This window comes from Erpetoichthys calabaricus, chromosome 7 (genome assembly GCF_900747795.2).
Source record: "Erpetoichthys calabaricus chromosome 7, fErpCal1.3, whole genome shotgun sequence".
NCBI lineage: Eukaryota > Metazoa > Chordata > Cladistia > Polypteriformes > Polypteridae > Erpetoichthys > Erpetoichthys calabaricus.
The window spans coordinates 96,249,278-96,537,635 of NC_041400.2; the positions used below are offsets into that span (position 1 = coordinate 96,249,278).

Here is a 288,358-nt window from a genome sequence, read left to right on the forward strand (position 1 = left end):
TGTCCACATCCAGAAAGATTTATCCCTTGCCTGTGACATGGTCAACAATCAGATTTATCTTGCCACAATTTCTGACTTTCACATCACTTAGGTGGTTTGATTCCTACGTTTTGGGCAGAACCTATTGTGTGCCCTGGTTAGGAGAGATATTAAGGGTGCACCAGGGAAGAAATGGGAGTCCCATAAGTGCTGGACCCTCTCCTTTTATCTCTGTACACTTTCTCAGTTGCCCTTTCATTGTGTCCCATGGTTTCTTTTATCAGTGCTATAGTGATGATAAGCAGCTGTACCAGTCATCCTCCAGAGCTCCACGCGGTATCTGCTAGAATCTTTGAATGTCTCACTGCTATTGCAACCTAGATGAAGGAACACCATCTCTGGCCTAACCGGGCAAAGACAAGCCTTTTCGTCATCCCAGTTTATCCGTCTATACAACACACCATCGCTGTTCAACTCAGATCATATCACTAACATCTGCCCAGTCTGATCACCTGTCCTTCACTATGTTCATTGCAATGGTCTCTCGGTCTTGTAGATTCACTTTATACAACATCTGCAAGATCAGACCATATCTGAATGAATATTAAACACAACTCCTTTGGTCTTGTAACATATGACTCCCTAAATATATTTAAGAAGTGTTTATAACGATTATCTTGCTTGGTAAATTTCTAATTGATATTAGCGGTTTTTGTAACTAAGGGATTATAGCTAAGCCGCATTTTGTTCTGAACTCTTCACTTGTGGTGATCAGTTTTGTAACTCTGCCCTGTAACATTTGTTCCCAGTATCCAAGGCTGATGTTTACTCAATTATGTTGACGTCTTTTGGAAGCTGCTTTGGATAAAGTGTCTGCCAGGCAAATAAACATAAATGTTCCTCATTTTATACAATTATACTATTTTATTTGTCTTGCAAAGAAAAATCAATCTTTTTGGAAAACAAATTTCTAATAAACTTAATAGAAGAAGGCTTATTTAATAACAGGAAATATAAAAAGATAAGTACAGTATATAGAACATTTGTGGGTACACCAATTTCCATATTGTAACATGCTTTTTTCCTTTAAAAAATGAAAACTACACTGTTTACTAAAAAGTCAAAGTTTTTTCACTTGACAGCAGAAAATAATGTGTTTGTAATTAATATGACATCTGCTTTGGGTTAACTTAACATCAAGTCCAGCAGGCATAAAATTATATAGATTAAAAAAGGTCACACACACACACTTGACTTCCAAACTAAAAACAAAATAAATACAATACAGTAAATGTTACATAAAATTATGAATTTTAACTCTGCTCTTTATTGTGTTTTCTCTTCCCTAAATCAGTTATAAAACAATATTGAAAAAATGTTAGAAGACTTCTGCTGCCTGTTTGTTCCATTTTGTGAATTCTGCATAATATAATATAAAGCAAGTATTCTCAACATTTTGAGGTTTATGGTTATCCCAATAACCAGAAATGTTGGTCTGAGCTCTTTGTTCATCTGACTACTAAAGTGAATAATACAGTAGGGGAAATAAGTATTTGATACCCTGCTGAATTTGTAAGTTTGCTCACTTAAAGAAATGGACCATCTCTAATTTTTATGGTAGTTTCATTTTAATGGAGAGAGATAGAATATCAACCAAATATCCAGAAGAAATACATTACATAAAAAAGTTACAAACTGATTTGCATGTCATTGAGAGAAATAAGCATTTGATCCCCTACAACCCATCCAGAATTCTGGCTCCCACAAATTGACAGATTAACACTTTATCATAAAGGCAACGCAGCAAGTGTTCCTTTAGTTCTAATCTTGGTTATGAGTTTCATTAATTGTTCATTTTCAGTTAGAAATTCTTCAGTAAAACATTTGTTCTTTGCAATAAAGCACTATTAAGGAATTAAGTCTATTTAGAAATTATCCTAAAGATGTTTAGCCAGTAAATCAAACAGGGAAAGTGTTCCTTCATAAAAAAGACCTTATTATAAATTAAAAATGATACAAAAACTGCTGTAAACACTTTAACTTTTTTTTACCTTAATTTTATTTATATTAAGAGAGGTTAAATATACTTGTGGAAAGTGTAAGCACAACCTATCAATCATTGATTTTCAAAAAAAAAAAAAAAAAATAGATAACAATTAGTAATGTTTTAGATATCCACTATTACCTCACAGGCTCCCTCTGTTTGAGCAGATCCTCAAGGCAGTTTTCATAATGTTCAGCAACAACCACTAGTCTTTCTGAAAGAAGGAAAGTTAGCAAAATAAGCAAAATTGCATTATGAAAACAAATGAGAAAATTGCCAGACTGACATGGCGAGCATTGCAAGTTATGTGAAAAATTAAATGCACCCTCTTATAAATTCTGCGGTTTAAGATAATTAAGATAGAAATAAATCTTAGAAGTGGTGACCAGTACAAAATGAGAGAAGTGATAGTGGGTATTACCCTATTAAGGTTTATCATTTAAGGGTTCTCATTTACTTATTTGACTGACGCCTTTATCCAAGACAACTTACATTTATGATACAGTTGGTTAGATTTCTTTTTGGTTTTCCAGCTGGAGCACAGGCAGGTCAAGTGATTTGTTCCTGGTCACACAGTGTCAGTAGCAGGATTTGAACCCACAACCTCAGGGTTTGAAGTCCAATGCCTTAACTACCACACTACACTGCCTGCAAGATACATTTATGTATTTTACTCCGATATGTTGCTCTCTCCCTTTGTTTCACCTTCTCTAGTGTGTTTTTATTGTGAAATAAAATCCATCCATCCATCCATTTTCCAACCCGCTGAATCCGAACATAGGGTCATGGGGGTCTGCTGGAGCCAAACCCAGCCAACACAGGGCACAAGGCAGGGAACCAATCCTGGGCAGGGTGCCAACCCACCGCAGTGAAATAAAATCATGTAGTGCAAATTTTCTTCGGGGACAGCTCTTCAATCAAATGTCACTGATTCACACGCTATACCACACCACCATTCACAGTTTCATAAGGGAATCTTTGATCAAATGTCACTGTTCCACTCTACTATTTCTGAGTATGCCAGTTTTTGACTTGCATGCCAAAACTATGCTGTTTACGTTAACTGGACACAGTGTTTTCTTTAGGAGTATGTGTGTGCCCTGTTCAAGGCTGTTTCCTGCCCTGCACCCAAGGCTACCAGGAAAGGCTTTACCCACAGCACTGGAAGAAGATATGAAAATGCATTTATGTACTGGTTTATTCCAGATGTGAAATGCAAGAAAAAAGAAACAATAACAACATTTTAAAAATAAACAAACACCCTAATCCTTTGTGGGGCAAATGCAACAAAAGGCAGAAGAAGATGTGTGAACAGGAGAACAAAAACCCTAATATATGGTATAAAAATGTAAGTATACTCTGTGTCTAGCAGTAAACAGAAATTGTTTCAGGGGCTGGGACCAAAGGAACAAAGGCTACCATCAGTAACACACTACGCCGCCAGGGACTCAAATCCTGCAGTGCCAGACGTGTCCCCCTGCTTAAGCCAGTACAAGTGCAGGCCCGTCTGAAGTTTGCTAGAGAGCATTTGGATGATCCAGAAGAGGATTGGGAGAATGTCATATGGTCAGATGAAAAAAACTCTACTCGTCGTGTTTGGAGGAGAAAGAATGCTGAGTTGCATCCAAAGAACACCATACCTACTGTAAAGCATGGGGGTGGAAACATCATGCTTTGGGGCTGTTTTTCTGCAAAGGGACCAGGACGACTGATCCGTGTAAAGGAAAGAATGAATGGGGCCATGTATCGTCAGATTTTGAGTGAAAACCTCCTTCCATCAGCAAGGGCATTGAAGATGAAACGTGGCTGGGTCTTTCAGCATGACAATAATCCCAAGCACACTGCCCGGGTAACGAAGGAGTGGCTTCGTAAGAAGCATTTCAAGGTCCTGGAGTGGCCTAGCCAGTCTCCAGATCTCAACCCCATAGAAAATCTTTGGAGGGAGTTGAAAGTCCGTGTTGCCCAGCGACAGCCCCATAACATCACTGCTCTAGAGGAGATCTGCATGGAGGAATGGGCCAAAATACCAGCAACAGTGTGTGAAAACCTTGTGAAGACTTACAGAAAATGTTTGACCTCTGTCATTGCCAACAAAGGGTATATAACAAAGTATTGAGATGAACTTTTGTTATTGACCAAATACTTATTTTCCACCATAATTTGCAAATAAATTCTTCAAAAATCAGACAATGTGATTTTCAGGATTTTTTTTTTCTCATTTTGTCTCTCATAGTTGAGGTATACCTATGATGAAAATTACAGGCCTCTCTCATCTTTTTAAGTGGGAGAACTTGCACAATTGGTGGCTGACTAAATACTTTTTTGCCCCACTGTAACTGGTTTAAAGCTCCTTGGACTACTGTGTGCAGATAAAAAGAATACTTCCTATGTTAAAAACATCAGTTGGCTGCCAGTCCAGAATGAAGCAGCAAGAATCCTAGCCAGAAAAAGAAAATATGAGCACATCTCATCAGTTTTTAGTGTCATTACATTTGTTACTTTTGTTCTTTAGAATTTACTTAAAAAAACAACTAATAGTATATAAAGCCTTTAATAAACTTGCTCCTTCCTATATTTTGGATCCTTTGCTGTTATGTACCATCCATCCATTATCCAACCCGCTATATCCTAACTACAGGGTCACGGGGGTGAGCTGGCGCTAATCCCAGCCAACACAGGGCGCAAGGCAGGAAACAAACCCCGGGCAGGGCGCCAACCCACTACAGCTGTTATGTACCAAAAATCTTCAATACAGTGAAACCTCGGTTCACGACCATAATTCGTTCAAAAACTCTGGTCGTAAACCGATTTGGTCGTGAACTGAAGCAATTTCCCCCATAGGATTTTATGTAAATACAATTAATCTGTTCCAGACCATACGAACTGTATGTAAATATATTTTTTTTTAAGTTTTTAAGCACAAATATAGTTAATTAAACCATAGAATGCACAGCATAATAGTAAACTAAACGTAAAAACATTGAATAACACTGAGAAAACCTTGAACAACAGAGAAAACTAACACTGCAATAGTTTGCGCTATAGCGCTACCAACCGCTGGCTAAAAACACTTTTTTTTAATGAGTTTTAAGCACAGGGAAAAAAATGAACATTTGAAAAAATCCGTAATTTAATAAACCACCAAGAAAAGTAACATTGCAACAATGCACACTACAAACCGATCGTTGTAAACAGAAGTGAAAACAAAATCAAGCCCAGTGCATTCTTTAACTGCCTCCTCTACCTTATGAGTCCAGCCCTCTCTCTCTCGCGCTGCCTGTGTGTGTGCGTCTGTCTCTCTCTCGCGCTGCCTGTGTGTGTGCGTCTGTCTCTCTCTCGCGCTGCCTGTGTGTGTGCACGTCTGTCTCTCTCTCTGCCTGTGTGTGTGCACGTCTGTCTCTCTCTGGCGCTATCTGTGTGTGTGCGCAGCTCTTTCTCTCACACTGCCTCTGTGTGTGTGTGTGTTGCACGCTCTCTCACTCTCTCTCTTGCTCGCTGCACAGGAAATGCACAGGGAGAGACTGAACATGTACAAACCGAAACGGAAAATGGCTTGTTCGTAAACCGAGTGTGTGGTCGTGAACAGAGGCAAAAATTTGGCAAACTTTTTGGTCGTAAAACCGATTTGTACGTGTACCAAGACGTTCGTGAACCAAGGTTCCACTGTACTTTACCAAAAGAGATGTGCCAGGCTAACACCATCACAATACTTTACCAAAAGAGATGTGCCAGGCTAACACCATCAATCATTTAAAAAAAAAAAAAAATACTAAAAACCCAATTTTAATTTGGCTATTTTACAGCTACATTTTAGTTCTACCCTTAAAAAACTACATATGCAAAGAATTAACATAGTCTTCAATGAATCTGCAGTCATTATTAATCTTTACTCTTCTCAGTTTTGTTTATGGTTCTTCCAATAGTTTTTGGTCTGGAACCCCTAAAGATTTACTTTTTTTCTCCCCCTTAACAGGACTCACGTTTAGAGACTTAAAAAAATAATGCTATATTTAATGACAATACTTCTTTTAACTACAGTATATATCTATCTTATGTAAGTGTGCATTATTTTTATATACTGTTTATTATTCTTATCTTAATTTGCTTTTTCTTTGCTTACAACTATTTCTTTGATATCTTGCAAAGCACCTTGAGCTACATTTACTGAAAGAAAATGTGCTACAGAAATAAATGTTATTCTTGTTAAGTATTCAGTCAAGTCCATGGACTGAGGCCAGTATAAGGTGATATGACTTGGCACTGCTGTCACAACTAAGAATCCAACTAGTGTAAATATTTTCTGATATTTGTTCTACAGTATAGCTGGTGTGACTTCAGTGCATTTTCCTTTGTGCCTTCATGTCAAGAAAACTAATAGAGCACCTATGCCAGTTATTGAAAGAAGTGTGAGTGTGAGACACAAGAGTAGGAGTTAAGGCACAGAGGTTCACTGAGAGTTGCCTTTAAAGACAGAAAGGATAAATGTGCCTTGAAATGACAAAGTCCGAGAAGCATGTTTTACAGGAACATGATCGACAGAGGAAGCACCACTCAACACAGGTTCAGACACACAAGGATCGTGTAGAAAGTTTTTGAAAGGTACACATAGGGCAAGAGATAGCAAATATCTTAAAATTAATTTTATTACTTGTCTTTGAAAGGTAATGTGGCTAGTGTTGTATTAAATTCAAGTCTTGTAACATGTGCAAAATGTACACCTTACCGTGTTTTCCTCTAGATATGTCAACATATTGGCAGAGCCTGGGGTGAATAACAGTCTTTAGGATCTGGAAACGACCAAGTATCCTGATAGAGTTTGGAGTGAGAGGAAGCCCATTGCTTCCACATACATCATGTGGCAGAGCTGAAGCAAAGAAAGTGTGTGCTCCAAGGTGGGCATCCTTCAAGGGAAACATTACGTTGGTAAAGCTCAATCAGAGTCTGCTGCAAGAAAAAAAGGTAATAATTAAACTTTCTCTATAATGACAAGACTTGCAAAATAGAAAGCTGAAAAATACACTCCGTGCAAACAATAACAGCAATGAAAAACAGATATCATATCCAAATATGCTTTAAAAATGACACTGTTATTATGAATCATTTATTATTATTACTATCATTGTCCTACAGTAGCTCCTCAGCCACTTAAAAATTGCATTAAAGCAGGTCAGGAAAAGCATTTGCTCTGCAATGAACCGGCATCTCACCCAGGGCTGGTTCACTATTTTTGGCTGGAGTGGACTGACCATAGAAACCTACCCCCTTAAATCTTGTTGAAAATTTTTGGGAAATTCTGATCAAGTACCATGCATAACTTCCAAAAGAAATAAAGGCTGGTCTAGATAGATTTGAACAAAAATTTGCAAACATCACAGCATGTGTTCAGCCAGGCTCAAGTTTTCAATTAGTCAGCTATACCAGATAAGTAGCCCACCAAACCGCACATTTTTGGGGCATTATTAAGACATTGTTATTAATATTTGCTGTGTCCTTCTACTTGTTTGATTACACAAGCCTTATTTTGGCGGTACTATTATATGTCAGTCATCAATATACACTATTATTTTAGCACAGCTTAGTGTTAGTAAAGCCAAGTAAGTATTTGATATTAAGCATATTAAAAGTGTTTAGGCAAAACAATGCAAAATATTTTTCAGCTTTTATTTAGTCACAATGACTGACTAAGCATCACAGTCTGAATGTCCAACTGCTGAGGATGCTGGCTTTGGTAACAATCCCATTGAAACTGGCTGATCAGTCTGATCCTCACTCTCAACAGAAGTGAAAATTTATAAACTTCTCCATTTTTTTCACAATAACTGTTAATAAGGTGTTACAGACACTTAAAATATTTTCCTTCCCACATTTTCAATAAAAATGGCTGAAAAAAGAGTATAGTGCAAATAAATTAAATTAATAAATAAACATTCCATAAGAATGAAAGAGACAGAGAGAAATTATACTTGACAGGCTATATATAATCTCATGCATGTAGTGGCATAGCCTAATATTTCACATGCTACATGTGCAATTTGACGCTGACTGATAACACGATGGGGGCGGCACGGTGGCGCAGTGGGTAGCGCTGCTGCCTCGCAGTTGGGAGACCTGGGGACCCGGGTTCGCTTCCCGGGCCCTCCCTGCGTGGAGTTTGCATGTTCTCCCCGTGTCTGCGTGGGTTTCCTCCGGGCACTCCGGTTTCCTCCCACAGTCCAAAGACGTGCTGGTTAGGTGGATTGGCGATTCTAAATTGGCCCTAGTGTATGCATGGTGTGTGGGTGTGTTTGTGTGTGTCCTGCGGTGGGTTGGCACCCTGCCCAGGATTGGTTCCCTGCCTTGTGCCCTGTGTTGGCTGGGATTGGCTCCAGCAGACCCCCCGTGACCCTGTGTTCGGATTCAGCGGGTTGGAAAATGGATGGATGGATGGATGGATGATAACACGATCAACATAACCATAAGTGCAAAACAATCCTGTTACTTTTTTTATTTTAAACAAAGCCAGTTATTGTCTGCCTTGGGTGGCCCTACCAGGGGCATAAAGCCCCGGACAAGAGAGCTCCTAGGATCATTGGGACACGCAAACCCCTCCACCACAATAACGTGGCGGTTCGAGGAGGGGGTCCTAGGTGAGGGATGAGACCCCGGACAAGAGAGCTCCTAGGATCATTGGGACACGCAAACCCCTCCACCACAATAACGTGGCGGTTCGAGGAGGGGGTCCTAGGTGAGGGATGAGACAAAGAGCGATTCAAAGAAACCTCCTATGAAGAATAAAAAATTTGAACAGTGTTTTCCCTCGCCCGGTCGCGGGTCACCGGGGCCCCACTCTGGAGCCAGGCCTGGAGGTGGGGCTCGATGGCGAGCGCCTGGTGGCCGGGCCTACACCCATGGGGCTCGGCCGGACACAGCCCGAAAACGTAACGTGGGTCTCCCTTCCCATGGGCTCACCACCTATGGGAGGGGCCAAGGAGGTCGGGTGCAGTGTGAGTTGGGTGGTGGCCGAAGGTCCGAAGGGGATGGAGCCTGAGCTAATGCGCAAGGTCGAGAGGTTCCGGCTAGATATAGTCGGGCTCACCTTGACACACAGCTTGGACTCTGGAACCAATCTCCTTGAGAGGGGCTGGACTCTCTACCACTCTGGAGTTGCCCCCGGTGAGAGGCGCCGAGCGGGTGTGGGCATACTTATTGCCCCCCAACTTGGAGCCTGTTCATTGGGGTTTACCCCGGTGGACAAGAGGGTAGCTACCCTCCACCTTCAGGTGGGGGGACAGGTCCTAACTGTTGTTTGTGCGTATGCGCCAAACAGCAGTCTGGAGTACCCACCATTTTTGGAGTCCCTGGAGGGGGTGCTAGAGGGCATACCTTCTGGGGACTCCCTCATTCTGCTGGGAGACTTCAATGCTCACATGGGCAATGACAGTGAGACCTGGAAGGACATGATTGGGAGGAATGGCCCCCCCAGTCTGAACCCAAGCAGTGTTTTGTTATTGGACTTCTGTGCTCGTCACGGATTGTTCATAACGAACACCATGTTCAAGCATAGGGGTGTTCATATGTGCACTTGGCACCAGGACACCCTAGGCCTCAGTTCGATGATCGACTTTGTGGTCGTGTCATCGGACTTGCGGCCACATGTCTTGGACACTCAGGTGAAGAGAGGGGTGGAGCTGTCAACTGATCACCACCTGGTGGTGAGTAGACTTCGATGGTGGGGGAGGATGCTGGTCAGGCCTGGTAGGCCCAAACGTATTGTGAGGGTCTGCTGGGAACGTCTGACAGAGTCCCCTGTAAGAAGTAGTTTCAACTCCCACCTCCGGCAGAACTTTGACCACGTTCCAAGGGAGGTGGGGGACATTGAGTCCGAATGGGCCATGTTCCGTGCCTCTATTGTTGAGGCAGATGACTGGAGCTGTGGCCGTAAGGTGGTCGGTGCCTGTTGTGGCGGCAATCCCCAAACCCGTTGGTGGACACCGGTGGTGAGGGATTTTGTCAAGCTGAAGAAGGAGTCCTACAGGACCCTTTTGTCCTGTGAGACTCTGGAGGCAGCTAATAGGTACTGGCAGGCCAAGCGGAATGCGGCTTCAGTGGTTGCTGAGGCAAAAACTCGGGCGTGGGAGGAGTTTGGGGAGGCCATGGAGAACGACTCTCGGATTGGCTTCAAGTAGATTCTGGTCTACCATCCGGAGTCTCAGGAGGGGGAAGCAGTGCAGTGTCAACACTGTATATGGTGGGGATGGTGCGCTGCTGACCTCGACTCGGGACGTTGTGGGTCGGCGGGCGGAGTACTTTGAAGACCTCCTCAATCCCATTAACATGCCTTCCAATGAGGAAGCAGAGCCTGGGGACTCGGAGGTGGGCTCCCCCATTTCTGGGACTGAGGTCATCGAGGTGGTCAAAAAACTCCTTGGTGGCAGGGCCCCGGGGGTGGATGAGATATGCCCGGAGTTCCTCAAGGCTCTGGATGTTGTAGGACTGTCTTGGTTGACACGCCTCTGCAACATCGCGTGGACATCAGGGACAGTGCCTCTGGATTGGCAGACCGGGGTGGTGGTCCCCGTCTTTAAGAAGGGGGACCGGAGGGTGTGTTCCAACTACAGAGGGATCACACTCCTCAGCCTCCCTGGAAAAGTCTATTCGGGGGTCCTAGACAAGAGGGTCCGTCAGATAGTCGAACCTCGGATTCAGGAGGAACAGTGTGTTTATCGTCCTGGTCGTGGAACAGTGGACCAGCTCTACACCCTTAGCAGGGTCGTGGAGTGTGCATGGGAGTTTGCCCAACCAGTCTACATGTGTTTTGTGGACTTGGAAAAGGCATTCGACCGTGTCCCTCTGGGAATCCTGTGGGGGGTACTCCGAGAGTATGGGGTACCAGACCCCCTGATAAGGGCTGTTCAGTCCCTGTACAACCAGTGTCAGAGCTTGGTCTGCATTGCCGGCAGTAAGTCAAACCCGTTTCCAGTGAGAGTTGGACTTCGCCAAGGCTGCCCTTTGTCACCGATTCTGTTCATAACTATTATGGACAGAATTTCTAGGCGCAGCCAGGGCACTGAGGGGGTCCGGTTTGGTGGGCTCAGGATTGGGTCACTGCTTTTTGCAGATGATGTTGTCCTGTTTGCTTCATCAGGCCGTGATCTTCAGCTCTCTCTGGATTGGTTCGTAGCTGAGTGTGAAGCGGCTGGGATGGGAATCAGCACCTCCAAATCCGAGACCATGGTCCTCAGCCGGAAAAGGGTGGAGTGCCCTCTCAGGGTTGGCAGCGAGATCCTGCCCCAAGTGGAAAAGTTCAAGTATCTCGGGTCTTGTTCATGAGTGAGGGAAGAATGGAGTGTGAGATCGACAGGCGGATCGGTGCAGCATCTGCAGTGATGAGGGCTCTGCATCGGTCTGTCATGGTGAAAAAGGAGCTGAGCCGTAAGGCAAAGCTCTCAATTTACCAGTCGATCTATGCTCCTACCCTCACCTATGGTCATGAGTTATGGGTAGTGACCGAAAGAACGAGATTGCAAATACAAGCGGCTGAAATGAGTTTCCTCCGCAGGGTGTCTGGGCTTTCCCTTAAAGATAGGGTGAGAAGCTCGGTCATCTGGGAGGGGCACAGAGTAGAGCCGCTGCTCCTCCGCATCGAGAGGAGTCAGATGAGGTGGCTCGAGCATCTGATCAGGATGCCTCCTGGACGCCTCCCTGGTGAGGTGTTCCAGGCTCGTCTAACCCGGGAGGAGGCCCCGGGGAAGACCCAGGACACGTTGGAGGGACTATGTCTCCCGGCTGGCCTGGGAATGCCTCAGTATTCTCCCGGAAGACCTAGAAGAAGTGGCCGGGGAGAGGGAAGTCTGGGCATCTCAAGCTGCTGCCCCTGCGACCCAATCTCGGATAAGCGGAAGAGGATGGATGGATGGATGGATGGATGGACAGTTATTGTCTATTGTCCATCATGTCATGCTCACTAAAATGAGCAGAACAAATGCATGCAGGAAAAATGCACCAAGTAATGTTAAAACTGTTAAATACTGCTTTCTCCATTACATACTGTATAAAATACATATACACTTACATATAATTTCAATTATGATGTCTCCTGTAAAGTCTCTTGTAAAATGCTATTTTTAACCAATGGAAAACTGTTAAGTATCAGTTCCTTTAAAGATATGGCAAAACAAAACATACCACATAAGGAGAAACACTATAATAAAAAGTAGAGAAACACAACACCATATAAATAAAAGGCAAAGTGAAATTTATAGCAACACATTATGTTCTATTCCTCGCAAAAAGTCTAAAAGCAGAACCTGTTCATACGTCAGTATTAAAAGTTGCAGGGAGTCATAAAGCTAGACATTTCTTGATTTGGGAATCTCTAGCCCCGGAGAGGAAGTATCCATGAGCTCCTCAAAAGCAGGCATGTCATCACAAGGCAGAAATCTTAAAGCTAGTAAAATTTTAACATGCAGGATAATTTTTTCCTTATTAGTAAGGGTGTACTAAATTAAATTTCTGAACCATTCTCCACAGCAACACTCTGAGATGGCAAGAAGATAAAGTAATACCTTGAATGTGAATTAATTTGTCTAATTTATTTACCACTTCTCCTGCATGTATGTGTCACTGTGCATTTTAGTCATTGTGACCACCCAGCATTTGGTTGTTTTTTCTTTCAGGAGCAATGAAGAACTTGGGGAAAGAAAACTGGAAAACACGCACATCTGACTCATCTGAATAATTTATTTATTTATTTCTGTGTACCAATAGTCTATTGCTTATATAATTGTATAGATAGCTAAAGGGCCACTGTTGGTAACAAAAACTGTAGTACTAAAAGGCCAAATGTAAGCTCATGACCCGTTTGATGCAGTACTCTTTTGGCTAATTGTTCAGAGAGCAGTAAAATTTAAACAACATAAAACGAAAAGCAATGTGTAAATAGCTAGCAGTTTGTTTAGTCATCATTTTGTCACACTGAATGAAGGCAAAATGCAATTTGATTCATGATCGGTTTTAACCTACATTACATTGGGATTAGGCAGAAGACACATAGTTCTTTGCAAGAAAACAAAATCATATTTACCATCTTGTGGTGAGCACGATGAACCAAACTGTGATAAGCAGTTCTGTTCAGTTGAGTGGAGTATTCCTTTAATATATGTTCATTTATTTTAGTGATACTTTGCAAATGGGAATTGGCTGAGTCATGCCTGTACTAATTCTAGTTATATTTTAAATAAGTATAACTCAAAATGTTCTTCAATTGATGCTTTAAAGTAGTCCTAATATTAATGTAAATATTGACTAGAGGTGCAGTTTCAAGCTGTGCAACACATAAGCAGTTCTCAAGTGACATGTGAGAGAAATGCACAAAAAAAAAAAAATTCAGAAAAAATTGTCTCTCTACACTCGACTTTAATGCAGTTCCATCACATTGCTCCATTCCATGCTGTGAAACGTCACTCCCATCTGTCCCACCCCACCACAATCGTCCAGTACCCGCCTGCGACATTCTCGAAGTCTCCCTCTGCTTACTTGGTGTCCAAGGTAGCCCCACTCTCTCGCAACCCACCTCTAGGCAACTCCTCCAAAATTAATACTGTCTAAAAACCATACTTCAAATCCGAGGGATTTTTGAGATAAAGATCATTTTAATAGGTGAATGCCATCTTTGTCAACCCCTCCCATCCCCAGTAAGAAGTTTGCACAATGCGTCTCTCTCTCAAGAGTCTAATCTGCCAACATTACAATATTTTCAGTTTTGGTAAATGTTTTTAGAGTACAATAACCTTTGTAACATTTGTAGAATTTGTCAGATTAATGCAGAAGAATATATAACAAGGAACAAAGATGAAGGTTAACAATTATTAAAAAAATAAAACATATCTAAGTTTACATTTTAGTGTTCACAAAACTTTTGCTTTGGACAGATTTGTCAACATTCAGGGGCCTTTGTCATTCTTTTAAAAAATAAATACAGGAATAGGGAAAACCTAAAGGTTGCAGCCAAGAAGCAGACTCGGCCTGCACATTGACTTGGAGCTATTTTTGACCTGAAGTAGTATGCAAATTGTGAATACTGTGCTTCTTTTGATCTGAATTCATGTGTATAAATTTTCACTTCACTGTATAAATTTTGCAAAAACTAAAAAGCATATACCCATGCCTAAACAAAAACTATCAGTAATCATTTGATTTAAGAAACATGAACTTTAGTTGTTTGTACCTAATCAGAGATTAGTACTTAAAAATATAAGACCAAACAAATTGTGTTATTTCAAAACATTCAATTCCTGGAGGGGTTATGCCAAGAAAAGAGGTTGAGAACCCCTTGCCCACAGACATTAAACAACATTTGATCAAAAGTGTCTCAGTAATTTACTGTAGTTAAGCATTCATTTTGATTTTGTCAGGTATACTGTTATTCCAAATCATGATGTGTTACTACTGTTACGAAAATCATGCTCTACTTCATAGCATTGGGTATATTAGCTGGGCACCATGATCAAATGGTATAATGCTTTGGGGAACCTTGGCTTAAAAAAACTTTGGGAACCCCTGCAGTAGCCTGTTTACATTTAGTCAAGTGATAGTTATATCAAAATGTTACGCAGTAAACTAAGACAACAGACTGCTGTCACTGTCCTGCTCCACTGACAGACTGAGGAGATTGTTCCTCCCCCAAACTATGCGACTCTTCAATTCCACCCGGGGGGGTAAACGTTAAAATTATTCAAAGTTATTGTCTGTTTTTACCTGCATTTTTATTACTCTTTAATTTAATATTGTTTTTTGTATCAGCATGCTGCTGCTGGAGTATGTGAATTTCCCCTTGGAATTAATAAAGTATCTATCTATCTATCAATATTTAGAAAGAAAATGTATTTTCTTAGTCTGAAACATTTCACTTAGAAGTTTTTAGTTATAATTATTTAAAAGCTACACCAGATAATTTAAGAACAATGTTTAAAATATGGCTTAATTTTTTAAGAACATCAATCTCCACAGGGCTTCTGCTACAACCAACAAAAATCCCATCCCCCTTCCTGTTTTACATGCCATGATTCAATTCTGGCTATTGAGGATTACGGAGGCAGACTTGTTAACTTTAGGTCTCACCCTATGCCACCTGACCCCAAATTCCACAAGAAGGCTTCAGCCTCCTGTGACAAATGGGGAACTGACTTTTAAGTTCAAATAATGCCTTAAACATTCCAAAAATACACAACAATGCCCTTCAAGGGAGAGGAAAATCATAAAACCTCTGGATTGGCAGGCAAGTCCAATACACAATCTTTATAAATGAGGGAATAAAATGGCAAAAACAACTTACCCCACAGCTAACAAGTCCTAAATCATATTCCAAAAGTCAAATCTAAAGATTGCTGTAATTAGATTCTGGTTATTACACTTTACTCCATTTTGGAGGCAAGTTCCTAGTAATTAATGAAGTATAATGATTTTGGGACACTGAATTTGACTCCATCTTGGTTTTTTTTACAGGCACTCACCTTTCTGATACTATTGTTACTCGATTACCATGGCAATCAGGTTGGAGTTTATGACACATGATTTCAGAACTATGACAGTATAAAGGGTGTACTGTTCGCTTCATCTTTTGACTATTAAGAGTCTATTTTTCTATGTTAGTTTTCAGCTCTTTTGCAACATTATTCTGACTGCAATTTAGGGTTTTGATTTATTGAAAGATCAGCTTGAATTCCTGGTTCAAGAACTAGTGTGTTTCCTGACTTAAGTTTCATCTTCTGTTCCTCAATTCAAATTATTTCTGCTATTTTCAGAAGAACAAGTACTCAAGCATAAAATCCAAAAACAGAATTATACAATGCTTAAAGATAAATGTACTTTTTGTCAGACAATGAACCACTTAAGTACCTACTACCTTGCCTGAAATATAAAAGTCAGTCTCTCAGTGGAAACATCAGGGTGTACCCACCTGGGGTTCCACACAACAAAACAAAAGGTATGAATGGAAAGAACATAAAAATATAATACCTATACATTAAATAATTAAACAAAACATTAAAAGAAAAACATGAATTCACATTAAAGCAAAAAAAAAAAAAGATGGGAAGTTATAACAAAAATATCAAACAAACAAGAGCTAAACTTAAGCCAGGGCAATAACCCTGGATAAACTGTAACAGTATGATTGTGAGTAGGACTGCCTTTTTGACATAATGTTCCCAATTTTGCAAATTTATCTGCAATTATATTGTTTATGTATTTACTAAATTTTAACATTGTCAAAGTTAAGTCACCTCAACATCATTTTGTGTTGGTGATCTTTTACAGCCACCAGCATCATGCATTGTTTTTCCTTTGGTCATAAGTTGGTCACATGACATATGAAGTCATCTTGTACCTTCTGTAAAAGATGTGACACATAAGACTGGGCATCCTCGCTTTGTATCAAAAATAAACAAAAAAAAAACTTATGTCAGTTGTAGTTAGAGGTAAGAACCCCAAGACAGCATTAGAATATGTTGCTTAGGAACTTTTTTTGTGACTTTTCGGTTGATGATATCTGCTCTTTAGTCCTTCTAGTACTCTGATGCTTTGCCTGTCCTCCAACCATGCAACGTGTGTATTTTTTCATTTCCTGCTTTTTTTTTCTTTTCTTTTCCTTTACCTCAGTCATGAGTATACTCCTTATTAGCTTTTTGTAGAACTTCTGTTCTTGTTTTTTATGGAGGTTTTGAAATCAATTTTGAGATTTAGTGCTTATATTTAAAGTTATGGAAAATATATTGAGCTGTGTTTGATTCCATTTTGTTTTGAAATGGGACGTGGCCATTTTTGGAGTCCTGTTGTCAGGTTGCCGCTACTGGTTGCTGGGGTGTGGTCTCCAAGGTCATTACTTCTTACATCATTAACATGATGTATTTAAAGGTCAGCAGTGATGGCCTATAACTACTCAAGATTGTTTTTTGATAACACAACTCTTTGCTAAGAAATTTTTTAAAAGTATTTTTGGGTTTTGATCTTTTCACTCTAATTTTTCTGGCTTTTGTTTTGGTCTTGGCAACAACAGTTTTTGACTCTAGCCTTTTTATCATACTTCTCTTCTTCTGGTCATCTCCTTTAATTTTGATAGCAATTTGTTTCTCGCATATCAGCCTCTATATACCTACCATCCTATAGTGTCCTTTATTGTTATTTCAAATGAAGACTGATTGGTTTTCACTTTAATTCAGAAAACTAGCCGGTGTAAAATTAAAAATGAGCTTCTTTTTTAGAACTGAACTTCTTTTCACTGGTAATATGTATGTAAAAATGGAACCAGCAATAACATCTGTTTACCTTTGCATAGTAAGAATTTCTGCCTCAATGTTCTCTGCAAATTTGAGAGAATTAATACTATATTACACTTCTAAACAAAACACCATTACAATCATACATTTCCAACAAATATTGTATGCACTATAAAGAGGTGGTGTTTAGCATCTACGGTGATCACAACTCCTTCTAAAAGATTTCATGCAAAACACGTATAATAAAGTTAGTTTTACAGAAAAGTTTTCACATACTAAGGGTCAGTATACATATAGCTGAGAAGAAATTTAGGAAAAAGGACAACTGTCAAAGATGCACCTTAAATTTATAAAATTCTAAAATACTAGTTTAACGTTCATATTTATTTAAATACTGTGGTCAGTTTACACTATTAATCTATATTTTTATTGTCATCACTGACACAAGGCAGAAAGTTAGGATTCCAAAAGAATTCAGCACACGTGGACGATATACTTAAAACTGAATAACAAACTGCGGTACAAATGAATGAATATAGAAGGAAAGAATACTGATATATTGGTTTTTAATTATTTTTCATGACCGTCGTTAACGTATAACCGCACGTTGCTGTTATTTTAACATCATAAAATTTTTAGCAAGCAATAAACTACATTTCAAATTGTTAGGCAAATAAAGAGCACGGATATTAAAGTAAAATACTGAAGTCAATAAAACGTTAAGAAAAACAAAATGATAATAATATTTGAACTATCGGAGCTCACATTTGGGCTTCAATTGCAAACTGCTTCACAGAAATTCAAAGGTAACATAGCACATCCCTGCAAAACTGCAATCCACGGCAATGTCAAACACCGGCAGATCTGTATTTTATTTTAGATACAATACAAGCACATTCGTCTTTGTTGAAGTTTGGACAAATATGCTTAGCATTCTTATTCTGTGGCGCAAACAATTTACCTTTAGCAGAACCCAATCAGAACTTAAACGTTGGTTCCTTCATTCATAGGCTTGGTGTTGTATCTTTTTTATCCCTGTAGCTGACATTAGACGTCATTAACGTCATCACTAAACGACACAATCGTCCACCTAGTAAAAGCCCAGAGAATGGCGTTGTCGCTGATTCGCTGAAGTGCAATTTGTTTGATATTAATCTCGCCCCAGGATCCGCCCATTTTACTCTGGGCTGCAGTAATATCTACTTAAAAGCCCAGCGCGGCTCATTTGAAAAGGTTCGTATTTCTACGTCATTAACTTTGTTTTGAACATTTCACTTTCGTGTTATTTAAAGTGTGTGCATGCATAATTTGGTGGGCTCAGGATTGGGTCACTGCTTTTTGCAGATGATGTTGTCCTGTTTGCTTCATCAGGCCGTGATCTTCAGCTCTCTCTGGATCGGTTCGCAGCCGAGTGTGAAGCGGCTGGGATGAGAATCAGCACCTCCAAATCCGAGACCATGGTCCTCAGCCGGAAAAGGGTGGAGTGCCCTCTCAGGGTTGGTCAATACTGGGTTGGTAGCGAGATCCTGCCCCAAGTGGAGGAGTTCAAGTATCTCGGGGTCTTGTTCACGAGTGAGGGAAGAATGGAGCGTGAGATCGACAGGCGGATCGGTGCGGCATCCGCAGTAATGCGGGCGTTGCATCGGTCTGTCGTGGTGAAAAAGGAGCTGAGCCGCAAGGCGAAGCTCTCAATTTACCAGTCGATCTATGTTCCTACCCTCACCTATGGTCATGAGCTATGGGTAGTGACCGAAAGAACGAGATCGCGAATACAAGCGGCTGAAATGAGTTTTCTCCGCAGGGTGTCTGGGCTCTCCCTTAAAGATAGGGTGAGAAGCTCAATCATCCGGGAGGGGCTCAGAGTAGAGCCGCTGCTCCTCCGCATCGAGAGGAGTCAGATGAGGTGGCTCGGGCATCTGATCAGGATGCCTCCTGGACGCCTCCCTGGTGAGGTGTTCCGGGCACGTCCAACCGGGAGGAGGCCCCGGAGAAGACCCAGGACACGCTGGAGGGACTATGTCTCTCGAATGGCCTGGGAACGCCTTGGGATTCTCCCGGAAGAGCTAGAAGAAGTGGCCGGGGAGAGGGAAATCTGGGCATCTCTGCTCAAGCTGCTGCCCCCGCGACCCGACCTCGGATAAGCGGGAGACAATGGATGGATGGAATGGATGGCATGCATAATTGTAATTAAACTGAGTAACGGTAACAGCTTTGAGAATGTCACTGATGACGACCGACTGTTTAGCTACCTAAACTGCAGTAATGTCTTAACCCAACAGAATTGCATGTTATTGAATGCTTACGGCCTCGCAGTTAGGAGACCCGGGTTCGGTTCCTGGGTACACCGTGCGTGGAGTTTGCATGTTCTCCCCGTGTCTGCATGGGTTTCCTCCCACAGTCCAAAGACATGCAGGTTTGGAGCACTGGTGATCCTAAATTGTCCCTAGTGTGTGTTTGGTGTGTGGGTGTGTGTGTGTGCGCGCCCTGCGTTGGGCTGTCACCCTGCCCAGGGTTTGTTTCCTGCCTTGCGCGCTGGGATTGGCTCCAGCAGACCCCCGTGACCCCGTAGTTAGGATATAGCGGGTTGGATAATGGATGGATGGATGGATGGATGAATGCTTACGTTATTGAAAAAGGGTATGCTATTCAAGCTTATAAATATCGGGATTAAAAGGCCGTATGTATAATGAGATTTTTTTAATCGGACAATGTAAATTCAGGTAAGAGAAGCGTGATCTAAAAACTACAAAATGAAAATGTTTAAAATCGTATATATGTGTGTGTGCATGACAATATATAAAATAAAAAAATATTTAGACTTTAAAGAAGGTTGACCTTTATGCGAACGATGCCGCAGTTTGGAATAGTGGTAGGAATAAAACGTATTGTTTTCCGGAGAAAGTCTTCAAGGTGCCGACTGGCTTTTTATTTGGTGTTACGAGATATAATGGGTGCCCTACCACTCCAGTTGTCCGGGTCGCGGGGACGTCTCCACAATAATAAAAATTGATCGCCTTCGTCCCTGTCTGCCTCTTGCCTGCAATTTAACTATTCGCTCCCTTCTTACCCTAATGTCTTCCTACCTCTTCCTCCAATGCTTTTTCTCGCCAAACATACACCCCTTTATGCCCGTATACACTATTAATTAACCCTGAGCCCTGTCACTCAGCAATCACTAGGGAAGTGCCCCAAGCCCTCCCTAAGTGCTTTCCCCCAAGATGTCACCCCACTCCCCATAGTCCATGCAGAAGCAAGACAAGTCACAGCATGTCTTCTTCTTTTTTCTGCAGCTCCCATTAGGGATCATATGATTCTATATCTTAATGTCCTCTGCATCTTGCTCTGTCACACCCACCACCTGAATGTTCTCTCACCACATCCATAAATCCCCTCTCAGACATCCCTCTTTTCCTCTTGCTTGGCAGCTCCATCCTTAGTATCCTTCTCCCAATTATACCCAGCATCTCTCCTCTGCACATGTCAAAGCCAATGCAATATCAAACCTGTCCAACCTGTCCTGAGCTGATCCTCTAATGTTCATCCTTGTCACACCTAATGCAAACCGTAACATCTTTAACTCTGCCACCTCCAGCTTTGTCTCCTGTCTTTTTGTCAGTGCCACTGTCTCCAACCATATCATATTATGTGATTTCTAGTGTTAAATTCTGCTCTGTACTTGTAATATCTTTATTTTACTGTTGTACTGTATGGAGGATTACTTGTGTTTTGTTCTGTGTATTGTATTGTATTGACCCCCTTCTCTTTAACACCCACTGCATGCCCAACCTATTCCAAGTATTTAAACTCATCGACCTTTGCCAACTCTACTCCCTGTGTCCTCACCATTCCTCTGACCTCCCTCTCATTCAGACACATGTATCTGCCTTGGTCCTACTGACCTTCATTCCTCTCCTCTCTGGAACATATCTCCACCTCTCCAGGATCTCCTCAACTCGCTCCCTACTCTTGTTATAGATCACAATGTCATCTACAAACATCATATCCAAGGGGACTCCTGTCTAATCTTGTCAGCCAACCTCTCCATCACCATTGCAAATAAGAAAGGGCTCAGAGCCAATCCCTGATGTAATCCCACATCAACTTTAAATGCATCTGTCACTCCTATAATGCAGACCTCACCACTGTCAAACTTCCTTTGTACTTATCCTGTACAGCTCTTACATACTTCTCTGCCACTCCTGACTTCCTTATCAAATACCACAACCAGCCTCTAGGCATCCTGTCATATACTTTATCTAGGTCCACAAAGACACAATGCAGCTCCTTTTGGCCTTCTCTATACTTCTCCATCAATACCCTCAGAGCAAACATTGCATCTGTAGTGCTCCTTCCTGGCAAGAAACCATACTGCTGCTCGCTAATCATCACCTCAATTCTTAGCCTAGCTTCCACTACTCTTTCCCATAACTTCATGCTATGTCTGAACAATTTTAAACCTCTGTAGCAACTACAGTTCTGCACATCACCCTTATCTTTAAAAATTAGAACCAGTACACTTTTTCTCCACTCCTCAGGTATCCTCTCACTTTCCAAGATTGCATTAAACAATCTGGTTGAAAACTCTGCTGCCATCTCTCCTAAACATGTCCCTGCATCCACAGGTGTGTCATCTGGACGAACAGCCTTGCTAATCTCTTGCACTTCCTGGTTCACTATTTCCACATCATCAAACTATCTCTCTCTCTCAGCCTGTTTCTCTCTCTCTCTTTCTCTTCATTCATCAACTTCACAAAGTACTCTTTTAATGTGCTCAACATACTCTCCTCGCTTGTGAGTATGTTTCTATCACCCTAACCTGTTGATCATCTTCCCCAGCACGGTCCCTCTGTCTAGCCAATTGATACAGGTCCTTTTCTCCCTTCTTAGTGTCCAACTTCTCATACATCTCATCATATGCCTTATCTTTAGCCTTCGCCTCCTCTTTCTTCAAACTATGCCTAATGTCCTTGTACTCCTGTCTACTGTCTTCATTTGCGTGACTATCCCACCACTTCTTCGCCAACCTCTTCCTCTGTATACTCTCTTGTACTTCCCCATTACACCACCAGGTTTCGTTGTCCTCCTTCCTCTGTCAAGATGTTACACCAAGCACCCTTCTAGCTGTCTTCTTTACCACTTCAGCTGTAAGTTATCCAGCTATCTGGTAACTCTTTATTGCCAACTAGTACCTGTTTTACTTCCTCCCTAAACTCGACCTTACAGTCTTCCGTTTTCAACTTCCACCATTTGATCCTTGGTTCTGCCCACTCTCTCATCCTTTTCTTGATCTCCAACGTTATCCTACAGACCACCATCCTATGCTGCCTAACTATGCCTTCCTCTGTCACCACTTTGCAGTCTGCAATCTCCTTCGCACTGACACTCCTGCATAGGATATAATCCACTTATGTGCATCTTCCCCAACTCTTGTATGTCACCTTATGTTTCTTCCTCTTCTTAAAATATGTATTCACCACATCCATCCTTTTTGCAAAATCCACCATCTGACCTTCTGCATTCCTCTCCTTGACACCATACCTACCTGTCACCTACTCATCCCCTTTGTTCCCCTCACCAACATGTCCACTGAAATCTGTTCTAATCACCAGTCTCTTTCCCTTGGGTACACTCTCCTTCACATCATGCAACTCACTCCAGAAATTTTCTTACTCTTCCACCACACACCTAATTTGTGGGGCATATACACTAATAACATTCACCATCACACCTTCAATTTAAGCTTCATAGTCAACTTCGTCCAAAACTCTTTTCACCTCCAAAACTCTAGACATACTGTTCCTTCAGGATAACCCCTACCCAATTTCTCTTCCCATCCACACCATGGTAGAACAATTTAAACTTGCCTCAGATACACATGGCCTTACTCCCCTTCCATCTCATCTCTTGCACGCACAATATATCAACCTTCCTTCTCTACATCATATCAGATAACTCTCTCCCTTTACCAGTCATACTGCCAACATTCAAAGCTCTTACCTTCTCTTCCACTCTCCTAACCTTCCTCCTCTCTTCGTGCCTCCAGACATGCCTTCCCCCTCTTCTTCACATTCAGCAAACAGTAGCCCAGTTTCCCCCAGCACCTTGTTGGTTGACAGTATTGGTGAGAGCCGTATGGAAATCTGTATTGCTGTCCACATATTGATCTGGCAAAAGTTTACATCACATGCTCTTCCTACTGTAATGGTCCCCAGTTATGCGGGCTTGGGACTGACATGAAGAAGCACATTGACTTGTGCATGCCCTGTGGTTTTGTTAGACACCTCACAGTATGTAAAGAAAGCAATTCAGAGGGCATTAGAAGTTCTGCATTAGAGGAAGGGTCCTTAACACGAAGTTTTAGATTCTCAATCTCTAAACTTGTCGTTTTTTCAAAAAAGAAAATTCAGGTTATTTTAAAAAATGTAAAGAATTTATAGAATGTTTACATAACACTTGAGTAGAAACTGAGGATAGCTTTAAGTAGTTAGGTATTTGGTTTGAGGAAAAAGCTAATGTCAAAAATAAATCTCAAAAGTATAGAAAATAAATGTATTTGGTTTGATGAGAAAGCTAACGTGGAAAATGCATATCAATAGTATGGAAAATAGATATAAAGATTTAATAAATTTTATCAGATATCTGTCAGAATATATTTGGGATGCAAATATATTAAATAGATGGATAAACTTTATTTGTCCCCTGTTACGGCAGTATGGCCATGTAGCGAGATTCCCTGAGGGTAATCTGGCTCACAGGACTCTCATTGTTGAGGACCAAAGTGGCTGGACCAGGCCAAGAAGACACCCACGTGGCACCTGGCTGCAGGAGATAGATAGTCATATCTGGGGGTTGGGACTGGACTGCATGTCTGCCCGTGGGGTTGCCAACTAGGTTCCCAAGTTATTTTGTCATGTGGTGGGTGCGGCAACGTGCTGTACTAGTGCGGGCTTCCTAACCTGACCTGACCTTACCTGTCCCCAAGGGGAAATTAAAACTTTACAGAAGCTCAACAAAAGAAAAAAATATGTAAATTATAATAAACAACAAAACAGACACACATAAGGATATCTAGGTTGGATTCTGGAGATCTGCTGCTGTCAATAACAGGCTTGTAGGTAAGAGCAAGATAGTTAAACCTGTACAGATGTACCACAGGTTTATTTTTAAAGACATTAACATCTGAATAGAGCAGGTTCAGCTTGCTGTATCCACAAAAGGTACATGCTGTTAGAAATCTGTTCCATCCAAAGTTTCCTTCAGAATGAATTTGAGTGTTAATAATGGAGTAAATCATTTTTTTTGCAGAGTTTAAAAATAAGGATCAACAAGCTGACATAACTCCTTCGTGGTCGATAACATTAACAAAGTCAGATTGTATTTCAAACTCTGGATCACACATTTCAGCTTTAATTGTAATGTACTCACTTTTACAGTATAACTTATTCACTTAAGTCTCCAGGCCCTCCTGCTTTTCCACTCTGACTGACTGTATCAGATATAACCCATCTAGCATTAAATAGCACCTAAAATAGAAGGTTTAAGCCAGTTCTTTGCAGTACTTAGTGTTATGAACAAGGAGACCCAAACTACGTAAGTATCAAAAAAGACTTTGAATAAATAGGACAGAGGACGGTTTCTGGTGGTGATTTGTAGGTGGCACTGCCTCTTGTGGGGGCTATCCACAAAACAGATACAATAGATAACTAACAAAAGCAACATTAAGATAAATAAATAGCTTACCAAAGAAAAAAGGACATTAAAGAACAAGGCTGAAAATTTTCAATCATTTCCATATTACTTTTGTCCTTGCTTCGGATCTTTACTCTATAAATAAATCAACACATTTACTGTACTATCATAAGATCAGTTTTTGATTTCGGTTGTCAAGTATGTGGGTCAGCAGCTAAATATTTATTTCACAGGTAAAGTTTAATAAAAGCTCAAGCTTTCTGTTTGTGTTTGGGAACATTCCTATCAACTCCAGTTACATTTTTACAGATGGAGGCAGAAGAGATGCATTTAGAAAATAGAAGAATTCAATTAGCACTCAATTTATTGGTATCATTAAAGAGATAGGGAATATTTATTTCAAATACTAGTGTATTGAAGTACAGTTGGGAATATGAATCTCGGAGAAGCTTTAAGGGATTTGGCAAATGATTTGTTGTGTTTTGTAAATATTTTAAAGAAAGGTTTGATGAAGATAGTTTCTCCTGATAATAAAGCAATAAACTTTCCATAGTTCCTTTTAAGACCTATTACAGATGATACTCTATTGATCCTGAAGCTGATGAAGAAACTTATTATTAATATAAAATAGGTAGTGCAGGATTATTTGTAAAGTGGTGGGATTTTTTCAAATCTTCCAAGATAGCTGAAAAGATCAATTCTCAAGTTAAAATGGGAGCTGATTTTTATGCTGTAGATTTTGGAATAGGCAAAGGGAAAATTATAAGATTACTTAACACTACTTAAGATTACTTACTTAATTGTATAGTATTGATGACGTTAGTTTTGGCAATAGAATGGACAGATGACATTAAACCACAAAGTATAATTATTTGTTCTGACTCCCACTCAGCACTATTGACAATTGAAGCTGATGAATGTTTGTCTAGGCAAGATATACTTCTGGAAATTTTACATTTATGTAACAGTATAAGACAGATGGGAATTTTTATGGATTTTCTTTGGGTAAATGCAGAAGTTGGGGTGAAGGGAAATGAAATTGTTGACAAGTTTGCTAAAAATACTGTGAAAAAGAATAAAACTGAAATAGAGTTGAAACAGGATGTTATAAAACTAAAAACTGTATAAAAACAGGTTATGCAATTATGGCAAAAAATGGGAAGGTGAAACTAAAGACAGACATTATTCAAGGCCAATAATAGTATTACCCCAATTAAATATATGTACAAGTAGGAATAGAAGGGAAGTAATACTAAGCAGACTAAGACTAGGTCACTACGCCTTCAATCAGTGTTTGCATCTAGTAGGTCTACACTGAAATGGAAAATGTGCAAAATGTGGTTAAGTTGAACATGTCTTGCTTCATTGTATTATAAACCATAGTCAAAGATAATTACTAATTGATGGTCTCCACAAAAATAAAAGTTAATGCAATTTCTAATGAGGGACCTTCTGCAATAAAAAGTTTATAGTGCTGACATTTATAATCTATTGGTGAAAATTCTTCAAAACTGTGGACTGGGGAAAAGAATTTAGCTCTTAAAACAGAATGATGAATTCTCCCTCTGCACAGCAGATGGCAGTACTATACCAAGAGTATCTAATCTGCCATTTAATAGAAGAAGAGCCTAGCAGAATAATGTGTTGTTTTCTTTAGGTATGTGTGAGGCTGTAGGTTCACCTGAGCCTAGGAGGGAAATTGACCTTGAGGACAATGTGAAACTCTTTTAACAATAATAAAAACTTAGTGTGTTTTTCATGTCTTTAACAGCACAGTAAAAATATGTTTTTTTCTATGCCATTTCCAGATAATTTTTATTTCTTACCCCTAAACTTAAACAAGTTATTTAGCTCAGTCAGTTTTGGAATTTTTACACTTTTGCACCAAAGCACCAAAGTAACAAACACAAGCACAGAGCAGTAGTTGTAAAATTTTCTATATTTTTTGTGATGAGGTTCAGCTCAAAAAAAGTTGTCTACCCCTGTCCTACGTAACATTTGAGGCCAGTCTGGTTGAAGTAAGATACATGGTGGAATTTCTAACAGCTCATCTCAGGAGTAAAGAAGGTCTCCCATGAAGGAAGAAACCCAGTAGGTGGAGACGCATGAAAGAGTTTAAGCACTGCATGTGCAAAAAGAATAAGTAATCTTTTCTTACCAATATTTTTTTAAATGGATGCATGTTTCTTCTTTTTGCTTTATATTGAAACACAGTTCCGATTTTTTTCTTTTGCTTTCAATATAATTCGATAAGCTCTTAAATGTCGCCATTAAAATGCTTATTTGCATTAAACATGTACTTAATGCACCTAAGACCACGTCATATTATTATTTGATCATTTTTTCAATATGTTCCTGTCTTTGCCAATAATACTTGATTAGCAGAACTATGAAGCACCTAAATAATATTAGCACTTAAAGATTTATTGATTTTCCGAGAGCCACCAACCTAAGCTAAGAGACACAGTTTTCACAGTATAAACAAACGCATTTCAAAAACAGGCATCATTTTGCACCTGTACGAAAAGCCTGGAAACTCGAAGTCCACATTAAACTTACTACAGTTTCCCTTTGTATGATTTGCATCAGAACACAATTAGACATGTACTGCAAGAAAGTCTGATCCTGTCATTATTGATGCTATTAATTTAGACCATCCCAGGCAAAGTCTCTGGACTTTAGCTACATTAATCAATTACTTCATCAACCAAGCATTAAACAAATTCACTGAAACCTCTTTCATCCTTGCAATCACAAGTCCAACCTCAGTAAACTTGAACTGTAGATACCCTGGAAACTCTTCCACTGAGACAATATTTTAATCAATTCAGCGGAAAAGTGGTGGCCTATAAAAAGAACCTTTATATTATTGAGGCTTCCTAGCAACTGTCCAGTGCAGCGGCCCATCACCCCTCACACAGGACCCGATTGAAGATTACCGAAAGCAGTCTGTATCAAAAAATTCTCTCTTTATTTAGCCATTTTATTGTTGAAAACCCTCACATATCCTTATTTTGTATTCTTCACCAAATTAAAAAGGTAGACAATCATGGATACTGTGATCTGTAAGCATCACAATAGCATTTATTTCAGCTTTACTTAGTAGCCTGATAAAGACACTAAACATCATTTGCATTTGTTTGACAACTTTTTGATTTCAGGATCTTAACTGATTCATGTTCACCCTAAACATCTGACTTAAAAACGCCATTTTCCACCCTGAACGCTGATTACCTGACTCAAGCAATTCTTTACTAGGTGTCTAGTTACTAGTTATGGACAATCCCAAGATCTTCTCCCTCCTCAAACTGGCAGATTTAATTCTCAACCTCAACAATTTAACTTTTGACAGCAATACTACCAGGTCAACTGAGTCATCATGGCTACTAGGATGGCATCTAGCTAGGCCAAAGTCTTTGTCTATGGGCTGATATCGTTCGTTCTTTCTTTCTTTCTTTCTTTCTTTCTTTCTTTCTTTCTTTCTTTCTTTCTTTCTTTCTGCCTATGCTTTACCCTTGACCTATTGAAAAAGTGTATTTACCTGTACAATTGTATTAGTGTATTAAATTAATTTATTCACTACTTTAGAAGTCTCCATTTAATGTTTAGTATTTTATTTATCAACATACTGTACATCCACTAACTTATCTGGAGTTAAAACTTCATCTTATTACACACCAACTGATCCATACAATTATCTTCCCTCAACAACTGCCCTTACTAGAAACACTATAAAATCTCCTCTATTTTCAGTTTCTAAGACAGTGTAGCACGTTCAGAGATTAAATTGATTTAGTAGTCTCAGTCAAGGCAGGATAGAATCTACAAAGTTACCCAAAACAAACTAAGAGTTCAAATCAAATTCCACTGATATGCATTTTTTATTTTAACACACCTTCTGACCACAATTTTCACCCCTAATCTTTGATTACTGACAATGGGTCCACTTATAGTCCTTTTTTGCAGGTCTTCTTGACAATCCAGAACCACTTTCCTGACCAGGTACTGTTCTGTTACTTTCTAAGCTACTGCATCACTTTAACCACATTCATTTCTCCTAATGTTATCTCTCCTTCTGCTCCACCTGTATAGACTACTTGCTTACTCCTTTTTAAATACACACCTTACTTTTTTGCAGCATTGAAACAGGAGCAACTGTTTTGCAAAACAAATTAATTAAATTAAAAGTGATTCCCCATGATTACCTAATACAACATCCTATGGTTAAATTATATTTAAAGATTCCTTTCATTTTTGGAAACTTATTCAGTATATTTGTTTTCCGTGTGCACAAATGCTTTCAACTTTAAGGCAAATTTACCCTTAAACAACTTCCATATATGCCACCATGATCTTGTTGAACAACTAATTTTAAAGAAACAGCTGTCATCTACAATACCAATTCCCTTCATAATTTTCAACTAACCTTAAACTTAAAATTTTAAAGTCATTCAGTCTCTCCTCATATATATATTCTGCAGTCCTGCAATCAGGAAGTGTCTTTTTTTCTAGACTTTCTCAAGCAGTTCTTGTAAATCTTTTTTGCAGTTCTGCAAAATTCTTAATTGTTTCTGTGTGGTGTCTGGCTATGGACAGTACCAGTCCATGAGGTACACTTTCAAGGTTTAGATCCCCCATTGTGTAATTATTGTATATCAGCCTCAATCACTTTTTCCAAATAATGGTGGATAATATTTACCTCCTCCTATGCATAGTGAGAAGGCATACAATATATGCCCCAATAACCCTTAGAGCTATGTTGTGTTGTAAGGTAGGGCCAGACATATAATAAAAAAGCATGAATAATTTTCATGATAGTTCTAATTATATCACAAAGAGTCTTGCCAAAAGCACTGATACCATGACCCAGTCCTGGAGTCAACTTTGAAAGAAGTTTTTTCCAGAACTTACCTGAGTGGTCAGGTGATCAACCCATACATGTTTAATATGAAAAATCCATTTGGATTCACCATCCAGAAGATGAAGGATGAGGGTCATGTGGAATGCCATTTGGGCATTGGACAGTTCCAAGAATACAAGACCTTGGCAATAAAAACTGGCTCATGGAAACGTGAAATGTATGTTCTTTGTTGGGGAAGAAGCCAAATCTCATGCAGGAGGTTGGAAAATACCAGATTAATAATTTAGTGAGACTAAGTTAACAAAATTGGCTGTGGAACCAATTTGTTTTGATCAAGGGAGGTCTCTGTGTTACTCTGGAGTTGCCCCATGGCAAACATGCAAGGCAGGTGAAAACTGGCTGCAGTACAGTTTCGAGTTTGTTCTGATGGATAAGAGAGTCATTTCAATGCAACTTTGACTTTCAGAGAGAAAAACCCTGAATGTTGTTTGCATATATGCACCAAACAACTATTCTGGGTATTTGACTCTTCTAGAGACATATGGATTTGGAGCCTTTTACTGACTCTGTAGTCTGACTGGGAGAATTCAATACTCACATGGGGGTAAATGGAGATTCCTGGAGCAGTGTGATTAGGAGGAACATACTACATCATTTAAATAAGAATAGTGAACGTCTGTGTTTGTCATAGACTACAATGGAAGAATGGAGTTTTATTCCTAATTTAGGTAAAACAATGCCTAGTTTTTGTTTTTCAAAATAATAGCAATAAAGGCAGAGGTATTCACACACTATGAACACATGAATCCCATTTTGTGAATGTCACAAGATGCTTTTTACAGTTAAACCCAAGTTGGCCAGTGACATGGCCTGGACTAATGCTGTGCTCCATTTGAACTGGTTGGATTATCTGCTTGGGAACTTGAGGCTGGTTTGTCAAGTCCGAGTTTGTCCAAAAACAGCTAGAATAAGCATGTAAATTACACAATGCAAAATGTTTTTACCCAGTGCACACAATATCATCCTTAAGTCAGTAATGTCTGACATATTCTTCCACAAGGGCGGCACGGTGGCGCAGTGGTAGCCCTGCTGCCTCGCAGTAAGGAGACCCGGGTTCGCTTCCGGGGTCCTCCCTGCGTGGAGTTTGCATGTTCTCCCCGCGTCTGCGTGGGTTTCCTCCGGGTGCTCCGGTTTCCTCCCACAGTCCAAAGACATGCAGGTTAGGTCGATTGGCAATTCTAAATTGGCCCTAGTGTGTGCTTGGTGTGTGGGTGTGTGTGTGTCCTGCAGTGGGTTGGTGCCCAGCCTGGGATTGGTTCCATGCTTTGTGCCCTGTGTTGGCTGGGATTGGCAGACCCCCGTGACCCTGTGTTTGGATTCAGCGGGTTGGGAAATGGATGGATGGATATTCTTTCACAATACACAAGGAGAGCACTATATTCAAACACAAAAATGTTCTAAGTATATTTGAAACCAGAGTACCTTGTACCAAAAGTCATCGATTGACTTTATAGCTGTGTCATTTGATCAGAGGCTAGATTCTATGTTCACTCAGGTAAAGAAAGGTGTTGAGCTGTCAACTGGCCACCAGTTAGTAGTGAGCCAAATGGAACACCTTTGGGATACATTCATATGAAAAAGATTGGGAACCCCTCTTAATTCTTTGGATGTTTGTTTATCATTGGCTGAGCTTTCAAAGTAGCAACTTCCTTTTAATATATGACATGCCTTATGGAAACAGTAGTATTTCAGCAGTGACATTACGTTTATTGGATTAACAGAAAATATGCAATATGCATCATGACAAAATTAGACAGGTGCATAAATTTGGGCACCCCAACATAGATATTACATGAATACTTAATTGAGCCTCCTTTTGCAAATATAACAGCCTCTAAACACCTCCTATAACCTTTGATGAGTGTCTGGATTCTGGATGGAGGTATTTTTGACCATTCTTCCATACAAAATCTCTCCAGTTCTGTTAAATTTGATGGCTGCCGAGCATGGACAGCCTGCTTCAAATCATCCCATAGATTTTCGATCATATTCGAGTCAAGGGACTGTGACGACCATTCCAGAACATTGTACTTCTCCCTCTGCATGAATGCCTTTGTAGATTTCAAACTGTGTTTTGGGTCATTGTCTTGTTGGAGATTCCAATCCCTGCATAACTTCAATTTTGTGACTGATGCTTGAACATTATCCTGAAGAATGTGTTGATATTGGGTTGATTTCATTCGACCTTCGACTTTAACAAGGGCCCCAGTCCCTGAACTAGCCACACAGCCCCACAGCATGATGGAACCGCCGCCAAATTTGACAGTAGGTAGCAGGTGTTTTTCCTGGAATGCGGTGTTCTTCTTCCGCCATGCAAAGGACTTTTTGTTATGACCAAATAACTCAATTTTTGTCTCATCAGTCCAAAGCACTTTTTTCCAAAATAAATCTGGCTTGTCTAAATGAGCATTTGCATACAACAAGCGACTCTGTTTGTGGCGTGAGTGAAGACAGGGCTTCTTTCTCATCACCGTGCCATACAGATGTTCTTTGTGTAAATTACACTGAATTGTAGAACAATTTACAGATACATCTGCAGCAAGATGTTCTTGCGGTCTTTGGAGGTGATCTGTGGGTTGTCTGTAACCATTTTCACAATCCTGTGCATATGCCGCTCCTGTATTTTTCTTAGCCTGCCAGACCTGAGTTTAACAGCCTGTGTCTGTGGCCTTCCATTTCCTGATTCCAATCCTTACAGTTGAAACTGACAGTTGAAACCTCTGAAATAGCTTTTTGTAGCCTTCTCCTGAACCATTATACTGAACAATCCTTGTTTTCAGAACTTTTGAGAGTTGCTTTGAGGATCCCATGCTGTCACACTTCAGAGGAGAGTCAAAGGGAAGCACAACTTCCAATTGACCACCTTAAATACCTTTTCTCATGATTGGACACACCTGTCTATGAAGTTCAAGGCTTAATGAGCTAGTCCAACCAAATTGGTGTTGCAAGTAATTTGGATTGAGCAGTTACATGCATTCAAATCAGCAAAATTACAAGGGTACCAAAATTTTTGCACAGCCAGTTTTTCACATTTGATTTAATTTCATACAACTAAATACTGCTTCGCTAAAAATCTTTGTTTGGAAATCACCCCAGTACTCAGAAGTTCCTAGGAAATAAAAGACATACCACTGTTATCTTTTTTGTTGAAGGTAGAGTAAATTATTATGCAGGCTGAAAACACATAGAAAACCAAAACATGCAGTAAATCTTTACTGGGAAGGACAATATGATTCCTCTGTTTAGTATGTGTTAAAGAATTGCTCTGTGCAGGATGTTTTAAACTCTTATCTCCAAGAGCTTCTCGTGTGGAGTGGTTGGCGACATAGAACATGAATGGACTATCCCCTTTGATGAACACCATATGTAAGAGAAGCCGACTAGTTGAACAAGGAGACCATGCATACAGTATTAGCTGGAACAACTGTAGATTTGCATGAGAAGTACCTGCACACAAAAAAGGAGGCAACTACAGCAGTGGCTGAAGCGAAAGTCTGAGTGTTAGTGGAGCTTGATGAGACCATGTATAATAACTATTACACAGCCAAAAAGCTTCTGGCAAACCATGTGATTACTCGGAACGTATAGAGTGAAGGGGAGGAAACAATGACCTCATTTGTGGAAATTTTTGAAAGGTGGAAAGAACACAATGAAGATCTTATAAACCTGGTGGATACACCCTTCTCAGAAGAGGCACATCATCATCTAAGCTGAGGCAACAGCATCATTAAGTCTGAAGATGACACCACCTTGATTGGCCTCAGCAGCAGTGATGATGAAGTCTGCAGGAGGGAATTAAAAAGCCTGAATGTACGGCGCTAGTACAGCACTTAATGCAAGCAAAACAATGGAGTTAATTATTGATTTCAGAAGGAACAAAGTCAATCATGCTCCAATCCACATCAATGGCTACCCAGTCCAGATAGTGGCTTCAGGTTCCTGGATGTCCTGATCTCTGACTACCTTTCATGGTCTGTGAAAAACACCTGAATCCTTAAAAAAGCTTGGCAAAGGCTCCTTTTTAGGAGGAGGCTAAAGAGCTTTAGCGTGGGAACCAAAATACTGGTGAACTGCTATAAGGGCACCAAAATACTGGTGAACTTCTATAAGGGCACCACAGAAAGTATCTTGACTTGAAGCACCACAGTGTGGTAAGGTAGGTAACCTGTCTTGACAGGATCACAAGCTCCTTCTAAGGGCTGTCCATACTGCTTCTAAAATCATTGAGGCTGACCTTCCATAGCTTCATACCATGTACTCGACAAGCTGTCTGAGGAGAGCTTAATTCATCATCTCGGATATTAACCAACCAGATTATGCCCTGTTTTCACTTAGCCTTCTGGCAAACGCTACTGGAGCCTCCCCAAATGCTCCACCCACTTTAAAGAGTTTCTTCCCCAAGGCTATAAGGTCACTGAACTCTCAGTAACCTAATCTTGCCCGCTTTCCACTGTACCTACCAGTTGGTTTATGTCTAGCTCTAATGTATGTTACATGTGTACTGCGATCTGTACTTTTCCCGCTCTACTCTTTAATACAATATATATTTATGTGGAGTTCAGTTTTGCCCATTATATGTACAGTTTGGCACATTAGGTGAATCTTCTCCTATTGCTATTTACTGTATTTACTTACACATCATCTTATTGCCTGTATACTTCGTTGCCCCCGACCCACAGCTATTACACAGAATTTCACTATGTCCTCGCAGTGTACAGTATGTGACAATAATTATTTAATCTAACGACGCAAATGAATCTCTTCGTTGTATACTGTGATTAAGTAGCTAACTTCATCCTCACTACCAAGCGCAGATATTAAACTTCCTGAAATGTGCAATTGTACAGTATCGAACAGTCCGAATCCATTTCACAATTTAACTGTGTACCGTGCCTGTGATACCAAATACAGTATACTGTAGATCTGATCTGCGCTGCTACCACTTGATATGCCTGTTTAAGATGTTATGCTGTTTTTGTAGACTCAGGAGAAATCGCGTTGTTTCACAGTTAATTTTCACATTTAATCTGAAAACTCGATTGAAACAGGATAGACCACTGTGAAAAAAAAAGAAAGTCTTTAACTTAATTTTAACATAAACTATGCTTTTAAACAGGCATTTGGGTAGACAGACATTGGTTGGCGAGGTCCTAAAGGCCGGGTTTGCTGATCACGTCACGTAGTGCTATATTCCCTGGATGCTACATGTGAGTATGTTGGTAACACGAACAAGTTTTGAGATTAAATTATTACGTTGGTTGTTTCTATAAATAAATAAATAAAGGTTTATGCCTGCGACACTATTATATGGTGAAATTCAGCTTTTCATGGTTGACCACGTCATGTTACTTTTAGGTAGTTTAATGAGGTCTCGATGTACGGAAACGGGCATGCACAGCTCCTTAAACTATTTATTCCAAGCGTTCACTTATAAGGGATCTATATTTTATTCTGGATAAGATTTGTTTTTTTGCACAAGGATGATTTAAGGGTTTCTTTTAAAACGAGATCATGTCTTTCAGATTTGTTCAATAAAAGTGGGAAGGGATCCGTTTGTACATTTCTTTAAGAAATGTGTTTTTGATGGTTTAATGCGCGTATTTTTTACAAAGAACGCACGAACCATTTGTAGAACTGTTGGTTGCATTTGTTTATTGTGTTTATTGTTGCCTTGCTGCAGTTATGAAACAATTTAGGCAAAACCGCAAATCGCGTACTGGTACGGTTAAGCATGGCGAGTTAAAAAATACAACTTTTATTTGTCTGCAGAGCGTGGACTTGGTTTTTTACAGAAGCTATTTAAATAAGTACATAAATAGATACCGCCTCACCCGGCCCCTGAATACACCAGAATGACTATAAAGAAATAAACCTTTTCACTTAGCAGTCACCGTCACAGGGAGACTAACTTCATTGCAGGGCTATTATTGATGGTATAAAGGAGCATTTCTTAAGAGTATTACGTTATCTGAAAGTACTGTACACTGTCTTAGTGTCAGATAAAGGATGTGTAGCATTGTTCATGATGGCACTCGGTTTTGTTCTAATTATTTCCTTTGGTACTACCTCCAGGGGGTCCAGAGTGTGACCTATAACTAAGCCTGCCCAATTAATTTGCCTTTTTATTTGGTGTGCCTCTATTAAAGTGATGTTACCAGCCCAGCACATCACAACGTAGAATATCTCACTGGTCATTACAGAGTTATAGAAGAAGTACTAAAAGAGTATGATGCGTTTTATAAGAAATTAAATAGCGCTGTATGTTTGTATTGTCGCAGACTGTAGAATATTGGCTGAAGATGTAGTTAACTGTAAGATTTGGTGCGAAACGATGACCATTACCTCATTTCGAAATCTCTCTTACCCTACAGCTGATGCTTCAGGCGTTGGCTGTGGTGAATCTGGAATGGTATGTTTGTAAAATGGATGCAGAAATAGATGACAACACTTGGTTGGACAGCATTTTACTTTCCAAGTCAACGTTATACAGTAGACATGTCAGCTTGTTGAATTTAACTGATACTAGAGGAAATTCAACAGAATGGTAAATTGGGTAGTACTATGGTTTGGGTGGAAGCATCCAGGGACAAACTTTATATGTTGCTAGTTTCAGGGAAGGTAGGATGTGCATATTTTATTTTAACCATTCTCTCAAAATCCGATTCAACCTGTTTATGTAAGAAATAACCAAATTTACAGTTACAAGACAACGTTCTTTTTCTAATTTAAGTATGCAAGTCTAGTATTTTATTCATAAATGATTTTCATTTCAATTATTTCCTTATTTAACAATGAGAAAATGGCTTAAGGAAAGTTTTTCGTAAGTAACTTTTTGGAGCATGAGTGGAAGAAAAACTGCTCTAATGAAAACTACTAGTGGTTTTAGAGCTTTCAGGACTTGCGTGAAGGAGTCAGTTTCTTTCTATTAAAATATTATAATAATAATAATAATAATAATTCATTACATTTATATATCGCTTTTCTCAGTACTCAAAGCGCTAAATAGGAGACTGATCCTTATCAAAGCAGTTATTTAAGTTTTAATATTATTGCTGAATAGTTTAAGTGTATGTGAATAATTTTGTTACTAAGGTCGTTTTTAGCAAATTAATTGTTCCTCCCAATTTCCCAACTTTAATTAAATGGGATACATTAAAGCCCTACAGATATCTAGGGGCAATAATTGAAAACAGGCAAAACTTTGATCCTAACACAGAATGAATTCATAAGAAGGAGCTTTTCTTTCATAGGAGACTCTAATTTAAAAGTGGACAAACAAACAATGACACTTTTATATCCATTATTGTCCAATATTGAAACCGTTATTACATTTGCTTTTATGTGTTGGTTCGGAAACCTCAGCATAAAGAATATAAAACAACTTAACAAAACTGTAAAAAACTAGCAGTAAAATTACTGCTTTGCAGCATACCTGTGTAACTGAACTGTAATACAAAGAGTTAGAAAGAAAGCCCACCCAACTCTTGTCAGACAGTAGCCATCCCTTTTTCTCTAAACTTCAGCTGTTACCCTCAGGTTGCAGATTTAGGTTTCTGAGGGTAAACAGCAATGTATTTAAGAAATCTTTTTATTCCCAGGTCTATAAGCATTTTTTAATTAGTTTTTTTTTTATATTTTTTATTTTTATTGTAATCATTCCATACAAATAGATCAATTTATAACCAAACAAAATTGAAGACAAATCAAACCCCACCCCTGAGAAGGAGAGCTTAGCCAAAGGAGAATTGCTTAGGGCTTTTTAATGAGGCAGCAATAAACAAAAGAAAGGGAGAAATTAATATATATGTAAATAAGAGATGGAGAAGGGTATTAAATGCGGTAATAGTTATTTCTCTTATTCCAAAATGTTATTGATTAGATCCTGCCAGATTTTGAAAAAAGTTTGTACAGATCCTCTAACTGAGAATTTGATTTTTTCCAATTTCAAATAATATAAAACATCGGTTTCCCATTGACTTATCAGAGGAGAGTTAGGATTCTTCCAATTTAACAGAATAAGTCAGCGTGCCAAAAGTGTAGTGAATGCAATCACCGTTTGCTTGTCCTTCTCCACTTCAAGTCCGTCTGGAAGAACACCGAACACACCTGTTAATGGGTTAGGAGGGATTGTGATACCAAGGCTGTCTGAAAAGCACTTAAATATTTTGGTCCAAAATGATGTTAGTTTGGTGCAGGCCCAGAACATGTGACCCAGTGAGGCAGAAGCTTGCTTGCAGCGTTTGCAGGTTGGATCTTGCGCTGGAAACATTTTGGACAGTTTTAAGTGAGACAGATGAGCTCAATATATAATTTTTAGCTGAATAATTCTATGCTTTGCGCATATGGAGCTCGAGTGAATTCTCTGCTTTGCTACCTTCCACTCCTTTTCTGATATATTGATTAAGAGATCTTCTTCCCAATGTCCTCTTGGATCTTTGAAAGGTACGGACTCTAATAGAATTTTATATAATGCGGAAATGGTGTTTAATTCCTTGAAATTGCGCAGTATTTTTTCCAGCATTGTGGGGGGTGCGAGTTGGGGGAAATCGGGCAATTTCTGTTTAACAAAATTTCTAATTTGAAGATAGTGAAAGAAATGTGTAGCTGGGAGGTTGAATTTGGAACGTAATTGTTTTAAATAATTCTCTAAGTGAGAATTTTTTTTTTCCAATTTCAAATAGTATATAACATTAATTACCCACTGACTTAAAAGAGGTAGGCTAGGATTCTTTCATTTGAGCAAAGTTAGTCTACATGCTAATAGTGAAGTAAAGGCAGTTACAGTTTGTTTATCCATCCTCCACTTTAAGCCCATCTTGAGAGTACACCAAACACAGCTAATAATGGATTAGGAGTGATTGTGACACCAAGGTTGTCTAATAGGCATTTAAAGATTTTGGCCCAAAATGATGTTAATTTGGTGCACACCCAAAACATATGGCCCAGTGAGGCTGGAGCTTGATTATAATGCTTCGCAGGTTTGATCTTGCTGTGGAAGCATTTTGGACATTTTTAAATGTGATAGATGTGCTTGACAAAAGATTTTAATTTGAATAATTGTATGCTTTGCACATATGGAGATAGTGTGAATTCTGTGCATGGCTGCCTTCCTCTCCTTTTCTGAAATGTTGCGTAAGAGATCCTTTTCCCACAATACTCTGGGATCTTTGAAAGGAAGGGACTTTAAAATGATTGTATATATTATAGAAGTATCTGAGTTCTCAAGACTGATCAATATTTCTTCTTGAATAGAAGCAGGTGGATGGTGAGGAAAATTGGGCAGATTTTGTTTAGCAAAGTTTCTAATTTGCAAATAGTGGAAAAGTTATGTTGATGGGAAGTTAAATTTGGAGTGTAATTGTTCGTAGGATGCAAAGATCTTTGTACAAATCACTTGAGTGATTTAATTCCATACGTTTTCCAAAAATATGCACTAACAACATTCATCATCACATCTTCAATTTCCAGCTTCATAATCATTATTGTCTGACAGTCTTTTCACCTCCAAAACACTCTTGACATAGGGTAGGGGTTATTCTGAAGGAACATTATTTCTCCGTTCTACCTGGCCTTACTCCCCTTCCATTTAGTCTCTTGCACGTGCAATATATCAACCTTTCTTCTCTCCATCATATCGACTGACTCTCCCCTTACCAGTCATACTGCCAACATTCACAGTTCCTACCCTCAGTTCCACTCTCCTTACCTTCCTCCTCCTCCTCTTTCCTCCGAGCACGTCTCCCCCACCCCAACCCCTCCTCCTTCTTTTTCTTCTTCGGCCAACAGTAGCCCAATTTCCGCCATCACCCTGTTGGCTAACGGTACTGGTAGCGGCCATTGTTAACCCGGGCCTCGTCCGATCCAGTATGGAAATTGGTATTGTTGTCCGCATATTGATCTGGCAAAATTTTACACCGGATGCCATTCCTGACGTTACCCTCCCCATTTATCCGTGCTTGGAACTGGCACTAAGAAACACACTGGTTTGTGCATCCCCTGTGGCTGGGTTAGTGTTTTTTTTTTGTGATATATGTTCAGCTTTTGTTGCTTTTTTCTCTTACTTTAATCATTGTCACTATAAAGCACATTTTTACTGGTCTGTATATTGTTTTTTGTTTTAAAACAAGGTATCTTTAAGCAATCCAATCTGTAATTATTGCTAATATATTCAAGACTTGCAGTGCTTCTACTTTTGCATGTAACTATGCCGCACCCAACTCCATAAGTCACTACCCCCACCCCAATATTTCATATTTTGAGCTTATTTTATAGAATTAATTTAGAAATATTAACCACTAGAGAGCATAGTGTATCGAGGAGTAGTGGGCAAGAGTTCATCAACGAGATGTAATCTATTTACAGGAAAATAAAGTGAAAATTATTTTCACAGCTTTTTGTGCATAACGGGCAACATTTTACTTTAATTTGATAAGACTATTTGTATTATTTTACCATGTCTTCTGCCTGACAGTAAAGGCATAGAGCATAATTTCAGATTTGATTATTCTGATGTCTGTTACTGAAGTAATCCTATTTTAAAATAAGAAATAGAGCTGTTTAAAGTAAAACTGGACTTTAATGTCTCTGACCGCTGAAAGTGATTTGACGGAATTGAGCATGTGTGCTTGTAGCAGCCGTTCATAGCAGTTGTGTCAAGCAGAAGTTATTTGAGCAATGTGAACAGATAAGATCGTACAGGGAAGCACACGCTGGTGACCAGTTGTCAGTGGCACTTCTTGTTAGTGAATCCAGTCTTGTAAACCAGAGTTAGTGATTCATCAAAAGGTAATTTATTTATTTATTTTATTTTATTTTGCTTACATTGGTTTATTGATATGTACCAGATATGTCTTGCTTCATGTTTAGTATAATAGAATAACATGAAAAAAGTGTTTTTACTTATAAAAGAAACCCATTTTATACTGTACTGATATAATATAGCCATTTTAATGTGAATGAGTCTGAAACTTTTGTAGTACTTATTTTAGTGAGTGTGTTTATTGAGGTTGTCTGTTTAAATAACTGTTTTAACTCTATGGCTGCCAAGTTGTCTGTGCATGTTTATTTATAGATCCTCTCTTATGTGGCTCAGGGCTGGAGTTTTCATGCAGCTGTGCTTATCTTCAGGTTGCTGCTATCATTTGTTAAAGCATGTTTGTTTTTGCAGATTTAATTTAAAAATAGGAATTTAACTTGCATTCAGACAGATTTGTGCATTACTTTTTGTTTTAATTTAATTGTTTTATTGATATACAGAATGTTTGTGTGTCAAATAGAGTTTTTCTATCTCATTACAGGATTACCGTTTGTTTGACTTGCTGTTTGTTTTGACATTTTTATACACAGTTTGTCTTGCAGTGTGCTAAATTGATAAATAGTGCAATGATTGTAGTTTGTGAACAAGAAAGATATGGTATAATAATGTACCCATTTTTAGAGATGTTATAACTATGAACTAGCATAATTGCATCCACTTTGACTTTGGAAGACATTCATTTTAATGTTTGTTAATCTTTTAGATTACAACTTCCAAGCTGGCCATATGTGTATGTAGATGCAGGGGTAGACAAATTGTAAATGGATATGTTAGTCTGTAGGGATACCACCACCTTGGCAAACCTGGTAGTCCAGGTAAGCTTTCTGGTAGCCCATTTTGATAGAAGAGGTGTAGGTTTACCTGCAACTTTCTACAGCAATGTTTATTTATAAAGGTTTGTTGTACATGGGCGCATAGCACTCCTCGACCACAAAGTAAACACAGTTGGAAAAGAATATTTTGGCAAAAAGCTGATTTGTAATGGATTATATCTTACTAATGCATGGTCTTTTTCCAATGTGCAGAAAAATATCTCTCTATTATAAAAAGAAATCCTGTCCCCTGTCCTGATAGTCTACGATACGTGATCTTCTCAGAAGATAATTTAAAGACCCACGAGACGAAAGAGACCTGCCACAGTGCGTCTCACGGGAACATAGAACGAGAGTCTTGCAGGACACACCCTACTTACAAGCAATATCAAAAAAACAAATCAGTAGTGTAAAGGCAGTCATGCAGCACACACAGCTCCAGGGCTCTCAGTGCATATAAAGTGTATAAGGTCAGTACGGTAGAAACGAATAGGGTAGAAATGAAATGAATAGGGTAGAAATGAAACGTCGACGATTAAATGAAGAAGAAAGAAAAGCACGGATAAAAAAGACCCAAAAGCGATGAAGAGAAAAAAATGCTAAAAAGAAAAACAATAATCTAGGTGCAAATTTAGAAAATAAGAAACGTGATGATCAGCCCGGAACAAGTGGAATGGAAGAAAAAGCACGTCCAATCTGGCTCAGAATTAAAAAATTAGAACTTCATAAAGACGTTCAAAAACGTTGGCGCTAAACACATGCAGAGCAGGTTAGAGACAATGAAACCAGGGAAATTAGAAAGGCTCAAAAAAAAAAAAACTGCGCTATACACATGTGGAGAAAGTTAAAGGATATGAAAGTAGGAAAATTAGACAATATAAAAAAAGAAAGTAAAGATCGCAGTAGCGCAAATAAACAAACTGCCTCATTTAACTATGCACCAGTCTAACTTTGGTTTTGCACAATAATTACTACACTATTGCACCTTAACAATTAATTCTACTTTATTCACATAATTGTACTTATTTATTATGTTCTACTATACTGTTACCTTTCAATCTATGACTTTTTGTTAATCTAACTGATATTCTTCTAACTTTGCACAGTTTCTGATAAGCGGATCAGGATGCATTTGGAGTTTACCGAATATGCATTTATTGGGTACTTTGTTCATGTATATACACGCCCTACTTACAATCTACCCGCGACACCAAAGACACACCCTACTTACAATCTATCAAATAGGACAATAGGCAGCAAAACATTCAGTCTTGTGAAGGATTTGAGCACACACAGATCCAGGGCTCTCAGGGCATATACAGTACAGTAATCCCTCGCTATATCGCGCTTCGCCTTTCGCGGCTTCACTCCATCGTGGATTTTATATGTAAGCATATTTAAATATATATCGCGGATTTTTTGCTGGTTCGCAGATTTCTGAGGACAATGGGTCTTTTAATTTCTGGTACATGCTTCCTCACTTGGTTTGCCCAGTTGATTTCATACAAGGGACGCTATTGGCAGATGGCTGAGAAGCTACCCAACTTACTTTTCTCTCTCTCTCTCTCTCTCTCTCTGTCTCTCTCCCTCTCTCTCTCTTGCGCCGACTTTTTCTGATCCTGACGTAGGGGGATTGAGCAGGGGGGCTGTTCGCACACCTAGACGATACGGACGCTCGTCTAAAAATGCTGAAAGATTATCTTCACGTTGCTACCTTCTGTGTGCAGCTTTTAAGTATGCTGCACGGTGCTCCGCATACTTAAAAGCTCAAAGGGCACGTATTGATTTTTTTATCTCTCTCTCTCTCTCTCTCTCTCTGCTCCTGACGGAGGGGGTGTGAGCTGCCGCCTTCAACAGCTTTGTGCCACGGTGCTTCGCATACTTACAAGCCAAACAGCCCTATTGATTTGTTTGCTCCTTTGAAGAGGAAGATATGTTTGCATTCTTTTAATTGTTACTGTAATCCCTCCTCCATCGCGGGGGTTGCGTTCCAGAGCCACCCGCGAAATAAGAAAATCCGCGAAGTAGAAACCATATGTTTATATGGTTATTTTTATATTGTCATGCTTGGGTCACAGATTTGCGCAGAAACACAGGAGGTTGTAGAGAGACAGGAACGTTATTCAAACACTGCAAACAAACATTTGTCTCTTTTTCAAAAGTTTAAACTGTGCTCCATGACAAGACAGAGATGACAGTTCAGTCTCACAATTAAAAGAATGCAAACATATCTTCCTCTTCAAAGGAAACAGAGAGGAAAGCAAACAAATCAATAGGGCTGTTTGGCTTAAGTATGTGAAGCACCGCCGGTACAAAGCTGTTGAAGGTGGCAGCTCACACCCCCTCCGTCAGGAGCAGAGAGAGAGAGAGAAAAACAAAATCAAAAATCAATACATGCCCTTTGAGCTTTTAAGTATGCGAAGCACCGTGCAGCATACTTAAAAGCTGCACACAGAAGGTAGCAACGTGAAGATAATCTTTCAGCATTTTTAGACGAGCGTCTGTATCGTCTAGGTGTGCGAACAGCCCCCCTGCTCACACCCCCTACGTCAGGATCACAGATAGTCAGCGCAAGAGAGAGAGAAAGAAAAGTAAGTTGGGTAGCTTCTCAGCCATCTGCCAATAGCGTCCCTTGTATTTAATCAACTTGGCAAACCAACTGAGGAAGCATGTACCAGAAATTAAAAGACCCATTGTCCGCAGAAATCCGCGAATCAGCAAAAAATCCGCGATATATATTTAAATATGCTTACATATAAAATCCACGATGGAGTGAAGCCGCGAAAGGCGAAGCGCGATATAGCGAGGGATCACTGTAAAGCGTATAAGGACAGTACGTTATAAATTAAATGTTGACATATAAGCGAAGAAGAAAGCAGCGCGGAGAAAAGAGACTCAAATGCGTTGGATAGAAAAAAGAGCAAAAAAGAATAATCGAGGTGCAAATTCAGAAAATAAGGAAAGTAATTATCAGCCCAGAACAAGTGGAATTGAAAAAAAAGCTCGTCCAATCTGGCTCAGAATTAAATGACAGTGAGTAAAAGACAAAGTAGAACTTCATAAAGATGTTTAGAAACGTTGGCACTAAACACATGCAGAACAGGTTAGAGACTATGAAACCAGGGAAATTAGAAAGGCTCAAAAAAAAAAAAAAAAACATTGGCGCTATACACATGTGGAGAAAGTTAAAGGATATGAAAGTAGGAAAATTATAAAATATAAAAAAGATCGCATTAGCGCAAACAAACAAACTGCCTCATTTAACTATGCAGCAGTCTAACTTTGGTTTTGCACAATAATTACTACACTATTGCACCTTAACACTTAAGTAAAATTAGGTGAATAAAGTAGAATTATTTATTATGTTCTACTATACTGTTATCTTTCAATCTATGACTTTTTGTTAATCTAACTGATATTCTTCTAACTTTGCACAGTTTTTGATAAGCGGATCAGGATGCATTTCACTGCGTGTTGTCCTGTATAACTATGCATGTGACAAATAAAGAAACTTGAGAATTTCAAAAACGGAGTTTACCTCACATGCATTTATTGGTTACTTTGTTAATGTATATATATTTATCTGTGTGCTTATTTAAAAACCTAAATTTACCCCAGGAGTCAAAAACGTTCTGTCTAGCCCTTGTACAAAAACCTACACAAAAGCTGGGGCATCACCGTGGTAACCCCATGTACTTTTGGAACTGCGAAAGGAAAATAGCACGACTTTACAGACAGGAGTCCAATGCAGAACTCTACTTAGTTTTACTTTTACAAAGTAAAAAAATAACAGTACTAACTACTGATGATGTAGATCGTTTTGTCTATGCTGAAATTCCAAACAGAGAAACCTATCCTGACCTCATTAAAAAGATTCAGCATATTGGGACTCGCAAGATTACAATTATTGTTTTTACAGAAGTTCTGAAATAAAAGTGAAACTAATGAAATAGCAACAATTCAAAGAAAAAAAATCTTCAAAAGTGTGTATCCAGAAAACCGAACACGAGGGTTGGCGAGCAAAGCAAGCAGGGGGCGAAGCCCCCTAGTTTTGTAAAAGATTAACAGAAATACTGCATTATTATTGTATTCTCAAATTATTTTTCAGGACTGATTTAGATCCTACCAGTTAGTTTAGGCCTTTAATGACCTTTTGGGCACAGCCATTAGTGGTGTGTCTGTCTGCAGAGAAAGTGTTGACTTTGTAGAGAGGTTTACTTACCTCAGAAGTGACATTCATGTCTCTGGTGACTCTTCCTTTTTAAGTCAGCAGACAGACTGGGAGAGCATGGGGTCATAAGGTTGCTGGAAAGGGGTGTGTGGCGCTCCCGATATCTGTGCAAAAGGATGAAGGTCCAAGTCTTTAGAGTCATGGAGCTTCCTGTGTTGCTCTTTGGTTGCAAAATATGGACACTATCCAGTGACATGAGACAAAGACTGGACTCCTTCGGTACTGTGTCTCTCCAGAGAATCCTAGTCTACCGCTGGTTTGAGTTTGTGTCGAATGAGCCTTTGCTCACCAAGTCCCGAATGAGGTACATTACCTATATTGTGAGGGAGAGTCAGTTATGGCACTACAGCCATGTGGAGTGATTCCCCAAGGGTGATCTGGCTCACATGAACCTATTGATTAGGACCTAAGTAGCTGGACCAGGCCAAGGGGATGCCCATGTAACTACTAACTTCAGCAGATAGTGTCATTTCTGAAGGATGGGACTGGACCGCATGTCTGCCTGGGGGTTTGCCAGCCAGGATCCCGAGCTGTTTCGTCATGTGGTGGGTGCAGCAACGTGCTGTACCAGTGCATGCTCCCCAACCTGACCTGACCTAACAATTAGTTTCTCTGTTAAAATCATTATCAGTTTAACTTTCATGTTCATTCCGAAGTGCAGTTTGACCTTTACAGTGTCATTCACCATTAATTGACCACAGCCAGTTATCTATGCTTAAAGCTGCATTAAAATTTGTCACACTTGGACTAGTGCTGGATGATATTGACTAAATTCAGTATTACAATATTTATCAAATATATTACGATATTTATCAATACTGTACCTCCAAAACACCAGTACTCTATCATTTGTTTTTATTAATGTATTATAAACTATTATTTTATAAAATATAATATTTATAGACATTGTAATAAAAGCAGTTACAAAATAACAGTATATCGTATACAATCACAGTTAATTACATATATCCATGTGATTCATTTTTTTTAATCATTTCCTAGCTTATGTATATATATATCCATGCATGTTATGTACCCACAAAAGGAATCATTGCTAAGTGAAGTTCCATAAAATATTCACTGATCCTTTGCATACAGACAAGCAGCAGGTGGAAGAAAAAACAACTGCAGTGACTTAACGTATTGTAAATCACGCTTTCGCCTGATTAACATGAGCCCTAAAAATACAGTTAATCCTCAACTTTTGCCAGGCTAGTGTTTCTATAAAATGGAGTGAATGTTAATTCATTGAACATATAGGGATAGGTTTCTCTGACAACTGAAAACTGCAATTATTTGCTGGAGATTACTCAAAATAAATTTTTCTGCATGAAATTATCTGTAACAAAACATTATTTCTGATAATATGCCCTTTTCATAACACTATGAAAAAGCCCATGAAATGCAGTGCACAAAATGAAATTTGTAACATACTAAACTTTTTTTCTCTGTAATAATTCCATATAGTTCTGTCACCTTTTCTGCTAACATCTCAATAATAATTCATAATTTTGGTCGCTGCTATTGGAAAATTTTGAGACTGGTGAGGTTTCAACATCACCTACAACACTCTGTCCTTCAGTGCAGGCAAATGGTGTTGGAGATCATGAAGGACACATTGGCATGAAATAACTCATCAGTGATATCTGCTTCGTGCACTGCTTGAGATCCTTAAGCGAATCAGAGCCTGGAAGCATAGCAGAGACAAGCTGACGTTTAAACTTAAAGTTTAGATTGATAATAAGATCAGCAGCCGTCTATTTTCTTTCTTTTTATTTAACAGGCGAATTGAGCTTGCTTATTGCATTAACAGATGTTATATATGTGCAGTCATTTTGTATTAACATTTATAAATGTTATCTTGATGATCTTTAAATCTGTTTAGATTATTGGAGAATGTCAGATATACAGCCTTATTGCTTTGTGAACAGCGGTTAGGGATAGGATAATATATCAATTAATGAGATAAAAAATCTGTGTGATTTTTATAATAGCAAATTGTAATAGTTAGATGTTCCTTCACTGATCTGTGGGATTGAAAGTAAGGTTTTGCTGGCAGAGCTGTGGAGTCAGTACACAAAACCTTTGACTCTGACTCCTCAATTTGTAAATGTACTAATATATTTACTTTGTTTTCTGAAATTACACAACATACAAGATCCAAGGCATTTCATACTACCGTGTTTCCCCGAAAATAAGACCTATTCCGAAAATATGCCCTAGCTTGATTTTCAAGCTGCTCTGTAATATAAGCCCTACCTCAAAAATAAGCCCTAGTCAAGATTGTCAGCTGAAAAGTAAGGCGCCTAAGGCCAGGTTTATACTTCACGCGATGCAATGTGTTTGCTCGAAACATCCATTAAATTCCGAGGAGACCTTGCCACGGTATCTCTGAAAAGGGTGTTTAATGACTACATCCATCAATCTGGGGATGCACCCATTCCAGCAGCATCGGTGCACGACAGACTGGGCATCAGCTCATAGTAAGGTGAACACAAGCGCTCACATACACACTGCCGTCATTGTAGCTTTACCAAATCCCCAAACCTTCATGTCTTTGGATGGAAAACTGAGCACACTGTGGAAACCCACCAGGAAAACATGCAAACTCCTGGCAGGGATCACAAGGGACGTGACTCCCTGTGAGACAGCAGCGCTACCAATCTGCCACCGTGCTGCCCCATATGTGTAATTATTAGCAGTATTCATTATTTAAACAAAGTTAATGATTTTTCTGTAAAATGCATATTTTAATGCATTTCATCATGAAAGTGATATCAAGTATAAATCTAAGAATTGTAAATGTGCAGAGAGCTGGAATATCATAAATTTAATGTCTTCTGTGTGGCAATCTATTGCTGCTGTCAGATCAGGAGGAACTCCAGAAGCGCTTAGCAATTTAACAACTTGGTCGGTTTTAAGATGACGTTTACGACGGTCTGTTTTAATGATAAAGTAAACTACAAGGTTAAAGAGGACAATTTGATGTTAAAGCCGAAATTTTTACTTTAATCACAAAATAAACATTTTTATTATGTCCTTATTTTTTTTTCTCTGTGGCTCAAATATGCCGCCGTACATTCTGATGCTATTGTAAAGGTAAAAAAAAGAAAGCACAGAAGATGGTATGTGAGACTTTTAAAATACATTGCGTCATTGGGGAATATGCGATGCTTGAATATAAAAGCACCACGAATGCATTTGTATGTCGGCATTTTGCTTTACCACATCGAACCATTCATCAAACATCGAAGCGCGCACCTCGATCTTGTAGGATCCTAAAAGCGACTGATGTAGCAAGAAATTCAGGCCGGAATTCAGGGTTTGAACGTGGAGAGTTATGACTAGAGATGCATGATATATCAGCAACTGTACTGTTATCGGCTGATGTTCATTAAAAATGACGACATCGAAATCGGTCAGATGTGTACATTTTAACTGATATAGCCAACCAAGGCTTGTCAACAAGAATGCTCTTTATATGACCCAAATCATTATGCATCAAGCTTTCAACATCACAAGTTTTTATTAATGGCTGTGTTGGTACAGGTGGTTGTCCTGGTTTTCTTTACCTCAAATCTGGTCAACCTAATAATAATTTATTATTTTTTTATTATAATATAGGTAAACATTTGTAAACTATCTCAGCGAGCCCCCTATCTCCAGAAATAACTGCGCCCTCCTGTATTGGAAAAGCAATGCAGCCCGTTTCCCAACCTTGGCCAAGGCAGTGATCAAATATCTATTGGCACCTTGTACCAGTGTAGACAGTGAATGCCTTTTTTCAGCTGTGTCAAATATAGTAAATGTAAAGAGAAACAGGCTTGCTGGTGAAAAGGCAGAAGTGCTTCTTTTTGTTAAGAAAAAAACTACCATTTGTACTTTTAAAGAAGCCAACTTAAGCCCAGGGTTACTGGCCTCAATATATGTCTGATTATAGCACAATGAATATGCATTCATTTTGTTGTTAATATACCCAGTGCCATGTTATGTAATGGCAGTGGTGTCTTAATGTGCTAAGTTACTCAGAATGTGTATGTTAAGCAGATTTTTTACATGACCTGGAGTATTTTTTCTATAGAGATGAGCCATGTTTTGCTCATTTTCCCCTGCATAAAGTACTGGCTGCTTATATAGCAAAGAAGAGCATAAAATTCAGCAAGTTAATAAAAAGTTAATCTCTGTTTTACATGCTACTGTTGTTTCTTTGATAATGCATAGTATATTTTCAGCATACCTAAAGCATTCATACCTGAAGTAAATTAAAAAAATATATATATTGGCCTTCGGTTATCGATATTGACAAAGATGGACAAAAACATAGTGGTTATCGGTATTGCCCATAATTTCCATATCAGTGCATCACTAGTTATGATCTGTAGCTGAATAAATGTATATTGTTGTACATGAATAAATATAAGATATCCCCTGAAAATAAGCCATAGTGCATCTTTTGGAACAAAAATTAATATAAGACCCTGTCTTATTTTCAGGGAAACATGGTAACAGCCTGAATCATCAGGCATCTTTTTACACTTTAAACTGTTAAAGTTCAGGATTAAAGGCTGTAGCAATATAATTGTGTATACCAGCAATGAGCAACATTAAACATAATGCTAAAATTAGAAAATTAAAAAAGCTACATTTTTGTAAAATTTTTAGAAGAAAAAAATAAGTTTAATTGAATCAGTATGTAAGAAATTGGAAATTTTAACACATTATATTACAATTTACATTTAGTCATGGTTGGAACAATTATTGGAATTTTCAGAGCAGCCTGTGATACCAAAGTGAGTATGTTATGAAGTCACTGTAGAGACACCCTTCAAAATAAAGTGTTACTGAAATTTGTCACATTATATTAATGTTCTCTGTACATGGTTAAGTAATCTCTAAAAAAAGCCACCACTTCAAATATATCATATATACTTCAGATATACTCAGTCACAATAAAACTGATAATGAATCGAATCAAGACATCAGTGCTGATACCCAGCCCCAGGCAACATTTCAGAAACTGTTCTATGTCAGATAAAATCGATATCGAATCGAGACATCAGTGCCAGTACCCAGCCCTATCTATCTATCTATCTATCTATCTATCTATCTATCTATCTATCTATCTATCTATCTATCTATCTATCTATCTATCTATCTATCTATCTATCTATCTATCTATCTAAAATATAATTCACTAAGCAGCGGACCATGGCATGCAAGACAGAGACCATGGGATACACACGACAAAGCCCCGCCCACCTAAATTCACTAAGCAGCCGACCATGGCACACAAGACAAAGACCATGGGATACGCATCACAGAGCCCCGCCCGCCAACTCTAACCCTCCTCCTGCGTCATGGGATGCACGACCGCGTCCACCCTCGCAAACTGTTTTACATGCTGCATACAGCGATTCCCATCCGCGACAAACATGCTTCTTCTTAGATGGTCCTGCAGGAACAGGGAAAACCTTTGTCTACAAAAACCTGATTCATACCAGACTAAGAGCATAGTGTTTTTGTTGGCTTGCCCGCCTGACTGTTACCAGCATTCACCGCAATGTACAGGAGTATAAAACGATCGCAGCTGCTACCTCACAAACTGTCCTTATTCCCCGGATTTCCCTGACCCCATCAAATTCAAATTTGCCTTTTACTTTTACATGCAGACAATTTCCTGTTAGATTAGCCTTTGCAATGACAATTAATAAGGCACAGGGCCAAACTTTCAAAAAGACATGCCTCTATCTGCCAACTCTAAGACCATGGGATACGCACGACAGAGCCCCGCCCACAAACTCTAACCCTCCTCCCACATCATGGGGAACGCACGACAGAGCCCCGCCCGCCAACTCTACCCTTCCTCCCACGTCCACCCTCACTCTCGAGGCACTGCTTGCTCATGTGCCCGCCCCCAACACCTCTCCAAACACATCTCACTCGCTTTGGTCTGTGCTACAGTCCACATGCAGCTGTGAGCCATGTTAACTGTTCATTTGCCTACCATGGCCACCACTTCAAATGTATTTCATGGAAACAACACTTCTTTCAATGTTATACAAATTCCTGCATCAGGTAACTGTTTTTTTCTATCAGTCGTTTTTTTCTGGAAAAATGTCATCGACGAAACTGTCGTTCTCGAACTTCGCAACATGGCTGTAACCTTTGTTTGCCAACATTGGGATAACTTCGGTGACGTGCTGTCCATTGTTCTTAGTCACGGAAGCATAGTCATACAGTCTGCTCAACAATACGCTGACTACATGAATACTTCCGGAGTTTATGGTGGTGAGGCAGAAATTGTGGCAGTGTCCCAAATGATTCCAGCTACTATCAGCATTCACTTCCGAGAACGTCCTCATGCCTCTCCTCGAGTTTACAATCCAGCCCAACGTCTCTCCATATCCCTGCTCTTTAGTGGTCCTTTGGATCCTGGGCATTACGAAGTTCTCTTGCGTCTCAAATTCGTGACTTTCACCAGCGTTGACTCCATTGTCACAGACGATCCTAAAGATCAACTTTCATTCCCTGAAGTATTTTCTTAATAGTCTTACTCCCACTGGCATGCCTCCGCATAAACTCATAATTAAAATTGGTTCAGTCATCATACTTCTCAGAAACCTCCTGCCAGCAAAAGGTCTCTGTAATGGCACTAGACTTTCTGTTACTAGCATTCACCGCAATGTACTGGAGTGTAAGACTATTGCAGCTGCTACCTCACAAACTGTCCTTATTCCCCGGATATCCCTGACCCCATCAGATTCAAATTTGCCTTTTACTTTTACACGCAGACAATTTCATGTTAGATTGGCCTTTGCAATGACAATTAATAAGGCACAGAGCCAAACTTTCAAAAAGATATGCCTGTATTTGCCAAAACCAATTTTCAGTCACCGACAATTGTATGTTGCTCTCTCCAGAGTTCCATCTTTTCATTCATTCACAGTCGTGTCCTCAAACCCACCCCATTTGGACAACTGTGTCTTTCACGAAGTGTTCACCCATCAATAAATAATTAGCCGCGGGTTAGCTAGTTTATCATAATCTTTTTACAGCTGTCTCAAAGTCATTGTTCTTGCCAAACCTTCCACATCCTTTCATTCTGGCAGTTGCTTCAGCTGTTACCTTTTAGCCGTGTTGATGTTTCTTGGATAAAAGTGTACAACCCTTCTGTTAATGTTGCACAGAAGGTCCTTTCTTCAGTTTGACAGTTTCCCTAAACACTGCGTTCTTAGTGGTTACCACCTGCATTTTCCAGCTGACAGTTCAGTTAAATATTTATATAAATCAACATGCTTGATAATTCTGCATAAAGTTTAATCTTCAATGAAGTCACTCTCAACCTTGGCAAGTTAGTAACTTGCACAGATTTATACAGTATCATTGAGCACTGCTGATCTTGGCTGAGATTTCTATACATTACTTTTGTAAAATATGCTGCAGTTAATGCAGAAATAGCAAATGCCAATAGATTTCACAATTTTACCATCTCATTTCAACAGTGAATGTTAACTTTAAAGTAAAATTCATGATTATTATCTTTTATATTGGTGAACTCAAAACACATAATTTTCAGTTTAATTTGCAATCTTGTCACAGAATCTGTCCACAGAGGTGAGGAGATGTGAGGTGAGGTTTATCATTTTCCTTAAAAGTGTTTTGTATGTTGATCTATTTTAATTTATTCTGTTCTTTAAAGAGAAGAAAAAAAACAGCAGTCTTCATCTTATGCTATTGATTCCAGCCTTTTTGATGTTTGTAATTTCCGCCTCGAAACTGTATTCTTTTTTTATCTAGGGCCAATTACTATATCCCAGCGCCAATTCAGACTTGTTCTTTGTCTGTTTTTTTTTCTTCCTTCTTTCCTAAGTAAAATGCTTTTCCTCCTTTGTCATTTAGGGAATCTGTCCAATAGTTACAAGTCACAAGTAAAACAAATGTGGAAACTATGAAACAGCTGTTTGTGTATGGAGGTTTAGTATCGTCTAGAAAAGGTGTAAATTATTGCTATTAAATAACACATCAAATTATGGTTTTATTTTTATGTAGATGTTACTAAAGAAATGAACAGGATTACATTGTGCTCCACAATTGAAGTCTGCTTGAAATAGGAAAAAAATATTTGTTGAAATGATAAAATCCTGCTTGATTAAAAACAGTAATTTTCTTTTTAATTTTTAGATTAGTATGTGGTCTTTTATGCTTTGTGTATTGTGAACTTAAGTAAACCATTAAATGGGTTGCAAATTGATACGACTTTAAAAAGTATGTGAATCCTTAACTTAGAACCTTCTTCAGCTTAACTTCTTCAAAAGTAGTATTTGTTGATATAGTTCTGAAATTTTTCTGACACCAAGCTGTTCAATCCTAGAGAAAACAAAGAATCCCCAAATTGTAGTGCTCCAATTATCATTGTTTGTTTAGAATAAGGTTTTTATGTTGTTCATTGTTTTCCCTGTAGTGAACACATGAGCAGAGTGTTTGGCAAATTCAGTAGATTTCTGCACTTGCTTTACTGTTTACCTAGAGTTCTTTATCACATTCTTCTGCATTGCATACTGTGCTTTTGCTGGGATCTTTATAGGATGCTCATTTACAGGGAAGGGGAGCAAGAGTACTGAATTTCTTCCATTTGTAAGAAGTAGATCTTATTATCAATTGATGAACAGTCAGGCCTTTAAAAATGCTTTTTTAGCCTGGCCCAGGTCGGTGCATCTCTGCTATCATTCTAAGGTCGTCTTTTAATCAGTGCTTGTAGTATATGAACAGAAAGAAATCTGTTGAGACAAGCAGGCTCTGTCAATAACTAAACTTAGTGTGCCATTTTTATAGGACAGTCTTTATAGGACACTGCCAGTCTTGTCTAATTTATTTAAACTCTCTTGATTCTTATTAGCTTTTGGAAAGGTCACTAGAGTATTATGGTCATGTGTGTCTGATATGAAATGTACAGTAATCCCTCGCTATATCGCACTTCGACTTTTGCGGCTTCACTCTATCGCGGATTTTATATGTAAGCATATTTAAATAAATATCGCGGATTTTTTGCTGGTTCACAGATTTCTGCGGACAATGGGTCTTTTAATTTCTGGTACATGCTTCCTCAGTTGGTTTGCCCAGTTGATTTCATACAAGGGACGCTATTGGCAGATGGCTGAGAAGCTACCCAACCAGAGCGTGTATTACGTATTAAATAAAACTCCTCAAATATATTGTGAGCACGGGGGCTGTTCGCACCCCTAGAGGATATGGCCGCTCCTCAAAAAACACTGAAAGATTACCTTCACATGCCTCCCTTCCTTGCTGGGCTTACATGTGGCTGCTTTGTCAAGCGATATGCTTCCTGCACGGTGCTTTGCATACTTAAAAGATCAAACAGCACATATTGATTTTTGATTGTTTGCTTTTTTCTCTCTCTCGCTCTGACATTCTCTGCTCCTGATGGAGGGGGTGTGAGCAGGGGGGCTGTTTGAACCCCTAGACGATACGGACGCTCGTCTAAAAATGCTGAAAGATTATCTTCACATTGTTCCCTTCCGTGCAGCTGCTTTGTCCGGCGGTGCTTCGCAAACTTAAAAGCCAAACAGCCCTATTGATTTTTGATTGTCAGAGAGAGAGAGAGAGAGAAAAAAGCAAAAATTCTCTGCTCCTGACACACACTCCTTTGAAGAGGAAGATATGTTTCCATTCTTTTAATTGTGAGACGGAACTGTCATCTCTGTCTTGTCATGGAGCACAGTTTAAACTTTTGAAAAAGAGACAAATGTTTGTTTGCAGTGTTTGAATAAAGTTCCTGTCTCTCTACAACCTCCTGTGTTTCTGTGGAAATCTGTGACCCAAGCATGACAATATAAAAATAACCATATAAACATATGGTTTCTACTTCGCGGATTTTCACCTTTCGCGGGGGGTTCTAGAACGCAACCCCAGCGATCGAGGAGGGATTACTGTAAACTTAGCCTCCAGTAAGCTGGTTTCTGACTTTTGATATTGTAACTAGTAGATGGAAATTTTTTTGGGGTGCAGCAGCATCAGACTTGGCACTTACTTACATTAAAATGGATCAGGCCAATTTTCATCAAAACTCTAGATTTAAGTGTTTTTTTTTTTAATTGGCACAGTGCCTTGGAACAAAAGTACAGTGGAACCTCGGTTCACAAGCATAATTTGTTCCAAAACTCTGGTTGTAACCCGATTTGGTCGTGAACCGAAGTAATTTCCCCCATAGAATTGTATGTAAATACAATTAATCCGTTCCAGACCATACAAACTGTATGTAAATATATATATATATATATATATTTAAGTTTTTAAGCACAAATATAGTTAATTAAACCATAGAATGCACAGTATAATAGTAAACTAAATGTAAAAACATTGAATAACACTGTGAATACCTTGAACAACAGAGAAAACTACCACTGCATAGTTCACGCTATAGCGCTACCAACCGCTGGCTAAATACACTTTTTTTTTTAAGGAGTTTTAAGCACAGGGAAAAAAATGAACATTTGAAAAAATCTGTAATTTAATAAACCACCAAGAAAAGTAACATTGCAACAATGCACGCTACGAACCGATCGCTGTAAACAGAAGTGAAAACAAAATCAAGCCCAGTGCATTCTTTAACTGCCTTCTCTACTTTATGCGTCCAGCGCTCTCTCTCGCACTGCCTGTGTGTGTGTGTCTCTGTCTTGTGCTGCCTGTGTGTGTGTGTGTGTGTGTGTCTCTCTATCGAGCTGCCTGTGTGTGTGTGTGTTTCTCTCTCTCACGCTGCCTGTGTTTCTCTCTCTCACGCTGCCTGTGTGTGTCTCTCTCACGCTGCCTGTGTGTGTCTCTCTCACGCTGCCTGTGTGTGTCTCTCTCACGCTGCCTGGGTGTGTCTCTCTCACGCTGCCTGGGTGTGTCTCTCTCACGCTGCCTGGGTGTGTCTCTCTCTCTCACGCTGCCTGTGTGTGTGTGTGTCTCTCTCTCGCGCTGCCTGTGTGTGTGTGTGTGTCTCTCTCTCTCTCGTGCTGCCTGTGTGTGCGCGTCTCTCTCTCTCGCGTTGCCTGTGTGTGTGCGTCTCTCTCGCACTGCCTGTGTGTGTGTGTCTCTCTCACTCGCGTTGCCTGTGTGTGTCTCTCTCTCTCTCGCGCTGCCTGTGTGTTTGCGTCTCTCTCTCGCGCTGCCTGTGTGTGCGCGTCTCTCTCTCGCTGCCTGTGTGTGCGCGTCTCTCTCTCTCTCTCTCTCGCTTGCTGCCTGTGTGTGCGCGTCTCTCTCTCTCACGCTGCCTGTGTGTGTGCGTCTCTCTCGCGCTGCCTGTGTGCGTGTGTCTCTTTCTATCACTGCCTGTGTGTGTGTCTCTCTCTCTCGCGCTGCCTGTGTGTGTGTGTCTCTCTCGCATGCCTGTGTGTATGTGTCTCTCTCGCGTGCCTGTGTGTGTGTGTCTCTCACGCCTGTGTGTGTGTGTGTGTTTCTCTCGTGTGTGTGTCGCGCTGTCTTGCTCTCTCTCTCTTGCTCGCTGCACAGGAAATGCACAGGGAGAGACTGAACACGTACAAACCAAAAGGGAAACTGGCTTGTTCGTGTACCGAGTGTGTGGTCGTGAACCGAGGCAAAAGTTTGGTGAATTTTTTGGTCGTAAACCGATTTGTACGTGTTCCGAGACGTTCGTGAACCGAGGTTCCATTGTATTTTTGTAGGTATTAGAAGAAATACAGTGCCCTGTATATCTTAAAGTAGAAACCCTTCTGTGCGACACAGTACTTTTTCCCATCATCTCTCACAAAATGGCAAACAAATTCATAAGTAATGGAGTTAAAATATTTAGGAGATTAAAAAAAATGTTCAGGCTAGTTTCTTAATCTGAAAAGCATCCCCATGATGCTGCCACTACCACATTTTGCAGTGTGGATGTGCAGTGTTAGATGTTCACAAAGCATACTGCTTAGTGTTTAGGCCAAAATGTTCCACTTCAGTCTCATCAGCCCACAAAACTCTAAAGAATTTGACACAATAAAATATGAAAATAGGTTTGGTTGAGTCAAAATTATGTTTACATTTGATTGGCAGAAACAATTTATTCACAAAACATACTTCATACAATCATATGAAAAAGTTTGGGAACCCCTCTCAGCCTGCATAATAATTTACTTTCAACAAAAAAAGATAACAGTGGTATGTCTTTCATTTCCTAGGAATATCTAAGTACTGGGGTGTTTTCCGAACAAAGATTTTTAGTGAAGCAGTATTTAATTGTATGAAATGAAATCAAATGTGAAAAACTGGCTATGCAAAAATGTGGGTCCACTTGTAATTTTGCTGATTTGAATGCATGTCACTGCTCAGTACTGATTACTTGCAACACCAAATTGGTTGGATTAGCTCATTAAGCCTTGAACTTCATAGACAGGTGTGTCCTATCATGAGAAAAGGTACTTAAGATGGTCAATTGCAAGTTGTGCTTCCCTTTGACTCTCCTCTGAAGAGTGACAGCATGGGATCCTCAAAGCAACTCTCAAACGATCTGAAAACAAAGATTGTTCAGTATCATGGTTTAGGGCAGGGGTAGGCAACATCGGTCCTGGAGTGCCACAGTATGTGCAGGTTTTTGTTCCAACCCAGTTCCTTAACGAGAACTCAATTATTGCTGATGAAGCACATATTGCTTAAGTGACATTTTAATGCTTCATTTTAGTGGTCTCGCTTGTTAAGGTTCTCCAACCTTAATTGCTTATTTCAATATTAAACTGCTGCATTCAGTGTTTTAATTGCTCCTTATTACATGCTTTTGGGTCTTGACAGCAGCAACAAGAAGGAACTGCCACATAGAACACATTAATTGTACAATATTTCAGCTTTCTGCACATTTAGAATCCTTAGATTTATACTTGATACCACTTTCATGATGAAATGCCTTAAAGTATGTATATTACAGATAAATCGTCAACTTCGTTTAAATTTTGAATACTGTTAATAATTACATATGTGAGAGCGATACGGTAGAGAAGTGGTAGCACTGCTGCCTGTCAGGGAGTCACATCCCCTGTGTTCCCTGCCTGGAGTTTGCATGTTTTCCTGGTGGGTTTCCACAGTGTGCTTTGGTTTCCTTCCAAGAGACATGCAGGTTTGGGGATTTGGTGACGCTAAAATGATGCTAGTCTGTGTGTGTGTGTGTGTGTGTAATCAGAATAATAAGTGTAATATCACTGTGCTCTGTACAAAAATTATTTTATAAATCCACTCACATGTACAGGCCAAGCCAAAGTTAGCACACAGGGGCTCTCAGCATTTAGAACTACTAGGCAAGCATTTGAAGAGAGAAAGGTACAACTATGAAAATGGGCATTGTACTATTTCTGTATGTTAGTGATGAAATTGAATCGTCTCATTGCCTTGTTTGGAACCTAAGTAAGGTTTTGTACGTGGAGAAAACAGTATAAAGACTTGGACAGCAACCAAGTCTTTGAAGCCGACAGACGGATGGGTGATAACGTCATACGTCCTGAAAATCCTTCATCGCAGCGACGAAAAATGGCAGACTGTATACATCAAGATCCCACCTTGGTAATGTCTTGCTGCTTGTATTCACCTTGCAATGAGCTGATGCCCTGTCCAGGGACTGTTTCTGCTTCGTGCCTGATGCTTACTGGATGGACTGGGTGTGTCCCTGGATTGATGGATGTACTCATTAAACATCCATTCTTTTCAGAGATCATCTGGCAATGTGGCCTAGAAATTTAATGAATGTCTCAGGCAATTCACAAAACAGTGAAGCTGAACGTTTTCTCACCATGATGAAATCTCACACTGCCACCTGGTGGCATCTTCCAGATTTATGTAAAGTACGCACACAAGTATAAGCAGTACACCGCTTACATAACAGAAGCGTCTGCAAGAGCATGTGTTGCGGCGTGTGAAGCATAAACCTGGCCTTATACTGCCACCAAAAAGCACAAAACTACATTAATGACTTGAGACAGGTCAACAGAAAGAGAAGTTCCTCTCTAGCAATATAAGAAAAAAGCATGTCACCATGTGCAGTGCCAAGCTTAATTTTTGCACTTTTTATTGCATTTTACCTTTGCTTCCCGCTGCCAATTCATGTAAGTTGAGGCTTTATTACATACAGTGCATCCGGAAAGTATTCACAGCGCATCACTTTTTCTACATTTTGTTGTTACACCCTTATTCCAAAATGGATTAAATTCATTTTTTTTCCTCAGAATTCTACACACAACACCCCATAATGACAATGTGAAAAGTTTACTTGAGATTTTTGCAAATTTATTAAAAATAAAAAAACTGAGAGGCTGGAACTTGATTGCAGCGTTCGCAGGTTGGATCTTGCCCTGGAAACATTTTAGACAGTTTTAGGCGAGACAGATGTGCTCGATTATATAACTTTGAGTTGAATAATTGTGTGCTTTGCGCATATGGAGCTCGAGTGAAGTCTCTGCATTGCTACTTTCCACTCCTTTTCTGATATATTGATTGAGATCTTTTTCCCATTGTCCTCTTGGATCTTTGAAAGGGAGGGACTGTAAAATAATTTTATATATTGCAGAGATGGTGTCTAAGTCCTTGAAATTGAGCAATATTTTTTCCAGCATGGACGAGGGTGCAAGATGAGGAAAATCGGGCAGGTTCTGTTTAACAAAGTTCCTAACTTGAAGATAGTGAAAGAAATGTGTAGCTAGAAAGTTCAATTTGGAATGTAATTGTTCGTAGGATGCAAAGATATTGTCTATATAAAGATCTGAGCATTTTAATCCCAAATTTTTTCCAGATATTAAAAACTGCATATGTTTGCGAGGGTTGAAAGAGGTGGTTCTCTTGCAGAGGTGCCACAGATAAAAGCTTCTCCATCTTAAAATGCTTTCTGCATTGGTTCCATATTCTGAGTGAGTGAAGCACAATTGGGTTATTAGTATATTGCCGATACCTTGCATTTATTGGGGCACAAAGCAGGGAATATAAAGAAGTACTGCAGGATTTTACTTCTATTGCGGACCAGACCTGTGTATGTTCATCTATTTGTGTCCTGGTTTTTATAGCTTGTATGTTTGCTGCCTAGTATAAAACTGAAAGTTAGGTAGAGCCGTGCCTCCTTCTGCCTTAGGTCTTTGTAGGGTCGCTCTTTGGATACGTGGATGTTTTGAGTTCCAAATAAATGAGGTTATTGTTAAATCTAATTGCTTAAAAAATTATTTATTGATGGATATTGGAATGTTTTGAAATAAAAAAAAAAAAAAAGCTTAGGAAGAATATTCATTTTAACAACGTTAATTCTTCCAGCTAGAGTGAGATGAAGGGTTGACCATCTATGCAAGTCTTGCTTAATTTTTTTCCATACAGACGGTGAAATTTTGTTGATAAGCTTTGTGTTTACTTGTGATGTTTACCCCTAGGTATTTAAACTGATCTGCAATGATAAAAGGTATGGTGTCTAATCTAATATTATATGTTTGAGAATTCACTGGAAAGAGTACACTTTTATTCAGATTAATTCTGAGACCAGAGATCTTTTGAAATTCTGTAAGTGCTGTTAAGATTGCGGGCACAGAATTTTGTGGGTCTGATACATAAAGTACCATATCATCTGCATATAGAGAAATTTTCTGTTCCAATCCTCTGATAATCCCATTTATCTGATCAGCATTTCGACAGTGAACCGCCAGTGGTTCAATGGCGATTGCAAATAGCAGTGGTGACAAGGGGCATCCTTGTCTGGTACCACGTTCTAGCTTAAAGTAGTCTGAACAAATATTTTTAATAAAAACTGAAGCTTCTGGATTGGTATACAGTAGTTTGATCCATGCACAAATGTTCGGGCCAAACCCAAATTTCTCTAATGTAGTGAAAAGGTATTTCCATTTAATCATATCAAATGCTTTTTCTGCATCCAATGATGATAATATTTTTGGGGTGTTTGACTTTGTTGGTGAGTATATTACATTAAACAGGCATCGAAGATTGGAGGATAAGTGTCAACCCTTGATAAATCCAGTTTGATCTTGTGATATTACCGAAAGCAGCACTTTCTCCATCCTTCTAGCTATGCTTTTTGAGAGTATCTTAACATCATTATTCAGTAGTGAAATTGGTCTGTATGATGCACATTGTAATAAGTCCTTATTTTGTTTAGGAAAGACGGTGATTAATTCTTGGTGAAAAATTTGAGGTAGAATTTGATTGTCTAGCTTCTGTAAATGTTGCTAATAGGAGGGGAGCTAGCTGAGCAGAGAATTTCTTATAAAATTCTGCAGGGTAGCCATCAGGGCCTGCTGCTTTCCTGTCTTGAAGTGAACATTTTTAATGTTATTTTCCCTATGTCTTTCCAACCCAGTTGTTTTTATATTTTTTCATCTTATCTTTCCTTCCACCTATCCATACAGCCATATATGTGGTATGATTTTGCTCAACAGATACAATGATTTTGAATGTTTTTGTTTTTGAACCCATTTTTGTGTAACTGCAGCACAGTAGGGAGCGGAAAATGTACACTCTTTTCAGTACAATAGTATTTTTATATTTCATTCCACGTAATACAGTGGAACCTCGGTTCACGACCATAATTCGTTCCAAAACTCTGGTTGTAAACCGAGTTGGTCGTGAACCTAAGCAATTTCCCTCATAGGATTGTATGTAAATACAATTAATCTGTTCCAGACCGTACAAACTGTATGTAAATATATATATTTTTTAGTTTTTAAGCACAAATATAGTTAAGTATACTATAGAATGCACAGCGTAATAGTAAACTAAATGTAAAAACATTGAATAACACTGAGAAAACCTTGAACAACAGAGAAAACTAACACTGCAATAGTTCGCACTATAGTGCTAGGAACCGCTCGCTAAAAACACTTTTTTTTAATGAGTTTTAAGCACAGGGGAAAAAATGAACATTTGAAAAATCCGTAAATTAATAAACCACCAAGAAAAGTAACATTGCAACAATGCAGGCTACGAACCGATCACTGTAAACAGAACTGAAAACAAAAACAAGCCTTCTCTACCTTATGCGTCCCTCCCTCTCTCACTCGCGCGCTTCTGTGTGTGTGCGCATCTGTATCTCTCTCGCACTCCCGTGTGTGTGTGCGCGACTCTCTCTGTCTCGCACTGCCTGTGTGTGCCTCTGACTCTCGCGCTGCCTGTGTGTGTGTGTGTGTGTCGCGCTCTCTCGCTCTCTGCACAGGGAGAGACTGAACATGTACAAACCGAAAGGGAACCTGGCTTGTTCATATACCGATTGTGTGGTCGTGAACCGAGGCAAAAGTTTGGCGAACTTTTTGGTCTTAAACCGATTTGTACGTGTACTGTGACGTTCGTGAACCGAGGTTCCACTGTATTGTACTTTTCCACAGTTACATTTTGGATGTAAGTAATGTGCTTTCTTATCAGATATTTTGAATGTCTCTGTTTGTTGCATTTATCTTACTTTAATTTTCCTTTATTTACTCATTTTGTTGCAGGCGTTGGATTAATTTGGTGAGAAACATGTCTGGAAACAACCCAGTCCTCAATAGATTAGAGCAGAGGGCAACTGAAGCAGACCAAGTTATTGAGTATTTGAAGCAGCAGGTCAACCTTCTGAAAGAGAAAGCAAGTAAGAGTAATTTAAGCTTAAGCACATTTTTCTGATTTATAAAATTTGCTTTAGCTTTAGTTTGGATTTTCTTTATTTCATGAAATATATAATATTCCAGTTTTTTGATTGTACATAATAAATCTATCATAATTTTAAATTTGTTATCTTTGAATTTTTTTTTCTCAACAGTAATGTGCACGCTATGTTACTGAAGAATATGACGCCAAAAATCCAGTCTGTGTTAATTAGTATTAAGGTAGACATTGACTTTTATCAGATTGATTTATTCCAAGGTGATTTTGCATTTTTTAGAGAGACAGATCCAACCAGTGAATAATGCTGATTTAGACCACATTTGGTCTTCCAGATGTAAATATTCAGGAACTGTGTACTGACTTTTTATTGAGTTGTAAATTTCATGTTGAAGCTTACCCAAGTCTGTTATTTTAAGGCCAGTAGAAAATATTAATGCAGATTGTTTGCTGTTATGCTTTTAAATCATCCTGAAAGGTTTTTTTTCTTGCAGTTTCCAATGAAGCCAGGTAAATGATAAAATATACAGAATATTACAAAGTCGTAATTCACCTTTGTAGACCTTTTATGTGTTTGAAGCGTTTGGAATAAACTCAAACCTCTTTATGTTTGAAAGTATCAAGCAACAAAGAATATATACTGTGTGATTTAAACCTTTTTAGAAAATGGATGGTTGGATCTCTTAGAGTTCTACACCTTTTATAGTATTATAAAGTACCTTTCCAGTTCCCATTTTGCACACTTTCCACCACTGTCACAAGTACTAGCTCTCTTCCCTGACATATTGGCTTAGATTAATTGAGCTAGCTCTCTGCCACTCCTCTACGGCTCTTGGCTCCTCTCTCACTCTGGTGCTTTTGGAGTATTCATATCCAAGGCACCATTCACATTGTCTACAAATGTTTGATGCACCTTCCTTTAGAGGAACTATTTATAATATTGGTGTGGGGTACTTTCACTCTTCACTTGAAATGAGCCTTATCTCAATCCCAATCCCACCTAAGCAAAGTTTTAATCATAAAAACTCCTTGCCAAGTAAGGTCTTCATTCACTTTTCTAATAAAAGAATAAAATAATTGCTTGTTAAGATGCTGAAATTAGATTTTAATAGGTGTAAATCACTTTTTCTGGTTGTTATCTTTTGAAAAATATATTTGTTGAATAGGGGGAATGTTTAGCATAATATATTAAAGTAGAGGCCAAAAGAGTTTAATCAAAAACTTAAAATCAGCAATATGCAACTCCTGTCTGTTAGTAGTGAGCTTTAGCAGTTAGATGTTGTTAATTTAATACATCTACCACTACTTTCTTTGGAGTTTAATCCCACCCTATCAGATTCAAGGTAACTCTCTATTTCTTCCTATATTTGCCTTTATTTTACCTTTACACAAACAATGTTTCCAGGTAGCATACATATGATGTCATTGGGTTTAGATCTATATTGTTCAATTATATACAATTGGCAACAACAAAAGAAAACCTATGGATATTTTCAAAAGTAATTGAAGAAATAACATGCTGTCCCACCTACCTATATTTTAAAGTCTTAATACCAACTGTATTTAGAATATTTTACAGAATCACAAGCTTATTTTGAAAGGAGGCTTACAGTATGAGCCATTTGGGATGATTTATTAATTGTCTGTAACAGAGCAATGTTATCAACCAGCTTTCAAGACTCTTAACTAGTATAACATGTTCGTTCAACAACTACAGTGGATTCAGAAAGTATTCAGGCCCCTTCAGTATTGTGTTTTTTTTTTTTTTTTGCATTTTATGTTAGGGCCTGGGCGGCACGGTGGCGCAGTGGGTAGCGCTGCTGCCTCGCAGTTGAGAGATCTGGGGACCCGGGTTCACTTCCCGGGTCCTCCCTGCGTGGAGTTTGCATGTTCTCCCCGTGTCTGCGTGGGTTTCCTCCGGGCGCTCCGGTTTCCTCCCACAGTCCAAAGACATGCAGGTTAGGTGGATTGGCGATTCTAAATTGGCCCTGGTGTGTGCTTGGTGTGTGGGTGTGTTTGTGTGTGTCCTGCGGTGGGTTGGCACCCTGCCCGGGATTGGTTCCCTGCCTTGTGCCCTGTGTTGGCTGGGATTGGCTCCAGCAGACCCCCGTAACCCTGTGTTCGGATTCAGCGGGTTGGAAAATGGATGGATGGATGGATGTTAGGGCCTTATCCTAAAATCGCTTAAGTTAATACTTAATACTCCAGAACATCAAAGCAATAACAGGATTTTAGATTTTTTTTGCAAATTTATTAAAAATGAAAAACTGAAATATCACATGGACAAGTATTGATACCCTTTGCCATGACTCTTGAAAACTGCCTCAGTTATATACCTTTCAGTTCATCATTAAAATGTTTATGGACCTTGTTTGGAGTCCACCTGGATTCAGCACTGCTTATCAGAGCAAAAACCAAACCATGAGGTCAAAGGAATTGCCTGCAGAGCTTAGAGACAGGATTGGGTCATGATTTGGGATGAAAACAGCAAATTGTTTGGGTCATTATTGGTCTCTGTGTTTTATGTAGTTTACCTCATATCAAGATAAAAAGTAAAGTGGCAACAAAGTGATAATAAAGTGAGTGTCTTTATTTAGACACAACAATGCTGCTCCAGTTGCTGTCAACCCTGAATTGTATTAATGGGGTTTGAATATATATTTTAAGTTTCCTTACCTTTAGTGGAGCAAACATAAGAGGTATTTCAAATGGCTGGGATGGTCCTTCCGCTGTCATCTATGTGTAGATCTGGTAAAAGGTATGGCTGAAATAGCAAGTTATAATTAAAGGATGTTTAAATTGCACTATTTAAAAAAAAAAAAAAAAAAAATCAATCCAAGTAAAAAAGAACAAATGCCTTAAGTCCTGAAATTTCAATGGATGTTTAAGAGAGAATGCTTGTTACATGTGTAGCAGTCCAGTCATGAAAGGCTATTGTGATTCACATAAAAATGACACAATTTTGTCCTTGTGTAAATGTGCAGATTCCCTGGAAGGTATGAATTGGCGCTAATGCTACATCACTTTGTACTGTGTACACTGAGCACATACATAGTCTTGCTAAAAACACTTGTAACACATACACATTTAGGGTAATAGTCTAGATAAAATGAAGGAAAAATCCCTTGTAAGTATTAGGGCTGGTTTATACTTCATGCTCAGTGCACGCACGCATCATGGCTGCCATGCATTCCCAGCATTCATTTGACACATCCTCAAATGCGATGCGTGCTCAAGTTGCATTACCAGCAAAAAGTGGGGGTGGGGGCCCTGTATGATAAAGTCGGAATGTGACATCAGAGTCTCTATTTACTATCTACATGTGACAGAAATTTCGAATCGTACAGGATTGATGTGTGTGCTTCGATGTATGATGAATGATTCAATGTGATGAAGCAAAATGCTGATATTCTGTGCCTTCTTCACAACATTATCAGAATGTATGGCAGCGTATTTGTGAAACAGTGAAAAGGTTTATTTTGTAATTAAAGTGGAAATCTTGTCTTAAATCACGAAATGTCTACTTTAATCTTGTAGTTTATCATTGAAGTAGACCATTGTAAACGTCATCTTAAAACCGACCCAGCTGTTAATCGCTATTTACTTCTTGGGCTCCCTCCTGCATTGACAGCAGCGGTAAGTAGCAATTACCACACAGAACACATTAAATTTATGATATTCCAGCTCTCTGCACATTTAGAATCCTAACTTGATATCACTTTCATGATGAAATGCATTAAACTATGTATATTACATTTTACAGATAAATCGTTAACTTCATTTAAATAATGAATACTGTTAATATTTGCACATGTGGGGGTGACATGGTGGTGCAGCGGTAGGGCGGATGCCTCACAGGGAGTCATGTCTCAGGTGTTCCCTTCCTGCAGTTTGCATGTTTTCCTGGTGGGTTTACTTCCAAAGATATGCAGGTTTGGGAATTTGGTGAAGATAACATGATGCTGTTGCGTGTGTGTACTTGTATTCAGTTTGCAATGAGCTGATACCTCATCCAGGGATTGTTTATGTCTTGCACTGGATGCTTGCTGGAATGGGTGCATCCCTGGATTGATGGATATAATCATTAAACATCCATCCTTTTCAGAGATATTGTGGTAAGGTGTCCTTGGAATTTAATGGGTGTTTCAGGCAATTCACAACACAGTGAAGCCGAACCTGTTCGAACCGTGATGATACACTATATTGCCAAAAGTATTGGGACACCCCTCCAAATCAGTGAATTCAGGTGTTCCAATCACTTCCATGGCCACGTATATAAAATTAAGCACCTAGGCATGCAGACTGCTTCTAAAAACATTTGTGAAAGAATGGGTCGCTCTCAGGAGCTCAGTGAATTCAAATGTGGTACCATGATAGGATGCCACCTGTGCAATAAGTCCATTCGTGAAATTTCCTCGCTACTAAATATTCCACAGTCAACTGTTAGTAGTATTATAACAAAGTGGAAGCAATTGGGAACAACAGAAACTCAGCCACAAAATGGTAGGCCACATAAAATCACAGAGTAGGGACAGCGTATTTTTAGGAATCTGTGTAAAATAATCCTAATAATATTTTCAACGACTTTTTTTTTCTTGTCCTGATAGTGAATGTCCCTCTAACACAGTTGAGATAAGCCTGCAGTTTAGCATACAAGATGAAAACTTGCCTCAAACTTACCAATTAGCACATTTACGTGTGGTTCAGTAACCCAATTATTTACAAAAGCCTGATTTCTAAAATGACATGTAAGCCCTTCCTTAATCCGAATAAAGGATTCGTGTTATTAGCGTCTGAGAAACCTGATTAACAGAGGTAGATATCTCCACGAGTAATTTGATTATGTGGCCATGTAAACCCATAACTGGGTTTCTGTTAAGAGTTTTGTAATCTGCGCATGTCTGTTGCACTTTTGTCAGCCTGTGCGTATATTGTTTTGCACATGCTTGAAGTATCCACAAAATACATTTCCAGGTTGCAGTTTTCCTTTTCCTGGCTGAAATATTCTTTCTCAGTATTTTAAGAAATAGCTAAGTTTGTCTTGATGAGCTGAATGTACAGTGCTAAGCTAAGCAACACAGCCAGAGCACTAAGGTAACACGTTACTTTTAACGTGCGCTATGTAGTCTGATTATAAAGTAATGATTAACCTAATGTAATACTTACCTTATTGAAGTAAAATACCTTTATTGTTGTTATTCAAGCAGCTCCTTTGCAGGGCTCAACCGCACAGCCAAGCACAAAAGATTTTCTGCGTGCAATCCAATAACAGAAACCTATAAATAAATTGTCTATTTGATCACGTGTCATGCTTTTTTTTTTTTTTTTCTCAAATTCGTGATGTCCACTGCTGATGTTTAACTGTTTTTTATGCAGTTTAATGATGTTGGAGAGTTTTGTCAAAGTAAACCCCCACCCTTCATATCTGTAACTACTGTTTTGCCAGATTCTTTCTTTGTACCATTTGTCATTCCATACAATATTTATTCTTTTTTATTTCATAAAATCTGTGTGCCGTTAATTTGGCATCTTCAGTTGTCTGCCTTTTTTGTTGTGATAGTCCTACCTGACCCTACATTACATTTTATACATTTGCCCTCGGATAACAAGAAAGAGGGCAAGAACATTAAAATAATAACATAAAAATTTATTTATTATAGACAATATTCCCAAAATATAACAAAGCAGAATAGAAATGAGTTTTGATAAAATTATATTAGTACAACCTGGATTACATGTTACCAGGTGGCATTGTGTCTTATTTTGTTCAGTCTTCTGCCCACATGCAGCATAGAGAGGGAAGACAGATGAGAGAAAAGACTGAGGGAGAGGTTGAGCCTGGTCTTTTTACTGGTCTAACTTCCTTGGTATACCTCTGGGCCAATGGGTGCATGAAGTACCTTTTCAAACCTGCCATAATCCTTATATATAATTTGATAGTATCCGTATGTATGGTGTTTGCGTCAATAGCCCGTATGTATGACGATGTATGGTGTTCGCGTCAAAACCTCGACTCAATACAAGTTAGAACTATGCAATGGGGCTCAGCCTCTGTAGTTAGAACATAACGTGGCAAACACGGACGCAGTATTGCATGATTGGCTAAGAATGTTCGAATGCTACAGTGACGCCACTGGACGGCCAAGTATAGTAAGTCGGTGTTGGTTGCGACAGAATGTGGTACAGAATGTAGAGCTGCAGATGAGGATAAGTGAGCGAGAGGGGTGTCAGTTTGTAGGAGATCAGTGAGGTTGTGGAGAGCTTTAAATGTTACGAGCGGTATTTTGTATTGTATTCTGTAGTTAATGGAGCCAGTGAAGCTGAGAGAGAATCGGTGTAATATGTTCAGTGGATTTAGAACAGCAGGTTATTATCCTGGCAGCAGAATTTTGAAGAAGTTGTAAGCGATGGCTAAGTTTTTGTGGGATGCCAGATAGAATAGCATTACAGTAGTCTATACGTGAGGTGACTCAGGCATTAATCAATACTTCAGTACTGTGTTGCGTAAGAACAGGACGAAGTCTAGAAATGTTTCGGAGATGGAAGAAGGCAGTCCGCGAAATGTTACTTATATGGGAGGAATTATTTAATAATAATTAATAATTTATTAGTAGTAGTATTTAATAATTGACTTTATTAGTGTATAAATGGATATACATAATTACATTTAAACGATTCGCCAAAATCTGTTGTATGTAAAACGATACTGTTTTAAACGTTATTGTTTTTTCATCAGAAAACCCAGTTTCCACGTCTACGTGTATTAGTTTAAATGGCTCTTTTACCACTCGCAATAGGGCGGACGTGCTGACGTATCGTGTCGACTGGGCAATACAGTGAATGCGGCATCTATCTATATATGTCTATGATTTGTTCGCTTTCCGACGCAGTGTAAATAAAGTAAATTCATCTCACTGTGGTGCGTATTCCGTACGTAATACCACGTAACACATTATAATTCTCCTGCTTTACGCGAATATACCCATGCCACCGAAAAAAAGACGTACAATTCCACGGTCCACTTCAGATGCCAGAGAAAACTCTATTTCAAAGGCATCTCAAACGCCACAGCAGACACGATCCAAAGTGGATGAACTTACAATAAAATGTGAATCAGAAAACAGTTTGTTTGTTCTGTTTCTTTCATTTGGGAAATTCACCAGTTATAGATTCCCGGGCAACGCCGGGTACTCCTGCTAGTAGTAATAATAATTCTTTGCATTTATATAGTGCTTTTCTCACTACTCAAAGCGCTTAGCAATTGCAGGTTAAAGGCCCAAGAGAGCAGAGTACCTTTTGGCATTTTACAGGATTCGCACCGGCAACCTTCCGATTGCCAGTCCAGATCCCTAGCCTCAGAGCCACCACTCCGCCTTCCAATCTTCCTTCCTGGGGAAATGGGCTTGTAAGCTCAAACAAACTGAAAGGATTCAAAACACCGACAAAATAATCTGGTCCACTATTTTTTGCTTGCCTCTTCCCACCACAGATGGCCCAGCAAAACATGCTGTCTGTTCTTGTAGTGTCGTAAATGTCCCAAAGACATAACTGGTTACACAGCTTTTTTTTCCCCTTTTAACTTTGTACGAGTACTAGCTGTGTTTCTGTTTCACCAGAGAAATTTTCTAAGACATTGGGGGCTCCGTTATAGCTCTGTTGGTTACTCGGATGCATTAGAAGTATTATGTAAATAACAAAGTATTTTTTATACAATATTTGTGTGTGTGTGTTTTTTTGTTTTTTTTTTAATTAGGGGCTAATGTTATTTGTTCACTTGTGATGTTGGATTGGCACTAAAATGTTGACATCGATGGCTATTGACACCAATTTTCAGACCTCTTTACCTGTATCAGTATAGTTCCGAAGCAAGTAACAGATTTTCCCAGGTTACTCCACCAAGTGTTGGGGGGAGATGTTTGACTGATGTTTACACCCCAAAATGTTGATACCTTTCAGTTCTAAATTTGTTTTATTTCAGTACTTTTCTTGTACTGCTATACCAAATAGCCATATTCACTTGACCTACTCACTTTTGAACTTGCTTCCTACAGTTGCCCATGAGTAAAATATTTCTGCTTTATGTCAATTCCTGCTTTTCATAGTGTCTGACCTTGGTTTTTATTTGTGTTCATTGTAAATTGGACTTTTAAAGTTTTAAAGTTTAAATAAATCCTGTGAACTACGTACAGCTTGGACTGTGGAAAGCATCCTATAGTGGGGGCCATATGCACTGAGGAGGATTTTAATGGTGTAAAAGAGATTGCAACAGAACTCCATTTTAAGAACATCGTAAATAGCTGTATTTTGTGTTATTACATAGGTAATTTAAAATTGATTCCTTCAATGCCAAAAATCTTGAGACTTCATTAGAATCAAAGCCTGCAATTAGTGCTACCTCAGTATACAGTGGATTTGAATAAATGTCTACTAATAGAAAAAAAAATGCTAATTACCTGTACTCACTCAGAAGCACTGTCATATTTTTTTTCTTAATCACATTCTGAAAGAGAGCATCTCCATCAGCTATAGAAGAAAATCAAGCATAATTCTGTTGAGTCATGGCTTGCCTCCATCAGTTAAATTATGGTGTGCTCATTTTCCATTTTTTAGTTCCTCTTTTATTTTTAATACTGTGCAAGTGCATGTATGGATTAAAAATGTAATCGGTTCATGACATATTTATTGCCACTTGTGGTGTATGTAGTAAAATGAAATCCACGCTTGGCAAAGAGCATTGTGTTAACGCCGTCCAATTGCCTAAATCTCACTTCATACATTGTGAAATGTAACATTACAATAGGTAATGATAAGCAAAACAGCCAAGTTTCATTTAGAATTGTTTTTGTTTTGCGTTTGCAATAGCAAAATTTGCTAAAAAGTTATTTGGGTTTGGGAATGTTAAAAGTTGTTTTTGGGGAATGGGGGTAAAGAAAGAAAGAGAACAGAGAAAGAAAGAAAGATTGCTCCTTAAGGGTTTGGCTGCACTGCGTAGTCCCCTTTTGGAGCAATACATTTCTCGGAACAGGGTCCAAGGTAAAAAAATAAATAATAAGGTGGAAAAAGTCTTAGGAAAAACCCTAATCCAAGATGAGACAGAACGAGGAGTACTGTAAGATTAACACTGTAATTCACCAAGATAATGAAATTGTTACTCCGGAGTGGTTAAGGGAAAAATGCAGCAGCTACTACCGTTGATGAGTGTTGATCAGATCATCTGGCATTGCACACTGGCTGATGGGAGTTGTAGTGCTAACATCAGCAGTTACCACAAGGTTGCAGTTAAGATGAAGTTGGAAGGGGTATTAATATTAGACACCTTTCTTACTGGATCAGTTGCGCAAAATCGACTGTGCTCACAGTCCCAGCACCTGGCATGCACTTGCTGAACATGTCATCTTTGAGCTTTGTCGAACTTCCTTCCTTTCACTTTGTTTCCGCATACTGCCTTCATTTGCCCCATTTATCCATGCAATAACTTGTCAGTGTTGTGACAAAAAGGGGACACAAGGTATTCCACTTGCTACAGGATTATTAACAACAAAGATAAAGAAATAAAAAAACAGGTAAGCCAATTTTCTTTTTTCTGTCATCTTCTTTTGGCTGCTTCCGTTGGGCATCGCCATAGTGGAACATCTTTTTCCATATCCTCCTGTCCTCTGCATCTTGCTCTGTTACTCCCACCACCTGCATTTCTTCTCTCACCACATCTATAAACCTCCTCTTAGGCCTTCCTCTTTTCCTGTTACTTGGCAGCTCTATCCTTAGCATCCTCTTCCCAAAATATCCAGCGTTTCTTCTCTGCACATGTCCAAAACAACGCAATCTTGCCTCTCTGACTTTGTCTCCCAACCATCAAACCTGAGCTGACCCTCCAACATACTAATTTCTAATCCTGTCCATCCTCTTCACACCCAGTGCAAATTTTGACATCTTTAACTCTGCCACCTCAAGCTCTGTATCCTGTATTTTGATCAGTGCCATAGTCTTCAACCCATATAACATAGCTGGTCTCACTACCATCCTGTAGACCTTCCCTTTCACTCACTCACACCTTCAACCTTATAACACAGACTTCATCACATCACTGTGCGTGACAAAACAGCGGGCAGGCGACTGCTTGTACATGTTTACTGATGGACTGGCCGTCACTTTGCATGAGGTATGTATTAAATCAAAAGAGAAACTGTATGCAAAGATGAATGAACACAAGGAGATCGGTGACAATCACAGCTTAGTGTGCTGCGCCAAATCAGAAGGGACAACTGAATTCCACAGGGCACAGGTATATTCATAACTGGGGACCTTTTGTGATGGGCAGATGAATTTCAAATGTTTTGCATGCCTACCTTTTGTTTTGATGACCGTTTTGATCATATTCAGCCCTTCATTCATTATTCTGGCACAAGCATAACCAGCCTGAAATTGAAATTCACCATTTGGAATACACAGCCATCCCATCAGCGGCACCATGTATTTAGAAATATCCTGCGCGTGTCTCCAAGTCTGATGTCATTTTCACGGCAACTCCCTTGCACCCAGCATAAGATAAACCAGCCTTTATGCGGCTCAGGGATAAGCAAGATGGAGCCTGTACTGGCACATATGCTAACAGCACATTCCACTTAACAATAAAAGAAATGGCCTTTTGCATCTGTTATAATATAATTACAGTAGTTCAAAGTTTCAGTTATTTCATTCGTAACTGGAGAACTAAGTAGAAAGGATAATCACCAAAGCCTATTTTTGGACCAAGGGCTGGGCCACTCGGAGGTTGCTCAATAGAAGAGTGGTAGTTACCCGTGGAGTTTTCTTGCAGCTGAATAGCAGAGGGTTGAGGGTCGGAAATGTATTATTCTCAAAGATCAATGGCTAAAACTGCGGAACTCCCACCCCTCAGTGCCGATGGACTCCACAACACTGTCTTTGAAATAATTGATTAAATCATGTCAGACAGATAATAAATTAGAAATGTGAAATCACATTAATTTCTTATTTATGAATTATTTCATATTAGTTTTACAGGCCTCTATTCGAGAAGAGAAGAAGCTGCGAGTGGAAAATGCAAAACTGAAGAAAGATATTGAAGAACTCAAAAAGCAGCTTATTGAAATAGAAATAAGAAATGGAGGTAGGAAACTTTTTATTTTTTTTAAACTTCGATCTCTGCTATTTGTGAATTCCAGAGTATGTTTTTCAAAGTCTTCACCAATGCACTCAAAGAATTTCAAATAAACACATTTTTAATTGTATGACATATATTTCTATTTAATGGATTGTGTGACAGTCTGAATTTTGTTTACTTTTTTTTTTTTTTTTTTTTTTAAACAACCTAGAGAGATCCTGTACTAGGTTTAAAGTGTGATTTAAAGTGGATATGCAGTTTTGTGAAAATGGAAGCACTCCCCAGGACATGTTTTTTCTTTTATAACACAGGTGGAAATATTAAGATTTGATCTTCACTTCAACTTATAAATAAAGGTGATATAACAAACATTTACATTTTGTAGTCAATTGTTTAATAAAAGTACAGTACATCCCCCAAAATTTGCGGGGGGTTATGTTCCTAGAGCATCCGCGAATTGTGAAAAACTGTGACTTTTGGATGTGGTTAAAAAATGCCTATTTTTATAGTTTAAACCCTAAATACAGTATGCCCCCACTTTAATTTCATTGCAAACTCAGCTTAATACATTAATACATTACCTAAAAAATTACCTTAATACATTACCTAAAAACAGAATGTAAAGGTAAACCTGTCTACTGTTGTTTCCTTAGGAGGCACTAGCTCTTTGGAAATATGTTCTTTTGAAATTGCGGCGTTTTAAATAACCGAAACATATAGAGATATGATATTAGAAGGCGATATCTCTCCCATAGTGATATGGCAGTAAATAATCACATAAGAGAAAAAGATATAACTTAGCTTTCTTTACTGACGATTTTACGCGGCATTACAGACGGAGGAAGCCATAGCATGACAATACCAAGGTGGAAACTTGATGTATACAGTCTGCCATTTTCCGTCGCTACGCTGAAAGGATTTTCGGGACGAATGACAGTATCACCCATTCGTCCGTCCACAGGCTTCAAAGTGTCTTGGCAGCAGTCCAAGCCTCATATACTAGTTGCTTCACGTGCAGGCTCTTTCTCTGGTGTCCAAACAAGGACAGGAAAGGACTCAACCCCACGTCCAAAAATACAGGAATAGCACAATGCCTACTTGCAGTTGTCTCTTTTATCAAAACTGCTAGACTAGAGGTTTCTAAATGCAGCCTAGCCCCTGAGTGCCATACTTGGCCTGCATATATGAATGAATCCATACAACAACTTGCACAGAGACAGTGACACCAAACTTAATATTATCACAACTGTGCAGTACTGTACTGCTATGTCTCCCACGGTGCTAGAATGTAAAATACCGATGTTACCGCTGTACGTACTGTAATTCATGCAAGCGCGTTTTCTTTGGTATGCGCTGTCGTTTTCTTTGTTATAAGTAGAGTAATGATATTGATGATGAAGTAGCTGTGCAGTACGATACAGAGGATTTAAAACTCCTCGGGTGGCGCCTCTTCTTCAGGCGCTTCAGGAGGAGTCGTATCTTTGGACGGGTCTCGTGCTGGCTTTTCTTTGTAAGTTTCAGGAACATTGTGATGGGAAGTTGCTACATTGTCTCCTGTAGCAAACTGCTGGTACAACTTCCGTGCTTTCTCACGGATGATGTTACCGTCCAAGGGGATGTTGTTCTTCCTGTAGTCGGTGATCCATAATGCCAAGGTAGATTCCATCTTGACGATATTTTTATTCCTTAAGATCGTTACCTTTTTGGCACTATCACAGAAACTTACAGATACGGTACTCCTGATCGCTGCCTCGTTCTTCTTTATGTAGCGTGCGGTGCTTTCATTAATGCCATAGTGGCACGCTACTGCAGCATAACTTTTTAGTTTCTGGAGCAAATCCAGTAGTTCAGCCTTCTCCTGGAGTGTTTTAAACTTCTTCTGGCGCTTAGGCTCAGTGCCAGAAGCCTTAGAAGGTGCAGGGCGATTCGGCGACATCTGTGTTTAAGAATAACAAAATTAATACAATAACAAAATGAAAAACACGAGGACACTCAGCTGGAGTCGTGTCACAGGGCAGCAATCAATCAGCAGCAAGGAGAAATGAATAATGCTCTTGGATTGGCTACTTTCACCATCCCAAACCGCGTTTCCCTCAGCGGTTGCTTCCTGTTTTCAGCAGAAGACCAATTGGCTACTTTCACCATCCCAAACCGCGTTTCCCTCAGCGGTTGCTTCCTGTTTTCAGCAGAAGACCAATCAGATCCACTGCTTGGAGTTGCAGTTTCAAATTCTATTGGCTACTTTTACCATCCCAAGCCGCGGTTCTCTCTACAGCACAGTATTGCCACAAAAAGAAGCCATAAAAAATTACGGAGGATATTTGCACTTTCCGCTAAAAATTAATAGTTAGGTTTTAAAGAAAAATCCATGAACGACTGAGTCCGTGAACCCTGAACCGTGACTTCGCGTGGGTCTACTGTAAATGCAAATTTCACACATGGAAAGATCGAGTACATCCCTACATTTATCACTACCTTAAATATATAAAATTAAAATTAGATTTATGAGATCAGGTGCAAATGAAGAGAATGTCATTAGAGCATATCTTGGAGTTTTTGTGATCACCATGGCTTAAGTCTAGAAAATGATTTTAAAAGATCTCTAAACAATTCACCATTCCACTGTTTGGAAAATCATCTGCAAGTAGTAGATTTCAAACAACTGCCAACTTGTCTAGCCCTGGCCACCCCTGCAACTTCAGTCCGAGAGCAGAATGCATGATGCTGAAAAAAGTCTCTCTTAAGTATCCCATAATGTCATCGTGAGACCTATATGTAGCTCTAGGCAATGTTGGTTTTAAAGTACGTGAGTCCACCATTAGAAGGAGGCTGCACAAATTACATCTACATGGTAGGTGTACCAGGTTTTAATTTTTTCTGTCCAGAAAGAACATCAGTGTAAGACTAAAGTTTGCCCATGAACAACCAGACAAAAACCAGGACTTCTGGATCAGTGTGCCCAGGATAGACAAGGCAAAGACAAGACTTTTTAGTCACAGTACCAGAAAACATATTTGGTGAAAACTAAAGACAACATTTGACCAGAAAAACCTGATACCAACTATAAAGCATGGTGGTGAAAATGTTATAGTTTGGGGCAGATTTGCTTCATCAGGGCCTGGATAGCTCACCATCTTAGAATCCACTGTGTATTATTCATTCTAACAGAGGATGTTTGAGGTAATTTGAGACCATCTGTCAGAAGATTGAAGCTCAACTGAAAGTGGACCTTGTATAACAGTGACCCTAAACATACCAATGCAACTTTCAAGGCTCTGACAGACCATTGTGAGCTAGTTCACCATATACTGTATATTGATAAGACTCTTGTAATTTTATTGTCATGTAAACCCCAAATATTTTTATGAAAGTTTTTTTTTCTTTTTATATGTGTGTTCTGGCATTGGTTTGTGGCATCTCGTTTTGTTTGCTCTTCATCTTTGTATTCCTCTCTTCTGTTTCTTGTTTGTGCTTTTTTCAATGTTTATACATTTTTGTTTCTTTAAACATTTTTGTATTTTTTGATATGAATTTGTTAAACATGTATTTTTGTTGCATTGGTTTAATTTCTTTTGCATTTTCAGTTTGTGTTTGTAATTTTTTGTGTGTGTGATTTGTTTATGCATTTCTTAGTTTGGTTTTTTGTATTGCATTTATGTGTATGCCAGAGTGTAACATACATTTTATTATCACTCCAAGTTAAACAGATTCCTCTACCTACGGCCACATCTGTCCAGTCCAGTTCACATGCCCCATCAACTCAAACTGTGAAACCTGCTGCACCTTCTAATCCTGCAGCATTACATACCCAAGAGGATGTTCCAAAAACTAATGAAGAGAAAAAGAAGAAAGAAAAGCCAGAGAAAAAAGGTGATTATTGTGAATCAGTCTCACTTTTTTTTTTTGCATTTTTCAAAGTAATGGAAGTAATTTACTCTCAGATTGTATGCATTTAATCTTTTCTATTTTAATAAATTTGAATGCCTTGCATCATGAAAAGAGTAAAATAAAGGGAAGAATATTGTATTTGTTTTTCTTTACTTTATGTCAATGATAGGGCTGCTTATAAAATGTAATGAAGTTGATCTTCATGTACTCTAACATTTAAATCAGTGAAAACTACTGTGATCCTTGTGTTTTACTTTATACACCAAATATTGCATGTAATTTCTGTTTTATTAATTTTTAAACACATTTTTTTAATCTACATCGTCTGATTCTCGAATCAAGAGAACCTTTTGACAATTATACTCTGACAGCAAAACAACACAACATTTTATAAAGTGCTGGTATTTCCTTCTGCCATTAGCATGTTCTGCATGCTCCTCTGAAACTATCTGAAAGTCTCACTCATACTAAACAAAACACTTGAATTAAAAAAAATCCTGACTGACTGACACAAACATAAGTTGCAGGCACATTTACAAGACCCCCATTAAAAAGTACCTCAGTTGTTTTTTTAGTATTGAATTAGGCGATTGTGTCACCTGAACTCTGCTCTGTTTTCCAGGGCCTCAGACACCCTCCTCCTGAGCAGCCTGACTCATGGGGTGAGAATAACAAAGGAAGCCACGTTCTGGGAAAAGATATTTATGCAAAGTGCATATATTCCACCAACAGCTATGGAAATTAAGTAACTCCAAATTAGGATTAGAAATGCCATTGTCTATGATACTTCATTTCTTAAACTAATTTCCAAGTTTATTAATGAGTCAAAATTAGGGTATCCTATCAGTCCAAGACTGAGATACTGTAACCAGCCATAAATATCTTGATTGTAGCCATTGATATGTCTAATGTTTGTGAGTATGAAGTGTCTGTATTTTGCAGTGCTAAATACAGGAACATTAACATGTAGCATTTTTCCAATCATCTGTGTAAAATAAAATAAATGGAGTATTGCATGGATGAATACGCCTGCAGCTTTATGGATCCTTAGTTAACCTTTCATATGTTTACTAACCAAATGTTTTAGTATAGTTGTTCACACTGTTCAGAGTATTTTCATCTGATTTTTTTTTTTCAGTAATGGATGGAGTAAACTACTTATGTTCAGGGAGTATGTTAAAATAAATTAATATGCTTGCAAACTGGTTGCAACAGTTTTTCTCCAATAAAGGGTTCATGTCTGGGTCAACACAGTTTTATCACAAGCATTTTAAGCATGAAAATGTATAAATATTCTCTAACCAAAACTAACCATTGTGATGCAAGGCTCATTTAGTATTGGCACTATCAGTATTTTTCATAATTATACATAATAAGTGTACCTTATGTATTTTGTGAAGTACTTTTCACGTAGTGAAACATGACGAAAAAGTAATTCATCATATTAATATTTTGAGGCTGTGGATTTAATTATTCAGCTATATTGCACCATGTTTATATTTCCTACCGAATATATAGCCATGGCACAGTGAGTTCATGAAATGTAAAGACATTATCAGGCACACTGTGTTAATAAACATCTATATATTAACAGGAGGCATTTCAGAAAAAGTGTATGAACAGGAGTTAGTGGTCAAAGGTCATAATTATGAAGAGTTTGGTAGCATAGCTTAGAGCTGAAAATGTTGCCTATGGAAGAATACATCTATATATACAGTAAATAATGCAAAGTCGGCTCACTTGCTCATTGCTCCATCATTCATCAACAAAAACACTACTTCCCATTTTAAAGTAAAGTTCAAATTTGGCATTATTGTACATCTAAGGCACTAGGTATTCTCCCTTTCGATATATACATATTTAGGGGGGAAAATGTACAATAGAAAAACTAAATACCCCAAAAGCACAAATGCTTTGACTAACTTAATTGAAACTTGAAGTTATAGGAAAGAAAAAAATAATCTGCATGCTTTTTTTTTGTTTGTGTTTGTGAATAATGGTGCTATAGTGATTAAACTATTTTAAGCATCTTTTTTCTGCTGAGTGCAGAAAAGCTGCCATTTGAGCTCCTCCACTCACGAATAGTATGAACAGACAAGCGATTATATAATATATTAGTAATTCAAAACGCAAGAGAAAACTAACCGGCTGATATATGGTGTGACGTCTGAAGTAGAAGAAGGAAAGTTTAATGAAGCTGAAGTAAGATGTGCGTACAAAGTCAAGCTGTGCTATATGCCTTGAGTCCAGCTGCCAGGGAGGGATTGAGAGATATGGGAGGAGTTTGATTCCTAAAACAAGCTGTGACAGACAGTGTTGGCACAGCTCAGAAGAGAGAGGAGATGGATGGTCTGTACAGTGCACTCGTGTAACATCAAAGTGGGGCGGGGGCCCTTCTCAAACCCCTTTCAATAATTTTTTACCCTAAACTGCATGTGCGGGCCCAAAACCCTGGTCTTTGCATATATGGAACATCACCATCAAAACTCCCACGTAAAGGCATAATATTTACGCTTACACCTAGGGTACCAAAAATGCTAGCACATACAACTGTAGCTATGGTTCATGATGTTTTTGTTCTTTTATAAAGTGCCTTTCAACTAAATTCATTCTTCTCAGTGTATACACTAAATACTGAAACTTAAACCATGTATTGTGCTGATAAATTGTCAACAAACTATTCACTTTACCAGTGCTTTCTTCCTTATATAGCGACAATACATGCGTCTTATATACTATATATGAACTGACTTGACTGCAACAAACCTGTAATGGGAATTCGCGTGTTTTATGCTATAAACTTCTTTCCAGGCAGCATCTAGGTGTGAGCCTTACTCCAACTTTGTCGTGTGATATTTTATTGAAAATCTAATGACACACATTTTTCTCCTCCATAGTGCAGAAAAATCTGTTCATTGCCATTTTACAGATAGGTTACATTAAACATAAATTTACATTTCATTGCCTTTTTATCTGTAATTTTATTCTCAAAACTGCTTAATCCAAGTGCTGGCCTTGTATGTAATATATACATTTCAAACATTCAATTCATTGCATGGGCTGCTTAAATTTGCAGCCTGTAAACATTGATTTTTGTAATTTTTGTCTGAATATGGCAAATAGATAAATAAATTGAAGCGTGAACATACAACTGATGAAAAACTCAAATTAATGCTTGGATGAATAATGTAAACAAAAGAAAATTTGTTACATTATTATTATTATTATAAATTATCTATCCATCAGTTTCCTAAATCTGCTTTATTCTGACCATGTTGCAGGAAAGTTGGATCCTATCCCAGCAAGCAAAGGGTACAAGGCAGATGGACATAAATACTCAAAATTCCCACTGGTGTTTTGCATTGGTCATCAACAGAGATCTTAGTCATCAGAAAAAGCAGGAATTTATCTACAGTAGGAATGTTATACTCATGGCCAATTGTATGTAGTATATTCAAGAGTAAGGTGATCCACTGAACTAACATTAGCCCCTGGTTTTTATTTAAAAAAAAGCAAAACAAAGTATTATATACAAAAACGTTTGTTAGTTGCATGGTACTTCTGAGACATCCGATTAACCAACTTATACATCCAATTAACCAACAGCATTATAACCGAAGTGAAGCCAGGTATTACAGCTAGTACTATATACAGTTAAAAACAAAGAAAACAGCATAACAAGAATAGAAAAAGGCCTGGCAATAAAGAGCAGAATTGATTGCTTAAACAATTTAGTATAATCAGAAGAAACTCTGCCAAACTGGGAAAACATAGCCACAGTCGTGGTCAGGCAACCAGAAACAATGCAAGCAAGGCTTAAATCCTTAAAAAGAAAATCACAGTTAACCACGTGAGTATCAAACAATTGAATAAGCCTCCATGAAAAAAATGGCAGCTAACTGAATTTTTGTCTTCAATACAGTGCATCCGGAAAGTATTCACAGCACATCACTTTTTCCACATTTTGTTATGTTACAGCCTTTTTCCAAAATGGATTAAATTCATTTTTTTCCTCAGAATTCTACACACAACACCCCATAATGACAACGTGAAAAAAGGTTACTTGAGGTTTTTGCAAATTTATTAAAAATAAAAAAACTGAGAAATCATATGTACATAAGTATTCACAGCCTTTGCCATGAAGCTCAAAATTGAGCTCAGGTGCATCCTGTTTCCCCCGATCATCCTTGAGATGTTTCTGCAGCTTAATTGGAGTCCACCTGTGGTAAATTCAGTTGATTGGACATGATTTGGAAAGGCACACACCTGTCTATATATATCCGGATGCACTGTATATCGATTTCACAATCTTCAACCTAAAATTACTCTTGAAATATCTTTTTGCTTTTTTTCACTAGGTTTTGTTCAGAATAAATGTTTAAGAGAAAAACAGACTTTAATTGTGATATTGAAATCTAAATTACAGATTGAATAAATTTGACCAAATTTTCTAGGGATGGGAAGTTCCAGGTACATCATGATATGATGTTATCACAATACGTAAGACTGAAATAATTGCAGTTATTCACTTTTTTTAGTTGAAATCATATCCCATAGGCAACAGTGCAGCAGTTTATTACACTTACTGAGAAGAGTCCTTTAATCTGTTTATTCCAAGTAAATTTTTTTCTTGGTTACAGAGATGAATTTCAAGAAATTTACGTCAACATTTCCCAAAGACTTAAAATACTCAAATACAGTACACAGCACATATTGGAATGTCTAACACCAGGTGATTCTTTATGAGATTAGCCTTTGAGTTTTAGTAAGGCCGCTATTCAGTGATTGGGAACAGAATATGTTCACATCAAATGACATAAGTATGAAAATGATGTGGGATAATTGCATATATTTTTCAATATTTAATACATGACATTAGGTCATACTCGTACTTAGGCAAAGGTTGTTGAAAACAAAAGTTACATTTTATTTTTATGCATTTATTCTAGGAGTTTTTTCTTTTTTGCTAATTGAAGCTTAGGTCATATTTACACATCATGTGCAGCTTAATACTAGAATCCCTGAAGCCTACAAAACAAAAATCGTTATCCCGGCCCACCTTGAATTACGTGTAGTGTATATGTAATACAAAATGCAACTCATTGACAAAAAGATGTACATTTTTTTTACTTTAGTAAATACATTTTTTTAAATTTTTTTTTGTTATACTTTTAATAAGATATATTCTTGAATAAAAAGTGCATGTGTTTATTTGATATTTGGACTAAAGACTTCACACATTATACACTTCATGTGATTAGTAGTATAAAATGGAAAAAGTTCCTGCTTTAGGTATGTGTTCAGCATTTCTTGCCTCGCATTTCCTTTCATCCTACACTTACCCAGATCTTTGTAGACATGGAACGCACATGAAATGCATGTATTCCAAATAAAAATGTACTGTATTATTTACCCTATACAACTCCAGGCACCTCACATTCAGATAAGGAGCCTTGGCTTGAGCTGGGAGAACTTTTTGCCCGAGTTGAGTTCTGTCAATGGTGGGGGATGGGATAGCAGGATACTTGCTGCTTATGCTGATCGACACATTTACAAAACAAAGATGCTGATAGAGAGGTGCGAAAGAATTTAAGGTGGGCCAGGATTACAAGTTTTTTCGCAGGGTTCAGGGATTCTAGTGTTAACCTTTGTCGGGGCATTTTGTATTGCAGTCAGAGTAATGGTTCTAATAATAGAGGTGCATCATCTGTAGTAGTTTAAGCGCTGTTTGTTATGGAAGTATTAATATAATGCAATGGTTCTATATTCCCATAGATGATGGCAAAAAATATTTGGCCTTCGTTTATCAAAGACATATTGTGATGAAAAATATTATACTGCTTTTACCTTCCCTACCTCCCCAACCTCTAAATTTTAAGTAAAATAATTATTTTATTTATTTTTTCACTTGACTATGGATTTACTTTTAACTCATACAGGAATATCAAGTGTTGGCAGATTGCTTTTAATTGCATATCTTTAAAACTAGAATTATCAGAGTCTATGAAAAAACTCGTAGATCCGTCCCACCTTAAATCTGTTCTCGCCTCTCTGTCAGTGTCTTTTGTCTTCTAAATGTGCCGATTAAGACGAGCAGCAAGCAGCCGGCTATTCCATCCCCCACCGTCGCAGAACATTCACTAAGTTTTCCCAGCTCATGCCTTGTTTTATTATCTGGGAGTGACTGAAGTGCTGGAATTTTAGAGTGGAAATAATAGATCGTTATCTGGAACACATGCATTTCATGTGTGTTCCGTTTCTACAGTAATCTGTGTAAACACATTGTTAAAACAGAAACTTTTTCATATTTTAGTAATAAATGTTACAAAATGTTGGCATAACTATAGAACGTGTGAAGCCTGATTCCCAAAGATCAAATAAACACTTTCACAAAAGGTTCAAGAACGATACAACAGCTTCCGTGGTGTAGCGCTAAGATTTGCCGTCTCAGAGCGCAGCAGGCTTGCCGTGCCTCAGAGGCCCAAGTTCGATTCCCTGCTGGGGAGAAAGTGTTACTTTTTTTTCTTTTTAACCTTCGCCGCTCTGCGTGTCTGCCTGCAAGCGTCTGCTATCTGCGTGCTGGGGTGTTTTTCTTTCTTTTTTTTCTTCATCAGTAAATCGTTAAGTTTTAAATGTCGATCACGGTTATTTCTGTTGACTAATTCATGCTTTCATTCATTATAGCTAATACTGTTATCAAGTGGTCGCTATTTTTGCCTGTTGTATACAATCTATTTAGCGTCTTTATCTCCACTCGCACTACCTGCGCGCAGCATGTGTCGATTGATATATGATTTAATGTATTTCTTTTTGACAATTCTCCGAGTTGTAAAATACTTATACATTATATATAAAACGAAACTACTATATAGCTAATGCTGTTATGTATCTGTGTCTTCCCTATCTATCCATTTATATAGTGCCTTTCACATGTGAATGTACTCTCACTGCCTGCTTGCCTTTCTGCAGCACCTGTCATACAGTGCCTTTCACATCTATTTATCTATCTATCTATCAACTTCTGTCTGTGCGTTATTCAGTGATCTGTCTGACAGTGTATGTCTTACAGAATTTAAAAATAAGAACAGTTATAAAGACACTTGTTCATGTTAATTGGAGTCTCAATTGTTAAAAAATATTTTAAAAAGAGCATCCCACATGAAAATATAACGATCTCATTAATTGACAGTGCATACAAATTTATAAATTTTATGTCCGTTTGAGGTTAAAAAGAAAAAAAAAAAAACTTGCTGTTCGTCTTAATCGGCACATTTAGAAGACAAAAGACTCTGGCAGAGAGGTGAGAATGGTTTTAAGGTGGGCCAGATCTACGAGTTTTTTCGTAGACTCTAGTAATTCTAGTGTTAAATATTGTTAGATACAAGGTTGAAGTCAAAAACTTGCAAAGATTTGCAAAAGCCAAAATATTGTAAAGTGTCCTCACACCAAAGTCATATAATGCTTATGGACAAAATACCGTTACATATATATCTTTTACAAACACTTTTTATAAACTTATCTTAATTTCCTTTTTAATTGAAAATACATTTCTCTTGTTCATTTTTCAGGAGAAAAGAAAGACAAAAAACAGTTGCCAGGAGAAGATGATTCAAAGCCGGTGGATGTAGCCCGACTTGATTTACGTGTTGGCAGGATTGTGATGGCCAAGAAGCATCCAGATGCAGACTCTCTTTATGTTGAAGAGGTGGATGTAGGTGAACCTGCTGCTCGGACCGTTGTTAGTGGTCTAGTGAAGTATGTCCCAGTGGAGCAGGTATTGAATTCTTCCAAATTAACTTCAGAAATTAACTTTTTTTTGTTGAAATAAGCATTTGTTTTGTTTACCGTTACAAAATTGTTGCTACAAGTTCCATGAGCTGTAGCTGCTCATAGTAAGAATGAGTTAAAGAAAAATCTCAAGCCTGTTTTTTTCCCATTAACCTGCCTTTAAAGAGCAATTTTATCTACTTTTTTTTTCTAAATTTTAAATTAACTTTATATTTTTTACATTGCATTTGTCCTGATCACGTCTGCTGATGTTTAGGCTTCTTACATCAAAATGTTTGTTTTTTATTAATGCAAGTGACGGATGAGTGCCAGGAATATAACAGAGTGTTAACTCTATGCCACGGCACGCTTTCTTACTAATAGCAGTTTAAATTTTTTTTTTATATTTATGGCATTAAAAACTTAGTGGTAGGTCTATAGAAAAATGCTAAAAACTATCCATCCATCCATTTTCCAACCCGCTGAATCCGAACACAGGGTCACGGGGGTCCGCTGGAGCCAATCCCAGCCAACACAGGGCACAAGGCAGGGACCAATCCCGGGCAGGGTGCCAACCCACTGCAGGACACACACAAACACACCCACACACCATGCATACACTAGGGCCAATTTAGAATCGCCAATCCACCTAACCAGCATGTCTTTGGACTGTGGGAGGAAACCGGAGCGCCCGGAGGAAACCCACGCAGACACGGGGAGAACATGCAAACTCCACGCAGGGAGGACCCGGGAAGCGAACCCGGGTCCCCAGGTCTCCCAACTGCGAGGCAGCAGCGCTACCCACTGCGCCACCGTGCCGCCCATGCTAAAAACTATTATTGTTTTATTTGATTACCTTGAATTATTTTTTGACTCAAGATGCCAGTTTTTACTTTTAATTGTTCACATTGTCTTGTAATTTATTTTATTGGAAAGTGGTTTATTTTGGAAGTTTAACATTGTTCAAAGCCAGGATTTTCCATAACCAGAAGAATTTTTTCGGTTTTGAGAATGTGTTCATGCCCAGCCTTCTTAATGTTTCATGGTCTGTGTTTAGCATGTGGCTGCAGAAATTAATATAATTAGAAACATTTGAGGGATGGAGACAAATCCAACCAGAGACAAAATAATCCTAGTAGATTTATCATTATTAATAAAAAAAAGGAGGAGCAGCAGGATCCTGGATATTAAATGACAACATTGGTAACAGATTAAAACATTACTGAGCTAATGCTAATCAATGCTTTTTCTGTAACTTGGTATCCATTTACATTTACTTATTTGGCTGACGCCTTTATCCAAGACAACTTAAAACATTTATGATACAATCTGTTGTATTACTTTCGGTTTTTCAGTTGGAGCACAGGCAGGTCATGTGACTTGCTCAGAGTCACAGTGTCAGTAGTGGGATATGAACCCAGAGCCTCAGGGTTTGAAGTCCAAAGCCGTAACCACTACACCACACTGCCTGCCTTCATTAGTCACTGGAGACTAATCAGTTTCAAATATCTTGATAATTTGTGATTTTTATTAGTCACTAAATCATTGTTTTATGCACTGTTTAATGTGCTTTTCAGATAGCACAATCACAGCTCTTAAAAACAGAACCCGTAACTGACCGTTTAAGGGTATCTAAATGAACATACAGTTACAAATTAGTTTTAATTGAATCATCTTGTAAAGTAACTGTAAAAATATGCAATTTTCACAATTTCATTTAATACAATTTTTGTCTTGGCAACAATTGCAGTTAATTTATAATGAGATGTTAAAGTTGTTCACAACATTTTGACTAATCCAGTATTTGTTAACAGTGTTTCTGCCAAGGTAATATGATGCTTCATTAGTTATTTGTGAAAGAGGCAAACTACCTTGTGTGATGTGCATTTTTTTCTTCTTTTTGTAGAAATCATCAATTTTATTTTTAGCATTTGCAGAAACTGAGGTGTTGCATTGGGTTACTGCTCATTTAAGGGCGATGCAGCACAAAACTCCCTTCAATTATTTAACATCAATGCCCTATTTTTATATTATATATTATAGTTCAGATAAATTTGTAACCTATTAACTCTCAGCTACTTGGACCCTCTCCCCCTAGTATTTTTTTGCCTGGCATCCTTTTCTTATAGGAGTAAAATATGCAGTTGGTTAATTGGCTTTACTTTGTTTATGGCAGATATTCTCATTAATAATAGATTTTAGCTGAATTATATAGCGGGTTGGATAATGGATGGATGGATGGATTTAGGTATTAATGAGTGCAGCTTGTGTTTTTGGTGCTTTCACAATAATATTTCAAAATCTCTCATGGAAAAGCAGTCACCAATTTGTAAATTTGTCAATCTTAAATTGTAAAAACAATTTGTTGGAATTCAACTGTAAGTCAGTTTATGGTTTAAATTTTACCTTGACAGTGGTTAACCCAACTTGTATATTTTATGTATTTTCACCTTCGATAGCTGCTACTAAAAGCAAAATGATTCTAAATACAAGTTAGTGAAACACAAGGTAGGAACTCACTGACACTGGCTGATTGCATTCACATGAGATGGTAACCATCAGTCAGCAAGTCCAGTTAGACACATGTACAAACCTCTGCATTCATCTCCCTCCTCCTTGTGCACAGGGATATAGTTAGTACTGTTTAACTTTTTTTTATTATTTTTATTTCAAAACATTCCAATATATATCAATAAATCATTTTTTAAACTGTTAGATTCAACAATAACCTCATTTATTTAGAACTCAAAACACCCACATATCCGAAGAGCGACCCTACAAAGACCTCAGGCAGAAGGTGGCATGGCTTTACCTAATTTTCAGTTTTATTACTGGGCAGCAAACATTCAAGCCATAAAAACCTGGACACAAATAAATGAACATACACAGGCTTGGCTCGCAATAGAAATAAAATCCTGTAGTACTTCTTTATACTCCCTGCTCTGCTCTCCAATAAATGCAAGTTATCGCAAATATACTAATAACCCAATTGGGCTTTACTCACTCAGAATATGGAACCAACTTAGAAAGCATTTAAAGATGGAAACTCTTTTATCTGTGGCACATCTGCAAGAGAACCACCTTTTTCAACCCTCGCAAACATATCCTGTTTTTAATACCTGGAAAAGTTTTGGGATTAAAATGCTCAGAGATCTTTATATAGACAACATATTTGCATCTTTTGAACAATTACGTTCAAAATTCAACCTCCCATCTACACATTTCTTTCACTATCTTCAAATTAGAAATTTTGTTAAACAAAAATTGCCCGATTTCCCCCACCTCACACCCTCCACAATGCTGGAAAAAATACTGCTCAATTTCGAGGTATTAAACACCATTTCCGCATTATATAAAAGCCTATTAGAGTCCCTACCTTACATTCCAAATTGAACTTTCTAGCTACACATTTCTTTCACTATCTTCAAGTTAGGAACTTTGTTAAACAGAACCTGCCCGATTTTCCTCATCTTGCACCCTTGTCCATGCTGGAAAAAATATTGCTCAATTTCAAGGACTTAGACACCATCTCTGCAATATATAAAATTATTTTACAGTCCCTCCCTTTCAAAGATCCAAGAGGACATTGGGAAGAAGATCTCTTAATCAATATATCAAAAAAGGAGTGGAAGGTAGCAAAGCAGAGAATTCACTCAAGCTCCATATGCGCAAAGCATAGAATTATTCAACTAAAAATTATATATCGAGCTCCTCTGTCTCGCTTAAAACTGTCCAAAATGTTTCCAGGGCAAGATCCAACCTGCGAACGCTGCAACCAAGCTCCTGCCTCACTGGGTCACCTGCACCAATCTAACATCATTTTGGACCAAAATTTTTAAGTGCCTTTCAGACAGCCTTGGGGTCACAATCCCTCCTAACCCATTAACAGCTGTGTTCGGTGTTCTTCCAGACGGACTTGAAGTGGAGAAGGACAAGCAAACGGTGATTGCATTCACTACACTTTTGGCACGCAGACTTGTTCTGTTAAATTGGAAGAATCCTAACTCTCCTCTGATAAGTCAGTGGGAAACCGATGTTTTATATTATTTGAAATTGGAAAAAATCAAATTCTCAGTTAGAGGATCTGTACAAAATTTTTTTAAAATCTGGCAGGATCTAATCAATATTATTTTAGAATAAGAGCAATAACTATTATCGCATTTAATTCCCTTCTCCATCTCTTGTTTACCTATATATTTATTTCTCCCTTTCTTTTATTTATTGTTGCCTTATTAAAAAGCCCTAAGCAATTCTCCTTTGGCTAAGCTCTCCTTCTCAGGGGTGGGGTTTGATTTGTCTTCAATTTTGTTTGGTTATAAATTGATCTATTTGTATGGAATGATTACAATAATAATTAATAAACAAATTGCACAAAACCAAGCTTTCAGCTCCATTATCTACAGTGACAGTGAAAAAGTGAATTTTTATACTTAATTATTCACTATTTCACTTTCACTATAATTTATTAGTGTGGCCAGACATCGATGTGTGATTTTTAGGCTATGCATGGATAACTGAAGAATATCAAAATGTTCTGTTGTTAACAGGCTGCCCATCTAATAAAACATTGCTCTACCGAAATATCCTCAAATATATGTAGAACAGTATGTACAAAACTCCAGTGGGGAAAATGATGAACTTGTGTTAAATTTGAACAGCATCGTGAGGAAAACGACAGCACAGACAAAAATACAGTACTGACCTTTGTTTCCACTTCAAGTACTATAGTGTGGAATCATGTCTACGGTTATTTGAGAAAGTCCCCCCCTCTCTCTCCCCCTCTTTGCCCTGAACCTTCACTGTTGATGAAGAGATAAAGCAGGCATTAAACAAATGAGGTTGAGCTTTATGCTTGGGTATACATGCTACACAAGTGTCTCAGTTTGACACCTTGAAAATCTGGTCAACCATAAATTTACAATCGGAGTGCCACATTCACCTGATATCTGTAATGATCAGTTGCTGTAGTTAACTTAGCTTTTCACTTTTATTATTCCCTAACATTTGCCATAACTGAATAGCTTTGCAGGTCCCATTTCATGAAAATTACAGTGGCTAGACTTGCTGAAGCAAATTGTCACTGTTTGTGAATATGGATGACGGGGGGTGTTTGGTTGTGTGTGTATGTGTTTAGTGTGTCAGTGAGTGTGGTCGTTGTGATGGACAAGAGTCCCGTCCAGGCCTATTTTCAGCCTTTTGCCCAATCCAGGATCCAAGTGAGAGAGCCTTTGGCCCCTGTCACCCTGAAATGCACCTAGAAAGTACTGGAACATACCTACTGAACTTGGTCTATTGAGGGCCACGCTGCTTGCACAGCCATTGAATGCACCTGAATATTACACCATGTGTACACTTTCTGATTTGTTTCAGTTTTGATTTCTTAATTATTTCTTAATTATTTTGAGATCTACTTTTAATTAACACACAAATGTAACTTTTCTTAGTAATAACTAACAAAGGAAAAATATATACACATCTACTTTAAAATGTAATAGTTTTGCAGTTTTGATTAAACTGGATAAATGCTTCATATAATATGATTACAGAAACATTGTGAAAGCAATTTTCAGATATAACCTTTAAATTGTTCCATATAGTGTGCCTGTCTGTATATCTCTCTGTATATATACTGTATAATTGTGGTATAGAGAGTCCGTTGCTCTGAAAAACTGCCAGTTTTTAATAAATAAATAAAACTCGCTGGGGAGTGGAGCAGGTGCGAGCGATCTGCCGTGAAGGCGCCCCTTCTCCAGGTTGGTGCGAGGTGGTCAGCTGTCCGTTGATTGTCTTGCTGGCATGTGCGTTCAGTCTGATTGCCTAATTATCAGCCCAGGGCGGCAATCAGGCAATCGCACCTGCAACAGCTCCCCAACATATAAAAGTGGAGCACACATTAAAAAAGAAAGGAACTGAAACAAAAGAGGATCAGAGGTTAAAGGATTGAGAAAAAGGCAGGAGCGATCGTCAGCCCGGTGCTTAGAGTGAAGCAGGCGGACGGGAATGGTGTCCCAGGAGGTAGCACTTGGCCAACGCAACCAGGTAGCAGGAGTGATATTTATGCTCCGGAGAGTTATCTCGATGGATGGAACCAGCAATTGGCAGTAGAGGGATGATGGCGCGCTTTTGCCTGGTGGAGCCCGAGAAGGTTTGGTTGTTTACTGTGGCACACCGTGAATTGGGTGGCGGAGTCACGAGCCAGATTTGAAGGATGTCTATGTCAAGTGCTGGATGTGTCTCTGTGCTGCAAGGTCCGAGTAGGATAAGCCGGAGAGGCATCGGTTTTAAAAGGGAAGCACCAGGGATGATAATTTAAAGAAGATGTGTGTCTGAATTTTGGCCTCGTTTTTATTGGATTTCTTTATTCTAATTTTGACCTCCATAAACACTTGGATGTGTTTATGGATTATTTATTTAGGGAAGACTTTTTGAGCACTGCACTTTTTGAACATTAGTTTTTGTTGTTTAGTTTAATAGTAGCACTGACCACTTTGCACATTCCCCTTGCTTCAGGTGTGTTTTGTCCTCATCTGCCACCCTCATCTCAGTTACGATACTGATGGTGTTGGGTTTAAGAGGTTACCATTATGGAAGAGGGAGCAAGGAGCCGATCTGCACTATCACAGTAATGCAAAGTTGACTGGCTGACTCATCAACAAAAACAGTATTCCTTTCCTGCTGAAATGCAGTTGGATGGTACATCTAGGACAGTAGGTGTCCACTAAAAAAGGACATTTCAGTATATCAGTATTTAGAGGTAAAAACAAAACATAATAGAAAAACTAATTACCTCAGAATGGGAAAATGCTTTGTCTGATTTGACTGAAATTTGATGACATCAAGAAAATTAGCTAACACATTTTTATTATTTGCTGATATTTGTTGTTAATAGTGTTCTAGGGAGTGGAACATTTTAACACACTTCATCCCTCTTTTTGCCACAGTGCTGACAGCAATCGTACAGAGATTGTGTCGTGTCAGTTTATGTAAATTAAGACAATCTCCATCCATCCATTTTCCAACTCACTGAATCCAAACACAGGGTCACGGGGGTCTGCTGGAGCCAATCCCAGCCAACACAGGGCACAAGGCAGGAACCAGTCCTGGGCAAGGTGCCAACCCACCGCAATTAAGACAATGTGCAGAAGTGAAATAAAAGGAAGAAAGTTCTAGAAAAGTTACAGAATGCTACAGAATACAGAATATGAACACCATTCTGATCACAGTTTTTGACTCAATTGAGAGCAATGCCTTTCTTGAAAGACTCAATGCTACACTTGATTTGTAAGTTTTGCTCATAGTGTCACTTTGAAATGTTAGGGTGCACAGTTTTAAAGTTTCAGTGTCATGTGTTCCATTCCTGGATGCTGTCTGCTGCACGTTCTTCCTAGGTTACCACGCAGTTGTATTTATATCACCCAGAGCTGCATGCAGTTTTACATGGGGATCCCTTCACTCGAATGTCTCTGTCACACTCACACTCTACTGTTCTGGATATGCCAGTTTTCAACTTGAACATGACCCAGAGCTGGAGTACACCGCTATGAAAATATATGTACTTTATTCCAAATGAAAAATGCAAGAAATAAAACATCAAGAACAAAACAATAAATAAAAACACACTGGCCCTTTGTTGAACAAATGCAGAAGAAGGTAGGGTAAGATGTGTGACTTACAGCACAAAATCTCCAGTCTACTGCACAAAATATGATATTTCTATGTGTCTTGTGGTAAACAGAAATTGCTTCAAGGACTGGCAAGAAAAATAATTTTTCTAAATGTGTGGCACCTTGTACCAAAAAATATAACTGCAATATTTTGGGCTATGAAATCTAAGGTTGACACAGTGATAGCTGACAGATTGTTGTTAAAAAGGAGCTGATTCCAGGGCTTTGCATCTTGGTTATATATTGTAAAATACATTTTTTGGAGAGAAATTCCTAAAATGACAAACTTGTGTTTTATTTAGTTGAAACTGGTGTAAAACAAAGAGTTTTATTCATTGTGAGAATGGGTCCGAACACCATCAGACAGATACCAGCACTTTATAAAACACACGTTTATTTTAAGTAATAAAGTCCACACAACTCACAGTGCTCCCGTGCCAAACACCCCTAACATGGGCCTTCTCCACAATGTCCTTAGACCGCCTTTCCTCTGCTACCGGGAGCTTCGTCCTTCTCCCGCTTGCGACTCTAGCTCCCTGATTGTAGGAAGGCGGCCCCTTTTATTTCCACCAGGATGTACTCCAGGTGCTTGATGACGTTCTTCCGGCAGCACTTCCTGGTGTGGCGGAAGTGCTGCCCTTGCACCCAGAAGCACTCCAGGTGTCCCTGGAAGATCCTTCCTCCACCTTCTCAGGTTTGGCAGAAGTGCAGTTTTCCCAGGCTCCCCCTGGCGGTGGCCACGGGCCCCTATAGGTTTGAGCCTCCAGGCTCGGTCCCCTCCTTATCCAAGGCTGTTGCCCCCTCGTGGCCCAGGGAACGTACAAAATGCCTCCCGGTCCTTCCATGCATCCTGGCTGGGTCTGGCCTCCTGCGACATCTCCTTACCCCCCATAACTCCTTACGTTCCCTCCGCTCTGTACTCACTAACACTCTTCAAGTCCCCAGAACTAAGCTCAGCAGCATGGGTGACAGGGCGTTTTCATCGGTGGCGCCGAGGCTGTGGAATGCCCTCCCTGATTACCTGAGAGCCCCACAGTCGACTGAGGCCTTTAAGCGAAACCTAAAAACTCATCTTTTTAGAAAGTCATTTTGTTAAAGTATTTTATAGACTCTTCTGTTCTTTTTTATTTTATTATTCTATTTTTACTCTGTAGCACTTTGGGATTGCTAAAATATAAAGTGCAATATAAATAAAATTTATTATTATTATTATTATCATATAAAGACTTTCTTTTAAAAGTTTGAAATTTTATATACACTACTCTTCAGTCATTTGCAGCTCCTTTGTTATACAGTGGTGTGAAAAACTATTTGCCCCCTTCCTGATTTCTTATTCTTTTGCATGTTTGTCACACAAAATGTTTCTGATCATCAAACACATTTAACCATTAGTCAAATATAACACAAGTAAACACAAAATGCAGTTTGTAAATGGTGGCTTTTATTATTTAGGGAGAAAAAAAAATCCAAACCTACATGGCCCTGTGTGAAAAAGTAATTGCCCCCTGAACCTAATAACTGGTTGGGCCACCCTTAGCAGCAATAACTGCAATCAAGCGTTTGCGATAACTTGCAATGAGTCTATTACAGCGCTCTGGAGGAATTTTGGCCCACTCATCTTTGCAAAATTGTTGTAATTCAGCTTTATTTGAGGGTTTTCTAGCATGAACCGCCCTTTTTAAGGTCATGCCATAGCATCTCAATTGGATTCAGGTCAGGACTTTGACTAGGCCACTCCAAAGTCTTCATTTTGTTTTTCTTCAGCCATTCAGAGGTGGATTTGCTGGTGTGTTTTGGGTCATTGTCCTGTTGCAGCACCCAAGATCGCTTCAGCTTGAGTTGACGAACAGATGGCCGGACATTCTCCTTCAGGATTTTTTGGTAGACAGTAGAATTCATGGTTCCATCTATCACAGCAAGCCTTCCAGGTCCTGAAGCAGCAAAACAACCCCAGACCATCACACTACCACCACCATATTTTACTGTTGGTATGATGTTCTTTTTCTGAAATGCTGTGTTCCTTTTACGCCAGATGTAACGGGACATTTGCCTTCCAAAAAGTTCAACTTTTGTCTCATCAGTCCACAAGGTATTTTCCCAAAAGTCTTGGCAATCATTGAGATGTTTCTTAGCAAAATTGAGACGAGCCCTAATGTTCTTTTTGCTTAACAGTGGTTTGCGTCTTGGAAATCTGCCATGCAGGCCGTTTTTGCCCAGTCTCTTTCTTATGGTGGAGTCGTGAACACTGACCTTAATTGAGGCAAGTGAGGCCTGCAGTTCTTTAGACGTTGTCCTGGGGTCTTTTGTGACCTCTCGGATGAGTCGTCTCTGCGCTCTTGGGGTAATTTTGGTCGGCCGGCCACTCCTGGGAAGGTTCACCACTGTTCCATGTTTTTGCCATTTGTGGATAATGGCTCTCACTGTGGTTCGCTGGAGTCCCAAAGCTTTAGAAATGGCTTGATAACCTTTACCAGACTGATAGATCTCAATTACTTCTGTTCTCATTTGTTCCTGAATTTCTTTGGATCTTGGCATGATGTCTAGCTTTTGAGGTGCTTTTGGTCTACTTCTCTGTGTCAGGCAGCTCCTATTTAAGTGATTTCTTGATTGAAACAGGTGTGGCAGTAATCAGGCCTGGGGGTGGCTACGGAAATTGAACTCAGGTGTGATACACCACAGTTAGGTTATTTTTTAACAAGGGGGCAATTACTTTTTCACACAGGGCCATGTAGGTTTGGATTTTTTTTCTCCCTAAATAATAAAAACCATCATTTAAAAACTGCATTTTGTGTTTACTTGTGTTATATTTGACTAATGGTTAAATGTGTTTGATGATCAGAAACATTTTGTGTGACAAACATGCAAAAGAATAAGAAATCAGGAAGGGGGCAAATAGTTTTTCACACCACTGTATAAGCAGAATAATATGTGGTTATTTTTGAAATAAGGTGCAATAATGCCCAAAACCCCTTAGGTCCCAAGGGGTTAAATGAAGACCAAATCTCGATTATGTCTGCGTATGTTTAAAAAAACTTACTTTTTCACATGACATTGTATATGTGTGTGTGAATAATTAACATACGTGTGTGTGTGTGTATGTAGATATATATTTTGTGTGTGTGTATGTGTATATATATGTGTGTGTATATGTGTATATATATATATATATATATATATATATATATATACAGTGGAACCTCGGTTCACAAACGTCTCGGCACACGTACAACTCGGTTTACGGCCAAAAAGTTCGCCAAACTTTTGCCTCGGTTCACGACCAAACACTGGGTATACGAACAAGCCAGGTTCCCTTTCGGTTTGTTGATGTTCATTCTCTCCCTGTGCATTTCCTGTGCAGCGAGCGAGAGAGAGCGCGTGCGCACACACACACACACACAGAGAGGCAGCGCAAGAGACAGAGGGCTGTACACACACACACACACACACACACACACACACACACACACACACACACACACACACACACAGAGGAACACGCGCGAGAGAGGCGTGTGCGCACACACACAGTAGCGCTCTAGACAGACACACTGTGAGCTGCAAAGCTGATCGCACCCCCAGAGAATACAGACACCCCTGGGAAAACCCCTAAGAAACATGGACAGACTACCTTCACATTCCTCCTTTCCCTTCTTGCCGGCTCTGTCGCGTAATATGCCTCTCGTGCGGTGCTCCGCCTTCTTAAAAAGCCTGCACGGGCTTCTTTCAGTTTGTTAAATTGGTTGCTTGCTTCTCCTTCTTTCTCTCTCAGACAATCTGTGCTCCTGGCAGAGCTGTCATCTCTGACTTGTCATGGAGCACGTTTAAACTGTTGAAAAGAGACAAATGTTTGTTTGCAGTGCTTTGAATAAAGTTCCTTTTTTTCTACAACCTCCTGTGTCTCTGTGCAAATCTGTGACCCAAGTGTGACAACACACACAGGCGCTCCAGGCTCGCAAAAGAGAGACGCACGCACACACAGGCGGGGGAGAGAGAGGCGCGCGCTAGAGAGACACACACAGGTGCTCCAGGCTCGCAAAAGAGAGACGCACACACACACACAGGCGAGGGGGGGGGAGAGAGGCGCGCCCGCGCACACACACACAGGAGCGCGCTAGAGAGATACACACAGGCGCTCCAGGCTCGCAAAAGAGAGACGCACGCACACACACACAGAGCGATTGAGGGACGCATAAGTTAGAGAAGGCTTGTTTTTGTTTTCAGTTCTGTTTCCGGTGATCGGTTCGTAGCCTGCATTGTTGCAATGTTACTTTTCTTGGTGGTTTATTAAATTACGGATTTTTCAAATGTTCCTTTTTTCCCCTGTGCTTAAAACTCATTAAAAAAAGTGTTTTTAGCGAGAGCGGTTCCTAGCACTATAGCGCGAACTATTGCAGTGTTAGTTTTCTCTGTTGTTAAAGGTTTTCTCAGTGTTATTCAATGTTTTTACATTTAGTTTACCATTACGCTGTGCATTCTATGGTATAATTAACTATATTTGTGCTTAAAAACTAAAAAAATGTATATATTTACATACAGTTTCTACGGTCTGGAACGGATTAATTGTATTTACATACAATCCTATGGGAGAAATTGCTTCGGTTCACGACCAACTCGGTTTACGACCAGAGTTTTGGAACGAATTATGGTCGTGAACCGAGGTTCCACTGTATATATATATGGAAGAGAAGGTCTGTGATACGGTTTGCATATTTGCAGTTGGAAATCCACAAAGGGAGAAAAAACGAATCACGTATCATAAAATAGTTTTATTCCTGAGCTTTCAACCCCTATCAGGGGTCTTCATCAGAGGATAATGCTTAGACTTACAAGAATCAAAGGCAATATATAGCAACACATTCAGTATTGGGGGGGGGGGGGGGTGACTAAGTCAGTATGATCAAGTGGGGGGGGGGGGCATTGTTGATGACGTTTTCATTGATATATGCACATACTAAATCGACAGGACACACATTCAACTGGGACAACGTAAAAGTAAAATTTAAGGCCAGTACAAAAAGCGCCAGAGAGTAGGCCGAGTCTTGGCTATCAGATGAAAACGCCATCAACAGACACTTGGACATAAACCCAGCATATGCCAACTTAAGAAGGACATATGCACATTAATTAAACAATACACACCCCCCCCCCCCCCCCCCCAATCATACTGACTTAGTCACCGCCTCCCCCCCCCCAATACTGAATGTGTTGCTATATATTGCCTTTTCCAACGCTGCTCACAGACAAGAGTATTTCATTTTTTATTGACTATATCACAATTTCAGTGGGTCCATCTGGAGTGGTGAATGCAGTCTTCTTGCAACTGGACTCCTCTAGTGGTGCCAGCCAGTACCCTTTCATTAGATCCAGGGTGGAAATATACAAGGTCTTTCCGAGTTTCTCCAACAAGTTGCTAACACACGACATTGGGTATGCATCTAATTTGGAGATCTTATTCAACTGTCTAAAATCTATATAGAACCAAATTGAGCCATCCGATTTTGGGACCAGAACAATGGGGCTTTGCCACTTGCTTTTTCTTTCACAAATTAAACCCAGCTCGAACATCTGCTTCACCCCTTACCGTATTACCTTCCTTTTTGCTTCTGGAAGATTATACCGGCACATCTGTATTTTAATGCCAGGTTCCGTTTTGATCTTGTCTTTCGCAATTTCCGTCTTGCCGGTTACGGCTGAATAGACATCCAAGCTCCTTCCGTTCAGTGACAGCAATGTAGCCTTGTGAGTGTCCACCAAAGAATTACCAATGGCAACCTCTGTCTGAGAGACTGCTGCTGATGTGGCTAAGAACCTCTGGGGGTTTGTGCCACCCCTTCAAAAGATTCACATGCATGATTTGTATGGGCCTTCATCAGCCAGGAATGCTGACCTTATAATTTACAGGAGATGTATGTTCTTCCACTACTGCCGGACCCATTTACTTAGCCTGAAATTTATGTGGGTCAGACAGGGTCAAAACCAGTACCCGATCACCCTTTTTGAGTTCACAAAGTTTGCTTTTCTTGTCATAATTATGTTTGTGTGTGTCCTTTTCGAGCTGCTGATGCAGTACCGCAATAGAAGACAATTTAGAAATAATGTTCCTGGAGCAAAACAACAGGATCAACAAATCTCACCCTGTGAGTTGCATTGCAGTCCATTCCTCCTGAAAAGTATCCAACACCCCTCGTGGTCGGCAGCCAAATAACAGTTTGAATGGACTTCAACCATTGGATGCCTGGAGGGACTTCCGAACTGCAAATAAGAGAAATGGCAACATAATGTTCCAGGAGGTTGGGTCATCATGGGCCACCCACCAATTAAAGTCTTGTTAAATCGTTCATTCAGGACATTTGTCTGCAGGTGATAAACAGTGGTGCTCAATTATTTAATTGCAAGGTTCTTACACAGCAGCTTCATGATGCGAGAAGTGAAGGGCGTACCCCTGGCAGTTAAAATCTTGTGAAGAATTTCAGTACGCATGAATATTTCTGATAAAGCCTTAGCAACAACTTGGGCGTTGGCCTTCCGCCGAGTGGCCACCTCGGGGTACCTTGCTGCATAATCAACCACTTATTACTGATACCTTTCTTACTCTTGGGAAGTGGGCCAACAATATCTAACCCATCCATCTTAAAAGTGACAATAGGTATTGGTGAGAGGGGAGCACTAGCGGGTCTATGAGCAGAAACAACTTGACAGTCGGGACAGGCTCTACAAAACTGCTCCATGTCTCGGTCCATATTCAGCCAAATAAGCGTTTCGAAATGTTACCCCTTCTCTGTGCCGAGATGACCCCACAAGACATGGGTGTGAGCAATTTTTAAATCCCTCTCTCTATGCCTGCTTGGGACCACCAACTGCTCAGTCGGCCCTCCCCTATGCAATCAGTAATCATCCAATATAAGAAACCACCATTAATTAAAAAGTGTGGGATTTGAAATTCGGGTCCTCCCACTCCACATAGTAAACATCGTTTGTAACATGTGGTTGTTTAAATGCAAAGTCTAAACTGCTGTTGCAAGCATGCAAACTCTTGTCGAAGTGTCAGTCCCTGCTTCTCCGGCGCCCAAAGCAGCACCCCACTCTTCTCCAGCCATTGCTTCTCCGGGGCCCATAGCTGCTGTTTGACTTGAAAAATTACAATTTTTGGAATATTGGAAAAACACTTTATCAGTGTCATTTTAGGAAGGAAAAAAGCAAAACATTTTTGTGAAATTCAGCCATTTTAAGTTGAGACTGGTTATGTGCTTCATCTCACTACTAGTCTTCTTCTGTGGAAGCCTTACAGCCCCAATAGCATGGTTTCCTCCACAGTATACTTTTTACCTCAAAAAAATAATCTTCAAATGCTGTTATTAACGTTCATAAATGTTAATACATATATGTGAATTGTGGTCTATCTTCTCTGAATAACAAGGCAATAATCGGGGAAAGACTGTAACACGTTAACTCATTAGTCTTTACCACACATATTGTAGAAAGATGTATACCGGGGGAAAAAGAGCATAGATGCAATTTACAGCTCATGAAGGACTAAACATTCATTAATTGACAAATATTGCTGACACATTTGTACTATTCAGTGTTAAAACAGGAAGAACATGCAAACTCTATGCTGACCCTGTTGCTATAATGTAGGAATGACAACTCTGCCATGTCACTCAGTCTGTGTCAAGACATATGTACTATACTTTTAAAACTAAATGCATGTCTAACCTCTGTTCTTGTTAGTTAATTGCACGCTACATGTGCACAACACCTCGCTTTTATAGACTAACACGCCTGCACAGTTATACCAGTAGCAATTCGGAGTATCTTTGTGAAATAATGTAGTAACTATTGCTAAATAATGCTAAATAAATAAAAATTAACTGGCAAGAATAAGCTACTATTTGATTCTGTATTTTTACAAGTTTTAGGGGTGTATCCAGGGTAAATGTCAAAACTCCATCCACAGTGGATGCTGCGAGCAGACAAGTAATCAGGAAACATATCCTTTCCTCAAGAAAATGATAACTGGAATCTGTGAGAAAATGTATTACTTCCAGTTTGAATTTGTTGTCTCAAGCATATTTCAGAAACATGGACAGCACATCTTCTTAAATTGAAACCTTTGCTGCTTCAAAGTGGATGTATTTGGAAAGTTTTAAGGCTTTTGTTTTCTTGCTGAACTCAGGTGCACTTCACCACCATGTGCAAGAACAGTCTTTTTTTTTTTTTTCTTCAATTTATAAAAGATGCTTCACCTTCAACACAGTTTCATGTGGTAAATTAATAATATACTATAAAAATGACTTGAAAAATACTGAACTTCCATATAAAAGACTGTCTTCCATATAAATAACACAACTTGTTCAACTGAGTTAGACCAACATTATAACTTTCTCTGCACTTTGTGTGAGTTTGCGTTACTGAGTTACTTGACTTTAAACATGCTTTGTCAAGATTTTGCTCATCAGCTGTTGTTTAACAGCAGATTGTTAATTAATTATAATTGCTAATTATAACTAATATAACTAATAAGTTGTTAACCGAAAGACACAAATCCCACACAATTTTATAAACAGTACAAACACAACTTTTTGAATTTTGTGTAGAATTGTTCATTAAACACAGTAATCATTTTTTTTCTGTTTGTGTCTTGTCTCTTTATGTATTCAATTTTGAAAACGGTTTAGATTGTTTATTTTATCATTGTCTATAAGTTAGTGCTGTTTAATGCAGACATAAAACAGCAGTTGCTTATTACTTACTCTTGAAAAATACTTTTTCTTCATTTTTTTTGTCTTTAACTCTATAGTTTATAGTAGTCACAAGATGATAAATGGAAATATAAGAAAATGAAACAGTCTTCTTCTTCTTTCATCTGCTTCCGTTAGAGGTTGCCACAGCGGATCATCTTCCATATCTTTCTGTCCTGTGCATCTTGTTCTGTTACACTCATCACCTGCATGTCCCCTCTCACCACATCCATAAACCTTCTATTAGGCCTTCCTCTTTTCCTCTTCCCTGGCAGCTCTATCCTTAGCATCCTTCTCCCAATATACTCAGCATTTCATCTCTGCACATGTCCAAACCATCGCAATCTTGCCTCTCTGACTTTGTCTCCCAACCGCCCAACTTGAGCTGACCCTCTTATGTACTCATTTCTAATCCTATCCATCCTCGTCACACCCAGTGCAAATCTTAGCATCTTTAACTCTGCTACCTCCAGCTCTGTCTCCTGCTTTCTGATCAGTGCCACCGTCTCCAACCCATATAACATAACTGGTCTCACTACCGTCCTGTAGACCTTCCCTTTCACTGTTGGTGATACCTGTCTGTCACAAATTACTCCTGGCACTCTTCTCCACCCATTCCACCCTGCCTGCAGTCTCTTTTTCACCTCTCTTCCACGATCCCCATTACTCTGTACTGTTGATCGAAAGTATTTAATCTCATCCACCTTTGCCAACTCTACTCCTTGCATCCTCACCATTCCACTGACCTCCCTCTCATTTGCACACATGTATACTGTCTTGTTCCTACTGACATTCATTCCTCTCTTCTCTAGAGCATATCTCCACCTCTCCAGGATGTCCTCAACCTGCTCTCTACTATCACTACAGATCACAGTGTCATCAGCAAACATCATAGTCCACATGGACTCCTGTCTAATCTCGTCTGTCAACCTGTCCATCACCATTGCAAATAAGAAAGGGCTCAGAGCCGATCCCTGATTTAATCCCACCTCCACCTTGAATGCATTTGTCTCTCCTACCGCAGACCTCACTACTGTCACACTTCCCTCATACATATCATGTACAACTCTTACGTACTTCTCTGCCCCTCCTGACTTCTTCATACAATACCACAGCTCCTATCGAAGCACCCTGTCTTATGCTTTCTCCAGGTCCTCAAAGACGCAATGCAACTCCTTCTGGCCTTCTCTATACTTCTCCATCAACATCCTCAGAGCAAACATTGCATCTGTGGTGCTCCTTCTTGGCATGAAACCATACTGCTGCTCACTAATCATCACCTCACTTCTTAACCTAGCTTCCACTACTCTTTCCCATAACCTGATGCTGTGGCTCATCAATTTTATCCCCCTGTAGTTATAACAGTCCTGTACATCCCTCTTATTCTTAAATATCTGCACCAGTATACTACTTCTCCACTCCTCAGGCATCATCTCACTTTCCAAGATTATCTGGTTAAAAACTCCACTGCCACCTCTCCTAATCACCTCCATGCTTCCACAGGTATATCATCTGGACCAACGGCCTTTCCATTTTTCATCCTCTTCAAAGCTGTCCTTAATTCCTCCTTGCTAATCCGTTGCACTTCCTGATTCACTATCTCCACATCATCCAACCTCTTCTCTCTCTTTCTCTTCATTAATCAACCTCTCAAAGTACTCTTTCCATCTGCTCAACAAACTCTTCTCACTTGTGAGTATGTTTCCATCTTTATCATTTATCACCCTAACCTGCTGCACATCTTTCCCAGCTTGGTCCCTTTGTCTAGCCAATCGGTACAAGTCCTTTTCTCGCTCCTTAGTGTCCAGCCTCTCATACAACTCATCATATGCCTTTTCTTTAGCCTTCACCACCCCTCTCTCTTCACCTTGCACTTTATCTCCTTGTACTCTTGTCTACTTTCTGCATCTCTCTGACTATCCCACTTCTTCTTCGCCATCCTCTTCCTCTGTATACTCTCCTGTACTTCCCCATTCCACCACCAGGTTTCCTTTTCCTCCTTCCTCTGTCCAGATGTCACGCCAAGCACCCTTCTTGTTGTCACCCTTACTACATCTACTGTAGTTCCCCAACTGTCTGGTAACTCTTCACTACCACCCAGTACCTGTCTCACCTTCTCCCTAAACTCTGCCCTCACTCTCTTCCTCTTCTTGATCTCCAGCGTCATCCTACAGACCACCATCCTGTGCTGCTTAACTTCACTTTCCCCTGCCACCACTTTGCAATCGTCAATCTCCTTCAGATCAACTCTTCTGCATAGGATGTAATCTACCTGTGTGCGTCTTCCTCCACTCTTGTACGTCACCCTATGTTCCTCCCTCTTCTTAAAATACATATTCACCACAGCCTTGTCCATCTTTTTGGCAAAATCCACTATCATCTGACCTCCTTCATTCCTCTCCTTGACACCATACCTACCCATCACCTCCTAGTCTCCTTTGTTCCCTTCACCAACATGTCCATTGAAATCCACTCCAATCACCACTTTCTGTTCCTTGTGTACACTGTTCATCACTTCATCCAACTCACTCCAGAAATCTTCTTTCTCATCCATTGCACACCCAACTTGTGGAGCATATGCACTAACAACATTCATCATCACACCTCCAATTTCTAGCTTCATAATTATTACTCTGACACTCTTTTCAACTCCAAAACACTATTCACACATTGTTCCTTCAGAATAACTCCTACGCCATTTCTCTTCCCGTCCACACCATTATGGATCAATTTGAATCCACCTCCAATCCACCTGGCCTTACTTTCCTTTCCTTTCGTCTCTTGCACACGCAATACATCAACCTTCCTTCTCTCCATCTTATCTGCTAACTCTCTCCCCTTACCAGTCATACTGCCAACATTCAAAGTTCCTACCCTCAGTTCCACTCTCTTTACCTTCCTCCTCTCCTCCTGCCTCCGTACACATCTTCCCCCTCTTCTTCTCCTTCTTTGGTCAACAGTAGCCCAATTTCTGCCAGCACGCTGTTGGGTAACAGTACTGGTGGCAGTCGTTGTTAACCCAGGGCTCGACCGTTCTGGTATAGAATTTTGTATTGTCTGCATATTGATTTGGCAAAAGTTTATCTGGATTCCCTTCCTGACGTAACCCTCCCCATTTATCCGGGCTTGGGACTGGCATGAAAAAACACACTGGTTTGTGCATCCCCTGTGGCTGTTTTAGAAAATGAAACAGTAGTTAACTTTGTTTTTTTTTTCTTTTTCATTTCATCAGGTCACCATTTTTACCTATGGCTTTATTGTTATAATTTCATTTATATATTATTGTGACTACAGTCTTATTTTTTATTACATACAGTACTTATTAGTATCTTTTAGAATGTTTGCATTTTATAATCCTAGACGTGTCTAATTGTCTGTGTCATTATGAGAACTGGTACAAAAATTAGATTTAAATAACATCCAGGTGCCAATGCCCTCTCTGTTTTCTTGCATTTTCCAGTTCATTAGATTTCAGTCCTCAGATGTTTTTAAACGCTGAAGTTTATGTCTGTTTGGAGAGAGAGAACACTTTCTTGAATTTTAGGCAGTGGTATTCTGTTCAATTTTTTTTTTTTTTTTTTAATTTTCATGATCCCAGACCCTCCTTATTACATCAGGGTGGACCACACTGCAGTAAAGATGTGGTTTATAAGCACATAAATCTGTATTTGAATTCTGCTCCCCTCCCCCAGTATTCTGCAGAGTTTTTAGCTTACAAGACACTGAGTTTCCCAGGCAATGTCTCTCTTCCCTGACCACGCACCACACACAGTTTTATAATTGTGGTGTAGTACTGTTTTCTTGGTAAATACAAAAATATATGCAAGGACCTTTTTACGTCAGTAACTCATTAGAAACAAAATGATGTTGGCTATAGCAGAACCACCACAATAGTGTGGATTAAGTGCTGTAGAAACGAGAACGTGGAGCAAAAATTGTTTCATATATTTATTTTTTATGTAGTATGCATACCAGTATGATTTAGACATTTACAAATATATTAGATAAAACACAAAATAGTGTTCAATTAGATCCAAAAAAATCCAATTTATACATTCAAATATATAGACCTACAATACATACATATATACATACAGATATGTACGTGTAAGTAAATTTATTGGTACCCTCACAGCGCATTGAAAAAGTGCTGTATGCCTCCTGAAAAGCGATGAAATGAATAAAATGTTGCACATATACCTGCGTGCCTTTGATATGTCATTGAGTAAAGGGAGTATGAAAGGAGACAAAGTATTGCTTATTCTACAAAGATATTCTAAAATCTCCTGAAAACATTTATTGGCACCCATAGAAAAGATAATAAAATAATTGGATTAGTGTAATTTTTCATACTACCCGTTTTCTTTTATTAGTATCACACATCATGTCCCCTGTCAGACAATTAGTCATTCAGCTTTAAGTGGACAATTTTTTAAGTGGACAAAAGTAATACTGAACATGGATCAGAGGAAGCAAATGAGAAAGTTGTCTGAGAAGATCAGACAGAAAATTATAGACAAGCATGTTAAAGATAAAGCCTATAAGACCATCTCGAAGCAGCTTGATGTTTCTGTTACAACAGTTCCAAATATTATTAAGAAGCTTAAGGTCCCTGGGACTGTACTCAGCTTTCCTGGACATGGCTACAAGAGGAGAATCAACCCTAGAATGGGCAGAAGGAAAGACAGCTTCCAATGAGATACAAGCTGAACTCCATGGTCAAGGTCTGTAAGTGTCTGATCAACCGATCTGTCACTTTTTGAGTGACAGTGAGCTCAAAGACCCAGGAGGACTTCACTGTTGAAAGAAACACCTAAAAAAGCCTGGAATTTGCTAAAATGCATATTGTCAAGCCACAAAGCTTCTAATAGAATATCCTTTGGACGGATGAGATATAGCTGAAGGTTTTTGGCAAGTCATATCAGCTCAGTGTCCGCAGATGAAAAAAGTGTAGCTTTTAAAGAAAGCAACACTACACCTATTGTGAAACAAGGAGGAGGCTAAGTTATGTTTTGGCGCTACTGTGCTGCATCTGAACAATGAAATTTCAAGTTTATCAAGATATTCTAGAGCAAGACATACTGCCCAGTGTTAGAAAGCTTTGTCTCAGTCACAGGTCATGGATCTTCCAACAAGATAAAGGCACAGCTAAAAGCACCCAAGAATGACTAAGAACAAAACATTGGACTATTCTGAGGTGGCCTTCTATTAGCCATGATTTGAATCATATTGAATAGATATGGAAATCCCTGAATCATTCAGGCACCCTTCAAGCCTAACACAGCTGGAGCAGTGGGCCAAACCACCTGTTGACTGGTGCAGAAGTCACCAAAATGGCACCAAAATATTAGGGTAAGGGCCCCAACATTTTTGTGTATGCCATTTTCATAGTAGTTGTTATTTGAAAATTTCTTTTGAATTCTTTTGAAAATTCCAAAGCAAAGTATTATTTTTTTAAATACAATATAAACAATGATGGGTGCCATTTACTTTTGTCAGTTTCAGGTTATTTCAGGGATAATTGTGGGTTCTTCTTTTTTCATAAAGTGCAACCAACAAATGTGTCCATATATCTTTACATGCTAACTGGTTATTAAAGAAACCTTTCTAATTGCATTAGCATCAGTGAAACCTTTTGTTCTGTTATCTTGTGTTGCAAGGTACTGGCATTCCTAAAGTTCAGTTCTGGGATGAAAATAGCCAAAATGAAATAGTTATCTTAAGAAACATGCCATTTGTTTTTTTTTTGTTTTTGTTTTTGGTTTTTTTTTTTTTTTTTTGCAGAATGAAGGTTATTCCATGTGACAGATTTTTAATGAAGGTGAAGATTACATACAAAGGTCTTACTGTCTTGTCTTGATGCAAGAGGGCAAGCTGTATCTAACCAGTTTAGAAAATGTACAGTGCATCCGGAAAGTATTCACAGCGCATCACTTTTTCCACATTTTGTTATGTTACAGCCTTATTCCAAAATTGATTAAATTCATTTTTTTCCTCAGAATTCTACACACAACACCCCATAATGACAACATGAAAAAAGTTTACTTGAGATTTTTGCAAATTTATTAAAAATAAATAAACTGAGAAAGCACATGTACATAAGTATTCACAGCCATTGCCATGAAGCTCAAAATTGAGCTCATGTGCATCCTGTTTCCCCTGATCATCCTTGAGATGTTTCTGCAGCTTAATTGGAGTCCACCTGTGGTAAATTCAGTTGATTGGACATGATTTGGAAAGGCACACACCTGTCTATATAAGGTCCCACAGTTGACAGTTCATGTCGGAGCACAAACCAAGCATGAAGTCAAAGGAATTGTCTGTAGACCTCCGAGATAGGATTGTCTCGAGTCACAAATCTGGGGAAGGTTACAGAAAAATTTCTGCTGCTTTGAAGGTCCCAATGCGCAAAGTGGCCTCCATCATCCGTAAGTGGAAGAAGATCGAAACCACCAGGACTCTTCCTAGAGCTGGCCGGCCATCTAAACTGAGCGATCGGGGGAGAAGGGCCTTAGTCAGGGAGGTGACCAAGAACCTGATGGTCACTCAGAGCTCCAAAGGTCCTCTTTGTAGAGAGGAGAACCTTCCAGAAGGACAACCATCTCTGCAGCAATCCACCAATCAGGCCTGTATGGTAGAGTGGCCAGACGGAAGCCACTCCTTAGTAAAAAGGCACATGGCAGCCCGCCTGGAGTTTGCCAAAAGGCACCTGAAGGACTCTCAGACCATGAGAAAGAAAATTCTCTGGTCTGATGAGACAAAGATTGAACCCTTTGGTGTGAATGCCAGGCATCACGTTTGGAGGAAACCAGGCACCACTAATCACCAGGCCAATACCATCCCTACAGTGAAGCATGGTGGTAGCAGCATCATGCTGTGGGGATGTTTTTCAGCAGCAGGGACTGGGAGACTAGTCAGGATAAAGGGAAAGATGACTGCAGCAATGTACAGAGACATCCTAGATGAAAACCTGCTCCAGAGCGCTCTTGACCTCAGACTGGGGCGACGGTTCATCTTTCAGCAGGACAACGACCCTAAGCACACAGCCAATATATCAAAGGAGTGGCTTCAGGACAACTCTGTGAATGCCCTTGAGTGGCCCAGCCAGAGCCCAGACTTGAATCCGATTGAACATCTCTGGAGAGATCTTAAAATGGCTGTGCACCGACGCTTCCCATCCAACCTGATAGATAGATAGATAGATAGATAGATAGATAGATAGATAGATAGATAGATAGATAGATAGATAGATAGATACATACTTTGGAGCTTGATAGGTGCTGCAAAGAGGAATGGGCGAAACTGGCCAAGAACAGGTGTGCCAAGCTTGTGGCATCATATTCAAAAAGACTTGAGGCTGTAATTGCTGCCAACGGTGCATCGATAAAGTATTGAGCAAAGGCTGTGAATACTTATGTACATGTGATTTCTCAGTTTTTTTTATTTTTAATAAATTTGCAAAAATCACAAGTAAACTTTTTTCACGTTGTCATTATGGGGTGTTGTGTGTAGAATTCTGAGGAAAAAAATGAATTTAATCCATTTTGGAATAAGGCTGTAACATAACAAAATGTGGAAAAAGTGATACGCTGTGAATACTTTCCAGATGCATTGTATATACAATATGTAAAAAGTATAGTATGTAAATATGACTAATTAAGGAAAAGCTAATGGGGTTTACTATTAGGTTACTGAAGGAATGGCTGCTGAAAATAGAGCTTTGTAGTAATATGAGAATTATTTAAAAATTAGTTATTTCAAGCTGTAATAGTCATTAAGCAAACTAGTAAATTTATGGTATGGTATCTTTTTAAACCAAGGTATCAGTCTCTATCAAAATTTCCCCAGACTTTTGACCAGTAGAGTGTATGTGTGTGTGTATATATGTGCTATTGTATACACAGTATCCAAGCAAGTTAAGACCAAAACAAAAACAAAGTCTACCCTGCATAATTCAACTACTGCCTTAGACATTTTACAGTGTGCTATAGTGCAGGGTCCTATTATAAGGCATACAACACCTCAGTTTTTCCAGTTACTCTTCAAATTTAACTAGTTGAAATGCAATCAATGACCTAAAATTATGAAAAGGTAAGCAGTAAACTGTCAAAAGGTTTAAATTTAAAGTTTAGGTTAGCAGAAACTGGATAAAAAAGGAAGTTTCAGAATATTAAAAATAGGCCCTCTTTGGGGAACAACTACTGTAATAGGTTACAATCTACAGATGTTCTGCAGCAGTTAAAGTAATTTAAGCCTTGCAAGTTGAAGCAAACAATTTGCACAGGTGTCCCAAATTCTGTTGATTACTCAAAAAAACAGTTACAGTGGAACCTCGGTTTGCGAGTAACTTGGTTTACAAGTGTTTTGCAAGACGAGCAAAAATTTTTAATAAATTTTGAAATGATAAACGAGCGAGGTCTTGCAGTACGAGTAGTATGTATACGCTTTGTATGGTTGAAATAGTTTACTGTCAAATAAATGCAAAGGGCAAAACATGTGTCGTGTACTCTTTGCATTTATTTGACAGTAAACTATTTCAACCATTCTATGATCTGCTCCTCACAAACTGAGGGCACCGTGTCGGATGTTAGCAGATTGCTGGCCAACCACAAGCGTTACCTGGTAGGTAACCACCCATACAATCAGATTGTGACACAGACTACGAATGCCGTGAATATAAATATATATATATAATATAACTAGGGGGCTTTGCCCCCTGCTCGCTTCGCTCGCCAACCCCCGTGTTTGGTTTTCTGGATACGCACTTTTAAGATTTTTTTTTCTTTGAATTGTTGCTGTTTCATTAGTTTCACTTTTATTTCAGAACTTCTGTGAAAACAATATTTGTAATCTTGCGAGTCCCAATATGCTGAATCTTTTTAATGAGGTCAGGATAGGTTTCTCTGTTTGGAATTTCAGCACAGACAAAACGATCTACATCATCAGGAGTTAATAATTTTTTTTTACAAAGTAAAAAAGTAAGTAGAGTTCTGCATTGGACTCCTGTCTGTAAAGTAATGCTATTTTCCTCTCACAGTTCCAAAAGTACATGGGGTTACCAAGGTGATACCCCAGCTTTTGTCTAGGTTTTTGTACAAGGGCTAGACAGAACGTTTTTGACTCCTGGGGTAAAAGTAGCTTTTTAAATAAGCAGACAGATAAATATATATACATGAACAAAGTAACCAATAAATGCATGTGCGGTAAACTCCGTTTATGAAATTCTCAAGATTCTTTATTTGTCACATGCATAGTTATACAGGACAACACACAGTGAAATGCATCCTGATCCGCTTATCAAAAACTGTGCAAAGTTAGAAGAATATCAGTTAGATTAACAAAAAGTCATAGATTGAAAGGTAACAGTATAGTACAACATAATAAATAAGTACAATTATGTGAATAAAGTAGAATTAAGTGTTAAGGTGCAATAGTGTAGTAATTATTGTGCAAAACCAAAGTTAGACTGGTGCATAGTTAAATGAGGCAGTTTGTTTGTTTGCGCTACTGCGATCTTTACTTTCTTTTTTTATATTTTCTAATTTTCCTACTTTCATATCCTTTAACTTTCTCCACATGTGTATAGTGCCAACGTTTTTTTTTTGCGCCTTTCTAATTTCACTGGTTTCATAGTCTCTAACCTGCTCTGCATGTGTTTAGCGTCAACGTTTGTAAACGTCTTTATGAAGTTCTACTTTCTTTTACTCATTGTCTTTTAATTCTGAGCCGGATTGGACGTGCTTTTTTCCAATTCCACTTGTTCCGGGCTGATAATTACTTATTTTCTGAATTTGCACCTCGATTATTCTTTTTTGCTCTTTTTTCTGTCCAACGCATTTGAGTCTCTTTTCTCCACACTGCTTTCTTCTTCGCTTAGATGTCGACATTTAATTTATAACGTACCTTATACGCTTTATAATGCGCTGAGAGCCCTGGATCTGTGTGTGCTCAAATCCTTCACAAGACTGAATGTTTTGCTGCCTATTGTCCTATTTGATAGATTGTAAGTAGGGCGTGTCTTTGGTCTCACAGGTAGATTGTAAGTAGGGCGTGTCTTTGGTCTCACAGGTAGATTGTAAGTAGGGCGTGTCTTTGTTCTCGCGGGTCTTTAAAATGTTTTACGAGAAGATCACGTATCGTAGACTTGCTTTTTGCTTTCCAGGACAGGATTTCTTTTTATAATAGATAGATATACAGTCATAGCCGAAATTATCGGCACCCCTGGAATTTTCCCAGAAAATGCACCATTTCTCCCAGAAAATTGTTGCAATTACAAATGTTTTGGTATACACATGTTTATTTCCTTTATGTGCATTGGAACAACACAAAAAAACAGAGAAAAAAAGCCAAATCTGACCTAATGTCACACAGAACTCCAAAAATAGGCCGGACAAAATTATTGGCACCTTTTCAAAATTGTGGGTAAATCGTTTTATTTCAAGCATATGATGCTCGTTTGAACTCACCTGTGGCAAGAAACAGGTGCTGGCAAAACTGGTGCTGAAGCCAGTTAAAATGGAGAAAAGTTGACTCAACCTTTCTGTTGTGTGTCTGAGTGTGCCACACTAAGCATGGAGAACAGAAAGAAAAGCAGAGAATTGTCTGAGGACTTGAGAACAAAAATTGTGGAAAAATACCAACAATCTCAAGGCTACAAGTCCATCTCCAGAGATCTTCATGTTCCTTTGTCCACTGTGCGCAACATAATCAAGATGTTCACAACACATGGCACTGTAGCTAATCTCCCTGGACGTTGACGGAAGAGAAAAATTGATGAAAGACTGCAACGAAGGATAATCCGAATGGTGGATAAACAGCCCCAATCAACTTCAAAACATATTCAAGCTGTTCTGCAGACTCAGGGTGCATCAGTGTCAGCTCGAACTATCCGTCGACATCTGAACGAAATGAAACTCTATGGCAGGAGAGCCAGGAGGACCCCACTGCTGGCACAGAAACATAAAAAAGCCAGACTGGAGTTTGCCAAAATGTACTTGAGGAAGCCAAAATACTTCTGGGTGAACGTCTTGTGGACAGATGAGACCAAGGTAGAGCTTTTTGGTAAAGCTCATCATTCTACTGTTTACAGAAAACGGAATGAGGCCTACGAAGAAAAGAACACAGTACCTACAGTCAAACATGGTGGAGGTTCTATGATGTTTTGGGGATGTTTTGCTGCCTCCGGCACTGGATGTCTTGACTGTGTGGAAGGCATCATGAAATCTGAAGACTACCAAAAGATATTGGGGCGCAATGTAGGGCCCAGTGTCAGAAAGCTGGGTCTGCGTCAGAGGTCATGGGTGTTCCAGCAGGACAATGACCCCAAACATACCTCTAAAAGCACCCAGAAATGGTTGAAGACAAAGCGCTGGAGAGTTCTGAAGTGGCCAGCAATGAGTCCGGATCTAAATCCGATTGAACACTTATGGAGAGATTTCAAAATTGCTGTTGGGAGAAGGCACCCTTCAAATCTGAGAGACCTTCAGCAGTTTTCAAAAGATGAGTGGTCGGAAATTCCACTTGAGAGGTGTAACAAGCTTGTTGATGGTTATAGGAAGCGCTTGATTTCAGTTATTTTTTCCAAAGGGCGTACAACCAAATATTAAGTTGAGGGTGCCAATAATTTTGTCCAGCCCGGTTTTTGAGTTTTGTGTGAAATGATGTCAGATTTGGCTTTTTTTCTCTGTTTTTTTTGTGTTGTTCCAATGCACATAAAAGAAATAAACATGTGTATACCAAAACATTTGTAATTGCAACAACTTTCTGGGAGAAATGGTTCATTTTCTGGGAAAATTCCAGGGGTGCCGATAATTTCGGCCATGACTGTGTAAATATATATATATATATATATATATATAAATATATATAATACACAGTACTGTGCAAAAGTTTTAGGCAGGTGTGAAAAAATGATGTGTCTTTCATCTGCTGCACTAAGTTTTCTTGGCCGACCACTGCGTCTACAATCCTCAATGTTGCCCGTTCTTTGTGCTTCTTCAAAAGAGCTTTAACAGCACATCTTGAAACCCCAGTCTGCTTTGAAATCTTTGTCTGGGAGAGACCTTGCTGATGCAGTAGAACTACCTTGTGTCTTGTTGCTATGCTCAATCTTGCCATGACATGAAACTGTCTTCCACAACCTCACCTTGGTAGCAGAGTTTGGCTGTTCCTCACCCAGTTTTAAGCTTCCTACACAGCTGTTTCTGTTTCAGTTAATGACTGTGTTTCAACCTACGTGTGACATTGATGATCATTAGCACCTGTTTGGTATAATTGGCTGATCATACACCTGACTATAATCCTACAAAATTCCTGACTTTGTGCAAGTGTACCTATAAGAATTGATGCTGATTTGAAGGCAAAAGGTAGTAACACCAAATATTGATTTGATTTAGATTGTTCTTTTGTTCGCTCACTTTGCATTTTGTAAACTGATAACAATAAACAGTCATTATTTATACAGTGGGGCAAAAAAGTATTTAGCCAGCCACCATTTGTGCAAGTTCTCCCACTTAAAAAGATGAGAGAGGCCTGTAATTTTCATCTTAGGTATACCTCAAAACAATAAACAGTCATTATTTATATAGTGGGGCAAAAAAGTATTTAGCCAGCCACCAATTGTGCAAGTTCTCCCACTTAAAAAGATGACAGAGGCCTGTAATTTTCATCATAGGTATACCTCAACTATGAGAGACAAAATGAGAAAAAAAAATCCTGAAAATCACATTGTCTGATTTTTGAAGAATTTATTTGCAAATTATGGTGGAAAAAAGTATTTGGTCAATAACAAAAGTTCATCTCAATACTTGGTTATATTCCCTTTGTTGGCAATGACAGAGGTCAAACGTTTTCTGTAAGTCTTCACAAGGTTTTCACACAGTGTTGCTGGTATTTTGGCCCATTCCTCCATGCAGATCTCCTCTAGAGCAGTGATGTTTTGGGGCTGTCACTGGGCAACACAGACTTTCAACTCCTTCCAAAGATTTTCTATGGGGTTGAGATCTGGAGACTGGCTAGGCCACTCCAGGACCTTGAAATGCTTCTTACGAAGCCACTCCTTCGTTACCTGGGCGGTGTGTTTGGGATCATTGTCATGCTGAAAGACCCAGCCACGTTTCATCTTCAATGCCCTTGCTGATGGAAGGAGGTTTTCACTCAAAATCTGACGATACATGGCCCCATTCATTCTTTCCTTTACACGGATCAGTCGTCCTGGTCCCTTTGCAGAAAAACAGCCCCAAAGCATGATGTTTCCACCCCCATGCTTTACAGTAGGTATGGTGTTCTTTGGATGCAACTCAGCATTCTTTCTCCTCCAAACATGACGAGTAGAGTTTTTTTCATCTGACCATATGACATTCTCCCAATCCTCTTCTGGATCATCCAAATGCTCTCTAGCAAACTTCAGACGGGCCTGCACATGTACTGGCTTAAGCAGGGGGACACGTCTGGCACTGCAGGATTTGAGTCCCTGGCGGCGTAGTGTGTTACTGATGGTAGCCTGTTACTTTGGTCCCAGCTCTCTGCAGGTCATTCACTAGGTCCCCCCGTGTGGTTCTGGGATTTTGCTCACCGTTCTTGTGATCATTTTGACCCCACGGGGTGAGATCTTGCGTGGAGCCCCAGATCGAGGGAGATTATCAGTGGTTTTGTATGTCTTCCATTTTCTAATAATTGCTCCCACAGTTGGTTTCTTCACACCAAGCTGCTTACCTATTGCAGATTCAGTCTTCCCAGCCTGGTGCAGGTCTGCAATTTTGTTTCTGGTGTCCTTTGACAGCTCTTTAGTCTTGGCCATAGTGGAGTTTGGATTGTGACTGTTTGAGGTTTTGGATTGGTGTCTTTTATATTGATAATGAGTTCAAACAGGTGCCATTAATACAGGTAACGAGTGGAGGACAGAGGAGCCTCTTACAGAAGAAGTTACAGGTCTGTGAGAGCCAGAAATCTTGCTTGTTTTGTAGGTGACCAAATACTTATTTTCCACCATAATTTGCAAATAAATTCTTTAAAAATCAGACAATGTGATTTTCTGGATTTTTTTTCCTCATTTTGTCTCTTATAGTTGAGGTATACCTATGATGAAAATTACAGGCCTCTGTCATCTTTTTAAGTGGGAGAACTTGCACAATTGTTGGCTGACTAAATGCTTTTTTGCCCCACTGTATTTCTGAAATCATTCTTTATTTACAGCATTTTTCACACCCGCCTAAAATTTTTGCACAGTACTGCGTGTGTGTGTGTGTCTATATATATATATATATATATATATAATAGCAAAATACCCGCACTTCGCAGCGGAGAAGTAGTGTGTTAAAGAGGTTATGTAAACATATATATACATATACATATATACATATATATACATATCTACATATACACATATCTACATATACATATATATCTACATATACACATCCATATATATATACATATATATATATATATATATATATATATATATATATATATATATATATATATATATATATACACACATATCAACATATATATACACATACATATACACACATATACATATATACATACATACATAGTGCGTTGTAACACGGGCTGTGATTGTTACATGGGAGGCAGACGACAAATCACAGCTTCCCGCTTTCTAATCGGGCCTGTGATTGGTGCTTTGACGGATGCCAGATCCCACAGTATGTCCCCTTAGGAGAGGCGTTAGGCAAGTGTAATTGATTAGCGGTGCTGCAAGTTTAGCTTTACACCTGTTTTAAGGCTTATTGACTGAAAGGGGCTTTCATGAAAAAACTTAGGGCTTTGCTACAGGATACACCCTCCACAAGTTAAGGAAGTAAAAATAAAGGTATATATTTCTGTTTTATTTAAAGCTTTTAAGTTTGTATGCGGTTTCCTCCCACAGTCCAAAGACATGCAGGTTAGGTGCATTGGCGATTCTAAATTGTCCCTGGTGTGTGTGGGTGTGTGCGCCCTGCGGTGGGCTGGCACCTTGCCCGGGGTTTGTTTCCTGCCTTGTGCCCTGTGTTGGCAGGGATTGGCTCATGTATTTAGGATATAGCGGGTTGGATAATGGATGGATGGACATTTGTATGCATAGCCCCATTTGCCCGTTTTCGTTTTTTTTCATTCTTCAGTAATATTTCAGCAAACCCGGAGCTTATCAGTTCAAATCCTGGTACTGACACCACTGTGTGACCCTGAGGAAGTCACTTCACCTGCCTGTGCTGCAAAAAACCAAAGTAATGTAACAAATTGTACCTTAGATGTTGCAAGTTGCTGGAATAAAGGCATAAGTAAAATAGATAAATATGTATTATACACATAGGAACTATTCATTTATTTTCAGTTAAATCATCTGCAGCAAACCTTTATAAATGAGGGTTTCTCCTTTTTAGATAGTGCAAACTGTTTCTTCTTCATTGAGGTTTTCTCTTGGAGAGCTTTTTTCATTTCATTGAAAATTAAAGCAGCACCTGCCAAAATATGTAGCTTTCTTATTAATTTTTCAACATCGTGTAAAATAACTATAAAGTAACATAAAAGGTTTAAATACTTGTTATCCTTTTACACTAAAATATTACTAAAGAGATACAAAAAAGGTAAAATGCATATGTTGTTTTTCTTTAAGGAGATTAAATATTACTGAAGAAAAAAAAAAAAAACCTAAAACAGCCAAATGGGGCTATGCATACGAACTTAAAAGGTTTAAATAAAACAGAAATATATACCTTTTATTTTTACTTCCTTAACTTGTGGAGGGTGTATCTTGTAGCAAAGCCCTAAGTTTTTTCATGAAAGCCCGTCTCAGTCAATAAGTCTTAAAAAGAGGTGTAAAGATATTGACAATAAGCTATGGAAACCCACCAATACATGCAATCGTTTAAATCAAGGCGTGAGTCGAAAAACACTATCCGATACTATTAGTTAACGATTAACACATTTCTATATGTATTGTAAGCATACAATACAACTGATAATATGTTGTGCTTATTTATCTGGTGTACCGACATTTTTGCGCGTTTAACGGCTGAAATCTAACGTGGTTTGTGCCCTTCAGAATGAAAACAGTTTGCATTTAACTTTTTAATAAAAAGCGAGCTTTTAAGTCTGAGAAATGACTCCGTAAATGCACACGTTTAATTCTTTATCACTTCAAAGAACTGAACTATCCAGAACATTTCAGGCATGCATCCAGCATTCAAACTATGTATAAAAAGCACAACTGTTAAAGGAATTCAGCATTTCTTAATTGAAAATGTTCCTTTAATCCTCAACATGTCTCAATGAGTCGTTCTGGTGGTTTTACTTGACATTTTGATATTCTGGTTAATTGTGTTTGCAGTTGAGATGTTCTTTCCTGATTTATACTTGTTTTCTCGTTAATATTTGTTTCACTGGTGTTAGTGTTCTGATTAGAGATTATTGGTCCTTTGATGTCTTGACGGTTTCTTCTTAGAACAGCTCCTATTACGCAATTCCGTCACATACTGGTCTATTGTTTCTCCGCTTTTCTGGAAACATGTAAAAAAACTTGTGCCGCTCAAACGTCACATTGTGCTTTGGGTTGCAATACGTTTCGAATTTTTCAACTATTTTGTTCAATTTCATATTGTCTCCATCTTCTTCAAACTGAAAATTGTTATACACCTCTAGCGCCTTTTCGCCAATTACATGTAGAAGCATAGACGCTGCGATTGAAGCAGATAGGAAAAGTGAAAAAATGAAAGCAAGATACAACTCGAATCTCTGTTTAAATCTTTTCAAATTTTCAGCTACATTTCCCTTTAACTGGAGATTTGGTGGGGGCTGTAATCCTAACATATTTTTTTTTCTCTTTTGCTAGAACGTCTTAGCGCTTTCTGATCACGTTTTCGGGTTACTCACAGACACGCGACTCGTTCAAAAGCTGAACCTCTTCTTCAGATTCCTCTTCCAATCCGCCACTTCTGACACCATGTAGTGATCTTGTTAGGTTCGTAGTTTAATCAATACACAGGATTGAAAGATATAATAACTTTTTAATAGACAGACTTTAGAGACATTTACTGTACAAGTTACTAATCGTTCTTTAGTTCACACCCATTCTCCTACTTGCATCGGCATTCACAGGCATTACTAATCATTCTGTAAGTATCCCATTCTCCTACTTGCATCGGCATTCACAGGCATTACTAATCATTCTGTAAGTATCCCTTAATAGACCTTACAAATCAACTATCATTACAAAATCCAGCGTGGTTTGTGCCCTTCAGAATGAAAACAGTTAGCATTTACCTTTTTAATAAAAGGCGAGCTTTTAAGCCTGAGAAATCACCCCGTAAATGCTCACATTTAATTGCACATGTGTTAATATGTATGCTTACACGGTATTAAAAGACACTCAAAAATTAACGTCATTTACCTTTGTTCCCGCGTTTGAGAAAAGGCGAGCTTTTAAGCCTGAGAAATCACCCCGTAAATGCACACGTTTAATTGCACATGTGTTAATATGTATGCTTACACGGTATTAAAAGACACTCAAAAATTAACGTCATTTACCTTCGTTCCCGCGTTTGACTCGTGCTGTAAATCTCTTCCTTGTTTTTAGTTCAAGTGATTACGTAGGAGGCGTGAAGACGTGATACGTGACTCCGCCTCCTCCATTAGAGTATATGGACAAAAAACAGGTCCCAGTTATGACCCATTACACGTAGAATTTCGAAATGAAACCTGTCTAATTTTTGTAAGTAAGCTGTAAGGAATGAGCCTGCCAAATTTCAGCCTTCTACCTACACGGGAAGTTGGAGAATTAGTGATAAGTCAGTCAGTGAGGGCTTTGCCTTTTATTAGTATATATATATATATATATATATATATATATATATATATATATATATATGAGGGTTGTCTGGGTTCCGCGCGGAATCACTCGAAATAAGTAGCCAAGGATTTTTTTTTCTATTTTTCTCATATACTTCAATCCTTTTTAAACTTTTTCCAAGTATTCACCGCCAACATCAATGCACTTTTGGGCTCTTCTGACCCACGCCGCAAAACACTCGTGAAAGGCTGTCTTTGGGAGGTTGTCCAGCTGTTCTTTGACAGCTGCAATCAGTTCCTCTCGAGTTTCAAAGTTGTGGCCTCACAGGGGTTCTGTCACCTTCGGGAAGAGCCAAAAGTCACATGGTGCAAGATCAGGCGAGTAGGGTGGCGGGTTCAAAACGTTGACACCACTGTCTTCAATGAAATGCTTCGTCGCATTAGGTGTGTGTGCTGGCGCATTGTCATGATGCAAAAAGTGCCTTCGCAAGTTCTTGGACCGGCCTCTAGCCATCGCAGAAAAAACGTCAGGCAGGCACTGAGTGGTGTACCACTCAGAGGTGACAGTTGTCCCCTCCATCAGCGGAATTGACGTGACAATGCCATCGATGTTGAAAAAGATGGCAGACATGGTGCGTTCCACCGAGCAGATTAAACCATCAGAAAAGTTGTAAAAATATATCTATAGATAGATATATATATATACAGTAGATAGAATGATATACATGTGTGTATATATATATATGTATATGTATGTATGTTTTGTGTGTGTCTTTTGTAATTCTACTCCCTCAAGAATGTCCAGTGACCTGTTGCATTGCACAAAGTCCAACCCCCAAGAAAACTGTATTTACAATAATTTTGTTTGATTGATTGATGGTTGCCTACAAATAGGGATTCCCTTCTCAAAAAATAATTTATTCATACACTATTTTACAGTCCAAATAGATGCAGAGGTAGAATATTTTAAAAGACAGTCTGTTGAACCCAACAAATATGTAACAGATATTGTACCTTTAAATTTCCACTGTAATTAAAGGACAAGTGCCTGTGTGTCCATCGGTTTGCTATGTCTTTGATATATGCTATTTGGCATGGAATTTGTAAAAGCAGTGCTAATATTTGAGATGTACTATCTGTTGGAGTGAAAAATACTTTGCATTTTATAATTACATGCACTAAAGAATACATTTCTATAGATTGTGCACTGTAGACATAGATTTGTACCCATCTTATACAGGCAGCTCAGCTTTGTTACTAGATAGCTGGATAAGTTGTATTCCTATTCCTCTCTTAATGGTCAGAATTTTAACCCTTTCTCATCAACAGTGGTACACTCTCACAACCATTTTGAACTAGTTACTTGCGCATCCCTGAGCATGAATTGACTTATGTGTGTCTCTATGACTGTCTATAGGTCAAAATGTATACTTTTTGACTTGATGAAACATGCACTTTAAACTGGTTTAATAATAATAATTTAAACATTACTGTATTATTGTAAACATTATGTAGATTTGGTTATAAAGAAAAACTTCATGCTTCTCATGTATATATTGTTTATATATGAAATCATTGTAATACATCAAAATTGAGACTTGGGTTTATATGTTTTAGGCATCCCTGAACATAATTTGATCACTTTAAGATTGATATTAGACATTAGTACAAACCATTCAGCCCAACAGGCTTATTCACCTAGATTTTGCAAAAAAAAATGTGTGTAGGAGGGTATTTTACTGCCAGAATTACATCGTAATGTGGGGAATAGTTATATCAAGGGCATTGCAGATTTTTTTTTTTTAATACAATCTTTTAGGTGGTATAGAAGGACATCCTCTCTAAATAACAAACGTGATACATACCATGCTTACTGCATCAGAAAGTCATCCATTCCTTTTTCAGACAGCATTTAGGATGACTGAGGGACTTGAAATGTAGTACTGCTGAGTAACTCAGAAGTACAGTTTCTACATCATATATAAGACATAGTCTTGATCTGATGCTAACTGTGCTCAGTATAAACTGTGTTCATTATGGAAAAAGCTTGCAAGTGCAACTAGATTTGAAAATCACTTACAGTAATTATAACTCTGAATCCACTAAAGCTGTGAACTAAATTAATTTCTAAATCTGCTATTTTGTTATTATCGTCTGCCATTTGTTCTCTAATTTGTTTTGATAAAAGCATTTAGTTTCCAAAATTCTTGTCAAGATAAATAAGTTTTGCACATTTGTTTTATTGGCATTCTTTAAGATGTTCTGATTACTTATTAAATTTTTTTAATTAAGCATCTTAGTGAATACTGACTCATTTTAGCTTTTAAAGATGAGAAACTGGGCATGTGGAAATATGTGTTGCTCAAACATCTGAGAATATCAAGACTCCATTTTTGAACCAAATCTTTTTGCTTTGATTATCTTCTGTTTGCAAATAGTTGATCATTATTGTGATTTTTTTTTGACTAGGACTTAAAAGAGAGAGCCTTGAAGCCTGTCAGCACTTTATGTGTGTTTATTATGCTTGCATACGTATCTTTGTCACTGGTAGTCGTCACCTGCTCCATGTTTGAAATGTGGTTAGAAGTAATTAAACGGGGCCTCATTTTCCTTTAGTTTATGTATACTAAAATTGTAAAATGAAAAACAAGTAATATCTACTGTTTTAAGTAAAGACAAAAGAAAAAAAATGAAACTGTATTACAAGCAAACAGTGCACTGTTGACATCTGCACAGCAATTCTCTATTAATGATGAATAGCAGCTGTTCTGCTAAAAGCCTTAATATAAAAGATGGTTGGAGAGTTGTGGTGGTTGCATCATGCTGTGAAATTTAACTACTACAATTACCCAACATCCTGTTACCCTAACAATGCAAATTCTTCAGCTTTGTATGCTTATACTATAATCACAATTTTTTCAGTTTTATTTATTTATAATGTTTCTTTCTTTGTTAATCAGCTATGAACATTGACCACAGCCCATTTACTTTAATGAATAGGCATAGAATTACAATGAAACTTAATGCTCTATCTAGGTTTTTTGCATATAGTGTCTCTGCATGTTTTTCTTCCTGCATGAAGTGAGTTTTCCAGCAATGTAAACAGCTGGACCGTATAACAAGTGCTTAAATATGACATTTCACAGCTCTCTCGGAGGAACTAACTAAAAGTCTAACTAAAGCCTATTCTTAGAGACACTTTTGACATGAGCAACTTACCAATTGTTTTGTATAGTACAGCTCTAAGAGAAAAAATGAGTTAAAGTTTTCACTTGCACTGCACGTTCCACCTCCCATTAAATATTCACTTGATTGCTTAAATTACAAAGTAACTTTTCCAAAGGTGCTGTAGAAGCAGTGTGAGCTGCTTCAAATTCTTAGAAAATATCATTTGATTTTGACAAGCACTATTTGCTGCTATTGGACATTTAAATCTTGAATTTCCTATATTAAAAGCATTAATCACATTTGATAAATTTCTTTTAATTTCATAAAATAATTTAAAGTTTTTGAAGGCAATGTACAAACCACAGAATACTTTAGTTTAAGACTAGAATCCCTGAAGCCTCTGAAAAAAGTCATAATGCTGAGCCACCTTAAATTCCTTCGCACCTCTTCATCAGTGTCTTTGTTTTGCAAAAGTGTCAATCAGCACAGGCAGCAAGCAGCCTGCTATCCCACCCCCTACCGTCAGACACAAAATTCTCAGAGCTCAAGTCTGTTTATCTTAGTGTGAAGTGTCTGGAATTGTACAGGGTGAATAATATATTGTTATTTGGAATTCATACATTTCATGTGTGTTCTGTGTTTACAACTATCTGGGTAAATGTAGGATGATAGGAAATGAGTGTCAAGAAATTTTGAACACATAACTAAAACAAAAACTTTTTTTTTCATGTTATAGTAATAATTAACAAAATGATGACATGAAGTGTATAATGTGTAAAGACTGAAGTCCAAATATAAAATAAACACTTTCACAAAAGGTATAACAAAACAAGTGCACCTTTATTTAAGAAGAAGTTCAGTTTACATGTTGCTGTCAGTGGGTAAAAACTGAAGCTCAAATATCAATTAACACAACCTAGACATGTCTGCTGGTGTAGAGGTTAGAACGGCTGTCTCTAAATCGAGAGGTTGCGGGTTCGATCGTGGGTCTTCCCCGCATTTACTGTCTTGAGTAGTGAGCTGCTATTATTATTACTATTATATAATAAAAAACATACATTTGATATTGCTGAGGATTGCATGTTTGATTCCTTTTAATTTTACTTTTTTGCACATTGTTCTAAAGCTTCTCTTTAGTTAGAAATGTTGATCTGAACATTACTGCAGGCATGGAAAATCAAGGCAGAGAGGAAGCCTTCATTATTGTGAAAGTCAAGTTCTATATTTATAAAAGCTGGCTGCATTAAAGGAAATTTCAGGTTTTCATATGAGCTCTGACATTATAAAATAAAATTGCCAAGTAAAGGCACATTTTTCCCCTAATATCAATGTACATTCTGCAACAAGGTACTTTGTAGGTGCTAAAATAGGTATAACAAGTTTTAAAGTAACTCTCGCCCAGTGCATGGTTAACATTTTACCACAGTAGGTTCTCCAACTTTTGTTGGAAGAGTTCCCTTTAAAGCAAGTATAATGGTGTTAATTTTTTAATTAGTTGGAATACACTGTAAAACTTTTACTTGGACAATGTATTTATGTTTTATCAGTTCAAAACAAATTCAGTAATCAAATAAGTTTTTCTTTCTTTTCCTTTGTTATAACGTGTTTTCAAAATATAACATTTGTGTTTCACAGTGTAGTACCTTATTCTAAAATATTTGCTGAAAAGCAGCAGTGATATCTGCAGAAGGCAATAGCTACACACAGCTAGTTAATTTTGACAGATTTTTGACTCTCATAAGAGATGAAAATTAATTTACTAATACACCAAGTGGTCTAAGTGGAGTTAGATTTCACATATAACAGACTATGTGCATTATACTACCATGCACCTTTCTAATCCCTGTAATGGATAGGCAGTGCTGAGAACAGATTTTCTATCATTAAGCTTTTATTGCACTCAACAGGCATTAATTTACAAATGTTTGTTAGATATAGTGCTTTGTCCCAATTCCCAAAGTAGTTTTGTTACATGACCAGTGGACATAAGTCATATATTACTTATAAGTTTTATTGAAGGGCATTGGAATTATTAACCGGAATGTATATGGTGGAGTTTATATACGAGTTCATAAAAGTGCCAGTGCCTGAAGTGTTTATCTCTGAAACTAGGTATTTTCTGTGGGTAAACATCCTGTAGGACTTATATTCATACATCTAGATATGGTTAAAAGACAGTAAACTGGAGTGACTGATTAAGGTTAAGCTCCTGTGGTTTTTTTATATTGTCTAGTGAATGTGAGTGGGTGTTGACTTTTATTCTGTTGATGTTAAATCGTTTTGTTTTATAAATAAAATAGGACAGGTAGTGAGACATTTCCCCCATCTAAAAATCAAATTTGCTTTGTTTAGATGTAGAGACAATATTTATTTATTTATTTTCTAAATAAATATAGTCTTGATGCACCTGAAGTGTAATACTTTTATCTTCATTAGTACTCTTTTATAAATGTTAAGCTTGCTATATGTTGTTCCTCATTTTAACCCAAAGTGACTAAGAGCACAGCTGACAACTGACTGGGCAGTCTTTACTGTAGTTAAACCACTGATTTTTGAATGTCATTTTAAAGTAGATTAAATAAACAAAGCCAGATTAAATTATTTCATTTGCAGAATTGCATTGATATACTGTATAATACTGTGTGTTAATAGTGCTTATCAGAAAGGATCCTATTATTGTTATTATTTAAGTGTATTATTCCAGAAGTGATGTCAGGATTGTGACAACAGTAAAGTACAGTATTCAGAAATGTTCTCAAATTGTATGTTCCTGTATGCTCTCCATAGAATATTTAACAGAGTTATGTATCCATTGTCATGAAAACATCTCACTGTGGTCTTAAAGGTGTATGGTATCAAACCTTACCCGGTATTCTTATTTAAGCAGACACCCATATACAGCTTGAGAAAATAATCATAACTTTGGTGGCCACAAGAAGTAGTTGCACATGTAGAGGATTTCCCTTTTTAAAATGCCACCCAAGAATACTGCCGCAATATAATAGTTTAATAGTTGTGGTTTGTCACGCAAAGGATAAAAACTTCTTTACCAGTGAAGCAACTTGCTATAATCCACCTCAGTTTGAGCATCGGTCTTTCAAACAAGCATAACTGTTAAGTTTGTAACTGCATTGACTAGACTTGCTTCTTGTCCTTTATTTTGAATGTATATCAACTTCAGTGTACCATCATTTGCCAAAGAATTTGCTGCCATTACTGGAATTAATTTGTTATAAAATGTTTAAATTGATGTCCTAATTTAATTAGGCTTCATTGCTTTTTTGATGTCTGTATTTCATCCTGTGCCACAGTACATTGGAAATGTTTAAAACTACTGTTGCTTCAAACTTTCCATTCTTGTGAATTAGACAAATGCTTTATTGTTTAAGTTTATAAATGTATGTAGGATTTCAGCAAACATGAAAGTTCTTCATTTACACTGAATTAAATAATTACATGAGCAAAATATATTTCTTTAGAACATTTAGAACATTTGTTGGTGGACAAAAATTTAAATCTCAGTTTTTGATTAGGCAGTATCTTTTTATTAAATGTTTAGGTGAATGAAAACTGTTTTAGCATGATCTATCAGAACTGACAAAAATAATTGAGTAATAGGCTGGGACAAAATAGACTTTTTCCCATAATAATGTAGTGAACCTTTAGATAGAGCCTAATTTGCTTGTTGTTACATTTGTGAAATAAATGATTCCCTTGTCTCTAAGTTTGACAGAGTGTGAATTGCATGAACAAAGATTTGCTGACACCCTAACAATAAAATAAAATAGAAAATAAATAAAGTTGAAAAAGGAAAAATAATGGCCTTATGGCTTATTGGTCATTGTAGGACAAGACAGGTCTTTAAATTTTTTTTTTTGGTTTCCATTTAACACAGGTCCTTGACCAGACATTCTTCTTGTCAGCAAAGAAGCCTTAGTTTACATCACAAGGGGTCCCCTCTTCAGAATGCAACTTGTATGCCTTATCTGATAAAATGATCACAGATTTGTTAAGGGCTCCAGCTTGACACTTATGTTTGAACAAAGAGCTGTAATTCAGTGAGTGGAAACCTTGTTTGAAAGACTTTGGCACAAGCTGTCAACTAAAAGGTTGTGCTTATGTGCACCCATGAAACCAATGGCAAGACCTCTGTTCCTTCCTTTAAAAAAAAAATAAATATCGCAATACCCAGATTTTGTCTCTTGTCAAGTTCACTACTCAACTTGGTCATAACTTTGACTGTCCATAACCAAAACCCGTAAAGTGTATGACCGTAACTAAGGTCAGAGAAAACCTTTTTACTCCAAAGAGCAACTATGTTCTTCATTGTCCTTTATCTATATACATATACATAGTTTAGATATCTCTCTATTATTAAAAAAAAAAAAATCTTGGTAGAAAGACCAGGGAGACGAGACGTGATCTTTGATGTCCTTCTGTCTCACTGACGACAAGGCTTGAGCGAAGCAATTGAGACCTGATCATCTCGGAGAGACACTTTTGACAGTTCGTGAGACTAGACATTACAACCATAGGAAGCAAAACCCGTGAGATGGTGACTTTTGCGAAATGGACCGACACATGGACAGGTTCACACATTGGACCTGGTTCTTTCTCGCGGTCTCAGAATCAGTGACTTGGACATTTTGCCTCCCAGCTTTTCTGATCATTCACCTGTTTTGTTTAATCTGGATTTGGTCTCTGTTGAGCATGGTAAATCCACCACCACCCGTCCCTCCCGTGTCATTCCCCCTTCTGCTGCTGAAGTTTTTGCAGTTGCTTTTTCACCAATTTCCATGTCATGTGAATCCACGAATGTTGATGTTTTATTGCAAACCTTCCACACTTCCTGTTGTTCTGTGATGGATGTTGTAGCCCCACTCAAACGGAGACAATCCAAAGTCAAGTATGACCCATGGCTAAATGAACAAACTTCGTTCCATCAGGCAAAACTGTAGGCGGCTAGAACGTAAATGGAGGAAATACGGTCTCACTGTTACCTTCGATTGCATGTGAGACGCGTGGTCCCAATACCAGAGAGCAGTCAGAGGTGCAAGGAACCGTTTTTTCGCTGATATCATCTTAAAAAATTCTGGCAATCAACGTGTCTTATACAAAACACTAAATGCTGTCCTCTCTCCAGCTGTAACTGTTTTCTCTTCTGCTTCCACTGCTCTTTGTAATCAGATCCTCACGTTTTTTCTGGATAAGGTCACAAACATTAGATCCCAGATCTCCATTTCTTCTTCTGGCTCTGTTGATTTAGCCGGTCCTGCGCACGGCTCCCTCACCAGCTTTGAACCCATTTCGCTTCCCCATCTGGAAAAAATCGTCTCCTCAATGAAGCCTTCTCCGGATGATGTGGTGCCGTCCAGACTGCTGAAAGATGTGTTTCCTACAATTCGATACGATGTTCTAAAGATCATAACTAGTAGTCTATCTTCGGCTATAGTTCATCGTGCTTTCAAACACACAGTTGTACATCCAATTGTGAAAAAACCTGATCTTGACCCTGCCGTTCTTTCCAATCTTCGTCCAATCTCCAAACTACCTCTCTTGTCAAAAATATTAGAAAAAGTAGTTTATGAGCAATTAACTCATCACCTACAGGACCATCAGGTAATGGACCTTTTTCAGTCAGGCTTTAGGCCCCAACACAGCACAGAAACCGCGCATTTACGTGTCCTAAATGATGTCCTTTTGGCATTGGACTCGGGACTCCACGTGATTATGGTTCTTCTCAACTTATCTGCTGCTTTCGACACAATCGACCACGACATCATGATCTCCCGACTCGAAACCTGGGCTGGTGTTTCTGGCTTAGCCCTCAACTGCTTCAGGTCATATTTCTGCAACAGGACTCTCAGAGTCGTGTTAGACGATTTTTCATCTGAAATCAGTCCCACTCCCATGTGGGGTCCCCCAGGGTTCCATTTTAGCGCCACTACTTTTTTCAATCTACATCCTGCCTTTAGGTGCAATTTTTAGAAAACATGCAATTTCATATCACCTATATGCTGACGACTGCCAAATTTATTTCTCCCTCAAGCCAACTGACTCCACCAAACCTCTCCTCGACTGCCTATCGGACATTAAGGACTGGCTGGCTGTAAACTTCCTTCACCTGAACGATTCAAAAACCGAGGTCATTGTTTTTAGTCCCGACTGCAAACAGATTCCACCCCTTGGCCTCGATTCTCTTCCCACTCCAGTAACTTCGTCTGTCTCCAATCTTGGAATTAAAATGGATTCGTTCCTGAAAATGGATGCTCAAGTCAACAGCACAGTAAAATCCTGCTTTTTCCATCTTAGGCGAATCGCCAAACTCAAGCCTATTCTGTCAAACCACCTCCTGGAATCAGTAATCCATGCATTCATTACGTCCCGGCTTGACTACTCTAATTCCTGCCTTTATGGTATCACTAAAGCCACTTTTTCTAGACTCCAACTGGTTCAAAATACGGCTGCAAGGCTTCTAACTGGAAGCAGCAGACGCAAACACATTACACCGATTTTAAAAACCCTACACTGGCTGCCGGTTAGATTCAGAATCGATTTTAAGGTACTCCTCCTAACCTATAAGGCATTAAACGGTCTAGCCCCCGCCTACTTGAGTGTCTTGCTCCATCGTCACAATCCCCCTCGTGTTCTTAGATCCGCAGATCAGCTGCTCCTAACCGTTCCCAACGTACGTTTTAAAGCTCGTGGTGAAAGGGCTTTTTCCGTCGGTGCACCCAGGCTCTGGAACTCCCTACCCTTAGTGGTTAGGCAAGCCGCTTCAGTCGCCACTTTTAAAGCACGCCTAAAAACGCACTTCTTCACATTGGCTTTTAATTCTTAACCTGTTTCATTTTCCACTTACCTTTTGCCATTTCTTTATTTTATTGGGTCCCCTGACCTGTTTTTAGTAGTCTCTGTTCAAATTCTCTCTTAATGTTTGTTTTTAACTTTTTGCTCCTAGTCTCACTTGTTTTAACTGTACATCGCTTTGGTCAGTTGTAATGCTGTGTTTTTAAGCGCTCAACAAATAAATATGGTATGGTATCACACCCTACTTACAAACAATTTAAAACAAGTTCACGGACATCTAACCTAGCAGTTGTTGGAATGCTTTGATTATGTGCGCCCAGCTCTTAAAACAACGACAAACAACAAGCAGAACACGTAGCTCTCCAGCAGTAGCAGCAAGACAGCAGCTGATCCAACCGCAACTCCTTAGCATGCGTTCAGCTCCCCCCTTCACAACGCGAGCAGCGTTATACGTCCTGTGAGAAAGAGATGTAACTACACCCGGGGCAGGAAATAAAGGACAAATATTGCTTTTACAAAAGTAAAAGAGAAAATAATGCATATGTAACAATTCCCATGAAAATAACAATATCTTTAAATTGTATATCCAGTAAACCAAACCTGGGGGTGGGTGAGCGAAGCGCCCTAGTTTTTTTATATATATACTAGTGACTGGGAGCCCAATCGAATCGGGCTACAAATTCTACGTTTGTGAAATAAATACTTTCCCTGAAATGATTTTGTTATCATGGCACTGATTTGTGCCTAAAATAGACCTTTTCAGCCAATGTAATGAAGAGCTTCCTGTTTAAACGGGGCTGTTTTGGGTCTAAATATGTCAACAGGTCCTTAAACCTGTCAGGGTATCGGTAAGGGACAATTCGAACTCGACCTTTATGGCAGCAATTGTATTCTCCATCTTGCTTGTTCTCACAGGTGAAGTTGAATGAGTTGCAATGTTTGCACAGGTTGTCAAATGCGACAGAGTGGTGCTCCGGAACTTTGTCCTCAATAATATCTGTGTGACTGCACATGGCAATGCCGTGCCACTGAGCATTTTCACGCCGCAAGGCACGGGCTGCTCGATGACTTTCAATCCGTGCTGCATTTGCGGCTGCTCGAGCTTCTTCAGTCGCTTGTGCATGGCTGGCACGATTTCTTTCAGCGTTAGTAGCATTCTGTAGCACACGTTCTTCATCTGTCTTTTGTGTCCAATTTGCATGATTTCTTTCTGCATTAGTAGCAGTTGTAGCCGCACGCTGCTCATCCGTTTGTTGTGTACATCTGGTCACATTAGCAAGTCTACATTCCTCGTCAGTCATGTGACTTCGTTTCTTACGCATCCTTTCCACAGCCGCTGCTGTTTGTGGCTGCGTTGTGATCGTCACTCATTTTAGATCTGAGATCGGCTAAAATGTAAACAGTGACCGTTGTTAATACCCAGCCGTCATTACTAATGCTACTAACTTGTATTGAGTCGAAGTATTGACACCATACATACGGATACTATCAAATTATATATAAGGATATTATATATATAATATATGTGTGTGTGTGTGTGATTAACCCATTTTTCTATATCATGGAGAGGACATACAAATTACATACAGACAGTGACCAGAGTATTTATCTGAAATCACCCTCCCTTGGCTTTGAGGTAGTACTACTAATCACCAACCGTGGTACCCCTAAATGTTGCTTTAAATTGCAGATTTGTTTTCTTTTTGCTCTGTAAGATGTTTACCAGAAATTATGCTTAAGCATTAATGTTAATTAAGCACAGTAATAAAATGTTTAACAAGAATTTACATAGGGAGAGAAGATCTAAAAGGTACATTTTGTAATGCAAAATAAAGTCATTATCATCACGGGTTTAAAGGTAATTTTTCCTGGTATACTTAGGATAGCCAGTCTTTTCCCCCTACTCCACAGTTGTTGGCATCCACCTCCAACTATGTCATCTTTGATCTCCATCAGTAACTTGTTTTTCCACCTCCATCTTGGTGGACCTCTTCACTCAATTGTTCCTTTCATTTAAAATGCCCAAACCTACTTAATTCTTCTGAGCACAACACCTGTTGTCTCCACACCAAGTTTCTGTTAAATCAGCATTAATGTGTCTCTCACTCAGTGACACTCTACACATCACCTGATCATACTCGTCTCTGTTCTTGCCATATTTGCTTCAAGTTCCACCTTCATTTTCATGTTCATGTGTAAAATACATTTATGTATAGCAACATGCAAAAGTATTTGCACCATGTTTGTTGTTGTGACTTGATGCATATTCTTCCACAATGATTTTGACCATATTGTTTATTTAGTTATAGTTCTATATGAAGGAAAGTATGAGAGAAGCAAATTTCTGCAAATTTTGACACTGTTTTAATTTGTTTGGTATACAATGCAATCAGAAACACAAACGTAAGCAGGACTTGCTTTCAAATGAAAATGTATATTAAGAAAACAAAAACTAGAATCTAACAACAAAGCATATTATTGAATACATAAAATGATACAAACGACCTGCTAACTAATCAAACTGCAAAAATGATCATATCATTCATACAAAGTCTATATGAGTCCTCCAACCAAAAATGATGCAGATCCTCATATGAAGAATGAAGTAAAGTAAAAACCAGACCTGGCCACTGAAAGTGTTCGTTTTGCAAATCATTAAACTGAAGGTGATCTTTAAGTGAAATAGTCCAGTGTCCCTCAGAGTGGTGTGGACAAGCAAGGCACCAGTGTAAAACATTTAAAATAGTTCCTAACGCATTACACGGCAAAACCTCTTTTTTTTGTGTGTAAACAAAGACAGTAAACGCAGTGTTAAATTGCACAATTAAGTTGTAGTATTACCTTTCATCTTGAATAAGACATAAACTACCACAAGTAATGACATTAAGATTATTAAAGTAGCCTCCCCTTGAGCACACTTTCACAACCTATAGCACCATATACTATAGATCTGACACATTTTTGGAGTTTTCAACAAAATAACAAGAAGCCTAATGCTTTAATAAGGCTGTGCCTTTATTGTTTTTGTACTTAGAAATCCTAAATATCACTGAATGCCTTGCTTTTCCCCACATAATTAGACATGGACAAAAAATAAAACCACTTGAGTCATTCAAAAGCAATTCAAAATTTCTCAAGGCATTTAAGAACTTTTGTCTTTATTGTTAGTTATTTTTCTTTTGTCCACAGTATGGTTGTTTGGGCTAGTCATGTGAGGATCAAAAATCATAGCAAAAACCCGAGAAACAAAGTTGATTCAGTCTGTCAGTCTTAAAGGGGTTATAAAACCATTTCTAAGGGTTTGGGGCTTACCAGAAGCACGGTCAAAAAAGTGTGAGATAATGAGTCAGTCAGTACACTAAATGTGTATTTAAATGTTGTGTTATTGGTTCACTCAAGGTTTTTATATTGACAAGTATTGATTAATGCAAAAAATTAGGTTTGGACAAACTGTTTTTTTTTTCTTGGTAAAATACCTGTAAAGCAGAAGGGTTCACATTTGCCATGATCTATGCTATATAAAACCAATGTTGTTTCTAGTTTGAGGATACCTGTGCCATTATTTCATTGATTTATTTATGTTTATTCCTTGTCAATAAATAAATTGTGGGTATTATCTTTTGACAGATGCAAAACAGGATGGCTGTACTACTTTGCAATTTGAAGCCTGCAAAGATGAGGGGAGTGATCTCTCAGGCAATGGTGATGTGTGCCAGTTCTCCTGATAAAGTAGAAATTCTTGACCCTCCAGCTGGGGCTATACCAGGAGATCGAGTGACATGTGAGGGGTTTCCAGGTACCTATGTTCAGTTAGTCAGTGAATTAAAACTTTTATTGTTACCAAGTTGCTTCTTTTGTGGAGGCATTGATATTACTTTGCCATGTACCAAAGTTTTTTGCTTTTTTTTTCATGGTTCTTGTATTTTTGCCATCTATCAAATATTTTTGTTTGAGGGTGTATTTTGTTCTCCAAATTTATTCATCTCACCCTTCTAAAGTAAGTACGTTTGTAGCTATTTCTCCTTGATCCAGAAGCAATAATGATTTTAACTGTAATATATAATAGTACTTCGTTGAAAAACACACTGTAAATTTAATTTGAATGCTTTTGGAAAATTTTCACAAATTAACTGAATGCACTGACTTGTACATTTTTGAAGCACTGTTTGTTTTATGGGTGTTTTTGACTTATTGTGTGCCAGTGTTTTCTGAAATTTTATAGCTATTGCCAACTTCTGGGCATTTTTTTTTTTCTTTTAACAAAACTAAGACAAAATACTGAGCCTAACAAAGCGCTGCCAAAAATGTTCTAAAACAGTTTTTTTTTTTTTGGCTTCTCTTAGGTTCCCTATATATATTGAAATGTCTGCTTTATTTCTCGCTCCTTGGAAGTCGATATTTTAAAAAAAATATATTCTGTTGAGATACAGTAGTGACTAAATTGGATGTTTCTAGTCTTTATTGATTGTGTTGCTTTTTTCTTGTCCATGTTCAGATGTATTCATGTCACTGTCCATTTTCTAAGACTGGTCTGGAACACAAGTAATTGTGGCAATTGAACAGACATCTCTCTTAGCTCAGCACTACATCTCTAAGTGGGGTTGCTTTTCCCTTGTGTTCTTTTTCATTTTTGTAGGGTTTACATACATGTATTTATGATCTTTATTTTGCATTTTTTTGCATTATCTTTGCTTGAATTTCCTCCCTTTTTTGACTACTTTTTAATTTGTTCTCTGTTGGTCACAGGTATGTTCTACATCCAGCCATAATTTCATGCCCTATAACTGTCCAGCACATAACTGAATCATGTTTTAAACATTAACATTTTTGTCATATTTTTGCTTACTGTATTGAGAGCCCTGAGTATACTCAAAGGCTCAACCTGTGGAATACACATAGCTGGTTGATGTGAATATTCCAGTACTAAACAGGGAAGAGAATAATAGCATTGTTAAAGAAATGGGCTTCTGATTGTTCCATGACTGACACATTTACCAATTCAAAAATAGGTTATCTTGTCCATTGGATATCATTGACCTTTCTGTCTCATGAGTTTGTATTAGTACTTTTACCACTAATAATAATAATAATAATAATACATTTTATTTATATAGCGCCTTTCCCATGCTCAAGGCACTTACAGAATAAATATACAGTATATAGCATTGTACAAACCAGATAAATAAACAAAGAAGATTAAGACAGTAAATTCTGAAAAAAAAACAAACAAAAAAAACAAAAAAAAAACAGACAACATAATTGATGGTCTCACACACACACACAGGTTACATGAGCATCTTGACAAAGAAGTAAACTGAGAGAAAGGTAATAAAGTCAAGTAGAGCTAAAAGCCTTCCTGAACAGATGAGTTTTGAGTTGTTTTTTAAAAGAATTCATGGAGTCAGCTGACCTGATTAATTTTGGTAGGTCATTCCAGAGTCTGGGCGCTATACAGCTGAAGGCCCTGTCACCCATGGAGTGTAGATTAGTGACGGGCACAACAAGATTACCAGAATCAGAGGACCTTAGTGGGCGGGTAGGCACATAGTGATGGAGAAGGTCACTGATGTAGTTTGGCGCGAGGTTATTTAAAGCTTTGTAGGTTATTAGTAGGATTTTATATTCGATTCTGTAGGACACAGGGAGCCAGTGAAGGCGGAGCAGGATGGGTGTGATGTGCTCGCTGCTGCTGGTTCGAGTAAGGACTCTTGCAGCTGAGTTTTGAATAAGCTGGAGCTGTGATATAAGATTAGAAGGGGCACCTGCCAGTAGGGAATTACAATAATCGATGCGGGATGTGATAAAAGCATGGACAAGTTTCTCAGCATTAGAGAAGGAGAGGAAGGAGCGAACACGGGATATGTTACGGAGGTGAAAGTAAGAAAGTTTCTTAATGTGATTTATGTGGGCGGAATAAGTGAGGGAGGAGTCAAAAATGACACCAAGATTTTTTACAGTAGAGGCAGGTCTGATGAGATCACTGCCAAGATGGACTGGGAAGGAGCTCATTTTATTAAGTTGCATTTTAGTCCCAATTTGCAGGAGTTCAGTTTTATTGCAATTTAATTTTAAAGAGTTCTGCTCCATCCAGGTTTTAATTTCACTAAGGCAGGTTGTGAGCTGAGAAAGCTCTGATGAAGTTCCACTTTTAACATTGAAGTAGAGCTGAGTATCATCTGCATAAAAATGATAACCCAATCCATAACTACGGATAATATGGCCAAGGGGAAGCATATAAATACAGAAAAGCAGAGGACTGAGGACAAAGCCCTGAGGGACTCCTTGTGTGACTGGCGCTGAGCTGGATCTACTGTTGCCAAGACTAACAAACTCTTGCCTATCAGTCAGATAGGACTTGAACCACTGGAGGGCAGTGCCAGAGATACCCAGCATGTTCTCCATTCTGAACAGTAGGATGTCATGTCTGACAGTGTCAAATGCTGCACTGAGGTCTAACAGAATTAATATGCTGGTTTGTCCAGAGTCTGCTGCCATAAGCAAATCATTGGTTACCCGTAGCAGAGCAGTTTCACGGCTGTGCCGCGCCCTGAAACCAGACTGAAAGGGTTCCATCAAATTATTAGAGGTTAGGTAATTGGTGAGTTGGGAAGCTACAACACGCTCAAGAACTTTTGACAGGAAAGGTAAGTGGGAAATAGGCCGGAAATTGTTAAGATTGTCAGCATCAAGGCCAGACTTTTTTAACGTTGGGGTTACAGAAGCAATTTTAAAAGTGAGCGGCACAGAGCCAGTATCAAGGGATGAGTTTATTATTGTTGTAACAGTCGGGATTATGGCATGAAGGCAGGATTTAAGTAGTGTGGTGGGGATGGGGTCCAGTACACAAGTAGTCGGCCTCATCTTATAAAGCAGGTCATTAACAAACGCAGATGTGACTGGTGAGAACTTAGAGAAGGAGCTGGATGGAGTGGGAAAACAGGGAGAGATATAAACAGATGATGTATTTATGTTGGTTGAATTATTTAGATCTTTAATTTTGTTACGGAAAAAGTGGAGGAATTCCTCACAGACTTCAGTAGAAGAGGTAGTTGGACCAGATGCGGGTTCGAGTAGTTTATTAACTACAGAGAACAAAACCCTTGGGTTATCATGGCTACTTTCTATTATTCTGCCATAATGGGTGTTCTTGGCAGAAGTTAGTGCTTCTCTGTAAGCTCTTTGGTGGTCAGAGAAAGCCTGGATGTGCACGGTGAGGCCAGTCTTACGTGACATTCTCTCAAGGCGTCGGCCAGCTGCTTTCATAGATCGCAATTCTGAGTTATACCAAGGAGCTGAACGTTTAAAGGAAACCTCCTTATGTTTTAAAGGAGCTGTTTTATCTAATGCTGAGTGAAGGGCTGAGTTATAGTGGTCAACAAGACTATCTAGTGTTGATGGAATAGGTGCAGACAGTAAAAGATCAGAAATGGATCCAGAAAGGATAGAGGGACAGATATTTTTAAGGTTTCTGTAAGAAATTTGTCGTTTACAGGTAAGAGGTGGGAGAGGTAATGAGACAGTGAAAAATACTGCTTTATGGTCAGAGAGTCCCAAATCAGTGCTGTAAATGTTGGCAACAGATAGTCCAGAAGTGCAGATCAGGTCCAATATATGACCGCCACAATGGGTTGGAAAATCAACATGTTGTGTCAAGTCAAAACAGTCCAGTAAGGACAGGAATTCATTTCTCAGTTTAGATGTGGGGGTGTCAATATGGATGTTGAAATCACCAAGAAGGATAATTCTCTGAGAGTAAGAGCTTAGGTGGGTCAAAAGTTCAATCAGATCGGATAAGAAGAATGCATTGTATTTTGGGGGACGATAAAGAACAATGAGTGAGACAGGACCTGATTCCGTTGTTAGTTTAAGAGCCAGGCACTCAAAAGACAATGGGAAGTCAATTGGGATTCTTTTAACGTTTAAGTCTTCTCTGATAATTACTGCCAGCCCGCCGCCATGTCTTGAGCTGCGAGGCTCTGAGTGGAAAGTGAAACCAATTGGAGTCGCCTCCGTGAGAGACGCAAATTCGTTTGGTTTTTGCCAAGTCTCCGTTAGACACAGAATATCAAGTTTGGTGTCAGTGATGAGTTCTGACAACACCAATGCTTTGCCATTAAGAGACCTCGAGTTAAACAGTGCAATATTACATAATGAGGCTTCTTTCTGCACAGAGCCGCAATCAGGGTTTATTCCCACATAATGCAAATTTGGCACACTGACAATTCTATTTCCAGGGTCATGAGAAGGACGGCGTATTCCTGAGCAAATGCTGCCGGTGGTCTTTTCATTCGCAGCCCGGCGGTGGCGGCGACCTGACCCGCGATGTATATATTTCGGGCGCTGCAAAATACCGGCGTCCTTTAGGATGTTGCAGTCAGACCATTTGCTCTGGACAAACTGTTTAATAAGAAGGAGTTTGTCATGAGAGTATTTTAGCATGATGCTGAGTAATACTTATCTGAATAACTACCAAACTACCAAACATATATCCTATTAAAATTCATGATTGTCTAAAATACAGCTGCAGGCTACATATTTAATGTTATTATTTCTTAAGAAAAATATTTATATATTTTACAGTTGAAGATCATATTGTCATGTCACAATGACTGTTTTTTTACAAATCAATTATTGAAAGTGTTGTGAACAGTTTGCTATTTTCTACTGAGGACAGGAAACAGTTAGAGAAGTTGTGTTTGTTTTTCAAAATTATTAGTTATCTTCTCTGCATTGTAGATTCACTCCACCTTTGCAGACAGTCATTTCTGAATGATCATACTTCATCTTACATCTGGTTGACAGCTTAGATTAGTGAAGACTCAGACTGCCAGATTTAATAACCGTATTTATCCACAAGCTGTAAGGTCCATGAACTTAATTTGACTGATATGTCTAAGAGCATTTTTATTAAATTTGTTGTCTGTGTTTTCTGGAAATTGATTTTTCTTGATGTCATGTTCTTTTTCTACATAGATATTTTTTGAGTTTCGCCAAATCAAAGTCATTGCAACTGTTGTTATTGCAATGTAGTGTTACCTTTTTTGACCTGGAAAAAGTCAGATTTAATTTAAAAATCACAAAATCAGGATGTATAAATACATAAATATCCAATAATAAAATGGGCTCCTTTTCAGGGTCTTCAATGTCTTTATTTATTTCTATTTCTTGTTAAGAAATTGAGGAACCACAAAATAAAACAATTACACCATGGACTGCCTTTTCGCATCGGTGATAATACTGTTACTATCATTTATTCAACTTAGACAACTGTAGCAAAAATAGACAGAAGCATTGCAGCCTATTGGAAGGAAGTATTAGTATTTCATTTCAGTTACTGTGTACAATTCTAGTTTTTAGAAATTTACAGGCCTTACTTCATTAGGTTTGTTTACGTTATAACAATTTGATATTTCTGTACTAATTTATTTTCAAATATAACTAATTCACCAAAATATACTGTTTATTTAAACCATTGTAATCATCATTGTGTTTTTGTCTTTCTCTTAGGAGAACCAGACAAGGAGCTAAATCCCAAGAAGAAAATCTGGGAGCAAGTGCAACCTGATCTTCGTACTAATGAGAAGTGTGTGGCAACTTACAAAGGAGTGTCATTTGAAGTCAAAGGAAAAGGTGTCTGCAAGGCACAGACCATGAGTAACAGTGGAATTAAATGAGTTTTTTTTCACACATTATATTTTGAAAGCAATTACAAACACAGAGGCTCCTGTCAAAAACATGACCATAAAAATAAAGATCTTTAGATTCTACAATTTGAAGTTAATACTCTTGTGTCTACTTTCACAAAAAAATAAAACCGCTGGTGTGAAATTGCCCAATACAAAATATTTTCGATGTCTTGAATGTAAATGTATAAACTACCTTCCACCTAAAATGTGCAGTTTTATTATTAGCTGCAATTTACCATCTAACATGGAAGCATTCTATTTTTATTTTTAAGGTAGTATATAAAGCCTGATGCATGAACAAGCATGAACAATTATGATGGGGATAATGGAAGTTTTGAATTGAAGGTCGTCATTTAATAGAGATCTTTTCTTAATCTTTTGCTATGTGTAATAGTGATGAAGTTGATGACCAGCACGAGACAAGACTGCCATGAAATGTTTTATATGTCATTAATCTTGTGCTGAAGAAAATACACAGGGAGTGACATTTGATAAGGTTATTAGAGCCAGCGATATTTGAGGAAGAGAGAAAAGGGTTGATAAATGGCCTTAGAAATCCAAAGATGATTTGTGATGTTCTTAATTTGCTGCAGAGTTCCAGAACAGGATTGCACAGACACGGCTGAATGAAAATACACCCAGCTTGAAAACTCTAAATATGAACTGTTACCACTGGGTAATAACAAGATCTTACAAAAATTATTGTGCAGAATAGCTTTTCACACACATTATATCTAGTTCACGAGTCACATTTAGTGGCAAAATTAGTATGGAAATAAAAAGTAGTGGAAGAAATTAATAGCAGGAAATAGAGTGTCAAAGATTGGTATAAGGGCTAAAAACGTTTACAGCAAATCAAGTGTCATCAGCACTTAAAGGTGGCTAGTCAAGTATACCTTATACCCGTAACTTAATAAGTAGGCCTATAATTATTGAATTAATAACCATGAGATGACTAGTAAAGGATTTATGATTAGAGTGCTTGTAAGAAGTGATGTTCCATGCACTATTACTCGGTAGACTTCAAGGATGATGATATATGGTAAGCCCCAACTTTGCACTGTAAGAACAAAAAGTTCCTGTGCAGTTAATCTTCAAACTGCACTTAAGTAATTGTTTTTATACGAAGCAACACACAATTAAAATTCAGTAAATTCTTACAATTGACATTTAAACAAGTAAAAGCTATATTAATAATAAACTAGTCACAAACGTTTTTGCACATTTCATTAAATATTCGTAATACATCAGAAAAATATCAGGCAAGTACAATAAATGTCATTTGCTCTCTTTCTGTTATTACACTCAGTAGTACCTATCCCAGCAGCATTGGTCACAAAGTATCAACAAAACCTGGAAGAGGTGCTAGTCCATTGTAGAAAACACTATGCAATTTAGAGTGTTTGAGATATAGGAGTAAAATCATATAGCTGACAATCAGGGAATGGGATTTGAACCCAGCATTTAGTGTTGCTGCCACCCAGTGTCAGAAAGTTGTAGTCTTTTATAATAAGCCATAATTGTAAAAACATGACATACATTTTAAAGCAAATACAGATAAATATAAACAATTGTTTTGGTTCATATCATTACCAGTCATTCTTAAAAGTTAAGTTTGCAGTAAGTTATGAATTGTTTATCATTTAATTAAATATTGAGTTTCATTTATACTTAACACAAGGTTGCTTTGAGCCAGACTTCAAATGCTAAACACCTACTTATCAGTTAAGTTTATTTCTAATGTATTGCATCTTAGGTAAACTGGTGACTCTGAATTGGCCCAGTGTATTTGTGTGAAAGTGAGTGCAGGGTGTATGTGTCATGTTCAAGACAGGTGTCCTATACTTGGTGTTAAATGTTGTTTTTTGTGTTGGGTAGCCGCTGGCTCTGAGGGGTTGCGTGTTTTTTTTTTTTTTTTTAATACTTCACTCTTTTCCATAAAAGGCCTCAACTACTGTAAATTACCTTATGATCCAATTAATATATTTTACACATTCATGAGGCTTTTATTTAAGTGACATAAAGAAAACTTTGCTGCACAGCTGACCATGTAATTATGTAATGAACAAAATAAAACAATTGACTGCCCCACTGTCAGAGAGATGATTTCTTTCTTGAGACAAGAGCTACTGGGATACGCTATTGCACCCCAGGTACCCTGAATTGGATTAAGCAGATTTGATAATGCTACATCTTTCACTACCCTGTGTGCTGCAGTGAGGAGGCAGATGGTTTAAACTTGAGTGATTTGTATTTATTTTGTTGAGAGAGGCTGAGCAGTTTTTCCAGGACTGGTCTTCCCTCTGCATGTAGCCAGGGAGCAACACTGTTCACAAAATGATATCTGTTTTTGGCAGATTCCAACAGGACTTTTAAGGCTCTTGGAGCATTACTTAGCTGCTCTTCCAATTTCAGTCCGTTTTCTTCAAATCTATCATGATGGGTGAAAATAATGTAGAAGTAATTCCTCCACTCAAAATCAAGAAGTTCCTGAAGAGAATGGGAAAAAATAAAATAAGTTATCCCTTACATTGATTAAATGTCATTATACAAATATGATTTAAATATGTGTTGATTAATTTGACCCACTATGAGTAAGTGTGTCCTACAATATACTGAAGCCATCTCCTCGGCTGCTTCTTGTCCTGAACCCAGTGTGGGTGAGAGTAGCCCTGTAGTTGAAGTAAGCAGGTATGAAAAGGGATAAACTCAGGAAAATTCCATTTATCAGACTATAACAAACAAAAATGCATGTATGGATGTCAACTTCTTAACAATTTATGTGCCGATCTGGGAACACAAAGGGAGGTGTGCCAAGGACACCGTGAGGTGACAATGAGCTGGGGTGGTTTTGATTAACCAGTAACAAAGATGGTGCACAGTTCAGGAACATCTGGAAAATGTTATGGGTGGATGTAACTGCTCTAACAGTAGCTTCAGTTGGCATAGGGAAAATATTGAAAGAATGGAATTTTAGATTTAGCTTAACAAATGTGGCCTTAATTGTGTATATTAAGCCTCTAAATGTTGCACAGACACAGACATCATGCCTGATGAATTAGGTGTCCAAGGATCTGGAGTAAACGGTAAAGGGTAAATAGGCAAAGCGTTTTAGCCTTCATTTTTATATCCATTTTTCCTGTACCTGGGACATCATGGTTTCATAGTGGCTAGGGATGCTTCCTCATAGCTGTGGGAACCTGGATTTGATTCCATACCTAGTTACTGACGTTTTTTGTGCTGGCACTTTCTGTGTCTGTGCGAGTGCTCTCTTCTCACAAATATGTGCTTTTTAATTAATTGTTATGTCCTATATGATCCTGTGGCTGACATTCCTTTGATTATTGGTTTCTGTGTTTTACTGATACACTTGGGAATAAGGAAATACATTTTTAAAAATGGAGAGATGTGCCTTCTGAAAGAATTAAATATTGTTATCTAAGATTTGAATATACTTATGTTAGATTTATCATGAAGCACTTGAGAATGCAGTCTAAGTAAAATGGGGAATGTAATGGCATATGATTCAGTTACACTTCACAAAAGATTTATATGGCAATTGATCCATACTTTTATAATTGGACAAGTGTGCCCTTTTGTTTTTGGAAATTGTTTTAGTTGTTGTCAATGTAACCTGAAATCCCAGCTTAATTTTGGTTTGCCCACTTCAAAGGACATTGTTCTTGGAAACATGTTGCTGTTTTTCTTTAAGGTGGCAAAGTAATTTGCCATTCCAAGACCTCATACTTGTTTATTTCTTCTCATCTTTATTTCCTGGCTGAAACCAGACTAAAACAGTAAATAAGAAAAGGTTAATACTGCATTGATTAATTTGTTACTATTTCTCTAACTCAATGCAACCATTCATACTATACTTGAAAAAAAATGTTACATCCTTGTGCTACACATTATTAATTTCTATCAATGTGATGTACATTTATGAGACATTTCCACATTTTTAGCCATAACTGAGCTTTAAATACTGCATTCGGCATTCATTTTATTATGACTACCCAAATTAGCTAAATATTAGCATTGTGTATTTATATGGTCATTGATTTGTTCATTGATTTTCCAGCACTTCTCATTCTACAGAGTTGTGTCTGAACAGAATCTATCCTAACCTCTCTGAGTGTATGAAGCAGCTTGGCTCTTGACATGATGTCAGTCTACTACATTTCTTATCTGGGTACAGATCATTCCGCCCCTCTTGCTTGCTCAGTTATCAAGTTTATTTCACCCACTCTTCATTCCTCAGTACACATGCTACAACAACATGATTGAGATGCTTACTACAAAACTCTATAGTACATGCAAACGTGATTGTTACCTGATCATTTAAAAAGATTGTTTTGTTTTGAATTCTAACTAGCAAATGTGCATGTTATTTAATTTTAATGGTTTATAGGGAAAAAAACTATAGCTGATTTTAACAATTGGTATACATAGAATGTTTTTGATGTACCTCAGCAAGTTGTATACATTTAAAGTCCTCTTCACTGAAGGCCACATCTGCCCTTAAAACCAGCACTACGGCATCAAGACCTCGTTGGAACTTTTCCAAAAGGGCTTCATGAATGTCATTCTTCACCTCGCTGGCTTTGAGATAGGAGTGTGGGAAAGCGGGAGTATCAAGGATATTAACACAGAGCGTTGCTTCTCTTCCATTGCGACGAAAAAAACTTGAAAATCGTCCCTGACAAAGTTCACAAGACTGTGTCACTGAGCCAAGGGAAAGTCTGCTCTCAAATTCATAGCTTCCTAGAAGAATGTTTCCTGTTGCACTTTTCCCACTTTGAGGTCTTCCCAGTAGAAGAATGTTTAGATGTACTTCATTGATGTCAGGCTTTTCCATTAAAAAGTGTGTGGGCATCTGTAAGATACAAAATTTAATACATTCATTTCATTGGACACAAAAATTTTGTAATATGGTAATATCAATGGGATGCTCGACATGCTACCTGCCATCTTACCATATTATTTCAAGGATTGTTACACATTACAGTAGTTCAGGATTAAGTTGCATCAACATTTCATAATATGCAGCCTGAGAGCACCACTTTTTACCATTATTAACCTAGGAATTGGCAGTATATATGTTTAGTGTATGTATATATATATATATATATGTGTGTGTATATATATATATATATACACATACAGTATGGAGTATGATTCTGTAAAAGGAAGAAATATGTAAAAATGATTTCCATTCTGAAAAGAAGCTTAGCGATGCAACATTTGGCTGTGTAGCCTTTTTCTGGTATTGGTGTAAAATGAGAAAAGACAAGCTAAAAATATACAAGAGAAATAAGGAAACAATTAGGAGAAGTAAATTGGGACAGTCATGGGTGCACAAAGCAACAATTACAGGAGATGAATAGTGTGATTAAAAATTAAATTGGTCATTTAGTACTGAAGAAATGTGTGATCCAAGTTTGGAGGTGAGCCCAACTTTTTCCCTGTTTTCTTTGTCTCTGAGACCCTGTGAGAGAAAGAAAATGTTGAGATCAGTATGGCTGGAATCAGAGGATGTGAAAAGCTGACATTGAGAACTGAAACATATTGCCTGTTTCACCTATGTAAATGGATTTTTTTTTTTTTATATACAAGAAATGCAATAGAATGTATGGACTGGGACGGGGCCCATTGCTTAATATAAAATTTTCCAGAGGGACAAGGTACAATTCTGTGACATTAATGCAAGTGATGTAGCAACCTCTTTTAAAACAAAAGGTGGATATGGCACTTGTGTAATTTAAGTGATAATGGAAGGAGGTCAAAGGTAAATCAAGTAAAAAGTCTACTATGGATGGACCTGTAAGATGGAGTAAAGGATAGATGAGTTGGATGCAGGTTTTATTTTTGTCATCAGAAATTCAGAGCCATGGAATTGAATCTTGGCTCTGTCACTGTCTATGTTTGACTAATGAGCACCTCTGAATTGCTAGTGTGAATAAATACAGTTAGGTCCATAAATATTTGGACAGAGACAACTTTTTTCTAATTTTGGTTCTGTACATTACCACAATGAATTTTAAATTAAACAACTCACATGCAGTAGAAGTGCAGACTTTCAGCTTTTTAATTCAGTGGGGTGAACAAAATGATTGCATAAAAATGTGAGGCAACTAAAGCATTTTTTTAACACAATCCCTTCATTTCAGGGGCTCAAAGGTAATTGGACAATTGACTCAAAGGCTATTTCATGGGCAGATGTGGGCAAGTCCGTCGTTATGTCATTATCAATTAAGCAGATAAAAGGCCTGGAGTTGATTTGAGGTGTGGTGCTTGCATGTGGAAGATTTTACTATGAACAGACAACATGCAGTCAAAGGAGCTCTCCATGCAGGTGAAAGAAGCCATCCTTAAGCTGCGAAAACAGAAAAATTGCTACAATATTATGAGTGGCAAAATCTGCAGTTTGGTACATCCTGAGAAAGAAAGCAAGCACTGGTGAACTCGGCAACACTGATCGCAGAATCATTTCCATGGTGAAGAGAAACCCCTTCACAACAGCCAACCAAGTGAACAACACTCTCCAGGGGGTAGGCGTATCGATATCCAAGTCTACCATAAAGGGAAGACTGCATGAAAGTAAATACAGAGGGTGCACTGCAAGGTGCAAGCCACTCATAAACCTCAAGAATAGAAAGGCTAGATTGGACTTTGCTAAAGAACATCTAAAAAAGCCAGCACAGTTCTGGAAAAACATTCTTTGGACAGATGAAACCAAGATCAACCTCTACCAGAATGATGACAAGAAAAAAGTATGGAGAAGGTGTGGAACAACTCATTATCCAAAGCATACCCCATCATCTGTAAAATACAGTGGAGGCAGTGTGATGGCTTGGGCGTGCACGTCTGCCAGTGGCACTGGGACACTAGTGTTTATTGATGATGTGATACAGGACAGAAGCAGCCGAATGAATTCTGAGGTGTTCAGAGACATACTGTCTGCTCAAATCCAGCTGAATTCAGTCAAATTGATTGGGCGGCATTTCATGATACAGATGGACAATTTCCCAAAACATACAGCCAAAGCAGCCCAGGAGTTTATTAAAGCAAAGAAGTGGAAAATTCTTGAATGGCCAAGTCAGTCACCTGCTCTTAACCCAATTGAGCATGCATTTCACTTGTTGAAGACTAAACTTCGGACAGAAAGGCCACACAAACAAACAGCAACAAAACCACTGCAGTAAATGCCTGCCAGAGCATTATAAAGGAGGAAACCCAGCATCTGGTGATGTCCATGAGTTCAAGACTTCAGGCTGTCATTGCCAGCAAAGGGTTTTCAACCAAGTATTAGAAATGAACATTTTATTTCCAGTTATTTAATTTGTCCAATTACTTTTGAGCCCCTGAAATGAAGGGATTGTGTTAAAAAAATACTTTACTTGTGTCACATTTTTATGCAATCGTTTTGTACACCCTACTGAATTAAAGCTGAAAGTCTACACTTCAACTGCATCTGAGTTGTTTAATTTAAAATTCATTGTGGTAATGTACAGAACCAAAATTAGAAAAAAGTTGTCTCTGTCCAAATATTTATGGACCTAACTATATGTTGGTATGGCACCCCCATCCATGATTTGCTTCCTGCCTTGCATCTCTCACCACTAATTTAGGTTCCAGTGCCAACTGCCCACAGTGGATTCAATAATAAATGGGTGGGTTTACGGATGGGCATATTTTAGATACTGGCAGTTTACAAATGTTAAGAATGTAAAGGACAACCTAAGTGAGATAAATCGTTCTGCAGCTTAGCAGCCCAATGCAATACTGTGGTGTCGGAAGCTAAGTGAATGGTGGAGACACCAAGGTTATCTGGGGAGTGCAATGCCTATGTGCAACATATAGTCCTTGTGCATACACTGGTTCAAATGACTCCTGTTTGCACCCTATGATTCCTGAAATGTGAATGTGTTATTATTTACAAATATTTTTTCACAAAGTACTTGGCCTTTGTCTTTTTAAATAGATAGAATGGCCCCCATCACACACTAGCCTCATATACTCTGCCAGGAAAAAAATATTTTTTGTTTATTTTGGGGTTTATATCTCTCTTTTTAGTAATTTTGGATTGATATTTGTTACTGCTAGTGAGTGAAATAATTCTCATGAAACTGAATGCTTCACACAAAAGAAATTACATTTTGCTTCTTTGAAATTTTTGCCATGACCCCAGAAGCATATAAGTTTCATGCATTAATTCCACATGTGCCTGCCTCTCACCTCATTTAGCATTTAAAGAAAGGTCCATCCATCCATCCATTTTCCAACCCGCTGAATCCAAACCGGGTCACGGGGGTCTGCCGGAGCCAATCCCAGCCAACACAGGACACAAGGCAGGGAACCAATCCCGGGCAGGGTGCCAACCCACCGCAGGACACACACAAACACACCCACACACCAAGCACACACTAGGGCCAATTTAGAATCGACAATCCACCTAACCTGCATGTCTTTGGATTGTGGGAGGAAACCGGAGCGCCCGGAGGAAACCCACGCAGACACGGGGAGAACATGCAAACTCCACGCAGGGAGGACCCGGGAATCGAACCCAGGTCCCCAGGTCTCCCAACTGCGAGGCAGCAGCGCTACCCACTGCGCCACCGTGCCGCCCTTAAAGAAAGGTCTCTATTGAAAAATCTTCAGACTTGTTTTCTGTCTCATGTAGACATATCGTTGATGTGTCTGGGTTGTGTTGTGCTAACCCTAATTATGATGACAATCTTTGCAATCACAATCCTAAAGATGCACTGGAGACACAAATCTCTTGATCTGCAGGAATCAAGAAACGGGATAGGTCAGTTGCTAGAACAATATTGGAGCAAGTGACTTTCCGTGTAGTGAGCTCTTCTGTGGTGAAAACACAGTAATGTGTATGAGTGTGTGTTTTGGTATGACTGTGTGTAAAAAAATAGGCAGCATGCCACATGTTTAAAAAACAGTACCTCTGAAGTGATGTGAACAAAATTACTCAGCAGAACAAAAATTAATGCCCCTCCAAAAAAAAAAAAATTTTTTTTTTAGTGAACTTCACATTTCAGAATTAAGAAGTTGCCATAGGAAGAAATTTTAGTGTCAGTTTCATGAAGCTGTATGCAAATCGAAATGGCCCTGCTTTGCTACTTTAGAATTTAATTTCTGATGTTTCTCCTTTGATCTGATGTAGTATTTATTTTTACCTCCTAAAGTTTTAATTTTTTTTTATATTCTCCATGTTCTTCTATTGGGTGCATCCATTTTTCAGCTGTAAAGACAGTCCATTGCCAGGCAACAGGGAGCATACCTTGCCAGGCCATAATTACTCTATAAAAGCAGATTGAGCACACAGTAAATCATCTGAAATTTTATAAGCAAAGGAAAGGCTAGTACTCAGGAACCAAAACAAAAATATTTTATGGAAAGCAAATCTGTTTTGCCACTCATGTTTTGTTTTTTGGCTTTGATTCTGGATCAATCTTAACATCAGAAATGTATTTATAATGGATTCCTTTTACCTGGGTCTGCTATGGTTGCCGACTATTCTCCTACTAACTCCTAAACAAAAGGCTGTTCCACTGAACATAACATATCCAGCACCTCTGTGCACAGGAGCTAAAAACTAAAATGATGGCCAAAACTATGAAAGTTGTTCAGGAACTACTTCATACTGGAAAAAGACTACCTCACTAAACTGGAGCTGTGCATCAAGTAACTTGCTGAGTCACTTATAAACAAACAGGTAACTCATTTATGAAAAAAATAGAAAGCATTCCAGTATTGTTGAATAGACTATTGTTGCAAATTGCAGTTGGATATTGGCTAATAATAACTTGTTTCAGGGAAATGGCTGATGCACCCAGGCTTAACACTAGAATTACCAGAGTCTATGAAAAAACTTGTAGATCCGGCCCACCTTAAAACCGTTCTCACCTCTCCGCCAGTGTCTTTTGTTTTCTAAATGTGCTGATTAAGACGAGCAGTAAGCAGCCGGCTATTCCATCCCCCACCATCGCAGAACGTTCACTAAGTTTTCCCAGCTCATGCCTTGTTTGATTGTCTAGGAGTGACTGAACTGCTGGAGTTTTAGAGTGGAAATAATAGATGGCTATTTGGAACACACGCATTTCATGTGTGTTCCATTTCTACAGTAATCTGTGTAAACACATTTTTAAAACAGAAATGTTTTTCATATTTTAGTAGTAAATGAGAAAATGTAGGCATAAATTATATAATGTATGAAGCCTGAAGTCCAAAGATCAAGTAAACACTTTCACAAAAAGTTCAAGGAAGAGACAACAACTTCAGTGGCATAGTGGTAAGACTTGCTGACTTGTAATTAAGAGTCCCCGGTTCGATCCCCACTCACTCCTATATTTGCCGTTTTCAGTAGTGAGCTGCTCTTTTTGTTGATATTATACAGTTCACACATACATTTGGTTGTGTCTGTAATACACGGTGTGCATTTATAGGACTTGTAAAAGTTATCGTTCTTTTAACTTTTATTCTCTCTAAATCACAATACATACTACCGCCCAATCCACCCCCCACCCCCCACTCAGGGATCTGACACTGTTGTTTTTGATTTGAAACGGAATAACTGGAGATGTGAGTGGTGTTTTGAGACAATGGAACTGGACATTCTCTCATCTGGAGGGATTAAAGCTGACACACAAACGCTGGTGAATCTGCCTTCTTCATATCTCACCGTCACTTGAATTCTATAATATCTTTCAGTAAAGGTGCCACTAATACTGCTGACTGATTTTGATTTAAAATTGTATATTTTGCGGTTAGTGGTTTGTACCCTTGTCCTTCTTTTGTAATCATTTCTTTGACCTGTGTAACACGTTGTTTATAGTTCTCTAATAAAGCAGCATAAGTGATTTAACATGCTGTGTAGGACCGCCTTCTCGTGATGTGGCGATGTCTTACATGTTAGCATTGTTAATGTGGTGGCTGAAAGACAGGCCTGTGCTCTAACACCCGCAATGTAACAGACAATTTGGCAATATGGAAAAAAATACAAGATGATTAAAATTTTGTGCAGGGAAGTTGACTTTGGCTGTCCAAGTGCATTATGCACATGGGAGATGCATTTTAATTTTGAGTATAAAAGTAATCTTGCTAAATTATATCTGGATGCAATCCAGATGCAAAATAAATTTTAATATTAAGTGTAAAGAAGAGCGCTTAGAATAGTCACAATTACAATTTTCAATACATAAAATTTCATTTGTACTAGTCAAAATTAAAATGATACATACTTTATTGAACTTGTTTGAACTGTGGATATTCCTAATTTTTATTTTCATTATCAAAATAATTTATCCTGAAAATGAAGTTTTAACTTACCATAACAATCTTTCTAGTCAGAATAATGCAATAAATTTAAAAATGACTTGCTACAACACATTTTCAACTATAAATAGCTAAAGTTCTTCCACCTACAACAATTTAATTTATTGTGAAAGTATGAATAAAGACTTTTATGTTTTCATCATAGTGTACAGTCTGGTATACAGACATTCAGACATTTTACAAGGTAAGGAAGAGCAAAAATAAAACTGTAAAGTCAGGTGTAAACTTAACAAGAAGCTAAAGTTTATTGTTAAGAACAGCTATCATTTCTGGGTGTATCGATGAGCTTGACTACAGTATTTGTAACACTACAACACTACTCAGTTCTGCTTCATACAAATGTATGAATGGAGTCATGTTTCACTATTTTGCACATTAATTTTTACAAAACTAGGGGGCTTCACTCGTCAACCCCTTTCCCCTCAAACCAACGCTATGCGTTATTGTGAAGAGGGGGGCTGAATGCACCCCAAGGAGATGCGGCCGCTCCTCCGAAACCCCTCTTAAATGGTGATACAATGCGATACAAATACATTTTTTTTTACCTCCTCTGCTTGATCAGCTGCTGGTGGCTGCTGCTGGCTTGCTGCTGCAATTTGTGCAGCTTTGCACTTCGAATGTTTAAAAGCCTGTACAGCACCTGTCCTTTTGTCTCACCTGCCTTTTCTCTCTTGTCCCCCAGACATCCTCAAACACTATGCAGTCTCTTTTTGCTGTTTCGTTATTTCACCGAGTAATATTTTCCATTTGTTTGTGCTAATGCGATCTTTACTCTCATTTTTTTGAGACTTTCGAATTTTCCTACTTCCATTATCTCTAACCTGCTCTGCATGTGTATCACGGGACTTGCTTCCAAAGGTTGTAAGTATGACGTGACTTGTCTGTCTCTCGGGACATTACAGTGTCTCTCTTCAAAAGATCTCTCTTCCAAGGATCATGTCTCGTCGCAGGAAAAAAGTCTTGTAAGTCACAAGATTTTTTTTTATAATAGAGAGATATCTTACCAGAATAAACAGGTTTTATGTGTGAAACGTGATTACCATAAAGTTGACTCTGTGTCAAAGAAAACACCCAACAAGTTGTGTTGACTTAAAGATCAACATTTTGAGTTGAGGATTTTCGTTATTTTCTTGCTTCCTGCACACATTTGACACAACAAAAGAGCTGTTTTCTAAGAGTTTAAGAACAAGCTTGTTTGTTTTTTTACTTGTTTAATGCAGTTTAGAATGACACAATAAAATCATTTACATTTAATAATAATTACAGTTGAATATTTTCAGCAGAAAAAAAGAAAGGTAATGTCATTTTCTAACCTACTTAATCCTGACCAGGGTCACTGGTTGGGAGTGGTGGCTTCTGGAGCTGCTCAGCTAGCATAGGGAACAATGCAGGACCACCAAGCACACACTAGGGCCAATTTAACATCAACGGTTCACCTAACCTGTGTGTCTTTGGACAGTGGAAGGAAACTGGCACGTCCAAAAGAAACCCATGCGGACACAGGGAAAACATGCAAATTCCATGAAGGGAGGACATCGGATGGAAACCCTGGTCTCCTTACTGCAAGGCAGCAGGAGACCACTGCGCCACCCAAATGAAATGTAACGTTTTTTTCAAATGACCTCATTTAAAGTCAATAAATTGTATAAAAAGATAAATAAGTGGTCTCTAAAATGAAAACTTGAGAAACACAATATCTAACTTGTCAGAAAAGAGGAAGTGGTGCCTTTAGTCTTATCCTGTTGATTAAAACAATGTTAGAACGATAACTGCAAAGCTGAACTCTCTGTAGTAGAATATGTTGGCTGGTATTATCAAAAGCTACACTGAAAAAACATTCTGATTGTAATAGTTCCTGAATTTCTGTGCTGTCACTGCCATTTTCCATACAAATTGTGGTTTACAGAAAAGGTAAATGTGAACATACTCAATAAATTCAAGAACACTGAATGTTTAGGACTAGAATTAAGCACGGTTTCCTCATATGTGATAAAAATATTCTTGTATTCAGCTTGTGCTGTGTAAATACTTTTATGTGTTTTTTTCAATCTTTAACTAGTAACTATGTGAGCTTTGGAAGGGTGCATTTTAGAATTCTGTTTTGTAATTAACTTAATTAATTTATTTAGATCATATGTGTATTGAATGAATTCATGTGCCTTAATAGTACTAGTGCTGGAAAGTAACTCTTTTATTCTTAAATTAATGCAATCTGGTTGATCATTTCTGAGGGTTTGAGACTCTAAACTGGCCTCATTGTGAGTGAGTATGGTGTGTGTGCAGTTGAGCCATGAGATGGACGTCTGTCCTGTCTAGGGCTGCTGTCACTTTCCTGCTCCACTGACAGACTGAGGAGATCATTCCTCCCCCACACTATGCGACTCTTCAATTCCACCCGGGGGGGGGGTAAACGTTAACATTATTAACATTAACATTATTCAAAGTTATTGTCTGTCTGTATACCTGCATTGTTATCACTCTTTAATTTAATATTTGCTTTATCAGTATGCTGCTGCTGGAGTATGTGAATTTCCCCTTGGGATTAATAAAGTATCTATCTATCTATCTATCTATCTATCTATCTATCTATCTATCTATCTATCTATCTATCTATCTATCTATCTATCTATCTATCTGTCTGTCTGTCTGTCTGTCTGTCTGTCTGTCTTGTGCCAAATTCTGTTTGAGATATGGGACCGTCAAAGTGAATTACTGTATGCTGCCCTGGCAAATGGACTGATGGAATTTTTATTGATGAACGATTTATAATATTATAGAATGCCCAGGATGGGGTTGTATGGTCAGTTAATCAACTATATCACTGTTTTACTGCTTTCCCAAGATGTCTCTTCTCCTGGATCTGCATAGAGTGCAATGTTGTTTATCTGTTGTCGTTGCTTAATACACCTAATATAACTAGTAATAGCTTTACTTTACCACTTAATTATGTTACTAATATGTAAGAACTTTAAAACGTATTTTGTGTAAAAGTTTATTTTTTTATTTAAAAAAATAGTTATTTTATTTATAAGAAGTTTATTTATATATTTTTTTTGGTTTTGGCCTTCATTTGCCAGCCACCATTTGGTCCTGTCTCTCCTGAGTGTTCTGGAGTGTATGCTGCAGTAGCTCAAGCACTTCAGGACACATATCTTTTCCTCTTTGCTGAAAAGTTTGTTAACTTCATGCTTCTGCAATTTTCCACTTCTTCCACCCAGCAATCCGATCATTCAATGCCAACTGCTGCTTTTCAGTTTACATATTCCTGAGTTCTGATGATTTGAGTTCGCTTCCCGGTTCCTCCCTGTGTGGATAGCGCTTTGAGTACTGAGAAAAGCGCTATATAAATGTAATGAATTATTATTATTATTATTATTATTTCTGGCTCATGTGGTGGTTAAAGCGGTTTGGCTCACTTGTCAATTGATCTCTTTTGATGCTGCTGCTTCAATGTCCAGTTTGGATGTACTGTACATTTACAGATCTAATTATCTCTAGCATAACTTATTTTTTTAATAGTGACAGAATGAATAACAATAACATGTCATTCAGAAACACCTGCTGTAGTAGTCCAAGTGCTGTACTCTCCTGTGGACCACATTGGCAACACATAGTGCTTCCCAAATAATAGTTTTCTTTCTACTCTGAACCTCAGTCATAAAAAATGACCACCCCAGGTTTACAGTTTTTCCTAAAATTGCCATTTTACTGTAGGCATCTCTCTGACACAACTTAGCACTTAAGAGTAATTTAGAATGTACAATATACTGTGTTAACTTTTGTACAATTACCTGAGCATATCCTCTGAGAAGAGTGACATACAGTAAGAATACATTAAAATCACCTTAACCTTTGTATTACATATGAATATAAAAAGAAATGGAGTGAATTGAATTAGTAATGCTCATAGCTACCTTCTGTGCCTCTTATGCACTGGAAATGGGTTCATGAATGGCACACAAGGTAACTATGAGTGTTGCTTTTTCATCCAGAAAAGCAGATAACATTCATTTCTATTCTGATCTTAGTCACATTTGCAATGAAATTTCAATGTTTTTAATATCTTGAAACAAAAGCCTTACACCGCTGAGCAAGCTAAAGACCTTACATACCGTATACAGTCTACACACACCATATATCATACTTTTGTCCTACCTTATAAACTGAACGTCCAGTATTCATATGTAAAGCAGGCTACCTGTGTGTTCGTAGGGAAGGCACTTGTGCCCTTTGATACTATCTAATCATTGGTGCCTGTAGGAGATATCGGCAAGCTGTTTAAGCAGGTTAATCTTTTACCAGCTCTTTTTTGGTGGTGGCAAACATGAAATGCTGCCTTATAAAAGAATTTAATCCACACTCGGTCTTGGAGGGCTGATTGAGAACTGTCAATCAATTTAAAATGCATGTGTTAGAGATTTAGGGGTAAATCCTTAAAAAAAACTAACACAAATAAATGAAGGATGAAGAATTGACAGCCAGGAGTTTTACCTACCATGATTAACATAGAGCAGACATAAGTGCAAGTGACTTACTGAGAATGACAAGTTTATTTTAAAGGAAAGTGACCAGGAGATGAAAGCACCAATAGGAAGAGGCAAATCGAGCCAGGGAAGAGGTCAAAATCATCACTAAAATGGGCAATGAATAACTGTGCCAATAATTTTGTCATATCACTCAAAGCAAAGCAGATAGCTTTAAATTGAACAAATGTAGTACTAGGGTGTTGTACCGTGTTAGCCATTATGAATGTAGAGAAAAGCCAAGCAAAATGACACCTTTTATTGGCTAACTAAAAAGATTACAATACTGTATGCAAGCTTTCGAGGCAACTCAGGCCCCTTCTTCAGGCAAGATGTAATGTAATGAACAAATGGAAACAGCTGCAGCACCCCAGCTTCATATCGCATGGAGCATCTCTACCTTTCCCTTCTTTTTGAATTTTTTGCTGTCTTGGGAAGTGCTGTACACCCCACCTTTGCTGACCTTTCCTGATTGTTATCCCTTTGTCTACCATGTCACCCATCAAAATAACAAATCACATTACCTTCCCCAACCTACTTAATCCAATTCAGGATCATTGGGGATGGAGCCAAACCAACCAGCACTGGGAGCAAGACAGTAAACAGTCCTGGACGCCAGTTCCAGTCCATCTCAGGGCCTTATCAGACACTTGCACACACTCACACAGGGTCAGTTTAGAGTGACTAGTTAACTTAACTTGGTTGCGAGGGAATCAGGGAGAATATATGAAGTCCACAAGGACAATGTCCAGGGATGGTCTATGAAATCAGGAGTGGGATCTATGAGACAGCAATGGAAATGATTATGCCACCCTCCCATCACAATATTTAAACAGAATATTTTGCAGATAATGTGAACACTGGCAGAAGCTTACAATTAAATGTCACTGGCCATCCTCTGACTCATCTAGACCTGACATGCACTCTAAATGCAAAAGACAACTTAATGATAGTGACTTCAGATACTGTAATTCTTTAATAATAAATTACTACTGTGCTGTACTTCCAGTGAATAATGGACTATAGCAAAACATTCCTAGTTTTTGGCATAACGAAACAAGAGAAAAGACCTTTAAGAGTGACTTTAGTGTGTGCTTTAGTTCAGAAATATGTCAAACCTAATAAAAACACTCCATATTTATAAGCATTAGCAGTATGACCTGATCGAGGGTGAGCGATGAAGGAATGCACTTTAAGCTCTTGGCAGCACTGGTGGTATCTGGCCCTTTAATCGACCATTAGCTCTTTCTTGGCCAAACCCACAGTCTCCTTCCTGCTTTGGCCACTCTACAATGCTCTCCCAGGGCTTTGAACTTCAAATCCCACTACTGACATGGTGTGACCATGAGTAAGTCACTTCACCTGCCTCTGGTCCAACTGGAAAAACAAAACAAATGTAGCCAACTGTATCTCAAGTATCATAAGTCATCCTGGTAAGGTGTCAGCCAAATAAAGAATACATTTTCAGTTTAAATAACTTCTTGATGAAAATCTGACTGGACTTTTGGATTTTTCAGACTCATCTTAAAACATTATAAACGATCATTTATACAGTCCATAATCAGCCCGATTTTTTTTATAAAGGAGCTGAAGAAGTATAATAAATTTTGTGCATATTGTATAAAATATGGCTCAAAAGGTCACTCCACTCTCTCCTTTCTCTGACTTCTCTCATTGGCAGTAAATCAGTGCTTCATGGTCCAAATTTATAACTAACCAAACCAGCAGCAGTGCTCGCTAGACAAAAGTAAGCACCATTTAAGTAACAATAAGTGTGCGAGACTGAAGATGGATGGAGCATTGCCAAATAGGGTTTTCATGCCAGTGACTTTAACATTTTTTCCATTTCTCAAAAATGGTTCTGTATTTCAAAAAAACATTTCAAACAAATACTGTAGATGTTTTTATTTCTAACAACTTTCATTTTCAACATGTCTTTCTGAAAAAACAAAGTTTCATGCCAAAGATGGCAAAGCTTTTCCCTGTACTAAATGTAAAATGACAGCGGACTGGAAAGACTGAAAAATGGTTCAAATAGCACGTGAAGATAGACCTTTTCATTCTCTACACCTTTTAGAGATGAACCCGGTTTCTCTACTTCAAGTCAGCAGCACTACTACTATGCCCCAGTGCTGCCCCCTCTTTAAAAAATAAACAGGCAAAATCTAATAATTTAAAACATCATACCATAACCTTCTAACACCTGCTTCATCCATTTTAGGGTTATTTGGGCCAAAGTCTATCCAAGGTGTCAAATTTTGTTTTTTTGCAGTATTTTGATATTAGTAAAATAACAGTGTGAGTATAAGTATTGTTCTTGTATGAGTTTTGAGTTTGAAGGCACCAGTAGAATTGCCAGTGATGACTGAATGATGATTCCTACTGAGTTTTAAAAAACCACTTCATATGGATGGCTTCATTTTAGGGGTTTTTCTCATGAAAATGTATAATGCTGCTCCTGATGCAAAGACATATGGGCCACTAGATGATGTCCCACTAGCTGAAATTGTTCAGGTAATCTGGTGGAAAATCTAGTTTTAGTTATAGAATTTGGAAAAACTAGCAGTGAACATTACCATGCATACAAGGCATAACAACAGAATTCTATCTCCTGCCCAAATGGTGCCATGTTAAGGATTTCAAAGATTTAACAATCTATCCAAATAAGATCAGGGACTTGCAAAGAAGAATTTCATTTCTTTCTATGTGTGTGACAATGCTACTATGACATAAAACCTTGGATGGTGACATTCTTATTTCAAGTGACTTCTGAAAGTGTTGTTTTATTGTAAGATGGATAACTGAATGCATTTTAATGAACAATGACAGTGATCATAATCTGTAACCATACCACTGCATGTTTCCGCAAAATCAATCCTTTTTTTAGATAATGAGAGTAAATGATTAATTACTACTCTAAGCCTCTAGGGTGCAGTACTGTCATCATTTTATCTCGCCAGTTTTACCCAAATTCCATCCAGGTTACCCAGTCCCTAGAAATGAGTACTCTGATGTGCACGCTGCTGAAGCTTTCAATGTAGAGTAAGCCTGACAAAGTGTGAGACTTGGGATGACAGGAAGTGGAGGTAAAAGGAATTTATGAAATGAACAAATGGCCAAAGTTTCTTGTGTTAAGTTGCCAGAGAACCAGCACTCCTCATGGTGCTATTAGAGTTTATTTCCTTTTTAAAGCCTTCTCACTCTCCATTTTCCTGAGCGACATTCATGGAACTAGAAAATTATTAGGACTTTTACCTATAAGATTCCTGTAGTGTGCCATGGCTGCCAAGCTGGTAATCTGCCTTCTGAGTACTGTATGTTTTGTCACAAATACCTTCAGCAGATAACCATATGTATCAATAGGAAAACAGCACTGTGTAAAATAATATTGCATATTAAAAGGCTTGTATAAAGACATCTGTTTGCAGTTTACGTGCAGCCAAGCAATTTACATCCAGGTAACATGCCAGCATTGGCCTTTCAACTGGTTATGATGTAATGCACTTGAAGCTATAAAAAGCTAATCTTTTTGGTTAAATTGTGAGATCTTGATTAATTAATGTTAAGTTAAATATAACACTGATGCATTGTCATATGTGCCAGTGACCCAAATTTAAGTATCGGTGCAAATATACTTGAATTAGCAACTAATTAAATATGATCTAAAGTATGCATATTGTTCTTAACATAACATTTTTTACTGCCTATTTTGGCACTACATGGAACATTAACCATCAGTTTTCTGAATACACATTTTCCAATACAGATGAAACCTGTATTTTCATAAACTGACACAAGGTTGGAGCCAAGAGTCCATTTCGGATGTGATGCCAATGAAATATGCACACTTGGTGAAATGTACACTCGAGCAATAGAGGGTCACTAAACAGTGTGTGGAATTTGGAAGGAAAGCCAGGTGAACACAGAGGGAACATGGCATTGGAACTCTTTACGGAGGCAATGTGGTTAGACTCAAAAAAGAAAGGTGCAATGAATGTAGGAAGGGATCTGAAAATGGGCTTGGTATAGGTGTGCCTATTTACTGAGAAATTGTCACTGTACAAGCCAGTGATTAATGAAGAAATAATTTGAAATCTTTACTTATCCATCTTCTTATTTATATTATATATCAGGTGTAAAGGTATAAGTGAATCCATGTATAATGAACAAGACTTGAACAACCCAGAAATTAATAAAAGTGCATTTATTAATATTGGACCTATTTTCCAAAAACTCTAGAGGTTAGAGTAGCATAGCTCTGTGGAGCAACCAGTCTGATACTCCCTAGTACAACTCTGTGGCACGAGGAGTATAGAGAGGATCATCTTGTACCACTAGAAGAAGCTCCTCTCAGGCCAATGGACACTGGTTATCACAGTAGTATTTCTACCAGGTTACCTGGAAGTGCATCTGGGCTTACTCTCAAAAGCCCCTTCTAGCCAGTCTTATGGGGATCTTTGAGTTGGGAGCTATCTAATGGAGAAAGGCTTAACTGGCGAAAGGGAAGAATAAAGGCCAGAAGTTTGTAAAAATGCTGCGTTAATGTACTCTCTGACAATTCAGAGCTCCGAGTTGTGACATTTGACCTTCGAAGTTCAGTATGTTTACATGCGTTTCCGGTCGAAGTATTCAGAGAAACATGAGAACAATGTTGATTTGTTATTTGGCCTACCAAAAAAAAGCAATCAAAGGTAAACACCATATTTCATGGAAATAAAAAGCACAATAAATGTACTAAAATATATCTCTCTTCACTTCACATGCAATTCGACCAACAAATGGCATTTCTAGCTGATCAGGTTATATATTTTGTTGACTAGCGTGAAAGGCAAGTGTTAACATCACAAGTCATACCATCCATTAAAAAAAAAAATAATAAAAGTTCCCTGAATTTTCCAAGTTGTAGCTTCAAGTTCATAGTGCGTTCACATGGAATTTCTTACTGGGACACTTAGATTTAGCATCTGTCCAAGAGTGCTCACAGAAACATTTGTCATGTCATTTTCTAACCCAATTAATCCAGGCCAGTGTTGGCATTGTTTTAGAACCTGCTGAGCTATAAAAGACCACTGTATATGGAAGCCTTCATTTTAGGGATTTAACACTAATAGTGTGCAAGGAAGGGAAAAAACCCTGGGTAAGTGCATCACAGAGCAAACACACATGTACCAGAGCCAACTTAGCATCTCAAAGTCACCAACTCTGCATGTCTCTTGGAACTATGGGATGGAACATACTGCAGACATGGGGAGAACATGCACACTCCATGCAAGGAGGACCTGTGACGCAAACCCTGGTCTCCTTACTGCCCAGCGCTGCCACTGCGCGATCACAGAAGAATTTTTCAAAATCCAGTTTTTGTAAAAGCATGAATAGATGCCCATGTTCACTTTCTAGCTGGGCCCCCTTTTCTGCTGTATAAAGTTGTAATTTTTGTAGTAAAATATTGCAAGAGAATATTCTATTATGTGAAATGTGATTAAATAATCACATTTTGATGAAAAATATATATGTGCTGTAGTTTGATCCACAAAAACACAAAATCATTACTTCTTTGGAACAAATTCCATTAGAGCAATTGTGCAAAAAAAAAAAATATTAGACTTCTAGAATTTTGTAATGCTAATAACAGTGCCATATTTCATTTAGCTTTGAGTCACATCCTGAGATACAGGAGACCTCAAATCATGTTTAGGAATGCTTGAAATATGTTCAGAAACTGAAGGGTACATCCATCTTCTTTCGGCTGCTCCCATTAGGGGTTGCCACAGCAGATCATCTTCTTCCATATCTTTCTGTCCTCTGCATCTTCTTCTGTTACACCCCTCACCTGAATGTCGTCTCTCACCATATCCATAAACCTTCTCTTAGGCCTTCCCCCTTTCCTCTTCCCTGGCAGCTCTATCCTTAGCATCCTTCTCCCAATATACCCAGCATCTCTCCTCTGCACATGTCCAAGCCAATGCAATCTCGCCTCTCTGACTTTGTCTCCCAACCGTCCAACTTGAGCTGATACTCCAATGTACTCATTTCTAATCCCATCCATCCTCGTTACACCCAGTGCTACCTCCAGCTCTGTCTCCTGCCTCTGTCTGAAGGGTACATCCATCCATTCCGCTATATCCTAACTATACGGTCACGGAGGTCTGCTGGAGCCAATCCCAGCCAACACAGGGCGCAAGGCAGGAAACAAACCCTGGGCAGGGCACCAGCCCACTGCAGGGCACACACACTCACACACCTACACACCAAGCACACATGAAGCAAACCCGGGTCTTCTAATTGCGAGGCTGCAGTGCTACCACTGCGCCACCGTGTCGCCCCTGAAGGGTACAATTTTTACATATTTTTCTGAATATATTTATAAAATACCAGCTGTGTAAGCCTCCTAGAAACTATTGAAATCGTCAGAAAAAAAATTGAAGTACAGAGTTTGTGGTTTCGTTTTGCGGATGTGCTCGCACCTTGTCTATTAGCAACTAAAAGAGTTTCTTTCTCGTTTGTCTTTCCTCGGCAGTTTCACTTTGGCAATGGAGTCGCTTTCTTTCAGCTTCATGCTGTAGCCTCGTACGTCTTTCTTCTTCTGATTCATTAACTTGGGGCCATCTTGCCGGCTCTTTGAGCTTCATGCTGCAGCCTCGCACTTTCAGGCCGCACAGACAGACAAACACACTTCCACGCATAGACGTTTATATATAAGATAAAACTGATGCAACGTGAGGAGTTTTGAAAGAATAATATGAACAGTTTATTTGAATTAGAGAAGAAATAAATTGTTAAAAAATGAGTGTATCAATATAATTTATTTTTATTATCTTGTTTAATGATCTGAAATGTTTGTAGTTCTTAACTGATGTCATGCTGAACGCAGAGGACTCCTCTCTTTAGCCTTTCCCAGTCTTTCGATAATTTCTGGCAGTCATATATTTCTCAATTTTCCAACAAACATTTCTTTTACACTACCAGCAGGCTGAAATGTATCAGACTACTTTAAGATTATGCCTTAAGAACAATTATTCCTTATTGAGGTATGTTTAAATTAATAAAAAAACTTTCCTGTACCTTTGTTACTGATTTAGATTAAATGTATGCTGTAATGGCAAACACAATGAGGTACCGACTAGCTGCCCATGGCCACTGCGACTGCACTAAGTACTCAATGCTGCCATGCCACTATATACTGTATACCCTCACCCCATTCTGAACAGCCTGAATATCATCCCATTTATACCTACAGTATGCCTACGAAAAGTTTAAAAAACAAATAAAAAAGGCTAGAATGGTTTTATAATTAGTAAGATTGCTTTTAGACAACATCCATCAGAATAGCACTGAACCATACCAATAATGAAGAATAAAAAATGGTGTGGTCGAGAAAGGAGCTGCACATCGCCACTGGAGTCTGTTGGGGCGCCAATCCTGTCATCCCCATTTAGTGCCAACAAAATTATAACTAATAGCAATGAAAATTTGGTCTGCTATGTGCGGCAATAGACAAGAAGCTTTTGTTTGCGATTGCCGTCAGACTATTTAGTGGGGAACACCATCCTGAGGTGTAGGTTCAGTAGAAGACTGAACACCTTCTTCCAACAGCATTTATAGCTTGTAGACCGGAAGGGATGGGGTCAAGTAATCACACTGGGCATCTTGTCGGTGCTGCAGAGAGAACCAGAAAGGAAAAGGTTAGCATCAGCACCCCCCTTTCGACCCAGAGTGGTAGTATATACCTCTGATGAGCCTGGAAAGTGGTCATGACATTACTTAAGAGTGAATACCACACTTCTTGCAACTTAGTAAATCTATGCTTTCAGTCATGCAAAACCAAGATTTTTCTAAATCATTTTCTTGCACTGAGATGTGGTTGGCATGTCCAAATCTTCAATTTGGACATGCCAACCATGTGGTTTTGTGGTTCTCTTGTGGTTTTCAGCAGTTTTTGGATGCACACCAAGGGAATGATCCTCAGATCCTCAACTGCATTATTCAGCCCTTGTGGTTTTGTCCTGTGTTATCAGCTCTATCATTTGTAAATTAACTTTGATATATGAATGGACAGGTACTACTCAGTTTCCTGTTGGCTAAATAATTTTTAGCTTTGTATCTTACTTTGATATGTTTTCTACCATTAGTAGCATGCTGCATAGCTAATAGCTAAGCGGAATGTGGTGAAGTGAGCTGAGCCTGTTACAAGATGAACATTTGGAGTCATAAGCTTGAAAATATGTTCTCCCTGACTATGACTAGATTAACAGGGTTTTTTTTGTTCCATACAATAGGATATGACATTAATTTGTGGTAGTTTCAATGTAATGGGAACAATTTGCTTCAAGGGCACTGGGTGACTGTAGCAATGCCAAACCAGTGTAGGTCTGGTTTAAAAAATTCTGTAAGTGTCACTTTAAGAATGACTGTCCTTGATCATTTTTAGCCAGTGGCATTTTATTAATCAACATCTTTTTAGACAAAGAAACACGGCATTCATTAAAAATGCAGAGTACATGAACTATTACAGTAAACACCATCCATCTGTTCATTTTTTAGCCACTTATCCAGTTCAGAGTAGTGAGGACCAGAGCTCATCTGAGTAGTATCTGGTGCAAAGTGGGAAACAACCTTATTTATGAAGGACACTTACATGTATGTACCCACGCCAGGCCAATTTAGAATTACCTTTCAGTTTAGTTTGGGATGTGGGAGGAAGGACAGATCACTCGCTGAAAAAAGGAAACATAAACGTGGGGAGAAATGTGCAAATTTCAGCCAACTGCACACCCTAGATTCTAAAGTGTGAGGACCGCTATGGCAAACACATATTACAAAAAACATAGTGCTCAATGGATATGCTTACAATAAAAGTAATAGGATTTTTTAATTCCTAAGAAGAAAATATTTGGAGAGTGGAATGCCTTTTCAGATTTTATTTTGAATATTTTTAGTTTTATTTATTTATATATCACATTTAAAACAACTAAAAGTTGACCAAAGTGCTTTACTTAGGATAAAAGTAAGAAATAGTAAGAAACAGTAAGAAATAAAAGCCAGATAAGGAATTACTAAAAAGAAAATGTTATATGTACATGAACACACATATACCAACACACAAACATAAATAGTTTATATAAAATTATGTAAAATAAAATACATATATAAGATGAACACAGTATAAATAATATAAATAAAAAGATTTAAACACTCAACTCATAAGCTAGAAACAAGTGAATAAAAGTGCTTTTTTAGGAGAAACTTAAAACTATGAAGTGTGGGAGACGACTTTATTACGAAGGGTAAACCGTTCCACAATTTAAGCCGATTGCCTCTTAACTTCAAAACCTGATTTGAAGACTTCAGTTGCCTGACTGACAAATATGAAACAAGAAGATCAGCTAAATACGGTGGAGCTGAACCATGTAGGGCTTTAAAAACGAACTCTGAAATCTTAAAATTCACCTTGTAACTAAGAGGGAGCCAATGAAGAGAGGCCAACACTGGAGAGATGTGATCCCATTTTTTGCTGCTGGTCAAAACACTAGCAGCTACATTCTGCACCATTTGCAGGCGAGACAGTGTTGTATGGGGTATTATGACGTACAGGGCATTACAATAATCCAAACTAGATGTGACAAAAGCATGAATGAGCTTTTGTACATCATTAAGTGACAAAAACAGCTTGCCTTTATTGATCACCCTGAAATAGAAAAAGCTACTTCTTACCACAGCATTGATCTGTTTGTCAAATTCAAAGCCTGAATCTAAGATCACCCTGAGACTTTTAGCACATGGCTTTAAGTACAGGTCAAGTGGACTCAATGTGCTAGCAATGCTTCTGGTAACAGTAGGTTGACCAAATAGAACGACTTCAGTTTTTGAATCATTTAACTGCAGGAAGTTAAGTTCAATCCAGTGTTTTATATAATCTAAGCAGTTAAATTGCTTTATCACCTTTCTTCATTTCACCCTGTTGCAATAGGAAGTAAATTGGGGTATCATCAGCATAACAGTGATACAGAATGTTATACTTGTTTAATATAGAGCAGAACGGTAACATATACTGTATAAAGTGAAGAATGACCGGACCTAAAACACCCCACATGTTATAGAAGCAGTAGGAGACATTAAACTACCAACATGTACGGAAAATGTTGTGCCTTTGAGGTAATCCACAAACCACAGCAGTACCCCGAATACCAACCCAATGCTCAAGCCTGTTAACCAGAATGTCATGATCAGTTGTGTAAAATACAGTGCTAAAATCCAATACAATTAGCACTGAGCACCTCCCCGAATTAGCTGCCAGCAGCAGATCATTTGTCACTCCTAGCAGCACCGACTCTGTGCTGTGAAATGTTCCGAGTCCTGACTGAAACTTCTCAAGAATATTGTTGCGCTTCAAGAAAGCCTGTAACTGCAACACATAGCTTTCTCCAAAACTTTAGCGAGAAATGGTAATTTGGAAATGGGACAAAAGCTACTAGGAAACAAAGGATTAAGGTTTACCATTTTTAACAGGGGTTAAATCACTGCAAGCTTAAAGCACGTAGGAACAGTCCCAGTCTGCAATGAGCGATTAACAATTGACATATTGTAGTATCCATTTTTTGACACAGATGCAGATTCTTCAATGGAAGTTCTGACATGTTCAGTTGGCATTCAAGGGCATGTGTCCTGTCAGTTTTATTGGGGGTACAAGAAAACCCCTAGTGTGATGGGTGAGGTTAAGATGAGTGATTTTAAAGTAAATAAATAAGTGAGAGTGGGCAGACAGGTATAGCTGAACATCAAAATATACCCGCACCCCTCTGTGGTTGATTGAGGTGCTTGGCTCATTTCGCATTCACTTGTAGACACGAGCGGGTCAGTCAAGTTCTCTTTTCATGCCACGGAGTTGGTGATTGCGGCACCTGCACCCGGCCATAGTTTAAAAGGAAGCCTGGACAAGAGGCAAAGAGTTCATAAAAGAAAGAGAAGGAGATTGAGAGAACGGAGGTTAATGAAAGAAAGAGAGTCACACAGGATAGGAGAGAGCTGATGTGGTTTAGTTTGGAGGCAGGTGGTTGGGAAAGAGCCCCTGAAGAGGTGCATGTGGCAGATGCTTCATGGGGGCTGAAGAGGGTCGCTCCTGTTCAGTGACGGATGGTGCCAGGAGATGTGAGTGTGGCTTGGAGAGGCGCCCTGGGGATGCTGAAGAACTGCCAATGGGGACTCAAGTCTGTTAATGGATTGATTGCCTTCTCCTGCCTTATGGGATAACCGAAGGAGGCATTTTAGAGTGTGGCATGGTGGCTCATGATTGTTCGTTAAGGAGAAGAGCTGCTCAAGTTTTGACCACATTTCAATTAAATTATTTATTGAATGTTATAACCTCCACTGAGCACCTGTTTTTTTTGGATTATTTATTTATTCAGAATTTTGGCGCTGCGTTGATTTTTGCACTTTGGGTTTTGAATCCTTGTTTGGATTTATTTGAGAATAAAACCACTTACACCTAACTCTTGACAGTGTGTGTGTCCTCTTTGCCTGGCTTAACCTTTATTATGACTGTCAACGGTTCCAGGTTCAAAAGCTGCCAAAGGACATGGAGCCAACCCAGACTGTCACACCCTGAGACATAAAGATATCAACAAACTACTGTATTATTTATTTTATGATGTCTAGTTCGAGCGATGGTGGAGTGTTACATAACTGAGATATTGTGGTTTTGATGCTTAGTTTGCCTTATTCCGTCATGGTTTAGTATAATGGTATGGACTTGTTCTCTTGATTTGTTTTAATTAATAGATTTAGAGTTTATTATGTCTTGTTACTAAAGGCATTGTGTGTGTTGCAGACACCTTATGAAAGTTATTTAAATTTATTGATGTAAAGGCTTGGTATTGTACTGGTACAATGATTAGCAACCTCACACTCCCAGATTGTGGCCTGCTTGCTCTCTCTGTGGAGTTTACATGTTTTTTTTATTTTAACGTAGGTTTTTCCTGGGTACTTTGATTTTCCTCCCATGCCTCAAAGAAGTGCATTTTAGGTATGGTAGACTGGCAGTTCTAAAGTGGTGGAATGTAGGTGTGTGTCAGATTGCCCTGTGATGGACTGCCTGGATACACACCATACAGCAAGCATGAGCTTCCAACCTGTGACTTTGTACCAGATTAAATGTTTTAAAAAACGGATGAAGGTATGTTGGCTAAGTCTGTAAGTTTTTATGTCTCAGAGATAGATACCTCCTCATAGTGGATACATACACAGTTCTGTCTCCAATATTGCAGAGCTGGCACTTCATTAGAGTGAGCATGATCACCCTCCAAAATGTGAACTTTGGTCCTAAAGATCCATCAGTCCCAGAAAAAAAAACAGTCAGATGGAATATTAAGACTTCTGACTGCTTACATTTTTTAACAGGCTCAAGATCTGTTAATAAATAAATGTTTCCCTCTGCAGCAACTGTAGCTACCAACTGTTGAATTCAGGTAAAAAGAAGAATATTGTATATTAATACAGAGGGGTTCCTTCAGTGCCTCAAGGAAACTTTCTTAAAATCCCCACAATACATAAAACCACACAAGTAGGCCTTTAGCTACGGTGCCTTCAAAGTGGGCAATAGCCAAGCTCTCAATATCAAAGAAACCCCACTGGTCTCATCGTTTAAAAGAAGAGCCTATCAGGAATGGACTGGACTGCACTGCTGGTCCTTCTTTACTCCCACCCACTCGCAGCCCCTGAACCCCCCTGTCGCTATACAATATCTAAAGCCCTGCTGTAAGGTGATGGAGGAGCAAGTGACACAAATTAGAGGAGAGTGGATGGGGATCTACTAAAAGCTGATTTGGAGCCCTCCTTGTTGGTGGTTTGTGTTTTCTTGGTTTAAGTCTACTGCATTTTCCTTCTTTTTGCGATTGTTTGCTTGGTGTTTTGATTCTTGTAAGTAATTATTGGTTATGATTAGTTGTTTATTTTTGACCATTTTGTACCTGACCTTTTTTGGATGCATAACATGCGTACTAATCTATGTATGACCATCTGCATGTGTCTTTTTGGAGTTATGGATGTCTATAATTAAACTTTGATAATTTACCGTCATGTCTCCTTGTTCTGTGACTTGCCATGATCTGGATTTGTTCTGAGGTGCACATGGTTGATGTGGCTTACAAAGTGACCTGTGCTGGCTCTTGTCTGCTGGAGATCCAGTGCTGTCAAGGCAGAAGACGCAGCGTTTTAGCACACCATCCTGTAAATGAGAGGGAAGTCAGTGGAATGGTGAGAATGCAAGGAGTAGAGCTGGCGAAGGTGGATGAGTTTAAATACTTGGGATCAAAAATACAGAGTAATGGGGATTGACAGAAGGTTTATGGATGTGGTGAGTGAGGACATGCAGGTGATGTGTGTAACAGAACGAGATGCAGAGGACAGAAAGATATGGAAGAAGATGATTTGCTGTGGCAACCCCTAATGGGAGTAGCCGAAAGAAGAAGAAGAAGATCCTGTCTTTCAACTTGCTGTCGAGGCTGTTCAGATTTTTTTTTTTTTTTTTTTTACAGTTGTAGAAATCTTTGCGATTTGTTGTTGCTAAGCCAATCAGTTCATTCAGCCAATCAAAATTAATAACAAGGCACTTTAGGAAGTAGATAGGTGTAGAATGTAGCTTAGCTCACAATATTACAGGACAGAGAGAGTCCAAAGCACCGTGCATATAGATGCACACACTTATTTATTTCCTCTGTTGAGTTACTTTTGCATTTAATCCACATTTAATTCCATTAAATGTTGTTTGCTACAAGATGTGCTCCAGTTGCTGTGGACTGCTTATAATCAATCCTTTTGTGAATGAATGTAGAATTAAACTCTTTTTTTTAAAGTGTTACACTTACAATTTGAGGTATTTAAATTTAATAGCAAAATAACCTGTGCCATCTCTGAAGACTGTTACTTTCAATGTGACACATTAACGTGACACGGGGGCAGTTTGCTGTGGCTCCTTAAAGAGTTTTGTTCTTTTTCTATTCTGTGAATGCAGTATCAGAGTTCTGCACACACTGATAGTTTTGAAAGTGCATAAAGCTCACAAGAATCTGATTTTCATGAGGCTCTGAATTTTTCACTACATAGCGTCATCGTCAGTAGGATCCATGATCACTTGCTCACCTACCAGAAACCGGAGCAGTCTGGTTATACGCCTAAGTCTACCATCGACCGCATCCTAGCACTGAGGGTTCTCATCGAGTGCAAATGTGAATATCGGCAGAGTTTCTTTGCAGCTTTTGTCGATTTTTGTAGAGAGTTCGACTCAGTTGATCAAGCTGCCCTGTGGGACATCCTTAGACTTTGCAGGATCCCTCCAAAGTTGCTGGATATCATGGCTGGCCTATACACCGGTACTGTGAGTTCTGTGCAGAGTGGAGGCAGAACATCTGTGTTTTTCCCAGTTGGTTCTGGGGCTCATCAGGGGTGTGTTTTTGTTCCTACTCTGTTCAACATTTGCATGGACTGGGTGCTGGGAAGGGTCGTGGGGTCCAGCGGTTGTGGGGCATCTGTTGATAAAGAAAGATTCACTGATCTTGACTTTGCTGACAATACTGTGATCTTTGTGGAGTCAATGGAGGCTCTGATTGGGGCTCTTGAGAGACTGAGCGAGGAGTCTGAGTGTCTGGGCTTGCGAGTGTCCTGGATAAAAACCAAGATCCTGGAATTTAATGACCTCTTAGGCACAGCCATCAGCAGTGTGTCTGTCTACAGAGAGAGTGACGACCTTGTCGAGAGGTTTACTTACCTCAGCAGCGACATTCATGTTTCTGCTGACTATTCCTATGAAGTCAGTAAATGGATTAGGAGCGCATGGAGGGGGATGGGTCATGAGGTTGCTGAAAGGGGTGTGTCTGATATCTATGCAAAAGGATGAAGGTCCAAGTTTTAGAGTTCTGGTGCTTCCTGTTTTGCTATATGGTTGTGAGACATGATGCTATCCAGTGACCTGTGACGAGGACTGGGCTCCTTTGGGACTATATCTCTTCAAAGATTCCTCGGGTACTGCTGGCTTAACTTTGTGTTGAACGAGCATTTGTTCCCGGAGTCCCAAGTAAGACATATTACCCTGCATTTTTACGGCACTATGGCCATGTGGCACGGTTCCCTGAGAGTGATACGGCTCTCAGGAACAGCTGGACCAGGCCAAGGGTACACCCACGTAACACCTGGCTGTGGCAGATAGATGGCCATTTCCAGAGGGTGGGACTGGACTGCGTGTCTGCCTTGGGGGGTTGCTAACCAGGACTCCAAGCTGTTTCGTTGTGTCGTGGGTGTAGCAACATGCTGTACCAGTGCATGCTCCCTGACCTGATAGTCTCTTCATGGAGTTTACCTCTGACACAGGCATACCCAGTGTAGGTGAAGGTGTACATTATATGTGTTCTGTGGTATTTCAGTATAGACACGTATCCCTTTGTAAATGATGAAAAAACTCCAGTGTGGATTGAGATTGTTTTCATTTAAAATTTTTTAATGAAAATATAATAGTGTGGATGTAGCCCAAGACATAAAAGCCCAAAGGGACACAAGTGCTAGTTTAACTTGGCAGGGGTGTAGTAGTGCTCAGGGATAGTTCAGTGAATTTTTTTTTAAAATAGCTCGAGTCTTACCAGATGCCTTTTTATACCTACATCAGTGGACCAGCCTTGTGTTAAATAATCTCTTTTGACTTTATCCAGAGCAAACAGAGAAGTTGCATTACTGAACCCTGAATGATGCTATTTGTCATTTGTTCTACACTCACTCCGACACACTGACTCAGTCTGCCCCTGCCTCCACCCCCGAGGCTTCCAATGAAGTCAAGTCTGGCACATTTTTATTCTTTAAACCAAGGCAACTGATTTGGATTGATTGTGTCATATGCCTTTCAGATATTTTGGGATGCTGAATATCATATTGAGTCAGCTCTATGTTTGCACTGAGGCATGCTGATATTTTTTAATACACTACTTAAAACTGGATGTCAGCTTATTTAATTTCCTAGGTCTCTCTGGATATTCACACATGAGGGGCAAATTGTTGGGTTGGGGCTTCTTATGTTCTAGTCTCTTTGCTCAAAATTGTAATTTCGGTCTTCCTCCTTTTTTATCTGTCCTCAGGAAATATGAAATTTACCTTTCTGTTCCATTACCAATGCATCCTCTGTGCCTGTCAACTTGTTCTGTTAAACCTGTTTCTGCTGTGTACTGTATGTGTTCCTGTTTGCCGCTGTCAGGGTGCCTCTCCCTTTATTTTCCAAATGGGTTTCTGATCTTGCTTCATCTCATCCTCTATGCTGGCAGTTTTGTTTTTTAATAATGTTAAGCTGTCCTCACAAAGTCCTAATGACTAGCACATAAATACAATGCCATTTTGTTCACATGACTTATTTTATTCCTAGCATTGCATTTTCCCTATGCCAGCATTCTGACCTGCTCTGTAATCTTGCGCACTTCACACTTTATGAACTTTCTCACACACATTCTGGGACTGCCCTCCTGTGGCTGCTCTCTGGTCATCTACCTCCTCTTATGCTGCTGCTATTCTGAGCATAACTGGGCGTCGCTGTCCTCAGTTATGTTCCTTTTCCTTTTCTGTTTTTCATCAGAGAGTTAGTTTTTGTTCAGCTGCTTCCAAAAGAATCTGGCTAGTACCATGTTTAAAGCATGGAGGTCTTCTTTTTTAATTTAATTATGTTTGAGTTATCAATAGCACAAATATATCATTCTTCTGATCTTACACTTTCAAATTGGAAGCACACTGCATTATTGATCTTTTTTTTTATCTAGTGTCTCCCTGAACCATTGGTACCTTGAAAGGGAGACATGGGGGATTCCTTACATTTCTTGTTTTGCTTTGTTTATGGCAAGAGGTGGCTAGATGGCTTTTGTGAGGTATCAGGGGTGTTGAGGTTGGATAGGAAGGGAGGGAGCTGGTGGGCTTTGATATCCCGATCTTGATGTCATGTTGCTACTTTTCTTATATTCTTTAATGATCAGAAACGTCCATATTCATTTCAATTTCAATAAAAAATGGCAACAAAAATATAACTTTCATTAATGGAGGGTGGTATAGTGTTGTGCTTTGAGGATTGTGTTCAGAACATATTATTGTATTTGTTATTTTTTTTTCTCTTGATTGGATTGTGCTTTGTTACTTCATTGTGCTCTTTAAATAATAAAATACTCAGGATCAGTTCAGCTCTTAGGTCCTCTATGTTGTTCTTCAGTTATTAGACACGAAAACTGCAAGCAACTGTATTAGACCAAGTGATTGTTGCAGAAAAATAAGGATAAACAGATTTAAAATTACCTGATAAGAATACAATAGATATAGTTCTATATGAAGGAAATATAGGTAGATGAAAAAGGTTTTATACTGTACAAAGGGCAAATTGAAAGGAAAGGTGCTATAGAAAAGAAAGATCAATAGATAAATAAGGCTCTTTATAACGAACAGATGAATAGAAAATGATCTATAGAAAGGATGGGTAGATAGAAAAGGTACTATAAAAAGAAAGATAGGAATGATGCTATCTAAAAGAGATAGTATGGATTTCTACAAAACACAGAAAGGCAGACATAGATAGATAGATAGATAGAAAATGCATATATATATAATATATATTTATATTTTATTTATATATATTTTATTTAGATATTTATATACACACAGATACAAGAAAATAATCCAAGGCACAACAACTAACAACCAGTGTTATTAGAAGTACAAACACTCAATATTAGCGTAAAGAAGAATAATTACATTTAAGAGTACAAAAAATAAAAATTAAGAATTGTAGCTGCATACCTACTAGTAACAGAATTCAAAATGCATATAGTTCTGAAAATAAGAGTTCTTAGATCTGTGCTTTTTGTTATCGGAACCTTAAATCTGTAGCCTGATGGAAACAACTGAAATTTAAAGAAAAGAGGATGGCTACTGTCTGGCAGAATTGAGTTGGTCTTCGTTGTGAAAAGCTATATGTAAGATATCTTTGTAAGATAGTTTAATAGATAAGAGAGGTGCTATTTAGAAGATAGATTGATAGATCCATTTTATATTACTATAGATAGATAGATAGATAGTTATTTATAATGAACACATGAGGCTAAGGAGCTGTGCTGGTATCCCGAAGGTTGCTGGTTCGAATCCCCGTCACTGCCAAAAAAGGCCACTGCTCTGCTGGGCCCTTGATTAAGGCCCTTAACCTGTAATTGCTCCAGGGGCGCTGTACAATGGCTGACCCTGTGCTCTGACCCCAAGGGGTATGCAAAAACTACCAAATTCCTAATACAAGAAATTGTATAAGGCGAAATAAAAAACAAAAAAAAAAAAAATTCCTATTTTTGTGTTGTTTATTGATCCAAGTCCAGAGTAGATTTCCTAAAGGTCATCAATATCAGTCAGTCAGTCAGTCATCTTCCAACCCGCTATATCCTAACTACAGGGTCACGGGGGTCTGCTGGATCCAATCCCAGCCAGCACAGGGCACAAGGCAGGAACAAATCCCCGGACAGGGCACCAGCCCACCGCAGGGCACACACACACACACCCACAGGACAATTTAGGATCACCAGTGCACCTAACCTGCATGTCTTTGGACTGTGGGAGGAAACCGGAGCACCCGGAGGAAACCCACACAGACACGGGGAGAACATGCAAACTCCACACAAGGAGGACCCACAAAGCAAACCCAGGTCTCCTTACTGTGAGGCAGCAGCACTACCACTGCGCCACCGTGGTTCCCATCATCGATATCAACCTCATGAAATTATTTTGAAGTGCTATGTATGTTCCAAGTTCTCATGGTTTTGGAGTGAAAATTGCATAATTGCAGTAATGTTAAAAACCCTGTGACTTTTGTCATTCAGTGGGTGGCAATAGAAGATCAGCATTGGAGGCGACTCACTCAAACACAATAATGTCTCGTGTATATAAATGTTGATGGTTATCTATGCCTGATATTGCATCATGCTGTATTATACATTTTAAAATTAATCAGGTCTTTAAAAATTGTCACAAATTGCATATTTTGGAGACAGGACATTAACAAATCATAAACTGACTAAAAAGACCTTTGTTTATATGGACACATAATAGTATAAAATGAGTCACAGAAACCTTAAACACCATTTTAGCCAAATTTGGCTCCAGTGATAATGTTCATTGTGCTGTGTTCTTGGCCAGCAAAGCTGTTTCTTGTCACACTGGATTACGAGAAATGCAGGGATATCCCACAATTTGAAATCAGAATGGAAACTTCAATGCCATATTCTCCCACATCTACATTTTTTCCATAAACATCAAATCATTGGGGTGGGGGGGAGCATAAAGAGTGAACACTGAATTAACTTTTGCTCTCTGTCATTATAAATTTTCTAAGATTCTTAGTGAAAAGATAGCATTTTGCTTATAAATAGATGCAGTTTTTGAAAATGTACATTTCAAAATCCCACTACATTTCTAACTCTCCTGATATATTTCTTATCTTAAAATGCGGTCTGGTATAACCACCAGATGTCACCATACCCTAAACACCAGCAGGAGCCACACAGCAAGCCAAGTTTTGCGGTCTGTGTAACTTTAGTCACGACAATCAAGAGCTGTATGGTTTTGGATTCGTCTCAGTAATTTGATGTGTAAAGCCCCTTCAGGTTATGGGATTTATTTCTACAGTATAATCCTTTACTGGTTAAACATGTCCAGCATTTTCTTTATGTAAGTATTTTACAAAGGCTGAAATTTAAACTCATTTTATACAGTTTTTAGTTTGCTGATCTCCTGTCTCCAAAATATGCAATTTGTGGCAAGTCCTGATTAATTTTAAAATGTATAATACAGCATGATGTAATATCAGGCATAGATAATTGTCGACATTTACACACACACACGACATTATTGTGTTTGAGTGAGTCGACCTCCAATGCTGATCTGCGTGGGTTTATTTCTGATACTTCTGTTTTATTCTCATATCTCAGAGATGTGTGGGTTAGGCTAACTAGCTTTTAAATGGTCCCAGTATAAACTGGGCTCGACTGTATGTGAGTGTGCCCTGCAATGCATTGATATCCTGTTCAGGGTTGTTCCTGCCTGATGCTTGATGGTGCCAGGATAGGCTGCAGTTCCTGTGTCCTTGTGTCCAGTCCCTGAACTGGAAAGGTATGTCAAAAATGGACTAATTGAAGGAAATACATCTTTGAGGAGCAACTAAAGAATAACAGATAATGTAAGCCTGTAATAATAGTGAAAATGCTAAACAAATACAGACATTAATTACATATTTTCAATCAAACATATGTTAAGTTCCATCAAGAAACCCCAATGCTTTCTTTGATGAGTAGAGTAGACAGACTACAGAGTATAAAGTCGAGGTCCCCAACTCCTGGAGAGACCCAGTGGCTGTAGGTTTTCATTCTAACCCTTTTCCTAATTAGTGATCTGTTTCTTTCTGCTAATTAACTTCTGTGAATTAATTTTAATTGACTTGCTCTTGAAGACTCAGACCCCTTAATTTCTTTTTCTGTAATTAGCAGCCAAACAATAATAAAATACAAAATGAGCCAAAACATGAGCAGCAAACTGGGTTATTATACAATATCTGAAAATAAAGAACGTCGAAGGTTTCAGGAATGCTGATCTTCTCAGGTCCCCAAAACATTTGAACAGTGCCATTAGAAAAGAGAAAATCAACCATTTCAGAAATGTATGCTATTGCACAATGAGAACAGCAACAAGCTATGGAATTAAAGAAAGGGTTTAATTAGCAACAAGACTCAGCACCTAATTAAGCAACTAGTTTTAGACCCTCTTGGCACACTTACGTCTCATTTCATTTCTGTTTGGGTGCCATTTAGGGAAAGAAATGAAGCAATTCAGAGGAACGATGAAGAAATTCAGGGGAACAAATCTTAAAAGGCAAGTCAATTAAAATTAATTCAAAAGAAGTTAATTAGCTGCAAAAACAGGTCACTAATTAAGAAAAGGGTTAGAATGAAAACCTGCAGCCACTTCAGCGCTCCAGGACTGGAGTTGGAGACCCCTGGTATAAAGTATCCCTGTGCTGGCATTCACTACAACATTATAACTAGTGAATTTTACAGTCATTGAAATGAATTTACCTTCTGAGCTAATTGTTAATTTCTCTTCCATTTGAGTATCTGCATTATGTTTCTTAGCACTCATTCAGCCTTCTCGTTTATTAGTTCCCATTGTAAACCCACTAAAATGAATTCATCAAGGGTAGCAAGGGTTTCACCTATGAACAAATGTGTGCACGTTACACTAAGTGGTGACTCCAAATGGGCCTGCTATAAGTAAAGTTTGGTGTTTGTAGACATCTGGCATTTGACGGATGGACACCCCAGTTAGGACTTTTTTAATTTATACCAGCATAGCCTTTAGTCTCATGCTACCCCGAAACTGACAGAAGTTTTTTCCACAGTACAGAATCAGAATACATAAACAAAAAAAATAAAAACACAAGCAACAGTTTTTTAATATTGTTAGCATACAGCAGCATTTGATAAATATGTCATATTTTCTAGGTTCAATAAATTAGTATGGCACTATAGTTTGGTTTATCAAGAATTTCAAATGTAACATTGTTTACATTGTATTTGTTGATATGAACGTATACTTTTTTTAACTTACATTTGGTTTTGAAAATCCTCAAGGCTGGCGTTGTCTTGTGGATCATCTACCACAATGTGATAGTCCTTGGCTAGGTGCACAGTCCTGGAAGTCGTGCATCTATATTGTTATAAACCAGCACTGCATAGCTACAAACATCCACGATTGTGGATAATTAAATCACTTCTCTAGTTAATTTCAAGTTTCTAGTCATGACTTTTTTCTCTTTTTGACTTATATTTTGGTAGAGTGTATGATTTGGTGTCTTTGGTACTTTGATTTAACGGCTTTTAAACCTTGAGTTGTTGTTTCCTGGCCCCTTTCTGACAGCCCTTGTGTTTGGCTAATAATCATCTTGGCAATACAAACACAGACTGAGTGAACAATTTTTAAGGCATATCTAATAGCAGATTTTTTGTTGGACATTGTCTCAACAGAGTGTCAAAAATAATTAAATTTGTAATGGATACAACAGTGATGGCCCAAATCAACTAACTGTGTCCACAGTTCTTGGTGGATCTCCAAACTGATCCACTTGTTCAGTCTCATCTAACAGATGCTCCACGGGATTGATATCTGCTGACTGAAGAGGGCATTGCTTTAAACTGAATTCTCTCTGTCATCTTTGTTGACCAATTCTTTTATGTTGTGGAACATTATCAGAAATGTCCATTTACTTTATAGGTACTCTCTGGTGAAGAAAAGATGTTGCTGATCGACAGTAATATTCACATATTAGTAACACTCAGACCTCCAGTCCTCGAAGAAATGTGGTGCATGTGCCTCTCACGAAACACAGAAACACAGGTTACTTCAGAGAGGTTGCAGCAATGACCTTCACTGCCATCCGATGTTGGCATGGCTCTTTTCCTGACAGACATGCTGCATTCTTGATGGACCATTTCTCTTGCCTGTGCAATGTGCTTCAGAGCTTGTTGTGGTTCATTTTTTGTCAACACACCCACGCCAAATTCACTAAATTCGTGTCACCGCGAATTTGTCAGCTTGGCTACCTCAGCAGTTTCTGTTCCTCTCGGACTATATCAGTCTGCATGTGTAATGTGTTTCACTGTCACCAGAGCGCGTCACGGTTCTTTTCCTGTTAGCTACAACACAACTTGTCTTTGCTAGCTGTGAGAAAATCGTCAGCTAAAGCGCATGTCTGTTTTACTGCTTGCTGTGTGGTGCACAGGCACATTGCTACCTGCCGTGAGAAGGACACCAAGCTGAATTCCATGGCAGAGGTAGTCCACTTGACCGATTCATGGGTGATGTTATGTGTATCATGGTTTTCGATTGAGACCAAGATCAAATCTTCAAGGGTTCATGAGTTTTTGTGTGGCAGACAGACAACTCTTATTGTTTAATACAGATAGATCCTGTAACATTAAAATATTCCAATATGTGCCACAAAAACACCTCCCACACCATTACACCAATATCTCCAGCAGCTGGCACTATTCCATGAACCCAGAGGGGATTTGCAATTCCTTAGTTCTTTTGTCAGTGTGAATCAGCAGGAACCCATCAGGAATTCATCAGTATGATTCAGTAGTGATTCATTAATGGAGGCGATTAGAAACATTCAAAGAAGCACAAAGCCCATAATCCCTTGGGTTTCCTTTACTTCTCCTAACAGACAACTTGCCACCTTCCCCCATCCTTGGGTGATGCTACTACAAGACAAGCACAGCCATCTAATAATATATATACAGTAAATCTAGCACTAATGTGCAAAAGGTTAAAATACTTCATGCACACCTCTGCACTCCCCAGATAGACCGCAAAGTCTATAACTTAGCCTTTTGATTTCAAGCTCTCAGAGCTAAGTGGTGCTTCAGCCTTCTGTGCGACATCTAGAGACCCTCAAAGAACTTCTGGTGTTTTCCAATTTGGCTTGCCAGCAAGATCTACCATTGAGCTGGAATGTAATTAGAAACAGGGGCTTTGTCTGCTGAAGGGACTCTGCCCAAAACAATTTGTTGCAACAAGTGCTTGCCATCACAATCTTCCAGTCATTTAGCTATATGATGACAGTTCACTTTATGAAATGCTGAAAGTCGACTGAGGGCTCAAACAGATCAAGAAGTGACAAGTGCATCTCAAATGAAGGGATCCAGCAATTCCATGATACTGGGAGGCCTCTCAGAATAGGCAGTATTGAGGATGGAAAAGTCAAGCATCCCTTTCTCATTGCCAAACTGTAACTTACTAAAGACTAGACCATAATCCATTGATTATTCTTTATTTATCCTAATGCGCACAACATACTGCTCCCCTTCAAGCTCTGGAGATATCACTAGTCAATGAAAACAAAATGATAGGACACATAAATATAACACTAATTCAATCCAAACTCATCTTCTTGTTTTCTTCCTAGCAAAAACTGAATTTGCTTTGGCTCCTTGGTTGCCAAACTCCTTCCATGATAATGTAGTCTGAACTGCGTATTCTGATATACTCAACGCTTCTTACTGTACATAAGTTCTCTTTCTTTCCTTTCTTCAAATGTTGCCAATCATAGATCTACTGGTGGCTGGATGCTTCTGCGTAGTGGCCTATTTCATTTACTCTTATATGGTGCATTTCCACTTGGAAGCCCACCGTGCTATACATTATTACAAACACAATGTAATTAAAACAGTGCATTACATGCAAGAAAAGCACAACCACATAGCCGAAAACAACAGCTTGTTCTTGAAACTTTGGTGACATTGCTGTGCATAGAAACCACTCATAGAGGAATGACTGGTGTCAATTACTGTGCTTTAAGCTATTTAAATGCTTTTTTCAGTTTTCCCTTTTAAATACATGTATAAGCACATAACTTATTAGCACCTGATGTCCTGCTTTATCATTTTCTACATCTACAGTATGAAAATATCAATGAATAAGAGATCATTTACATGGGAAGAGTGAGGACCCTCAGGGGATGTTCTTGTCTCTTTTCAGCAAGGACCAGAATGGAGTGGAAATCACTAGGAGGCTGGTCAGCCCAATAAGACTGCAACAAGAAAGTCCTCTGGCACAAAATGTGGTCATTCATGGATCAAGCTTATTTATATTCTTGGCAATGCATTCAGGATATTAAATCATATTTATAGCACATAATAGTGTGGACAGTCCCAGGGAAAGTCCAGAAACCCACTAGTTCAACATAAATAAAAAAGAAAGTAGGTGTATAATCAAAATCTAAAACTGGAACAAGGCAGACAAATGAGTTTTTGTAGAACTGCTAAGGCGTACATGAAGGCAAACGTTGTATTAGTAAGTAACAATTGTGCTCTGACTGTGGTGCTGGAACTTGAATGTTGGATTTTGTGAAAACCAGTGTTCTGTATAATGGGATGAGGAAATGAATAATGACACATTATCACTTACACTCATGTTGATTGGTGAAAAAGAAGATCCTCATGTCATCACGTGCAACCAGTGCTTGATATCTGAAGTGCTGGGAGTTCTGCAGAAAGACTGAGGACTGAATTTGGTTTCATTTTCTTATTTCAGTTTGTCACTCAACTGACCTTGTAGCTCTTTTTTGTAGTAGTTAATGACAGTATAACTTATATACTGCACCCCCTATTTTACCTTAAGCGATTTCAGGTCACAAATATTATTATTTATTAAAACTTTGATTTAAAAATATTGTCAATGAAAAGTTTTTTCTATCATGTACATAATTATGCTTCCATCCTTTCCGCTATTCATTTCAACTTATCGCAATTCTGTAATTAGTTACGCCTCCCTGAGTACAACTCCTATATAAAGTGGAATGAAGGATCACTTTCTGTGTTTGCTATCCTTAATCACAATGTTGTCCTCAGCTAAGTTCCATTAGCTTTTGCAAAAATATTTTGAAATAAGTGGAACCAGGTCCTCACGCATGTCCCACTTCAGACCTGGAACCTGCTACCTTTCCGGCTGTGCACCACTTGCTTTTATTTAGGAATGAGCGCAGTACCCTCCAGGCTTCCTTCTTCAGTATCCCTTGAGGTCTGCTTCTTTTCATCATCTACATATTCCATATTTATGCTAATGATATCCAGTTCTGCAAAATACACCTCTGCCATAAACAAGCAGACTGCAAGCAGACTGATTAAAAATTTTCAAAAAACAATAAAATCAAATCTCTTCCTGTGGGATCTCTGAAATAACTGAGAATGTCTGAATCATTTCTCTTGTAGCTCAGATCCTGCCAATGGCTTTTCCAGTGGCCAAACTTTTCACTCTTACATCACAACTGCTGTTAAAATGCCGCTTTGCCATTTGCAAAGCATCTCCAGAGTCTGACATCTTTCCATCTTTGGAAAACAATTTTTTTGCCAAGACTTCATTATCTCTTGATTTGATTACTGTGTCCTCAAGGGTCTTCTCGTAAAAAAGCTATTATATATCATGCTACAAATGGTTCTTTAGAGATGTGTTATTTTTCTGTTTTCCGCAAGATGCACTCAATACAACATTCATTCAGCCTTTCACTTTCCAAATCTCTTTTTTAATCACTAGGTCACAGGATTAGAGATGAAAGCAAGGCAGCAGGCAATCCTGTGCAGGACACTGGTTTATTACACTCATATTTACTGAATGTGGGAGGTGAAAAGTAGGTAGAATTGGTTAAACATTTCACTAGAAATGGAAATTTCTCAGGAACTGTAAAGCAGAAAGTGCACCGAGTGATGGGTTGCAACTTTGATCTTGACAGATTACCTCAGTTGCATCTCCCGAGAAGAGCACAACTTCTCTGGATTAGATAGTGTACCATCAAATTGAAATAACACCTTATTTGTTAACCCTTCTACATTTTATCAAACCCACTTCTTTCAGTCCAGGATTGGGGGTTGGATGCTATGTCTGTGTGATCTGGCACAAAACTAGAGTCAGTCCTTAATGAAGCCGGCCATATAGCTTATTCAATACAAGTTATGAGCTAAATATATGCTGTTTTTATATACTATATATATATAAAACATTAGTTAATAAGCCTGAATTACAAGTGAGAGTGCTTGTATCAGTAAATCATGCCAGTGTTTTGCAGTAACCATTATTATAAAGAACTTCAAAACACAATTAAGTGCCTTATTGAAAACGTACATGCCTAAAGTAAGCTCTGTCTACCAAAAAAAAGTTTATTCAGTTTAACCTTGTGATGCTTTTTTTCCTGGCTTTTAATTGTTTCCTGCAATTGTTCAGTCCTGGGTATGAAGTTAACCTCCATCCAGGTCCTCCAACTTGCAGAGAAAACTTGAGGTTTGGTGGCAGGATTGTCACTCCAGCCAATGTAGAAAACCCCACACTGTTCCGTTCCATTCGAACTGGTGTGGTGCTGAGGTGTCACCCATTGCACAACTCCGCTCGGGCCCTAATTTTGGATCTTGATGCTCCTAAAGTTCGTCATGTGATGGGTGTATCAGTGCATGCTCCCAACCTCTCTCTCTTTGGTGGTCTCCTCATGACTTTGAATTTTGTCTCCATTTTACTTAATCCTTGAGTTGGTATAATTGACATGTGTATTATTGTGCAGCTTTGGAAGTCCTGACGGATAGTAAATAACATGATGTTCAATTAACAGGAAAGCATGGACATTTTAGGAAAAGAACTCCCGTTTTTGGTGCTAGGTTTATGGATTGCACTGGGTATCACCAGGTTTAAATGAAAAGGAAATTGGTAGAAGTCACAAAGTTGAAATAACCAACCAGAGTTCGAAACCACAAAGGAGTAAAATAAATCAACAAAGTATAGGATGTGAATCAAAGCCATGTAGAAGACAGGGACCAGGTGCATCCCAGCACTTAGGACATGTTTTTCACTGACAGACTCAAGAGAATTAAACCTGTTTAGTCTAGAGCAGAAGAGACTGTGTGGGAATCCAATCCACATATTTGAAATCCTCAAAGGTATTGATAAAGTAGATTCAGCAATATACTTTCAGTGTAACGGTGAATCAGATACTTGAAGGCATCAGTGGAAATTAAAGGGAAGTGCTTTTAAAACTGAAGCCAGGAAACACTTCCTTACGCAAAGAGTTGTGGGATTCTGGAACAAATTACCAAGTCATGTAGTTGAAGCAGAAACCTTGACAAACATTAAGAAGAATCTGGAGGAGATATTGGGACAGCTGAGCTATTAGCTAAACAAAAGGACTTGTTGGACTGAATTGTCTCCTCTCGTTTGTCAAATTTCTTATGAATCTTATAAATCTAATGAATCAAAGATCAAACTCAGAATACAGTGTGGGATTTCAGCGGCAAAATGGGACACAAAATGAGAGCCAAAACAAGCAGACGAAGTCAAGGAACAGAAAAAGAATTTGTAATCAGAATAAACTAACAAGAATGATTACTAAAGGTTTTTCTTATGAGGAATCTGAAATCTCAGACAATCAGGTAGTGCACACGTTGATCTTCCTACAGTTCTATTGCTGTTGAAACACGTCACACACCTCTGATTGTCTTGTCTGGCAACTGCATAGCAACAATCAATGGCAGCACACATAAGAAAACAATATGGCACCATGGGAGAACTAATTCATTCTTAGCTTTGTTAAAAACACTTTAAAATATAAAACAGATACAACCAAACAATTCCTTGGTCTTCAAAACCCTAAAAATGATATTAAAAAATGTAAAAAAAGCAAAGAACTGACAGTAAAAAAATGAAGGTCAGCCAAATCATAACACTCTGTCTGGTAAACTAGGACATTCTGATATTTCATGTGTAGCAGCTGTGGTACCCGGATGGGGGTGGTACCCAGCCGGGACGCCCAGGAGGACCGGAGGAGGGCTTGTGCCTCCTCCAGACCATGAGGGGGCGACCGCCCTGGGGGCCACGGGTACAGAGCTGGGAAGCTCGACCCTGTATGGGCCTGTGGTCACCGCTAGGGGGCACCCCAATACCTGCAGGACCCTGGACCTCAGCACTTCCGCCACATCCCGAAAGTGCTGGGGGGAAGACAAGCAGGGACACCCAGAGTGCTTCCGGGGATATAGCCGACACTTCTGCCACACTGGGGCGTGTTGGTGGGAGATTGCCGGGAACACACCTGGAGCACATCCGGGTGCTTATATAAAGGGGCCGCCTCCCTTCAGAGGATGACTTGGGTCGGGAGAGAAGAGTGGACAAGGTCTCAGAGGAGTGAAGGAGGCGGCCTGAAGGCATTGTGTATTGGCCAGAACTTTGGGGTATTGGGGTTTGTGAGAGCATTGTTGTATCATGGAAGACCATAATAAACATGTGTGGGGTAATTTAAACATGTCTGCCTGTCTGTGTCCGGGTCATATTCCACACAGCATATTCAAATTAGAAAATGAGACCATATATCATTCAACTTTGTGCTTTATTTTGTGATAACAGTTTACATATAAAGAGTCTTATTCTCTAAACCAAATGTTTAGTCAAGACTTTTAATGGTAAACTCTTTTGGGACCTTTGGATGATAGTAATTGCAGAAGGGTACTATTTATCTGTGTGTTCTTTGGTGGGATTGAAATGATTACTAGCTACTATATGCAAATGAACCTAAACGATAAAAGGAATCTTTCTGTTAGATTACTCCTGTCTCCCATGATGCTTTGAGTAAGGTATATGGGGGCTCCACCTATAAGTGCAAATAAAAGACAACCATGTTTGAATTTCACATATAATGATGGCTTAAGACTCTTCATCATTTAATATTTTCCACAACACTAGCAACACATAACGGACTGCTCGGCGAGCTAACTGAGATTGTTCAACAAATACTTGTAATGAAATTTTAACATTTGCGTTGCATGTAACTATTGCGAATGTATCCAACCTTATATCAGTCATACAATGTCAGTATTTGAAGATGTAATTGACTTTACTTTGAAAATGGAGTTAGAGTACAAAGGAGAATCAGTGATCAGTTGTGATGTCCTCACCTAATATTTGAAGAGCAATCAAAGGAAGCGTACACAATTGCCAGAGTCGTTGCATGGACTACTACCTGACAGAATAGTGAATATTCCTGTCGCACAATTTGGCTGATTTACGTAAGAATTTTATTGAGTATATTCCACATAACAATAATGACCTTTAAAGATATAAACCTAAAAATCTAAAAAGTCAAAACTTTAAAAAAGATCTTTCAAAGTCTTGTTTTGCTTCAGATTATGCAATGCAATTTAGTATACATGTTGAAGATGCTGGTTAAGATTAATATAGCTTTTAGAAATGGTTTAACCACAGAAATTAAAAATAAGTTAACATATGAAGATCTGAAAAATAGAAAGTGTAAGAGAACTGTCTTTTTGATTAGGGTGTCAAACTCAGGAAAGAGAATGGGGGAGATGAACATTGCTTCTGACTTTGAGACCTTTGAGAGAATTCCTATGGCATAGCCTTTGGAAGAGCTCCTTGATATCAGTTGTGCTCATCTCACACCACTGGGATGTTACATTTCCCTTGGCACTGTAAAGATTACATCACCTAAGAAAATATATGTTTTCTATTAAAATAAATTAGGTTCTGTAGTTTAGTACATTTACCATAGCACCAGAAAGTGGCATATTGCTTGGGCATGCCAGTAAGCCTATCACTGTAATCTACATGCACTACTTCTGTTTCTACTACTACTAAAGATCACTCTGTGCTTGGCATCCAGAGCTGCAGGTACAACAATTATGCACGTCACAGCTCAAGAATTTCATTCTCTTCATTATTACACATATACTGTGATCAGGTTAGTCCACAAAATAAATGCCTTTTTCTGCTAGTGTGCTGTCACCTGTGTAAAGCAGGGACTGTCTCTCAATAAGTGTTTAAGCTTACTGTTCCTAAGCTGTGTGAGCTTTTTTTTGGCTGGAAATTTTATTTGTTGTGTCCACGAACAACTTTGAGTCTTTAACATGTCATTAATTTACTTATCAAATTTGCTTTTCTCTCCATGCATTATTATATTTTATTTTCATTTCTTTACATTGTTGTTATTTGGTGACATTGTATCTCCATTTTGAGTGTTTTCTCATGGACTCTATCATTTTGTCCTTTGAGATTTTATGAGTGCTGTCATTTGGTGTGTGATAGCTATGATGCGGCATGGTTGTTAGTAACATGATATACATGCCATGTTACCAATGACATCATGGCAGCCATCATATATATAACATGGCTCCTTGCATTAATCAAACATCCAAATATAATGAATCACAAGAGACAGTAGAAAGGAAATGAAAATGACCAGGAAAATAAGTCAAAGAACTGGATAAAGGTCAAAACCAGCAGTCAAGGTGATCTTTTGTCAAAGACAAAACATAATTGGAAAAGTTAGAGTCAAAAACAATAGTGGGGATCTAAAAAGCCAGAAAGACTAAATAATGATCTTTTAATGTAGTGAAACAAGGTTGATCCATCAAGCATGGATATCCTAGAAATGCCTGGGTGACCTTTGTGTCATTGCCAGACTAATGTCACAAATGAGCACAACCTGGGTAATTCTGGACAAGATCTCCATGGCAGAGAAATTTAGCACAGTGGTGCCTAAATGGTGTTATGACAAAACGAGATTAAATAATAAACTTTGTAAAAACAAGGTTCTAGACTAGATCAAATGGTACATTTGAATTCCTTCAGTCTCAAATCCATATAATCTGTATACTGATTAATAGGAACTGCACATGAATTTACACAAAAAATGATTACATTTGGACAACATAACACCAAATTTTAGTAATGCCTGAGGGAAAATACCCTCTTAGAGACTACAGCTCAAGCAGCCAAAATGAGTTAATTACTAAACTGATTCTGTTTTTAACGTTTGTTTTAGTTTTCAGTACAAATTTTAGTTGATGGCCTTTTGTTTCGTTAATGATAGAACAATCTCCTGTGCAAAAGACCTTTGTGTTCTGCCTTGAAAAGGTAGGACAGCTCTAAGAAAAGAACCATTAAGACCAGGAGATGAGAAAAAAATGTATTCTGGGAAAGGCAGGGGTCAATAGCCAAAAGATTACAAATTAAAAATACCAAAGCACAATCACAAACCAAAATCAAGTCAGGAAAACCAGAAGGACTTAGACAGCATATAAGCTTGAGCAAATTTGTGGTAGATTAAATTTAATGTAATTAAATGTAAAGCAGTAAATGTAGGAAGTAAAAATGTTATGTTTGAATACACAGTGGTAGGTCTGAAAATGAAACATTTACCTTATGAGATTTAGTAGTCATAGTGGACTCATCACCATCAAGTGCCTCACAGTGCTCAGAAGCCATCAAGAAGGCTGACAGAATGTTAGGCTATATAGCACAATGTGTAGAGTTCAAGTCCAAGGAGGTTATGTTCAAGCTTTATAAATCTGGAGTACTGTGTGCAGGTTTGGTCTCCAGGCTACAAAAAGGACATAGCAGCATTAGAAAAAGTCCAGAGAAGAGCAGCTAGGCTGATTCCACAGCTACAGGGATGAGTTCTGAGTAAAGATTAAAAGAGCTGAGCCTTTTTAGTTTAAGCAAATGGAAATTAAGAGGTGATGTGATTAAAGTGTTTAAAATTATCGAAGGAATTAGTACAGGAGGAATTTAGATTATTAGACTGGCGAGCTTTGTTGTTCTTGTCTAAATCTTCCTAAAGTTCTAAAAAACACACAAGGTGCTAACTGTATATATTGATATGAAAATGACAAGATGCGATACAATAAGTTCACACAGTCTCTACAAATTTGTGTCACCGCCTTAAATACCACTGATGCAATGATGGCCCAATGTATTGCATTTCTGCTAGACACGAGGTAGCAAATGGAAGTGGTTATTAACAACAACATGGCTACATCCACTGCAAAATAAGCAAAATGTCGATAGCTCGGATCATAAACAACAAACAAAATGGTGGCACAATAACATTACAAAAAAGAGGATAAAAATAGCAATCAAAATGACATTGAACAAAAAAAATCTATGCAGAATTGGATTCTGCATGTTAAAAAAACCCACAATTTATAACACATTTAGTGAATTTCTTTCTGAGGTTCTTGCAAGGGGGTTTCACTGTTTTGGTTTACTTTGGCTTCAGCATCCTGGGTTTGTCTTTTTTTCATTCCACTCAGTATAGCCCCCTTGTTTCTATCTCTTCGTCATTGTTATCAATGCTGCATTGAACAATGATCACCTATGACTGTTATGTACAGGAATATCCTTACAGTCACCAAACAACTGGCTACTCTAAAGTTGATCAAACGAGTGAGTGTAAAATTAAAACTCTGTTTTGCCTCCTGAATAGCACTGTAATGAAAGTAGGAATAATAATCAGTAAATATCATGAATTAAGTACGATAATGCATTTATTTGACTACAATAAATATTGTGTGCCACTAAATATTATCATCTGTTCCAAGCAATTGTGATATATTAATGACAAGAGAGCACAAAAGAAGCTATAATAGAAACATTCTTAGTTTTTGAGATTATGCAATTATGTCCTGCTGCTACTTCTTCCTCCTCATTCTACAATTGTTCTTTCATCATCCCACTACTTAATCTTGAGATAACCCCCATATTGTCTTCATCTGACCTGAATTTACTTTTCTTCATAAGTATCATTGTAAATGACCTTGAGTGACAAAGGGACCACAGGGGGTGAGCAGACCCCTCACCAGATCACAGAGCATACACTACCCACAACTGTTTCTTATACTTGAGTTAAAGACACTTAGAATAGTGAAGTATAACAGATTAGATATGTCAGTTGTTGGTCTCTGTGAAGTATAGTCATGAGGGTTGAGACTTCAGTCCTGGCAGGAGATAGATTCTCTGTCATATCTTACCAAGTTTACCTTTACATTTGAGTTTAACAGTGGTGCACAGTAAAAATATTGTTGTATGTTACTTCTAAATGCTGGAATACAGAAAGTTTGAATATACTGTGGTAGAGCTCCCCTCCCCTATATTAACTCTAAGCATTCTTGGACCTGATGGAAAAGAAAAAATGTTTTTATTAAAAACAGATTAGCATAAATTCAAGAGAGAGGAAAATCCAAAGAAAGATTTGAAGAGCAATTTGATACTGACTATGAAACAAGAAGGAAAGTGTGGACCTGGGATTTGTTGCAGAGCTGTTGCTGTCTGAGTGTAGAGTCAGACGTTGGCTTGTTTTACTCATTTGCCACGGTTTAGTTCTTTGATTGTGTGCCTCTACTCTGTCACCATCTGAAAACTATGAGAGTGATGAGAAGTTTGGGAGAACATATGGGTCCATTATCAGACAATAATTAACTTATAAATAAAAATTTAAACAAAACCAGTGGTATTAATTAGGCACCTTGTGAAAGTGTGTCTATCACAGCTCCTGAAAACACTTTCTGATTAAATTTCTATTTACGAGCTGACATAACAGGAAATTTCTGACTGATTCAATAGATCTAAGTAAGTGAAGTCATTCCGTATAATGAACATCTTAAGAACAGAATGGTCTGTTCATGTAATTGTATTTTCTTTCTTTATAATACTATTTTTATCATTTTATAGTAAGTTTTGTAATTAAATACATTACAAATGTTTGCAATATAAATGAAATATTTTGAGTGTAGTAAAAGTTTATGATACTTCTGCTCCATATCCCAACTGAGTTACCATTCTTATAATCTAAGTTTTGTCAGCTGTAATTCTTAATAGTGGACAGTTTCATAGAGCCAAGGCTATATAAGCACTTCATGAAAATCTTATGGTTTATATTGAATCATAAAAAGAAGTCAGAAAACTCACCAGTGAGTTTAGCTGCAATGGCAGTATTTAAGTAATCTGCTAATAAGTCAATGGCAGCATCAAAGTAGTGGGTGTCTGTATCATTTCCCCCTAAAAATATAGATTTATAGGGTCATTACTGTCACATGTACAGAGCACTGCAAAATCAACATGCAACATACTGCCACTCTCCGGTGCTGTGATTAGTGAGTAATACAACCATACTTCAGTGTGTCTGTCTTACTTACCTACCAATGCAAACAAATGGTCTACATACAGTAATTATAAAACAGCAAATAATTGAGATTTGTAAATGGAAAATGAAAACATTAGTCAGGAGTAGCAGCATTCCAACCACGAAATAGGCAAATGATCTAAAATAGAAGTTGAAATGCTTGATAAACAGGCCTTTTCTCTCTGAAGAGTCTTACCTTTATTTAGAATAAAGCGCAGATGCTTTCTAAGCACATGTATCACTCTTGTAAAGATGGCAACCCTCACACTACCCCAAAGATCGGCAATAATGCTTAACACCATTCCTCATTCATATACAGTAGGACCAAGGCAGATCCAATTTCCTCAGCTTTCTGTTATAGTGTGTTTCTAATCATAGGTTCACTGTTTTCTGTATTTTATTTTTAAATGGTACACCATTCTTACCTCACGTGCAATGCAATGGATCAGATTTTTGCTGATTCTAGAGCAACAAGAAAGTTGTTATTTCAGGACTGTCAGTTAAACCTACATATTACAAAACCCAAAATGGGTCTGAAAAAGTAAAAAAACAAAACAGCAAAGTAAGAAAAAAATAAAGGATTGTTTTTTCTTCCAGTGAGTGATTCCTACTTCCATGATGACAGATACTGCTTGATGGTAGATGACTGTCCTGGAATGACAACATTAATGTACTTCGAGAAGCAACTGAACCTGAGGAAAACATATCCACTATATTGCAGTATTTTGAGAATGAGCCATCACCCCTAAAAACATCCAGAAAAAAGGATGGCCTATGATCAGAAACAAACCTTCAAAGAAAGACAGAGTGTGTTTATATGAACACACATGACTGAGTTAAGGTGAATAACCTGATTAAGGCAGAAATGTGGTTTCTTAATTATCTGCATAATCTTCTGGGGTTCTCTTATCCGCTAGTATGTACAGTAAATGTCATCATTGGGTAACACCAATACAAAAATAAGCATAACGCCTCTGTTGTTATTTTCTTGTATTTTTATGTTTATTTATACAGTAGGTTGCAAGATTGCAAACTCTGTTCTGCTTGGCTGTGTGACTGAGTCTTGAAAAAAGGACCCAATATGTGTGCTTCTTGTCTTATAACCAGTGCTGTTGGAATAATAATAACATGGGTATTTTTACTTCAATAAAACAAGTATTGTGTTAGGTTACTCGTTACGTAATCTGACTACCAAAAGAAATTTGCATGTAAAGAGTTACCCTGCTGCTCTTAAGATTGTGTTGCTTGGTTTAACACCATATGTTCAGCTCAACACAATTTTTGTGATTTCTGAAATATTGAAACAGATACATTCAACCAGGAGATGAAATAATGCAATTACTCCAACGATAACCTGGCCAAGGGTTTACATGGCCACATAATCGGGTTATTTGCTGAGAAATCCACCTCTGTTAACCAGGTTTCTCAGAGTCCAATAACCATAGTTCTCTAGTTGGAATAAGGATTTACATGGCATTTTAGAAACCAGGATTTTCTGTGAAAAACCGGTGTCACACACATGTGCCTGGAGGGGAGGCAATCAATGGATTTAACTGAAAGTTGTATGCCGAGACATTGGTTGACTGGGTGCACTAATTCACTTTCTCCTTCCTCAACAGAACCCCAGTAGGGAAGCTATAGGAAATCCTGCACAGATTCCACTTCCAGAAATGATCCCAACCCCCTTCTGACATCACTTCTGGCAAGCTCAGAAGACACACCTCTTCTTCCCTCCTACCTATTAAACCCCAACTGCTTCCGTTCTCAGGCAGTCCCATATTGGTCACTGTCTCGATTGACTACTCTTTTCTTTTTTTTGCAAATTGTTTACTCTTGTTTCAAGTATACAGGGTGGATCCCCCAAACCTTTTCAGGCCTCTCTTGTCTTTTTGTTACACTGGGTTATTGAGGCGCATGTAAACATGCCAAGAGACTGGCTTGATTTATGTAAAGGAACATGGGGTACCTTTAGTAATAGTTATATTTCTATATAATTGGCAACAGCTACGAAAGAGGCACATTAATAATAATAATAATAATAATACATTTTATTTATTTGTAGGCGCCTTTCTAAACACTCAAGGACACCGAACAATAGGCAAAACACAGATTATAAACAAAACTAAAATACAAAAGTTAAAATCAGACAGAGCAATTGCAATCAAAGAGAAAAAGCAGTCTTAAACAAATGAGTTTTAAGTTTAGATTTGAAAAGTGAAAATGATTCAATATTTCTAAACTCAGGTGGTAGTGAGTTCCAAAGCTGGGGAGCAGAGCAGCTGAAACTTGTTGTACTTTATAACAGATGGAGTATAGCAGACAACAATCCACTCCTGCAGAACGAGAAACCATAAGTTATGGTTCCATGAGTTAAGGAGCAAAAACACTGGAGGACAGGAAAAGCATTGCCTGCTTGGATGAACTCTGGTTTGAGCTCCTGAACAATGAAGGGAAATTCAGAAATTTGCAAATCACTCATTTGTCCATGAACCTTCTTGTTATCACCAACACAGGGTAGCGGTGACAGAACTTTGTTTGTGGCACACATGAATTGAGTAAAATCTGTTAGTTTTGAATGCAGCAATGGTCAGTAGGCTTTATGCCATGGAATGGAATGAATTTCAAGGAACGTGCAGCTTCAAATTCATACTTGTCCCTGCTGCAGGTCATTTTACTGGATCAAACTCTTTCTAAGAAAGCATGTACTGTATATAAAAAGTCATGGGCTTCAAATAAAAACCATGTGGTTTGTTTTTTGGATTGCGTTAGACAGCGTAAGCCACTGACACAAAGACAATACTAATTTAATATGAACACTAAAAGCAGCGGTTCTCAAGAACGCATTCAATAAAACCCAGTCTGTTATTAAACTTGCCATCAGGTTCTCAGAATATTTTATTAGACCAATTTTGGAATGCATAAAAATCTTCTGAATTTATAAGTGGCAATAAAAGCATTGGTGTGGGAACAATAATACTCCTCATCTTATTTGGGATATAATATTAAAAATGCAACACCTACCAGACACGCTCAGGCTTCTGAAGTAGGGCAGCTTGAACACCGCATATGTACAAAAAGCCGTTCATTAGCAGTGCAAAAGAGACGGGCAGAATCCTTTTGGTAATGAAATTGAGGTGTTGGTCCTGTTTCATCTACTTATTTTAAATGTAGAATGCAACAGAAAATGAACTTGTCTAGAGAAATACATTCTTTAAGTAACAGACTAGCAGGATGATAAGGTAATGGTTTAGCTTCTCCTCAAGATATAGACTTTAGCAGGTCGAGTAGAAGGGGCATTGGGCTGAGTGACGACAGCGGACTGCTCCAGAGGGGGTCTATACTGTACTTCAAAGGAGGAAGCTACACTTGTAACTAAAAAAGCCCATCAAGTGCCAGTGAATGTAAATGCCCACCAGAGGGCAGTATATTATATTTATTTAGATAGACAGAACACACTCCAGAATGAGTAAAAAGAAAGAAAATTAAAAAGAAAGAAAAGCTCTGACATGGCTGTCACTGTCACAGTCACACATTAAGCAGGCTTATTGCTGATGATATAAAGGAGCCCCAGGAGTGTTTCCTGACACACTTCTGTTGAATAATTTGTTGGCTGAAAGTACTCAGTGTTAGTGTGTCAGAGAGAGGACATGAAGCATTGTTCATAATGGCACTCTATTTATTTTCATTCTCTTCTTTGCTATGACTGCCAGGGGGTCCAGAGTACATCTCATAACTGAGCCTACCCTTTTAATTAGCTTGTTGATTTGGTGGGCCTCTCTTGAAGTGATGTTACCAGCCCAGCACACCACAGTGTGGCCATCACAGAATTGTAGAAGATGTGAAGTATATCACTTCTCACATTAAAGGAACGCTGTTTTCTAAGGAAAAGGAGCCGGCTCTGCCCTTTCTAACATAAGTCTTTTGTGTTACGACACCAGTCCATCCTGTCATTGATGTTATCCCCCAAGTACTTGTAGGAGTGGACCACCTGTACATCCACTCCCTGAGCAGTAACTGAATGCAGATGCTCTTAGGTGCAGTGAAAGACAATAACCAGCTGCTTAGTTTTGCTCATGGTAAGTTGCAGATAATTCTCTTTCCACCAAAAAACAAAGTTCTCCTCCCGACTCCAATACTCTGTCTCATCCCCCATATTGATAAACACCATAAGTGCAGAATCTTCTCAGAATTTCTGCAAAGTTGCAAGAATAAATAATATTGCTATAAGAGGTGGGGTATTTATCTAACTAGTGCCTAAACTCTGGGTGTTATGCCACACTTTAGTAAACAGTGCAGTTGATAGGTTGAGCTGGAACTTTAAAGGTCGTTTCTGATCTAGCAAATGATCGTGTGGATGGATCTGAAACTACATCAAGATTGGGTTTAAGAAGTCACTTCCTGCAAGACTAAAGCCTGCGTCACATTACAGCTTCTGCTCAGAGGGGATGTTAAACTTGAAGATTGTAGTTGCTGATCTCATTGCCTAAGGATGTGAAATTACATGACTAGAAATTACAAGGGATGACAAATTAGACAACTCCATGATGATGTTCTAGCACAGTTTCACGTTTCCAAAACATTACAAACACACCCCTTTTCCTAACAGCCAATGACATGCTGCCTAAGTGTGCTAGTTCTGTACGAACACTCTACAGGTATACCAAGTTCATCTGCAATCTCCTTAATTTTTTTTCTTATTTCCATTTATTAAAAGTGTGTAAAACAGGAGACATCAGACAGATGAGCTTCTTTTCTGTTTGTGAGGTCCAAAACACCCATGTCTCTTATTCCTCATATTAGCATTACATGTATTGCACTTCCATACATAAAGTCCGCTCAGTGACTTAAGGAAGGGGCAAATCCAGAGTGGTTGGACTGAGGAACTGGGCAGGTCATACTACACCACTACTGGTCCCAGAAGTGCACTTTAACTTCTTCTGACTCTTTAAGATTGTGTAAATGAAGCTTGTGACTGAAAATCGCTGGCTAAATCATGTCATGTGGCAGGGTGTTTAAGTCTGAAAGAGTCAGAATGTAAGTTTGTGTGGAAAGACTTTGCTAACAGCTTCTTTGGTGGGATTTGGAGACTGGGAAGTGGGGAAGGCATTCTACCTGATCTTAAGGAGAAAACATGGCAGTCAGACTGAGTTGAGAGGCAGGTTTTTACTTTTCCTCCTGCATGTACTTGCTACTTTATTTTTTTCCTACTGATTCCTCATTCATTCCTGCTTCTTCAAATTTCAACATTTTAGTTTTGATATTTTGGCTGTTCTGCTAATTTTATGCCTTGTTGCAGCAAGCTCTAAGTGGCACTCCATCAACAGCTCACTTACAATAAAAGTAGAGACAATGAGCTGTAACTATCTAAAGAGTCATAAATTGCACTCTCCACTGTCTGGACGCCTGAAGTCTTTGAAGAAAAATAACGATGACTTAGGGAACATCAGCACTCTTGGAGCAACTCAAGAGAAATTAAACATTGTGGGCCAAGAATATTTTCTACTTTTAAATGTCTATAAAAAAAACACAGAAGAAATTGATAATAATCTGGAGTTTGTGAATTTCCCATTGGGATTACTAAAGTATCTATCTATCTATCTATCTATCTATCTATCTATCTATCTATCTATCTATCTATCTATCTATCTAATCATCATATTTAATACAGATGCTGTTAAAATAATGAGATGAGTCAAAAACATAAATATAATTCCAAAGTAATGGCTGACAAAAAAATAACTATTTGCTAAAATATAAAACTAAATATATACCACTATGCTGGTAAGATGTATTTAACATAAATGGATCTGTTAAGGATAAAAATTGATTATTATTGTGCAGGTTTTGCATATTTCAGTGGGATACAGTTTAGAATCTTTTTAAATTTCATGCCAGGACACACAGAGGGATGCATTATGAGAATGAGATTCTGCTGCTGCCTTTAGAAACACACTTAATTCTGTCTAATAAAATGTAAAATACACTCACCGCACAATGAATTTAAAAACATTCTCGAGGCATTTGCAAAGCCACCCAAGCACAGCACCACAATACGGCAATCTAAATACAGCATGTGTGCCCAGTATGTCAAACACTGGCTTCATATCTATTTGTTTGAACAAAAATATCCAAGGTTTTACTCTAATTGCAGACAATTTGGAAGAGACACATATTTGATTATGGAATTTGCTTTCTTCCTGGCCTCTTATAATTCTCTTAATAAAGTTATCACTGAATGAATGTTATGAATACTAGATAGATAGATAGATAGATAGATAGATAGATAGATAGATAGATAGATAGATAGATAGATAGATAGATAGATACTTTATTAATCCCAAGGGGAAATTCACTTACTCCAGTATACTATGTTATCTATGATATACAGTATGCCCAGAGGCCACCATCTTAGGTCCGAACAGCTAATCTTGTGGTTGCCCTGAATAGACAGACATGGTTGAGAGGTTCAGCTGTTGTCCAACCAATCATTACAAAGGACAAGACACGTGATCTAGCTGAGGTCGACTGTGGTGTGACTGTGAGCGAGCATCTGACATGGTAGTCCAAGCAAAACAGCCACACTTCTGGGATTTTCTTACACTATAGTTATTTGAATTTACAGGCAATGGTGAGATAAACAAAACACATCAGTTGGAGTAGTACTTCTAGCAAAACACTTTGTAAAAAAGAGAGTTGAGAGGAGAAAGGCAGACTCAGTCAAACTAACAGAAAGGTCATAAATAGGCAAAATAACAGTGGTATGCTGAAGGGCATCTCTGAAAACACAACTTGTCAAACTTTGAAGCTGATTGGCTATGACAGCAGAAGATCATGTCAGGCTCCACTCTTGTTAGTTAAAGAGAGAACGAAGATATTACCAGATCACTGAATGTTGGTAAAATTTTGTCTCATTTGATTTTTTTTACTATGGCATGCGGATAGTAAGGTCAAAATGTGGTGTAAACAGCATCCTTCCTTCTGCCCATGTTACAGGCGGGTGGTGGCAGTGTAACAATGTGGGGAATGTTTTTTTGGCATACATGAGAGTCTCTTATAAGGCTGTTAGGCTAAAGATCTGCACTGCTATCTGGAAGGTTGCTCATTCAAATCCCATACCGCTAGAAGGAATCCTATTCTCTTGGGCCCTTGAGCAAAGCCCTTAACCTTAAAATTGCTCCAGGGCAGCTGTATAATGGCTGACCCTGCGCTCTGATCTCCAAAGGTCACATGAAAAGACAGTTTCCCCTTGGGGATTAATAAAGTGTACCAAATACCAAAAAATAATTAATATGAATTGAGTGTCATTTAAATGTGTACTTAGGTTTTCATACTGTTAGACAATTGTTCAGTCAGCCTCCTATCATGTAGTATCACACCTAATGCTATGAATGTGTTTTATGTTAATAACATCTAGAGTTATAACCTGGAAATGTATTAGTTTATTTTGCCAATGGTTAAAAATATTATAGGTAATATATGCACTATTTTTATAAACTTGGGATAAGAGGCGAAAACATGTTCATGATATTTTTTCCTTCTGGAAGTGAGACTACATCTGCACCTGCAAAGTGACAAGAATTTCACAAGAAGCATCATAAGAGTAATAATGCAGAACATTCTTCCAATATATTTACCCTAGGTAGGGCCTGAACATTTACTGTTTTTATCAAATTATAAAAGAATGTTCTATACCCCAGGAATTTAAAATGATTATTCATCTAACCATATTTACGAGAGGTGCTTATTAATTTCTCAGAGCATGCAAATGGCACGTGTCTAAAATGACCTTACCAAAAATTGAGAATGCACATATCAGGGAAATGATGCACATGTAAACATCAAAAGCAGGAAGGGATTAAAATCATCATTCATTCATCTGAAATGTCATTGGGTTCAAATGGCATTTCCACATGGTATTGTGATAGTTATTTTTTCATCCTTTTTTCACCATATACAATTTCTTGCATTAGGAATTTGTCATTTATTGCATACCCTAACTTACACTGCAGAGAGTTTTGAGGTCAGAGCACAGGGTCAACTAATTGTACAGCGTACCTGGAGCAATTGCAGATTAAAGGCCTTGCTCAAGTGCCCAACAGAGTAGCATTCCTTCCGTCACTGCCAGGATATGAACCGCAGGCTTCCAGTTGCTTGCTCAGATCCTTCTGCCAGAGAACCACCACTCCACCCCTAGAGCTACCAGTGCAGGTTCAGTCATTCCAGTTCCTGTTAGGCTGTCTGCCTGGGTTTTTCTCTGGTTTTCAGCCAAAGTTATACCGATTAGATTTGGAGGCTCAAAATGAACTGTGTGGGAGTGCGTGTACCCAAGTGTACCCTATGATGTTCTGGCAGATCAGTCTGATGTATTAAACTGTGTTCCTGAAGGAATCAGGAAACAGATGAAAGCCAGTAAATGCATTTATGGTTTTAAGTTCAAGTTCACGTACTTTGTTGTCATTGTGTAACACAACGAAATTACTTTTTGTGACAGCCCCAAGGTGCATTTAAAGAAAAGTCAAATAATTCCAAATATGTTGTATACAGTGTTAAGTGATCAAGTAACCAAAGCAAATTATTATTGCTCAAAGTACAGCAGTATAAATTGTTATTGCACCTGTTAATGAATAGTACATTACATATTCTATATTGTATTACATTAGTATATTGCACATTACTAATATAGCTTATTGCACATGTTCAATTAAAAGTTATCTCAGACTGAGGAGATTCAGAGTTCAGAAAGTTTATGGCAGATGGGAAAAGCTATTTTTAGTCTGTTTGTGCGTTCACGGATTGACCTAAAGCATCTTTCTAACAGGAGGAGCTCAAACAAAGAATTTCCAGGATGAGTTTTGTTCTTGAGAATGTTTTTGGCCCTTCTCACACAGCGAATCTTATACAAGAGTTCGAGTGATTGCAGTTCAGTCCCAATAATGGCCTCTGCTGTTTTTACGACCTGCTGCAGGGCTTCTTTAGCAGCCTTGGTGCAGCTGTTGTACCAGGCCATCATGCAGTTAGTTAAAATGCTCTCTATAGTGCATCTATAGAAATTAACCAGCAGCTTCTGGGGGAGGTCAGCTCTCCTAAGCTTCCTGAGAAAATAGAGGCATTGTTGTGCTTTGCCTATTATAGCCAAGTTGTTGTCAGCCCAGGACAGGTCCTCTGAGATGGTGACACCTAGAAACTTAAAGCTGGAAACTCACTCCACAGCATCTGCATTGATTGTTATTGGACTGTGATTGGTCTTTTTAGTGGTCCTAAAGTCCAGAATAACTTCTTTGGTCTTTTTGGTATTTAAGACCAGGTTGTTGGTGTTACTCCATGCTGTCAGATTCTGAACCTCTTCCCTATATGCAGCTTTATTGTTGTCTGTTACAAACCCAATGACAGTCATATCATCCGCAAATTTAACAATAATGTTTGATTGGTGGTTGGGTTGACAGTCATGGGTGAAGAGTACATAGAGAAGGGGACTTAGTACACATCCCTGCAGCACACCAGTGCTCAGGGTAAGGGTGGAGGATGTGTGTTTGCCATTCCTGACAGACTGGGGGTGGTTTAACACACAAAACAATAAATAGAACTGGAAACCATGATTAAAATGCTTCAAACTACCACTGCTTGTGATCCCAATTCCCACTTCATTTTTCCCTCTCTCTGTAATATCAGTTGAATTGAGGCAGTTAATAGTTAAGCTTTTGCACTCACATTCACTATCACCCAGGAGAGTTTTCACAAGCACTTTTCACAGCTCTAAACTGCATAATGTGAGAGCAAGTAACAGAACAGGGGTTATCTTATTCCAAGAGTGTACTCTGTATAGGTCACACAGAATACGATGTGTGTCATTCTAGGATGCATTATTAAGAATTTTCAGATCTCTACTTCCAAAGATGACAACAACGACAACAGCATTTATTTATATGGCACGTTTTCATACAAATTATGTAGCTCAAAGTGCGACGAAAAAAGAAAAAATGAGGGCCAGAGAAAAAAAAAAACAAAATCTGCAGGGGTTCCAGGCCATGAGACCACCCAGTCCCCACTAGGCATTCTACCTAATATCAATGATCTCAATCAGTCCTCATGATTTTCAGGCTTCACATGGAAGAATTAGATGATGATGGTCATGTGGACCTCTGGTCTTCAATCCATCAGTGTAGGGACTACATGGTGACAACTCCTAAATTCTAACTGAATTAAAATGATATTCCGTGGTAAGGTAATTATTTTGCATTTGGTTGATGACTTCATCTAAGGTGGCTTACAAAATCAGAATATATTATATCTGGTATCAGTTGGAGCCTTGATAGGTTGAGTAACTTCCTCAGGCTCATAAGCTGAGGTAGAGGTCAGAATTGAGCTGGTGGCTATTGGGGTTTAGAGACTTAACCACACTGACTACCTTCATTTTTTTTTTTAGGTTTCAAAACAATAAGCAGAAGCTCAAACAACATCCAAAAGGTATCATACTGAGCCGATCCTGTAACATACAATTTAAAAAATATGATGTTCTCAAGGCATAGTCCATGTATCTGTTTACAGGGCTGGTACATCTTAATGTCATTGGTAAGCACAAGGGAATACACTTAATTAAATACAATAGGTATTGTGCTATGGGCTTTACAATACAATACTCCCACAATACAGGGCATCTTGGAACAACTACAAAATAATAAATAAAAGTAAAAAAAATAATATATTATTTTTAGAAAAAATGTAAATAAATTAAAAATTGTACCTTTAAACCAATAAAACACACAAACTAAGCATTAAAAACAATACATATGTATTAATTCTTCACAGCTTCTCTTGGACCTCCCATTTTTATCGAGTCTGGAAATTTTCTAATGAAATTTGTCTGAATCACTCATTCCGTACACTTCTCCAAATACCTTGGCTGTTTCAGTCTCTGTCCTACAAGATTAAAGGAGCCTGCCCATTTTAACTAAACGCGTGCTGTGCAAATTTAAAGAAACATTTAACAGACACTGTACGTGTGACTTATACCATAACAACAGTCCAGAAATTAACTACATTTTTCAAAATGACAAATCAATAAATATACAATACAATGTGAAAATTATGAATGCCAATATCATACACTGATATGTAATATCAAGCAAATCTGCCATTTGTGATTCTTGGGGGCCTGTAGTGTGGTGATGTGTTGGGAACCTTTTTGTGCAAAATTTGACATTTTTAAGCTAAAACATTTCCAAAATTTACAAGGGTAATATGTAATATAAATAACACATTGAATGTTTATGCAATTCTTGAGGTCCACAATTAACTGTCATATTTTGCATTATCATGTCATAATGTAAAAAAAAATATTGTTGCAATGTAAATGGCCAACCAACACAGGGCAGGAACCAATCCCGGGCAGGGTGCCAACCCACCACAGGACACACACAAGCACACACTAGGGCCAATTTAGAATCACCAATCCACCTAACCAGCATGCCTTTGGACTGTGGGAGGAAACTGGAGCGCCCGGAGGAAACCCACGCAGACACGGGGAGAACATGCAAACTCCACGGAGGGAGGACCCGGGAAGTGAACCCATTGTCCCCAGGTCTCCCAACTGCGAGGCAGCAGCGCTACCCACTGCGCCACCGTGCCGCCTGTTGTGGAAATCAACATCTTTAATTAAAGAATAAAATTTTCCTATAGTAGGACAAGTTTGATAAAACCTTTTTGAGTCAGAAACCAGGCACGAGGAAAGCTGTTCATTGTGTCTTCTATTACTATTTAGCAAATGCTTGAACAGGAAGCATTCTTTGCAGCAGCCTATTACAGCATGAAGGGAATGGTCAGAGAAACAAAGGATAGAGGTTCATTTTAAAAACTGTTGAATTTACAATACAGTGTCAATCAATGCAAACATTTTACTGTGGTTGGTTCGTTGGTTTACACCCAAATGACTTATATAAAATAAAAGTCTATTTTATTATATTCTTATTCTTCTTATACCCTTTGGGTTGAGCTACCAACCTTGAAATGTCTGTGCATGAAACAACTGTCCATTTTAGTTACCTACAGGACATCTGCTGATTTCTTAATCATCTTTCAGTACATTTTGTATATTCCATCAGCCTTTCGTTCTGGTACATCCTTTGTTTATTTGACCATCTCAGTAGTTTTACAAACCCAATTCTTATGTATTTCAATGCACAATGGAAACCAAAATACTTAGCTATTGTTACCTCTGAATTATTCCCTCACACACCATGGGCTCCATCAAGCAGAATGCTATTGTCTGTCAGATAAAGGGGTGAGAATGATAATGATTGAAAGTTGGTATGCAATTGCTAAATGTGACATGGCCAGTGATTTTCTATCATTTAAATTAACATGGTCCAGCAATGAGATCAGGAGCTGTGGCTGGCAAATCTGACATACCCCACGGCTAGAAGTCGTGCAATGTGACATTCGCTTAAGGTAATCGCCTCATCCCACTTTCTATACTATTCTATACTGTTGCTTAACTTACATAGTGACTATGTAGTAATAACATATAGTGACACTGTATTAATTAAAGCAATTACAGTGTAAGTACACTATAATAAGAGACATGTCATGTAAAATACAGTTAAGAATTATTACACAATAGCCTCCAGGGCTTCAAATGGCCTGATCATTGTAAAAACACAATATAAATGTGCTATATTAGCATGTTATTAGCATGGGGATCCATCAGATTTGCTGCCCTGTGCTTTCCGTCTCATTTATTAGTGTGCCTTAAAACAAATCACAAACATTTACTGTGCAAGTGACCGACCAAATAAATGAAAAAAACACAGAAGGAGACCACCAGCTTTCCTGTTTTTTACATAATCAAAACCATTCAACTCCAGAAAGGCCTTGTCAGTCTGCCCACCTGTCAACACCAGTCAAGCTTGACTTTTGCCTGACCCCTCTTACATAAACTGAGAAGCCACTGTTAGCTCAGTATAGCAAAACATGCCTGACATGATCATAGAGAAAAAGCATGTGAAGGATGGAGTTGTGTCAATGGAGCATGCCCAAGGCTGTGAAACCAGTCACTACTTGTGGTCTTTTCTTTCATAGAAAATTATTTTTTTTAATTTGGAAGTGACACTTATGGCTTAGAATTCCATACATCTAGTATGGGTAGAAGTTGGTTTGCCTGATCACAGTTTAGGGCCAGAGGATAAGAAAAATAACAACGGTGGGTGGTTAAGTGTGGGATTCACAGTCTGAAACAAAGTCAGCCACATATTGATAAATAAATGTCAAAATCATACAAAATGATGAAGAACAAAATATCTGTAAAAATAATAAATGCAACATTGATTGGTACCCTTACAGTGTATTGAAAAAGTGCTGTATTCTCCTGAAAAGTGATTAAATGTCAAGCAAGGTCCCATGCATACCTGTACACCTTTGATATGTCTTTGAGTAAAGCAGAGCAAGCGTGAAAAGAGAAAAAGTTTTGGTTATTCTGCAAAGATATTCTAAAATGGCCTGGGGCCTCATGTATAAACAGTGCATATGCACAAAAATGTTGTGTATGCCCGTTTCCATTCTCAAATCGCGATGTATAAACCCTACACTTGGCATAAAGCCACGCACATTTTCACGGTAGCTAAAACCCTGGCGTACGCAAGTTCTCCGCTCGGTTTTGCAGACTGGTGGCACCAAGTGTCAAAGTAGTGCTACTGTTCCAGTGTGGTTTCCCTTTCTGTTTTAGATCTACATCCCTGAAGCGGCTTTATAAATACACTTAAATTAACCACATATTGTTTATTAGTTTAATGCATCTGATTGTAATTAACCTGTAACAATATAATGGTCCACGGATTAGTCAAACTATTCCAAATACCATAGCTGCTTTAGCATTGTTACTCTCACTGCACCTTCCTCTTCCAGCTGCTCCCGTTAGGGTTTGCCACACCGGATCATCTTTATCCATATTACTCTCACTGCACCACTCGGAGTATTTATATCACTATATCTGAGTGGGGAATCACAGCTCTACAGCAGCTGATTGGAAAGGGAATTATCAGTATACAGCATCAAGCACATACTGCCTCAACCATGCTGTCTATTGAACTGCTGTCATACACCAAACGCTTCAGAGCCTTTCCTGTACTAACATCACGGTTCAGAGTCAGTTTCATCCCAAGAACTATAAATGCACTCAATCAGTCCATCAACTGCTCCTTGTAGAACGCTTGTACTTATAAGTACAATTAACTCACTGTAAACTTGCGATACAATTATAATATTGCACAACCTTAGCTACTTTATAAAGCGCGTATTTACATATGATGACGATATCATTTTTAAGATGAAATGCAGCAAAATATGTTTATTATATTGCACAGATAGGGCGGCACGGTGGCTGGGTGGTAGTGCTGCTGCCTCGCAGTAAGGAGACCTGGGTTCGCTTCATGGGTCCTCAGTGCATGGAGTTTGCATGTTCTCCCCGTGTTTGCATGGGTTTCCTCCGGGCACTCCAGTTTCCTCCCACAGTCCAAAGACATGCAGGTTAGGTGAATTGGCAATCCTAAATTGTCCCATGGGTGTGTGTGTGTACATGCATGCCCTGCGGTGAGCTGGCACCCTGTCCGGGATTTGTTCCTGCCTTGCGCCTTGTGTTGGCTGGGATTGGCTCCAGCAGACCCCCGTGACCCTGTGTTAGGATATAGCGGGTTGGATAATGAATGGATGGATAGATGGATGGATATTATACAGATAAAACTTTAACCTCATTTAAATAATCTATATTGTTAATAATTAAACATGTGAGGACACGGTGCCGCAACACTAGCGAGCAGCTCGCGCTCCGTTCCTGCCTCGCACTGTATTCTTGCTGGGGCTGGCGCGACACTGGAAGGATAGATGGATAGAATAATTAAACGTTTACTATGAAGATATTTCAATGTTCCTTAAAAGTTTTGAAGAATTGCCGTTCTAAGCTTACAAATGGCTTAAGGTCTATTACAGAGCTGATTGTGTGGCAATTGGGTATTTGGAGAAAGAAAAGTAAGGACAGGAATTGGGTATTAGTATATTTGAAAGAGACAGTACTGCTGCAATAAATTATTTCATCGAAAGTCGCGCACGGTGCAGCAAGCATCTTGCGTGAGGCATGAACAATCACTGTGCCGCTGTGTTCCCATGTTTAATAACATGCTTTAACTCCTATCATCATGAAAATGATATCACGTATACATCTCAGTATTTTAATTATTCAGAGAGCTGTACTATCATGAATGTAATGGATTCTGTGTCCTGTCGGAGGAAGAGAAAGCCCGTTTAAGAAGCTCGTAGTGATTCACACACATAGAGCACATAGAAGATCAAATACAAAACAAAGCATTTAAAGTGCTACTTTAATTACGATGGGATTTGAGAAACTAGCAAATTAAACGATTTTAAGATGAAGTTTATGATGTTCTACTTTAATGACAAAATAAACTACGTGATTAAAGTGGAAATATCGAGATTAAAGTTGACATTTCGTGCATTTTTCCCACTGTGTGCCTTTTTTTTTCTCTGTACCCTAATAAGCTTTCATATGACACTCAGACAGTGGGCTACGACTCGCCTTTTCATGGAGACTTTGATATCTGACAACTTCTTTTTTATTTCGGGCACTTTGCGACTTTGTGAACTTGAGCTTTCGAGTTTCTCCGACACTCTGTCACTCAATCAACTTCCTTTTGTTGTTTATACCATTGTTTAAACCAACAAATAATACGTTTTTCCTTGCCTCCACTTGGTATTCACTGAAATTCTTCTATCTCCCTCCCATGCTTTTGCCATTACCTTTTCACAGAACGCTGAGCTTAAGGGCTATTTATATTGATCTGCATATTCAAAGAGGCGTAATTCTGGGATGAGTTTGGGGAGTGGCAGTAGGCGCGTGCACGTGCGTTACTTTTCGCGCTGACCAGGATTTATGGAGCGGAAGAACGTGGAAGTTGGCGAACGCACAGATTTATGCATTTGGATTTTTTTGTGCATACGCACATTTCCGCTTTTGTCCTTACACCATGTTTTAGTGAGAATTCACGCCATTATGCATGAGGCCTCTGGACACATTTGTTGGTACACTTAGAAAAGATCATAACTAATAGGATTAGAGTGATTTTTCAAACTAGATGTTTTCTTTAATTAGTATCACCAATGTTTCTAATCATACGCTCAGAAATTCAGCTGTTTTAAATGGAGAAATAGTCACTCTGTTGTTTGGTATCATTGTGTGTCTCAAATTGAACATGGACCAGAGAAAGCAAAGGAGAGGGTTGTCTGAGTAGATCAGAAAAAAAACAACTTATAGACAAGTCTATTAAAGACAAAGGCAATAAGACCATCTCTAAGCAGCTTGATGTTCCTGTGACAGATTAAGGTTAAGGTCCATGGAACTGTAGCCAAACTCCCTGATTGGGGCCGCAAGAGGAAAACTGACCCCAAAATGGACAGAAAGATAGTGAGAATGGTAGACAAAAAGCCAAGCACAACTTCCAAAGAGATACAAGCTGAACTCCAAGGTCAAGGTGCATCAGTGTCTGATCAACCCATCGCTTGCTTTTTGAGTGACAGTGAGCTCAATGATGGAAGATCCAAGAGAACTCCACTATTGAAAGAAAAACATGAAAAAGCCATGGTGGAATTTGATATTGATAAGCCACAATGCTTCTGAGAGAACGTCCTTTGAAAAGACAAGACACAACTGGCTTTTCTAAGCCAGCTTTTTGGCAAGTTACGTCATCTCTATGTCAACAGATAAAAAATTAAGCTTTTGAGTGTGTGCTTGGGGTGTGAGTGTGTGTGTGTCTGCATGCCCTGCGGTGGGCTGGCACCCTGCCCGGGGTTTATTTCCTGCCTTGCTTCCTGTGTTGGCTGGGATTGGCTCCAGCAGACCCCTGTGACCCTGTAGTTAGGATATAGCGGGTTGGATAATGGATGGATGGAAGAAAAGAACACCATATATACTGTGAAACATGGAGGAGGTTCAGATATGTTTTGGGGCTGCTTTGCTGCATCTGGCATGGGGTGCCTTGAGTGTGTGCAGCGACAAATGGATAATTACCACAGCTAAAAACACCCAAGAATGGCTAAGAACAAGACATTGGACTATTCTACAGAGCCTCTATGAGCCCTGATTTGAATCCTATTAAACATCTATGGAGAAGGTAGCTTAAGAAGAGTGGGCCAAACTACATGTGGACACGTGCAAAGCCACACTGAGAGCTACAGGAATTGCTTGTTTGCAGTGATTGCCTCTACAAGATGTGCCACAAAAAATTAGGTTAAGCGTCCCATCATTTTTGTCCATGCCATTTTCATTTATATTATTAGTTGAAATATTCTTTTGAATCAAAACTCTAAAGTAAAGTCTGAGTTTTGTTAAATTCGGAATAAACAATAATGGGTGCCAATTATTTTTGTCAGTTTCAAGTTATTTCAGAGATAATTGTGGGTTCTTCTTTTTTCATGTAAGGTACCCACCAATTTGTCCATGTCTGTAAATAAGGTCAGTTGTATGAATTTCATATTTGGAAAAGGCAGTGGAGGTCATATGTTTGCTTATCTGCAGATAGCATATTCTACTTTTGAATCGGTCCCTGTTGTAATGCTTGATCATGAGATGTCCTTGCAAAAGAAGTGGTAAAGTACAGGCCATGGGCCAAAATAAAGGACTGCCAGCATTTTCCTGGAAGTGTTTGAGATTTATGAGGTCTTATACACACATGACATCTTTATAACAGAAAAGGGGCCCACATGCAGACGGAAAAGGGTGCTGGCATAAAGACATTTGTTTCTTTCCTAATTAGATACCCAGAGAGTAAATTAAGGTACAAACTCACAGGTCTGATATCGCTCAAGATAAATATTACTAGGCAAGCTTTGGAAAAAGTTTTGACACAGCCAGCAAATCTCTTTCCGAAAACAAAACATGAACTTGTGATTTTCATCACCTTGTGTAAAAATGCCTATCCATGGAACTGCACGCCAATATATGGAAGCGAATATGCAAAGGAGAACTCCTGATGTCTATCCTTGATAGACTGACAAGAAAATAAAATGTATTCAATGCTACACAAAAGTAATGACGGGTAACAGAGTGACTGACACTTAGTCAATGTTAGCCAGTCAATAATGACGGCTACCATCCCACCGTGCAACAGTTATGGCCCACACTACCCCTGGCACAACATAAACGATGGGCATGAAAGTTATTGGTCACAAGGATCAAAAAGTTCAGTTTCATTCCTTGCACGTTCCCTTAATTTAATATCCATCAATCAACTCATTACACAGTTCAGGGTTACATTTAATTATATTTGGCAGAGTAAAATTTATGTAAGGGTAAACAGAGCTGTGGAAAGTTGTATGAAGAGTAAAAAGAGTATTTTACAAGGTGCAGAGTGAAATATAATTAAAACTCAAAAAATATGTCTGCCCTTTCCTGTTATGTGCCAAAAACGGCTATACTGTACAGCCAACTTCATGCTTGTGATAATGTAATATGACAGAAATGGAGTGAAACCAACCCTTTCATCATGCTTTCAAGAAACAAAGAAGAAGAAAAAAATCATCACCCTATATTTGAAAAGCGTTGCATTTATGTCTGAAAAGAAAAAGGTGTTAAACTGGAGTGTATAAAAAGCCATATCAAATAAATGTACTTTCTGTTTTAACCATGTGCAGCTGTCTGACAGGAGTGGATTATTTATGACAGCATGGGTGGCAGAGCTGTGTGAGTCTCCCAAGCTTCAAGTGTACTTTGAGCCAAGGGCATGATGGCTGTGAGCCAGAGAAGAGGGGCTATAACTTAGCTCTTTAATATTATACTGTTTGGGGCTGGGGGCTACTAAAAGGTCCTGTCGATTTAGTGGACACAAGTGTCTGTAAAGATGGCCAGGGTTTGACTCCTAGCCTGGTTACAAACTGTGCAGAGTTTGTGTATTATCCCTTGTGTTCATGTAGGCTTTCGTAGGATGTTCTGGTTTCTGCCACCACCCCAAAGACACATAGTTTGAGTTAACTGAAGAGTGTTAATCAACCCGTTCTGAGTGAATCTGTGAACACACTTTGTCAGAAAGTGGCACCCCATAATAAAATAAACTAGGAGGGGCAGAGATGCAAATATTTTAAGGACAATCTTTATAGTCAGTGTAGGCAACCTAGCCAGATGGAAGGATATCCTATTACCCAGACAAGATGCCAGTGCAATTATGCAAGCAAACTGGCCAGAGGGACGAGGAAATAAATTTCTACATAGTCAGTATACTACAGCAGATGGATGAGAAAAGTCGAGGATTTGGAGCGGTTCCATCCCCCCATACACTAGGTGGCAGTGGTCCTCATCAGGGCCGACTTAGCAGCATTATAGGCCCCCGGGCAAAGCAATGCACTGTGGCCCCTACCTACACAACCACTCAGCAAGTCACAACATACAAAGATTAGTATGAGGCCCCCATGCTTGTGGGGCCACCGGGCAACTGCCCATCATGCCCATGTGTTAAGACGGCCCTGGTCCTCATATGGGAACACAGTTGGGACACCTGCAGGGGTGCTTGGGAGATGGAGTCTGGAAGTGCAGCCCTGGGGATCAAGAGAGGGTGCTGTCGAGGGAGGACCTCCTTACTTTCTCCATGGCCTGGAAGTGCTTCCTGGCACCAGAAGCATTCCTGTGTCTGGCTTAAAAAGGAGCCCGCTGCCACATATGGATAAGTCGGAGCCGGGAGCAGAGATAGGCAATACTCAGCGGATGAGAGGAGGAAGAATTGTGAAAATGTGTTTAATTATTGTATATTTGTGGCTTATTACTGAAGAGATGACTGTGAAGAAGTGCCCTGAGAGAATAACAAGCTTTTTAATTATCCCAATTGCTATAGTATTGTGTCTTGGGTTGGGTGCTCCCTTGTGGTCCCATCAGAAATACCAGGCAAAATAAAACCAAAACAATCAAGCCAAAGCTTAAACAAAGTTGAGTTCTTTTTCTTTTTATGTTTGTTATTTCTTTTTTGAAAGAGATTTTATTTCATGAAATTTAACCACCTGGTTATGTAAATCGCCATCTTCTGTGCTGACATCCTAGGTCAGCAGTCATGTAACTAACAAAATTGAGATAAAATGGTGCTCCAAAACAACATGAAAATAACTAAAATACAAACACAAGAAGTTATTTTGCATAACAAACCATGCCTAATTAATAGAAAAATATGCCAAAGAATTTATAACAGCAGCTTGTCTGGGGTTGGCTCCTGCCTTGTGTGCAAAGCTGTTTGGAAAGGCTTCCGCTCCATTTGAGTCCAGTGCGGAACAAATGGGCTCAGAATATGGATGGCTGTAAAGATACTTCATCACAGAGAATTTTGGCAGCAAAAGTTAGTTGTATGAAGCAAGATGGGGAGGCACATGGCAGTGAATGATGGAATCGTAAGCAGACATCAGTAGATTTCTTGTCTGTCAGCCTGGTGAGATTATAAGTAGGCTATCTGCACCCTCTTGTAGTGCAAATAAGATTAGCCTTTGGGAGAAAAATGCCAAAGAGTGTTTGACCTCTGGAAGACATTCAACATTACCAAAATTAGTCACACAGGGAAAGTTGCAAAAATTTTAGTCAAGGGTTGCATCAGGGTTCTGTTCCTTTACTTTTTTTCTCTTTCAGCATGGAATTACCCTTTAATTTTTATACCCCAAATCATGAAATGCTGTATATTACAGGAGCAAGAAAATGTACGAAAAGTTCAAACTTGAGACGGACAGGAAAGGTCTGAATTTGCTGTGCTAATTACATAAAGTTGCATGTTAAATCCACCTTGAGCACTATGCAAGCCATTATCATCCTAAAAAGTCATTTCTCCAGATATCCATTCATGGTGTCTTTCACAAATTAAGCACTGTTAACATTTTCAACACTTTAAAGTATTTAATAACTTCAACTTAAGTCTTCTTTCTTTCTCCACAGGTATCGGGGATATCTGATTTTGTATGAATTAGACGTAATATTGTACATCTTACTGACATGTCATTTATTTATTTTAATGAAACCCTTAAAATCAATTACCGTATATAACTGTGTATAAGTCAGGTCTTGAAACCCAAAAAATCGATCATAAAATCAGACCTGACTTATACCCCCGTTCAAAAATACAACAGTTAATTTTTTTTCACATCTTCTTGCCTCCTTCAATCTCGCACCAGTTTCTCAGACACATTGAATTTTGTTGCAGCAGCGCAGTTACCAATTTCTTTCGCACTTCAACGACTTTTAATTTAAAACCAGCTTCATATTTTCTTCTGATCGAACGCTCCATCATAGATAAGGGATGCTCTTACGATAAAGGTGCATGAGGGTGTGAAATAACACAAAACAGTGCAAAGGTTGCTTAGGAATAGTTTGGGTATTACAGTGTGGTCACATAGGCACAATACATTGAAAAAAATGGCAGTGTGCTCTGTGGTTGCTCTCTCAGGTGAGCATTAGCATATCATAATCTCTTGGACCAATAGCAGGAGTTTTCCGCATTCAACTTACACAACTGACATTATAAAATACCAGAAATTATACAGTAAAATCAAGCCCCGACTTATCTGTGGGAGAACTTAAACACGAGTATATACAGTATGTTAAACATATTATAGAAAATAATTTCTGTACATTGATTACAAATTGCTACCAAGCAGAAGCACAACTTTTAGTGTTATTATTATAATCATGTACTGAACAGTGGAATACCATTTTTGAAAATTAAATGTAACAAATCCAAAAAGGAACTTCTACCTTCAGCCTTAAGGTACAGAGTGATGGAAATGTATTTTAAGTCATAGCTATTGTGTAATATATAGTTATGGTTTGTCCAATTTTAAGATGATATTGTATTAGTATTAATATATACAAGTATATACTTTATGTTGTAATCTGTGTACTGTAAAGAATATTCCACAATTTTGTAATTTACCATGTAACATATTTTGTCAAGACATTTAACTAAAGTTTAAAAGGCAAATCTCTCCGAGGAGTCCTTCGCTTACCTTAGCAGATTTGTTCTCTTGAGTTAAGAAGCTGGCGAGCAGCACTTCAGATAAGAAAAGAAGAAAGAAAGGGTCTGCCTGAATAACTTCAGGAAGTGTTTAATATTGTATTTGCAATGTGCAATTTCTTCTTTTTATTTCCTTCTGGTTACTCAACACTTTAGTAACACTCTACTGAGCAGAAACTTTTGCAATTGTGTTTTACTAAACTGTCCATTTCCAGTAAAAATGTGGCTAGCTATGACATCTGGAAATTATTTTGTTGTGCAGCATCTTATTCAGTTATCCTTTATTTTTATGTTAATAGTTATATAAAATAAATTTTAAGGCATCTAGAAATTATTTCTCATTTCTTTAAAGACAATTCCAAATGCATTTTGCTACTCCCTAAATGTTTAAAGCCATTTCAAAATAACTTCCTTATCACAATAAAAAAGTTTTGGTTTTTTTTGTAGAGGACAACAGGGTGATGAAGCAAAATGTAATGGACTGGACATCCTGGAGGGGTCTGTACCCACCTCTTTGACGGAGTTTTATTGTGCCTTCACAGGAGTGTTTGGTGCCTCATCCCTGATGGGACGCCCAACTCACTGCATTGTACCACATCACCCTGTTGCCATCTACATTTGACAGTATCACAAAAATGCATTGGAAATATCATAAAATAGAAAGGAGCTGGTTTCTTCTGTCTGTCAAGTTTGTGAACTCGGTTTTTCTTAAAACCTAGTCAGGGAATATCACAGCAATACAGGACACAAGGCAAGAAAATGCTTCATAACAGAAGACAGTCCATCACTCATACTGGACTAATTTTGGGTCACTGTTTAATTTTCATTCGTTCTTAAATTTAATTTTAATCAAATCCATGTGGTCACAGATGGCTAAGAGTAGTAAGTGCAAGACAGAAAATAGCCTTGAAAAGGGTGTTGGGCGATAGCAGGGTGCACTTACATACACCTCCACATTTATACTCACACAGAGCCAAGTTGGGAACCTGGGGAACCTGGGCCAGGTACAAGCCATTGTGGCTACAGGGTGTAGCAACAGTGATATGGTGAAAAAGCATAAAAGAAGCAGGCATCAGTCATGAGTCTCAGACCATACTTCTCTATTCTCCTTTATTCTCATTTACCCAGAAATATATAAATGCTTCAATCTCTGCATAGATCAACATGACGATCTGTGATACAACGGTACATGTCAATTTCCTCTGCGGAACAAATAGTGTAAACACATTTACTTTGGTTCAACAATAGTATAGTGGTCAGCTATCACAACAACAACAACAACAACATTTATTTATATAGCACATTTTCATACAAAAAGTAGCTCAAAGTGCTTTACATAATGAAGAGAAGAAAAATAAAAGACAAAATAAGAAATTAAAATACATTCATTACAACATTAATTAACATAGAAAAGGAGTAAGGTCCGATGAACAGGGTGGACAGAAAAAACAAAAAAAAACTCCAGAAGGCTGGAGAAAAAAATAAAATCTGTAGGGGTTCCAGGCCACGAGACCGCCCAGTCCCCTTTGGGCATTCTACCTAACATAAATGAAATAGTCCTCTTTGTAGTTCGGGTTTTTCACGGAGTCACTTGATGCTGATGGTCATACAGACTTCTGGCTTTTAATCCATCCATCACTGTTGGAACATCATGGTGCTTTGGGTAGATGGTGGTGGCGCACGCCACCACCAACAGGACACTGGAAAAGGAAACAGAAGAGAGAGTAGGGGTTAGTACAGATTTTGAATGAATAGTTATTATAATGAATTGGATATACAGAGTATCAGGATTAAATTACAGTGAAGTTATAAGAAGGCCATGTTAAAATAATGTGTTTTCAGTAGTTTTTTAAAGTGCTCCACTGTATGAGCCTGGCGAATTCCTACTGGCAGGCTATTCCAGATTTTAGGTGCATAACAGCAGAAGGCCGCCTCACCACTTCTTTTAAGTTTTGCTCTTGGAATTCTAAGGAGACACTCAGTTGAGGATCTGAGGTTACGATTTGGAATATAAGGTGTCAGACATTCCGATATATAAGCCGGGGCGAGATTATTTAAAGCTTTATAACAAAGTACCTGATTAGAAAAAAATGTCCCCAGAACTTGTTAATTTTCAAAGGAAGCAGGCAGTTCTGTATCCCCACATTGTGTGTAGATGAGATACTAAATCAAAGCAGTCTTACTATTCAAAGCAGGTGACTCTATAGCAAAACAGGTAAATATTTATGTCCTGTAGATAGCCATCAACAATAACCTGCAGCTGAATTTTCCAGAAATTTTGCCTTTTCTTTAAAACAGTGGTTTATAGCCCATTACACTAAGCAACACACAAAAATGTAATTTTCTTTAAAACGCTGAATTCTAGCAAATTACACATTCCCCTACTTTTTTTGCGACGTCTCCTGACATATTGCTGTAAAGGCTCGGCCTTTGATTCAGTGTCTTTAAAACACTGGTATATAGCCAATTACACTAAGCAACACACACTCCGAGACTACTCAGAGAAGTGAAATGGTGGGTCTTGTCCCCAGCATAATCCTGATTGCACATGTGGCTGACAGCACTTCATTCATGGGTGATCATCTAGGGTGCTGCCAAAGGCTCCTTGCTTAAATCAGATACAGCGCCCAATAACTAACATCAGTGAGTTGTCTACAATGCAAGTGTTTTGTAAATTGTTGTTTTCCTCACTTTTTACTGGTTCAATCCATTGGCATGTTAGATGTATACAAATTCATACAATCATTAGTCTGCTCGGCTCATGATGTGACCAGAAGTGGAGGTGCAGGAGGGCAATCAGAAGAGTGTTACAGAGCCCAGAACGTTAAACAGTTTTTACAGGCGACAGAGGGTAGAAGAAGGGTGAATGTGGCGGATTTTTTCCCCGATGTGAATCTTTTTATAATGTCAGTATGTAGTCTGAGAAAAGACAAGACCATGTCCACAATGTTTAATATCAAAGAGCTTGTGAGATTAAAGAATATGACGAATAGGTTGAGGAAACAGGTTAAAAACAAACAGGTTAAAAAATTAAAAGTGTAATGGATAAAATTTTTAGAAATTTTCCGCCATTGTATCTGTGGTGGTCACTTGGTTTGGTGCTAAGTTGCTGTTTACATTTAATCAGTATGGTGAACTTGAAATTGGGAAGTTCAAATATTAACGATGGGAGGAATCCAAGTAAGAGACTGACGCTCTTTGAGTTTCTAACCCAAAAAAATCTGACAGTCACCTTTTTACAGGAAACCCACATACATGAGACAAACCAGAGGGGGTGGAGCAGGGACTGGAAGGGGGACTGCTTCTTTAGTAATGGAACACATGTCAGTGCAGGGGTGGCGATCTTGTTTCACAGTGGTTTTCAAACAGAGGATCATAATGTGCATGAGGTAGTGAAAGGGAGGCTACTGAAAGTAAAAACAAAAATAAATGGCTGTTGGTTCACTTTTATTAATGTACATGCTTCAAATAATGGGAATGAGAAACTTTATTTTTATAAAGTATTGGCAGATGTTTTAATTCAGTGCGACCCGGGGGAAGTGGTGATTTTGGGAGGGTATTTTAATTGTACTGCGGTGGGCTGGCGCCCTGCCCGGGGTTTGTTTCCTGCCTTGCGCCCTGTGTTGGATGGGATTGGCTCCAGCAGACCCCCGTGACCCTGTAGTTAGGATATAGCGGGTTGGATAATGGATGGATGGATTTTAATTTTACCCTTGACCCTCAGAGGGACAGAAATAACAGCATGGAGTCACACCCCCAATCTGCATGGGAATGGGGAAGGATAGTGGGGGAGATGGGGCTGGTGGATTTGTGGAGGAGTAAACATGGTGACAGAAGCAGGCAGTATACATGGGGAAAGATAACTGTACTTCTAAAATTTATATTTTTTATTTCTTACTATATTGAGAAATTGTTCTGTTCTGTGTACTGTACTGTATTGTATTGTATTGTATTGACCCCCTTCTTTTGACACCCACTGCACGCCCAATCTACCTGGAAAGGGGTCTCTCTTTGAACTGCCTTTCCCAAGGTTTCTTCCATTTTTCCCTACTAGGTTTTTTTGGGAGTTTTTCCTTGTCTTCTTAGAGAGTCAAGGCTGGGGGGCTGTCAAGAGGCAGGGCCTGTTAAAGCCCATTGCGGCACTTCCTGTGTGATTTTGGGCTATACAAAAATAAACTGTATTGTATTGTATAACTAGTGATATCCTTTCAATGGCGAGGCTTGATAGATTTTACACCTTTAAGCACTTATTGGGTCTATTTAAGGAATGCTCCATTGTCCCCACTGGTTTCTCAGACCACAGCCTAGTGGTTTGTAAAGTTTTATCAAGCACCTACAGGCCCCGCAGCGCATACTGGCATTTTAATGTACTCCTACTGCAGGATTAGCGATTTAAAGAAATTTTTAATTATTTTTGGAGAGGTTGGAGGGGTTCGAGGAAGGAGTTCACGAGCTTACAGCAGTGGTGGGAAATGGGGAAGAACCACATTGTGTCAGCAATATACCAGAAATGGCACATGGTTGATACAGTTAGAAATGATACAACTGGAAGGTAGAATATCTCAGATTGAACAGCTATTAGGGAATGGCTCAGATGAAAAACTTTCAGAGAGTCTCAAAGCAACAAAGAAGGGGCTCTCACATTTACTAGATACAAAAGCTCAGGGGACTCTAGTAAGAGCTCGGGTCCAGCAGTTAACTCAAATGGATGCACCAACACAATATTTTTTTGGTCTGGAAAAAAGAATTCTCAAACTAAAATTCTGCACTGTGTGAGTAAAGCTAATAGTGAAAAGACACAGGACTTGGGTGAGTTAAGAACAGAGGTCCGAGTGTTTTATGAAAATCTGTTTTCTGATGAAGGGTGTGGTAAGAAAGAAGGCTTACAGTCCTTTTTAGAGGACTTACCACAGCTTCCTGAAAAAGATGCCACCAAGCTGAACAAAGAGCTCACAATGGCAGAAATCTCGGTAGCAGTAAACGAACTTCATAATGGAAAAGTCCCTGGGATTGATGGCATTCTAATTGAATTTTATAAAGAATTTTGGGATGTCATTGGCCAGTATTTGTTAGAAGTGTTTAAACACAGTTTTAAATCGGGTGTGTTACCTCAGAGCTGTAGAAGGGCAGTGATCACACTTCTACCTAAAAAAGGTGACTTGTGCCATATTAAGAGCTGGAGGCCTGTGTCTTTACTTTGTGCAGATTATAAAATCCAGCCTAAAGCCTTGGCTCACAGAATGCACACAGTGTTAGTGAAACTGGTGCATCCTGACCAGAACTATTGCATCCCTGATAGATCCATTTTTAACACTCTTAAGGCCTTTGGATTTGGGGAACAATTTATAAAGTACATTCGGCTGTTGTATTGTGACATTGCTGGTATAGTTAAGGTCAATGGTGGTTTATGTGTGCCTGTCAGTGTCCAAAGAGGAGTCTGACAAGGGTGTTCGTTATCAGGGATGCTGTATGCCCTCGCCTTAGAGTCATTCTTAGTGAACCTGAGAAAAGTGCTGACTGGTCTCTCCATTCCTCACTGTACTGGGAATCATGAAAAGGTCACAGCCTACGCAGATGACATTGTTGTTTTCATATCAAATAAAGAAGACTTTGATAATCTTACTGACTGTCAAAGGAAATATGAACTGATTTCAAATGCTAAAATAAACTGGAGTAAAAGCAGTGCATCGTTAGTTGGAGACTGGGCTGGATATAAGACACCGAGTTTACAAGGAGAGATGCAATGGAGCACAGGAAGGATTCTGTATCTGGGAGTACATCTAGGAGATGATCACTATGTCCAAAAGAACTGGGATGGACTCTTGGAGAAAGCGGCAGCTCGGTTGGCCAGATGGAAATGGATACTATCCCAAATGTCGTACAGAGGTCAGATGTTAGTAATTAACAATCTGGTGACTTCGAGTCTGTGGCACCGGTGTATCTGTCTGAAGCCTCCACCACATATAATTCAAAAGATTCAAGAGAATGTTATTAACTTTTTTGGGATGGTCTTCACTGGTTGAGGAGGGGCGTATTATACTTGCCACTTGATGAAGATGGGCAAGGGATTATGGACATTGAAAGCAGAATTATTGACTTCCGCCTTCAGACAGTGCAAAAACTGTTATACAGTAATCCCTCCTCGATCGCGGGGGTTGCGTTCCAGAACCCCCCGCGAAAGGTGAAAATCCGCGAAGTAGAAACCATATGTTTATATGGTTATTTTTATATTGTCATGCTTGGCTCACAGATTTGCACAAAAACACAGGAAGTTGTAGAGAGACAGAAACTTTATTCAAACACTGCAAACAAACATTTGTCTCTTTTTCAAAAGTTTAAACTGTGCTCCATGACAAGACAGAGATGACAGTTCCATCTCACAATTAAAAGAATGCAAACATATCTTCCTCTTCAAAGGAGTGCGCGTCATGAGCAGAGAATGTCAGAGAAAGAGAGAAAAGCAAACAAATCAATAGGGCTCTTTGGCTTTTAAGTATGCGAAGCACCGCGGCATAATGCAGTTGCAATGAAGGCAGCAGCTCACACCCCCTCCGTCAGGAGCAGAAAATGTCAGAGAGAGAGAGAGAGACAGATAAAAACAAACAATCAAAAATCAATATGTGCCCTTCAAGCTTTTAAGTATGCGAAGCACCATGCAGCATGTCGCTTCACGAAGCAGCTGCACAGAAGGGAGCAATGTGAAGGTAATCTTTCAGTATTTTTATACGAGCGTCCGTATCGTCTAGGTGTGCGAACAGCCCCCCTGCTCACACCCCCTCCGTCAGGAGCAGAGAATGTCAGAGCAAGAGAGAGAGAGAAAAAAATAAGTTGGGTAGCTTCTCATCCATCTGCCAATAGCGTCCCTTGTATGAAATCAACTGGGCAAACCAACTGAGGAAGCATGTACCAGAAATTAAAAGACCCATTGTCCGCAGAAATCCGCGAACCAGCAAAAAATCCGCGATATATATTTAAATATGCTTACATATAAAATCCGCGATAGAGTGAAGCCGTGAAAGGCAAAGCGCGATATAGCGAGGGATTACTGTACTCCAGAACGTCCGAGCCCTGGATGAATCTAGCACTGTTTTTTTTTAACCATGTGGGACAAATGGGATGGGGCAAAAGCCTAATATGGTGCCATCTTGAGAAACCTGAGACCTTACAAGTACCAGACTTTTACAGGAGTCTTTTTAAAGCTTGGCAATTTTTATCAGTTCAAAGAGACTGTGATGATCTCTCCTTCTTTTGGATTCTGGAAGAGCCCATTGTATTTAATCCAAATATCTGCACCACAATAGGACAGCCTGCAAGCTTTATTCATAGTCTCTGTAAAAATAACACTACACAATTAAAACATTTAATCAATTGGGATGATTTTAATTGGAAAAGTGCAGAAACAGTAGCAGCAGAGACAGAAGTGCACTCAGTGTGGCTTGTGGGGAATTTCCTAACACAAGTTAAAGCATCTCTAAGTAGTGAAGTAAGGACACTCCTGCAGACCACCTTTACAGACCAACTGAAGCCACCTGAAGATTCGACTTCCACTACACTTGTGGTGTCTCCAGTAGGAGATTGGGCCAATAGTGACACCAACAGATTACTTTCGACAAAAGATCTCAGAGACTTGCCCTTACACACCATCACAGGAAAACAGCTCTACAGGATCTGCGTAAAAGTAAAGAATCAGGATCAACTGAAAGCACTGAAGGCCGACACACCTTGGAGGAAGAAGATTGCCATTCCTGAAGGAACCCTGCCAGCCTGGAAAGCGCGTTATAGACCACCATTGACCAGTAGGGTAGGAGATTTACAGTGGAGGATATTGCATGGTACAGTTGCTGTAAAATCCTTTCTATCAATTATTTGTCCAGGGGTTTCAGATACCTGCCCTTTCTGTGGGTTGAGGGAGACTGTATTTCACTGTTTTATGTTTTGTGAAAGATTGGAGGATTTTTTTTAAATGATACAGCAGCTGATTGAGGGTATGGGGGTCTGTTATAATAGGATGGTGTTTGTGTTTTGGGTAAAGAACTCAAAAAAAACAAATACAAATATAAACCTGGTTAACTTTATTTTAGGACAGGTGAAATTGAGAATATGGAAAAATAAGGTTAAGGGAGCAGGCACTACAGACCCCAAAGTATTATTTAAAATGACTTGTAAAAGTAGAATAGAAGTGGATCTGAATTTTTATAAATCTACTAGAAATCTTTTACAGTTTAAGGATAAGTGGCATGTAAATAATGTATTGTGTAATTATGACAATGATGAACTGCACTTTGTATTCTAATTCAATTTTTTATTATTGCTACAACATGCAGAAATCTATAGAGTATTTTAATACATGAGTGGAATTGTGGGATGAAAGGGATTAATGAAGGGACAAGGATTTGGGTGGGTATTTATGAAATGTAGAAGGGATGGACTGGACTGGAGGCATTTAGAAGTTCAAAATGTGATTTTATTAAGTTTTTTTTCTGTGGTTAGACTTTGTGTTTTTAATGCATTTCATAATGAATTTAATAAAGTTGTTTTTTTTAAATCTATCTATCTATCTATCTATCTATCTATCTATCTATCTATCTATCTATCTATCTATCTATCTATCTATCTATCTATCTATCTATCTATCTATCTATCTATCTATCTATCTATCTATCTATCTATCTAATTTAATTCAGTTTACTTTTGTATAGCACTCTTCACAGCATTGTAAGAAGTTTACAGGCAAAACACAATTACTGTACCACTTTATGGAATACTGTTTTCATAATGCACACAGATGCCTTAAGTTTACATTATTATTTGTGATCAAATTTTGCATTTATTTTATACAGGACAGCTATTATTTATAAGTTCAGAGGATTATATACTGTAAATATCATATACTGTAAATGAAAATACTGTATCTAACATCATCTTGTCTATACAAGCAATGCATACATACATCTACAGATTTTTAAAAATAAATTGGGTTTTAAAACCTGCATATTTCAGAGCTAAGCTTGGAAGTGTTTGGAGCTTGTTCCACTTTCTGAGGACGTTAACTGTAACTGACAGTAACTTGTGATTTAGAAAAATTGCCATCATAATGAATGGAACCATACCAACTAAAATTGCTGGGAATCTTTAGAGTTGAAAATTTTCCTCTCTTTTTGATCTGTCAATGATTGAAAAAAGGCAGACAAGATGTAATAGCCTGGCTACTGGCACAATGTGTTATGTCATTGTTTTACTAAAAATAATCAACCATCTCCTGGTAGACTTGGAAATCATATGTTTGTCATACTTTTATCCAGATGATTTTTTAACACTGCTTCTAATTTATTCGGCTTGATTCAGTAAAGCAACCTTTTCGGCAGAGATGTGGCCAGGGAAGATACCACCTACAGTGTTAAATATAACCTTTTTCCTTCTGCTCAGATTAAATCACCATGAAACAACAGGATAGAGAAATGAGTGCCAATTGAAAACACGGGCTCAGAAGTTTCTGTTCCACGCTTGTTTTTTTTTTTTTTTTAACAGTGCAGACAATTGTTTTGGCCCATTCTTTTATGTCTTTGGTTTAGTGTCTGACATAATCACATTTTCCCTTCTTGTTCTTCTCATAATGCTCCTAGTTGTAGCCAGTGAGGCTGCAAATTTGTTTCACTGTTTGGTAAAATTGGTGGGCATCGAAAGCACATACTGGAAAAAAGGATACTGGGTATGAGATGCAAGTCCTCCACAATTGCATTATAAATTTGGTTGGCTGATATACAGTAGTGCCATATTAATGTTGTCAATTGACAAGTCCAAGGTGACCGTATGTATGATTGTGTGTATGTGCATGTGCTGCCAAGTTGGATTTCAGAGTGTTACAACAAAATGTTTTGAGAACAGAAGGTAATAGATCCCTGAATTTGTGAGGTGTGGCAAAGATTCAAATAGATCTGAATAACTTCCACACTGATTTAGTTTAACAAAGGGATGGAAAATGTTAGGCCAACATCAAATTCATACTTTATTTTTCCACAAGACACCAAGAAATGCCTAAATGGTAGTGTGTTACAAAAAATGTCAAAATATGTCTATTTATGAACACTACAAATGGATAACACACACACAAAATTCCTCCTGACACCCCATACATAGTCACAATGATCCTGTATATCACAAAACAATAGACTGAGGTGTTTCTTGAGAGTTCTTTTTGGGTTTTGGCCAGTTTTAAACTAAGAATCGATCTTTTGGAATGTTAGAACCTTGTAACCCAAGGAAAGACAATTTACTGGCTTTGTTGAACCGAACAATAAGTTTCAGTTGTGCTAACACAATTCCAAAGGTTTCTCTAGTAACCAACATGGTTAATTATGGATGAACTAAGATTACTGCACAGGAGTAGAGGCTGCTGAACATGGGGCTTTGCAGTCATATGTGAATAATTTAGCAAGTATGAATTTCAGTGTACTTTGAACATGTCACAATAATCACCCTTTAAACTGATAATAAATAATACAGTAAATCAGTCATTTCAAGCAGTAATAGGCATTTGCGACTTTAGTAATACATTGGCTGTATAAATTTAATTGTACATTGATAAAAACAAATAATTGCTGTCAAAAACATGAATATTTCTGTGTGAATGCTAATGTATGTTATAACCTCAGAAATATAAACATGGTGTGATCATAAGGGGGAGCCACTGGGGCACAAATCCCGGACACAATTGGACCTGACACAGCTCTATGTTCAGCTAGAAGTTCTTTTATTTATTTATCACAATACCTTCTTTTGGTGTACAAAATCCAAATTGAACAATTGCATATAATAAACAATCCTTCCCTTTTCCTTCTGCTCTTCCAGGAAAATGTTGCCCTCTTGCCTCCTGACTCTGATTCACTGGGGAGGACAAAGTGGCTTCTTTTATTCTGGACCCTGGGAGTACTTCCAGTGCCACAACACTGCACGTTGAGGACCCCCCCCCCGCAAAAAATAGAGACATCACTCCCCTGCAGCTTCTTCCCCCAACAACCCCAACAGGGCTAACCATTCAGACTACTACAACTACTGCCATGTTCTGCAGGTGTACAAATGGGAGCACTGCCAAGGGACTGCTGCCACCCACTACACTGGGGAAATAGGCTTCTTATGTCCTTCCACTTTGGTCTCCTGACCAGAAACAATATCAACAAACAACCTGCCTGAAATGCCTGTCCATCCATTTTCTTTCATTATTGCATCCTGACTGGACAAGGAACTGCCCTCCATCCAGTCACGATGCCAGTCCATCAATTATTGCACTCGCAATAGGCATAACCCTGATGCTGGTACAGTGGTTGTCCCTCCTGCCTCCCATCTTCTGGTCACTGTCTACTGTAGTGTCTACATTTTCTCTCATGTCTCCAGGGCCGTTTCTGGGCATAGGCGATCTAGGCAAGCACCCAGGGTGCCTTCTAGTTGTTAGGGTGCATTACTGCAGCCCCATGTAGAGATTCCTATCTTTAGTTTGTTTACAAAAATTTGTCTGACTGAACCGGAATACAAAGAAATATTTATGTTGTGCCCCACAGCAAAAGAAATATTTATGTTGTGCCCCACAGCAGCACCTGCACTGTCGGCACTATGCACAGCACAAACTGTTACCCAGAAATGGAACTGGAAGATTGGACATTTTTTAAACAATACAGAGCTACGAACACTCTGACTCAAAGCTAATGTCCGATTATATCGGTTTATATTATTTTCACATACTAGCAATGTTTGGTCTTAAGGCTTTACAACCTATAGTACACAGTTCAACAATATCGCAAAAAACTACAGCAATGATGATGATGATGCCAATAATAATACTCCTCAAACTGTAGCATAGAAAAGACAGACATGGCAAAATAAAATTAAACAATCAAAACAGCAACAGGACAGTAGCTCTTGAGTGAATTGCTAAAAGCTGATTTAACCAAAACTACGATTGTCTCCCAAATGGACATACATTAAAAGTTGTGTTAAAACTTAGCAAATATTGTCCTCTGTTGCTCACCACCATTTGTGAGATTGACTCTGGCCACGCTAAAGCAGTTGCGTGTTTTTTTTTTTTGATAGGTAGATTGCATTATTTACGTACATCAGCATACGGTAAATAGGAATAACTAACAGTCATTCATTAAAATGAACCCTTTCCTAATGTGCACCACTCAGTACTCAGTCACAGCTAGAGGATGATGTGTAACGGGCTAGTCAGTTGCACATGTCCTCTTTTTGTGCAACCGTCATGAGCCTTTGAACGTCTTTTCGGTGTCGTGGGGTTGTGTCACCACCACACCATTTGATGCCATCAGTATTCTGTAGAGAGTGAACTTTCAGAAGTGTCTATTTTCTAATCCTGCATTTAGTACTAATTAGTGGACACCTTTACTTCAGACTACTTACAACATCTGTGTTCAGAATTTTTTAAACTATTCTAACTGTTATTTGGAGCACACAGTGAAGCAGATGTTTGGTTTAAAGTCTCATGTCCTGCTTAATTGGCTGCACTCTTTGGAAGCTTCAGTTAATGAAGGTGCTCTGGTACCTTTCCTGTATGGCCCCACTGTTTTAAGTTCAAGCCAGGCTGTTGCAGCCCAAGGTAGTTTCCACTGTTGTCCAATTTATGCTAATCAGGGTGTGCCCCTTCTTGTGTCACTTGGTGGTCTTCATGACCAGACAGTTGCTGTGATACCATTTTCCTACCTCCTTTATCTTTCCTGCATAAACTTGATTTATTCCAGTAGCAACGAGCAAAAGATAGCAACTTATCCTGCCAGCTCAGTCACAATCACACTGGAACAATTTAAAGATGTCAGTCACGCTGATTGCATGTCATTAACTCTAGAAAAACATACAAAGTCTGAACCCAGGTGCCATGATGTGGCATTGAAATTCACTGTGCCACAGCACCACCCACTGTTCAGAATTCTGTTGTCCAAGTATAGAATGACCTGTAGTATTCATGCTTTTATTTTTTAAGCCCTGTAAAATGAAGACTAAAGATTATTACACATTCCATTCTTTTCATCATTAACCCCTAAGCTATAGATGAAAAAAAAATACACAAAATTACAGATTTCACAAAACTTTTCTATATTTAGACCCAGAATAGTAAATGAATGATTTAATGAATGAATTAATTCCTACATATAGGCAAGTTTGTTTTGAAAGAGTTTTCTACACTGTCTTTAGTTAAATTGACTTTAAATAAGAAACAAAGATTCTGATGCCTAATGTAAGAGGTGCAAAACACATAATCCATAAAATACAAAATTCATAATAGGCATCAACCAATTTCATTTTTGTATGACATCTCTTTATATGTAAGCTGGAACAAATATGGAGATAAACCTGTTTAATTTGGCTGGTAAGGCAAATGTGAGACACATGAAGAGATGCATATTTTCTGGTTCTGCAGGAGGACCTGGGTAGTTGTGCTTCCCTCATAGCCTGGAAGTACTAGTGAGTCACGAGGACGGAAATCCAGAAGTACTTCTGGGCTGAAGAAAATTCAAGTTCTCCATCTGGGTACTATTTAAAGGATTCTTGGGAACCCAGCAAGTGAGCCAGAATCGGGTGGAGGTGGACAAAGCTTGCTGGGAGGTGTGGAGGAGAAATAGAGAGAGAAAGAGAGAGAGAGAGAGAGACAGACAGAGAGAAGAATTGTGATTATTATTATTGTACTCACTTGTGTTATTGTGGCTGTGGTGCTTGAAGGGCACTGTTCAAGAAGATAAAGAAATTAAAAATCTTCTCGGAGCTTTTAACCTTTGTCCTGCGTGTCTGTCTGTTGGGTTTAAGGGGCAACAGTGCCACCTAGCGTTCACAATATATATGTATATATATATATATATTGTGAAGGAATAAACACAGAAACAAAAGATCAAGAGTTGGGGGAATTCCCGTATAATGTCGTTGGTTGTAGAGTAATCACGAAGGACTGAAACTGCAGTCAGCATTTGTAAAACAGACATTTGACAACCAGAGATTTTGTCACTGGACTTTTATGTGATATTGACAGGAAATGCAATATGGAGGAAGTGGAAATGACATCTTCAACGAGAGCCGGACGTAAAGACATCAGAGGAGGAACGGAAGTGAAGTCATCGGAATGGAACCAGAAGTGATGTCTTCAGGAGCAGGAACCAGAAGTGGAGTTATCATGGGTGTCCTGATTTTGACAAGTTTTGTTTTTTATTTGCACAAAAAAGGAGTTAAAATGGAGCATTTTAGTGACAACTAAGCGAGTAACACAGTGTGATGATGGGTTGCTAAATACTAATAAGGTGCAACCCAACTCTCCTTCAAAGACATACATTTTTTATAAGAATACGAATAATGATTTAATGGCGGGTAATGGGAACCCATATACCATTGGTGGTAGAACAAAAGTGTAAAAAAGAAGCAAGCAAGGTGGCCTGAAAATGACAGAGTCTGAGAAGCAAGTGTTATGGGAATCAGATCGAGAGAGGAAGCAATGGGTAAGAGAGGTTGAGACGCACTACGATACCAAAGAAAGGTGTAAATGAATGCTGATAGTACATGCAGAGCAAAAGATACCTAATGCTTTTACATTTTTTAATTACATTTTTAAATATTTTTAATAAAAGTCACAAGTCACATGGTTTCTGACCTCTTTACTGAACATTCTTCCTCTTATGGAAATACATACGAGTATTTAGGAGCTAAATACAATACTCATGGTCATTATGGGCACGAAGGATGGCTTTATTAACTTGCATGGTTGATAAAACAATCTACACCTCATCTATTTGGACAAGGGACCAGCATGAGGGAAATTGAGTACAGGAGGCAATGCTATACTTTCTATTACAGATACATGCTGAACCTCCAGCTAAAGGCAGAACTAAATAAGGTAGCAGTAACCTATTGTGGGTGAGTAACTGTTATGATCAATTTAAAAGAAGCAGCAAGAGAATATGGGATTAATGAAAAGGTAACAGCAAAGAAATGGTCCTTGTATCCAAGACAGACAGTCCAAGAAAAGGTCCCAAAGAAGCTACATACTTTAAATACATAGCAGAGAAGCTGGAGATGTCACAGGTCAAGACTGGGCAAGTTAAAAATGTTCTTGTTTTCTCATATTGTAAACCTCTAGATTTAATAAAAGATGCATTTAATAGATTTAGAGAATGTTGCTGTACCTATTATGTCATAGGGAAAAAGGTTTGCCTTTACAAAAACAGAGGAAGTAAATAGCTCCTGTAGATAGGGGATTGAAGAGTTCAAGTTTTCTTTTCATCAGTTGTAGATAACACTATCAGGCAGAGTGATATGGCATTCAGGACAAGTAAAGATAAACAAAAGTTGAACATTGTGACATTGTGACAAATCTCAGTAAAATGCTAATGTAAATATTTTTATCCAGGTAATCAACAAGTAAACCTTTGTTGACTTGTCAGTTTATCACGGGCTGCTGCTTTGTTTATTCAAGCGTAAAGAATCTTGTGAAAATATTTCATATTGTAACCAATGTTTAGATAAAAGAAAAAAAGCAAAACAACTGAATAATTTGTAAAGCATGTTTTTATGTGATGTGCTGTAGTGTCTTATTGTTGCACTCTGGTTTAGAATATGTATGAGGCCTAGAGCAACTTATTCAGCGCATCTTGTTTATATATATATATATATATATATATATATATATATATATATATTGTAATAACGAGAAAACACAAGCATAAAGGTTTGGGGTGTTTAGCCCCGTATACTGCAACAAAAAGGTCAGAATAATTCAACAAAATCATCAGACAAATAGGGATCAGTAGATGGACAACTTATAGGGTCGGACCAGAAATTAAACAGTGGGATGCTGGGAAAATCGTGGTGGTGGATGGGAGGTTGACGTCATCAAACGGGGACCAGAGGGTATAAAGGAACCTGGAAGTATTGCGGCTCTTTTAGTTGTCTGGGTGATATTATGGCGGCGGCGCTTCATTCTTTCTAGGGAAATAAGAAGAGAGAGGTTAGTACGCTGCTGTTGTTCCCCGGCACGACTTGTCGCGGTGCGCGTCGGGTCCTTAAGCTGCTCCCCATGCGCTCGTGTGTGACATGACTCACCCTTCAGCCCAGACCCATCGGGTGGGCGGCCCGAACCAAGAGATCGTGAACTTCATGAAAGAGTGTCAGCGTTGGCTTTGACGTTGCCTCGGCGATGAGTGACAGTGAATCTGTATGGCTGCAGGTCCAAAAACCACCTAGTGACCCATGGGTTCAAGTTCCTCTGCAGGGCCATCCACAGTAGGGCGGCATGGTCCGTCACTAGGGTGAACTCCCGGCCCAGCAGGTAGTACTGCAGGTGAGTTACTGCCCACTTGATGGCCAAGGCTTCCCGTTCCACTGCTGCATACCTTGTCTCCCAGTCCAACAGTTTCCGGCTCAGGTAAATTACGGGATGCTCGACACCATCGATGCTCTGGCTCAGCACAGCGCCTAGACCTGTATCTGAAGCATTGGTCTGGAGGAAAAAAGGAAGAGAAAAATTAGGAGTTCTCAAAATAGGTGCTGTTGTGAGGGCCATTTTTAAGTCACTGAATGCCTGTTCCGTCAAATCATTCCACACCATATGCAAAGGGGCCGTTTTCTTTGTCAAATCTGTCAAGGGTGCAGACCTCTCAGAAAACCGAGGTACAAACCAGTGGTAGTAACTCACTAAACCTAAGAAGGCTTGCACTTGCTTCTTGACCATCGGACGGGGCCATTCCAGGATGTCTTTTATTTTGGAACATTGTGGTTACACTAATCCTCCTCCTACCAGGTAGCCCATATATTTGGCTTCGTTCATCCCGAAATAACATTTCCAGGGATTGATATGCAGCCCGACCTTCGCTAGCATCAGGGGGACAGCGTACACCTGCAGTACATGTTCCTCCCAGGTGCCAGAAAAGATGACCATGTCATCGAGGTAGGCGGCACAATAGGACTGGTGGGGCTGTAGCACTCTGTCTACCAGACGTTGAAAGGTTGCTGGTGCCCCGTGCAGCCCAAATGGAAGGACCTTGTAATGCCAATGTCCACTAGGGGTGCTAAATGCTGTCTTTTCTCTTGCGGATGCCGTTAAGGGAATTTGCCAGTATCCCTTCATCATGTCAAGAGTAGTCAAGTAACGGGCCCTCTCTAGCCGCTCAAGGAGCTCGTCCACTCGGGGCAAGGGATAGGCATCAAATTTGGGGACCTGATTAAGATGTCTAAAGTCATTACAGAATCTCCACGACCCGTCTGGTTTGGATACGAGGATGAAAGGACTGGACCAGGTGCTATGGCTCTCCTCGATGATGTCCATGTCCAAGATCCGTTGAACCTCTAACTTCACCTCAGTGCGTTTTGCCTCCAGGAGACGATAGGGCCATTCCCTGACTACCACCCCCAGGTCCGTCACGATGTCGTGCTGAATCAGCGTGGTCCAGCCTGGTGCTTCACTGACCACCTCCGGGACAGACAGGATCGCTCTTTCAAGCTCCCGTTGCTGGTGGGAAGTCAAATTGTGGCCAAGATTAAGTTTATTTTTTTCTGAGAAAAGGGAGAGGGAGGGGCCGGCAAAAGGGCGTTCTTCCCTGTCCTTCCACGACTTCAATAAGTTAATGTGATACACCCTCTCGCCCAGTCGACGGTTTGCCTGGGTCACCAAATAGTCACCGAGCCCTTTTCTCTCTTTCACCTCGTAAGGGCCTTGCCAATGGGCCAACAATTTGGAGTGGGAAGTGGGCACAAGCACCATTACATGATCCCCCGGCTGAAATTCGCGCAGGGAGGAGTTTCTGTTATAATTCCGGGCCTGCGCTGCTTCAGCCCTGGACATGTGTTCTTTAACCAGGGGCCAAATTTTTTCTAATCTATCGCGTAACTGCACGATATACTCTAAGATGTTGTGGAGGGAAGTGCCTTCCCTTCCCAACCTTCTTTTAGCATGTCCAAAATGCCCCGGGGTTGGCGCCCATACAGAAGCTCAAATGGGGAAAAGCCCGTGGAGGCTTGTGGCACCTCCCGGTAAGCGAAAAGCACTAGAGGTAAAAGTTGATCCCAGTTTCTACCATCCACGCTGACTACCTTGTGGAGCATCTGTTTGAGGGTCTGGTTAAACCTTTCCACCAGCCTATCCGTCTAGGGATGATAGACGGACGCCTTGAGATGCTTAATACGGAGTAACTTGGCAGTGAAGGGGGGCTGGTATCAGTTCATTCCAGTCACCAAGTAGCCAAGCCTCCTACAGTGGACGTGGGGTGAGTGGTCGATCGGGCCATAGGGGCGAACCCAGAGGAAGTACGTGCGATGAGCCTGCTAGTGAATGCCAGTTGCCAACGCACACTGCTCCAAAAGCTGGTGGCAACCTCGTAGTGGGAGGTCCACAGGGGCGCAGAGGGCGTGGGGTCTCTTTTCATCCCATAAGGAGACCCAGACCATCATTACGTCCCAGAGTGAATGGAGGAGAATCCGGAGACAGGGGACTGGACCTTCTGACAAGGGGCAGGCTGGGCCCATGTGTCCACCTGCAGTCGAGATCCGCCCTCTGCGGGTGCAGAGGGAAGCCCCAAGCCTGGCTGGGGACAAGGCAAAGCACAGAGACCTGTCCTGTTTCCATGTCTGGAGGGCATGGGGACATGGAGGGAAGTGCCGGTGTTTTAAGTGCAACAACCACAGTCACAAGTGGAGGTGATGTCCATATATGGTGTTGTGGTCGTGTCTTCACACCCTTATCTTATTTATCTCTTTTAGGGCAGAACTGTGACACGGGACATGCCGGCGCCCCAACCTGTTGGAAGACAGCCCTCACGGGATGGGCCACTTCGCCCTACAGGCTTCCGCTGGGGGTGGGGCAGTGTGATAGATGGCCAGGAACTCTGCCCTGCCAGGATGCCTGGAGGATGCCAGAGAGAGTGGCACTGTTTTTCCCTGGGCGCCTGGATGGTCCTTGAACCTTGGAGGACAGCGCTTCTGGTACACCAGGAAGTACTGACGGACCAGGGATGGTGTATGCCCGGAGTGCTTCCGGGTGCAAGGGCAGCACTTCCGCCACACTGGGGAGTGCTGCCGGAAGGCTGTCATCGTGCACCGTTGCTTTCCTACTGTGCACCGACCTCCGGGGCTGCTGCCATCTAGCGTGCTGGGGGAATAAAAAAACCTCCAGCAATGTCTTTCTTTTCCAGTGGGCTGTCCGTCCATCCCTTTTGATTCTTCCTTCCAAGTCTGATCCCTTCTTCCTCCCCGGCCAGGATGCCTATATGCCTGTTAGGAGCCTCCCGTGCGGGGAAGGATCCATCCCCTCTTCTGGCCGGGATGCCCATCCAGCCCATGTGGCATCTACAATATATATATATATATATATATAGTAGGGGGCTTTGCCCCCTGTTCGCTATGCTTGCCCTTCCCTTCCCCCCCGGGCATGCTACACGCCAGCCACTTCGCCTCTCTGCCACTCGCGTTGTGAAGGGGGGCGCTGAACTCATGCTAAGGAGATGCAGATGGATCAGCTGCTGGCTTGCTACTGCCGAGCTCTGTGTTCTGCTTGTTGCACTGTGCATCGATCAGCCTGTACAGCAGCTGTCCTTTTGTCTCACTGCCTTGTCTCATGGGACATTAAAGTGTCTCTCACGGGACAACAAAGTGTCTTCCGAGAAGATCACGTCTCGACCCAAGATTTTTTTATTATAATAGAGAGATATGTAAGTATGTATATACATACTGCATATATGTAGTCACACACATGTGCATAGGGAGCTCCTTCGAGGCTCTGCTAACGTAAGCACTACCACCCCAAAATGAGAGGGGGCACTGTTGACACCTAGCCATGGTCACCGCAGACCTCCCATGCCATGTCCCTCTGTCAGAACTGTGAGAATTATACAAAAAACCTTTTTTAATAATAAAAAGATGTTAAAGGTGTTTCTTTTTATACTTCTGAATGAAAAACAATGGAAATTGTCACTTTTTGTGTATTGTTCATTATAGAAAACGTTTTGTGTCATGAAACACATTAGATGATGAAATGCTATCAGCAAATTTTGAATGAAAATAAAAGGCATCATTTATGCAAAATAATGCAAATTTGTGAGAGTCCTAGTAGGTTATTTTCAAAATTGCATTTTCATAACTTTCTCTGCAGCAAGCTCTACTATTAAATCTTCATAATTCAAACTCAGTGCCAGTACCTATTCAATGGAGATCATAGCCGATTAAATCATTATCTCTCATAAAATAGTTTCAGCTCAGAAGTTGTTTTTGTGGACATCTTTTAAAAATGAACGTGGCCTGCGGGCAGAAGTGAAAATCAACCGATATTTAGTGTGTCACTGAGTTCTGCATATCTGAGGTTTAGCCTTTGAATTCATATAAATAGCCTGCTTATGAAATTTTTTTTTCATGTACCATATTGTATTTTATTTCTAAATATTCATAGTATTATTAATATTACTCACTTTTCCTTTTTACCATGTATTTTTTTTGTTTTTCATGTGTTTTCATTATTATGTATATTATTATCATTATTTAACGCTATATCAAATTATTTCTTTGGCTCTGCCAGGAGAAACACTGGGCCATTTCTCCTAGTTAGGAACTGATTGGGTTATTTTACCAATAAAATATTGTCTTTGTGGTTGTTACACACATGTGCATGGGAGGCAGCTAAAGGGCTCGAAAGAAGGTAATTCCTGTTGGACCAGTTGATGGCAGAGTGCACTGATCCTTTCTCTTTCTTCCTCACAGACCAAATGCAGGAAATTCCGCCTGAGCCCTATGATGTCACTTCCGGTTCCAACCCACATGACATCACTTCTGATTCCACCCCAGATGACATCACTTCCTGTCCCACCAAAGAAGATGTCACTTCCGGTTTCAACCTCAGATGGACATCATTTCCCCCCTTCGAAATTTAAAACCACCTTGTCTGTACCATAACTTCAGTTCTGTTTTGGACTCTTGCCTACAATGATCTTTTCTCAACTAATCTTCAAATTTTCAGCCACTTTCCAATTATACGGGAGGCTAACCCAAAACCTTTTTACGTGTCAAGGCTTGATTATTACCACAAGCTTTCACACACTGGCATTTGTAAACTGCACCTCCACTGATCCCAGACATGATGGAGATTACTGACCTGCTTTGGAACTGTGACCTTTCCATCCTCTGGATGTCTCTGCATTCTCTGATAGTACCTGAAGAAGGCAACAGCCAGAGCACCAAGAGCTCCGCAGTAAGCAAAAAGAGAGAGAGAAAGTGAGAAAGAAAGAGAGTCCTCACCGAGGCAGTAGCAGTATTCAGTGAGGTCACCCAGCAGAGCCTGATGTGGCCTGTATGCTGAAAATGTCTTTACTGCAACATTATTATTTGTGTTGTGTATGTTTTTGTTTGTTATTGTTGTGGTTGTTTGTTGCTCTTATGTCTCTGAAGTCACCCTGTAAGCAGAACAACATTTCCTAGCACTGAACCTGGTCCACCTATGGAGATAACCCTACCTGCTCGACACATACTTTAAGGTAATTTACCTATTTAGAGACACTGTTAAACATCCTGTGAATTTGACGAGTGTACCAGGATTGAGTCTTGAAAACCTCAAATGAAATGAAAAATGGAATGTTATCTTTCAAGTTATTGATCAGGTTTAATTACATATATCATGTATCATTTTTTAAAATGTTGTCTTTTCTTGTTACTACAGACCAGTGTGTATAAAAGCAGCTACAGACAACTTCAGGCTTATCAGAAATCAGACTAACAAACAAACAGCCGACTGTGATTGAAGGGGAGAGGAGCAAATCTGCCAATTAACAGCATTGCTCTTAAGGAATTCGGTTGGATTTCTAACAGACTGAATGCACTTAATCAATGTTTTTAATGGCATGTACAAGCAGCATGACATGGAAGGAAGACACACTGGCCTTAAACAAATTCACCTCGAGTCCAAGGACTTGAACTGCACACTCACTGTGGCCCTGATAACAAGCATACATACCTGAAGAAGTGCTGCTGATGGATGCTTGGACTTTTTGTTTTATTCAGTGGTATGGAGAAAAAAAAAACTCGAGTGTATCCCTTTTGATATCTTTAAGCACCACATTTTGAAACTGAATTTTAACAATGTCCACAAAAGAAGGGATAAATCACAGCATGCCGTCGTGCCCTCCAGTCAGTCCTGTTCGAATATGACATAGATAACTTCAAAAAGGAGTCTATTCATCCATTTCCTTAATGGTGAAAATTAATGCAAAATTAAATTTGACATGCATAGGGTAACAGCAAAAATATGCCATTCCCTGATTAAATTCAGGGTGTAGTATATTGTAGTCTGGACTTTTGGGGATTCCGTAGTAATAAGGAATTATGGGTATTGGGGAGCTTAGAAGAAGTGATAATAATAATAAGGCTGTGTAACGTGTACTCTGAAAACGATCTTAGTAAAGGACCCGTTAAAGTTTATTACTTTGAACCTGTCTCCGTCTTCTTCCTTTTTATTGGTACAATATTATTGCCCATAGATATAACACAGGTCTTACAATGAAAACCAGTGAAACTGTCATTGCCTGCATACTTTTGCTAATACGTTCACAATATTCCAAATCAATAATCTGATTCCGAGTGTCTCCTTCTTTCCTCTTAGGAGCGTGACCTTTGTGTGGTATAGGAGTCTGTGAGCCCTTATGAGTCTGATTATCCTTGGAAAATTAATTAAAAGTGGTGGATGAAGTGGCTCCCCACTCACTATGTAAAAGCACTGTGAGTAGTGTAAAAAGCACTATATAAATGTAAAACATAGAATTATTATTAAAGGGAAAAACCTGACAAAAATCAATTTAAACCTGACTGCCATCATGGTTCCCATGAAAAGTAAGAGAGCCTTGGTTCAGGAATGGTTTAACTATTCAATTTGTCTTGTCTATGTAATGCCTGCTCAGACCCTGGCACGACGTTGACCCTTGGGTATCTTGTAGTTTGTCAACCGAGACAGAGACACAAATGTAAAACGTTAAAAAAAACAGGGTGTCCTTATTTACTGTGACCAGGTTCTTTACAGAAATAAAAAAACACAAATCATTTCTTGTTCTTCTTCTGCAAAAGAAGTAATTGGAAAAAAAACATTCAGGAAAAAATTATTACAAGTAGGCAATGAGTTCCCCACTTTCCAAATGACCCCTCTTCCTATTACACAAGGATTTGTGGGCTCATTAATGGTGGATCTTTGGGCTCCCTTCACTTTTGTGCTCTGCTCCTCTGATCTTTCTCCCTCTTCAGCTGAATGGCAGAAGATAACTTATTATTCTACACTTTAGGCTTTTGAATTATTGTAGGGATTGTTCTTCAAGTTCCATTCCTCTGCTAGTGCTGGTCCTCCAATAGAGAAACAAGCAGAGACACAGGTTATGCCTACACTCCTCCAACCAGATCTCTGCACTTTACTGCCTTTAAAAGTGCATCTCTTCTCAGTGTGCCTCCACCTGCAAGACTCCTATCTATGCTTCTGTCTGGTAAGTTTCTGCACTTAATCTGTTACTTTGGGCCCTTCTCTCTGATGGCATCTTTCTCTATGCCGGCACTATATTAAAACTTTCCCTCACTTGAAGCAGTTTTCTTCCTCCTCCCATGAGGTACTCACAGGCCCTGTGTAAGACTTACTCCCCTTGTGCCTCTGGCAGATAGCTGCTACGCTATCTGCTTACAGGTACCCTTTGTCCAAACAAACAGGGTAAGTGTCTCTTCTCTTCATCCTGTCTCAAATGTCCCATGCACTGGTCCCTTTATGCATTGTAATAATGAGACAGAGATTATAAATCTTTGGGGCACTGTCAGGGCCAATCCTGTATATTCAAAATAAAATGAGAAGTATAGTACGCTAGGAAAGAAAAAAAAAACGCTGAAACGATGCGAGTTTCCATAAGACTGATTCATAAAGGGGGAGTTGTTTCAAGAGATAAAGGTCCTGTGCAGGAAGAGGCGGGTCCAGGTGTGTGGAACCAAAAGTGACGTCAGGAGGTATCATGGTTGTCAGTCTTCTGGTCTGCAGAGAGAGGAAGAGAAAAGGCATTATTCGACAGCACCCCCTGGCTTTCCAGAGGAATAGTTCAATTATCACAGCCCTTAAACTGTCCCCTATTCACATCTGTGAGACAACATGTTGTGACGGGCGTCCACGGCCATTACCTGGCCAGGGTGCCAATAGAATGGAAGGACCGGGGGAGAGAGCATTGGTGAAGCAATACATCCCCTGAGACACTAGAGGGCAGCCCTTCAGGGCAGCTGTGGTACCACGGATTCCTGTAGGGCAAGCTGGAAGATGGAGTTTGGTTCAGCCCTGCTGGGTTCCATGGGGGCCGCTGGAGGAGCTGCAGAGCCCTATAGTAGACTTCCATCACACCTAGGAGTGATTCCAGGTAATCTTGATGTGCCACCTGGAACATTCCCAAGACCTGAAAAGGAAAAGGAACCGTCTCACTCCATTTGGAGAGCCAGAATTGGGAGGAGGTGGACGAAGCTTGCCTGAGAGGGTGTGGAGGCAGAAGGATGAAACAAGGAAGAGAGAAGGAAGATAGGAAGGAAAGGCTGACTTCTTGCATTGTGTTTTGGAACTGTGACCCTGTGGGGAACAAGACAAAAGTGTCCCCCACAGGAATAAATGTGCCTTCTATGCTGGACTTGGCTTCTATGTCTGGTGTGTCCGGGGCTTGGGGGGCTGGTCATCCCCTGTTGTCCAGAATGTTTAAACTCTGGGTATCTGTAATGTACTCGGATGGACAGTGGTGGAAAAATGAAAGCTCGACTTCAAGAAATTGTTCAAAAATTTATTATAGCAGCAGAAAAAACAAATTCAGTGTCAGGCACTCAAAATAAACACAGTCCCGTACAGTGATGCAAGCTATATTTACAACAATAAACAAAATGAATTGAAAGTGACTTCTTTGCAATGTGTAAAGTGGCCCAAAAAAATAAAGGCAATGAAAAACATAGAAAAAACAAACACACAATTCTTCTTCCTCCTCCTTCAAACAAAATGAAAATCAAGAGGATGAAAAAAAGAAAAGTAATCAAAATCAAAAGTGAAAAAAAGCACAGGCACACCAGAAAGGAAAAAATGAGTGTAACTGTAAATATATATATATATATACAAGAATTCTATTCAGAAAGACGGCACCACAATCACTCACAGCTTTTGCTCTCTCCAATGCCTGATAATCAAATGATGCCTCCCCCACTGGTACGTTTCCCAGTTTATACATTCGCTGCACCCTATACCCAATCTGAAACACCATCTTGATGTTCCACTCATGTAGCCTTGTTCCAGATGGAAGCCCCCTCACCGTTTCTCAGAGTCTATCTGTCATACGCTTGACTTGCTGCAGGTATACATATCTGCATGAGCCCTCAACTTTCAGGTAACTTTCTGAAGTTTCCATTGTCTTTCTCTCCAGATCTTTAACTCTTATGGCTCTCTTTTACATGACCAGCATCCATGCTCTTTTCATGCCAGTACCTGCCACGTCACACGCAGAACTTGAATGGATGCCCTTCTCGGCAAGCTTGAAGTAATACCAGGTTGTTGGCGTGCCAGCTGTTGAGGGTTCAAGCGTTGGACAGGACTCCTCACAACAGGTTTGAACGGCCAGAGACACTTTCTCCTGCATTATGGCTTCATGTTGCTGCCACAGTTGTTTCTTCTTACACCTACCACACATATAAGTTCACATCTCTAAAACTAATTATAAGAGAAATAAAAATAAAATTGAGTTATTCTACTTTGCACAAAAATGAACTCTGTGATACAGCCTATAACTGTCTTTGGATGTTGAATTTTACATTGATCTCAAAAGTGATCCCTTGACATCGTCCCCAGTCAGCAAATGTGTGGCTGATCAGGAGAGGATCTAATATATCACATCAATATTTGCTGTGAGAATTGATGCATTGGTTGGCAAGGGCACAGCCAGTGCCATGCAGAAGCAGTTACTTGCGCTAGCTTAGCAATGAATATGTTAGTAAATATTATTTTTCATTTTGTAACAAGAATTACAAACAATTGGGAGTAAATGTTTATCAGAAGAAGAAAACAATCGCTGCTGGTGTTCAACAAATTCTTGGAAGTCTGTCAAAGATGCTCAGTATAATCTTTCATGGCAATTTTCCACTAACCCTATCAAGCTATAAAATGCTGGCATACTTTTGGGCAGATATGGATCAGTAAAGTACAGTTTTTTTTAAATTCCTTGTCCACTGTTGTGATGAAAACAAGGTTGCATGTCAGATAACAACACTAGACAAAATCTGACACACAGTAGTGTAGGTAGTGAGAGACACACCAGAGAAAGAGTGGGAACAAGTCTACCTTACAAAGGAAACACTGCCACTTTGCTTTTATAATTCCACAAATACAAGCATGTTAAAATAATTACATTTCTGTCAAGCATATGCAACACTGTGGTGATAGCAGTGTACTAACAACAGGACTTTAGTCCAAAGTCTTTACTACTAATATTAACATAAAACAGCACTCTGTCATGTAGGACCAATGACAAGCCTGCACCACACATACAGATGAATATGTGTGGTCTCTCACAGAACTATCCAAGGAAATCACGGCTGATTAATAACAATGCCAAATAATCTCATCTGTCCTTCCATCCATTTTTAACCCAGAGGCAAGGGAGGAATAAGCCAAGGATTGTGCAATTGCCACATACATGCACGCAATCAAACTCTCTAGCACCAGGTCAATGCAGACAAGCCATTAAGCTTAACATGCACATCTCCAGAGTAAGGGCAGAAAATGTAAGCAAGCTGCTTATTTAGTCTCACTATTCCCTCTATCCCAACTGCGAACAAGACCTTAAGGTGACCCTATAAACCTGTAGGTGCTTACACTTTTCCACCATGAGCAGCTACTCCAAAGTCACCTGCGGAGAGTAAGCCACTCATTTCTGGTGGATGAAGATGAATTATTAGAAAATGCTAACTGCATCTTGCTGAGCAGTGAACAGTTACAGAAACTGTGGAAGATCACAGTCCAAGGAAAACCCAGTCATCTTGGTATATACTGTATAAAAATTCTTCAAAGGCAGTAGCCACATCATGAACAGAACTTGGGCACCTGGAGCAGGGACACTGTTGATTTGGTATCAACGCTTGTAGAAAAAGGAGTGATAGTCGATGGTATTTTTGTTCAGGTGTATTCACTGGTGGCTCCGGCCCATAAAGTCATCCTGTCAAATGTACCTCCATTTCTAAGAAAAGAAGTACTAGAAAGAGTATTAGATCGTCACGGAGGACTGGTGTGAAAGATATGATATATTGCACTTGGGTCAAAGCTCCTGCAATAAAACATGTATTGTCCTTCCAAAGACAGATGTATATGGTGCTTTTCCAGATGGATGAGGATCTTAATATTACAATGTGGTTTAGGCTTGATGGTCACAATTATGTAATTTTTGTTACCTTGGACGAGATGAAATGTTTAGCGTGTGACAGTGGGGGACATTTAGTTAAACATTGCCCAGAAAAGGGAAATCAGACAATGGCACGTGGGGACATGAACAAGGTGGGCAGCAGGCTGGACCCGCATCTGCTCTTGAAAGTGCAGTGTAGGGGGTGTCATCAGTAATGGCAAGATCAGCCAGTGAGGGGGCTGCTGTTAGTGTGCTAGAAGAGAAGGGCGCACATGCTGACGAAAATGTGAACACAGAGGAGGGGAGTGGGGTTACAGTAGAACTACCTGCAATTGTAGATGACAGTGTATGGGGATCAATTGAAATGGAAGGAGTTAAAGATCCCAAAAACAATGACAGGTTTAGACAACCAGCTCAAAAGTGCCATTGTACAGTTGAAGGAGGATCTGTGAAAAGTGTGGTAACGTGGCAGTGGAATCGCCTGCTGCTGACCGAGTGAGCTGCATGGCCACCTTTCCCATCACTGCAGGCAGCTTTACAGTGTTAGCAGCTGTGGTGGAGGAATATGCCGCGGTAGGCAGTGAAAGTGAGGATGAGGAAGGTAGTATCTTGGATTCATCTACAGTGTCTGATGCACAAGACTTAAAAGACAGAGAAGGTTACAGTGCCCAAAGTATGAAAAATTTTCTGTTGGAGACCGCTGGGAGTTGATGAGACAGAATACTTTCCAGATATTGATTCGCAGTCAGAGAAAAAATCAATCTTTGCCCATAATGTTCACCTCACAAGAGCTTATTAGATTAAAGAATATCTTAAGTAAACTAAAGAGAAAGTCCAAAATGAATACACAAAATGAATAGGAATGTTAGGATTCACCCCTTTTGAGCTGAAGTTATCTTCTAATGATTTTTTAAAATAATATCTATGATTATGGCTAGTATTAAAAGAGGGAGCTTAAATATCAATGGGGGTAGAAATACTGGCAAGAGATGGGCTCTTTATAAAAAATCTAGAAGTACCCTTTTTACAAGAAACTCATATCGATAAGGAAAGCCAGTGGGGGTAGAGCAGGGACTGGAGTGGTGGAATATTTTTCAATAATGGGTCCAATGTCAGCATGGGAGTGCTTGTGCTTTTGTCTAACATCATTAATGCGGACATCTGTGAGGTGGATAACATAGTGGAGAGAAGATTACTGAGAGTGAAGGCACAAATCCAGGGGAAACTTTTCAGTTTCATAAATGTCTATGCTCCGAATGATGGCAATGACAGAGTACAGTTTTTTGAGAAAGTTGAAGCTCTTTTAGAGCAGTGTAGTTCAGAAGAAATCATAATGTTGGGAGGTGACTTTAACTGCACCATTAACTCACCAATAGATAGGAATAACAAGATTGAGCCCAAGAACTGCTGAGGATAGTGAGGGAAATGGAGCTGATGGATATGCGGAGAAGAAAAAATGGGGAGAGCAGGCAATACACTTGGGGCAGAATATGCATTGGGGAGAAGTCCCTGGCCAAACTGGATCACATTTACACATTTAAATATCACCTTGGACTGTTTAAGTCAGGCTCCATCACACCAAATGGTTTGTCTGGTCACAGTTTAGTAACCTGCAATGTGTTGCGTACAGCTTATGAATCTAAAAGTGCTTATTGGCATTTTAATTCTCTGTTACTTCAAGATCAGAATTTTAGGGAAAAATGTAACTTTTTTTGGAACAGGTGGAAAATTAAAAAGGGAGTTCATCAGCCTGCATCAATGGTGGGCTTTAGGAAAGGTGCAGATTAAAGTATCAGCAGTACACTAGAAATGTCACTAAATTTTTAAAATCAGAGATGTCTGAATTGGAAGCTGAGGTAACAGAGATTCAGAGGCTTCTTGATTTTGGCCCAAACACACAGCTAATAAACAGCCTTAAAGATAAACAGAGAGGTCTGAATCAGACACCAGATAAAAATCCAAAATGTTATTTATTATAATAATAAATGTGCACAAAGCACCACTACTCCACACTACTCCAATAAACAATATTTCAATAAACAATCCTCCACTCCCAGATGCTTAGCCACCCTGCCTCCCAACTCAGCTCATCCATCTGGGATTTCCCACAGTCCTTTAAAGTCCTCGACCCGGAAGTGCTTCTGAGCCCTCAGTCCATGTGATTATCCAGCACTTCCGGGTCAGGTAAAAACTTCTCTTTTTTCTTTAGCCCGGAAGTATATCATTTCTTCCGTTCCTGTGACTTGGAAATACTTCTTGGCTATACGGAAAATATAAATCCCTGGGCCTCCCTGCAGCGACTCCTGGTGGCCCCCATGGTATCTAGCAGGGCTCTGCATTAAAACTCCACTGTCCATGAGGCCCTGCTGAAATTCGGGGCACCTCCATTTTGCAGGGAGGGATCCACCTGGTGGCCTGGGGGTGTTGGCCGGAATGAACGGCCGGCCATATCCCACAGGCTCTAGAGTGATCACGATTCAAAGCCTAAATGTAATTGGTGCACCAACAAGGTATTTTTTGGCCGTAAAAGAGAGAATTTACAAAGCAAAGTTTTATATTGTTTGTCAGAAGCAGATGGGTCAGTGTGACAGCAGCCAGTGGAGATAAGGGAGATTGTCAGGGATTTGTACAAGACTTTGCATGCTGCAGAGATGCTTCAGGATGACAATGAATGCTGTCACTTGTTACAGAATCTTCCTCAGCCTCCTAAGGGAGATGTTACAAACTTGGATGCAGAGTTGACTGTAGCAGAACTTTCAAATGTTTTGGGGTGGGGGGGCTTAATGTAGGCAAGGTTCTGGGTATTGATGGGATCCCAACTGAATTTTATAAGGAATTCTGGGATCTCGTTTCTGGAAGTTTTCACACAAAGCATCAGTACAGGTGTCTTACCCAAGAACTGTTGAAGAGCAGTTATAACCCTCCTTCTTAAAAAGGGAGATTTATGCAAGATCAGAAACTGGCAGCCTGTGTCACTTCTGTGTGCAGAGTACAAGATTTTATCTAAAGTGTTGATCAAGAGACTCCAGATTGTTTTGAAAAAAGTGGTGCATCCATATCAGAGCTACTGTACTATGTGCCTGACAGAACTACTTTTGACAATATTTTTTTTAATTCGGGATATTTTGGCTTCCTCAGAACTTATTCATTTTAAGGTTGGTCTACTTTCCTTAGATCAAGAGAAAGCTTTTTATCGGGTCAGCCATTCATACTTGAGGAATGTTATGAGGGCTTTTGGGGAGAATTTTGTCAAATACATTCAATTGCTTTATAGTGACATTTCTAGTGTAGTCAAAGTCAATGGTGGCTTGTGTGGGCCTTTTACAGTTCAAAGAGGAGTTTGACAATGCTGTATACGCTGGCATTGGAGCCATTCTTGGCAGAGTTAAGAAGAGTGCTGTGTGGTCTATCCCAAAGTAGTGCTCTGCTAGTGGGAGACTTGGCTCCTCAGCTTGAAGGGGGTCTGCAGTGGAGCACTGGAAGATTGTTGTAACTGGGTGTTATCTTGGCAATGGACAATTTGTGCGTAAGAACTGGGATGGATTATTACAAATGGTATGAGTTCAACTGGTGAAATGGCATTGGATCCTCCCCAGATGTCTTATAGGGGCAGGATGCTGGTCATAAAATAATCTGGTGACCTCCAGCCTGTATCACAAGTGCATCTGTTTGGAGCCCCCATCACAGCTGGTCAAGCAGATACAAAACGCCATTGTGAACTTCTTTTGGGACGGTATGCACTGGCTAAGGCAGAGTGTGCTTTACTTACCACTGGATGAGGGTGGTCAAGGACTTATGGATTTTGCAAGTCAAGTTGCTTCTTTCCACTTACAAACATTACAAAAACTATTATGTTTACATGAACAGCACCAATGTACATTTTTAGTTCATTTTTTTCTTGACCATGTTGGACAGATGAGTCTGGGGAAAAACATAGTTGTATGTCAACTGGACAAGACTGACACATCAGAGTTACTGGATTTTAATAAAGGTTTACTAAGGTCTTGGTGTTTGCTGTTGGATTTTGAAAGTGCTTCCTTATTTTGGGTACTGGAAGAACCTTTGCTATATAACCCTCATATCAGCTCTTCTTGGGGATTATCACAACATGTTGCTCAGAATTTTGTATGGTGCCACTTTACCAAAATTAGACATATATTTGATTTGGACAGATTGGTTTGGAAAGATGCAGCAACAATAGCAGATGAGACAGGAGTGCACTGCAGATGAGACAGGAGTGCACTCTATGTGTTTACTGGAAAAATTCTTAAATAGACTAAGAACATCATTGCCTAACAGTTATTTAACACGTATAGAAAATTTATTTAAAACAAAGATTTACCCTTCCAGTGACTTTTGACATTTTTCCTACATTTTTGGTGTCCCCAGCAGGTGAATGGACTGATAGTAAAACAAAATGGCTTGCTGTCCATAAGTAACTGGTTGGACTTGCCACTGCAGTTTGTGATGGGAAAGCAACTGTACAGAATATGTATGACAGTCAACCACACACTCAAGTAGGGATGTTTCCAGTTACGCCTTGGAGAGACAAACTTACTGTTCCGGAAAGAGCAAAGCTGGCTTAGAGGTCGCTGTACAAGCCACCGTTGGCTTACTGGGTGGGGGATCTGCACTTGAGGCTGTTGCATGACATTTTAGCGGTGAACTCCTTTTTAGCAATAATTAGTCCTGGGCTTGCTGATAATTGTCCCTTTTGTGGTGTAAGGGAGACCATGTTTCATTGCTTTATGTTTTGTATAAGCCTTCAGCCTCTTTTTGTTCTGATAAAAAATGTAATTGAAAGATTAGGGATTGAATATAATGAGGTGAGCTTCTTGTTTGGGTGGAATGTAACAAAAAGAACAGGAAGCAATGTGAACCTCGTAAACTTCATTATAGGTCAAGCTAAACTGACTATGCAGAAAACCCGCAACAATAAGATCAGTGGGTCTGAGCTTCAGGATGCAATTGGGTTCTTCAAAAGGCTATGCAAAAGTGGAATCTTAGTAGATTTTAATTTTTATAAATCTACAAAGAATATGGAAAGGTTAAGGTATGTTTGGTGTATAAATAATGTGCTATGTGAATGTGAAGATGACAAGTTACACTTGATGTTATAATTTTTTTTTCTTCCCCAAGTTATGTTTAGTTAATTAGAGTGTTTAAAGACATCTTTTTCTTAGAAATGTTTCTTCATATGGTACAATGAAAAAGATTATTTTTGTGTTTTCTGTAGTATAGGTTTTTTGTGATGTTAAAAACTGTTTTTACAATTATCTCAATAAAGGTTGTATTTAAAAAAACAAAAAAATCTATCTATCTATCTATCTATCTATCTATCTATCTATCTATCTATCTATCTATCTATCTATCTATCTATCTATCTATCTATCTATCTATCTATCTATCTATCTATCTATCTATCTATCCTTTCTGTCTCGCTGCTGTTCTTTCCTCGATTGCGTTGGTCTGTCGTAGGCGTGGCTGGGGTTGCTGGCTTGTTCATGCATGTGGATAGTCATTATGTGAGTAGTCTCGGTTCTTCTTTTTGTTTCATTTCTGAGAGGGAGGCTGAGCAAGCTGAAAGTTATACCACAGGGATGAGTGATTGGGAGGTGATGCTCGTTCAAGAGCAAGGTAGTGATCAGGGCTGGGTGAAGCTGAACACCAGAAAAAGTAAAGATAAATCCTCTGGCAGCAAAGTCGCAAAAAAGTTAAACAAATCTAATAAGTCCTCCCCTACAGTTACTGATTTGCTGAGCACAAATAGCTGTTTGACTAAAGGTGCATTTAGTGATGAAGAGGAGGCAAAGGGCAGTGAATCGGGGTGATCTACCATCTCACGTGCACTTGTGGGGCGGGTACAGCACTGACAGCATTCTACAGTTTTTGAAGTTTGTATTGGGCAAATGAGGATCATTTTCCTGACTTAAGAGTGTTTCTGAGCTCAGCAGCACTTGTGCTGCATCATGTGAATGAGTTGGGAATGCATAAGATGGAGACAGTATGGTTAAAGAATGTCATTAGCAAGGTGAAACGCTCCCTAAAAGCACAGCCGTGATTACGAAGGGTTCAATAATGTTTCCATGTTTTTGTTGAATTTAGTTTTACTGACAATGACTTTGTGTCCTTCTTTTCTAATTCCCTTTACTTGTCTTGGTACCTTAAATATTAATAGGGGTAGAGATGCTGTGAAAGAGCTTCAGTTTTTGAGTACCTTGAACAGAAAAATATCACTGTTTCTTTTAATAAGAAACACACACCGATGACATCAAACAGTCCGAATGGCACAGGGAGTGGGGAGGAAAGAATGTGTTAAGTCATGGCCCTAATGTCAGTGCTGGGGTGGCCGTCCTTTTCGCAAAAAGCTTTCTTCCTGATTCATGACTTGCTACTGAGATAAAAAAGTGGAGGTTATTAAAGGTGGAGGCAGTTTTTAGGGAGAACAGGTGGGTCTTTGTGAATGTTTGTGCCCCCAATATAGGTAGGGAGACATTCCACTTCTTTTCAGTCTTAAATGAAATACTGGTGCAATGTAAAGATGAAGAGTTGGTGTTTGTGGGGGGTTACACTAATTGCACTAAAAATGCTCAGTTAGATAGTAATGGGTTAGAACTGCACCCAAGGTCTATCAATCATCTCAAGGAATAACCTTACTGATATTTGGAGGGCTCTGCATCCTGGAGCCAGGCAGTACTCCTGGGTGAATGCCACTGCAGGGCACCTCTGAATGGCTAGGCTTAATCATTTTATGTGTACAAAAATCTGAGAAATCTCATTTTTACTGCTCTGTCTGTCTGATGGGCTTTTCTGACCACAGTCTTATTGCAAGTTTCTTCTTCTTCTTCTCATTCCTTTAAGTCATACTGGCATTTTAACACCATTTTGTTGAAGGTTTTCGATTTGTAAAATGAGTAATTTTGAAGTCGAATGGAGACAAAATAAACTGAATTTTTCTTCATTTCATCAATGGTGGTATTGCTCAGAAACAGAAATATGAGTGCTGTGCCTGCAATACACACAACAAACTACTAAGAGAGCCAATGCAGCCGAGGAAGAGCTTGAGAGAGACATTCAGGAGCTGCACTGAGCACTAAATGTTAAAAATAAAAAACAACTCGTGATGTTTCTGATCGAGTTCAAGGGGCTCTTGTCCACTCTTGGATGCATTTACTATCTCAAATGGATGCACCTACTCAATTCTTTTTCAGATTGGAAAAAAAAAACTGGGCAGAGTAAAATAATTCACTGCTTGAAAAATGACAAAGGACAGCTTCTTGAGAAGCCTGAGGCCATTCGGTCCATAGAGTTAAACGTTTATCAACAGTTGTTTTCTGACAAATCTACTGAAGATTTGCCTGAGACTTCATGTTTCCTTGAGGGGTTACCACAGATTCCGGCTAGTAGGAAGGCTGCCTTACTTCTGAAGAACTCACTGTGGCACTAAATGGTCTCACTATAGGAATGTCGCTGGGAATTGATGGCTTACTGGTAGAGTTTTTTAATGTCCTTTAGAGTCAACTTAGTGATAATCTACTGCAAGTTTTTAATGAAAGTTTACAAGAGGGTGAACTGCCTCTTTCTTGTTGGAGAGCCAAAACTACTTTAATACCTAAAAAAGGTCACATAATTGAAATTAGAAACTGGCGCCCAGTGAGCATTCTGTGTGTTGACTATAAAAGTTTATCAAAGGCCTTGACCAATTGTCTAACAGATGTTATGGATTCCATTGTCAATAAGGATCAGACTTACTGTGTCCCTAACTGCACCATTTTAGACAACATTTACTTACTGCTGTCAAAATTTTTGGTTTTAAAACGGGATTGATTTCATTGGATCTTAATAAAGCTTTTGAGAGTATGGATCATGAGTATCTTCTAAATGTGTTGAAACCTTTTTTGGTTTGGGCCTCCATTTACTTAATACATTCAGGTCCTGCATCACACTGTCGTCAGTGTTTTGAAAATTAATGGGGCTTTGACAGTGCCTTTTCGGTGTCTAGAGGAAAACACCAAGGTTGCTCCCTTTCTGGGATGTTGTTCTCATTATCTAATGAACCTCTGCTACAGCGCCTTTGACTTCATCTCCGAGGCCTCACTATTGCCCAAGTTCCCAATGTGTGCCTCAAGGTGGTCGCCTATGTGGATGACCTAATGGTTTTTATTGATTCTCCTGCTGATGTACAGACTTTGAAAAATTGTTTGGACAGTTTTGAGAAACTATCGTCATCAAAAGTAAACTGGACAATAAGCAAAATTTTTTTTGATTGGTTACCAGGGGGCTACTGACCCTTCTGATCTTCCAAGTGATCTCAGGTGGAACAAAAAGGTGTTCAGATATCTGGGAGTTTTTTTAGGACAGGATGAGGTGGCTGAAGAACATTAGGCTGTTTGGGCAGATAAGGTTCAAGCCAGACTGGATCACTGGAAATGTCTTAAACAGGATAGCTCATATCAAGGTAGGGTGGTAATTGTAAATACGTAACTTAGTGGCATCCATGTTCTGGCACAGGGTACGGTGTATGGACCCTCCAATTTTAATTATTAAAATAGTTCAGAAACTGATCTTAGATTTCTTCTGGGATGGGCTACACTGGGTGAGATTCAGTGTACTATACTTACCAGTAGAGGAAGTGGTTCAGGGCCTCATTGATTTCATTAGCAGGAAGGAGGCCTTTAGATTGCAAACACTGCAGAGGCTTTTTTATGTGCCAGAGTATCTATCCTTGAGGGAACTGGCTCTTGCTTTTTTACACAGTGAGTGATGTAAAATTTGATAATCATCTGCATTTAGTACAATATACCAAAGTAGTTAAACCCAACTTACCAGCATTCTACCAAATTGGTAAGGTCCATGTTAAATTTTGATAGATTTAGGTGGTTAATGGATGAACCTTCAATATGGAACCTGGCTCTGGAGTGTCCACTGTTACATTCTGATCATTTTCTTTGTATTCTTTTGAGCAAAAGGTTCACAAAAACCAGCACTTGATAAATGAGAACATAAGGTCCTGGCACACTCATGCTCACCTAGCTATAATGTTAGGGATACAATCAGAACGCTTGGTCAAGCTCTTCCTCAATCATCTGAAGGCAGAATTAAACAGATTGCTTGTGGTCCCTCTGTGTGCAGAATATTTTGCAGGTAAAAGAAAATGAAAGTTGGAGACATCATCTCCTGCCATTATGGTGAAACCAAATGTCTCTGACTATACAGAAAGACCAGGTTACATTCTAAGATTTGGTAATCTGGTAAAGAAATAGTTTGATCTGTTTGGAAAAAAAGATTTGCATGAACTGTGCGTTAAGGTGACTTTTTATGAGTCACTAAAAGACTCACAATGGAGAGTAGAATTACAAACTATTGAAACCATTGCACACGCATGGAGGTCCTTTTACAAAGTCCCATTACAAAAAAAAACTGGTAGACTTGCATACATTCAGCTCTTTCTACCAACGCCTTCCAAATTACAATACAAGCTACTGCCTCAGATCAGTGTCCATTTTGCACCAAGCGTGAAACCATTTTCCATCTTTTCCTACATTGTGAAAATACAACGGGGAACCTAAAGAACAAGTGTACAATTGGGAATTTCTTGTCAGGACAGGGAAAATTAGCAATTTTAAAAATGAGACAAAATAAGGAGCAAAAACTACTGTTCAGGCCACTGACACACTGCTACTATTTAAAGCTCTAGTAAAGAGCAGACTAAAACTTGAATACTGTATATGTATTATAAACTGATAAATAATGTCAGAATGTTTTGTCATTTATGGCAGGTTAGACAATTGCTATGCTCTGTTGAGGGGGAAGAGTTGATGGTGAATTGGTGAACTGATGTTAAAATGTGGGGAAGGCTTCATTATTTTTTGTTAGTATTTATTAACAATCCAACTGCTGTTTTTCTGTATAAGTCTTGAAATGACAAGAATGTACAGTATGTGAAAAATATAGGATGTGTAAGGGGGAGTGGTGTTGGTGGTGTATTTTTTTAGAATCTATAAATTTATTTTTAACTGGTCTTTATCTGGAGTGAGGAACTTGTAGATGGGGGACTGTTTTGTAGTACCTATAATTATAATTATTTTACCAACAAGGAAGAAAAAAAAGATTTATACAATTTGTGATACTTTTATAAAACAAATGAATATTGTTTACCAATTGATTTGGTAGCTTGTAGCTTAAGAATTTGATACAATAAAGTTATCTATAAAAAATCTATCTATCTATCTATCTATCTATCTATCTATCTATCTATCTATCTATCTATCTATCTATCTATCTATCTATCTATCTATCTAGAGTTATTAAAATATCAGTATCATTTTGGCAAAGTATGTCTTCTGTTCAGGCAGATTATTGCCCATATTTTACTTTTACATCCTGTGTAACTTACATTGCAGTTCACTCTCCTATTAAACCCTCATAGTCCAACCTTTCCGTAAGTTCCTTTTTGAAGGAGATCATAGCCAATTCATTCAACCTGGAACAAAACCTGCAACCACTGTGACCCACCTGTGACCCTCCAGGTCAAAAAATGAGGACTCCTAACATTTAATATTATTTAAAGATCATACATGGAGCCAAGGAAATTAATACAGAGATTTCAGCACTCATGAAGCAAACCACCTCCCACTGAACCTGGGATCTGATGCTAATGTAGAATACAGACCAACACGAGCTTTATTACTTTCGACCCTCTAAAATTACCTAATCCCTTTAAAGGGTGGGTGGATGGCTGGGTTTATAATAATTGAGTTGTGGTTTAATATGAGGGTGAGTCAAAAGTTATCCACACTCTGGCTGTAGAATTGATTTTAATCAACTTTCAGAAAATACAAATGCATCATTTTTTGACATAATCTCCTGGCTTTTCAAAAAGCTTTTGTATTCCTTCATTAAAAAATGTTTTCGGCTGAGCTGCGAGCCACGAATACACCACTGTCTTCACCTTTTCGTCAAACATGAATCTTCGTCCTCGTCTGTTGCGGATTATTGCATAGGCAGAGTCATGGCTGATTTGCAAATGATTTGCCACATAATATATTGTCACTTGTCTATTCAACAGAATCATTTCACACTGTTGTCATCAGTTTTGGACATGGATGGGCATCCAGCTCCTTCTTCGTGGCTGACACTTGAGTGACCTTCCTTGAACACTTCTTCATGCCAAAACACTTTCTCCATACTGTGCACAAAGTCTTTGATAAATATCGGCATCAGGCACACCCTCAGACCACAAAAAACAAATCACTGCACGTTGCTCTTCTTTCATGCAAATCACAAATGGGGCAGCTATTGTTTCTCGAACCGCAGATACAAATGATCTGACGTAACACGTTCACACCTGCACAGCAGTGACTGGGGAGACAGGGACCTTATATGGAAAGCGCTGATAAGACAGTGCTGCCAACAGAAGTTTTAATATAACTGGAGTGCGAATAATTTTTGACTCACCCTTGTATATTTTAAAGTTTAAAATATGTCAGCTAAGCTATAATCTATCTCCACGAAAGCTGTTCTGAAACAGAGACCACGTAAACCTAGGGGTTATACGAAGTTATATTTGGTGATTTTATTTCAAGTTCAAGTTAAGGTTTATTGTCTTGTGTATTTCTTAGCATAATGGCACAGAAGAAGCATTACAGTCTCTCAATATATCGGTGAGTCCTTACAAGTTTTATCCCTATTCACAAGGATTTCCACCCACGGTCTAAGGAGAAATTATTATGACAACTGGCAGCTTTCACTCTGTCATGCACTTGTGTGCCTGTGTTTCTGTGGGCCTTGCAATGGTGTTTTGTTTCATCCCAACAAACTGGATAGCTGGATATTCACAACACAATGACCCCTAGAGGATCAAATGAAACTGCAATTCCAGTGATAATCCAGCAGATGGCTCTTTCGTGTCAGCAATCACCTCCTGTCTTGTGCAGTGGTTCCCAGACTCGATCCTGGGGACCCCCTGGGGCTGCATGTTTTTTTTTTACAAACAACTTCTGCTTTTAATTGGACTCCTAGGCTAATTATGTGAGCTGTTATTTCCCATATAGTGTTCTGAGGTCAATGAAGAAATTGCAAAAGTAAGCGTGTTAATACATTTTAATAAAAAATAAACAGTTATATATGGATAATATATATTTTTTAAACGTTTTATTTATGTTCATCCTGATTTCTATTCTGCTTTTCCATTACTGACTAATTAGTGGGTCTAATGCTGAAGCAGATGCAGCCTTTCATCATTTAGTGTTGTTCGCTGGGGTGTCTGCTTTGCTTGTTTTTAATTGTCACTATTAGGATACAATGAAGAGAACAAACTACATAGAAAAAGGGAAAAAATAGGCAACAACAAAAAAGAGATAAACATTCAATGCTATAGCAAAATTAGAAATGTTCTAAATGTCTCGTAATGTAAAAATCATAATGCTGAACATTTCTGAATGCAGAATAAGAGTAGAGTGAAAATTTGGATGTGAGCATCAGCAGGCTTTGTGCCCCAGGAACCAAGTTACCTGAACTATTCTATAACATTTCAGTAATTATTTAACACCATAAAATAAAATAGGTCATTACAATAGCAATTGATGAGAATAATTCATAATTAAATGCAGAATTATGGTATTTGAAGGTTCCTCTAGAGTGCCTCTTTCTCTTGCATGATTTGGCACAAAACTAATCATGTCATAACAGGCTTAAATTTCGAGATATTGATGTTTTCAGTATCAGAGGACCCTAAAACGTCAAGATCCATCAAAAACCGGAGATGGAAAGTTTTGACAAATATAAAGCTTTCACTCCTCTCTCATAGATGATAGTTTATGGTGGAGGAGGGCACTAAGCAAAAAAAAAAAAAAGACCAGCTAACTAAATGGGATCAATTATTATCAGTTACTATGAAACTGGTTGGTACAAAAACCCAAGTTTGGGAGTCACTATTCTAGTGAAATGGATCATATAATACATAACAAACCTAAACATAAAAGATTTTGAATAAAGATATGACATTCAGGGTCATCTGTCACATATAAGCATATTTGAAGTTACAAGTTTTTCTTGAAAGTAATATATCTTGAACCTCCGTATATCCATCCTTTAACTTATCTTGCAAATGTCAGTCATGGAAAGCCAAAACCTACTTAAGTTACAAGGGAGGAAAAACCCTGCATGGAGTATCAGTCCAACATTTTTCAGACTCACTTCATACAGGTGCAATTTAATGTTTCCAGTCAGATAAAGCCACAGGCCTTTGAGATGAAGAAGGAAAGGAAAAGGGTCCAGAGGTAACCCCATGTAGACCAACAAGTAAACTTTACATTAATTTCAATAATGCTTGATTTGAATTCAGTCTCCTGCAGCTGCAAAACATTTGATAATTCATATTGTTTACATACTGTAAACTCGTTCCATTATATTTTGTCTTAGATTGCAGGAATGCTACCGTGGGGAGAACTTCACTTCCCAGCAGCACATGGGGGTTACCAGCATGGGATGACCGGAACAGAAGTAGGGCCTGCTGAGGATGAAAGAGGCCATTGGGAAAGTTTAAAAGGGAGGCCTGATGGAGCAAACGGAGATCAGATTTTTCTGTTTCCTGTCCAACGTGTCATCTAAAAAGTCAATTGTGCCCTGGATCATTTCACGTTAGATGAATGGACTGTCTCGTGCCTGCCTGGCATGTTAGTGGTGGATTAATTGTTGTGCGTCTTCAAAAGGAGTGTTCATGGAAATCTCACCCCTCGCCGCTCAGGACTACCGGTGGGACTGTTTCACTCATTTTCTACGGAAGCTGTTCTCGGGATTCTCATCTTCACACCATATCATTTCACCTACTTTTGTTGTATTGGACTGTATAAGGACATTGTCTTGAGTGTTTATTGTTGTGGTTTGTTTGTGTTTATTGTACTTCGCCATAAGAGGACTGGGTAGGGATTCGTTAGCGTGTAGTTATATTTTGTTTATTAAGTGTTTCATACATTCTTTAATTGTTTTATTACCTGTTGTTTTTTGTCTCTGCTTGTGAGTGTATGCAAGCTGGGCCAAGGCTGGGTGCGTCCCTAGAATCTCCACCAAAAAAAAAATGACCGTCTCTTCGACAGTGTAAATCTTAGCGGCACTGGACCACTACAAGATACTACTCAACATCATGCCCAGATATTCTTCTCTGGTTTGGACCGACAAGATCCTTACTATTAGGTTCATTACACTGAGTGCAGGACTTCAGGGACCTTCAAAACAAGTTAATATTATTTTGAAGAAATTAGGTGGAAAGGACAGATACATTTCGCTGGGCTAAATGGCCTGTTCTCATCACAATTTTCTAACGTCCTAACAAAATATAGATAGATAGATAGATAGATAGATAGATAGATAGATAGATAGATAGATAGATAGATAGATAGATAGATAGATAGGCAGGCAGAATTTTACTAGATACACTAGATACAGTTTTATTGGTCTCCTAAGGGAAATTCACTCCAGTGGTAATGTCAAACATGGTGCAAAACAGTACATAAAAACATGACCTATTACATAAATACAAAATGCTGGACTTTATGTACAAAATAATAATATTAGTGATATAATAATATTATTAATCATATCGATATCATTTATCATATAAAGAAATATTGCCCTCATATGGATCCTCTTTGAACACTGTGCTGAAATGAGCTAGTGGCCAAAGGTGCCACAGGACAGGACAGCATATTATGTAGAGGATGGGCAGTGTTACCCATGGTGGCATCTAATTTTACAGCCATGGTCTCTTCTTCCACTGACTCCAGGTAATCCAATGTCAGTTTTTAATTGCCCTTCCCGATTAGCTTATTCAGGAGCCTGGCATCCCCTGATGTTATTCACACCCCAGCAGACCACAGCATATCACAATACAGTGGCCACAATGGACTGATGGAACATCCCCAGCAGCTTGTCACACACGAAAGATCCCCTCAGGACAAAGAGCCTATCTTCCTCTTTTTGCACAGCATGTCTGTGTAATCCACTCAATCCTTTCTGCTGTTGAGATGGAAAACCCCCTGAAGTGTTTATGTCTTCTCTACCTCCACATTATATCTCTTTCACATTATTAATAATCCAAAATTGTTCAGACATGAAATAGAAGATGAATACTATCACACCCTTACTATGTTTTGAACAGCAGAATAACAGCATGAGGTGTGGGGACTGCATGGCGCACACCAAGTGATTTAGAGGCCATTGGCTACTTCTATCATGTGACAAAATGAAAGTGATGGGGAATTCTAAATTTGTTTATTAAAGGAAGCATTCACACAACAGGCAACAGCTGTAGTTTATTCCCTCTAATCTTGTGGAGGTCTTACTCTGCTAAATTAACACCAACCACTGCATCATTTCCACCTTTAAGAAATTTGTCATAAGGTGGCTATTTCTCCTTTTACTTCTTCATTTTTTCGATTTTATTTTCTATTATTTCTAAAATAGCTTTGCTTTTATTCTTATGTTCATTGGCACTGAGCTCAAAGCAATTGCTCTTCTGGAAATTACTCATGATTTAAATTTCCCAGAACAGGAAGGCATTTCTATTCAAGGTTAAAGGTTCAAAGTTAATAATAATAATAATAACAATACATTTTATTTATATAGTGCCTTTATTGTCATTCTGCACTTATACAATTGTCGAGAGGGGTTTGTCCAGGGCCTCTGTGTGCGATGCACTTGACAATAAAAACAAAACCAATAACATCAAGTAAAAACACAAAACATATAATACAGGTTTGGGGGCAGAAGACGGATTCGGTGCAAAACACACAGATATGGCAAACCATACTGTCAATGACATAATGGTGCTAATACAGCAGATGGTGGCCAGTCCATGTACTGTCTAGAATTCAGCAATGTAACAGCCAGTGGGGAGAAAAGCTACCTCTGTGGCCGGTGATGTTGGCATGCAGGCTGTGATTCCATCTTCAGAAAGGCAGAAGTGTAAAGAGAATGTGAAAAGGGTGAGGCTCTTTAATGATGGAGCTTTGCTCTCCTGACTATCCCTTGCTCTAGATGGTTTAGTGCTAATGAAGGACTGGGTGTCAAAGCTGCAGAGCTTCTCTGTGCAGTTTGAAAGAGGAAGAGAGAAAACTGCTCTGGTTTTATAGGCAAGACATCTGTATTGATAAAAAAAATCAAACCACTTTTACTTTCTAAGTAATTAAACTTAAAAGACTGAATGGAGACTGCATGGGGACCTCATGCATACACTCATGGCACAGTCACTTTATACTTTTTATCATTTCAGATTTCATATTTTTGTTTAATTTTAATCTTTAATTGAATTTAATTTAGTTAGTTTTATTATCTTTTTCTTAATTTTGTTATTTATTTGATTGTGTGTTTGCTTTTATTTTACACAATCTTAGAGTAGACCAGCTTTTCACTTCACTGCACATTGTACCTTTATAACTGTGTTTGTGACGAATAAACTCTTGAGTCTTCACCTAATCTATGTCATCAAATTCCTCAAAGGCAAAATAGATCTGGCTGAATTCTTTCAACTTAAGGGTGAATCACCTACTGCCTTTGAATAGACTGATGTTTAGTATGTCCCCAAGGGGTAATTTGAATTTTTACAGAAGCTCTTTCAATAAATAAATACACACACTATAGTCTTAGGTGTGAACACACACCTAAAAAAGTAGAAAATTAAAAAGAAATAAAAGTTCTGCTTTGGTAGCTGCAGTTACAGACACACATTATACAGATGTATTGCTGTTGGTATACAGGAGCCCCAGTAATGTTTCTTGAAACACTTCTGATTCATTGGCTGAAAATCCTCAGTGTTAGTGTGTAAGATAGAGGATGTGCAGCATTGTTCATAATGGCATTCCGTTTTGTTTTAATTCTCTCCTTTGCTACTGCAGCCAGGGGGTCCAGAATGTGTCCCATAACTGAGCTCTCCTTTTAATTAGTTTGTTGATTTGGTGAGCCTCTCTTGAAGTGATTTTTCCAGTCCAGCAGACCACACTGGACAGCATTACAGAATATGTGAAGAACATCATTACCCAAATTAAACAAGTGTAGTCTCCTAAGAAAATAAAGCCTGCTTTACCTTTCCTTATATACTGTAGTTCCTCTGTGCTATGAGACCAGTCAATTATGTCATTGATGTGGACCACCGAGTACTTGTAGCAGTGCACCACCTACACATCCACTCCCTGAATAGTGACCAAATATAGTGGCTCTTTGGTGCAGCAAATGTCATTATCAAGTTCCTTAGTTTTGCTGATAGTAAGACAGAGACAATTCTTTCTGCACCAAGAAACAAAGTTTTCCACCTGACTCTTATACCCTGTTTCACGCCCTTAGCAATACACCCCATTAGTGCAGAGTCATCTGAGAATTTCTGCAAGTGACATGACAGAGATGTATGTAGAGGTGTGTACAGAGTAATGAGAAAAGAAAACAGGAGTGTTCATCATTGTCCTTTTTAAAGCCTCATATTTGAACAAAAGATTGACAGCACTCAGAGAGTTTACATCCAAGTGCCGCTGTGACTCAGTTTGCAGCACAAGCATGGAGAATTTACACAGAAAAATCTAATCTGTGACAAGCAAATTAAAAGGAATGCACAACAGAGTCTAGATGCAAACTCCAGAGCTGTGCTCTGTTGTACAGTGATGACGTTTACAGTCCTTTGTATTATATATTAATTATATTACGCAATATGCTAAGTCATTTGCGACTTTCTCAACAGACACATTTTTAAGACATACGTAGTACTTCTCATAAGATATTCTTAAAGTATGGTTAAAATTTAGGATCTGGGAGAGGGTTATCTGATGTGTCATACATTACAAGTTATTCATGCAAGCCATGTGACATAAATGTGCAATCCTATAGGTTGTTCAGCAAAGTTCTTGAATTGTCAAACTGTAGAGGTTTACAGCTGGACCCTTCTAAAGGACTGAGCAGTAAGTTAAAATGGGCAAAAAACCTTTTAGCTGCCTTCTAAACTGAACACATTAAACAGATTTAAGAGCAAAAAATCAAACATAGGTCACTCATCATATGTCACATGACCTCTGTGCCATGTGACTGGTGATTTGTGCCATTGCCCTGAATAATTACAATTACTGTTACAATTTTCTCTTTTTTTGTAGCATTTTGTGAATTTTGTAATATAAGTTTCCAGCACTCTCTTGCATATTCTTTGTTCACTTTTTATTATTCATAATTTTGCCTCATCCCTTTCCATATAATTATGTGTTTAAGGCCTTCAAGTGTGACTTTGACCAAGCCTGTATATACCAATCTGATCACTTTAGTTCATTGGTGAGGTATCAGCTCTACTGCTTGTTGGCTCCCTTTCTTGGATTTCATCTTTCTTAAATTTTGTATTTCTTATTTATTTACAGACTTACTTTTTAAAAAACATTGTTCTTGGAATTTTGGACTTTGAGTTTTTTGAGGCAATCTATTGTTATTTGTATTCTGTCTCGTTAAATGTGAATCCACATTCCCTGTACTTTGTGGTTGGAGCCCCAGGAGGCAGGGCCACTCTGACATCAGTGCTTCTGGGTGTTCCTTCTGGCTTTATAAAACTCAGCATTAGTGTGTTAAATTTAGTTGGAGTCTGTTTTGTAAGCACTGAGATTTATCTGGATTTACTGATTTTCTGACTTAGCTTTGCATACTGTTTTTGATTTTTCTTGTGGATTGTGGAATTTGGACTTTTTTGCCTTAGGATTGCCTTTTAAGCAAATCCTTTTGTGCTTTGTTTGAGGATTTTGTTATATTTTTTCCTATTTGGAAAATCAAGTTTTGTATTATTAAGATTCTTTATTGGATTCATCTCTACCAGCCATAGTTTGACATTCTTCACCTTGTAACATCATTCTTGAGAATTGCTCTGATGTTATGTACTTTAAAACCTGTTGTACTATTTTTCCTGCCAAGCCTGAAGCCTGCCAGTAACAGTTAGGGGACTAGCTGGATTGGGATGAGAGACCACGAAAAAGTGATGGTCCTGGCCTGCTTTTGTATCTTATTTTGGAGGCCTCACACCCCATTTGCCATGTTTGAGACTCCTTCTCATAACACCTTTTGTATTTTGTTTTTTGCAATTCTTTTGTTAATAAATACTGCTCTAAATATTACAGTTTTGCTTTCTCATTGGATCAGGGTCTTGGCTGCATTTATGTGTGCAGACCGAAAGCATGTTTATTGAGTTTCAGGACCACGGGCCTCATATATAAATGATGCATATGCACAAAAATGTGGTGTATGCCCGTTTCCATGCTCAAATTGCGATGTATACTGTAAAACCTAAACTTGGCATAAAGCGAAGCACATTTTCACGCTAGCTCAAACCTTGGCATGCACAAGTTCTCCATTCGGTTTTGCAAACTGGCGGCTCCCACCATCAAAGCAGTGCTTTTGTTCCAGTGTGGTTTCCCTTTCTTTTTTAGATCCACATCCCTGACGCGGCTTTATCATATACACTGAAATTAACCGCATATTGTTTATTAGTTTAAGGCATCTGATTGTAATTAACCCGTAACAATATAATGGTCCACGGAATGGCTAAACTATTCCAAATACCATAGCTGCTTTAACATTGTTACTCTCACTGCACCTTCTTCTTCTTCTTTCAGCTGCTCCCGTTAGGTGTTGCCACAGCGGATCATCTTTTTCCATATTACTCTAACTGCACCACTTGGAGTATTTATATCACTTTATCTGAGTGTGGAATCACAGCTCTACAGCAGCTGATCGGAAAGAGAATTATCGGTATACAGCATCAAGCACACGCTGCCTCAGCCATGCTGCCTATTTGAACTGCACCCATACAGCAAACGCTTCAGAGCCTTTCCTGTACTGACCTCGTGGTTCAGAAACAGTTTCATCCCAAGAACTATAAACGCAATCAATCAGTCCATCAAGTGCTCCTTGTTGAACTGTTGGTACTTATAAGTACAATTACCTCACTGTAAACTTGCGATACAGTTATAATATCGCACAACCTGAGCCACTTTAGCGCATATTTACATATGATGACGATATCATTTTTAAGATGAAATGCAGCAAAATTTGTTTATTACATTATACAGATAAAATGTTAACATCATTTAAATAATCTATATTGTTAATAATTAAAGATGTGAGGAAATGGTGTCGCAGCGCTAGCAAGGAGCTGGTGCCCCATTCAGGGATTGTTCCTGCCTCACACTGTATTCTTGCTGGGGCTGGTGCGAAACTGGAAGGATAGATGGATGGAATAATTAAACATATACTATGAAGATATTTCAATGTTCCATAAAAGTTTTGAAGATTCGGAGTTCTATGTGTACAGATGGCTTAATGTCTATTACAGAGCTGATTGTGTGGCGATTGGGTACTTGGAGAAAGAAAAGGGAGGACAGGAATTGCGAGTTAGTACGTTTGAAAGAGATAGTACTGCTGCAATAAATTATTTCATCGAAGGTCGCCCACGGCGCAGCAAGCATCTTGCAGGAGGCAAGAAGAACAATCTCTGGAAGGGGCACAAGCTCATCACTATCACTGTGCCACCGTGTTCCCATGTTTAATAACATGCTTTAATTCCTAGCATCATGAAAATGATATCAAGTATACATCTCAGCATTTAAATTATTCAGAGAGCTGTAATATCATGAATGTAATAGATTCTGGGTCCTGTCGGAGGAAGAGAAAGCCCGTTTAAGAAGCACGTAGTGATTCACACACATTGAGCACATAGAAGAACACATACAAAATAAAGCATTTAACGTGCTACTTTAGTTACGATGGTATTTGAGAAACTAGTAAATTAAACGATTAGATGAAGTTTATAATGTTCTACTTTAATGACAAAATAAACTACGTGATTAAAGTGGAAATTTCGAGATTAAAGTTGACATTTCAAGCTTTTTTCCCACTGTGAGTGGAAAAGCATCCAATAATGGGAAAATGTGAAAAGACCTGTCAAAAATTTATATTCAGGATACCAATTTTCTGAAGCCAATTTTTTCATGATAAACTATAATTTAGCATTACTGGCTTTAATCCAGAAGTTCAAAATTCCTTTCACATCCTGCACATGTCCTTATTAGACTGTGTGTGTCAATAGGAGTGCACATCAGTCAAGCTTTCTTTTTCTTTATAAGGATTGGGTCATACTTCAGCTCCATGTGTCCTTGTAAAGGCAGAAATAGGTTCAGAAAATGGACAGACGATTGGTTGAAAGCTCTGTGTTATTCACTAGGGTCTTTATCTCTTTGCAAAACTGGATGTAAGACATGAACAACTGATGATGTCAGTGGAGTGGTAAATGGATCTACCATCAAGGCATTCAAGGTGAGTAACCAGGGGTCCATTACAGCAAGGAGCCTTTTTATTTTACTCCCATTGCTCCTGTTTGATAAAATGATTGAGTGTCCATGCACTGAAATCACTAAGGGTGACCAACACCCCCACCCACTCCACTCCCACTCAAAGAATCAACTGGGTGTCTGCCTGCAGAAATGAGTGGTTAAAGGTGAAATCAGGTCACTGTTAGACAGGTTTATTTATTAAATCACAAATTAACTCAGCAATAAATGGAACAGGTCTAAAATTTAAAACACAAAAATTCTGAATTAGCATAAGCCACCCTAATTCAGGGTCTTCATAAGAAATGTAATGATTTACTTCATGAGGTAGAAGTACATAATAAACAAAAACTGTTGCATCATATATTTGAAATATTAAAATTTGTGCTTTAAATGTAAATGTCTACCGTATATACTCGCGAATAAGTTCTCCCGCGGATAAGTCTGGACTTGATTTCATCGTATAATTTCTGGTATTTTATAATGTCGGTTGTATAAGTTGAATGCGGAAAACTCATGTTATTGGTCCAAGAGATTATGATATGCTAACGCCCACCTAACAGAGTAACCATGGAGCACACTGCCTTTTTTTCTGTGGGTGCAGCAATGCGCTGTATCAACACATGCTCCTAACCTCTCTCTCGCTGTATTGTGCCAATGTGATCACACGGTAATACCTGAAGTATTCCGGAGCAACATTTGCACTGATTTGTGTCTTTTGTATCTCACACCCTCATACACCTTTATCGTAAGAGCATCCCTTATCTACGATGAAGCGTTCGATCAGAAGAAAATGTGAAGCTGGTTTTAAATTAAACGTCGTTGAAGTAGCAAAAGAAATTGGCAACTGCGCTGCTGCAACAAAATTCGATGTGTCTGAGAAACTGATGCACGATTGGAGGAGGCAAGAAGATGTAAAAAAAAATGTAAGTGTCACATTTTCGAATGGGCATATAAGTCGGGGTCTAATTTTATGATCAAGTTTTCTGGTGTCAAGTCCCGACTTATACGTAAGTATATATGGTATATATTCTTGATTGTAATTGAAATTTGTCATTTTTAAAACTCTGATAGATACCAAACAGGGCTAAATTCCTATTAAAGGCTTGAAAATAATAATTGCAATTAGTCTAAAATGATACCCCACATGCTTATGCTTGAAGTTTGTCATTTTTAACTTTCTGGGAACAGCTGTTAGAGGGCTAGGACGCAGCGATGAATCAAATATCAAAAATATTATCACATTCATGGTATTTGAAATAGCATAAACAACAGTTTATATGTATACATTACTGATGCCCATTTTTTTTTTGACCTCTCGTATGACATTAGACAGTGATCCCCTGGAGTTGGCTGATGTAGCTTGTACAACTTCAAGTCCTTCTGATCATTTTTGCAACAGACACCTGTCTGTTTTACACTTAATCATAAGAGTGTAATTTCCTGTACAAAATATGGTCTAAAAATGGCATTAAAAGGGGAGGGGTTCAGGTCTGGAGGGCAGGAAAATGAAGGGAATCTCCAAAAGCCTAAGGTCTTTCATGACTAGACATCAAGATGAGTCAAACTTCAAATCTTTTGTGTTTTTTTCATACCCAGTGAGTCAGACAGCACTAGGCAAACAATAAAAAACTGAAGTGATTTCAATGTGTTAATAATTCTTATGAACACAATATCAGCTATGGACTTAGAAAGTGTAAAGATTACAGAATTCAATTTTTGATCTTTGCCAACTCAAAAGATATGATACATGCATACAGAACAGTCACCTTTTAGCCATATAAAAAAGGCAAGGAAACACAGCTTCCCCCTGTAGAATCTTTACCTTCCAGGCATATATTGAGCTTTTCTTTCTTTTTCTTTTTCTATTTCCTGCCGTTTGAGACAATGGGAATCTGTGGTCAAGCTGACAGGTGATAGGCAAAGAGAACATGGACTACAATGCAGTGGAAACTAAACACAGCATGAAAGTAAAGGTGAAAGGTTAATTCATCTTTTTGTTCTCTTAAAACAAGTAAATGTTGAGACTGTCACCAGCTGATTACGGTTTTATACACAAAACATGTTGCTGCAGGCTGTGGGTGCGATTCACAAGCTCAGGAGTATTTCACTTTGGTGTCTAGAGAGTAAACTTATCGGCCTTCTAGCAGGCAGAGGTAACTTTAGTTGCAGAAGGTCATTGTTGCTGATTGATGTTTATTAGTTCCTCTAGGGACAAAATGTATTGTACAAACTGACTTTTTCCTATTGCAAAATGAAAACAAAGATAAGCCTTTACCAAATGTGGAAACAGGACAGGCATAGTTGATATTAGCCTGTAACCCTATCCCTAAACACAACTGGTTCACAAGAGAGGGTCTCTTCTGAAGGATAGTCTCTTCTAAACAATATTTCATAAAAAGCAAAAAAAAAAAAAGCCCAGCATTGTGCTTGTAAACAAAAGAAAACAAAACACTTCATTTAAGTAATTGTACTCATTTTCCCATGTGTTTCCATCCTCTTGTCTGTTTTAATATTAGACACCTGCTTTAAAATACACTAGTGATGTGGCTTTGGGCATTTTGACAGTGTCTACATGTGAACGTTTTAAAAGTGTATGGTTTGTACAGTTATGCAACATGTCATATCAAAAGCGGATGTATTCTCAACTAGGTGTGAAATAATTACTGAAATGTACATTACAAACTGGATGCAAGTGATTGGAAAGCAGAGAAGACTTTCACTTTTCCATGAGAGTCTTTAGAAAAGTGTCACTCCATGCAATTTGTGCATTACCAAGATAATCAGTTCAAGGCACTAACAAAGTGCAACAAAACAGGACCACATTTGAAATTGCAAGGTGCTTCACAGGTTTATTTAATTTTTCATTATCATTATATTTGCAGTATGCTTATGACTTTGCCTCTCAAATCTAACTGGACTGCGGTATGAGTTAGAAAACCAATCGTTTTCACTGAAGACTCAAAAGGACAGAAACGTATCAGTCAAACTGTATAATATAATATAATAAACAATATGAACAATATATAATATAATAAACAATATGAACAAAAATACAGTAAAGTAAACAATTAACTATAACTAATGTGCCAAAGTATTAGCAGAGCCAGGATAGAGCATATCCCTGTGACAAAATGGAAAGACCTCCTCCAGCTACAGCTATAACTATTACTGGAGTCACCTCTTCACACAGTATTCAGCTGAAATGAATGCCAAATTCTGAAAACCCCAAAATTTTGGCTAAACACTCTCCCTGCTAAATCAACTAAAAGGTTAAATGCAAAACACATAGGTCACAGGGGATTTGCATTCGATCGCTGCCATTTTTCCATTGCGTTTTTGAAAATTTAAATGAGTGGTTCTCAGGTTCAGTTCAGAGGCCTACTGTGGCTGCTGGTTCCGGTGTCACAATCAGTGAGTCATTTTACCTTGATAGTAATCTCTCTAAATAGGCTGGGCTTTTTATTTCATTTCTTCTTCTGCACTCAGTAGAAAGCAGTATTGTGAGATTTACATTATCAAGAATGTTTGCATTTTTGCCATCACTTTACATGTTTAACTCTCTTTGGTCAATTTCTCATTTGTTCAGTTTTTTCTGCAAAGTTTGCACTCTTAATAAAAGATGAGCAAAACGCACCCAGTGTAATGGACAGTGAATGCTGAAAGGATTTGATCCAAGTGGGCCTCCACTTTCATTCAAGTCAGTAATTTTACCAGTCAGAGGCCAAAGCTACAAGTGCAAAGACAAGTGCAAAGCTAAAAGATGTGCAAAAGGTAAATTGTTTATCATTCTTTGAACCTTTATCCAGGTTCTAGAAATATGAGATCGACACTGTTGCTAAGGCTGCACCTGTACTGCTTTTAGTTTTCCAACTAAAAGGTCTATTTTTTCAGACATTTCAAATAGAGTATGGTGTACACTGTTTTGAAATCCTAAATACTCCCATTAAAAAGTACTGAAAAACTATTAAAATCTAGGGGGTATTTATAATCTATTGTAACCGCGTGGCTTATTGCTTTTTAAAGTAAGAATGATAAGGAACTATTAAAATACCAGTAGCAGCGCACTGCACTTTATACATTTGAATTGAGCATTCATAGTTTTCTCTGTACATTTAGCATTCGTTTGCTCAGAGGTTGATGTGCTTGCAGCTTCCTGAGCAGCTCTTCTTTTCTCCACCTTAGTGGCCCGCTTCTTCTCTTCCTTTGTCGGCATCTTTCGTGTTAAAACTGATTAAGTCGGTGTTTGTGTTGCAATTACTTAGTACGTGTTCCTTAATTTTTCACTTAAGCTGGCACTTAAGTCTTCAATCTGCTTCAAGAATGATTTAAGATATGAAGAGGTAGGGGAAGTGACGGCGAAGCTGGTAGGCATGTGCCATACGGCCGCCCTGCTGGCCACTGCAGAGAGTTGATTCTACAATAAAATAAAATAAAAATAAAAAGAGGAATAACCTTGGAGATCAATCATCACCCGAAAGCGGATAGTAGACATCACGTAGTATATGTGTTCCAAATTTCAGGTCAATAGTTCAAACAGTTTGCGAGCTACAAGTGATTTAAAATCCTGGACAGAAAAACGAAAAGCCACGGTAGCGTATTATATATAATGAGCGCTTGACCAAAGAAGGCATGGACATGTACTGTATTTGGCAAAAGTGAAAATTTGTCTATCCATAAGCCAAAATATTAAGAGAACATTCTACACAGTAATTCCTATTGCCATAAAAATATATGCATATAAGCTATTCATGCTGTTTAATTCCCTAGTAAAGAGGACTTCAGAGAAGAAAAGTGACTGTGAGAAAAGTATTCCCATTCTTTTTAAATGTAAAAGCACCTACTGTTGTCAACACATCTGTCTGTCTGCCTGCCTGACTCTGTTTGTCCTGGCTCCCAATCTGAAATTTGTTACACTTATGTTTTAAGGAAAGTTCTATTTATTTCAGACATTTCAAATAGAGTATGGTGTACACTGTTTTGAAATCCTAAATACTCCCATTAAAAAGCACTAAAAAACTATGAAAATCTTCAGTTTTAAAATAGAGAAACATTCCATGTTACCCGATATACTGATTAGTTTACTCCTTTCCAATTTACCTTGGGGGAGTATATTTCAAATTTTATATTTTGTAATATTACAGATCAGTAAAAGATGGTGCTACCTGATATCCTTGATGGTGAAACAAATCTCATTACAAGTTATTGAATCACATATGGCCGGCAACTCGTTGGACAGTGAGGATGAACTTCAATGTACTGTAGATTTTAAACACAACTTGATGGAGTACCTGATGGAGTGTTAATAAGCTGTCTGTCACAGCCAAAATTTATTTTATTGACCAAGAATTCTACTGTGGATTTTGTTGTTTGCTGCACCATCACCACCACCTGACTGAGGCACTGTGAAGCCACTTGTGATGCTGGAATGAAGGTAGATGTCCCAGCTGTCCACGAGACCCACTGCATCAAATCCTCTAGCACGGAACATAAAAAACAATCAAGAACCACTTAAGGACATCTGTGTTATGTAGAATGCTCAGTGGGTGCTGGCAGTTGTTTGGCCTTGTAACCCCTGCAGATTTTGTTTTTTTCCATTTTTAACATTTTCCTCATTGTGTTATGTTTCCTCATGTGTCTTTCACAAGGCACAAACTTAACATGTTAAAATGCAATGAGAAACTAAATTCCTACACTTTTTCCCACAATGTCCTCCCTGCCTACCATTGTACTCATATTTAGACTTAGAACGCAATTCTATTCATAAGGACTCTATCTTTCTACTAATTATATATTTATTTTATGTAAGCCTGTATTGATTTGTTTAATATTATTTGTTCATATTCATTTTTCTTTTCTTGCACCTATTTCTATGGCATTCTGAAAAGTACTTTAAGCTTAATCCTGTGTAATAGAAATAAATGGTATTATTATTTGAGGCAATACATGATGGAGAGCAGAGATTGCATTTAATGTGTGTTGACATTAAAGGTTAAGTCCTTCATTTTGAAAGTTTCCTTTAAATCAGTGGTTTTCCATGTTTAGTCCTGTGGGACATCCATGGGTGCAGGCTTTTATTGAAAACAATCTCACAATGTATCATTCATACTGTTTAGTAATCTGGCGTTCACCTATTTAATATGGAAAGTTCACAAATATTTGTATTCTTTGCCATGGCTTTACATGATTGCATTTCATTTACTGTTTTTTTTTTTGTTTTTAAAGTTTGCTCCCTTAATTGTATCCAAATGCTGAGGATGTTTAGCAAGGTGCTGTGCAGTTACCTGTGTACAAATTACTGAATGTTAAAATGCAGCCATTATTTCACTGCCATTTTAATTTGTCTGCTCATTAAGAAATGCTCCTTACTGAGGAGTGGACAACTGAATATGGCACTGAAGTAGCTGCTCCCTTTAAGCATTCAGTGTTATCAGCATTTGGATACCATTAAGGGAATAAACTCCACAGGAAGGGGTGAATTATGAAGAAAATAGCAAAGGAAATTTAAAGTTTTGGCTACAACTCAAACATTTCAAAATTCCCTAGAATAAGAGACCAAAATTGGGTGAAATTGTGTCTTGTATTGTTATGTTTCCTTTGTTTTTTCTGTATTGCTTTTGAAGTAAATGGTTGTATACATTGTGTTATTATTATTGGTTTTATTGAGTAGCATGCCATTGTAATATTCTAGCTTTTAAAAATACAATAAAAGAAATTAAAAAAAGAAGAAGAGACTAAAGAAATGAGAAATGGCAAAATAATGAGATTGTTTAAAAGGAGGTTTATTGCGTTATGAAATTGGATGGAACAAAAACCTTCAGCTGTGGTAACCTGCCAGAACTGAACTTTGTTACTGCTACTTTTTTGTGAAAGAAATAAATATCCTTGTAAATCAGTGATTCCCAAAGTGGGCAGTACCATGGAACAATCTAGGTGGGCGATAGTGGCCTCAGGAGCAAAGCAGCTGTGTTGAATAAAAGTAAGGGGGTGGTGAAAGCATAAAGCATAACAATTAAATGCTGAAAAAAGGTATAATTAAAATTTTTAAACACTTCTTCACTTAACTATGCCCATATAAAACATATACAATCATGCATTGTTGCGAACAGCGTTCAAGGCAGACGATAGGTCTCAACAAGCGGTTCTATTCAATAAGGGCGCGCACAAAAAGGCGACCTTCAAAAGGGCGACCTCAATTGAGTGCTGAATAAAGGCGCCCGTAAATATAGGCGAGCTTCAAAAGGGCGACCTCAATTGAGCGCCGAATAAATGTGCATGCAAATAAAGGAGCGCTTCAAAAGGATGACCTCAATTGAGCGCCGAATAAATGCGCGCGTAAATAAAAGAGCGCTTCATGCATTAATTAATTGGATGTTTTAATATTCTTGCTTTCACCTTTTTATACGTTCAATCATTGCCTTTATCTAATAAATTTTCTGTAATAATTTTGTTGCGTTTGCCTTTATTCGCTGCGCCCAATTGACGTCACCCTTTTGAAGCACTCCTTTATTTATGCGCGCAGTTATTCGGCGCTCAATTGAGGTTGCCCTTTTGAAGCTCGCCTTTATTTACGCGTGCCTTTATTCGGTGCTCAATTGAGGTCGCCCTTTTGAAGATCGCTTTTATTTATGTGCGCTTTTATTCGCCGCGTCCAATTGAGGTCGTCCTTTTGAAGGTCGCCTTTTTGTGCGCGCCCTTATTGACGGATACCTCAACAAGCAAAGTGTTGGTGGTCATGCACTTTCAAGTGATCGGGATTTTACGTGATCAGTCCAACACGCATCAGCAGGAACACAGGCATGCTATGATTTTTTCAATGTACAATACTATAAATACATGATACATATGAAATCAGGGTTTCTGAATTGTGTGACATGCAGTTCATAATTTGATGTACTGCAAGTGCAATAAGAACCTAAAAATTTTAGTGCATCTTGGATACCTAATCATTACCTAATGTACGTGGATCACATGCAAACTTATTGCTTTTACAATAAAACAGCAGTTTACACATGAGTATTTTTATATTTAATAAAATATTTTTAAATATTTTGTTTTAAGCATATGATAAATTTGCATTTTAGCAATTTTGTAAATTTAACTCAAACTTTTATATGGGTGGGCTGGGCACTGAGCAGGAAGAGGGAGACAGAGCTGGAGGTAGTAGAGTTAAAGATGCTAAGATTTGCATTGGGTGTGACGAGGATGAACAGGATTAGAAATGAGTGCATAAGAAGGTCAGCTCAAGTTGGACGGTTGGGAGACAAAGTCAGGGAGGCGAGATTGCGTTGGTTTGGACATGTGCAGAGGAGAGATGCTGAGTATATTGGGAGAAGGATGCTAAGGATAGAGCTGCCAGGGAAGAGGAAAAGAGGAAGGCCTAAGTGAAGGTTTATGGATGTGGTGAGAGAGGACATGCAGGTGATGGGTGTGACAGAGCAAGACGCAGAGGACAGAAAGATATGGAAAAAGATGATCCACTGTGGCAACCCCTAATGGGAGAAGTTGAAAAAGGAAGAACTCAAAATTTCATGCACTGGAAGAGTTTTCAAAAGAAAAAGTAATCCCTCTGAATAATATCTTGTCAGTTGTTACCGATGGGGCTCCGTCAATGGTAGGGTGCCATCATGGTTTTGTTATATATTTAAAAAAAGAGGTGCCACATGTAATCGCTGATACATTGTTGATTCATCGTCAACATTTAGTTGTCAAAAACCTGAGTGAAGTCATTCATTGAATGACAAATTGGAAACAATGAAGAATTTAATCGCTTGCTGCTCCATACTGAAGTTCATTGGCTATGAAAGGGTGCCTGCTTGAATCAATTCTATAAGCTCATTGACTAGAGTTTCTAATAAACAGAGATATTTCTTTATGAGCCAACTTGATTAATTTCAAAAGTGACATAGCTTATTTAACCGATTTGTTACTACAGCTCCAAGAAGATTAGCTGAATTTCATAAATATAAAAAATGTTATTTTTGCATTTATGTCAAAACTTCTCTTGTACAAACGAAACTTAGGACAAGGGGAATTCAGCCAGTTTCCAAATCTATCAACAGTGGAAAAACGTGACGAAGGCATGCTCAGCTGTTGTCTGCGCTTGGAGCCTCTCCAGTGTGATTTTGACCAACGATATTAAGATATTCTTAAAATGAACATATCCAATAGGGTTTGGACCTGTTTTCAAGAACAAACACAGATGAATCTTTACAATTACAAGAAGAACTGATCTATGTAAGAACAAAGGAGAAACTGAAATTGAAATTCAAAAACGGATACCAGCAGTTGTGGTTGCAAAAGCAGATGCCCATACTTTATCATTGGATTGTTGGCTATAGTAAAAAAAAAAAGTTTTTAATCACATTTCCATCATCATATTTAGTGGAACATGGGTTCAGTGCGGTCACAACTCTTTTAATTGAAAAAGAGAAGCCGACAGTAAATAGTTGATCGCAGTGATCGCAAGAATGCTGCTGACAAATACAGAGCTGAATATCAATAAATTGGTAACAGCACACCAGGCTCTTCCTTCTCATAAGGATTGCTTTAATAATAATAATACTGACTGTTATTTACCATGTTTAATAGTTTTGTTAGATTTTCAGTTTCAACTTGTTCCATGTTTATGTTCAATTTGTTTCTTTCTTGATTTTAATAAATAGTTTTTAATTTCAGTTACAAAGTGTCTTATTTCTAAATATGTTTCTGTATCTGTCTAATTCAATTTCCATACTATTTTCTATTGTACATACATATAATGTGGAGCCACTCAGGGCGTAAAAAGTAGTTTTCCAGGGGATGTGCTGAATAAAATTTTTTTTGAAAAGAGGCTGATAAACCAAATAAGTTTGGGAACCACTGCTGTAAATGTTATTGTGTTTCATGTTCTTGAAATTAAACAGTGTTCTTTCATTTCATTACGTGATAATTTGAATTGTGCACTTAAGCATTCTTGGTTACCTATAAAAGTTGTTTGTTTTACGACCTATTCAGTAGCCTGGTTTAACATCTCATTTCAAAGTAAAACAGTAGTAGCTAATATCCTCCATTAAAAACCAAATGTGAAAAATTTTGTTTATGCCCATAGGAGTGTTAAAAGTGTCGCAGAGGCTGCCTCTGGAGAAGGGTCACAGAGAGGGATACAGAGGTGATTCAGCAGGGGGCTTTTAGAACTCACACTTTTTCTCTGTGTGGCTTGAATCATTTAAATCATTAAGAAGTGACTTTTGTTTTGCAAAAACTTAAAGAATGTCAGAAAACCTTAACTTTGATCTCCTTATTAAATCTTCAAAATCTGAACAAAAATAGTGAAGGAGCACCACTGCTACAAAGCATGCAGCAGGTACTGCTTACACAGCAAGGCAATATTCCCACTTTCAACTCTCTCCCTGTACCTCATATCCAAACAGAAATAACCTTCCCAAATTTCTTATTATATGTAAACACATCAAAAAAAGATGAAAACAAAAGTAATTTGCACATTATTTTTTAGTATACAGTACTGTAGTGTTTTTCTTCTCAACTGGATACCCATCAGTTTCCCAATCTGTTTGAAATGATATGCACACAAGACTATACATTAATAAAAGTCAAACAAACTATATATACTATATCAAACTGTATTAATAGTTGTTAGAAATTTTTTTAAAAAGAAAAATAATTTATTACCTAAAAAGTAGTTTGCACAATATGTTACTGTTTTCACATGCCATATTAACACATTTTGCTGTATCTTCTTTTGTACAAGAATTAAAAGGTAGGCTGACCAGGTTCATGGTGAATAATGTCAGGACCACCCTATCTACCGACCACCACCATCAACAAAAACCTCTGCTGGTTATGACGTTAGAAGCTCAACAGCTAATGGTTTTTGCCATATATTAGGCATTCCATATAAAGTGTAATGCATTTTTAGGAGCTCCAGCACAAACTGTTCTGTACTATAACACTTTGTACTGTGAGTGTGTCTTTGGTTACTGAGAGAATGCGCTGGTGGTGGAGCTGTTACGATATATTCATTGCTGGATGATTTTGTATTAATTACATTTTCATTAAAACTGTTAACTATAATTTTTTTTCAGTTTGGACACAGGGCACGTGTCTTTCACAAGGCACAAACTTAACATGTTAAAATGCAATAAGAAACTAAATTCCTACACTTTTTCCCACAATGACTTTTTTGTTCTTTTTGTTATTTCGCCTTATACAATTTCTTGTATTAGGAATTTGGTAGTTTTCGCATACCCCTTGGGGTCAGAGTGCAGGGTCAGCCATTGTACAGCGCCCCTGGAGCAATTACAGGTTAAGGGCCTTGCTCAAGGGCCCAGCAGAGCAGTGGTCTTTTGGCAGTGACGGGGATTTGAACCGGCAACCTTCAGGATACCAGCGCAGCTCCTTAGCCTCAGAGCCACCTTAGCCTTAGAGCCACCACTCCGCCCATTTGTTTGAAATCAAAAAAACCATCAAGCTGCCATGACAGCTCTTCAGGCATTCTGGCAAACATGAACTGTGAACACCTGATAGAAAAGCTGAGCCTTTCTGTTGCAGAGGATATTTGCAATGCAGTTTGACCCACGCTCTTAAGTTAGGCCTGTGGTGAGTTGACAGCACCTACACGATGATAATAATTGAATATTTAGACATTACAGTGTATGATTTTTGGGATGAAAATAAATCCCTGAAATCTAGGACAAAAGGGGATTTTTTTGAGGAAAAGCTAGGACACTTATAAATGACCTTAAATTTGGGGTGCCTGATCATCTTAGTAGGAGGTCATATCAAGGCAGGAGTGTTCAGGAATATGTGTCTGTTCCACTCTGAGCTACCTGGTGCACAGTTTTGGTGATACTGTCAGGTTTTTGTAGTTCACATGAAAGTTGTTGTTTCAGGACAGCCACTCACTCTCAGCCAAGCAGCTTCAAAATAAACTTTTGTCATCATAAAGCATAAATGCACACAATTCCAAATGTTTCGATAAAAAAGGAAAACTTTTTATTACGTTTGATGTCCACTTCCTTTAATATTTTTTTTTGAAAGCCAAGAGTATTTTGAATTTTTTCATAAATAATACATAAATATTTGTTTGTCCCCAAACTGGGGATTTTGTTCTTAATGATATCAGAAGCTAACTTTAGATCTAATTGGTTTAAACTGGTTTGATAACTGGGCTCTCAAAATTAAAACAAGCAGGCCTCAAATCCTAAACTAGGTGTATAAATTCCAAGTAAGCCCTAAAGCATGAAAAACATAAAGCAGGTCGAGACTAGTGCCCTCAAAAAATTCAGGTCTCCAGACCTCAAAAATGAAGAGGGTATGTTTCCAATAAAGGCTGATAATAAAAGAAAAAAGCAAAATATCGAAAGGTACCTCAAAAGAGGAAACCCAAAAGAACTGTATCCAAATCCACACTCCCAAGAGCTACTCCTTTATGAGAGCAGAAAGTCAGGAGGCCCTGCCCTCTTAGGCTCAACGTGCAATCAATAAGGAAGACAACAATTAAGAGTAATGATGAGCAAAACCTGCAGAGTTTGCTTTGTCATGAGTTCGGTGTAATCGCCTAAATGTTCAGGAACATCAGTGAGCTTGGCAAAATGCACTAGGGAAGGAGGAACTAAACTACTTTTAAATTGATTATAATGGTGCAATGCAAGGTTATTATAGTTAACGAAAACTAAAATCAAAACTGAAACTATTATTAAAAAAACATTTTCGTAAACTGAAATAAAATAATTAACAAAACCGAAATGAAAAACTAAAACTAAACGAAACTATTAAAGTAGCTGGAAAGACTAACTGAAATAAAATAATAATTTACTAAAATATTTTTAGTTTTCGTTTTTGAATGAATATTCTTGCCATTAGTCTTTAACCCTTGTAAGTTTTAACTCTAAAACAAAAAGTCATCCACCACGAGCTGCCCGCACATATTAATCCAGCGAACGGCAGCTGGTGACGGAGGGCGGCTGTTCACACAGCATTTGCGGTGACAGAGCAAGCTGAATACAGGTGCGTAAAGCGTGTGAAAAAGAAAGTGATTTACATGCCGCCTTTCTTTGCGCTTGTTGTATATCATGACATAATACAAAAGGCTGAAATCAGAATGTGCTGGTCAACAAAACGTTTACCATATGGACAGAAAAATCATGAGCGAGTAACGTTTCAGTTTATTTCTCGGGTGACTGTTTTTGGTTGACAGCAATTCACCTGCCACTTCGCACAGGAGAAATCGAAGTATAGAGAAAGTATAGTAATCATGAAAAAATTCTCGATGAAAAAAATATTGACGTTATACACCTCCCAGAGTCCAAAAATACTGTTTTTCGGAATTGTGTGTGTGTGTGTACACGCGCGTGTATGTGTCTGTGTGTGTGTGTAAACACGATAACTCAAAAACACAACTAGATAGATGGATGAAATTCGGCATGCGGTTGTTACACCACAATTGTAGGTCTGTATTAACTTTTGGGTCAAATCCATCATCCGGAAGTGGTACTTTACCTGAAGACATCCGATTTATTCAACATTACTTTTATAATAATTGTTCAATATATTATTAATTTGATTTGTTGGTGATGGTTCCATAATGTACATAATATATAAATCTAATCTTTGTCTTGCGGTTTACTCCTCAAATACCCATCCCCATATCTGAGTATACAAGAAAGTCGAGGGGAGACCACTCACAATTTTTGAAAATAAACGGCACTGATCAAGAGACTGACTAGGTGATCATACAAGATCAGCATATTGTTGCTGACCAATCACTTTTGCTTTAAAACCATTGTTTAAGAACAAAGCGATACAAACAAAGGTAGAGAGTCTGACAAGTGATGAAAAACGAAACATACTAATGTGTTTTTCCATTTATTCTATATTTATTAATTTCTCTTTTTTAGTTCTTATTCACAACTCAAAATACCTAATATTATGAAAGTAATCCATTAGCAGAATTATATTTTAAAATATTTATCTCCCTTTTTTCAATGTTTCTCTCTCTCTCTCAAAATAGATAGTTGAAATATCATATACATTTTGTTCTTAACATCAGCCATACCATACATATTGCATACCAGGGAGTTTTCCTGCCTTACATCCAAACCTGCTGGGGTAGGCTCCAGGTTTCCTGTGATCCTGCTTTGGATAAACAAGTTTAGATAATGTACAGTATATATTGTTCTTAATCTCAGATGCTGTCCCTGTTGTTTTGTGCCTGTCTGTATTCCTATTACCTACTCTTGCCCTGCTCATTATGGGTTTACTGTCCTTATGGTAGGCTATTCAAGACTCACCACCTCTAACCTTAACACTACATGCTTGTTTTTCTTTGTTTCCCTTAGTACAGCTAGGTGGGGTCTGCACACTGATTCAAGTCTAAGAGCCCTATTCTTCCTAAGCCCCTGTGATTTTCATGAGAAAATATTTTAAAAATTATAAAATTGTGTAAAATTATTCATATTCAGTATCTAGTTTTGATTATGCTTGTTTTTATCAGACAAAAACAAAACCAGATAGTAAACCAGGCAGTGTAGTAAGCTTCCACGAACATTAAACTCATATCCAAATCTGTTAAGTGTACAGTTCTGTCTGATATTGCCACAAAACTAACTCCGTAGGGGCTCCATGTCATAATTACTAAAACTAAAACTGAAACTAATATATATAAAAATAAAATAGAAATATCTTTGTGAAATAAAAACTAAACTAAAACTAAAAATACACGATGAAGGAAAACTAAAACTAAACTGAATTTCCAAGTAAGGTTTGAAAAAATATAGAAATAAAAACTAATATAAAAAGACAAAACTATAATAACCTTGGTGCAATGGTCTTTTAAGTGTCTCTGAGGGCTAGTGTGCTGGGCCGATTATTGTGACCTGAGCTGTGAGAGCAGCAGTGTTAATCACTGTGCCACCGTGGCTGAAGCAACAAAAGATGAAGACAGAATGATAACCACAAACAAAATACAACAAACTAGCAGTAAATAAAAAATAGATATATAATTGCACTGAGAGAGCTCAGATGTTCAGGGTGCTTACTAGCACTGGGTTGTGGGTAATGCAAATCGATCTTGTGAGTCCCAGCAGCAACACACTGGGTCCACATAAGGGAAGGTATAATGAAATTGCACTGCATCAAAACTAATCAAAAATCCTGTGAAATAATAATAATAATGAAAGCTTTATTGTTGTTCATAAGGTGTTTCAGTGTTTTTGATGTAAGGAAAAAGTGAAAAGCATCTGCACAAATATATCAGATACAGCCGCCATGCCTTTTTTGTTTCAGATCTATCCGTGCAGATGCTTTGCACTTTTTTCTTTTTACGAATGCAGCATATTCACTGTACAAAACAATAAGGTGATATTCCCTTATCAGCACTAATTAAGAGAAATACACGACAAAGCAAAATTATTATCAAACAAGAAAGTATTAATTAGAATATACAAAAAGAAAGAAGTTAGTAGCATATTCAATAACATAAAAGAAATTGATAAAAAAACAATATATACAAATACAAAGTATGGAAACTAAAGGTGGGATGGGGCCCAAGTCAAACCATGACATAATGGAAAGTGGAACAACAAAAACTTAATGATTTTAGATCTATCACATGTTCATGACACCCCAAAATGTTTTTTGCAGGTTTGTATGATTTATAATGCGGGTCTTAATGATTACATAATTATGCTTACCAGGCTTGAGTCATTCAGGGAAAATTTGATATAAGCTATGTTCATTTTAATTTACGGTTTCATGCTCCTTAAAGAGTTAAATTGATAAATAAGGACAGTATTTAACTACATCCTGACACTAATGTTCCAAAGAAGCACACTGTACACTGAATTCAGTTTTATTACTTGTTTTTAAAGTTTTGCATTTCTATTCTTATCTTAAAAAACCAATGTTAAACAGCACTTTCAAAATGGCTCTTTCCCCACTAATAAGTCTTAACAAAAATTGTAAATGATACTCTGCTTTCTTCTGATGCAAACAAATGGCACCATCTTTTAGATTTACAGCAGGTGCAAGTTTTGATAGTATTGATCATAGCAATAAATACACAGGAATTTCATTTATCTTGAGAATTTTACATCTTGCCTGAAGAAGGGGCCTGAGTTGCCTCGAAAGCTTGCATATTGTAATCTTTTTAGTTAGCCAATAAAAGGTGTCATTTTGCTTGGCTTTTCTCTTGAGAATTTTAAAAAGTTTGCATCTTGTGATCAGAATTCATGTGCTTTAGAACAGACAATAATAGTCAAAGTATCAGGAAGGCTAAATCATTATTAAGATGATATATGTATTTTATAATCAATAATATTTAATAATTTTTTAATAATAATTTTAAAAACAATAATTTTATAATAAGGATTTTATAATCAGATCATTTTTTAATCCAAAGTCTTAAACACCTTTAAGAAATAATACCAGAGGTCGACAAAACAGGATATGGTAAAAATCAGAGTATTTCTCAAAATCTGATGACTAGTCAAGGTGAAAGCTCATGAAAAGGTCACCGTCAGTTTTAAGAGACATGCCAGAACATACGGCAGTAACCGGTGACTCCCTACATGTTACATGCATTTTTCATATCTCCACAAGGCAGAGCTCTGGGGTAGGTTGTCAACGTGAAAGAAATTTTTCAAAGAAAAAAAAAAGAGCATTGCAGCACATACATATTTTACAAGAAGACGTTTCCCAAGCCATGTGTGGAAAATGTCTTATGGTCTCATGAGACCAAGGCATAATTTTTCCCCTTCATTCTAAAAGATATGCTAAGCATATGTAAAGCATGGTGATGGCAACAATAAACTATCAGGCTGCTTCACTTCAGTAGGAAAAGTGGCTCTGATCAGGACAGAAGGGAAAATTAATAGTTTCAGATATCAAGATATTTTGGATCAAAATCTGCTGCCTTCTGCCAGAAACTTGAAGTTAAAAGAGAATTTTACCTTTCAACACCACAATGATACAAAGTGCACAGCCAAATCATCTAAGCAGTGGCTTAAGAATTGAAGATTAATGACCTGGAGGGCCTAAGGCCAAGCTCAGACCTCAATCCTCCTGAAAATCTGAAATGGTTTGACTAAGCTTGAACCCATCTGCAGAAATAAACATGAAGATAATTTTGGAAAATCAAAGTGCAGTGAGATCTGTCCTAGCAGACTTTGCTAAAGAAAAAAAAAGGTGCTCACAAAATAAATACAAGGGTACAGTCTGGAGTGAATTGGTTAGTTGTTCAACTCCAATGACTGTGACTTTAAGAAGAATATAAAGGAACAATAACAATACATGAGTTTATGAATAATCAGAATCATTAATAGAATAATACATTTGTAATAAATAATAACTAAATAAGTAAATAACGAAATATAAAAGAGTTAACAAGTGGGCATCATGTAAATCTAGTCACTTTTCTTATTCAAGATGTGGATGGACTGTTCCTCCTCAGTCTCTCTGAACTGGACATTATGCAATCGTAGAGTTTTTGTGACCACAGGAGACAAAGGAGGCCATTGTTGACATGTGCTTGAGCCAGGTCAGGTCTGAAACAGACTCTCCACTTTATTCAAGTAAGCCTGCTAATTGTTGTTAGATATCAGGCCTACCAGAACAGTGTTATCAGCAAACTTGACAATGATGTTAGAATCCTGTTCAATCATGCAGTCATATTGTATAGTGAGTACAGCAGAGGACTCAGAACACAGCCCTGGGGAGCCCCTGTGTTGTGAGTAGAGAATGATGAGGTCAGGAAGTTAAAAGTCAAGCTGCACAATGATGTACTAAGATGTAGGTCCCTGAGCTTGGTGATGAGCTTAGAGGGATTTATTGTATTAAATAAGCATAAGCAAGCGACTGAGAAATGACATTATTTTTAATTCTTTTCTCAAAAATCTTCTATTTTTTTCTCTGAAATACTATTGGTAGCATACTATTTTGAGCTTCGTCAAGGAAAGTCCCTCAATTCAGTCCTGAAAGCGATCTTCAGCATCTTACTTTCCAAGATGCACAAAACTGTGTATACAGGAGGAGTTTTGCACTGGATTGCTCCTGCTAATTAATTGTCTCTCTGACTCTTCCAGCTGCTTGAACCTACAACCTCCATAAGAGGTGGTGTTCAGGAATTTCTAATTCCGCCTACTGGAATCAGCGGAGTTGATGGACTTTCTTCTGCTTTATCTTTTGGTATTGGACATGCTGCCACTTCTATGTGATTTGCTCTGGTTGTCACCATGCAACCTATGTGGAATATTTGCTATCTGCTTCATCTATGTAAAATATTAATATACATTTTCAGATTTCTATTCATTTATAAATCTGCTTTTTGTATTACAGGGGTCATGAGGAGGTGGAGAACATCAAGAAAACATTAGAAGTAAGGTAAGAGCTAGCCCTGGGGAGGAGGACTCTAGCCCACTGGAGTGCACACATTCACAACTTCTAACGCCATAACAATTTACAACCACCCACCAATCTAAGGTGCACATTTTTGGAAAGTGGGAGAAAATTAATGAAGAAAATACACAAAAACAGAGAAAATTCATGCAAAACCCACACAACCAACATCAGGGCATCCAGGTGTGAGCAAATATGAGGCAGCCGCACGTGCCGCTTCTTCAACATGTAGCCCTAAGTTGCTGGGGCATAACAAAATGATGTTTATACATTTTTCAGAGCTTGATGTTTTCTACAGGACAGACTAAAATTAATTACAAAACGGAATTCCCATGGATTATAATAGAGACCAAATGTTCTCTTGGAATTCCACTTTGACATTCATTTTAGTCAATCCTTTTTTCGAATGTTACAACCTCACGCACACTTCTTAAATCCTTTGAAGTCCTTTAGGTTAATCATCATTCTGTCAACATAGATTAAACAATGATTAGAACAAATGTGGAATAAAGTCTATAGTACTACTAAAATAGACTTTTTTCAAATTAATGTGGTATTATATTTGTAATAACATATATATAATAATATATAATAATAACATATAATATGTGGTAACACCAGAAAACATTAAAAAAGGACTAGAAATAAACTTTTTTTTATTATGGATTAGTGCATCATGTCTTCACCTAAGAAAAACAGACTCAGTGGGAGGAGGAAAGCCTCAGAAATATTACATGTCTCAGTAAGTGCATGCAAGTGAAGACAATGCATCAATATATGGTAAATCAGTGGATCTTGAAAAAAGAAATGGTAGTTGGAGTACTAATTCTGAAAATGGCCCGGTCAAACTTAACATTTAGAATTGCTTAGAGAATTGTAGTTTACTAATGTCAGAATTGTAGTCATTATTATTAAAATAACATATCTTAGCAGTGCCAGGTGCAAGGCAGGAAACAGACCTGGCCACATCATCAATCGACTGAAGGACCCACTCACGCTGGGTCGATGTGGGATCACCACTTAATCTGACCTGCATGCCTTTTGGGGTGAAAACCGACGCATGTGGCAGAAAAGCCAAGAGTACAGTGTCCATTTTAGGACATCCTCCTCCCTCCGAAAAAACTCCATCCTTCCTACTACCTTCGACAAAATATTCCTCCTCCCTGCGAGGAATCCCCAGTCACCCCTCCTCCCTCCTCTCTCCTCCCTCCTCCCTCCTCCATCCGCTCTCAGTTCTCCGCTGTCCGTTTTCCACCATCCACCCTCCTATCTCCGTCATCCGCCTTCAGCTCTCCATCAAACCCCACACTCCCCCCGCCCCCTCATCGACATTTTCGTTAATGAAGTGACGTAATACTTCAGCTCCACCTTCTTCACAAGTTCATTAACCATGCCGCCCGCATACAAACTTAAAAGGTTTAAATAAAACAGAAATATATACCTTTATTTTTAACTTCCTTAACTTGTGGAGGGTGTATCCTGTAGCAAAGCCCTAACTTTTTTCACGAAAGCCCCTTTCAGTCAATAAGCCTTAAAAACAGGTGTAAAGATATTGACAACAAGCAACGCAAACCCACCAAGACATGGAATCGTTTAAATCAAGGCGCTGTGCTACCTTATTCCAGATCGGTCCTAAGGCGTTCGTATTTTTCAAAGCAGTTCTGGTTTCCATCTGCATCTGTAGCTGAGTTGAAAAACACCATCCCATACTATTAGTTAACGATTAACACATTTCTATATGTATTGTAAGCATACAATACAACTGATAATATGTTGCGCTTATTTATCTGGTGTACCGACATTTTTGCGTGGTTTGTGCCCTTCAGAATGAAAAAAGTTTGCATTTACCTTTTTAATAAAAGGCGAGCTTTTAAGCCTGAAAAATCACACCGTAAATGCACACGTTTAATTGCACATGTGTTAATATGTATGCTTAAACAATATTAAAAGACACTCAACAATTAACGTCATTTACTTTCGTTCCCACGTTTGAGTCATGCTGTAAATTCTTACTGTGAAATATAATTGACAAATAATTTGGTTAATGAACTTGTGAAGAAGGTGGAGCTGAAGTATTACGTCACTTCATTAACGAAAATGTCGATGAGGGGGGCGGGGGGGAGTGTGGGGTTTGATGGAGAGCTGAAGGCAGATGACGGATATAGGAGGGTGGATGGCGGAAAACGGACATCGGAGAACTGAGAGCGGATGGAGGAGGGAGGAGAGAGGAGGGAGGAGGGGTGACTGGGGATTCCTCGCAGGGAGGAGGAATATTTTATCGAAGGTAGTAGGAAGGATGGAGTTTTTTCGGAGGGAGGAGGATGTCCTAAAATGGACACTGTAGTACTGGACATGTGGAGAACATGGAAACACCACATAGACAATGAGGTGGTAGTACTACTACTCACTGCCGAACCCAAATGAATACTTAGAATGATTGTAATTTAAGTACACCAGCACGGCAGACTAATGGCTAGTCCTGGGTTTATTTCTTCATGTGGGTTTTCCTCTCATTCCTTAAAGACATACAGTACTGTGCAAAAGTTTTAGGCAGGTGTGAAAAAAATGCTGTAAACAAAGAATGCTTTCAAAAATGAAAGTGTTAATCATTTATTTTCATCAATCAACAAAATGCAGTGAATGAACAAAAGAGAAATCTAAATCAAATCAATATTTGGTGTGACCACCCTTTGCCTTCAAAACAGCATCAATTCTTCTAGGTACACTTGCACACAGTTTTTGAAGGAATTCGGCTAGTAGTTTGTTCCAAACATCTTGGAGAACTAACCACAGATCTTCTGTGGATGTAGGCTTCCTCACATCCTTCTGTCTCTTCATGTAATCCCAGACACACTCAATGACGTTGAGATCAGGGCTCTGTGTCACTTCCAGGACTTCTTGTTCTTCTTTACGCTGAAGATAGTTCTTAATGACTTTGGCTGTATGTTTGGGGTCATTGTCCTGCTGCAGAATAAATTTGGGGCCAATCATACGCCTCCCTGATGGTATTGCATGATGGATAAGTATCTGCCTGTATTTCTCAGCATTGAGAACACCATTAATCCTGACCAAATCTCCAACTCCATTTGCAGAAATGCAGCCCCAAACATTCAAGGAACCTCCACCACGCTTCACTGTTGCCTGCAGACACTCATTATTGTACCGCTCTCCAGCCCTTTAATGAACAAACTGCCTTCTGCTACAGCCAAATATTTCAAATTTTGACTCTTCAGTCCAGAGCACCTGCTGCCATTTTTCTGCACCCCAGTTCCTATGTTTTCGTGCATACTTGAGTCGCTTGGCCTTGTTTCCAAGCCGGAGGTATGGCTTTTGGCTGCAACTCTTCCATGAAGACCACTTCTGGCCAGACTTCTCTGGACAGTAGATGGGTGTACCTGGGTCCCACTGGTTTCTGCCAGTTCTGAGCTGATGGCACTGCTGGACATCTTTGATTTCGAAGGGTAATAACCTTGATGTATCTTTCATCTGCTGTACTAAGTTTCCTTGGACGACCACTGCATCTTTGTGCTTCTTCAAAAGAGCTTGAACAGCACATCTTGAAACCCGTCTGCTTTGAAATCTTTGTCTGGGAGAGAACTTGCTGATGCAGTAGAACTACCTTGTGTCTTGTTGCTGTGCTCAGTCTTGCCATGACATGAAACTGTCTTCCACAACCTCACCTTGGTAGCAGAGTTACCTCACCCAGTTTTAAGTATCCTACACAGCTGTTTCTGTTTCAGCTAATGACTGTGTTTCAACCTACGTGTGACATTGATGATCATTAGCACCTGTTTGGTATAATTGGTTGATCATACACCTGACTATAATCCTACAAAATCCCTGACTTTGTGCAAGTGTACCTATAAGAATTGATGCTGGCTTGAAGACAAAAGGAAGTAACACCAAATATTGATTTTAGATTTTTCTTTTGTTCGCTCACTTTGCATTTTGTAAATTGATAACAATAAACAATCATTATTTATATTTCTGAAAGCATTCTTTGTTTACAGCATTTTTTCACACCTGCCTAAACTTTTGCACAGTACTGTATATTTCAGGTTATGTGGCAATTTTAAATTGGGCCAGTGCAAGAATGGCTGGCACATTGTGCCCAATGCGGCTGTGTTAGCCTTCAGCCATCAACAGCCCTCAAGTGGATTAGGCAAACTTGAGAACAAATATGGTGTGTTATTTATATTTAAAGTTGGATGTGCTGAAGTTGAAGCCTGCTTCTTGTAAATGTTCATTTGCAGAATACCAAAGCTGTAGACTTTTCCACGCTGCATGTACTATTCAAGTCTATGCCGAAAACGTCTTTATTTATGAAGATAGAATTCTCTCTTTCTATTTTATCCTAATACTTTTTTTAAAGTAATATGGTTTGGATCAATCAAGATTAAGCTGCAGTAAATTAAAGGCTAGACATAACATGATCTCCAAGTCAGACTACTGACTTAAGCGTATCAGTGAAAAATTTACTCTTCTATTAGAAAATGTAATTTTCCATTTCAAAAAGTGGGTTGGATTGCACAATTTTTGTAAACATGCTTTATTAAATTTGAATCTTTAATAGTTCTACAGAACTCCTGAATAAAATTGTTTATGATTAATAGAGACAGCTGCCTTTTTTCTTTCAGTTTTTAAAGCGATATTAAAGCATTTGTTGTCTCATTTTTAAATTATCTGAAACATTTTTCTGCCTGCTTATGTTCATTTTTAGTAAAATGTACCATTGACTAAATTGCACTTTAGTATGATTTAAACAATATTGTGATAGCAAAGTCATCTTCTTGTGAAATGCAGACTTTATTAATCATGTCCATATGTCAGGACACTTTTAAAAGCATTATTACTTTTTCAAAGTCATCCATATATCATAACTGTCATGGGCAGATGTCACTTTGACATCCTAGGCTTTAGACTTTTGTCTCAGTGTTTACGCAGTTGAGATCAATCATGTCTCACAACGCGAAGAGACCTCTGATGTGAGCAGTGATACAGAATCTGTTAGCTTTAGCTGCTGACTGTCTACCTCCTAGAAGGAGACACACCAACAAGAAAAGCTTCTGTAGCCCAAGCTACAGGATGTCACTGCTGAAGAATCGCTCTCCCCTAGGACTATCAGTGGTTCATTGACGTTCAAAGAGTGCATATGATTGATTTGGTTTCTGGATTTATTGTTTCTGCTTGGGTTTTTGACTCATTTGCTTTCTTAGGAAAAACCTTTTGCCCACCTTATTTTTGCTTTTTGCTATTTTTGCTCTTCCTTTGTTAAGATCAAATACATTTCTTCTTCAATAAAGATTCTGTATTGGAATTGTCCCTCAAGCCAGATGTTTGATGGCTACTCTTCCTTGAAGGGCGTTTTTAATATATTTTAGGACTTCAAAGGTTTTTTTTATTTTATTTTAAATCAAGTCTTCATTTTGGGCCTTTGCAATGCAAAGCCTGCCTGTGGTTATTGGGGTCAGGTTGCCTAGCAGGAGCCTTTCTTTAAATAGATCATTGAAGGTCCTTTCCCTGTATTTATGGGTCTTTTAAGAGGCCTCACACCTGCTGAACTATTTTGTATGTTGCTCAACACAACAGTTTATTATTTGAGTTTTTCATGAAGCTAGAATACAAAAGTGTTCGCTTTGCAGTCTTCGATGACAAGTTACTCTGCTATGGTACAGCCAGCATTGCTGCTCTTTCTCAACAGCATTTTTTGCTTATTTAATCTTTTTGTCTTTATTTAAATATAATTTTTCACATTATATTAATTCTGTTTTTGAGTTTTATTTTGTCTTTGCATTTTTGTAATATTATGATTTTCTTTGATAATATGTTTATTAATTTGCTATTGTGTGTTTTGTTATGCTTAAGTGTTTTATTGTTATCTGCCTTTATGAAGTCCTTGTTTCTCCTTTGTGGTAAGTATTGTAACATGACTTTATGTGGATCAGGGTCTAAAACTATTAGAACTCTTTTTTTTTGCTTTTTCTTTTTATAGGAAATTTTACTTACCATATAGCGGTGAAGTGTGAGGTGCTTGTGAGAAATGGCAAGATGGCTGCATGAGGTCACACCTGGGAGGAACTGGGCTTGGATGGTTATGCCGTTCTGTAGGTCTACCGAGGTGTGCATGCATCTGAGGCTAAAAGAACCAAGTTAGTTGCCAGCAAAGTAGGAAATCTGTGAGTGATTGAAGAATTACCAGAAAGAATTACCTGTGGGGCAGCATGGTGGCACAGTGGGTAGCGCTTTTGGAAGACCTGGGGACCTGGGTTCGCTTCCCGGGTCAACCCTGCGTGGAGTTTGCATGTTCTCCCCGTGTCTGCGTGGGTTTCCTCCAGGTGCTCCGGTTTCCTCCCACAGTCCAAAGACATGCAGGTTAGGTGGATTGGCGATTCTAAATTGGCCCTAGTGTGTGCTTGGTGTGTGGGTGTGTTTGTGTGTGTCCTGCGGTGGGTTGGCACCCTGCCTGGGATTGGTTCCTGCCTTGTGCCCTGTGTTGGCTGGGATTGGCTCCGGCAGACCCCCGTGACCCTGTGTTCGGATTCAGCGGGTTGGAAAATGGATGGAATTACCTGTGCTGGGTTCAGTAAAAGTGCTTAAACAGGGATTTCAAGTATGTCTTTGCATGCCCACATAACCATTAGTACAAATCCCTTCTAATAGGGATGCTACTTGGAAATGGTATGCAGTGTCGCAAACGTGGGGGATGTACACTCCTATTGGATAGGGAGGTCTATGGAGTTCGGATAGAAAGGTCCTGCTGACATATATAGAATGGCACAACAGGTATTAAAGGAGAAATAAATGAACGAAGCCTGTTCTATTTCAACAGATAGCCTTCTAATTTACCAGAGAAGGAGAAAGTTGCTGTATGTGTAAGTGCTTGAGCCTGTCATTGTAAATTTGTTTTTTGGTCTCTCTTCTATATTTTTATTACCCTTTTTGTGCTCTATTTTTTATTCAAGTTTTATTTCACTTGGACTGAGGATTGTTGGCTGAGTATAAACACTGTAATTGTTCCTTTTTTTGTACTTTGTAGAATAAATAGATTTTACGTTTTTTTCTACAAACCATGTGTCTGTGTTTCTTTATGTGTAATTGTGCTGTGGTGCTTGGGAGCATCACAACTTATGGCATTCCTTTGCATTGACTACTGGGTTTCATTTGTGACTTTTGATTATTGGATTTGTCTGGCTTTGGACCACCGGCTGTTGGATAAGATGTTGTCTTTTCATTTGGTTTGGATTTGTTCACCTAAGGCAAAAGCTATTTTTACCCTATTTTGCTGTCCTTCATTTTATACTCTTTTTAACTAAAAATACTTGGAATGTAAACTACGTTTTAAATTTTTTTGGATTTAACGTTCAATGGTTGTCCTGTTTTCTATGTTGTGTGACCTGGTGTGTTTTTTCTGATGAGCTTGTAGCGGGGCTACATAGTTAGTGTTGTTAAATGTCAGTTCTAAGTGTGTCTTGTTTCCATTGTCCCGTTTGCTGTTTGTGTGTGTATCAGTAAATGCCATCCCCGTAAAGGGGGATGGATGATGGAAGAAGACCACAGTCTCTAACCTGGAAAACACCTGTTCGCAATTAATCAATTACAGCTGTCACAAGGACTATTTAAGTAATCAGAGAGGAGAAAAGAGAGGAGAGAGAAGAGAGGAGCAAGGAGACCATTTGTTTTCAACCACGAATCAACTTACTTGCTGTTTTTTCACATCGCGCCTTTGCATCAGTTTGTTTTTCATTTTGCTGGACTGTCTTTCATCCTTCATCTGCTGAGACCCCGGGGTCGATTCGCCATCCACCATACGCCGAGTAATCACAGTGAGGTTGCTCCATTTGCCGGGAAAATCAAACATCTCATTTATCATTAGTTCAGTCATCCGTATTCAGGACAGTTTTTATAACCGGACTCAAGTTCACAATCATTCAGTATATCATTCATTTTTGTTATTCGTGTTGTGTGTTATATGTTACAGGGGCAAGGGAGGGTTTTGTTGTATTTATATATGGTGGTGTCTCATTGTTGATGTGGTGGAGGGATATTTATAGGTTTCTATTTTTTCATTTGTCTTGTGGTTTTATTTAATACATTTAATCAGTTTATTTTTACATCATCTGCTTTTTGCGTGCTTATATTTACACCGTCGATTGTGGGGGAAAAGTGTAATTTGTTAGAGGTACGGCTTGATAGTTAGATTCATCTCAGTAAATTATCCAGGCCACAGGTCTTGGAGGTGTAGCTGCCGGCTGGGTAAGGGGTCGGCCATTACAAGCTTTTTTACTTTTAACAGCCTCAGCCCCATTTCTGGGACACTAAGTCTTTATTTTGAGTTAGAGTTAGGCTGCCTAGGGCAAGGCCAAGTCCAGGGACTGAATTAAAAGCAGGTCTGGCCTTTTGCGTGGATTTTTGGAGGCCTGTTTCACTGTTTGAGTTTCTTTGTAGCATGACTCACAACACGCATGTTGCACAATGCTGCAAAATTATGGCTCAAACAGTGAAAAACACTATCAAAATGGTCATAAAAATATTTCTCTCTATTATAAAAAAAAAAATCTTGCAACGATATAAGACTTTTTTTTCCTGCAACGAGGCATGATCTTTTGAAGAGTGACATTTTCACGTCCAGCAAGAAGGTCAAGTCACATCATGTTTACAACCTTTGGAAGCAAGTCCCGTGATACACATGCAGAGCAGGTTAGAGATAATGGAAGTAGGAAAATTCTAAAGTCTCAAAAAAATGAGAGTAAAGATTGCTTTAGCACAAACAAATGGAAAATATTACTCTGTGAAATAATGG

The 288,358-nt window shown here is 38.7% G+C and overlaps 3 protein-coding genes across 5 annotated transcripts in view; 1 reads left to right on the top strand and 2 right to left on the bottom strand.

The window, feature by feature from the left end:
* tbck (TBC1 domain containing kinase) overlaps positions 1 to 18,384 on the bottom strand; it is a 291,120-nt gene extending 272,736 nt beyond the window's left edge. The window contains exons 1-3 of one of the 2 annotated variants that reach the window (XM_051929957.1): positions 18,239 to 18,384; positions 6,747 to 6,964; positions 2,165 to 2,237 (exon numbers count right to left, since the gene is read on the bottom strand). In XM_051929957.1, the coding sequence (XP_051785917.1) occupies positions 2,165 to 2,237; positions 6,747 to 6,939 (266 nt within the window). In that variant the 5' untranslated portion in view covers positions 6,940 to 6,964; positions 18,239 to 18,384. Of the gene's footprint in view, positions 1 to 2,164; positions 2,238 to 6,746; positions 6,968 to 18,238 lie in introns of both variants that reach the window. The other variant, XM_051929956.1, reaches the window with a different exon arrangement.
* Positions 18,385 to 34,986: 16,602 nt separating this feature from the next.
* aimp1a (aminoacyl tRNA synthetase complex interacting multifunctional protein 1a) lies at positions 34,987 to 140,073 on the top strand. Of its 2 annotated transcripts, none has more exons than XM_028805197.2 (7): positions 34,987 to 35,094; positions 63,206 to 63,339; positions 74,368 to 74,481; positions 78,175 to 78,345; positions 85,932 to 86,137; positions 133,931 to 134,099; positions 139,811 to 140,073. In XM_028805197.2, coding segments are annotated over exons 1-7 (963 nt in total). In that variant the 5' UTR covers positions 34,987 to 35,092; the 3' UTR covers positions 139,978 to 140,073. The 2 variants fall into 2 exon arrangements, with proteins under 2 accessions (XP_028661030.1, XP_028661031.1); XM_028805198.2 differs by lacking the exon at positions 34,987 to 35,094 and adding an exon at positions 40,583 to 40,671 and having other exon boundaries at positions 63,204 to 63,339.
* A 1,913-nt stretch (positions 140,074 to 141,986) lies between these two features.
* LOC114654573 (GTPase IMAP family member GIMD1-like) lies at positions 141,987 to 155,618 on the bottom strand. Its single transcript, XM_028805199.2, has 3 exons — positions 155,494 to 155,618; positions 144,455 to 144,862; positions 141,987 to 142,479 (listed from the first exon to the last, which is right to left on the bottom strand). The coding sequence occupies exons 1-3, from the start codon at positions 155,518 to 155,520 to the stop codon at positions 142,189 to 142,191; spliced, it is 726 nt and encodes a 241-aa protein (XP_028661032.1). The 5' UTR covers positions 155,521 to 155,618; the 3' UTR covers positions 141,987 to 142,188.
* Positions 155,619 to 288,358: the final 132,740 nt, after the last annotated feature.

Excerpts from the sequence above, each read along its gene's own strand:
- LOC114654573 (XM_028805199.2), bottom strand. The coding sequence starts at position 155,520 with ATGAATACTGGACGTTCAGTTTATAAG. Across the intron at positions 144,863-155,493 it reads CTGGACGTTCAGTTTATAAG|ATGCCCACACACTTTTTAAT; the intron begins GTAGGACAAAAG and ends TGTATCTTACAG. Across the intron at positions 142,480-144,454 it reads AATGTATACAACTTGCTGAG|GAACTTCTTGATTTTGAGTG; the intron begins GTACATCAAAAA and ends CATTCTCTTCAG.
- aimp1a (XM_028805197.2), top strand. Across the intron at positions 74,482-78,174 it reads AATAGAAATAAGAAATGGAG|TTAAACAGATTCCTCTACCT; the intron begins GTAGGAAACTTT and ends TATCACTCCAAG. Across the intron at positions 78,346-85,931 it reads AGAAAAGCCAGAGAAAAAAG|GAGAAAAGAAAGACAAAAAA; the intron begins GTGATTATTGTG and ends TTCATTTTTCAG.